General features: G+C 53.2%; 13 protein-coding genes, 1 long non-coding RNA gene and 1 pseudogene across 34 annotated transcripts; 10 read left to right on the top strand and 5 right to left on the bottom strand.

The window, feature by feature from the left end:
* Positions 1–16,297: 16,297 nt before the first annotated feature.
* Positions 16,298–169,523, bottom strand: LOC306812285 (putative claudin-24 pseudogene; annotated as a pseudogene). Its single transcript, XR_013777853.1, has 2 exons — positions 166,479–169,523; positions 16,298–16,309 (listed from the first exon to the last, which is right to left on the bottom strand). The product of XR_013777853.1 is annotated as a putative claudin-24 pseudogene (transcript).
* REXO2 (RNA exonuclease 2) lies at positions 52,071–56,924 on the bottom strand. Its single transcript, XM_079326855.1, has 7 exons — positions 56,767–56,924; positions 56,580–56,663; positions 56,225–56,302; positions 54,346–54,457; positions 53,612–53,720; positions 53,352–53,405; positions 52,071–52,493 (listed from the first exon to the last, which is right to left on the bottom strand). Exons 1-7 carry the CDS (start codon positions 56,896–56,898, stop codon positions 52,364–52,366), a joined length of 699 nt encoding a protein of 232 aa, XP_079182981.1. The 5' UTR covers positions 56,899–56,924; the 3' UTR covers positions 52,071–52,363.
* RBM7 (RNA binding motif protein 7) lies at positions 57,717–59,626 on the bottom strand (the record flags this gene model as incomplete). Its single annotated transcript, XM_079326955.1, has 5 exons — positions 59,440–59,626; positions 59,101–59,263; positions 58,500–58,599; positions 58,243–58,309; positions 57,717–58,049 (listed from the first exon to the last, which is right to left on the bottom strand). Exons 1-5 carry the CDS (start codon positions 59,533–59,535, stop codon positions 57,717–57,719), a joined length of 759 nt encoding a protein of 252 aa, XP_079183081.1. The 5' UTR covers positions 59,536–59,626.
* On the top strand, positions 77,029–132,345 carry ZBTB16 (zinc finger and BTB domain containing 16). Of its 3 annotated transcripts, none has more exons than XM_079326747.1 (7): positions 77,029–77,161; positions 77,627–78,963; positions 103,726–103,823; positions 112,635–112,721; positions 126,690–126,860; positions 128,947–129,114; positions 129,390–132,345. In XM_079326747.1, the coding sequence occupies exons 2-7, from the start codon at positions 77,696–77,698 to the stop codon at positions 129,617–129,619; spliced, it is 2,022 nt and encodes a 673-aa protein (XP_079182873.1). In that variant the 5' UTR covers positions 77,029–77,161; positions 77,627–77,695; the 3' UTR covers positions 129,620–132,345. The 3 variants fall into 3 exon arrangements, with proteins under 3 accessions (XP_079182873.1, XP_079182872.1, XP_079182874.1); XM_079326746.1 differs by having other exon boundaries at positions 77,034–77,161; positions 77,623–78,963; XM_079326748.1 differs by lacking the exons at positions 112,635–112,721; positions 126,690–126,860; positions 128,947–129,114; positions 129,390–132,345 and adding an exon at positions 107,766–108,147 and having other exon boundaries at positions 77,034–77,161; positions 77,623–78,963.
* LOC306812280 (5-hydroxytryptamine receptor 3A-like) lies at positions 133,244–140,657 on the bottom strand. Its single transcript, XM_079326759.1, has 9 exons — positions 140,433–140,657; positions 138,323–138,465; positions 137,703–137,747; positions 137,284–137,393; positions 136,542–136,711; positions 136,109–136,269; positions 135,672–135,882; positions 135,301–135,534; positions 133,244–135,127 (listed from the first exon to the last, which is right to left on the bottom strand). The coding sequence occupies exons 1-9, from the start codon at positions 140,629–140,631 to the stop codon at positions 134,829–134,831; spliced, it is 1,572 nt and encodes a 523-aa protein (XP_079182885.1). The 5' UTR covers positions 140,632–140,657; the 3' UTR covers positions 133,244–134,828.
* On the top strand, positions 141,164–143,886 carry LOC306812294. Its single transcript, XR_013776840.1, has 2 exons — positions 141,164–141,663; positions 143,444–143,886. It is a non-coding gene; the product is annotated as an uncharacterized lncRNA (long non-coding RNA).
* Positions 145,136–165,747, top strand: USP28 (ubiquitin specific peptidase 28). Of its 6 annotated transcripts, none has more exons than XM_079326738.1 (26): positions 145,136–145,250; positions 148,370–148,447; positions 148,685–148,799; positions 149,296–149,407; positions 149,563–149,725; positions 150,653–150,739; positions 151,176–151,313; positions 151,723–151,796; positions 152,277–152,353; positions 152,469–152,617; positions 154,595–154,722; positions 154,899–154,994; positions 155,361–155,540; positions 156,217–156,431; positions 156,660–156,730; positions 157,026–157,254; positions 158,511–158,714; positions 159,188–159,327; positions 159,513–159,698; positions 160,609–160,704; positions 161,512–161,690; positions 161,783–161,861; positions 162,139–162,218; positions 163,212–163,335; positions 163,823–164,021; positions 164,731–165,747. In XM_079326738.1, exons 1-26 carry the CDS (start codon positions 145,212–145,214, stop codon positions 164,904–164,906), a joined length of 3,414 nt encoding a protein of 1,137 aa, XP_079182864.1. In that variant the 5' UTR covers positions 145,136–145,211; the 3' UTR covers positions 164,907–165,747. The 6 variants fall into 6 exon arrangements, with proteins under 6 accessions (XP_079182864.1, XP_079182867.1, XP_079182866.1 ...); XM_079326740.1 differs by having other exon boundaries at positions 145,183–145,250; positions 149,226–149,407; XM_079326739.1 differs by lacking the exon at positions 145,136–145,250 and adding an exon at positions 145,669–145,781.
* Positions 169,524–169,535: 12 nt separating the features above from the next.
* LOC306812279 (G protein-activated inward rectifier potassium channel 4-like) lies at positions 169,536–173,383 on the top strand. Of its 6 annotated transcripts, none has more exons than XM_079326758.1 (4): positions 169,536–170,435; positions 171,096–171,317; positions 171,431–172,613; positions 172,837–173,383. In XM_079326758.1, exons 2-4 carry the CDS (start codon positions 171,141–171,143, stop codon positions 173,178–173,180), a joined length of 1,704 nt encoding a protein of 567 aa, XP_079182884.1. In that variant the 5' UTR covers positions 169,536–170,435; positions 171,096–171,140; the 3' UTR covers positions 173,181–173,383. The 6 variants fall into 6 exon arrangements, with proteins under 6 accessions (XP_079182884.1, XP_079182881.1, XP_079182882.1 ...); XM_079326755.1 differs by having other exon boundaries at positions 169,536–169,941; positions 170,221–171,317; positions 172,837–173,254; XM_079326756.1 differs by having other exon boundaries at positions 170,751–171,317; positions 172,837–173,254.
* Positions 173,384–175,418: 2,035 nt separating this feature from the next.
* UBE4A (ubiquitination factor E4A) lies at positions 175,419–185,890 on the top strand. The gene is made up of 20 exons (XM_079326744.1): positions 175,419–175,484; positions 175,624–175,788; positions 175,897–176,073; positions 176,245–176,357; positions 176,915–177,067; positions 177,157–177,316; positions 177,478–177,680; positions 177,896–178,087; positions 178,933–179,266; positions 179,536–179,662; positions 180,602–180,909; positions 181,465–181,597; positions 182,563–182,750; positions 182,835–182,935; positions 183,060–183,173; positions 183,852–184,026; positions 184,148–184,328; positions 184,535–184,682; positions 184,917–185,074; positions 185,219–185,890. Exons 2-20 carry the CDS (start codon positions 175,665–175,667, stop codon positions 185,358–185,360), a joined length of 3,231 nt encoding a protein of 1,076 aa, XP_079182870.1. The 5' UTR covers positions 175,419–175,484; positions 175,624–175,664; the 3' UTR covers positions 185,361–185,890.
* Positions 185,891–186,019: 129 nt separating this feature from the next.
* ATP5MG (ATP synthase membrane subunit g) lies at positions 186,020–187,232 on the top strand. The gene is made up of 3 exons (XM_079326781.1): positions 186,020–186,175; positions 186,347–186,507; positions 187,073–187,232. The coding sequence occupies exons 1-3, from the start codon at positions 186,112–186,114 to the stop codon at positions 187,169–187,171; spliced, it is 324 nt and encodes a 107-aa protein (XP_079182907.1). The 5' UTR covers positions 186,020–186,111; the 3' UTR covers positions 187,172–187,232.
* Positions 187,233–189,719: 2,487 nt separating this feature from the next.
* On the top strand, positions 189,720–228,227 carry KMT2A (lysine methyltransferase 2A). Its single transcript, XM_079326534.1, is given in 37 exon segments — positions 189,720–189,803; positions 189,805–190,074; positions 197,953–198,022; positions 199,055–201,720; positions 202,969–203,146; positions 203,501–203,735; positions 204,585–204,649; positions 205,179–205,550; positions 206,164–206,237; positions 206,853–206,981; positions 207,834–207,947; positions 209,053–209,199; positions 209,451–209,546; positions 210,340–210,460; positions 211,164–211,277; positions 211,608–211,792; positions 212,370–212,543; positions 213,345–213,455; positions 213,700–213,773; positions 214,247–214,440; positions 214,753–214,859; positions 215,003–215,140; positions 215,655–215,813; positions 216,097–216,214; positions 216,294–216,372; positions 216,619–216,779; positions 217,440–217,625; positions 218,233–222,529; positions 222,845–222,925; positions 223,422–223,486; positions 223,866–224,036; positions 224,493–224,567; positions 224,826–225,000; positions 225,390–225,497; positions 225,913–225,996; positions 226,352–226,481; positions 226,807–228,227. Coding segments are annotated over 37 exon segments (11,868 nt in total). The 5' UTR covers positions 189,720–189,734; the 3' UTR covers positions 227,083–228,227.
* A 3,489-nt stretch (positions 228,228–231,716) lies between these two features.
* Positions 231,717–232,809, top strand: TTC36 (tetratricopeptide repeat domain 36; the record flags this gene model as incomplete). The annotated part of the gene is made up of 3 exons (XM_079326533.1): positions 231,717–231,825; positions 232,065–232,253; positions 232,323–232,809. 3 exons carry the CDS (start codon positions 231,717–231,719, stop codon positions 232,589–232,591), a joined length of 567 nt encoding a protein of 188 aa, XP_079182659.1. The 3' UTR covers positions 232,592–232,809.
* A 202-nt stretch (positions 232,810–233,011) lies between these two features.
* On the top strand, positions 233,012–235,362 carry TMEM25 (transmembrane protein 25). 7 transcript variants are annotated; one of them, XR_013776815.1, is made up of 7 exons: positions 233,124–233,352; positions 233,436–233,720; positions 233,941–234,231; positions 234,486–234,586; positions 234,682–234,768; positions 234,866–234,981; positions 235,241–235,362. XR_013776815.1 is itself a non-coding variant. In XM_079326528.1 (7 exons), exons 1-6 carry the CDS (start codon positions 233,268–233,270, stop codon positions 234,937–234,939), a joined length of 1,107 nt encoding a protein of 368 aa, XP_079182654.1. In that variant the 5' UTR covers positions 233,124–233,267; the 3' UTR covers positions 234,940–234,981; positions 235,241–235,362. The 7 variants fall into 7 exon arrangements, 5 of the variants coding, with proteins under 5 accessions (XP_079182652.1, XP_079182654.1, XP_079182656.1 ...); XM_079326528.1 differs by having other exon boundaries at positions 234,302–234,586; XM_079326526.1 differs by having other exon boundaries at positions 233,012–233,139; positions 233,246–233,352; positions 234,302–234,586; positions 234,682–235,362.
* Positions 235,363–235,604: 242 nt separating this feature from the next.
* IFT46 (intraflagellar transport 46) lies at positions 235,605–239,677 on the bottom strand. 2 transcript variants are annotated; one of them, XM_079326531.1, is made up of 11 exons: positions 239,589–239,677; positions 239,061–239,234; positions 238,878–238,987; positions 238,170–238,244; positions 237,978–238,071; positions 237,531–237,659; positions 237,034–237,155; positions 236,897–236,963; positions 236,623–236,683; positions 236,258–236,343; positions 235,605–235,943 (listed from the first exon to the last, which is right to left on the bottom strand). In XM_079326531.1, exons 1-11 carry the CDS (start codon positions 239,637–239,639, stop codon positions 235,848–235,850), a joined length of 1,065 nt encoding a protein of 354 aa, XP_079182657.1. In that variant the 5' UTR covers positions 239,640–239,677; the 3' UTR covers positions 235,605–235,847. The 2 variants fall into 2 exon arrangements, with proteins under 2 accessions (XP_079182657.1, XP_079182658.1); XM_079326532.1 differs by having other exon boundaries at positions 237,034–237,152.
* Positions 239,678–239,728: 51 nt separating this feature from the next.
* Positions 239,729–247,962, top strand: ARCN1 (archain 1). Its single transcript, XM_079326525.1, has 10 exons — positions 239,729–239,862; positions 240,916–241,179; positions 241,768–241,947; positions 242,184–242,386; positions 242,797–242,958; positions 243,566–243,731; positions 244,942–245,089; positions 245,401–245,509; positions 245,657–245,861; positions 246,404–247,962. Exons 1-10 carry the CDS (start codon positions 239,860–239,862, stop codon positions 246,491–246,493), a joined length of 1,530 nt encoding a protein of 509 aa, XP_079182651.1. The 5' UTR covers positions 239,729–239,859; the 3' UTR covers positions 246,494–247,962.
* The last annotated feature ends 1,691 nt before the right edge of the window (positions 247,963–249,653 follow it).

Genomic DNA, 249,653 nt, shown 5'->3' with positions numbered 1-249,653 from the left:
AGGTGAGGTGTACCTGGGCTGGTGTGAAGCACTCGGCAGCAGGGACAGCTGAGCAGGCAGCATCGATCCCTGCTGGCCAGCCAGTTCTCATCACAGGGCCTGACAAGGGGCTAATGGCTTTTTCTGGAGATGCAATCCCATTTTCTGGGCAGTGCAGGTGCTGTGCTGCTGGGATAACACCTGCTCCAGGTGCCATCGATCGGGAGGGCACGTGTGGCACCCCACTGCTGTGTCCCAGCAGCTTTATCTGATCCTGTCAGTTCAGAGAAGGGAAAACCCAAACTCCATCTAAACCCCAACAGTTGGCTAAAAAATTTACATCTGAATTAGTGCAAGCAGGAAAAGCATTTCAGTCCTCAGCCCACTAAGGGTTTAAACTGGGCTTGTCCTGTTTCCAGAGGCAGCGTGGAGGGGATCCCTGCAGCACTGGGAGGGCTCTCCTGGAAACCAGGGGCTGAGCAGGCTCCTGTGGGGAAGGGCAGGAGAGGGGACTGATTCTGCAGGGCTCTGCAGCTGGGCTGCAAACTGAGCAGCTCCTCCGTCAGTTTCAGTTAAATAAACTGACTTGGCGTAAACAAACAGGTTTTAGGAGGGAAAATAAACTTTAGATGTACTAACAAACACTATGTGGAAAAATAAACTTTAGTGGAATAAGCAAACTTTAGTGCAATAAACAGCTTGAGTTAAATAAGCAAACTCTGCTCAGGGCCAGCTGTGGCAGCGAGGAGGAGGATGAGAGCTCAGCAGTCCTGCCCAGCACAGGCTGTTCTGGGGAGAGCCCCCTGAGAGCTGTGCCTGGGCACACCTGAGGTGTCTCACAGGATGTGTCCCTGTCCTGTGCCAGCTCAGTTCCCTGCTGTCCCCTCCAGGTCACCCCAGGGCCATGGAGTGACCGCCCTGCTCTGCTCAGGACTCCAGTGCAGCGAGCGGGGTGAGCACCAGAGCAGGCACGGAGATGTGAAGATGTGAAGGCTGCCAGGAGCAAAGGGAATATTTGATCAGACGCCCTCCTCTCTGCTCTGTGCTCTGCTCTCCCTCGGGGCCAGCACCTGCTGCCTCCAAGCACCACAGCTGCGACAGGTTGGCAGCAGCTCCTCAAATGGGACCTGCACGGGAATCTCAATGAGATGCAGCAGGTCAGCTTCAGACTCTGACTCTCCACGGTTTTTTCGGCACCTTTGTTCCCTTCTCTGGTCCAGCTCCTCTCCACCGTGCCTTGGTCACATTCCCAGTCTCTGTACCTGGGCACATCCTCCAGGGGTGACTGGGACCTGCTGGGAGCCAGGTTTCTTCCCACATCCACCAGCCTGGCAGCCCATCCTGCAGCCAGAGCATTCCTTCCCCGCCGCTGCTGCTGCCCACAGCCAGCCCCATTATCCCTGGTAATTGTCCCTTCTCTGGGTAATGCTGCAGAGCAGGGACAGGGAGCGTGGCAGTGTTTTTCTGTGACTAAGAAAAGGTGTGTACGTGGCCTTGATTGCAAATGAAAAATTAAGGCCCCGTGTCTCGCATTCATTCCTGCTTGATTACACACCAGTACATAAACAAATCTTCACCCAGTTGCCTGAGGGGTGTCAATGATCCACCTTTGCTTCGCTTGCCTCTCCTCCAGCAAATCTATAACGCATTTAATCTTCGCCACTCGCTCTCCTCAGTTTTTAAATGTCTAATTTGCGGCCCAGAGCGGCTCCAATGCTCGCTGTGCTTGAGCTGTCTGGTGTTTGTCTGACTGCTGGGCTGGGGCACCTGGTGCCTGTGTGGGGAGGGGGTGCCCTGCACTGCCTGGCACACAGGGCTCGTGCCAGGGCTAGCAGGCTGCTGCAGAGAAAACCCCAAACTCCACAGGGCTGCAGGTTCAGGGAGGGGAAATCAAATCTGTGGTGGCCTGGCAAGCTGCAGGTCTGGGAGCTGGGTCTCTGCAGAGCTCAGCAGAGTCCTCAGTGAGCAAAGGGAAATGGGGAGCAGGGTTTGCTGAGGCTGTTGGACCCCTTGTGTGTTCAGAGATCACCCTTGGAGCATCCTCTTCTCCTGTTGAGACTGGCAGGGCCCAGGCAGGTCACACCAAGGGCCCAGCAAAGCCCTGGAGCTCTGGAGGAGCTGCCATCACCAATGTCTCCATGCTCTGCCCTGCCCATTTGGTCCATGTGGAATGGACACTGTGCCCAGCACTGGGGGTGCTTCTGGGGTGGGACAGCCACCTCCTGCCTCTACTCATCTCCTCTGGCTCCTCAGGGCTGTGTGTGAGCTGCACTCCTGAGGTTTTGCTTGGAGCAAAACCAGTTCAGATTATCAAACTCCCCATAAATCTTGCAGCACATCTTCTTGTGTCTGGGTGTGTGTATATGTGCTGCTTTCTTTTTATTTAATGCTCTATTGAGGTCTGAGACTTTTCCTTCCACTGGCTTTTATCTAGTCATGACTCCTACAATATTTAATCTCTATCAGAAACTGTAAGCCCTGTATTTATTTTATGGGTCAGTTGTTCATCCTTTTGCTTTGATGTTCTCACTGGCAATGGAGAGTGTGGAAGGTGGAAAAAGAGAGAAAATGGGAGGAGGGGGAAAGAAAGCCCTGCTTGTTTCTGCCCGTCAACATTTGTCCAAATGACAGGCAGACAAATCAGAGCTCTGAAGGCTAATGGCAGGCAGAGAAACCCGGGGAGAGTGAACGGGAGCAGGGAAGGGATGCTGGAAATTTCCATCCCTGGCAGATCACAGCCCTGTGTGCAGGCTGTGTGCTGCTCTCTGCCAGCCCCTGGGAGGTGTGGGTGTCACAGGAGCTGGAGCCTCACCCCATCCTCACCCAGGCCAGTCCTGCACACCTGGGGGCTGCAGGTGGCACCCAGAGCATCCACAGCCCCATGTGTCACCAAAGGGTGACACACCTCCAGCCTCATTGCCACGTTACTATCTCATGTTTGAGATTAATAAAAGATTAGAGGTACAGGGGAGAGACAACACCAGAAGTTAAGGTGATCCACTGAATTTACTGACTTTACTGCAGAGACATAAACCAGGAGGAGGTGAGTGCTGCCTGGGCATCCCAAATCGGCTTTAAAGATCCACCTGCAGCCTCCAGCCCTCGGGGTGCAGGGGAAGGAGCAGGCAGAGCTGCATCCTCCCTGGAGCCCTGCTTCTCCAGGGCAGGGTGAGGGATGGGGCAGGAAAGCAGCAAGAGCCAGGAGGTGCTGCTGGGCAGGGCCAGGGAAACAGGGATCATCCCTCACCTGGGCAGGGAAGGGTTTGCAGCCTGCTGGCCCTGCCTGCTCGAAAGGCAATGAATATTTCACATCTCCAGCGCTCTCTGCAGTGTGGGCAGCAAACACTCTCTTCTTCCCCTCCATTCCTCTCGGGATTTTTCCTCCAAAGTCAGAAAAACCTGTCAGAACCTTTATCAGAAATCCATGTGAACTGGCTGAGTGCCACAAGCACCTAATCTGTGTGGAGCTAATCTGAGTGAACACAGTTGCCACAGGCTTGCCATGGGCACTCAGATAAGAATTTATCACGGGGAATTCGGGTGAAACCTGAACTGCCTCTGGGAAGTGGGAGATGCAAACGTGGTGCTTTGCCAGGGGGATACCTGGGGAGCCTTTGGAAAGGGGAGAGCAGGGCTCCCTGCCACGATCACAGCAGCCCCGAGCAGCAGAGGTGTGTCCCCTGCAGCAGGTGGAATTTGGGAGCAGAGAGTGTGTGCTGCTCCTCAGGCACCACTGACAGGGCTGCTCTTGCTGCACTGCTTGAGGTCACCTCTCCGAAGCTGAGGAGCTTGTTCTTTGTTCCCTTTCCCTTTATTTGGGGTGGTTAAAGCTGAGTTCTCATGTCAGCTGTCATCCTTCAGTGTCTTTGTGCCTGACCTGTGCAGAGAAATGGGAGGGTGGCTGGGAAAGTGTCGGGTTGGGAAGCAGCATCTCCCAGACTGCTGATTTACTGATTTGCATCCCAGGGGCTGCAGCTGGGCTGGTGCTGCTGGCAGGGGGTGCAGAGGTTCCCTTGGTGCTTCTCACTCATCACCAGCACCCTGGTGTGGGGCACAAGCCCCTGTCCCAGCTGCTGCTTCCCTCCAGCCCTGCTGTGCAGCTTTGTCTCTCTCTCCTGGCATTTCCAGGGCAGATCCTTGGGGATGGCCACCTGCATCCTGAGCTCTACTCTACATCCTCCAAAGCAGGGAGTAGCTGGCCCTGTGCTCTTCATTTCCTTGTAGGAGATGCAGGGTGGCATAGCACGAGCTGGAAGAACATTCCAAGTGTTGTCTGGAGACAACTGGCCCAGATACGGCACAGAGACAACATTTAAAACCTCATTTAAGTGAACACAATGAGAGGGCTCTTGGGTAGAAGGAGAATTAATTAATCTCGTTCCTACGTAGATACTTTTAATTAAATGGAAGTACATGGTCTTTATTTTGAAAAAAAATACACATGAAGAAGAGCTGGTGCCTTTGTGTGAGCCTGCTAGAGGAGGATGGGGAGCAAGATTATTCTTTTTTTGAGTGTTTTCAAGAGGAGTGAGCATCAGATCAGGAGAGGTCCGTATTGTCAGAGTGTGCACTGAACATTTTCTTTCATCTGGGAGGGCAGCAAACGCTTTTCCTTGTCACTGCTTCCCAAGGTTGCTTCCTGCAGACTTGTCCTTGCTGGCTGGCTCCATCCAGGTTGGGATCCCCATGTGGGTCTTGGCAGGCCATGTCTCCAAATGGGCTGGCTCTGGATGTGCTCCTGCTCTCAGTTTGCCTCCTCTGCTCTCCCTCTGTCCCTCTCCCCGTGGTGATCCCACGCTGATCCCCACAGCCATGCTCAGGAGCTCTGCATGCACTGTGGAGAGCTGGCACTGGGAGGATGTGCTGGCTGTGTTCACAGCTCAGACTGAGCTGTGCTGCAGCTGGGGCTGCCAGGGGAGCCTGCAGGGATCCAGGAGAGGAGTGAAATTCAATCAGAGAGTGTGAGGTGTCTGGTGCTGTCCAGGCGCTGCCAACACGTGCTCTGCCTCAGAGCACTGACCCTGCTCAGCTGCTGCAGGCAGAGGCAATGGGATTGCTCTTGGATTCAGGAGCTGACATGGCCAGGGACCTCCTGGCTGCTCTGTTGCACCAGCATCTGCCAAACTTGCTGCTCATAAGCATCTCACTAGGAGCAGATGCTGCCACTCAAACACAGGCACATTGTTCCACCTTCCAAAGTGTAATTTAATTTCTCTAGCTGGAATGCTCTAGCTTGCAGACATACAGCTCCATACCTGCCCATGCTGCTACTCCAGCAGGCTTGGTGTGCCCTCCACAGGACCCCATCAGGCCACGAGGGACTGGGACATCCCAATCCATTGGGACACACAATCCATTGGGACACACAATCCATTGGGACATCCCAATCCATTGGGACACACAATCCATTGGGACACACAATCCATTGGGACATCCCAATCCATTGGGACACACAATCCATTGGGACACACAATCTATTGGGACAGGCCAATCCATTGGGACACACAATCCATTGGGACATCCCAATCCATTGGGACAGGCCAATCCATTGGCACACACAATCCATTGGGACATCCCAATCCATTGGGACGTGACAATCCATTGGGACACTAAATCCATTGGGACACACAATCCATTGGGACACACAATTCATTGGGACAGGCCAATCCATTGGGACAGGCCAACCCATTGGGACAGGCCAACCCATTGGGACACACAATTAATTGGGACAGCCCAATCCATTGGGACACACAATTAATTGGGACAGGCCAGTCCATTGGGACACACCAATCCATTGGGACACTCAATCCATTTGGACACTCAATCCATTGGGACATGCCCCAGCTGTGGCTGGTGTCTCCAGGAGATCCTGGCAGAGGAGGGTGAGTGTCTGGTCTTTGCTGCACTGAGGGACTCGAGGCTCATTCCCCTCCCTGTCTGTGAGGGTGACAATGAGCCCCAGGCTGGAATCTGGCTGATTTCCCAGTGTCTGCAAATGCTTCCTCTGACTTGGCTTATGGCTCTATCCCAAATCAGCCAGGTTTTGGGGGTGGGTACAGGTATATTTCCCAAGGCTTTGTGCCAGCTGCTTGCTCTCCTTGGCTCACACTGTGCTGCTGTTATTCCCAGGAGGATGATGAAGCCACTGCCAAGAGAACAGATATCAGCAAAAACGGTGTCTCCCCAGATTTAGTGAGTACTTGCATGAGCTTCACAGCTCACCTGAGTGTTTGCTGGTAACAAATGACATAGTCAGAGCAGAGGCATTGAGTTTGGATGCCATGGTGATGGAAACCTGCCCAGAGCAGAGGGATGCTCAGAGCTACGATGGAAATCTGCCTTATCTATTACCCCGTTACCTCAGGCACCCTTCAGACAGCTGGAAGCACTGTATTTCCTAACCTAAATCTGGTTATGGCACACTGCATCTTTCCTGAGCATGCAGTGTGATCTCACACTCTGATTTCAGTGGAGAAATTGGCTTGTTCGGTATGTGGAGCTGCTGGAGTAAATCAGAATAAATCAGCCCTGCCAGGGAGGTTCACCTGCTGTGATGGAGCACAAACACTGGGGGACACTGACAATTGTCTGGTTGGTGGAGCACAGTCTGGACCTCAGAGAGATTTGAGTTCTCCCTCTTGTGCATTGCTGTGTGTTCCCTTCTCCTTATCCTGGGCACCCAACAAAGAGTTTGTGTGAGGGCACTGGCACTGCAGGACCTGCTGCAGCTTCCAGCTGCCAGGGCCTGTCCTGCTGGACACCCACACGGGTTTTCAGGCTCACCCCGTGCAATTCCCTGCTCCTTGCCGTGGCTGTAGCAGCACCTTGAACTGAGGAATGGGGCTGCTGGACCTGCCAGGGGTGCAAGGCACTTTGCTGTTGCTCGTTTGGGTGCTGGGGGTTTGTTCCCTCTTTTTCATTCCCAGTTTTAGGGACTCACCACAACAAGCACTGAGCTTAAGGAAAGTACTTGGCTTTCCCCCAGTAAAAATAGTGTTGCTTTATTATCCTGTCATGTTTTGGTGAGAGGTGGGCACACAGGTCTCTGCGGTCGCCCCTCGGAGTGACAGGATGCTAATGAATTGAGAAATGGCTGCGGACAGCGCTGCCCGCGTCACATCTTCATTAGCATCCCTGTGCCGAGGCTGCTGTGATTAACACTGTCACTGCCACGGGGCGGGAATGAGGAATAACGGGGCGGGAATGAGGAATAACGGGGCGGGAATGAGGAATAACGGGACAGGAATGAGCAGGAGCGGGACAGGAGTGAGCAGGAACGGGGCGGGAATGAGGAATAACGGGGCGGGAATGAGGAATAACGGGGCGGGAATGAGGAATAACGGGGCGGGAATGAGGAATAACGGGACAGGAGTGAGGAATAACGGGACAGGAGTGAGGAATAACGGGACAGGAGTGAGGAATAACGGGACAGGAATGAGCAGGAACGGGGCGGGAATGAGGAATAACGGGACAGGAATGAGGAATAACGGGGCAGGAGTGAGCAGGAACAGGACAGGAATGAGGAATAACGGGGCAGGAATGAGCAGGAACAGGACAGGAATGTCCCCCCCCCAGGCTCAGCACAGGACCTTGACAGGTCTCTCATTCCCACAAGTTGTTTTTTACAAGCTGAGTGAAACACTGGGTGACTGTGTGTCCATGTGGGGAGCCGTTCCAGAGGCCAGGGCAGTGGAGTCACTTTCCATGTGCCACCAACTGCTCCTTTGGAGTGCCCTGAGCAGGGAAGGAGGCTGAAGCTGTATAAAACTGAGAAACTCGTAGAGGTCAAAAGAATAAATTATAGTAATTTTTAGGTTTTTGTGGGTTGTTTATCTCCCCTGTTTTCGAGTCAATCTAATCAAATGTGGATTTGCCACAATCACAGCTCATGCTAACCTTCACCTGGAGGCTATTAATATGCATGACGCTTGTTAAGTGTTTGCTTAATTTTTATTTATGGAAACTAGACTCTGTGAAGTGTAGCTGAGCTGGCTGGAGAGCACGTGCAGGGTGTGTGGGTGGGAAGGCAGCAGGGGATGGAGGCTGGGGGTGCTGGCCAGGAGGGTCCAGCAGGTCAGTGCTGGTCACCCAGGGGACTGAGGAGCTGCCAGGGGAGCCCCCTCCTCACCAGAAATGCTTGACCCCAGCCCTGGGTGCCTGGTTAATGCTCTGAACCTTGTGTGCCATTTTTCTCATCTCTTGAAGATGTGCTCACAGGTCACTTAACAGCAATAGTGTTGTGTCCTGGGAGAGAGATGGGAAAAAGGAGTCTCAGTGGTGGGGGATTTTCCTGCAAATAGCTCTTATTTTTATCCCGGCTTTTGGGAAGTCAAAAGGGAAGGAAAGGACAGGATTTATTTTTAGCAGCTATTATTGCAAAGCTGATCTGAGGTGTGCAGGCTGAAGGACAAGCTTCCCCAGGGGCCAGTCCCTCGGTGTCCTGCCCTGCTGGGTGCAGGGAGCAGCACAGCACATCTGTGGCACACCTGTGGCACACCTGTGGCACCTGCACAGCCCTGGGGCTCAGGGAGAGCCCCTGGAGACAGCTGGTGTCAGCAGAGGCCACGCTGTGTCTGCAGTGCCCCAGCTGCACGGAGAGGCTCCTCCAGTCCCATCCAGAGCACAGAAGGACCATCAGGGCTCAGCTCCACCTCAGCAGTGCCAGTGCTGGGCTCCAGAGGGGTGTTTGGGGGCCAGGGTGGCCAGAGAGCATCTGGGAAGATGGAATAATCACTGAGATGAAAGGGGATTAAGCCTGCAAGGACCCAGGTGATTGGAAATGGATGAGAGGCTCTGCTGGCCCATCCTTTAAATCAAAGAAACATCTTCCCAGTCCTGCCCCAGAGCATCCCAGCCAGCCCTTGGCACGTGGAGGGATTGATCCAAACTCCAAGGGGCCCCCCGTGCCCTGCCTCTGCAGAGTCTATAAATAATCATTTACCACTGCCCTCTGATCCTCAGGCTCTATTAAACCCAGCACTGGATGTTTCTGCAGCGGCCTGGGTGTGTTCCGGCAGTCAGTGCTAATCTCGGCATTGATTCCAGCGTCAATATTTGCCGGGGCTGTTTCCCTGATCCCCCGAGCCCGGCCCTGCCCGAGCATCCCTCCCAGCCCTGCCCCGGTCCTGCACAATAGCAGCTGATGGCAGCGCCGCCGTCTCCTGGAAACCCTTAACGCATCCTTAATGTGCCTATTTATGTGTCTGAATTAAAAAAGAAAAGGAAAAAAGCCTTCACCTCGGGGAGGGGGAGCTCGGGGATGGCAGAAAGGTTGCGGTGATTAAAGAAAGCTGGGAGCATTCGAGCAATATTAAATCTGACGGGCATAATGACGACTGAGATCTGATAGAACAGAGAGAAGGCTGCAAAGAAAGGGCTGGTATTTTTCCCTGATGTAACATAATGGTCACATTTTTCTTTCACAATGGTTTTTCTGAGATAAAGAACAAATTATACTGATTTGATTGCTACTTAGAAATACTTAAAATTGAAAAAGACAGCAGGTGGGCATGGTTAGGAAGGAGGGTTATTTTAGCATAACAGATGCATGCATAAAGCATTGGGGAGCCAATTTTTTAATCATGAGACCCCCCCCCCCAAAAAAAAGCCTTTGGAGTTTTTCTGTGCGAGGTGGGGAGGTGAGGAGGAGTGTGGGGGACACTGGGGGATGGAGGAGAATGTTCCTGTGCTGCTGCCAGGCTGGGATACCCTGGGGAACTGCCCTGCCCCAACCGGGCGTGTCCTGGGGGAAATAAATCTGCCAAGGCACTTTTTGTTATGGAGAGAGGATGATTTCCAGGGCAGTGGGATGGCTACAGCAGGAGGTGCCAGGCTGGAGGGACAAAACCCCCTCAAACAGCTCTGGTGGGTGTGCTCTTCAATAAACACACGTAGCCATTTTTAATTATTCCCACTATTAAAAATGACTTGTTTACTCAGATTTATGCAGCGCTAATAAATATGCCTTGGAAATTACTTAAGGAACTAGGGTTTGCTAATAAAAACACCATATATAAAGCAAGTGCATTGCTTGGTTAATCAATTAATTCTCGTTTAATTACTGGGAATTGCTGCTGGTGCCTGGCCATGGCTCCAATCTGCTCACAGAGTGGATGTGCTTGTCTACAGCTGCAGGTGGAGGATGCCAGGGCTGCCCTGCAGAGCTGTCCCTGCTGGAATGGCCGTGGCAGGGGGGTCCCAGCCCCACACAGACCAGTGCCCTTGTGCCAGCTCAGGGCTTTGGGGTGGGCAGCCAGGGCTGGAGGACCCAAAGCAGCCAGGGGGGTTTTCTTTCATTCTGTCAGAACAAATCATCTGCTCCTTTATGTCTCTCAATTTAAAATTTAAAAGAGGTTGGGGCCTGGGTGACCATTTACAGCAGTTTCAAACTCCATCCTTCATTTTCTCATTCCCGTGAGCAGGGTGAGACAACAAGCTATGACAGAGGCAAACCTGTTAATTCCAAAATTTTGTTTCCATGACACCAAGAAAGTTTCATTTGGTGATGAAGTGCATTTTATGCTTCTTTTGTACTGGTATTTTACAAACCTCTTGGACTTTCCTGGGATTGTCCTGAGCTCCCTGCCCAAACCTGTTGTGGTCATTACTGCAGTGGGGAGAAATAGCCTCCCTTGCTGCAGAGGAGAAGCTGTGAAGGTTCTGTACCAACCTCAGGACTAATTTTCAGACAAAAAAAGACTATTTGATTATCTAACCTGACCCCTCATTAAATATTAAACATGTAATTCAATCAGAGCTGCTGCTTTTGAGAGTCTGTTTGGCCAAGGGAGAAGAATGGTTTATAAAGGAGACCTTGTACCTGGATTGCCTGAGCTGTGCTGCAAACCTCAGCAGCTCTGGAGCCCTGCTCCTGCCTTTGGCTTCCAGGTGTGTGCTGCAGCAGCCAGACAGGGAAGGAGCTGGGGAAAGTGGGCAAAGCAAGCAAACATCATCCTGAGTGGGCAGAGAGCTCCTGGCACCAGCAGCACCAGCCAGACTCTGTGTGAGTGTCTCTCCTCTCCTCCCTTTTTGCTCCCCCTAATCCTGCCTGTGCTGGGGCATCCCTGGGGCCTCCTGTGAAAACACGGATTTGTCTGGCTTTGGTGTTTAATCCCAAATCTGCCAAGCCCTGTTAAATTTGCTGGTGCCTGGAAGGTCTGGTGTTAAGCAGAGAGGTGGTGACCAGAGCCCTTGATGGGGATCAGAAGCCTGATCCTACAGCAATGTTCCCTGCAAGGCAGGGAGGCCCAGGGTGTGGAAGGAGAGCTGTGCCTGGGGTGGGTGTGTGGCAGTCCTTGCAGTCCCTGATGGGCTGATGATCCCTGATCATCTGCTGGTGGATTTTGCCAGCACTCTGAGTGCCCAGCTCCCCAGACTGTGTCACCCCACTGAGATTCAGGAAGCTCTGCCTGGCACAAGTGTCCCCTGCCCTACATGCTGGGAGTGAGGGAGGCACTGGGACACAGGTGAGGTCCCTGTCCCACAGGAGTGATGCTCAATCCTTCTTTTTCCTCTCCCTCCTTCCCCCTGCAGCCCACCAGGCAAAGATGGTGCTTTTCATTAAGTGAATATTACTCGTCATGTAATTGAAATTCAGCTTTAAGCTTGAAACTCCAAAGCAATGAGCCTTGAAGGAAAATGCAGAGCTCACCTTCGCTCCCACCTTGTTCCTGCCCCCCGAGCAAGGAGCAGCCACAGGAACAGCCCAGCCCCTGCCTTTGCCTCCAGTGCTCCTCTGCAGGCCTGGCTGCTGCTTTGATTTTAATCTCTTTTTGCCCTTTTTCATCACACAACACTCCCCTGGAAGTTTATAGGGTTAGTTTGGAATAGCAACACTTTCTTTTCCTTTTTGTCCCCAAAATAGCAAAAATTATCAGGATCCATCTGCCCTGTCCTTTCTGACTGTCCCCTCAGTGTCACTGTGGATACAGCCAGGCAGTGACAGGTCTGTGCTCAGCGAGGGAATGGGAATGGGAATGGGAATGGGAATGGGAAATGGGAGTGGGAATAGGAATGGGAATGGCTGGAGCCTTGCCTGGCTCCCCAGCTGCTGCTGCAGTTCCCAGAGATGAGCAAAAATGAAGATGTATCTGCTCCCATCTGCAGATAAACCAGGCGCTTTTGGTAAATTAAAGTAATTCATTGTGCATCTCCAGACAAATATGTGTGTGCACCTTGTTATTAATCCAGGCTCTGTTTTTCATTGGCTTTTTTCTGCAGCTAATTACCTGTCAGAGAGAGTTCTCTGCTGGTGCCTGTGCCCAGTGGCTGTTTGGCCATGGGCAGGGAGGTGCAGGAGTCCTCAGGCTGCTCCAAGGGCAGTCAGGCACCAGGGCAGGAAGGACAGGAGGGGAATGCTGGGCTGGAACACTGGAAATTCCCCATCTCTGCTTCCACAAGGCTTCTCTTGAGGGACTAGAGGTGGAAAAGGTGAGGAAATAGTGTCCTGACCTCCCCAGTGCTTGCCAGGAAGGTGCAGAAGGTTTGGATTTGTGGCAAGAAGCTGCTGACCAGCTGAGGAATCCATCAGCTGCTCTTTGCCAGCACCTTCCCAAGGGCAAGATGTTGAGGTCCAGGGATTTTAACAAGATCTCTGCTGGAAACCCTCCTGCTGAGCTGGGCCCTGGCTGCATCACGAGTGTCTGCTGTGTTTTCTCTGCCCTGGGTTGTTTCATGAGGGGCTGACAAAGGAATTAGTAGCTGTTGTGAGACACAGGTGGGTACGTGAGAGGTTGTTATAAGCACATTAGCAGAACTAATTATTTATACATTTGTAAGAAATTATCGATCCGCTGGGTCCTAATCATGCAGTTACTCATCAAATGATCTATTTCTCACACATTAACCCTTTTCATCCCACTACAAAAGGATCTTGTGTATAAACTCTGACAAGTGGAAGTAAATGATTTCCTGGGTGTCTCTTTACCACTTAACCAGAGTGGGAATGTGAATCCCCCAGGCAGGCAGATGGCGCCAGGTGAGTAATCAGCATCCAGGGGGTGAGAAATCCTCAGGACAGGAATCATCAGACAGGAATTTGCCAGGCCTGGATGCTGCTGGGTCAGCTGGATGGTTCCTTTGGCTGTGGGATGGGGCAGCCACCAACAGGTGTGAGTGTTCAGCACACTGAAACCCTCCTGCCCCGCCCTGCCCTGCCCCACCCTGTCCTGCCCCACCCTGCCCCATCCTGCCCTGCCCCGCCCTGCCCTGCCTTGCCCCACCCTGCCCCACCCTGCCCTGCCCCGCCCCACCCTGTCCTGCCCCACCCTGCCTCATCCTGCCCCGCCCTGCCCTGCCCCGTCCTGCCCCACCCCACCCTGCCCTGCCCCGCCCTGCCCCACCCCGCCCTGCCCCACCCTGCCCCGCCCTCCACTCTCACATGCTCCAGGCCCAGCTCTCTCCCGTCTGCTGATGGAAACAGCTCTGGGGCCAGCCTCGAGGGACCTCGTGAGGTTTGTGTTGCTTTCAGCAGAATAATGCAATTCCTCATATTTTATTAACCATAATAACACCAGTCTCTAGCTGCTGCTGTATCCCCATCCGCATTTTTTTCCAACTTTCCAATTATTTCAGCTCCTTGCTCCTTGCTGACAGAAAATACATTGTAGTGCAGTTTCTCTGGGGCACAGTGAGCCTGGCACTGTGTGAACCAGAGGCATGGAAGGGTTGTGAGTGCTCCCCACTGCCCACAACCTCTGTGGCACCCCAGCAGCCCTCCCCACGACCCTCTCACACTCCAGCAGAGTCTCTCCATCCCTGCACATCCCTCACACCCACCTCGGGCCACATTAGAAATTGCAGAAACTGTTGGGGAGATTTATTCTCCATAAAAAATGTGTGACTGTTATGCCAAGTTGTTGCATTTTTCTGTCTTTGCTTTAATGGGTGCTAAAACTGATTGACTCTCTGGCTTTAGACAGTTCCACGGCGTATTTGTTGGGGCAGGATTGATTTTTTTTTCTGTCCCCCACTTTTTTAACAGAGCAGCCACCTGATGACTTCAAGTTACAAACTCTGAGCTAAATTATGAACCTTTTAGTTTTGCATTACAAGGAGTATCTGAAACCTGATTTGCTACATCAAACCACATTAGTTGTGTTATGTTATTTTCTAAAAACACATTTCGGAGAAATAACTCCAATCTGTGTTGCATTTTATAGACCAAAATAATTGAATGGCGGCTGTTTGTAATTTTAGCAATCTCTTAACCTTAATCATATTTAATGGCTTTTCTCTTCAGGCTAACAGGAGGGAAAAAAACATATTTCAGCTCCATCATGGAGCAGCACTACAGTAATGCACTCCCGGCTCCGGCAGGCACTGTAAATTCCTGCTTTCTGAATTGTTGGTTCAGGACAATCATTCAGCAGGGAATTACTTTCTCCTCTATGAAATAAATGAGATGTTAAACTAGTTTTCTGCTTCCTGTGGTAGGAGCAGGGCAGCCTGCAGACCCAGGGGAGGCAAAGCCAGGCTCCCGACCCGCAGCTGGTGCCTGGGGAAGGGGATGGGGCAGGGGCAGCAGCAGGAATGTGTCACCATCCTCTCAACCCTAGCTGGAGTTGTGATGGTTCATTCGACCCCAGGGTGCAAAAGAGAAAAGCAAGAGACTCGGGTTTTATTCAGCAGAAAGCAGCAATGCAGTTTATTGCTTGTGAACAATTTAGTTTTGCGATAGAAGAGAGAGAAAAAAAGAGGTAAAGGGAACAAAGTAAAAGGGGGGAGAGAGGGAGAGAGAGAGAGAAAGGATGGGATATAGCATCCTCGTGGTTGTCCGACGATAGACACGGCTTCAATCCATTCAGGAGAAAGAGATCTCAGAGTCTCCTTAGGAAAGTCACTTTTTATAGTCCTTTTCCAAAGTGAGTGGCCTCTGGTCAAAAGGTGGGGAGATTTACACACTATTGTGTGTGGAGATCATTGCTCCAAGGAACAGGAGCTGGAACAGGGAGCTATGAGCAGTACCCTGCTCGAGCAGCCATGGCAGCACCAGGCACAGCTACAGACAGTCCTGGGCAAGCATCCACCTGGGCCAGGCCAGAACTCAGGTCCAGAGCAAGCGGTGGGGTCCAGGGTCTCAGTCTGTCATGATGGTCCTGAGGCAGATCAGAGAAACTTCAGCCCAACTCTTACAGCCAGGCAGAGGAGCGGGCAGTGAAGGCCAGGGCAGGGATGCTCAGCATCCCCAGGGTGTGGCTGGTACCCAGGGCTGGCCCTGGGATGCAGCCAGGGCTCCAGACCCCTGCCCCCTGTGGCACCAGGGCTGGGATCCCACCCCAGGCTGCCACAGCAATAACGTTCTGAATAGAACAGAACTCCTGGCTGCTTCAAGGCAGAAATCAGCTCCAGAGTGCTTCAATGCAGCCTAGGCCTAGCTTAGGCCATCAGCTCTTTTGTGATTTCATTCTGCTTGCAGCACTCTCTCAGCCAGCAAGAGATCTGGGAATGCTGCACAGAGATTCCACGGGCAACTTTATTTCTGTGAAGGGGTCTGACAGCAAAATCCAAATACATAGAATATCAAAGGGGTTTTATAGGGTTGAGGTGAATTGAAAAGTGACCAATCGAGTTATAAATCAGGCACGATTCCCAAACTGTTTTTCTTTTAGGCAGCCCATTACACATTAACCTGCAAAACTGTGTTTTACGGGAGCCTTGTTCATCACCTCAGAAAAGTCAAATTAACATAATATCTGGAAAAGAACAATGGGGATAGAACCTGTTAGTCATTGTTGATGGAACAGGTAAGTTTCATGGCATGATCTGTTGAATATTCATACCATATTGTTTTTGACATTTAAGAACTCAATTATCAGCTGACTAATCAGTCTTTTACAGGACATTATTTTTGTGATGGAAAACACAGCGCTGGTAACCCTCGAGGGAAACACTGCTCAGAGAGATCTTGGATCTTGTTTTATTCTGAAGGCAGGGTTTTTCTTTATTAAATGGATTAATTTAGCCCTTCTACCAGCAAGCCACTCGGAGTCCTTTGGCAGGGTGGGCACATTTTATTCATTCTTTCCAGCTCTGGGGCTTGGCAGGGCAGGGCTGGCCCAGCTGAGGGGCTGGGGGTATTGAGGGAGGGGAAGGGGAGCAGCCCCTGCTCTGGTCAGGAGCTCCAGCACAGCAGGGATCCCCTGTGCTTGGGAACCTCAAACTTTAATAACTGTCTCTGAAAGCAAGAAAGGGCTGGGAACAGTCTAAGCCTTAGGAAAGACACCCAAATTTTGTCCTTTTGCTTCCTTTCTCTTTTTTTGGAAGGCATTTTGGAAATCTAGTGATAATCTTTGTGTAATTTACCTCTTGCATTGAACAGCTCAGGGACCAGCTTTCCACTTGATAGATTATTTTGACATATTTACTCATAGCTGTGTCTGTCTCAGCAGCATCCCCATAAAAACCTCAAACTTTAAATTAATACGTGGGGACTGGGATTTTTCTTGCAGTCTCTTAACACACTCTCCTCTCTCTGTCTTTTAGTTATATTTAGGTCTGGAAGTGTAGCTACAAGCAAGCAGCGAGTGCCTTTGCTTTGGAGCAGAAATGGGGATGTTTTTGCCCAGGGTGTGGTGCTGGGAGCTGCCCTGGGCCAGGGTGAGCAGAGCTGCTGCTGTGCCAGCCTGGGGGCACAGAGCGGGGCAGGCCCCCAGGGGTTTAGTCTAATCTAAGGATGGAAGCAGCACATTATTCCCCCCGTGGGCCGTGGCAGTTATTAATCACCCCATTAGGAGCCGTGCTGCTCAGGCAGCCCTGCTGGGAGCAGGAGGGCTCCCCAGCTCCCCAGTGAAGAGGATGCTGTGCTGCTGAGCACAGCCCTGTTTGTGTTTGGGTAACGAGCTGGCTCGGGGTGCCAAGCTCACATCAGCAGCCTGGCCCCTCCATCACCGCTGCAGAGCAGAGAGGGACAGCACTGAAGGATTTCTTACCCCTTTTTAAAACAACTGCTTTCTCTTACACTCATGTTTATCACACCCTTCACAGCGGGTTTTGGTGGGTTTTTTCCTTTTGCAGAGATTTACTCCCCTGACACACAGCCTGGCTCACGGAGATCATGGGGAGGGGGGTCTCCCTGCTCTGGGGGGCTCTGGGGGGCTCTGGGCAGCAGGGGCACTGTGCTCTGCTGGACCCACGTTGCCAGTGGCACATCAGGTGTTCTGGCTGGTCTCTGCAGGGTGGCAGAGGGCTGCAGGGATGCTCTGAGCTCTGTCAGCCCTGGGGCTGCTCCGGTGCCCCCACTCATGGCTGGGCTGCTCCTGAGCACGGGCAGAGGTGACACAGCAATGCAGAGCTCAGAACAGAGCCGGGAGCAGCTGGGGAAGCTCGGCAGCTCCTGCAGCATTTCTGCCCTGTGTGCACTGCTGACACCAGGGCTGCAGCAGGGTGGGGCAGGGCTCAGTGGCTGCTGGGCAGGGGTCTGAGGCACTGCAGCCTCTCATTAGAGCTTGGCAGCACTTGGCGCTCGCTGCTTTTCTTTCAAAGGAGGAAAAGACAGAGCATTGCATCTTGGGGGTTTGTTTGGGAGGAGAATACCAAGAATTGTAATTCTTTTTAAAGCCCGTGTTGTATCTGCATCCATGTAGATGTTCCTTTATCTCCCATGGGGATAATGATGCCTGGCTCCACACAACCTGAATAATTCATTGGCACAAACACTGGTGCCCAGCGTGCCATGGAAACAATCCCAGGGAGCACGAGGGGATGCTCACAGAGCCTGGTCACTGGGTGTTTTAGGGCTCAGCTCAGAGGGTGAGAGCTGCTGGCAAGGCAGGGCTGCCAGCAGTGGCTGGGGCTGCAGTGCTGGCTCTGCCCTCCCTCTGTCATCTGGGACTCAGTTTCCCACTTTATCAGCAGTTCATTTTCTGGTGGTTGTGCAGCCACTGAGTGATCTCCAGTGTCCCCAGAAAGCAGGTGCAGGACAGGTAACTGGGACAGGCCCTCCAACCAGCTGTGCTCTGTGCCACACACAGGATTTGGGTCTCATGTCACCTCTATCAGGTAACTTTTCAAAACAAACCTGCATTTCATTTCCTGTAAGCAGAGCACTGCTCAGGTCCAGCTCTCTTTTCTCTTTGCAGAGAAGAAAATTGGCACATTTCCCCCTGCAAATACATTTATTGTGCAGTAAGGGATCAAAACACCATTTAATCCTGAAGATTAAAACCTTATGTTGTCAGGGGATTCCTACGTGGAGCACTTATTTCCTTTACACTTGTTTTCTTTCTTTCCTGATGGATACAGCTGTCTGTTCTCTTGTCACCAGCCAGACCCCTCATAGCTGTGCCAGGGCTATTACTCCATCACGTTGCCACTCTGCAGAAAGCAGGTATTAAGCAAAACAGCATTCTCAGGAGCAGAAACAGCTATTGTTAGCAAAACAATACCTGCAAAACAATTTCCTCCCGAGTGAAGCCTCGCTGCTCCAGCAGCTGGGTGGGAGGGGTGGTTTGTGAGCTGGGGTCACCCTGGGGCTGCTCCTGACCCCGGGCTGGGCACAGGCAGCTGGGGCAGCTGCACCCCGGGCTCCTGCACACATTCTCCCATGCAGGATGTTTTCCCATCTATGGGCTCTTTAGAGGTCACTTTGCTGCTGCCCAGGATCTGTCTGAAATCAGTCACAAAGTACTGGTTGGCATCCCCTAGTGCCCCTGAGTGTTTCTGTGCATAGATTCTGGGCAGGGAGAAGGCAAGGGCAGTCAGTATATGGGGGAAAGGTGGGGTTTGATGGGGGATGTTTTCCTGACTGCAACTGCAAAGGATGCTGAGCCTCACTGTAAACAAGCCCAGGTTCCTGGGGTGGCAGAATGCCAGACCTGGAGATTCACTGCTCGTTTTTTCAACAACAACAATTAGCTTTTTCAGCTAATGAGGGGTTTCATAAGCAACCATGAATAATAGTGCTTAGGGACTCTTGGCAAAAATCGGTGTTTTGACTCAGACAGCCAGCATCTCTTTGAACTCCTCACACAGAAGTTTCCTCCCTGGGGCCAGGGGGTTTGGGTGGGTTTGTTACAGCACCTCTGCGGGGCTCTGGAGGCAGCAATGATCCAGCTCTGCAGGGGCACTCAGGGCTATTGGAATACAATGGTGGCACTGGGAGATTGGAGAGACCCTGGGACTACATCGATGGGAAGGGGAGGACATCAATTCTGTCTCCTTGAATTAATGAATTACAGTCTGAAACTCGCAGCCAGGTTAACAGCAGGATGGATTGCACCCCCCTGCTGCTCAGGGAGGATTCCTGTGCCCCTGTGTGCTCCCCCGGGTTCCTGCTCCCCTCTGCCCAGCACAGCCAGGCTCCCCAGTGCTGCTGCTCTCAGGGGAGGCTCAGCAGTGTTCCCCAGCTTTGCCAAGGGCTGCAGGCCAAGGAAGGTGTCTTCCCCTGAAGGTGCTCCTTGTCCCATGCCCTGCTCCCATGCCCTGTCCCATGCCCTGCTCCCATATCCTGCTCCCATGCCCTGTCCCATGCCCTGCTCCCATGCCCTTGTCCCGTGCCATCTGTGGCACAGCTCAGAGCACTGCCCACCCTGCAGTGCTGAGCACAGGGACACTGCCCCAGGGAGGGGCTGGGCACACAGCTGGACAGAGGGAACAACTCTGCTGAAGCCTTGCAGTGCCAGCTCTAATCTTCAGCCCCTTCCTAAGCATGAGGCAGCCTCAGCTTTCCAATTTTAATTTTATTCATACAGCTGCTATTACTCCATCTGGATCACACGGGATGAATACTAATGGCCTCTGGATTGTTTTAAGTGCAGATCTGAACCAGATACTTGCCTTCATTTTGTCAGGAGCTGTAGCATCACACTGAGATTTGAGGAGTGTCCTCCTAATGGATCCCTCCCGGTGCCAGCATCAGAGCCTGGTGTTTGTGTGTGTGTGAGGGCACAGGAACCTGCCAGTGCCACAGAAAGGGAGGCGTGGGCAACCTTCCCTCTTGGCTGGAATATACATTCATTTTATATACATATGTATAGATATAGATATAGATATAGATATAGATATAGATATAGATATAGATATAGATATAGATATAGATATAGATATAGATATCGATGATATAGATATAGATTAGATATAGATATAGATGTAGATGTAGATGTAGATGTAGATGTAGATGTAGATATAGATATAGATAGATAGATTAGATATAGATATAGATATAGATATAGATATAGATATAGATATAGATATGGATTAGATTAGACATAGATGTAGATATAGATTAGATAGATATAGATATAGATATAGATATAGATATAGATATAGATATAGATATAGATATAGATATAGATATAGATATAGATATAGATATGGATTAGATTAGACATAGATGTAGATATAGATTAGATAGATATAGATATAGATATAGATATAGATATAGATATAGATATAGATATAGATATAGATATTGATATAGATATAGATAAAATAGATGCAGGCTGCCCTAGCTGAGGACACCCCAGGGAGCTTCTCTCCTGCAGGGAGGTCCTGGCTCTCCCCACAGGGTGCAGGAGCTCCCCTGCCCCATCTGTCATTACTCTGCTCGAGAGGATGCCCCCAGGTCTGCTCTGAGGGCACTCCAACCTTCCATTGCATCCGAGGTGGGAATTATTCCATTTAGCAAAGAGGATTAATGTTTCATAACAAAGGGTAATTTATTCAATTGTATGCAAAAGAGGCAGCGGTAACGCGCGTACTGAGCTGGCTTTGTTTCTGGCTATTGTAGTGGAGTTTAAATCCTGTGAAAACATTGCTAACACCGTTGTGCACCTCAGGGGAGAGCTTGACCAGCCCCAGCTGGATTGGATTGCCTCCATGAACTGCACTTGGCTCTGGCAGAGCGGGCACTGGCGGGTCCAGGGTGCACAGCCTGCTCTGGAGCAGATGGGGATCCCACAGAGAGCAGCACAGCCTCCCACCCCATCCCACAGGGGATCCGTGGGGGAGCAGGGGAGCTGCCCCAGTGCCCAGCAGCTGTCATGCACATCCCAGCTCCTGGCTCATCTCCTCTTGCATCCCTGCAGAAGAAGCTGGGCTGCAAGGAGGGACCCTGACCCACAGGATGGCCGAGCCCACACTGCCCACATTCCTCCTGGGGCAGCAGCAGCTGTGTTGCTGTAACTGTTATGGGCTTGGGAAGAAGTATGGGCAAGTTTAGGAACATGTAGGAAAAGCTAAAATTGTCCAGTGGATGAAACGATGGGAAAAAGCAGATAGACCCTTGGGAAACAAAAAGCATCTCGTACTTAAAGCTTTCCTTTAGCCCAACCACCTGAGTGCTCCTGGCTGCCAGTGCCTACAGCCAGCTCTGACAGGCAGTGACAGAGCAGGAGCCCCGAGCAAACACAGTTGTTGTTGTTTATCTAGACCAACCTGAAGGCAGTGAGCCCTGTCCCAGAGCCACAGGGTCCCACTGCTGCTGGATGGTCCCCGTGGTGCTGATGGCCCCACGCGTCTCTACAGCACCTGGGCAGGTATTTATAGCACTTCCAGCTCCTCTGTGTGCCATGAACTCTTCAAACAAGCAACCAGTAAGAGCTCTTAGCTTCCAGGGAGACGATAAAGCCTCCATATCTGCATTGATCCAGCCCTGGGGATTTGCATTAATTACTTTTTCCTTCGGTGACTTTCAGCTCCGGACTGAATCCCTGGCAAAGGCACCTGCAGCACACACAGAGCTGACACAGAGCCCGTGTCACCTGTCACAGCAGCACAGGGCACACAGAGGGACACCCAGAGCTCCAGAGCCAGGCAGCAAATCCTCCAGCACTGCCACACCACCAGGCTCATGCAGGTCAGCAGTCTGAACCACAGCAAGGCTCTCAGCAGGCTGCCCCCACAGAAAGTGAGGCTTAAATAAAATAAATCACTGTGCCATGTTGCTGGCTGCTGTTTTGGCCAAAGACAAAACCAGAGGTGTTAAAGGACTTTCATTTCCTTTTCCTCCCCACCTGCCAATTCTGCTTTCACCAAAATGATTCTGCCTTGGGATAAAGACTAAATTGACAAAGTTGCATCTATAGGGAATGTCTAATAAAGGATTTATGAGGAAAACCTTGAAAGTCCCTGTGCTGAAGGGACAAGAGGGCTCCTTCCCACCAGCCTGTGGTTTCAGGGAGTCCTGCTCCTGCTGCCCTGGCAAGCAGGGCTCCAGCTCATGTCATTTCTTGTTCCAAACCTTGCCCCTCTGCCAAGCTCTCCAAGAGCTGCTGCTCACCCTGCTCCCTGCAGGGCTGTGTGGGACCATGGCTCTTGACAGTGTTTCTGGAGGAAGGGCTCTGTGGGGACCCAGCTCTCATCACTGCTTCTCTGGCCATGGCATCAAAGAGAATAGCAGATAAATTGTGGCTGGAGACGACGAAGGGGAGTGAGCCCCTGGGATTTGCTCTGCTCCAGGACTGTGCCATGCAGTCATTAATGATCTAGAGAAGCAATAAGCTGTGAAGGAACAGAATTTGCAATGACACACAGCTGTGTCAAGCAGGCAAGTTTAAAGAAGCTGGAGAAATTTTAAGGACATCTACCAGTAGCTGGTAAATGAGTGCCTGGCTTGGAGATGGTGTTTGCTCTGCCCAACACAAAATGATGAACTGAGACTGCAATTACCTGAGGTGTTGGCAAGAATGTCTGTACCCTGATTAGCCCTGTCATCTCAGAAAGCTGATACACAGAGGAAACCCTGAACCCACACCCCAAAAGCCCAGAAATACAGTTCCCTCAGAAGAGTACAGCAGGGAAAATCCAGCCCTAGAAACAGGAGCTTTTAATGTCACCTGAGCATCACTGGTTAGTTCTGAGACAGAGAAGATATAGGAGAAATAAAAATCATAGCAGTGCTTTCCTGAGTAAGATGAAACTCCCTGCAGTGAGTTATTGGGGATTCCAAATTATTAGCAGAGCTGACACAAGACATCTGGGGTGGTCTGGTCCCCAAGCAGGCTCCTCTCAAGCCAAGGGCTCAGCCCTGCTGAGCATCCTGGGGCAGAGGGTGGCAAGGAGTGGCAATTCTCCCAGCCCAGCACTGCTCTACTTTTTTCCCCTTAACAACTGAAGTGATTAGAGTGAAACTTTGGCTTGATGAGCGCTCGTTGTCGCAGTGGCAGCTGAGTGTAGCCCCCTTCATTTTCTTGGTTTGTCTTTAAAAGAACATTGGCAGCATTTCATCCCGATTTAATGCTCAAGCTCTCTGTTCCATATTCATTTCTCTCTCCCTTCTTCCCCTCCCTCACGCTTAAAAGAATGGGATGATTGTTTTATTTTTGCTGCCCGTACAAAGGGGGCTGTGAGGTGGCTGTTCCTCTGGGCACATGTCACCCGTGGGACACCGAGCGTGCTTCGTCACGGAGGCAGCGGGGACAAAGCTGCACCAGCCCTAATTACAGCATCACGTGCAAAACCAGCTCCATATTTCTCTCCCCTAGGTTCCAGCTCAGTGGAGTCCTTTACCCCTCGAGCTCTGATGCGTTGGAAGCTTATTCAGCATTATTTCTGCTAATTAGTGGCATTAGAGCAGTTTCAGGAAATCCTGGATGAGCTCAGAGCTGTTGCTCTTGTACAATTTATTGCCACCTTTCTTCCTCCCAGGGCTCCAGCCCAGGGCCAGGACTCTGCAGGCAGAAAACATGAGAGAGCCCCAATCCTACAGCATTGCCAGGCTGGAGGGGCAGGCAGCCCAAAGCACACACACCCCTGGTGCAAACATCTGTGTCACCATTAGTGCAAGTCATCTGTGTCACCGTGTCACCACTGGAGCAAAGGATCTGTGCCATTGTGCCAGCATTAGTGCAAGTTATCTGTGCCACCGTGTCACCATTAATGCAAATTATCTGTGCCACCGTGTCACCACTGGTACAAGTCATCTGTGCCACCCGTGTCACCCCAGGACACTGAGCAGCTCCTGCGAGCCCCTGGGTGTCCCCCACTCACCGGAGCCCCTCGGGGGGCTGAGCTCTGCTGGGTGCCCACCCTGCAGCTCCTGTTCCTGTGCTCACTGAGCCCCGGGCACTGGCAGTGTCGACCCTGGCACTAAATCACCTCCCACCTTTCCTCTGCCTTGCAAACACCGGGCAAAATATTTAGAGCAGGGATCTGCAAGCTCCCAGCTCCTGCTGGGAATGCAGCTCACGTGCCACGTATTTCAACAACAAGGACTTATTAAATAATAACTGACATTTACCTAGCTGCCTCTTGTCCTCGGGGCCCCCAGGACTTGGCAAACTTTAATTAATAGTTGTTTTAATAGTTAAATAACCTTTATAACTGCATTTCATTTATTCCAGGCCCGTCAGAAATAAAGTCATAATGATCTGAGTCAAGCGATAAAACACAACATCTGGTTTAATGTTTGCAGGTTATTTAATGAACTGAGGAACCTGGCAGAAGAACTAGATATTTATTTCTTTTTCTTCTTGTAAGAAGTGGGGTTTGCAGTGAGATACAGCTTGACTCTGTATCTGATGGAGCTTGATGTTTGGCCTCTGTTTTTTGTGGGTTCAGCTGCAGGACTCCGTGTGCCCACGCCACGGGAACAGAGTGCAGAACACCCCTGATTTATCTGGGGTGCATTCCCTGCCATCTGTTTCTGCACGGCCCTGGGCACAGGATAAGCAGTTCCAGCACAGCACACACTTCACTGGCCACAGAGTTCCCTCGTCTGCAGAATTCCTGGCAAGGCTGGCAGCTGTCCCAGAGCATCCCTCCCCGGAGTGGGCTCCAGGACAGGCAGTGCCACCTGCAGATGCTCCTGAAGCCGCCCCAGAGGCTGAGCAGCCTCTCACACCTGAGTGTGCAGCAGCCCTGTCCCCCCGTCCCAGCCATCCCCTGCAGCTCGGTGTCACCTGCTCTCCCCAGATTGTGACATTTCCTCTCCTTTCTCTGCAGCCTATTCCGAGTATCCTGAACTAATGTTGCTGAACGCGCTCGCTCTGGATCCCAGAGCACCGTCTGCTCAATAAAATTGGCTTCCTCGGGCATATTTTGGGTACTCCTGCTCCCCCCGCAATGTTACCTATTAATTGCACAGAGAAAATATTCCAGAAACTTACTTGTGCCCTTGAGCTACATTCATGTTTATTTCCATAACTCTTTGATACAATATTTGTCTTTGCCTGACTTAGTTTGCCAAAAGGAAAGGGAGAAGGAGGAGAAGCATATGAGGGATTTGGATTGCCTCACATCTGCCTTTCTTTAAGCAGCCCATATGGGAAAACATATTCTTCTGCACAGAATTTGTTAAAGGTTTCATAAAACGCATTGCGTACACATTTAGCACAGAACCCAGCAATATTTATATTTAAAATGGGTCCAAACAGATCCATTTGGAGAGCGTTTGGAAGATGTAGGGTGGCAGTGCACATTGCGAGTGTAATAGTCTCGTTAGCTGGCTCAGCTTGTGGGATCTGCTCCGGGAGCTGATGGGAGAAGCAGCTCCCACTGTGGTAAGTGTAAAAATCATAATGTATGCAATGCTGGGAGCGTATTTCATCTGTGATGCTCCAAAGAGGCGACATTATCCACACTCCCCTTTCAGGCAGGGTAAGTGGGAAGGACACAAGTGGATATTTCATTGATTTCCCTGGTGTGGGTGCGAATCTGGAGAGGCAACCTGCAACCCCCTGACTCCTGATGGTGCCCAGCTGCTCACAGGGATAGTCCCGCCAGTCCCCCGCAGTAATTGATGGAATTCGTGCAGGATCAGGCGCTCGGGGCGAGGGAGGAGCAGCCGGAGCAGCTCCTGGAGCCGCAGCGCAGCTCCGGGGACCAGAGGGATGGGGAGCGGTGGAGGAGAGCAGAGCTGACCTCAAACAGCAGAGCCTGGCTGTCTGTGTCGCGATTCCAGCAGGGCATCGGCCCAGTTATGGCTTTATTTTATAGGGGTGGGATTTAAACCACGTTGGAGTCCCTCAGCCTCACCTGTGCAGGTGTTCCCGCTCCCGAGCAGGGGATGCGATCTCCCAGCGGCTGACAAGCACTAATCACATCCCATTAGCTGCTGTCAGCCGTGGCTGGGCCCGGCCTGGTCCGGTTTATCTGAATCTTGGTTAGATAAGCGTGAATTAGCAGCAGGGCAGCTGCAGCAGCCGCTGAGCGCAGGCGAGAGGCGCAGCCGCTCCGGGCATCCCGAGCGCAGCCCTGCCCGGAGCTCGCTGCTTTTCCGACCGCCGATCTTCTGCCCTGCACTTCGGTAAACAAAGATCAAGCTGCTCACAGCCTTAATTAGGCTGCGCATAAATAAGAGATTACTGGATTAGCCAGCAGCGTGCGTGGGAGAGTGACAATCACAGCGAGAAATCCCCGCTCCGGCGTTCCCCTGGATCTGCCCCGTCCTTCCCAGCCCGGCTCCTGCGGGGGCGCTGGGAGGGTGGGGGAGTGGGGACAGCGGGGTGAGCCCAGCTCCTGTGCCCGGAGGAGACCCTGGCCGTGCCAGGACAGAGCCTGGCCGTGCCAGGACAGAGCCTGGCCGTGCCGAGGGTTCCCCCGGTCCCTGCAGCGTGTCCCACCCCAAGAGCTCGGTGCCTGCAGCTGAGCAGTGCCGGTGTTCAGGGAAAGTCGTGGGAAATGCAGGGTCTCTGCTGCCTGCAGCCAAACCCCAGAGGGTCAGACTCAAAGCTCTGGTTTCCTTGGCATGGTGCAGGATGGGGGGATGAGATGGGAACACCCCAGCCCTCCCCAGCAGAGGGGCTGCTGCTCTGGCTGCCTCATTTCCCGCTGGCAGCAGCAGAGGAGCGTGGGGAGACGCTCCCCGAAGGCAGAAAATACTACAAGAAAAAGCTTTTCCAGCCAAGGTGCTGACACAGCACCATCGTGTTTCTTAACCAGGAGCGATGTCGGAGTTAACCTAAAGCCTGAAATATACATTATAGGCTGTGTCTTTCTGTGCTTTATTTGGGCTGTAAAGTGATATCTTATTATTTCTCCCTCCTGGGCATCCTTTAATGAATCTAGATTTGAAAGTGAAATATTTATTGTATTTCAGGAGCTTAAGCATGGAAGGAGAGGAGGAGGAATATGCAAATTTGCCAGAAAGCATTAAAAAAAGGTCCCTTTACTAAGAAAAGAAGGTGCAAGCGTGAATCTACTGAGCCTCAGAATAGATGTTCCAAAAATGGTGTAATGGGGATGTGGGGAGGACAACTCACCCCATTCTAGCTCTTCTCAAACACTATGGGAAGGGCAAGTTAGACCTGGAGTTAGAAATGTGGCTCATTGTTCTTAGTCTCAACCTGGCCATTGCAATGCTTTGGGAAAATGCAGAAGAAAATATTTTTCTGCAAATAAACCCAAAACAGAGCTTTATTGCCAAAGTATATTGGCACAGGTAAATGCAGATTTAATGCAAAAGTTGCCAGAGCCCCAGCTTCATCAGAATCCACACATCTGTTTTAAAAAATAATTATTCTGCCATGTTCCACAGCCAAAATGAGGAAAGCTATTCATGTGTTGTGGTTCTGTGACTTCAGCCCATTGTAGTGTTGGTATTTCATGGAGCAGAGACAGAATTCATCCTATGTGAGCAGCACCATTGGCTTCAGCTGCTGCAAACAATACAGGGCAGAAATAATTGCACTAAAAAGAAATTACAGCTATTTGGGGAGGTGGCGACTCTGCAGCATAGAGAGGAGGCTGCAGGTGCCGAGTCAGGCATATGTTTAAAGAATCAGGATAAAAATCTCTGGGTTTGAGGCGGGAGAGGTTTTTGGTGGGGAGGCTCTGTCAGCACCATGTGGAGGCAGGGGGGCTGGAGGAGGAGGCCTTGGCTGCGTGGGGAGCTGTGCTGGGCTCAGGCAGGCTGGGATGGGTCTCTGTTTGTGCTTTTAAGTCTCAGATGTCTCATGCAGGCACCGCAGCTTAACAAGTTGCTGTTTGTCAGCTGTGCTGTAAGTCACCGTGGGCGTGCTCGGCGCCCAGCTCGGGGATGCCTTCAACCTCGGCAGATTGTGCCTTTCATCTGCTCTTAGCCCAGTTCTTTTAGCTTAAACTAGTTCCTAATCACTACAAAAAACCCAAACGAGGCTTGTTGCACACAAAACAGCCATCTGGGCACTTTTCTTGTGTCTTCACTGTGTTGTGCTGGGAGCTGCATTGCCCTGGCACTCTCCCCTGCCCCAGCAGTTCCTCTCACAGTCTCCATCCCTCTCTGCAGCCCTGGGGACACCCCAGCCTTGGGGACAGCTTGGTGGCTTCAGCAGGGTCTGGTCAGAGCTAGGCTGGCACCACCTGCATCCCTCCATCACCTCGCTCATCTCACCTTCAGCAGAAAACAGGAGAGCAGGGAGAGGTGCAGCAGCAGGATTGAAATGTTTCAGCCCTGCTGGGCTGCAGAGTGGCAATATTTCATTCTGAAATAGATTTTTCACTTGGGATTTGTTAAATGGTGGATGTCAGCTGGAAAACTCAATGTTTGGATGGCTGGAAGCACCTGTTGGAAGGGGAACTTCTTTCACAGGGACTGTGGAGCACCTGACTCCCAGCTCAGAGCACACAAATATGCATTCCATGATATATAATACCACGTGTAATATACAGTACATCTGCTTCTGTATGTGTGAAGCATTTTCTCCACAAACATGGGTGATTTAGCAATGAAAAGGGTTGCCACAGCCCGGGTTGGAAGGGAGCACTCTGTCACCCAGAGAAATGGAGCTCTGCAGAGCTGCCAGCAGGTCCCAGGGAGGGGGGAAACGCTGAACCCTCCTCCCCACAGAGCCAGCAAAGCTCTGGTGTGCCACATGCAGAGCAGCTCACCTGCAGCTGTCACAGGCATGTGGCACCTGAGGGTCCTGGCCCAGGACACAGCCCTGGAGCAGCTGTGCCAGCACTCACGTGAGTCACTCCACACTCCTTCACTCCTGAAAAGGTTCTGAACTGATAAAATAGAAATTTTCTGGTTTTCCAAAAAATTTTCAGCTGCCTCTGGCTAATTTCCTCCTCCCAGAGTGACACAATTTCACAGTAAATTCATCACTGCAGCAGCTGCTGGGCACCATCTCTGTTCCAGCTCCTGGCTGCCCTTGTCCCTCACTCTGCCCCTGCAAATGTGACCTGTGGCACTGGAACTCCCCTCTCAGCCCATTCCTTTCCATTTCAGGGAGACTCTCTTCCAGCAGAAGGTGAAACAAGCCCTTCCACACCCTGTTCCCTGGTGTTTTACTGTCCCAGCCCCACTGTGCCCTGTCACTGCAGACCCCAGGCAGGGACAAAGGAGCCCCCACCAGCCCAGCCAGGCACAGGGACATGTCTCAGGGATGTTCCTCTGTCCCAGAGCACACCCAGCTTGCTGCTGGGCAGCTCCTGAGCAGAAGGACACGTTCAAGACAGGCTGATTTTTTGTTAGATGAGATTTAAAAGTATTATTGGGCTGGGACCTACACAGCCAAATGCAAACAGGTCCTTGCAGCTCCCTGAGTGGTGTCTGGTGTGGAGAGGCCTCTGAGCCCCCTGCACAGGAAGGGTCCCCCCAACCCTAATGCTGCTCCAGGGAAGGAGCTGCCTGCTGCTGTCAAGTGAAGAAATTCTGCCTGTGCCTTTGTAACTTGATGTGATGGGAGCTCCCAGGAGACAGGGGAATTGAAGACAATGATTTTTTCTTTATTTTCTGGGCAGACATGCAGGGAGAGGGCTCCCAGCAGTGTAGGAGTCTGGATATTCTCATGGTCAGTCACAGCTCTTAACCTTTCTCATTCCTGCATCGAGTTCCCTCGGGACTGTTTGGATTTTGGGTCAGAACTGCCTCTCTGCAGGGTGCTGGGGGGAGGCTGTCACACAGCCCGTGTCCCCTGGGCCCTGGCACCATCAAAGGCAGCCTGCAGCCATCCTGGCTCGGGTGCCAGGGAAGCTTTTGTTGTACAAACCTCCCCACTTCACTGAAGGGATAAGTGAGGTTGTTTTGATTCCAGCACATGACAATTCAGCTTAAAACACACTTGAGGGTTTGGTCAGGTGTGTGTTATCTTCTAGACATCTGGATGATGTTCTGGGCTTTCCCCCCAACGATCCTAAACCTCCCCTGCTGTGGTGAATCCCTGGAAGGTGATTCATGGTGGGGACCCTCAGCATGAGGCAGAAAGGCAGAGGGCAGTGGAACTGCTGAGTCCAGGCTGGGCTCCCCTCTCCCCTCTCTGCTCCGGAGCAATGGTGCTGCCGTATCCATCTCAATGTCATTTTCTCTGAGATGTGAGCTGGAACAAATCCGGAGCAGCTGCTCCATCTCTAAGTGTCCTTCAGGGATCCCTTCAGCAGACACTTTGCAGGATATAATGATGACATTCTAACGAGCGCTAATGCACACGTTGTCATCTTTCTGTATTTACACTTCCCACAGGAGGCATCGTTCCAAGAAGGAAAAGTGAGAGACAGAAACTTTCATGCAGCAGCTCCAGCGCGTGCGCCGGGCTGGGAGAGCTGCAGGATGGGGAATGCAGGATGGGGGATGCAGGCTGGGGAATGCAGGCTGGGGGCTGCAGGCTGGGGGATGCCAGGCTGGGGGATGCAGGCTGGGGGATGCCCAGGCTGGAGGATGCCAGGCTGGGAGCTGCAGACTGGGAGCTGCAGGCTGGGGGATGCAGGCTGGGGGATGCCCAGGCTGGGGGATGCAGGCTGGAGGGGCAGTGCTGGCAGGGCACAGAGCAGTGGAGGACAGGACACACACCAGGCAGGACCCCCTGAGCCCTGCACTGAGATTACACCAGCCTGTAAGGGAAAGGGGGGGAACAAGGATTATTTTGGGGTGCAGCAGAGCCCACATCACTCCAGACCTCAGCTTCAGTCTGATGATTTCACTGGGAACCAGGGCATTCCCTAAGCTGGAACATGTGGTCCTTCCCTCTGCTGTGGCCCTGAAGATGCCACACAGAACAAATTCACAGCCCTTCTGACAGACATCAAACAAAACCACGGTGCTGCAGGGAGCAGCTGCCCTATACACTGCCCTATACACTGCCCAGTGTGCCTATAGATAAATAAATAAAGGAGAACCTACCAAAGTGTAGGAATGAGACTCTGTATCCATGTGGCCTTTCAGCACTGGCAGCTGGAATGGATAAGGTCTTCACTCTGTCCTTTGCTTGCTGATCTTACTGGGAGGAAGATTATATCAAATAAATAACACATCAGAAGGTTCTCTGGCTGTCCCCCTGCATTTCCTGGGCTGGGAGTGAGGATCTGCCCAGTGTGATAACTAGGAATAAATGCCTCTGCTTGTCGGGGAAAATTTTGCTGGCAAATTTCCGAACCAGATTAAAAAGTAAATGAGATTTCTTCTGGAGAGTTATTTTCAAGGGTTTTGTCTGCTGATGTTCTCGTGCAAGATTGCAGCTTTGCCAAGGGGGAAAGAGAACAAAAGGAGAGGATAAAGCACCGAGGTTGCAATTATCCAACAGAACGAGGTTCTCCAGTGAAAGCACCTAATCAGGAAAGTCTCAAATTTGCTTAAAATACAAAGTGTGGTACAACATTTATTTATAATCTGCCTCACCTGCTCAGATAAAACTGTTTCTAAAGCCAGGCAATTGCAGGAGACAAGCTGTAAAATGGAACAAATGGAATCAAATTGGGTATTAATAACAGTGGAAAAAATAATAACAAAAGTGGGTCTTTGAGCAGGACACAATGCCTGTGCTGCAGAGAACAGGTGGAGCTGTGTGGGCACTCCCAGCCAGGAGGCACAGCAGGGGCCAGGGTAAGGAGCTGAGGATGAGTCTGCCTTCCTCCCTGGGCAAGGGGAGCCTCTTCATGCCCTGGAGAGACTCTGCATGCCATGCTCCACCAAAGCCTTCAGCTGGGACCCTGGGTGAGTCTCTGGGTGTTTATTTCTCTGCTAATGCAGCAGAAATGGCCTGGTTTGGTTGTTTGGTCAGTGGTTCAGTTGTCTGGTGCAGGACTTCAGTCCCTGAGCACACATGGTGTACAAAAGCAAGGCAGGGATGTGTCAGCTGCACACTGAGGGGGCTGTGCCCATACCAGGGAGCTCTTGCTCCAGACAGACCTGGGGTAGGTGCTCTGGATTTGTGACAGTGGGTTGCATGGGTGTGATTCCAGGTTTTGTGTCTCTGTGCTCCATAACAGATTCTTTGCCTCTCTGCAAGGTCGTTGACATGAAACACAAGCAGGGGAAGTGTATTTACACTCCAACACTTGTAAACCCCTTTGTTGTTGTCCTTTGCTGTTGGGAAAACAGACAAAGGCTCTGGCTGTGCTGCTCCACAGTGAGAGGTTTTGAGTCAGAGCAGCTGGTTCCTGCTCCTCACAGTCCCTGCCCAGGCAGGAGATGGTGGCTGGGGGGCTTGAAACCTCCTGTACATGAACAGCAAGTCTGAACACAAACACCTGTGTGTGAGCCCCTGCCCAGGGAGCAGCTGGCTGATCTACTGCCCCCAAATGCTCCAGAGAAAACCTGAATAAAACAGCCCTTCCTCCTGGTGCTCCTCACACTGAGTGGGGAGCAGGCAGCTGTGCTTTGGGCTGGGGCTGGAGCCCATGGCAGCATCTCCTGCCCCAGCCCAGCCCAGCCTAGCCCAGCTCAGCCCAGCCCAGCTCAGCCCAGCCCAGCCCAGCCCAGCCCATCCCAGCCCAGCCCAGCTCAGCCCAGCCCAGCCCAGCCCAGCCCAGCTGAGCCCAGCCCAGCCCAGCCCAGCCCAGCCCAGCCCAGCCCAGCCCAGCCCAGCCCAGCCCAGCCCAGCCCAGCCCAGCCCAGCCCAGCTCAGCCCAGCCCAGCTCAGCCCAGCCCAGCCCAGCCCAGCCCAGCCCAGCCCAGCTCAGCCCATCCCAGCCCAGCCCAGCCCATCCCAGCCCAGCCTGCCCTGGGTGCTGTGGCACCCCAGCCATGGGCCAGGTTTGCCCCCAGTGCCGTGGCTATTGCCAGCACCCCTCACCATGCCCAGGGCACAGCAGGTGGGCATTTTAGGATCCGACCATGTGCTGGATTTCTGCTTTCGTGTCATTGCTGTGCAAGTAGTGAAATGGCATGGAAAGGGTGGGAAAGCTGCAAACAGACTGTAGGCAGCCCCACAGCAGGTGAGTGAGTGGCCAGGGCAGTGCTGGCAGTGCCCGGGGTCCCCAGCAGGTGAAGGGGGTGCACACAGACCTGTGTGTGTGTGCCAGGCTCTGCCAGGGCTGCAGCACCCCTGCCAGCACCCAGCACCACACCAGCTGCCCTTAACCCCAGCTCCTGCCCTTCCCTTTGCTCAGATTTGGGCAGCCACATTTCCAGGCACCGAGCAGCTGCTGGGCTGACAGCAGAGACGTGTCCATGGGCTGCCTCCTGTAATTGGGGTCAATGACAGAGAAAACCCTGTCACAGCACAAAGTGCTTCCCAGCTGCTGGGGCTGACACAGACAGTGGTGCACAGGGACAGGACACAGCCACGCTGCCCTCCCTGCCCTCTCCCTGCCTCTCCTCACCTGCTTTCTGGGCACGTAGCTCCTCTCTGCTCTCTCCCCTCAAAGCAGGGCAGTGCTTGCCCTGTGCCAGGTCTGCTTTCCCCACCCCACCTCCTGGCTGGGCTCCTGGAGCATCCTCCCCTGTCCCAGCAAGGTCTGGAAGCTCATGAGCCAAGGGAAAAGCTCTGGGGTGCAGGGGGCCCCTGTTCTGTGCTGGTGCCACTGAAATAAATAAACAAACATATAGATCATTGCTGCTCCTTCCTGCTCCCCCTGCCAGTCAGCACTGAAGGAGCCAGGGACCTTTCATGGAGATAAATGCAGTGCAAGGGGTAATTAAAGTGACTGATTTCTCCGTGGCAGGAGCTTCCCAAGGCTCACTGCTGCTGTGCCCTTGTGTTGGAGCAGGAGGGGAGCCAGAGGTGCCAGCACGTTCTGAGGTGGCACCAGCTGGGGACAGCCACCCCCGGCCACCTCCTGTCTGCCAGCAGCATCTCAGCCCACAGATAATCACAATCTCATTTCCCTGCTAGCCTGCAGCAGCAGGACCTCTGCTGTCTCCTGTTCCTGTCTCCTGTCTCCCCTTCCCTGTCATGGAAGCAGCACCAGGGAAAGGCTCACAGCTCAGAGCAGGAGGCAAGAGATGAAATTCACAACTCCTCCATTGGCAAAGGGGGTTTTACAAATCTGCCAGGAGTAAGGATGCCCTGGTAGAGGCAGAAGCAGCAGGATGGCCCTTCAGGACCTGGGGCATGCACTGAGCCATTGCATTTGTAATCAGCAGCTTGTCCAAACAGCTGGATGATGGAAATGGGGGGCCCAGTGCAGAGCCACCACAGCCATGTGCTCCCAGATTCCTTCTGCCCCTGCTCTGCAGATTCACTGCAGCCCTTCTGTGGCTTATCATGAGGGACAGCCTGTCTGGCCTTGTTTGTGAAGCATAAATGTTTTGTGCCACTGTAATCGCTGCCCTGCACCTTTAGTCCAAAGCCTCATCCAAAGCTGCAACCAGGGGCTCATTTGGGTTTCTGGTTTGTAGCAATAATGCCCCTTTAATGTGCTAGATGAGGACACAGATGAACCTTCCTCATGGTTATGAGCTGTTGAAAACATCCCTGCGTGGCTGAAGGTCACTGCTCTGCAGATTGCTGCTGCCCTGCCAGGGCCCGTTTGTCACCCAGAGTGGCACTGCAGGTGGCACTGGGGACACCCTGCAGGCAGGCACAGCTCAGGGGGGCCTGGGGCTCAAGGGTTTCCCAGTGCCAGTCCCAGCCCAGACCCCAGGCTTTGGCTGGGGCTTTCTCCATTCCTCAGGAGCAGCCAGGTCTCTTCTGATGCTGTCGTGCATTCCTCTCTTTCCCTTTCTGCTCTTCCTAGGAGCTGGTGTCCTGGTGATCTATGAGTTGTTTGGAGAAGCAGCAAACACTACTTATGCATTATATACATGTCTTGTCTGTTCCACTTGATAATGCCATTCTTTAATATGCTCAGCAGTAGCTTTTGGGCTGCCTCTCTCCCCTCTCCCCTAAAAGCTGCCTGGCACACACTCAGGCTTTTTCTTCATCAAATAATTTAGGGGATTTTATGTCTAACTTTGTTTTCCAACATCCTTGTGCGTGGAGAAGAAGAAACCAAACACAGTATCTGCCTCAGGACGCTGCAGCATTTCCATCCCGTTCCTTGCAGAGACAGAGTGGCTCTGAGGGTTGGTCAGAGATGAAAGAAGAGAAGACAATGACAGATGAGCAGTGAGCTGGTGTCTCAGTGTGGGTGGAGGGGGAGCTGCCTCCCCTGTTTGGTGCAGGAGCTGTCACCTTGCCAGTGTGTGTGTGTTTATATTATATATATATATATATGTCTGTATTTATATTCTATATATGTGTGTGTGTCAATAAATGTGCCCCATCACATCCTGACCCCTCTGAGGACCACGGGCTCCCATCAGGGTGTGGTGTGGGTGCTGAAGGCCCAGGAATGACGTGGGCTCTCCTGGGGATGGAGAGCCATTTGAAAAGGGGGGATGGAGCTTTTTCAGTCCTCTTTTTCCAGCTGAGAGGAGAGCATCTGTCAGCACTAGTCTGATTCATGAAAATCACTCTGACCTCTCATATGGAGAGTCTCAGCTCTCCGAAGCCAGGGGAATCGTGGCCTCATCCTTGAACTCAGTTATTTTACCTGTTCTCTCTCCAGATACTCTAAATAAAGCACTCCATGTGCTGCACTCAAGGCACCCTGACTTCACTCAGTAGTCAATGACAGCTTGTTCTTTTTGATTCCCATGCAAAAATTCCCACTTTTCCTTGCTTTCTGTTTGCTCATCTCCTGCATTCTGTAGAGAGGAGCGTGGGGACCTTGGTCCCACTGCACTGGGAAGGGCAGGGGAGATCCAGCTCCATCCTCAGCCTGATGCTGCAGGATAATCCTGCATCCCTCCACACACACCATCCTCCTCTCAGCACGAGGCTGAGAGGGAGAGAAGTACATGATAGATAAGCTTTAAAAGGGAGCCCAGGGTCACAGCTTTGTCTATAAAAAGTAAATAATGTGAAGAGCAGAGACCCATCTCCCAGCTGGCACATGCAAGGAGCTGAGAACGTGCTTTGCCTTGTGATGGGGAGCTCCCTTGGGACCTTGGACCTGCCAGCAAATGAGAGACCCGTGGGGCCAATGTCTGGTGCAGAGCCTGGGGCAGCAGAACAGCCTCAGAGCCAGAGCCTCTCACAGACAATGACTTGAAGGCTGCTAAGACATTTGCCTCTCGCACAGAATTTCCTCTTCTTGTGTTTCCATTTGGCACACAGCGCTCTGGTGGCTTGTTCCAAAGGACTCTGGATGGAAAACTGCCCCAGTTCTGACTGAGTACCAGGGGAAGCCTGGTCTGGAGGAGAGGTGCTGGTGGAAGCAGGTACACAGCTGGGCTGATGTTGCACAGCTGGAAGTGGCACAGAGGGAAACGTGGTGTCTTTGGCATGCTGAGACAGCATCCCACCCTCCTGGAGCTCCACAGCATCCCCTGTGATGCCTGAGTCAGCACAGCAGAGAACAGCTTGACCTTGTGTGGAGGAGATGTCAAACAAATCTTTGTGCTCGTCACACATGGCTTGAGACACGCGAGCACAGCTCCCCACAAATCAATCTCTGGCCGTGGCCTGGCCCTGTGAGCCCTGGCTGGGGAGGAGGGAGAGGCTGCTGGGGCTGCATCCACCTCCCACCTCTGTCCCCAGAGCCCCAGGGTGTAATGGGGTTAGAGAAGCTTCAGTGAGCAGCACCCCCGCCTGAGGAGCCGGTCCTACGAGCCTGGGCAATCACATTTCGCATCGTAATTACAGCTTGAAACGTCCTTGGAGAATCTGCAGGGGCTGAAGGAAAGGAGAAGAGCACAGAAAATGTCTTCTTGTTGGGGTAACACCTTGCATGCCCACAAATGGCTTTGGTGGGGTGAGGGGGTAGAAGGAAATCCCACATTAGAGTTTCACAGTGTGGAAATGAGGCGTTTCTGGGGAAATGAGGGAAGCTGCTGTCAAACCCATGGAGTAGAGGGAAGGTGTCAGCCCCTGCATGTCAGTGCTCCTGGCTGGGGCACTGTCCTTCAAGCTCCAGCCTCGTGTGCAGTTTGGCAGCATCAGCCTCCTCCTTCTCTGCTGTTTGGGCCAGGGAGGGGACTCAACAGAGTTTTTTGTGCAAAGGCATAATTACACTTCCCTGATTAATCTTCAGGCTGAATCGAGTGCTTGCCATCAATCTTTGAAACAAACATGTCTATTTATATTTTAATTATCTTTCTTCTTTCCTAAAGTTCAGGTTGATTTGTGCTTCTCCTACATATTTATCACCAGAGCGGTTCTCTCCGTGCCTTTCCTGGTGCCTGGCACGTGAGAGCACCGTGCCTGCTGGCAAGAGGTGCCACACCATGAGCCCTGCTTGGGCTTGGGACCAGCTCGTGTCTGTGAGTGCTTGGCCATGGCAGAGGGAGCCCGAATCCGGTGGCACCGTGGGCTGGGGGAGGGAGAATCTGTCTCCAGGGGAGCCACAGGCTGAATTTCAGAGCACCCGCTTTCCCTGGGCAACCGCTCCAGCCATTCTTTCATTTGCAGCAGGGCGCTGTAATTTGTAAACATTAATAACCATTATTACTATTAAAAGGAAAGAAAGCGACCAGCCCTGTAACTAATTACTTTAAGTGTTTCCAATGAGCCGCAGTTCGGCTCCTTTATAAAATCTCCTGCTGCGCAGACCAGATTGTCATTATGATCGGATCTATCCTCGGACCTATTAATTTTGCCCGGAATAGCAGCTGAACAGATGGGGAGAAGGCGACTCTGGCTCTCAGGACCCTTTGCAGAGCCCGTTTGCTCCCGGAGCCCGTCCTGCAGCGCTCACAGGGCAGCTGCTGCTCGGGGACGGAGTCTGGCACAGAAATCAGCGGGAATTGCCAACCCCGCTGCCACCTTCCCTTTCCTCTGCAGCAGATGAACGTGGGGGCTGCCTGGGAATGTCTGGGTTTTGGTTATTTTAAGTATTTCCCCGAACCTGAGTTTGTTCCTGAATCGTTAGGTTGTTTGTTTCTTTTTCTCCTTCTGAGTGTCCCCAGCTTGTTCTCCCTTTTCCTTTCCCTGATCTTTTCACGGGGGAAGGCACATCCATCACCAAGTGCCAGCGCAGGAGGGTCAAAGCCTTTTCCAAAGGACCATTAGGTGATGAAATACGTTTCCCTGCCCTCGTGGGTGCCCACGTGCTGTTTAAATGAAGCTTTTTAACTGAATGTGGCGGTGGCTTTTCACATGGGGGAAATTGTTCTAGTATTTACTGCTATTAAATTAATTTCTCAGTAGAGGATTTTAGACTCTTGTAATTCATGGGGATATTTTCAGTCCTGTTTACTGTCTGGCGCTTAAAAAAAATTGTCTCAAGCATTTGTTTGCCGAATATAACGCTGTTATTACATTAGCTTTCCCTCGCAAGAGAGACAGGGGTTCATTAATGTTGATGTGAATCTTATTGTATCTCGGAGCTCTCTGAGCAGCGGGTAATTTTTCATAACATATGTGTGGCAATATTCAGGCACAGAATGATGAGTGGAAAATGGTTGTAGCCTGGCGCTGGTACACACCCCGAGCGGCTGCAGCTCTCACAGCACCACTGGGAGATGCTCCAGGTCCTGTGCTCTCGCTCTCAATATATATATTACAGATATAAACTACAGTCTGGAGCCAAGCAGTGGCCCAAGGGGAGCTCATGAGGTTTAACGAGGCTGATGCTGCACCGGGGTATCCATGCAGCCCAGGAATGAAGGGATGGAGAGCAGTCCTGCCAGGAAAAACTTGGGTGAGCTGCTGGATGAGAGGCTGGACAGGAGCTGGTGGTGTGCACAGCCCAGAAACCTCCATGTCCTGGGTTCATCCCAAAGCATGGGCACCAGGTGACTGCCCAGAGCACTCTGGCTGCCCTGTCCTGGCAGTGTCCAAGGCCAGGCTGGATGGGGTTTGGAGCAACCTGGAATACTGGAAGGTGTCCCTGACCATGGCAGGGGGTGGAATGAGATGAGCTTTAGGATCTGTCTTATCCAAACCACCCTACAATTATATTTATATATTTATATATTTATATATTTATATACTTATATACTTGTTTATGTGGCACCCAGCTGCAAAGGGGACTCATCCCTCCAAGCAGAAGGGCTTTCGTTCGTGTCTGGGCAGGCACTGCATAGCAGAGAGCTCAAGCAGAGAAATGTCTCTTGTTCTCAAAGAATGAATACCCAAACACTGAAAGAGACACAGCCCGAGGTGGGATGGGGGGGGGGGGAAAGGAAAAAAAACTGCTTCATTTGAAATGTTATGAGTATCTCTTAGTCCTAATGCCTTCCCTCCGAACGGCTGCATTCAGCAGAGGAAATTGGCAGCAATCAGACTCACAAGTGCTTGAAAGAGATTTACTTGGACAGATGAAAGAAAACCATTTTCTTCTAAATGCCGGTGCCCGGAGCAAGGTGCTCTGCCCGCACGGGGCAGTGCGCGGCTCCTCAGCAGCTGGGATATCACCGGGATATCACCGGGATATCCCTGGAATATCGCCAGAATATCACTGGGATATCGCTGGGATATCGCCGGAATATCGCCACGATATCACTGGGATGTCGCTGGGATATTGCTGGGATATCGTCACCAGAATATCACCAGGTGTCGCTGGAATATCGCTGGAATACCGCTGGGATATCACCACTGGGATATCGCTGGGATATCGCCATGGGATATCACCGGGATATTGCCGGAATATCACTGGAATACTGCTGGAATATCGCTGGAATATGGCCGGAATGTCGCTGGAATGTCGCCGGGGTATCCTGTGCGGGATGGAGCGGCGCTGAGCCCAGCCGAGGTGCGGCTCTCCTCTGCCGATAATGAGAAGCTCCTCTCTGGTTCCATGGCCGGGCAGGTGTTCAGGGCCGGTTTTGATCAATCAGTGACGCTGTTGAGGCTCCTTCCCTCCGGCTTTGAAGCCGGAAGGCGAGGAGGCGGGGAGGGGACACGGAGCTGTGGAGATCCAGCCCACCGGACTGCTCAAAGCCAAAACCGCAATTATGATCCCCCTGAGAGCAGAGCCCCGTCACAGCCGCCGCCTGCAGATGAAAGCGCAGCTCTGAGCTCCCTGCTTTTAACACCTCGTTTGTTTTTAAGCTCGGTTATTCCCAAGTGAACAAACGGTTTGTCTGCAGTGCCCAAAATAACCCAACTGCTGAAAAGGCAGTGGAGTGGTCCTTGCCATGGTCAGCGCGAGCAGTGCTCCGGCCACGCTTGTTCCACTACTGCTGCTGAACAACAGCTCCTTTTCAAGGCAGTGCTGCAGCTCCAGACAACAGAAAATCAGTGTTCCAATGTATAAAGCAGAAATACTAAAACAAACAGTCCCAAGCAACAGATGTTGCAAAGTGTCATTTACAATTTGTGGGTTTCTGGCCGGTTTGGGGCTTCTCCCCACTCTCTCCCAGGTGGAAGAGCTGCCTGGCTGGACAGCAGGCTCCCGGGGTTGGTGTGGGCAGAGAGGGACCTTCAGGCCCAGCTTTGCCCAAACCTCGTGGTCTGCTGCCTTCTCTACTCCCCTCCCTCTTCCCAAACTTCCGAGGGATGCAGGAGGCAAACGAGGCGCTGCTGCCCAGCTGGCTCTTGCTGCTTACACTGACAGTGGAAGTTGATTTTCCTCTCCCTCCCAACCCTCTCTGGAGGAGGAACATGTCACACCTCTGCCAGTCCAAAATGATATTTTCAGAAAAAAACAGCACTTTGGTTTTCCTTCTCTGTGCTTTGGCATTCGGGCCGACTGCCTGGGTTTATCTTCCCTCCTTGCGCTCAGGAGGCTTTCAAGTAGCATTTCAATTAAGATTTTAAACTGGCAAGATGCAAGTTAGATCAGAGCAGAGCTTGATCTTAGCAGCTCCCCTCCGCTCCCCGTTTGATACTGGGAAATGTCGCTGTTTGTGTTTCTGTGTCGGGGATGCTGCGAGCGAGCGATTGCATCGTGTGCGCGCTCCCCGGGGAGATCTGAGGGGGAAGAGCTCATTTTCCTCCAAAACCTCCCCCGAAAAATGAGCTTCAGCGAGCAGGGGGTGGCTCCAGAATAGAAACTGGGCCGTGCAATTTGTCAGTCCATCATTTAGGAATTAAATCACTGTATAGTTATAAATAACTGTTTAGGGTGAGCCCCCGCCCAGCGATAATGTATCTGTAATCTCTGGGGTTTTTTCACTTTTATGTTATTGGGAGAAATCTGCTTTCTCATGTGTGCACTCCCCCTTGCACAAGGGCTGTTCAGCACCCAGAGCCTTTCAGCATCAGGCAAATAGAAAGGATAAATAGTGGTAAACACACGGAGCTCCACCCAACGCCTCTCCAGCCCTCCTGCGCCTGTCAGTGCAGCAGCTGGATGGAAACGCTTCCCCCAGCACAATTTACCATGTGCTCAGGGACTGTGAGATGCAGACCTGGAGGTAAAAGTTGTTTTTTTTTCCTTTGGAGTCTCCTCTTTCCAGAACTGTTTATCAGGGTGAGTGGGGCTGTGTTGGTGCTGTGGAGCTCCCACACCAACACCACACCCGTGTCCAAACCCCCCTGAGCCTTGGCCAGCAGCAGCCCAGCTCACTCTGATTCCTCCTTTGAGTGAAAGCTCTTTGCCTTATTTAGGGAATGGAACTTGCATCTATCTGCTGTTTGCTTAGAGGGAATAATGATTTAAAATAGCAGCCAGGAAGCTCTGGGGGCCTGGTGGCTAATTAGTAGTACAGTGAAAAATGATGGCCACCCATCAGTGCAACAGAATCACCCAGAAATGATGAGTGAACTGGGGCAAGGTCCTGTCACCCCCCCATGGGCTCCTCAGACAGGGCGCCTTGGCTCGGGGTCAGACTCATTCTCCTTCAGCATTGAGAAGCCTGGATTTTTCAGCTGTCAATGTCTTGAATTCAAAGGGCCTGAGATAGGGCAGCTTGAAGCTTCTTCTAAGGACTCCCAAAAGCTGGACCAGTTTGACCTCATGGTCATGCAGACATCTCTGCCTTTGCTGTCTCTTTTCTACCATCTCTGCAGAAATACACAGTCATCTTCAGTTCCAGAGCAGGAAAAATGAGGAGCATTGCAAAAATCAATGTTCAGCAGAGGACAGTGACTGGAGGGCTGAGGGGGAGGAGGATGCTGCTCCTGCTTTCTGAAAGGTTATTTTAGCTAAAGACAATGAAAAAATGCTCCAGGAGAAGAGCAGCTCCTGCAAAGTCCACCTGATCCTCGTGGTGTTTCATAACTCAATTGCAGCAGCGCGTGAACCTCTGCAAGGAGCATTATTCTTGTTAGGATAGTGAGTTCCCATTTCACACGCTGCGCTGGCACAGCCTGAAGCCTTGCTGTTGTTGCTCTAACCCAGGAAGAAACGCAGCAGGGATGTGTCTGCTCTGTGCTGTGGGTGTCTTGGAGAGAGCATGGCTGGAGGCACAGCCCAGGCTCAGAGGGATCCCTCTTCCTTTAAGACTGAGCCTAACCATTAACCCAGTGCTCAATGTCCCCAGTAACCACGTTCCCTTCTCTGGACACGCTCCAGCTCTGCAGAGTCTTTCTCGTTGTGACAGGTCCAAAACTGACCCCAGCACTTGAGGCATGGCCTCACCAGGGCTGAGCACACGGTTACAGTCACTGTCCTGGTCCTGATGGCCACGATATTTCTGGTACAAGCCAAAATGCCAATGGGCTTCTTGCCCCCCTGGGCACATGCTGGCTTATTTTCAGCTATCAACCAACAATGGTCTCATTTGAACTTTATCCGCACAATATAAATTTAATAGTTTCACTGGAATATGCTGTTCATCTTGTCATAACATGGGGGTGTTTGGGAAGGCTTCAGAGCTGGTTTAATTAGCAAAGTTATTTGGGAGGGCATTTTGCATTATCTCCCTGCTTTTCTCTCTCCTCCTGCTCTGTAATTTCCGTCAGTCGCACGGGCGTGAGCGCTGTGGCACACAATAAACAGAGCGGGTTCAAAGCCAGCGCTTCAAAGGACACGGGCAAGGGAGGGAGCTGGCAGCCACTTTATGAGCTGTCATCTTCTGTACCACCCTCACAAACAAATAAATAACTGAGAGCAGATCTGTCCCTGCAGTGCTGCTGGCTGTGGGCACTGTGGTTTGTCCTGTGCCACAGTCTGAACCGGGTGACTCCTCTGGGCAGATGGGATGAGGGCAGGGACACACTGGCAGGGATGCTCAGAGGAACTTGCTGCGCTGAGCAGTGCCAGGATCCCTAGGGAAAGTTTCACAGTGCTCCCCACTGGGCAGTGGCAGCCTGTTAAGGCCCTCATGTCCTCTTTGCAGCAAAACCTGCTGGTGCATTCGCACGGGAGCCACGCAGCAGCTCTGGTCAGGCTTCCCGTCTGTCTTCCTGTCTCGTGTCCCAGGAACTCCATACGCCACTGCCTGTCTGGCTGAAAGCCCAGGGCAGCAACGGGAAGATTTCCACTGACTTCAGTCTGTCTTGGATCAGATCCAGGGTGGGAGCAGGATTAAGATATCCACTCAGTCCCTGATGGCCTGGACCATGGCCAATGCCAGTGGCACACTTAGCCTGGCCCCTCCTGCTCAGAGCCATCCTGTCTGCTCGGCTCCTCCAAGCCCCATATCCCTCAGAAAAAGCCAAAAGTTGTGCCAGAGCTATGCCACAGATGGCCTGTGTGTCTGCCTGGCTGAGGACAGACCTTCTTTGGGGCAGGGATCATCCGTGTGTGTTTCCAACACAGCAGCCTGCTCTGAACATAAACTATAACAAGGGACAAGGTTGTGCTGCTGCAGTGGTGTGGAAAAAAAATTAAGATTAGCTTTCCCACTCCTTTTCTTTCTCTCTCTGCATCTGAGAGCAAGAAACACAATTGATTACAGTCCTATGAAATTAGCAGCGTGGCTCAGCTCTCAGTGGTCAGTGGGGATCCGCAGCGCAACGCTGGAGCCGCTGGTTCGCCTGCGGTGCTTTGTTCCCTTCCCGCAGGGCTGGCTCTGAGCTGCGTGGGCAGGGTGACACACAGCCCTGGGGAGCTGCCAGCAGCCTGTCCCCACCACCCCCACCCTCCCTGGACATCCCCCAGGTGTGTTTGGCATCCAAAGGGACACATGTCAGGAAAATGCGGGATGTGAGGCTGGGCTCGAGTTTGGCCAGCCTGAGTTTTGAGGGCAATTATATTTTGAGCTGAACTTGTGCCAAATTCAGTGGATTCCAGTAGGTTTGTTGCTACCAGGGAATGAAACACTCTGGATTGACAGGGGGAAAAGTGTTCCCACCAAACAATTCAGGCCTTTTCCCCCTGCAGCTCTTCTTTCAAGCCCGTCCCCAGCTCACACCAAAGGGAGCTGCTCCCCCGCGCCAGCTCCACTCACCCCGCCTGTATTGAAGGCTCTCCCAGAAGAGTGCAGAGCTCAACCCACTGCAAGCTGGCTCCTGTTAGCCAAAGGAGATTTGGGAAAGGTTGTGCTCTTAAGGAAAATGGTTCTGTTGGTGCACTAACAGAAGTGAATTGCGTTTGATGGAGGATGTACCTTGGAGGGTCCTCATTGTCAGGCAGGCCTGTGGCACACAACACCACCTGCCACCCTGCACCAATGCCACCCCATGTCTGAGAAGCTGTCACCACACACAGCTTCAATCCCTCACAAAAAAAAAAAAAAAAATCCAGGTTCTGAAGGGCATATCTTAAAGATTGCAGAGAGTCATCTAGTTATGTAAAAATAAAATATGAATTTTAATGTCAGGCATTAACATGAGCTCTTTTAGGAATAACTACAGGACTTCATGATGAACGTATTAGAGCCCTGCTCCAGCACAGGTGCCTGCCAGTCTTCATAAATCAGCTCCAACAAGTTAATTCTTCATAAAGGAAAAGGAATGTGAATCTTGGGGATGGATGAATGGGCACATAATAAAAGAAAGTGCATGACTGAGAGCACAGGTCCTGGCAGGTGGGAAGAGGAGGGCAGTGTCAGACAACACAGGAGAGAATAAGAGTTTTGGGAGGGGTCATTTTATGTCAGCAAGGGGCAGTAGGTTGCAAAGATGGCTCTTACCTGTTGCTTCTGTCGTGATAGTTCCTGGAGACACCTGGGATGAGCAGGTGCTGCCAGAGGGGCCAGGGTGCCCAGTGCCAGGCAGGAGGCAGTGCTCTGGTGGCCACCTGGAAGCTGGGGTGCTCCAGAGAGGAGGCACAGGCGATGCTGTGGCTCCTGTCCTTGGGCAGGACTGGTCCCAGCAGCTGCTCTCGGGAGGAGAGCGCCCGTCCTCCCGCACCTGGGGATGGTGCTCACACTGAGCCTCTTCAAAAGGTCGCTGAGATCTTCCTGTGAATTGAGCTTGCTGCTGAGCCAGGCTGCTTTTATTTGTTGTTGATTTTATTGATGTTATTGACTTTTCCATGGGGCACTTTGGGGACGTTTGCACGATCGCGTGTGCGGTCGCTGCAAATTGCTTGATGGTGCAATGTTTAACTGGCGCTCTGCTCGGGCGCCAGAGACACATTTTTATTAAAAATCTGTGGTGGTTGTTGCTTTTGTGTTTATGATAAAATATATAATGCAGTCGTCCCTGCTGCCATCCCGCTGTGACCACGGGCTAAGGCAGAGTGATGATGTGTCATGCAAGCTCTCCCAGACAGCAGCAGCCCTACCCTGCACACGCACTGGCTGCCAGGAGCTCCCAGCTCTCTGTCAGCATCCCAGCAGGTGGGGAGCACATGCAGGACTGCACAGGAGCAGACCAGACACCACAGCAGGGCTGCTGCTGGGCTGCTCCCAAGCTTCCCTTCTGCTTGAGCCTCGCAGGAATTTGTGCAGTTGCTGGATGGCAGCTGCGAGGGGTGAAGGAGGTCACGTGCACCTGGAAATTTTGGAGTTTCTAACCCAAGGTCAAGGTCTCCTCAAAAGGCTGTTGCTGGACAAGCTGCTGCAGAGCAGTGACATGTGGCCACCAGGAAGGGGATGGAGTCAGAGGTCTCACTGGGAAGAGAAGGGGACAGAGATACAGACACACAGACCCTTCTGGCTGCAGCCTCTCCCGAGGCATTTCTCTGTGTCCTTGCTGCCCCTGCCCTCTGCATCCCTGCTGTCCACTTCTCCCAGGCATCATGGCATTAAGTTTTTTAACCGGAGCTTTTATAGATTGAGCTCTGGAAATGTGATGTTAACACAGCTACGCAGACAAACACCATTAATATTTCAGTACGTGGGTGAGGACAGGGAGAACATCCTTTCCTCCGTAAATAAAACAGGATCACTTGTTTTCTGCTCCAAGACTTGTCGCCTGCCTGAGACAGTAATATTTTAAAGTTGATTGGATCTTAAAATTGTAAGAGGTCCCCAGTGGCCCGACTTTAGCTGGCATTATCAGCTCAGCCATTGTCTCAAGAAGCAATCTCCTCTTGAACCATCCTGTGCTCCCTCATCCTTTAAACTCGTGCAGCCGGAAGCAGCTCCATTCTCTCTGGCTAAGGCTGGCTGGTGGTGGTGAGGAATGAAGATGAATATCCTCATGCCTGTGACCTTGGCAGCAGCCAGCCTTGTCCTTGGCACTCGGAGCACCTCCCAAGGTTCCTGCTTGCTTTTCTTCATTCTCCAGGGACAGGTTGACAGTGCTGTCCTTCAGCTGAAAACACGGCCAAGGGAAAAGCTGGGGGACACGGGGGAGGAGTGACATCCTGCCAAGCTGGTCCCTGCATGGGGCAGGGGAGATGGGGCAGCTCAGTGCCCTGGGCTCTGTGCTCTTGGAGGGAGCAAGCACCAAGCACATCCTGCAGCACACAGCAGCACCGTGGTGAGCAGAACCTTCCAGCAGCCCCCAAAGGTGCCAGGGCAGCACCATGGCATGAGTCTTGCTGCTGGGATGGATTCAAACCTGGTCCTGCTGTGGGGAGGACAGAGCAGGGAGTCCTGAGGGAGGGTGAGATGGGAACCAGGAGCTGCTGTGCTGCTTCAGGCAAGAAAGACAATATCAGCTGTAGGAGAAAGACTTGGGCTCATCCCCACAGCAATTGAGTGTGAGTTTACACACTGGAGTTTTAGGGGTGATTTCTAGAACATGGGGATACACAGCTCTGGAAATCAGGGAGAGGTGGAGGGAGGAGGTGTGCTGACAGGATTGGCTGAGGGCGTGCTGACAGTGCCATGCCTGCCCAGAAGGGGGAAATCCTGATGGCGTGATGGGCAGGGGGATAGGGAAAAGCAAAATGATCCTCAGTGGTTAGGCATGAAAGTAAGACAAATTCAGGCAAGAAATATGGGACAAATTCTTAGCAGCATGGTCATAAAACATGGGAATGGTTTACCTAGGGATGGCAGTGCAGCTTCCCAGAGTCTTTAAATCAACACCAGATATCACAGATCTCCAGGCAGAGAGCATCTGCAATCTTCTGAAGGATTCCTTTGGGCTACACTACCTCTGCTCTTAATTAGGGTGGGTTTAAAAAATTAAAAATCCTACTAGTTGATTTGCCTTTGCAGTGAATTTCCCCATTGGTTTCCATCTGAGTCCCATGAAACCAGGACTGTGTGTCTGCTGTTCTTTTTTCCAGCTTCAGATAATTCTTCCAAAATGCCCTCTTGTACAAATTGAGCCCAATACGTTTGTGCTGTGGTAGCTAGGAGACTGGCAGGAACAGTGCTCTCCGTGATTATCCAAAGCAGTTGTCATGTTATTCTCATTGCTAATGGTATATAATTATGTATTAAGGTTCTCTCCAGGTAGAGCATCTTGGGGCAATTAGAACTCACAGCAGAGGACACAGAGAAGACCCCAAGACAAGTCACTTTGTCCCTCTGGAAAGGGAAGTAATTGTCCCAGAACACATTATTCACATTTTTGCAGCCTGACACAAAAGCAGATCCATTGCAGCGAGGCAGGACATGGTGTGGCCAGAGCAGGACATGGTGTGGCCAGAGCAGGATCCTTTCTGCAGTGCCCCAGGGCTTGCAGGGCATGCAGCACTGCTGCTCAGAGCTGTTCATGCCACGAGTGCATCCCCCTCCTTTCCTTTCCTTTCCTCAGCACCCTTTGTTCTGGGTGGGGGGATATGATTAGCCCTGGTTTATGTGATTTATGTGCTCTGATGATCACAGGCTGCCTGTGGCATTCCACTGGGTGGGAGCCTGTGAGCCTGAGGTGGGAGAGGATTATTGTGGATAATCTGTTTCTCCAGGAGCTGTGGAGCTGTAAGGGCTGGTTCCTTCCACCCAGGCCAGCCAGCCTGTCCTGTGCCAAGGCTCACAAACCAGAACCATCATCCCAAAGTGCCCTGCTGCCCTGGAGCACAGACCCAAGTGGGGGGACAAGGCAGAGGTGACAACACCAAGCGTGTGACACCAGTGACGAGGAATTAGAGAGGTGGGACCCTTGCCTTCTGTGCTGGCACATGCCAGAGCCCTGGGCTCATGCAGACACCTACAGGGGAATTCAGCCAGGCTTCTCCCTCCTTGTGCCCCCTGGAAACAAAGAACAAAACAATCTCATTCCTGCAGGAAACTCTTCCTCCTGTGGGAACAAGGGATTTTGTCTAGAAGGGAGCATGCACCCTCCAGACCTGCTTGGACTGCAGAGCCCCCAAGGGCAGCCCGTGGGCTCCGAGCAGCATTCCCAGCCTGGCTGCTGCTGCTCCCTCCGCTCGCAGCTCCCGGTGCTTGGGAGACACCACAAGACCGAGTGCAGCAACAGCAGCGCTGCCACCGGGGAAGGCAGCACAGAACGGCCCGGGGCTGCTACAGAGAGGCGCTTTGGGGGTCCACAATTGGGCAGGGGAAAGCAAGGACCTGGCAGACTCACCTGCAGGAGCATCCCACCCATCCTGCTGCAGAGGGCTGCTGGTGAGCAGAGCACACACGATGGGAGCATGCAGCAGGTTGGGACATTGAGGGGACATGGAGGGGACAGGAGCACCCAGAGTGAGCAGGACCCCTCAGGGCACGGCTGGGGGGTCCTGCAGATACCACTGCAGGCATTTCCCCTACGAGAAAGCTGGGCTTTGTGTGTGTGATGGCACTGGGAATCCAGGGCCACCTTCTCTGTCCTTATGAGGAGTTTTGTTCTGACTGGGGGGAGCAGTGAGAACAAACACTGCAGAGTGCTGGCTGGCGATGAAAGTTTCTCTGAACCAACAGAGATTTGCTTCAAAGGGGCCTATGAAGAAGTTCCATTTAATTATGAGGCATAAAGTGCCACATAATATATGCACACAAATATATACCCGTGCATGCAGCCATCCCCCAAAAGAGTGGGCACTGCAGAGAGCCAGGCAGATCCTGTGGTGCTGCAGTCCTGGCAGCTCGTGGAGCAGATGCTGCACTGGAGTCACGGTGCTGCCAAGGGGACACGAAACTCAGTTTTATTTTTAACTTGGCTGGAGGGAAAGCGGAAGGAATATCTTACAGTGGAAGGAGTAGATGAGGACCCTGGAGATCTCAGTTCAGTTCTTGGCTTTGCCACAAATTCCCCATGTGACCTTAAGGAGGTCACTTCATCTCTCTGTGCTTCATTTCCCTTCTGCAAAGTTTGGAGAGGTGATCCTCCCTCCGGTGTGTCTGCTGGGGGAGCAGACACTGATGTGATTGCCTGGCAAGGGCAGGGCAGGAGAGCACTCTGCCTGGGGAAGGTGCAGGCGGTTCCCCAGCTTTGCCCTCACACAGGCTGCGTGGCTTTCCAGAAGAGCTGCCCCAGACTTCCCAGGAACGAGGATTTTGAAGTTAACAGCAAAGCCTGATCTTAGGAAAGCAGAGGGGTTTGCACTCTGTGAGCTGCCCCAGTGCCCAGAGTCGAGGGGTCAGGAGGTGCCACCTGATTCACCAGACAATTGCTTTCTTTTCCAAAACACGGCGTCTGCTGGGCCCTAGCACACCCTTGTCACAGGCGTTTACCCCGCTGTTGGTGCTGTCAGGGGACAGCTGGCTGTCGCCTGTCGCTCCGCGGGGATGCGCCGCCGGCGATTCCCGGCGCTGGGATCCCGCCCGTAGCGGGGAGGCGACACTGTCACTGTCCCTGTCCCCGAGCCCTCCGTGCCCCTGGCTGCCCGGCTCTCCTCACACTCGCCCGCTTTGCCCCTTTCCCTCTCCCTGCCCACGCTGCTCGCTGTGCTGCTGACGGACGGTCCTGGCAGGGAAGGACGGTCCTGGCAGGGATGGACGGTCCTGGCAGGGATGGGCTGCCCCGTCCTCCCGGGGCTGGGCAGCTGCGGCACTTCCTGACAAGTTGTGTTCCACTCGGTACTCACAGGGTAATCTTGCACGTCCTTGTTTTGTCATTTAGGGCACTTAAAGTGTCACAGAGATTTCACTACCCTAAAAGCTTATCTGTCAGCAGGAGAGACTTATTCCAGTAAAAGGGTATCATCAGCGGCCGTGGGAGGAAAAAAAAAGAGACAAAAATGGTGTCTGAAGGTTTTCTATTCCGGGCTCTGTGCAGCCGACCTTGGGGCGATGCAGCTGCTCCCTGTGGCTCCCAAGGCCAGTGGGCAGCACTGGCAGCAGTGCCAGGGTAGGCTGGGCAGTGCCCACACACATCCCTGCACCTCCCAGCTCAGCCCCGATGGACGGGGGAATGTCCCTCAGGGTCACTCTTTGACCCCTGCCCTCCTCAGGCTGGGCAGAAGTTCTTCTGGCCCATTGTGGTGGAGCCAGCAGCTATTCCTGGGAGCAGCAGGATTTCTCCAAAAAAAAGAGAACAGGAGCAGACTGCACTGAAGCTGGGCAAAAGTGTAGCATGAGCTGGTGTTTTTCCTGATTTCTGTGGTTTGCACCCAAACAGTGCAGTGTGGGTGGATGGAGAGAATGAGAGGTGCAGGGGAGGCAGAGAAGAGATGAAGGAGGGAGGGAGGGAAGGAGGCAGGGATAACGGGCTGCTCTTTTTGCCATCGTGGGAGGCTCCAATGGCTCGTGTCTGGAAGGAGTTTCCATGGGAAACCCTCCATCCCAGCAGCCTGTGGAGACTCCTGAACAGAGAGAAGGGAGTACAAACCCCTTGTGCAGTTACAGTTTTATGTGCTGCCAAACATCTCGACCCAGGAGACATCCACAAGCGTTAAGGGATGGAGCCAAGGGCTCCCAGGCACACCCTGTATTTGCCTTTGAGGAATTCTTTGTCCCAAAAGAGAGCTATTTGCATTCCTGTATCTGGAACGGTGTGATGCAGATGGAGCTTTCAGAGCATGGAAAGAAGTTGTTTCCTATGAATGGGAATGGCACAAGCCAGAGGGTCCTGGCAGTCCCTCTCCCAGCCCCTGCTGCAGGAGGCAGCTTTGTTTCCAGACCAAAATAACACCCACTTTGGTGGGGTTTATCTGTGCTCTGCCAAGTGTGTGACAAATTAGTATTAAATTGGAAACTCGAATGATGCCAGCACAGAAAACCAGGAATGCTATTGCATAACAACAGGGAAACAAGATAAAAATCCTCCATACAGCACCGTTACCTCAGAAGCAAGAATAAACAATTTTTTAAAATGTATAAACGCAGGTGGCATATTTTCTTTAAAAAATGTTTCAAGAAAAACAGAAGCATCCTAACAAGGAATAAAATATGAAAAGCAGGTGAAGTATGTCAGAAAGAAGAAGTCAAAGGAAGGGGGGAAAACCAGCAATATGGCAATGAAAGACAAAGTGGATTCTGGTGGCACATGGCCGTGCTGTGGGTCCGGGGAGCTGCTGGGACAAGGATGAACTGTGTGACAAGGGAGAAGCTCAGCTCCAGCACAGCCAGGGCCCAGCAGCTCCACAGGGATGCACCCAGGCACCTCTGCAGGTGCTGGCTGTGGTGGATAGCCCTGTGCAGGGATGTGCCTCAGCTCTGCCCTGCTCCAGGCCTGCCCACACAGAAAACAAACCTCGCTGGAATCGCCAGCTTACCTGGGAGTCGGTGACAGAGGAGAGAGACATTTCACAGACTCATTTATTTGCCCCATTAACCATTTTAACGGCCTCTCTGCAATAACAATCATTCCCAGGGTTGGCAGAGCAGGTGCTCCAACAATCAGCAGGATTGAGAAGCCCTGGATGGCCATTATTATTAATGCCCATAATAAAAACATGCCTGGGAGCCACACACCCCGCTCCATTACACCCTCTGGTTTATGGGCCAGCAGCTCCCGCTCCAGGACAGCCCAGGGGAGGCCAGCAACAGCAGCTCACCTGGCAGCACCAAAGAAAGGCTGGCCAAAACCACCATCTTTCAACTGACCTGTTTTATTGTGTTTGAAAGAAAGGCTGCACCTAAAAGCAGGTGCAAGGAGTATCAAACAGCGTGGCTTAGCTACAACACAGAACCCGGGCACTGCTGGGGCCCAGCGTGCTGATCCCCCACTCAAACTGAAAAGCAGCAGCAGCTCAGGCTTCTGTCTGCATTGAACAGCTGGTAAGAAACAAGGTAACCCAGGGGCAGCTTCCCAAGAGACTGGCAAACAAAAAAGAACCAGGAGACGCATCTAGTGTGTGCTACAGGCTGGTGTGGCGGGAGGGGAAATCAGCTGGCAGCTTTATCACTTTCCCCATTCTCAATCAGTTTCCTTTTCTTCTCATCCGTTTTTCTCTTGAAGATGTGGTCTCTGTAGAACTGGAGTTCTTTGATGCTTTCCCTGATGTCATCAAGTGCTCTGAAAGAGAATTAAGGAGGGTTTCAAAGTACATCTCCAGCTATGCCCAGATCCTAATGCTGCTGACCAGGCTGAAGGAAATCAAACTGCTGCACATGGAAGGTGCATCTGTCAGAAATTAAAATAACCCTCACTGTCTCAGGGAAGCAATAAAGGTCCAGTGGTGCCACTGTGGCAGGGAATAACACATGGCTTATTAGTTTATGTCACCATGGGACAGAGTTGCTGGAAACCAACAGGGTCTACAGCACTGGCTGTCAGAAACAATTGACTCTGAGGGAAGAGCCAAGGGCTCCAGAGAGCTGCCAGCTCCAGCCAGGGCACACTCAGGGCTCAGCTCCAGGCAGCAGCACATCAATGACTTTGGCCAGACCTCCTCCTCCTCCTCTGTGGGTACCAGAGCCTCCCTCCTGCCCAGCACAGACACATCAGAGCAGAGCCACAGAGGCTCCCTGGCTCCTTCCCACTACCTCTGGCACATTGCAAGCTCAGGAAACAGGCAGGAGCAGGACCCTCACCCTCCATTCACACTTCTCAATTTCTGTGTTTCTGTCATCACCTCTGCCCAAAAGAAGGGCAGATAACCCCCATTAAGTGACTGTTTGCATGGTCAACAAACATGCACTTTGAAGAGCAGAGTGAATCAGAAGGGCTGAGGAAACTTCTGGTTCTCTGGATTTTAATAATCCCTTTCCCTACAACATCTAGGCTTTGGACAAGAGAATACAAACATCTGACATGGTGCAGAAGCACACAGTCTCCACCTGGAATTCACAGGGAGCCCCATATCCTGGTCAGGAAGAGCAGAGTTCCCTGCAGGACAAGCCCTGCTCTGTCAGACAGAGGCACAAAGCTCACCTGTGAGAAGCTGCCTTCTTTGGTGCAAACTCGTATTCCTCTGGATACCAGCGCCTGTGAGCAGAAAAATTGCCACTTAAAAAGAAAACCTGAATTCAAACCCATGTCTGGTGGCTGTCGTGGCTTTGTCACACGGGTGAAGGAACCTTGGTTTCACTGACACCCAGAGAAGCCACAGCCCTGCGAGTCCCTGCTGTGATCTGCACCACAAACGGGCATCCCAGGCCAATCTTTCAAACCATAATTGGGGGAACATTTACCTGCAAAGCTCCTTGACAGTGCTCACATCAATGATCCTGTAATGAAGGTGCCTCATGAACTGCGGCATGTATTTGTCAAGGAATTTCTTATCTGCATGAACAGAGTTACCTACAAAGACACAAACAAGATGTTTCTTCAAAGACGCTACAGAGCAACATGGAAAGGAGCAGCAGGCGGGGCGAGCTGGGAGAGATCACAGGGAAGAAAAGCCATTCACAAGCAGCTCATTTATCCCATTTTCTAGCAAATATGATTGTAAAGGTTTGTCAGATTTTCATTGCAGGATCACACGGGGTTTAGTACTAATACCTCTAGTAATTCCTCAGTTACTACTCCCACAATTTGTGTCACACAGATAAATATCAAAGGATTATGCCAACATCAGGTTTTTCGCCAAGTGAAAATGGCCACTGGTATTAATTTCACTCAGCACCTGTCCCAAGATCATAAACGAAATTCTGAAAGCAGTTCTGGGTAACAAGACACCTGGAAGATCCTTATTCAGCCTTTGGTTAGATACCCAGGGAGGAAAAGACACAGCACAGAACAGGAACACAGTCCTGCCACACGTGCCAGAGTCCCTGCATCCCACTGGGAGTGCAGGACAGGTGATGCAGTAATGTGGTTAAGGAGGATGATGAAGAAGATGAGGAAGATGAGGAAGATGAAGAAGATGAGGAAGATGGAGAAGAGGAAGAAGAGGAAGAAGATAAAGAAGAAGAAGACGGCTCACCTGCGAGGGGACAGAGCCCCGGGGGCGTCTGCTGCCGCACGAAGGACAGGAACTCGTACTCTGCCTGCTGCAGTGAGATCTTGCTCTCCTTCACTGCCTTAGTAAGGCCAGACTGCAAAAAAGAGCCAAGCCATAAATCAGAAACACCCTGTCACAGACACTGCCAGGAATGCCCCAGCTCTGAAGTAAATGTTTAAGTCTGCAGTGAAAGGTCAACCCTTTGAGTGCTGTTTGTTCCCCAGGTACCCCCTGAACTCAGTTCTCTGGGGCACCCCCAGCCTCTACCCTCCCCAGGGACCTCCTGCTTGGGAAGGAAAACAATAGCCCTGACAGCACTGACCTTCCTGTGGGGTTTGGGGCTTTTCTTTCCCTTCTTTTGATTTCTTTGCTCAGAGTTCCTTTCAGTTACCAAGAAGTGAGGTGTTGTTTATCCACCTGCACATCCTTGAGCAGGAGAGCTCCACATCCCTTCATATCCCTGTTGGAGGAGAGGCACTCACCTCCCCAGCAGGGAGCAGCAGGTACCAGTGAACACAAATAAACAGGATCCTGCCTTCAGGGTTTATCAAGATTCCTATAAATCAGGAAAGTTCCTCCCTTCTTTTTTTTTTTTTTTTCAATAGCTAAATGTCAAATCCTCTCCAAGTGTTCTCAGTGATTTATTTCCATCTGGCTACGCTATATATTTCCACGACTGTGCAGCAAAAATCTACTTGACAGATCCAAGTGGTGGTTAAAAAATTCATTATGTGGCAGCATTTTCATCTATATTCTAATTGCTTCTCTTCTCTTAGTCAATTAAAAGTAAGTAGCTCCTCAGGAGCAGCAAGGACACATGCTACCATCTCCAATTCACTCCCGAGCTGAAGCCGAGCCGGAATCCTCGACTGGAGCAGGGAAAAGCACCCATCACAGTAAATTAATATTCATTTCCCAAACTCTGGCTAATTCTTCCCAGGGAGAGCAAGATGCCGAAGGGGGAAGAGGGGGGGTTATGGATGTCTTAAAACTTCAGCCCTTAATTGAAAACTAACTTGAATTTCAATTCATCATCAGGGATTGGAAAATTCATTTGCTCTCTTGCTGCTGGCAAGGAGGAACCTTTCTTTGGTGGCCCAAAGAACTAAAAATAATCTCTTGTTGCAAAAGTGAAGCTCTCAGTGAAAAAATCCACAAGGCTCACAGTGCTGAGGGGACGGGCAAAAGCCCAGTGTTTACAGGCCTGTTTAATCCCACGTGCACCACAAGAAGAAATCTGCATTTGACTGGCTCAGAACTGCCCTGCACCGATCCTGCACCTGTTCTTGTTCAGGCATTCAAGCTTCACCTTCCCCGCTGGAATTACTTTGAATTACTTTATGCAAGATTTCAGCAGGAGGAGGTGGCAGAATTTGAACCCAACCCAGGCAGCCCCTCCTGCAGAGGAGGTGTCCAGCAGCTCTGTCAGAGGACCAAGGAACCAAACCCCAAGGGCCAACCTCCCCCTGCCCCGGGAGATGTGGGCCAGTGGCACATCCCTGACAGATCCTGTTCTGGTCCCCTGGCTGCTCCAGGAGCCTCCCTGCTGCTATGCTCTGCTGATGCTGCTGCTCCCAAAGCAGGAAGAGGCTCCCAGCACTATTCCAGATTGTCAGAAACCAGGCTGTAAAGCACAGGCTGCTTCAGGCAAGCTGGAAGGTGAAGGCTAAAGATGGCAGAGTGCACCCTGCACTGTGCCACGATGGTCTGTGAGAGCAGAACCTTCAGGCAGGCTCCCCAGGCAGTGTCGGGGTGTCTCAGCGCAGTGTGCAGTGCCCGTGCCAGCGCTGTCCCGCTGTCCCCGCTGCGGCTCCTCACCCAGCGCTAATGACACTCGCTAATGACACGCGCAGGGCTGTACCTTGCCGTGATGCTCCTTGCACCACTCGGACATGCTCTCCAGCAGCTCGTCCGGCTGCTTGATGATCAGGTTCGGGCCCTGTCAGGGGAACGAAAACACAAAGGTAATGCGAAAAGAAAAAAAAAAAAAAAAAAGAAGAAGTTTAGAAGCGTGTAAAAGTTTAGTGTCGAGCAGAAGCAGGGCACGGAGCGGCTCCAGCGCGGACACGAGGCGCACTGTGACGCAGGTCCCCGCCCGGTGCCGGTGCCGGTGCCGGTGCCGCGCTCCCGGCGCGGAGCGGCGGATCGGGGCCGGGATCGCCGCTCCCTTTGTTCCAGCAGCCCGGGGAGCGGCGCGGTCCGGCCGGCCCGCTCACCTCGGCCAGCACGTTGAGGTCGCAGTCGGTGATGAGACACGCCATCTCCAGGATCTGGTCCTTCTCCACGTCCAGGCCCGTCATCTGCCAGGGGCGAGCGGCAGCGTCAGCGCGCCCGGGGCCCGCGCCCGCCGGCCCGTCCGCCGCTTCCCCGCGCCCCCCGCCGCCCCGCGCCGCCGCCCCGCACCTCCAGGTCCACCCAGACCATGCGCTGCCCCATGTCGCCGCCGGCCATGGCCGCCGCCCTCCGCCGGCCCCGCCACAACCGCCCGCCGCAGATCCGCAGGCGGCCCAGGCCGGCGCGGCCGCCGCCCAGCATCGCCGCCGCACTACAGCTCCCGGCGGCCCCCGGCGCCGCCGCCCGCGCTCCATGGGGGCGGGTGCGCCGCAAGGGCCGCTGGGAGATGTAGTCCGCGGCAGACCGGAGCGCTCCTGCCGTCACCGGTCTCGCGGAGCAGCTCCGCTGCCTCCGCCTCAAACGTGGATGTTGACCCAGGGGCTTTCCCCAGGAAGACTTTTAATGTTCTCCACAATAATACTGTAATATTTTAAATGGACAACGGGGAATTGAAAGAGAGTAAGTTTGGATTACATATTAGGAAAAAATTCTTTACTGTGCGGGTGCTTAGGCACTGTACCAGGTTACGCATGGAAACTGTGATGCTCCATCACTGGAAGCGTTCAAGGCCAGGCTGCACGGGGCTCTGAGCAGCCTGGCCTAGTGGAAGCTGTCCCTGCCTCTGGCAGGGGGTTGCAATGACGTGGTCTTTAAGGTACCTACCAACCCAGACCATTGCGTGATGCTACGACTGTATAAAAAATGCCATGAGGAATGTTGCAGATGCCAGGCAGCGTCTGTCCCACAAAATGCTAAACCTTTCCATCTAACACAAATGTCTTTTTTTCCTAAACAAATTCTAACAGCAGTTCTCTGTGACACAAGGACAGGACGGTGGTCTCTCCAAAGCTTCACTACGGCTTTTTCACCCCATGTAAAGCCCTGAAGTGTGAGTTAACACATTTAATACTGAGACCGGAGTTTGGCAGGACTGCCCCGCTGGTATTTTTACAAACACTAAAAGGTGACTTAACCGGGTATTTTTTTGGAGGGGGTTTACAGCAGCACCGGGCGAGCCCTCAGTGCCGCGCCGAGTGCCACCGGGGCTCCCTGTAGCCGTCGCGGCGGTGCTCGTAGCCCCAGGCGTCGCGGTGCCTGCCCTCGCACGGCTGCTCGCGGCCGCCCCGCTGCTGCGCCTCGGCCTCGTGCCTGTCCTCGCAGCCGTACTCGTCGCGCTTGCCCCGGCCCGGGTGGCGGCCGTCGGGCGCGTAGGGGTGCCCGCCCAGCCGGGGCTTGCGCCGCGGGCCGGGGGAGCCGGCCGGCCCGTGGAAGGGGGGCGGGAACCCGCCGGGGGCGAAGCCCTGCTCGTATTTGCCCCCGAACTGCGGCTGCTGCCGAGCCGCGCCGCTCATCTGCAAGGGAAAGGGGAAAGGCTGCTGGGTTTGGTACTGCAGGGCCTGAACCAAACCCGGGCTGGCCTCTAGCTCACACTGCACACACCCGGCTGGACCCCTCTGTACAGGAGCTTCAGATCTCCTGGAATTGCCATTTCAGCACCCCAGAAGTACATTCCCACAACCTGTGCCTGTGGGAGTGTGCACGTACCACCGCGTGTCTCTGCAGGCTCGACTGGAACCCCGGGCTGCCCATGCCATCTGGGACCCGCTCATACCTGCAGGGAAAACACATCAGCACCTTCAGCCTTAAATACACAACTGCTGCAGCCCAAGGGACATCTGCATGGCACTGGTATTCCCTCCACAGGAAAGAAACACCAAATGGCACTTGGAAGCAGCCAGGAACACGGTGAGCCATGCAATGTCTCCCTCCATTCCGCACTCCTGTGCTGGTGAGACTCGTACCTGCTGCAGATGGATGCTGGATGAGGCATCCCAGGAGGGATGCCAGCAGCTCCGAGCTGGGAACAGGATGGATTGATATCCTGGGCTGCGTGACTGCTCCCTGGGGAGAGACAAATATTTCAGGAGACCCACAAATACCAATTAAGGAAAGTATGAAGTGAATTGCAGAAAATCAACACGTTTTGAATTGGTTCTCAAGTTTCGCCAGTGATTTCCAAAAGCACAGGGCCCACTTACCAATAACACACTGCAACCAGAAAGGGCAGATGTATTGTAGCCAATGTGCCTTATTTAACCACTATTAGATGTGATTTTCAATGCTCATGTGATAATTTAAAAGATATCTTAGAGGTGCTGCAGGAATAACCAGTAAAACCCCAAAAGAAGGCTCAGCTAAGGGGTTACACGGCCGTGAGGGGCAGAAGGTGCCCGGTGGAAGCACCGGGACAGGAGGATGAGAGGGGAGCAGAGCTGGCAGATGAGGGACCCTTGCTGAGAATCTGCTGCCACTGACCCTGTTAACCATGACTCTGTTCCAGGCTAGGGCAGCTGGCAGCAGCTCACTTTCCCTCTAGGAAACGGGTGAAGGTCCCTCCGGTACCTGATCGGAACTGGATGCGCATGGGCCGCCCGTACAGCTTGATCCCGTTGAGCAGCCGCAGCCCGTAGGGCACCGACTCCTCGTGTTTGAAGTTGACGAAGGCGAACTGCTTGGGCCGTCCATCCCGGTCCTTCGGGATCTTCACGGTGATCACGGGGCCCGCCTGGCATCGGGAGCGAAGGGTTAGGCAAACACCGGGAGGCAGCGGCCGCCGCCGAGCACGTGCGCCCCGCCGAACGCTGTCCCGCGGCGGCCGCCGTAGCTCCGCCGGCCATGGCGGCCGCGGCCTCCCCCGCCGCGCCCCTCCCCGGGACACACAGCGCGGGCGCCGGGCGGTACCTGGTGGAAGAGCTCGAAGATGAGCTCCTCGGTGACCTTCGGGTCCAGGTTCCCCACGAAAAGCGTCCGGTTCGCCTCGGCAGCCGCTGCCCCCATGGCAGCGCCCAGATCTGAACGAGCGCGCTCGCACCGGCTGCGCCCCCGCGGCGGTCGGCGTGACGTCACCGGGGCGGGGCGTGCGTGCAGGGCCCGCCCGTTCCGGTGGGGGCGAGGCCAGCGGAAGAACGGGGCAGAGGGGACCGGGAACGGGGCAATGGGGACCGGGAACGGGGCTATGGGGACCGGGAACGGGGCAGAGGGGAACGGGAACGGGGCAGAGGGGACCGGGAACGGGGCAATGGGGAACGGGAACGGGGCTATGGGGACAGGAACGGGGGCGGGAACGGGAACGGGGCAGAGGGGAGCGGGAACGGGGCAATGGGGAACGGGAACGGGGCAATGGGGAGCGGGAACGGGGCAAAGGGGAACGGGAACGGGGCAATGGGGAACGGGAACGGGGCAATGGGGACCGGGAACGGGGCAAAGGGGAGCGGGAACGGGGCAATGGGGAACGGGAACGGGGCAAAGGGGAGCGGGAACGGGGCAGAGGGGACCGGGAACGGGGCTATGGGGAGCGGGAACGGGGCAATGGGGAACGGGAACGGGGCAGAGGGGAACGGGAACGGGGCAATGGGGAACAGGAACGGGGCAGAGGGGACCGGGAACGGGGCAAAGGGGACCGGGAACGGGGCAGAGGGGACCGGGAACGGGGCAGAGGGGAACGGGAACGGGGCAATGGGGACCGGGAACGGGGCAGAGGGGAACGGGAACGGGGCAATGGGGACCGGGAACGGGGCAATGGGGAGCGGGAACGGGGCTATGGGGAACGGGAACGGGGCAATGGGGAGCGGGAACGGGGCTATGGGGAACGGGAACGGGGCAATGGGGAGCGGGAACGGGGCAGAGGGGAGCGGGAACGGGGCAGAGGGGAACGGGAACGGGGCAATGGGGACCGGGAACGGGGCAGAGGGGAACGGGAACGGGGCAAAGGGGAGCGGGAACGGGGCAGAGGGGAACGGGAACGGGGCAGAGGGGACCGGGAACGGGGCAATGGGGACCGGGAACGGGGCAGAGGGGAACGGGAACGGGGCAGAGGGGAACGGGAACGGGGCAAAGGGGACCGGGAACGGGGCAGAGGGGAACGGGAACGGGGCAGAGGGGAACGGGAACGGGGCTATGGGGAACGGGAACGGGAACGGGGCAATGGGGAGCGGGAACGGGGCAAAGGGGAACGGGAACGGGGCAGAGGGGAACGGGAACGGGGCAAAGGGGACCGGGAACGGGGCAGAGGGGAACGGGAACGGGGCAATGGGGACCGGGAACGGGGCAGAGGGGAACAGGAGTGGGAGTGGGGCTGTGGAAACGGGAATAGGAACGGGGCGATGGGGACAGGAACGGGAATAGGAACAGGAACAGAGCCAGGCGTGGGAAAGGGAACGTGGGCAGGACCGGGGCTTTGTCAGCTTTGGCTCGGTGGCAGCTGCGGGTGCTGAACCCCGGCAGGGTGGGCCCAGAATTCACTGATGAGCTGTAATTAATAACTGTCAATAAACCCCATTTGCCGTGAGGGAGTCGTTTATACGTCACGTGCAGGGCTCCCCTGTCGCGACAGAGCATCCATCCCTGTTACGAGCCAGGATCACTCAGCTCCAGGTGCTGCCTTTGCCCGGGGGCTGCACTCCCGGCTCTCCTGTGGCCGGTCCCCTCGGAGAGGGTTCAGCCTTCCCAGCGATTCCTTCTCCCGGGGCTCTGCAAAGCATCCTTGGCTCTCCCCAGCCCCTGCAGTCCCCTGGGTATCCCAGAAGATGCTGCAAGTAAAACGGGTGTTCTCCATCTGGAAAAATTTTGAGCGGGGCAGTTGCGTCTTCATTTTTCATTAGATCCCCCCACCCCGCAGCAGATCCGATTTCCTCGTTAATTGGGTGCTGTTCATTTTCTCCACTCCATTACTTGCCTTCGCACCTAGAATTTATATCCATTCGGTTTAATCGCGTTCGCTGCTTACATTCCAAACAGTCACTCGTTCAGAAAGGGAATTAGTACCTCGCTCTGCCAGGACTTCCACTTTGCCTTAATTTCCCTGGAGGCTCGTTTCCATGGCTCTGCTGTTCCCGTGCCGGGGTCCCTGGCTGGCAGCCTGAGGTGCCCGTGCCATCGTGGCTTGTGCCACGGCGAGTGCCACGGCTCTGGCCAGGACACGGTGAGAGCTGCTGGGCTCTGGCACTGCCTGGCACAGCCTCGCCCAGCCCGGGCTGGAGAGACACAGTGAGAGAACAGGCACCACTCAGAGCTGCTCCTGCACTTCTGCTCTGCTGGTTTGTGTCACTGTTTTGTGCCCTTTTGGCTCTTCAAAGTAGCCAAGTGGAAAGCCAGAAACTTGCTTTGGGAGAAAAAGCCCATTCTTTGCCTGCTTTCACTCTTAATGCTCAGGCACTTGGAAATTTCAACCAATTCCACTTGCAAGTTTCAACTGCAGAAAAGGCTTGGTTGTTTGTTTGTTTGGGGGTTTTGTTTTCTTTTTTATGGATTTATATACACATATTTATACACATTTATCCCCTCCAGAGCAGCACGGAGGGGCTGAGGCTGTGGCAGCTCCTTCACCCTCACGCCACAAAGAGGCAGCAGAGCCCTGCACTTCTGCACTGGCAGGTCCCCACAGCAGCTCATCCTCCTCCCACTCGCCCAGCTGGAGCCAAAATGATCAAACAGTTTTAGGCTCATTACCGACTCCAAATCTGTATAATTGGCCTTTGCTTTTTGAAGGATGCATCGTTAGGAGTGACAGCAGAGGAGCTGCCGCATCATCGTCAAGCTAGTAAGTGCTAGTGCAGATCCAAGGTGCATTAGCTTTACAAACCCCTCACTGAGCCAGACCTGCACTGCCAACCCCTCTGCTGAGCGTGTCAGGCGTCAAAAGGACGTCAGCTAGACAGATGAACGTGGTAAAGAGGTTTTCTTCTGACAGCAAAGCCACAATCTGCTCCCTGCTACTGCAGTGCTGGGGCCCTGCCAGAGCCTTGCTGGCCAGACAAGCTGACCCAGGGGCATGTGGCAGTGCAGGGACACCTTCCACCAGACCAGAGTGCTCCAAGCCCCATCCAGCCAGGCCCTGGACACTTCTAGGGATGGGCAGCCACAGCTTCTTTGGGCACCTGTGCCAGGACTCAGCACCCTCACAGGGAAATGCATCTTCCTAATAATACCTGCTCTAAACCTACTCTATCAGTGGAAAGCATTTCTCCCTTGTCCTGTCACTCCAGGCTGTGAAGAGTAAAAACTCTAAACAGGCTCCTTCAGGCACTGGAAGGCCAGATTAGGTCAGCCCAAAGAGCCCCCGAGCTCCTGGCAGCCCCCAGAAGGGCTCTGACACCACAGCTTGGCTCAGACACTGATTTCCATTTCCCCCTGTACTCTTGTTTCAATCAAAGTGTGTGATTAGGGCTGTGCCAGCTCCATTGTCATCTCCACCTAAGTGCTGCTCTGATGGGTGGAAACAGCATCTCGATGTTTAGTGAGGAATGCACGGCTCTGCTTCCCTGGATATTGCACAGAACCTGCCACTGCGGTGAGGGAAGATCTCAGGGAAGATCACAGATCTGCAGGAGGCTGCAGAGGAGGAGGGAGCTCTCCCAGTCTAGGGGGAGCACCTTGGCCTCGTCCTGTGCAGCAGCTGGGAGATTATAAAGGGCAGAGGGAGCCTGTGGAGGTATTTTGGTGTTTGCAGCAGCTTGGGGCATTGCTCTATGTGGTCTCTGCATGAGCACAGCTCCTGTTGGTGTCCCAGAGGAGGTTTGGAAGCAGCCAGCCCGTGGAACACTGGCTGGGGAGATGCTGTGGTCAGGATGGGCATTCTTTGAGGGCACCACTGGGTGCTGGTGCTTCTCTGGGGGTTGGAAGGTGCCTGATTGTTTTGGTTGCTGCAGAAACCATTTTGAGGTTTCCCCTGTATTTCTGTGCTCAGGAACACTGTGCTTCAAGGGTCCTGTCAGAGAGAGAGGAATCCACCCACTGCCGTGCCCTTTCCTCCCAGCACAGCCTCTGTCACATCGATGGGATCTTCATTAAATGATGTGTAATTAACAACTGCCCATGCTGCTGGGCCCCTGGCCCAGGTCTCAGTCTCCAGAGGCTCTGCCCACAGAGGGAAGCAGGAGCAGCCCAACAAAAGGCATCTCTTCTCCACGTGGTGTAGAGGATCCCAAACAAAAGATTCCCACTCCCTGCACTCCTCTCCCTGCTTCTCACTCTCCTTTCTGTGTTCCCACTCTTCAACAGGGATTTAAGCCCTTCTTTTCTCTGGGCTGCAACAAGAAAGTAGCAATTAACTATTATAAGGCTGTTTTATAGTCCTGTGCAAACCCTTTCCATCCACTCTGCTTTAAATGGGTACATCTTTTATTCCCAGTTTTCGGGAGTGTAAAACTTTACAGCGTTTGCTGCAAACCTTCATACTTTGCTTTGCAGTTTATTGCTCCCTCTGCGGATATATCTCACTCATAAATATGGCTTCCAGCTCCCAGTACTTGACTAGGAGCTGCAGTGCCTCAGAGTGCTTCCATTAATGGGATTTTGCCTACACATTGTGGTGTGATTCATCCCAAACCTGTGTCTCTGCTCTGCCCAGAGGTGCAGAGCTCTGCAGAAGAGCTCTGGCAGCAGCAGGACACAGCCAGGGCATTCCAGTGTCAGCCACATCCTGTGGCTCTGGGAGGTGTGGGAGCTGGAGAGCTAGCTCAGTGTGAGCTGGGGCTCTGCTGGGGTGGATCTGGGCTCTGCCTTTGTGGAGCCTTGGAGCAAAGACTGTCTTAGGTGGAGAGTTTCCTTTCCTATGGATTGTTTACAGGTTATTTGTAAAAAACTTAATTTTCCTCTGGTTAGCATGGAGTCTCTCTGCTCTCCCTGTACTAATGGGGACAAATGAAGAGGTCGAATGTTGAGGTTCCTGTGGGTTTAGGTCTGACATGGCTGTGTTGTTTCTCACCACCCTGTAGTTTTTATTTCCATGGGAATTGAGGAGTTCTTCTACCCTAGTGCCCATTTTTTGGAACGCTTTGGAGATGTGCTGTGCTTGACACAGGCTCAGGTGTCTGTGAACAGAGCCAGCAAGGTTAGTGGACACAAATGCCAGTGCCTTTGTTCTTCAGCAGCCAAGCCAAAAGCTGGAGGTGGAGGCAGAGCAGGGTTGTGTGCCACTGGTGCTGCTGGGGCTCTGGGAAGGGCACAGGGCACCTGCAGCCCTGCACTGGTGGTGGGGCTGAGGGGAGGAGTGGGGGCTCCTGCTGCAGACCCCAGCAGCCACCATTGTTCTGGGACTGTCACGACACAAAGGATTCAGAAAGGTGTGGGATATTAAGTGCAGCTTTCAGACCCCTGCGTCCTACATGGTAATTTCCTTGCATTACAGCGATGGCTCCTCCCGTCCCCTTTGAACAAAACAGAAAAGCATTTAGGGACGATTTGTTTGGAGTCCAGAAAGGCAGTGATTACAGCAGCGCCGTGCATTTGGGGTAAAGGGAGTGATACTGGTGTAAGAACGACCTCTGCTGAAAGGGTGGCACAGGCTGGGGAATGCTGTTTATCCTGCCCCGCCACCAAAAGCTTTGGGGTGCTTGTCTCATGCCTTTGAGCATCCCCCCACTGCATTACAGCTGCTTTTCCAAGGACAAACGAGACCTGTCTTGAGGAGCTGTGGCTGTGTCCGTGCCAGGGCAGCTGGAGTCCCCCAGCCCTGTCAGAGCAGGCACAGGGCGGGCACACGCTGGAGGATGGTTTATGGCACCCTGAGCCCGTCCCTGCCAGCCAGACTGCAAATGTCAGAGCCAGGCGAGGGAACAGGTGGGCTCTGTGCGTCCCTGGGGCCCCGCTAATTCACAGGCCATAAATTAATGGCAGGAACAGGGACAAAGTCCTATTCTGGGTGCAGGTGACTGAGCAATTCCCTTCTGCAGGCGGAGGGAGGGAGACCTGCCGCTGTCAGGCTGCCTTTGATTGTGTTGTCTGAGCCAGCCTTAAAGGAAGCCTGCGCTCGAGACCAGCTTTGCTCCTCTTCAGGGCTCTGGAAGCAGTGGCAAGTCTCGGTTAAAATAATGAGCACCTCTGCTAATTACCTGAGGCTGCCTCTTTGAACCACAGGCTGTCGCTTACATCATCCCCATAAAGGAACCGAAGGTTTCCTTCAACCCAGAGAGATGGGAGATGTTCAGAGCTAATGACATCAGCCCCATCAGGAAAGGATGTAAACTGTTTGCTGCCACCCAGACCTGGTGCTGGGGCCAGGAGGAGATGCTGGCAGGACGTGGGGTGTTCCTGGGCTCCCTCCCTAATATTCACTTTTTGTCCCAGTTGTGTCCAGGAAGGAGAGCTGGAGCTGTGCAGGAGGGAAAGGATGGGTGTGGGGTTGCTTTCATAGGGAATAGGGTCAAGTATAGTGGGAGAAAAAAGAAAAGTACAGGAGTGGTACCATATTAAACAAGCTGTCATCCATGGACCCAATATCAGCACGGCTTTGGTTTTGTCTGTGCCATCTCTATAGAATTAGAGGAATATAGAGGAATTGTGAGCTGGGAGCAGTGACCATCTCCGGGTGGGAGAGCAGCAGGGCTGGTGTGAGCTGTGCCGGGCTCTCTGTCGCCTCTAGGAAGCACTCTGACCTCAGGGAAAGGCTGCTCCGAGCTGAGCTGCCAGAGTGTGAGCATGAGCATGGCTAGGCTTGGCAGAGTGCTGGTTCTGGAGAGCCTTGGCTCGGGAGAGGGAGAAAAGTGAGGTCGAGGGATGCCAGCATGGCAGAGCTTGGGACTCAGCAGTCTTCTGTCAGCTCCAGGGAGAAGGTTCTGGGAAATGCCCCGTGGGGATGCCCCAGCCTGGTCCCGCAGCCAGGAACCCCTTTCTGTGCAGGGATTCCCTCCGAAATGGGGCCGAGGTGATGCCAGCCTTGGAGAATGTGGTAGGGGATAGCAGCACGGTGCCTGGAGAGGCTGGGCCGTTCAGGAGCCACTCTGGGCTCTGCTGAGGAACCCAGACCCTGCAGAGGTGCAGCAGGGATGAGGCTGAGGAACCCCCAGACCCTGCAGAGGTGCAGCAGGGATGAGGCTGAGGAACCCCCAGACCCTGCAGAGGTGCAGCAGGGATGAGGCTGAGGAACCCCCAGACCCTGCAGAGGTGCAGCAGGGATGAGGCTGAGGAACCCCAGACCCTGCAGAGGTGCAGCAGGGACGAGGCTGAGGAACCCCAGACCCTGCAGAGGTGCAGCAGGGATGAGGCTGCACCCTGGCCCGAGGAGCCCGTGCAGATGGTGAGGAGATAAACGACACCATCTCCGTACTGTAGTGGCTCGGCCGTAATTCCTGGAAGACATTTATTGGAGGCAGCCTTCCTTCCCTTTCCAGGGCTGTGACTCCTCGGGCAGGGGGAATTGCGATGGGGAAGGTGGAAAGCGCAACCCGGCGTTACTGATGAGACCGGTGCCCAAACCCCCATCCATTCTTCTCCTCCAATTTTCTCCTCTGACAATTTATGGGTTGGTTTGATGCTTGAATAGCTGAGTCTCTCTAGTAATATGTATTCTCTGTAAGTATTCCCCGCTGTGGCATATCCTAAGAGAACTCCATCAAATAATTATCTTCCCTTTTATTTATTCACAGTCTTTTCACTCGATCTGCATCACGATAAAATATTCCAATGGCTTCCTCTTAGCACCGAGCCTTCCCCAGATTGTAAAGTGTATTTATGTACAGTATTAAATCCGCCCTGCGCCGCTCTGCATCTCGGCCGTTCCGCGCCGGCCCTGCCACCCCCGCCTGACTCCCTGTGCCACTGCCCAAGCCCAGGGCAGGAGAGGTCTGCAGGTGGCCCAGGACCCAGCTGCAGCCAGAGCCAGGGCATGGCGAGGGGCTGCCCCGCCAGGGAAGCCTCCAGCCGGGATGTGGCTGCCTGGCAGAGCCGGGCTGCCCTCAGGACGTGACTGCAGGGCAGCCGAGCGCAATCAGAGCAGGGAAGAAACCAATAACCTCCCCTGGCCGCTGCAGAGGGGCTGCAGGAGCAGCGCTGCTCTTCTCCAAGCACCCCTGTGCCTCCCTGCGGCGCCTCTGGGGAGGATGAATCCCTAAGAGGGGCTGCCAGCCAGGGGCAGCCTTTCCTGCAGGTGGAGACTACTTCAGGGGATGATGTGCAGAGCCTGAGCGAAGGTTTCTGATGCTGATGAGCACTCGCAGTGCTTGGAGCAGTTCTCAGAGAAGGTGCAGGCATGCTGCAGCACAGCTCTGACCTGTGGCAAGGGACATCCTTTCTCCATGGGATAACAGGTCCATGTCTGCAATGTTTTTGAAAACAGCCCTTCCAGCACCAGTATATCCTCCTTGTCTTTCTGTGAATTTCTGCATTCTGTGCCACCCTGATGTGGGAACAGCAGTTAGTTGGTTGATCACAGAGGAGTAGCAGTGACCGTTGACAACTGTGGCCTTTCTTCCCAGCTTTGCCCACAGCCAGCTCAGCTGGCAAGCAAATGTTCAGGGGAAGAGGTGCTTCCCAGAAGAGGGAGATACCAGGGCAGAGGAGCAGTCATGGTGAGTCATGATGACCATGATGCTCCAACTCACTTGGCTCTGGCACTCTTCAGAGTGGCATCCCCTACACTCCTGGAGAGCCAAGTTCCCCAGCAAGGGTTAACAGAGTGTATAAAATTGATTGCGATTTTAGTAATTCAGTATAATCACAGTCTACCAGCAGGTTGCTTTTCCAGCAGGAGGGTTTGGAATTATTTTCTGGAGTTTGCAATATAGAACTTAAATTAAGCCTCAGAAGTCAGAGGAGCTCTGCTGCATCTCTAATGTGGTGCTAAATTCTCAGCAGCACATTCCCTGTATTAAAGCCTTTGCTGGCAATTAGGTTCATTAACTATCACAATACCTTATTTATTACTCGGCATGCCATATGGTTTCCCAGCTAAAGAATGGCACCCGTTCTAGCACAGACCATTTGGCATCATAAAGATGTTAACAAATAATGTTATGGCTCTCAAGGGCAAAAGGGCTCGCCGGGCTGCAGGTCTGCACGGCAGGAGAGAATATGAAAACATTTTTCTTCTATGGCAAAATAAAGAATTCCTTGAGACAGAAGTATTCAAAGACTATCCCGCTTGCATCACGCAAATGGGAGTTTTATACATGCCCATAATGGTTCTGTCAATATTTGCAGCAGGCAGCGTGCTCACTCATCTCCTTCCCTTCCCTTCCCTCGCTCCCTCCAGCACGGACACTGCTGGAGCAGCAGCAGCCAGGACCCACCTCCAGCTCATCGTGCTGCACTTGTGCCTCTTGACTGCTATTTCTTCTGATGGCACTGGCTCATGGTGTATGCAGCTCTGGGGTTAATTATCCAGCACCACCCTTTGCTGCTGTCCAAACTTCAGCACTGGGTCTGCAGAGAGGCACCAGTGATGAGCAGCATGGGCTGCTGCTCTCACAACAGAGACTGTGGCACGTCTGTGTGGGGGGAAGCTGCAGAAACAGCTCACTGGGACCCCAGTGACAGAACGTGAAGTTAGGCATTCTGACCCAAACAGGGGAAAACCCTAGTTGTAGCTAGTTTAGTGCTCTTGGGAGGAGATGAGGACCTGTTCCAGGCTGTGAGCTGGGTACACCACACTCGGTTCCTATTTTCAGCAGGATTAGGATTACGAGAGCCAGGGACAGCATTTCAGGTCACAGGGACTGTCCCCTCTTGGGTACTGTGTGGCCAACAAGGAAAAGGTGCTTCTCCATTCCTGGTCTGAGTGGATTCTCCTGGAATAAACATGTCCAAAGGGTGATTCTGGCAAAGTGCAACTTTCAGAGTAGTACTGAAAGCACAGCTTAAACCTGTGTGTGATCCTGTTACAGTATCCCTTGACAACCTCTGAATTTCCAGAAATGGGTCAGAAAGATGAGTCTGAGGCAGAGATAGCACTGCTGCCATATTTCCTAGGCAATGCTCACTTGATGCCCAGGTGAGGTTGTTTCCTGGATCCTGCTCTGTGTTGATTCCTGGGCCAGCTCTCTGATTTGCAGGAAGACAATTCTTCCAGCATGGGAGCTGAGGAATGGCTCTGGGCTCCTGCACATGGGCTCAGGTAGCCCAGGTAGCTGCAGCAGCACAGTGCCAGCTCCCTGGTTTCCTGCCAACCCTCAGATGTGTCAGGGCTCAGAATCCTCCTGCCCAGAGCAGCAGGTGGTGAGGCTGTAGCAGCTCTTGGATGACTGCTATGGTGATGATCACTTCAAAATGCTTTGGTGTACAGAACAACTGCTCTTTTCTCAGGCAGTGGTGTTGGTTTGCACCAGGCTCAGCCTGTGTGCAGCAATTTCTGTGTGCCCTGGTCTGTCAGTGCCCACTCCAGAGCTGCCAGAGTGTCCTGCTGGGGCTGCTCCTCTCAGGGAGGGATGTGACAAAGCTGTATTGCTGCACAACTCCCCGGCTTTAATGCCAGCTAGGATTATTTCCCATCACCTCGGCTGAACTCTCAAGCAATGTGGGTGAAGTTTTCTACCTGCCAGTTACACAGCATTGCTTCCCACTGGGATTGCAGCCACTGGGGGGCTTTGGGAGCCCCTCTGTTTTGGTTTTTTATGGCAGTGGATGGCACAGAGTACTGTAATAGAGTCAGAGCCTGCTCCTGAGAATCCAGTGCTCCGTAGTGTAGCCAAAGATGAAGCTCTGTCCCCCCAGACAGTCCCTGTAACCTCCATCCCCTTTCTGCTGGCCCCAGTGCCTCTCCCCAAAGTCTGGCAGCTCCTCTCCCACCAGTACCTTTGAGCTTTCACTATTCCATGTCCTCCTTTCAGCTAATTACCTTTTTCATGAGAGTTGGGATTTGGTTTTTTTCCCCTTCAGATCCCTTGAGGAGACATTCCAAAATGTGCCCCCTCAAAAGCCTCAGGGCTGGGATATCTCAACCCACCTCCCCAGGCAGTTTTGCTCCCTGCCTGCTCTGTCAGTCCCTCTGCACAGCTGCAAGGACCCTTGGCAATCTGGTGATGCCATGGGCAGTTTTGTGGGTAGCACAGTGATGCCACTGCTCCAACACTGAACCTTTCATGGGGAATTCTTTGTGAATGGAGAACTGTTTCCAAACTGCAGAGAGAAATGGAATTCTGGTCCATTTGTGGTGGAATTGGCACTTCCCAACCAAAGGACGTAGCAGCTGAGGCAGCAGAAGCCGTGAAGGGAGGCACAGAGCGAGCAAGAAGGGGCTGGGTTCCAAAGGGAATGAATACCTGGAGAGGAGCTGGGGGTGGCAGCAGCTGCAGGCGGTGACAGCCGTGTCACACACCCTGCTGCCTCCCCATCACAGCCCTGGCCGTGGCAGGGACACGTGGAGCCTCTGGCCCTGGGCAGAGAGGTCTTATCCAGGAATGACTTTGCAGGAGTGTTTACTTTCATTCCTGGGAGGCTGATCGAGCTGTTCCAGCTAGGAATGTGCCCTGGCCGAAGGGGGACCCTGCCAAGTGCCCTCCATGAGCACTGCGGGGTCCAAGGGCACTGGAGCCCTGGCTGGGCTCACCCACTGCCAGGGCTGAGCCCACTGCAGGGCTGGCATCTGCAGCCTGTGCCCGTGGGACCTGTGGAGATGGATTCAAGCTGGAATACAGCGATTCCTCACGACCTTTGGGAAGGATTCATCAATATCCACCCTGAAAGGGCAGATTGTGAGCTGCCTTGCTGCACCAATGTTATCTGATTTGGTCACTGAGGAATCTGTGACCAGATAAGATACCAGGGCTTTATTGTATCTTCTGGCAATTATTAAGAAAATAAAGTCAGTTAATATCTAACCTTGAACCTAGACCAAAACATTTAGCCTCAGTCTTCGTTCTGCCTCTCTTGTACATTCAGGAGTTGTACAGTTTAGAGGGCTGTTAGGAATGATGGAAGAGATGAACAGGAATTTAATCTGAACCTAAAATACCATCATTATGCAGCTCGAGCATCTCAGAAATGAGGTCTGTGCCATGTGTGATGCAGCCACTCGATCTTTTTGTCCTGGTGCAAGAAAGGGAAGGAGGAGGAGCCCCTTTGGCAGAAGTTTCCCCAGCTGTGAAGGCATTTTATGTGAATATTTAATGCAGAGATATGTTAAGAGCAGGAAAAGGAGGGGGGAAACTCTTCCATGAGTGTGGGCTTTTGTTTGCCCTGTCAGCAGCAGTAACGTGTTCTCTGTGCACACACAGAGCACATAAATACATATAAATATCCTCTCCCCTGAAAGGGAGAGCACAGCACTGTGCAGCTGGAAAGGGGACATGGATTGCTGCTGGAGAGGAGGGATGGAATGGGGCTGGAGGGTTTCACTGATGGACTGGCATTCAGGGTGTGGATTGCTCCCTCCAGTAAATGAACTGGGGCATCATGAGGGCACAGAAACTGGCTGCTTCCAGTGGGACCGAGGACGTTGCTTGTGTGCTGGATGACTTTTTGGTTTTGAGCTCTAAAGCCATTCAGGGGCTCTTGGAAACAATCCTGTTAAAGAAAGGGAGTTTTAATTGTTGATCTTGTGCTCAGAAAAGCATGCAATGAGCATTTAACTCACCTGGAATTCTCACTAGTGTCTGAACTAGTGTGTGATCCTCCTGGGGAAGGAACAGCCCTGGGAGGAGGTGCAGCCCCACTCCTGAGGGCACCAACGAGCAGGAATGGTGTCTGGACACCAGAACATCTTCCCCGGTGCTGTATTCATCCTGAGGAGAGTCAAAGCCAAAGGGAGACAGGAAAAGCAGGATGAAACTGGAACACAATCCCTCAGCAGAGTATCCTCTGTTTTGGGAGGCAGAACAAGCCCTCAGAAGTGCTTTGCTGAGGTCCTGGTGTAGATTCTGCTCTATTTAAAGGACTTTTTTCTGAGATGAACTTTACCAAACACACAAGCAGCCTCCACAGCACCATAAAGTCTGGGCTGACATTTAATGCCTCAGCACATCTCCTTCCTTGTCCCATGCAAGATGTCAAGTATGTCGGGTTAAGAGAAGAGAAGAGAAAAGGAGGAAAAATAATTACACAGTAAATTGAACAAGGCCAACCCCTTGCACTTACTAGGGTTTCAAAAGTTGCTACCTCTGGCTTGAGCACTCTCGAATACACATGAAGGGTAACAGTAAAAATAGGTCCTGTACTGGTGGTTGGGTCACAGCCTGCTAGAGGGAGACATTTTTATTTAATTACAGGGCCAGCAGCGTCTTGCTGGGGGGAGTACATAAACACGAAGCCCGGCAGTAAAGTTTGTGCTCCTTCGCTGAGTCACTGTGGCTAAATTCCCCTTTGTGTGGGGATTTAGGGAGGAATGTGGGAAGGCCGCTCTCCTGAGTCACGCTGGGCTCATCCTCCAGCCTGGCAGGCTCAGGGCCCTAAGCCACTAATTAGCCTCATTGTCTTAGGGCTGCAGCATCCATAACCTGGCACGGGGAGGGGGAGGATGGAGGGACAAAGCTGCTGCAAACCCTCGAGCCGTGCGTTTCTCCTGGCGCTTGTGTCTGTGCGTCACAGCCCGCGCCCCAGCACTCCCAGAGGGATCCCCAGAGGGATCCTGGTCCATCCTCCCGTGGGATGGCCCTGATTCCATCCTGCTGGAGCTTGGGGCAGTGCTGGTAAGAGCAGGGATTGCCGTGCCCAGACCCTGGTGTGCAGCAGCCTCCTGCAGCAGTGGCACGCTGGCTGCTCGCTCACGTGGCGGTGACACCATGGTGGCTGCGTGCCCCTGTTCCGTGCCCAGCCTGGCCAGGGGCACCCACACCAGCAGGGCAGGCAGGTGGGCATGTGTGGGGCACCCTACACCAGCAGGGCAGGCAGGTGGGCATGCGTGGGGCACCCTACACCAGCAGGACAGGCAGGTGGGCATGTGTGGGGCACCCACACCAGCAGGGCAGGCAGGTGGGCATGCGTGGGGCACCCACACCAGCAGGGCAGGCAGGTGGGCATGTGTGGGGCACCCACACCAGCAGGGCAGGCAGGTGGGCATGTGTGGGGCACCCACACCAGCAGGGCAGGCAGGTGGGCACGTCAAGGGTTTCTGCAGTGGACAGCCCACACGTGTCCAGTCAGCTCTGTCCCCACCATCAGGCCGTGCTCTCCTTCCCCACGCCAGCAGCAGCTCCTGTGCAGCTCCAGGCTCCAGCAGTAACTTGCTTTGGGATCGGCTGCAGTGTGGATAACCCATATCCCACCACCCCACGCCACTGCCCCCGATCCAGCTGCGTCCTCGGCGTGACTCTCAGGTTCCCCTAGTGCAGAGCAGGGGCACAATGAGGGGCCTGTTCCTGGTCCCCCACTCCCCCAGGCTGCCACCAGGCACACGGCTCCGGTGTCCGCACGCTCGGACGGAGCCTGCTGCTAATCGGGGGGTTCAGAGGAGGCTTAATGCACCGTGGCTGCACACTGAGCAGCTTTCCCGGGGCTTCCGCCCTCCCCCTTGCAAACAGCTTTGTGCATTTAGGCTTTTTTTTTTTTTTTTTTTAAATAAAGTCTAACATGTTTAATCATCTTTTCATAAGCTGTCAGCTTGCCGCTCGCCAAAGCAGAGCAGCGCGCTCTGCCCCAGCTCCCAGCAAAGCAAATGTGCCTGGAGAAATCCTGCTCCTGGGAGCCTGCACACAGGGATCAGGAGCTGGGAACCTTCCTCGGGGTCTGGGGTGAGATCAAAAATCAGTTTTGAAAGTCACGGTGCTCCAGTGTTTCATCAGTCAGCTCTGCACCAGCAATACTGGAAAACTCTATACTGGAAAACTCCAAAGACATGAAAAGCAAAACACAGATAGACCTAGGAAAACCTTGTCAGGAGCTGGTTCTCTGCAGGAGCAGGGAGAACAGGTCCAGGGGGCAGAGCTGGGGTGGCACAGCTGAAGTCAGGGCCTAGCAAGCTGGAGCAGTTGGAGCTGTGTCCTTGCATGCCTCTCTGGGTGGAATGGGGAGATTATGTTTAACAGTGCTGGAGGAGTGTGCGTGATGGGAAAAGGCATTTGTCTGCATTGTTGTTTCGGGCATGATGGAGAGAAGCTGCTCCTTTTCCCTTTCCATTCACACAGGGTAGGTGATGCTGGGGCTTCTGGCTGAAGTTGTCTTCCAGGATGTCTTTTGTGGACTAAGCATCCTGAACAAGGAATTTCCTTTCTTCCTGTAAATGTGGAGGCTGCTCAGTTTTACTCTCCTCTCCACGCACTAGCTGCCTCTGGGAGAAGCATCCCAAGGCTGCCCTTGCCATCATCCCTCGAAATACAGGCTGCTGCTTTGCCCAGCCCTTGTCTTCCCACAGGCCTGGTGCTGCTGTCCAGGTTATTTACACTGGGAAAGTAAACATTTGTTTCCCTGTCGAGAAACTGATCAGGATGAGGGTTACAAGTGGATCAGAATGGATCCCTGATTTTCCTGGGAAGGATGTCCATGCTCCACCTGGTCCTGACACAGAAAGCCCTTCCTGAGGAACCACCGACTCAGGGGTTTAATGCTGGAGGTTAATAATAATCGCACGAGGCAGCACATCATTGCACCGTATCTGCTTGAGAGATTTACAAGTGAAACTCGTGGCAGAGGAAGAAATTGCCTCAATCACTGGGAGTAATGGCACATGGAGAGGCACTTGGGCGTGACTGCTACTTAACACGGAGCCCAGCTTGGCTTCATTTAGCTGCTGGTGCCTTTCTAATAAACACGTTACACTACAAGGTGGGGATTAAGATCAGAAAAGTAAATAAATTGGAAACTGATGGGGAGAGATGGGAGGGAAGTGGAAGGTACCGGGGAGGAGTGACGAGGGATTGACTCCCATGCCAGGACACGGGGAAACGACCCTGAGGGCCATGGCTGGAGCTTTCCAAGCACCTCTGTGGGCCTCACCCGTGGGCTGCAGGTGCTGGGCAGCCCCACTGCCAGGGTGTGTGGGGTGTCCCTGCTCAGGGTCACCAAGCTGGCCGCTGCCTTTGGCAAATGGCAGCCGTGGGAAGTTGATGTCTTAAACAATTCAGTAGCTTTTACTATATGTATTAGAGGAGCAACAAAAAGTGCAACGCACCAGTTGACAGGAAGGACTGGGGGGTTAATTTTCAGGATGCTGCCTGGGAATTTAGCCGTGGGATTTCCATTATTGCTAATGGGACTCACGCAGCTTAATTTCATGTGAGCTACACTAAAAACATACCCCTAACTGCCTGCAAAATTTCAGCCCTGAAATCAAGCCTTTTAAAAGTTAGAGAAGGGTAAACAAACACCTGAAATCACAGTGTCTCACTATTTCCGCCTCTCAGCTGTTTGGATTTTAAAGCCTGGAAGAGGGAGGAACTCAAGCAGTTTAAGACAATTAAAAGCCCCATCCTGCAGGCACGCTGGCTGCCTGTGCGGTGCGTCCCTGCTCTCTGCCAATTACAGCAGCAGAGTTATAACCCCTGAAAAAATAGGAGTGAGCTGATGCCTTAGCCTTAACTCTAGCGGGGCGAGCGCGGCGTTCTGGCACGCGCCTAATCACCCGCGCAGCGCTGCCGCGCGTCGCCAGGCCTCCGCTATTAGGCTCTTCTCGTTAAATGACTGCTATCATCTGGTCCCAAAGTACATTAAATCCCATTATAATTATAAACACACTTCCCCATAACGTTCTCCTTAGATTACATTTGCGCGGCGTTACCCCAAGGGTATCTTTGTACTAATGCCGTCCGTGTTTGTTGTTTTAGCTGAAGGCTCCGGGCCCTGCGCTGGCTGTGCAGTGCCACGGGTGCGGCAGGGAGGGAGGAAGAAGGGAGAGCTGTGGGGCTGCCACCCTGCCCCGAGGATCCCGAGGATTACACGGGTCTCTGGGCGCGCAGAGCCAAGGAGCTGAGGCACATGCTGAGCGCCCGCAGCGCTCCTCGGAGCGTGGCTCGCTGCTCCTGCTGCTGCTGTCGGCTTCACTGGCGTCTCCTCGTGTGTTTCGCTCCCTTCCCAAAGCTGCAGAGCTCCCCGGCCCGCCCTGGGGTGCGGGCACCCATCACATCCCCACACACGAGTGCTGCCGTCACGGCGTCACTATTTTATCGCGGGGGGGGGGGAAGAAAACACAGCTTCGTCGGGGCGACAACGTGCTCGGTGTCACAGCACGTCAGAAACACCGCGGCTCCCGTTGGCAATCCGCCACCGGACCCCAAACTGGGCTCTGGGGCTGGTTTTTGCGTCTCCACCCCCGGGGCCGGGGGTCCGCCCAGGCGCGGCGCGGGGGGCGGCTTTGTCTGGCGCGGCGCTGGCGCAGCCGTCGGGGCGGTGGGCGCAGCCCGTCGGGGCGAGCAGCCCCGCTCGCCGCGGGCCCGGTGCCGCTCGCCGGTACCGCCGGGCTTCCGGGTGCCGGGCTCCCCGCCGCCGCCTGCGGCTCCTCCATGTTTGTTGTCGGCAGCGCTGTCCAGCCGCCGCCGCCGCCGCCGCTGCGCTCCCGCAAGGTGCGGGGCCGCGCGGGCGGGGCCGGGCGGGGGCGCCCGCACTCAACGGGCGCGGGCGGGGGGCGCGGGCGGGGGGCGGGGGGCGGTGGGTGGGTGGGTGGGGTGGGATGGGTTGGGTCGGGTTGGGTGGGTGGGGGCGGCCTGACGCGGGCGCGGGGCGGCCCGTGGGCCGGCGCCGCCGTGATTTGCTGCGCGGCGCGGCGAGCGGCGGCGGCGGCGATGAGAGCGGGCAGTGCGAACTGCCGGAGCAGCCGCCGGCCGCCGTGAGTGCGGGCGGGGGGAGGCGGCACCGGGACCCCGCGCCCCCCGCCCCGGGGGCGCCGCGCACCTGATGGGGCCGCGCTGCCGGCGGGACGGGGCGGCCGGGGCCGGAGCCGGGCGGCGGCGGGGATGCGCACCTTCCTCTCCCTGCTCTCCCTTGCCTTCCCCGGCCGGCGGTAGCGGGGACGCGGCTCCGGCAGCCGCGGATCCGCCGAGCAGCGCGGAAACTTTTGGGCGAGTCGCTGCTCGGCTGCGGGCTAACTTCCCTCTCCTCCCTGCACCCTTCTTCTCCCCACTCCCTTCTACTCCCTGCTCCCTTCTCCTTTTTCCCCTCGGCTTTTCTCTGTCCCCCTCCTTTTTTCTCTTTTTTTTACCCTTTTCGCTCTCTTTCGTCTCTTCTCTCCCCGCTCCCCCTTTCCCGCTCCACTCTGCTACTCTCCCCCTCCGCCTTTTGTTTTCGCAGATAGTCGGCACACAAAGCTGGTCCCAGATTTGAGCGGCGCGAGACACCCTGATGTGTGAGCCTGGGGCGCGCCATGGATCTGACTAAGATGGGGCTGATCCAGCTGCAGAACCCCTGCCACCCCACGGGGCTGCTGCACAAAGCCAACCAGATGCGCCTGGCGGGGACGCTGTGCGACGTGGTCATCATGGTGGACAGCCAGGAGTTCCACGCGCACCGGACCGTGCTGGCCTGCACCAGCAAGATGTTCGAGATCCTCTTCCACCGCAACAGCCAGCACTACACCCTGGACTTCCTCTCGCCAAAGACGTTCCAGCAGATCCTGGAGTACGCCTACACTGCCACTCTGCAAGCCAAGGTCGAGGACCTGGATGACCTGCTCTATGCTGCCGAGATCCTGGAAATTGAGTACCTGGAAGAGCAGTGCCTGAAGATCCTGGAGACTATACAGGCCTCTGAGGACAATGACACCGAGGTCACCATGGCTGATGGAGGTGCTGCCGCCACTACTGAGGAGGAGGACGAGAAGAAGTCGAGGTACATCAAGGGCCTCTTCATCTCCAAGCCCGCTGGCGAGGAGGGTGGCTATGCTGGCATGGCCAGCCAGAGTCTGCTGGCAGCCACGGTGGAGCAGAGCCCCTCTGCCTCCGCTTCCTACTGCTCCCTCTCTTCCATGAGCCCCACCAAGGCGGCGGTGGACAGCTTGATGACCATCGGGCAGTCACTGCTGCAGGGCTCCCTGCCACCCGGTGCCCCCGAGGACGCACGCTCTGCCACCACCCGCCGCCCCTCTGGCCTCACCGAAGTCAAAACCGAAGCAATGCACGTGGATGAGGCCTCCAGCCATGACAGCCCCCGGACAGCCGAGCCCGGTGCCTCCAGCGGGGAGAAGCCTGACGAGAAGGGCAAGGAGGGACCCGGCACCCCGACCCGCAGCAGTGTCATCACCAGTGCCCGTGAACTGCACTACAGCCGTGAGGAGGGGGCCGAGCCGCCCCCCGAGCCGGGCCAGGGGCTGCCGCTGGGGCCGGAGCCATCGGCTGCTGCCCCGGGAGAGAAGCCCTTGGGCATCTACTCGCTGCTGCCGAACCACAAGACTGAGCCGGTGCTCGGCGTGCCGCCCAGTGCTGCGGCCGCCCTGCACGTGCAGCCGGCCCTGGCTGTCTCCATGGACTTCAGCGCCTATGGCGGGCTGCTGCCCCAGGGCTTCATCCAGCGGGAGCTGTTCAGCAAGCTGGGGGAGCTGGCAGCCGGCATGAAGACAGAGAGCAGAGCCCTGGGTGAGCAGTGCAGCGTGTGTGGGGCAGAGCTGCCGGACAACGAGACCCTCGAGCAGCACAGGTGAGTGCCGAGGCCGTGCTTGGCTGCTGCTTGGGGCAGCCAGGATCTCGCCAGAGGGCTTCGGTTTCTGGCTGAGTGTAGTACGTGCTGGTGCAAAGTTTCCCTCACGAGCCCCAAAACCAGTTTGTGGAGTAGCATTCTCAGAGGGATGGCTCTTGCAGCTCCCCCACGTCTGGCAACTGTGCCAGAAGGTTCCTTCCAGTGAGTGCTGGCTAGGGACAGCCCGGATGAGCTGGAACCGTCGGTGCTTCCTGTGAGCATAAACCCCACCGGTTTCCCTGGCTGACATCAACCAAGCAGCTCTCAGCTGCTGCCCTTTGAGTTTAGGGATGTGCGTGTGGAGGGATGCAGTGGTGGCCGGCAGCACTCACCCCCTCTGTGCTGGGTGCTGGTCCCTCCTGTGCCAGTGCTGGGGTGCACGGACAGTGCTGGCAATACGTAGTGACTTGCCAGCCTGGGGGGGTTCTGTGCTGCCCAGCGTCCCGGTTTATGAAACATTTTTACTTTGTGGTGCGGGGGTCAGGCTGGGTGACGCCGGGGCGAGTGCAGAGGGGCTCGGGCTGCCGCAGAGCCGCGGGTCTGTCCCTGCGGGGAAGGCGAAGGGCTGAACCTCCAGTGGCTGCAGATGCGGCTTTGGGCGCTCCCCTGCTCGAGGTTCGGGATCTGTGTGCCCTCTCCCAGCCCCGCACCCTGGGGTCTTGCTGTGGGTGCTGGTGGTGACTGACACGTGAGTTGTGCTCCGCTGTTAGCTGCGTCCTGCTCGTGGTTCAGGGACCAGGGCTTGTTCCCTGATTTAGCTGGGGAAGGGAGCCACGTTAATCACCACACCAAAATCGGCGTCGCCAGTCAAATCCCATGGCTCTGAACGTGCTTCGGCGTGGCTGCAGCCACGCCACAGGACAGCAGCGTCCTGCCTAGGCAAGACATCGCCGGCATGGTGCCGTGGCTTCTCCCAGCCTGCCGTGGCTGCGCACCCTGTCAGATTTTTAATGAATCAACAGGTTAATTAGTCGTGCGGCACACGGGGCGTTCCGGGGCCGGTGTCCGTGCCGGCACGCGCCTCTGGCGGGGCAGTCGGTGCTGCCGGTGTGCCCGGAGCGGGGGTGGCTGTGCCGGTGCCGGTGCCGGAGCCGCGGCTCCCCGCCCGCTCAGCCCGGGAACGCTCCGGGCGCTCCGGGATGCTCAGCCCTGCGCCCCTCGCTCTGCCGCATGGCCCTGCGGGGAGCAGCCTTCCCCCCGGAGGGTGCTCGGCCCCGTGCGGGTGCACTGCCGCTTTCGGCTTTGTTTCCCCCGCTGGCAAGCGGCAGAGCTGGGGCTGGCGTTGGTTGCGTCCCCGAAGCCGCCTCGGCCGTGCGGTGATGCAGACCGAACGTCACCGGGAGAGCTGCAGTGAGGGCTCAGGGAGAATTTTAACGTGCCTGCCTGCCACGGTCTCAAGGCTCTCCCTTTAGCCCTCCAAGCCCGGAGCAGTAATTGCTGTGGCCGCAGCGGAGGGCGATGCTGGGGCTGTCCGGAGGCTCAGCCGTGCGTCTGTCCGGAGGGACGGAGGGAGGGCTGCGGTCAGACCCTTCCCCTCGTGCTCGGGGTGAGGGAGCCTGGCCCAGCTGCCCAGCCAGCCCCTCTTCCACAGCCCTTGCTGGGCTCGGTTTGTTCTGACAGCCGCGGCTGCAGCCGGAGCATATTTCTCACTTATTTGTGATCCTTATCGTGGGGCTGGGCGCACGCCGCGCTCCGCGGGGCTCGGCTCTGCCTGGAGCACGGAGCTCAGCGCTGGCCCCTGCCAGCGGAGCCTTAAACGCAGTTCCTGAACCCAGCACCAAACTCTGTTTGCCTGTTCTTCTTTCAGAACGATTACCTGGCACTGGCAAAGTTTGCAGGGTTAGCCAAATCCTTTGAGCCGTGTTTAAACTGATCTGCAAGACCGTCCATGTTGAAAGGCATTGGGTAACAGTCCAATGAACTCACTCCGCGGCCCCCAAAGTCTAAATCCCAGGCGGTTTGTGTGTAGACAGGGTCTCATGTGGCTTTTTTATAGTGTTTGCTTTCTAATACGTTGTGAGAATTACCATTTGGGGAGGATTTGTGGGATCCTATTGTATTCATGGAGCTGTTAAACAGCATCTGTGCCGGGTTGGGATCTGCAGCTCTGCCGGAGCAGCTCTGGTGGCAGCTGCACCGCGCTGGCTGCGGGCTCCTCTCCACTCCACTGCCTGGTGAGGGGGCCTGGGCAGCTGCACCCTGCTCTGGGGTCTGGGCACTGCCTCCCGAGCGGCTGGAGGGGGGCAGGATGTGCCAGGGGCACCACGGTGTCACCGGCTGACTTTGGCTGACCTCTTTCTGCCGTGCGCTGCTGCTGTGGTTTTGCTTTCCGACCCCGATGCGAGGCGGAGATGCCCGATCAGAGCGTTCCCAGCTGTGGTGAGCTGGGGGCCGGGGCAGGGGCAGGGCTGGGGTTCCTCACTGTCCCATGGGGTGTTTGGCTTCACCCCAGCAGGTGCCAGAGCCCCAAGGCTCCCAGCTCAGCGCTGCTCGTTCTGCAGGGAGCTCGGTGAGCCAGTGCGTGCCGAGCCTGTTTGCAGAGCACAGGCAGCCCATGCATATGGCAGGGCTGTTTGTTTACACACACACATGCCTATAGAAGTGTAAACATATATGTTTATAGTCTTGGAGCCTTCTGAGTGTTGTTCATTGGTATGGGAAGCACGTGCAGGAAAAAGGAGAGCAGAGGGTTGGCCTGGCCTCAGCGAGCACAGGGGGCCACTGGCCCTGGTGACAGACAGTGCCCAAGGGACAGTCATCTGCCCTGGCCAGCGTGGTGACACGGCTCCTCGGCCTCGTGGCAGCATTGTCTGTGCCGTATCATACCCAGGAGCACTGAGCTGTGACCTTTGGGGGGCCAGTTGGCCACAAGCCTTGGTGCTGCCTCTGATCGGGGTTTTCAGGTCCCTGAACTCGTGGCTGCTGCATGATCCATTTCTTTTCTCGCTTACCCAGCTTATGATTTTGACTAATTGAGTGTAGATTGAGTCGTCGAGTCTTTAATTTTTTTTATAAAAGATTTCCTTCTGGGTTCAGCAAAGTTCAAACTTAATCTAATGTTAGTATTGATCGTCACTTCTAATTGCAGACAAAAAAGCCATAGTTCAGTGGCCCTTTTGGGGGCTGTTTTGTCAAGGAAAACCTCCAAGCTGCAAGGCAAGAGCTGTGCCGAGCTGCCAACTGAGCCTGGCATAATTTGTCATTGAGGTTGAATACCTTAAAACTTTAAAAAAATTAAACCCTGTCTTTTATTAAGTAATAGCAGCTGGGAAGGCTGCCAGTGGGGATGTGATCCCACATTTATGGCACGGTGGAGGATCCCAAGGCAGTGCTGCCTGGGAATTCACCTGCCACGGCGATGGGGCTGCTGGCAGCGCCTGTGCTGAGCGAGGTGCAGATGCTGCTCTGGAAAGCAAAAGAGCTTTCATGGTGATGGTGTCACGAGGCTGGTGGAGGCCTTTGAGGGGTGAATGCTCCTTGTGGGGTGATTTTGGGTGGAAGGTGCTTGTCCTCACTGTCACATGGGGAGATGTACCTTGGGGAAAGCTTCCATGCCAACTCTCAGGTCTCTTCTGCATTTGGAGGTTCCGTGGCTGAGCTGTCAGGTAAAGATGAGTGTGCACCAGTGGAGAGTTTAAGGACAGGGGTAAGGAGGCTGTCTCTGCCCCAGTGGCTACTGGCCAGCCAGTGTACCCCAAACTGCAGATTTGTGCCCTCTTTTCACACTGAAGGACAGAAAAGCACTGGATCTGCCTGTCTGCTACTGAGACCACCAGTCTTCAGGGCCAGGCATCGATGCTCCCACCAGTCGAAATGTTCCTGCTTGGGAAAACTGCAGCTTCCCATGGGGATCCAGCCTTTGGCTCTTCCTCTGGCAGCCTCACCTCCCCTCTCTCCACCTGGATTAGCTGAGCGTTGTTCTGCTAATGCCATTAGGCACGTTGGCACTGCTCGTCATGTCACAGTGAGAAACAGATGCAGTGTACCATTAAAGCAATAAACGTGATAAATCGGATCCCTAGTGCTTTGTGAGATGTTATTAGTGTTAATTTCAGTAGCCGAATACAGTAGTTGTTTTTTATTTTATTTTAAGCATTCGTCAATTTGTGTTCCGCTGCATTTTAAACTTTAGAAAAAAGGAGGAAAAATGGAAAGCAAGTGGGGGAGGGAAGAAAAAGCCGGGGCAGCAGCCCCCCAAACTTTGCCCATGATTACTTCCAGAGTTGGAGGATGACCTGGCAGCTCTTGTTTCTTGCTGATGGCCCTTATTAGCGGCACCTGGCATCATAAGGGGCTAATGGAAACCAGCGTTGCCGGCTCCGGGCCGCGGCGCAGGGCAGCCGGGCGAGGAAGCTCTTATTAGCTTTATGGGCAGGGGGACGTGCCCTGCTCAGGAAATGAATGTTGCAGCTAAGGTCCACAGCGCTGACCCCGAGCGTGTAACCTGTGAGCGCCGGCCGAGACCCCGCGCAGGATGCTTGGGATTTCGGGGCTCTCTGGTTCTTGTCATGGGCACAGGGGGAATACGACGTGGTGTGTTGCAGCCTTGAACTTTTGATTTATTCAGTGGGTGACTTAACCATTTCCATACTCAGCTCCAAGTGTGGAGGGAGAAAAGCCCCCTTTGGCTTCTAGGTTATTCCATCCATCATTCTGCATCAGTTTAGTTTAGCACTGCGTTTGAAAGCGAAGCGCTGAGGTTCCCATCAGAAAACATCTATTTCTGTGTATTTTTTGTTTGCTTGTTTGTTTGTTTCCCTTGTCCAGTGAAACCCCAGGTTTCTTCTGGCCATGATGCTTCTGACACCTTGCAAGGGACATCCAGGGGTGTGGTGGGGTTGTTGTGTGCTCTCAGCCTGGTGTGCAGCCCCTTCCCCAGCACCACTCAGTTCCCAGGAACTGGGACCCATTGGCTGCAGGGCTGGGACTCCAATGCATGAAACCTGCCACGCTGAGGACACTTGAGTGGCTTTTGCCCAGAGCTGGCAGTTGCTGCAGCAGCTCAATGAAATTTGCAGATCATCCTCGGTCCTCGTTACACCTCCCACAGTGGTGTTGGTTAAAATGCCTTTACAGCTGTACAGAGGCCCCTCAGAGAGCCTGTGCTGGCTCGGGGGGACTGTCCACCCTTTCTGCCTTTCCCTGTGGAGCACGGGAGTGGTGCAGAGCACCCCAGGCTGTTGGTCACAGGGCATTCCTGCAGCCTTCCTCCTTCTGTGGGATGTTGGCTCTTTAGTTACACCAGTCTGTAAATCTGTTTTCCTTGGATAGAGTAAAACGATCTGCATTTTCCTTTTTGCCTGCAATTAGCAAGATTTTTTTTTTATTCCCCCCCGACCCCCCTTGACAGCTTCAAGAGAGGCTTTAAATGAGTAATTACTAAATATTTCCCGGCAGCCAAACACGGGGCCATGGCATCTCCTGTTGCAAAAGTGAAAAATATTTCTGTTTGCAGTTAATTTTAGTGGCAGGCAGATCATGTTAACTGGGTGTAATTGCTTCCAGATATGGCAGAGGGTTTTGTGTGTTGGGATGAAGGGTCTGGTAAGTGCTCACTTCCTGTGTAAATTAGCCTATTCCATTCATTCCTCCTCACCCAGCAGTCCTGGCTTGTGTCACTCTGCCGGTGAGGGGTTCTTCTCTCCAGCCTGGCTCAGCACTTTATGGTGGGATCAGTCCTTTGCAGGGATTGCTCCCTCCTTTGCTGGAAGGAATCTGCATCCCACTCTGCAGCCAGTGACCTGGACAGAGCTTGGTGTGCACCCTGGCCCTGGCAGAGTTTGGTGGTGTGACAGGTACCAACTGAAACAGGGGGAGTGGCACAAAGGGAATTTCAGATAGAATATCATATGAGCAAGGGGGAAAGGTTCCTGCATCCTTTGGAATAAGGGCAGACGTAGCAGGAGAGTCTGTGTGTGTCCAAGCACTTTTTCATTTGCTGATGAGTTTCCAGTGCAGTCATGACATCTACTTTTGTTCCCAGGCTCAAGCCCAATTACTCAGACCTGCTGCAGGGAGTTCAGGTGCATCACCTGTGTGTCTGTTCTGGATAATCTTTATCCAGGCTGAGGCATGCCTGAACCTCTTGGTTTTGGTTTTGAACTCTCTGGTTTGTGTTGGCAGTGCTCTGGTAAGTTCTGTGCTGACAGCAGAGCAGCAGGTACCTTTGGGAGAGCACAAATGCTGTTGGAGCACGTCATTCACAAAGAGGTGGATTCCTCTTTTTGGCAAGAGGTCACTGCATCTGGAGGAGGGAGCAGTGCCCTGAAATGGGGGTTGTGGGAGCGAGCCTTTGTGGCCCAGGCTCGGGCACTGGCCGGGGGCCAGGCCCGCCCGGATCATTTTTGCTGTAGTGTTCTTAACTGATTTTAAGTAGATTATGGCTGGATCCGCGCCCTGCTGCGCTGGTTCAGGTTTCCATCGGCCCTGTTGTCTCGTTGCTGTTTTATTGGCGCGTTGTTTAGCACGGTGTGCGATTGAGGGAAGGCTCCTCCACCAGGCACGAGCCCCGCGAGGCGCGGAGCGGGCGAGAGCCACCCCTGCCATGAACCAGCTGAGCGGCCATGGAGCCACGGAGCCAGAGCAGGAGAGGGGCTGGTGATCGTGGATCAGCCTGTGCCAGTGCAGGAGAGGGGCTGGTGATCGTGGATCAGCCTGTGCCAGAGCAGGAGAGGGGCTGGTTATTGTGGATCAGCCTGTGCCAGCGCGGCAGAGGGGCTGGTGATCGTGGATCAGCCTGTGCCAGTGCAGGAGAGGGGCTGGTGATCGTGGATCAGCCTGTGCCAGAGCAGGAGAGGGGCTGGTTATTGTGGATCAGCCTGTGCCAGCACGGCAGAGGGGCTGGTGATCGTGGATCAGCCTGTGCCAGCGCAGCAGAGGGGCTGGTGATCGTGGATCAGCCTGTGCCAGTGCAGGAGAGGGGCTGGTGATCGTGGATCAGCCTGTGCCAGTGCAGGAGAGGGGCTGGTGATCGTGGATCAGCCTGTGCCAGAGCAGGAGAGGGGCTGGTTATTGTGGATCAGCCTGTGCCAGCACGGCAGAGGGGCTGGTGATCGTGGATCAGCCTGTGCCAGCGCGGGAGAGGGGCTGGTGATCGTGGATCAGCCGGTGCCAGAGCAGGAGAGGGGCTGGTTGTTGTGGATCAGCTGGTGCCAGAGCAGGAGAGGGGCTGGTGATCGTGGATCAGCCGGTGCCAACGTGGGACATGGGCTGGTTGTCGTGGATCAGCCCTGAAAACCCTGCTCGGCTCCGCGTGCCAGCCTGGCGCTGCGCATGCAGCCCTGCTTGGGAAAACACACCTTCATCCCTCTGCAGCTCACTGGGAGGAAGGGGCTTCCTGTCTCACCTTGCTAAGCTGTAAAGAAGGGAGATGTCAACTGAGAATAAAAACAGAGAAACTCAAAAAACCCACAGCCCCAAGCACCGGGCCATCTCCATCTCCAGCGTTCCACAGACACATAGAGGGACGTGTGTTAGTGGGGGAATGGCTGGTCTCAATGCTCCTTCCCTTTGTGATTCCCAAACCCTGACAGAGTTCAAGGAGCGTTTGGACAGTGCTCTCAGGCACATGGTGGGATTTTTGGAGCTGTCCTGTGCAGTGCCAGTAGTTGGATGTTGGTGATCCTTTTGGTTCAGGATATTCTGTGACTGTATGATTTCCACCCCAGGTACTGCACCAGTTACAGCCCACATGTGGTTTGCCGCTCAATTGTAACTACTGAAAGTGCTTTTATGTTTTTTCCACTGAGCAGTGGTGCTGGACTCCACATGCTTTGCCCTTGGTCACCTTCCCTCATTCTCATCTCCATGCAGTATTTATAGTAAATCATATTAGAAAGGAGTGCTAAGGAGGAAGCATGATTCATCCTGCTTGAAACCACCACTGACATAAATAAAGGCAAAGCGCTTACTACGTGTTTTTTATTATGGTATTTAGAGACAGGTTGTACTAATTTTGGCATGCACAGAGTAAACCCAGGATGGCTATGACTCCAAGAAATCCAGTTTCACCACAGCACAGGCTGTGTTTTTTAAAAATTTAACCAAAACCCAGCCAACCTTCTTTAAAGTGCCTGTGCATGGCAGCACAAGGCTTTTGGGACAGCTCATTGCCTTCCAGATCTCACTGCTTGTCTTTGGCTGTTCCAGTGGTTTATCAGGGCTTTGCTTCCATGCAGGAACAGAGATGGCTGTGAACTCAGGAATCACCTTTACCTGTGAGGGTGCTGAGGCCCTGGCACAGGTCCCTGCCCATGGTGGAGGGTTGGAATGGGCTGAGCATGAAGGTCTGTCCCATTGTTGCCATTCTGTTGTCACAGGTCTGGAATAGGATGTGCAGATTGTAGCAAAGCAGGGCTCCTGATGGGGGGGTGCACAGGGGGATGTACAGAGGGGGTGCTGGGTGTACAGAGGGGTGCACAGAGGGGTGCTCAGGGGGATGCTGAGTGCACAGAGGGGTGCACAGAGGGGTGCTCAGGGGGATTCTGGTGCACAGAGGGGTGCTCAGGGGGATGCTGAGTGTACAGAGGGGTGCACAGAGGGGGATGCTGGTGCACAGAGGGGTGCACAGAGGGGATGCTGGTGCACAGAGGGGGTGTATAGAGGGGATGCTGGTGCACATAGGGATGCTCAGGGGGTGCTGGGTGCACAGAGGGGTGCACAGAGGGGATGCTGGTGCACAGAGGGGGTGCACAGAGGGGATGCTGGTGCACAGAGGGGGTGCTCAGGGGATGCTGGTGCACACTCCCTGCCAACGGCTCCCAGGCAGTGCGAGTCTGGGCTGGGCTGTGCGGATGTTATCGGAGCGGGGCACACGCTGCGGTCACAGCCGCTGCTCAGCACACCAGCCCTCGGTGTGGGAGGGAAGGCAGCAGCGCTGTGCTGAGCCCACAAACGCCTCTCTGGCCCTGCCACGCCGTGCCCCGTGCCCTGGCACCGGCCTGGCTCCTGTCTGCCCGGGCTGGCACAGCGCGGAGCCCCCAGCCCACACAGCGGGGCCCCTTCTGCGAAACGCCCAAACTCCCCATCTGCCCTCCCCCTCCTGCTTTTACCAGGAACCAGGTGATTTCCTCTCCTTCTTCCTTCCCCCGTTCGCAGAAAACATCCCAAGGGCCGAGCACGGGGAGGGCACTCCTGTGAGTAAGAGCAGTGGCCAGGGGTGCCTGGCACACCTGAAGCCTCTTTGGGCAGCTCTGCCTACACTGCCCTTGCCTTCCCCTGCACATGGCTTTCCTCGGTGGGAACTGGCAGAAAACCTGCTTCCCTGTCAGAAGATCATTTTATGAACATTTTATCTTGGATGAAAACTTTCCCAGTTGAAAAAAGGTGAAAAGCAATTGGTTTTGCTTCCCAGGTTCCTGTCTTCTCCTTGGGTGAGGGGTGGGGAAATGCTCTCCTGATTTTGCTATGCCTCCCCCGGCCTTCCAGTTCATCATCACCCTGCCTGAAGGACAGCATTTGGTTGGGGTTTTTGGGGAAATGTTGGGGTTTGCATTTCCTGGGCTGTGGGGAAGGTGCCATGTAGGGCAGGGCTGTAGGAAACAGGTGTTGTGGTGGGAACTGGGCCACTGGCAGCTCCAGCCTGCAGGGTGCTGAGTCAGCAGTACCCGAGAGCAGTGGGGCACTGGGGCTGCCAGGGGATGCCCCCAGACCTGCCTGTGGGATTCCCCCAGCCCAGCCCTGCCCACAGATCTGGGGAGAGGCACTGAGGTCTCGGGATGCAGAGGCAAGCACTTGTATTGATTTCTGCCTTCTCTGACCCTTTAGCTGGAGGCAGCTCTTCCCTCAGCCTTGAACCAAATGTAACTTCAAGCAGTGCAGAAGTGTTTATCATCCTTCCTTTGCGGCAGTGAGCACTGCCCAGTGCATTATCTAGCAGGGTGGGATGTGTGGCAGGGGGTCTCTTGTGGGTTGAGTGCTGGGGATGCAGGCATTGCTGGGACAAGAGCCTACACTGGACCTTGCCCTGGCAGACAGACCTGTCCAGCTCTGGCCAGGAGATGGGAGGAAGGTGGCAGGAGAGGGGCCCATGGTGCTGTGGGGCTGAGTGAGGGTCACAGAGATGGGCATCTCCTGAGGAGGGCACTCAGGATGCTTTTTGCCTGACCCTGTGGTGCTGTTGCCACGTGGTGGGGCACCAAGGGCTCGGCCACCACCGAGCTGTGCCACATCCTGCTCTGGCTGGATGGGAGCAGCTCTCTGCCCACTGGCACTGTGGCTGTGCAGGGGAGCTCCACCAGCCATCCATGTGCCAAGGAACAGGTGAGGACCCCCCCTCCCCTCCACCTGCTGAGTGCAGCCACGGGCACCAAGGTGCCAGAGCTGATTTACCGCGGGCTCTGACTGTCTCCTCCAGGTGCCACCGTGTCACCTGTTGCACCCAGGGCTGCTGCTGAGGCAGCCCTTCTGTATTTTCAATTACCTCTGGTCACCTCTCGCACAGCAGCTGCCCTGGCTGGCCAGGTCAGACATGAGTTAGCTGCAAGTGTCACCGTGTCAAAGGGACTGGCTGTGCTGTCTTCAGGGGCTGCTGACGATGGATGTGAACCCCTCTGAACAACAGCACTCATTAAACAAGACTCCATTTGGATTGCCAGAGCCCTTTGATTCTTCCTGCATTATCTTCTGCCTCATCCTGGCTCTGCATCCCCACGTTGGGGTTTTATTATTTTATAAGAGCTGTAACATTTGGGCTGTGCTGTGTGGTCGATACGCTCTCCCCACCATCCTCCTCCTCCTCCTCCTCTTCAGGGTGCTCTTCTGCAGTGAACAGAGAACCATGGTGGTTGGATCACGTGGGAACTCCACGTTTTGTAGCCAGAATATTCCATGTTCAGGGATGTTTCCATGTTTGTTGGAAAATCCATAATATTTGTACTAACATGTGGTAGTTTTGTCACTTTCAGTATCTGTTGCTGGTCACATTCCCCTGTGTGTATGAACTCTGCCTTTTCCTTAGTAAATACTGCCAGGGAAATGAGGGTGAAAAGCATCATGACTGTCTGTGCACAGGGATGGGGCTGTGCCTGCACTGCTGCCTGTCCCAGCCCAGCTCTGAGTGCCCAGGCAGTCCCAAAGGATGTGCAGAACAACCTGGATCAGTCCCACCTGCCAACACTTCCAGCTGGGGAGCAGGAGTGATGCTAGCATCATTTTCACCCAACATATTATTGTTCCTGCAAGAGCCGATTTGAAATCTGTTTAACTTTCCAGTGCCCTGTACCCCTTTAAACGTTCCCCCTTTAAACGTTTCCAGTGTGTTCTCGCTGATGGGTTACCTTTTCTTTCCCCTTGGGCTATAATTAGTGTCCTTTACACAGAATTGCCTTAGAATTGGATTTGAAGAAGATAAGAATCAAATTACCAGTATTTATCTTGTAAATTCCAAAAGTTCTACTGAGAGGCACTATACAAGAAGGATTTTTAAAATATCATGCCCTGAAAACAGCAACCTCTCATGGATCCCAGGATTCCCCTGAGGGTCACATCTGCAAAATATCTTGGGATGCAGGACAGGGCCAGGAGGGAGACAGGACTGTTCCTTCCCCACCCTGCTGGTGGGCTGGGGAGACACCTTGCTGGCAAACACCTCCCAGGTGGGGGAAGGTGCTGGGTCAGGGCAGGAATCCCCACTGCCAGTGGGTGACTGGATGCAGGGTGGGATCATAATGTCTGGCTGGGCTTTGGTCTTGGCTTTGACATCTAGGCTGGAGAGGAGGAGCCTTTGAGATGCCACCTCTCTGCCCCTTTTCCAGGCTCCCTCCCGGGGTCCCTCCCCACTCTGACAGACAGTTCTCAGATGTTGAGACAAGTTGAGCACCAGAAGTGGATGGAGGTAATTTTGGTGGGCTCTGTTTTGACAGAAATTAAGCATCTGAATTTAAATGAAGGAGATGGAGCGCCTGGGCAGCCAAGACTATATTTTCATAGTGTAAACACTTGCCGAAGAAGATTAATGGCATCTGTGTAAACACTCCATGGCAGCAGCGAGGGGTTGGGGTTTTTTAATAGTTAGAAAATACTAAGGATGGCTGTAGGCAGGAGACACTGTAGCTCCCCGCTCACACCTTCCACCTCCCCGTGCATCCCGCACAAGGCTGCAGCCCGGCCCCGCTCTCCCTCCTGCAGTAAATTACATATTAAAGTAGCCTGGTAACTGAGCGCCGGTTGCTGCGCGATAACCCCGGGAAATCGATATGTTTGCCATGTGCCTGCTTGTTTATGACACCTGCCTGCCGAGCAGTTGAGCAATGCTCCGCGGGCCCGGCTGCGCGCTCGGGAGCGGCTGCAGCACCGCCAGAGCAGGATTTTGCTCCCCAAGTGAGAGACGCCCTGCTGATACTGCAGCATCCTGTCGGGGGGTGGGATAACAGCAGTGAGATCTTTGGTGGTGCAGGTGGGATCAGAGTGTGGGTCACAGCTTCCTCCACTTTTGGGGTTCTCCCAGCTGCCCCAAGGTTTGTGCTCTGCTTCCCTGTGCCTCCTCCGTGGGTGGGTGTGGGAGCGGAGCCCAGGAGTTAATCACCCATCCTGTGCTCTGGGGCAGGGAGGCAGCTGCCCACACACGGCGCCCTGGGTGGGGTTTGGCATCCCAGAGCGCTGTGCCACGAGCCACGGGTGACACACAGCCCCGGGGCTGTGTCCAGAGCTCGGGACGTGCCCCAGCCCCTCCGCCTGTGAGCAGCCACCCCAGCTCAGCTCACGAACGGGACGGCCCTCACTTGACAAAACTCTTCCCTGGACTCCTCAGCCCAGCAGTTTGGGTGCTTTGTCTGTGGAAGGCTGGGTGCTCACGTCCTCCATGCACCAGGGAGCCTTTGGGGTGGGAGCAGGCATTTTTTTCTAAAATCCCAACTCAGCAAGCTGCAGTAATTGACCTTTTGACCCAGATATGAAGTTGGAAGGTAAAAGATACAGCTTGCAAGTTTTTTATAAAACTGTTGACCTCTCGCAAGATTTACTCTGAGATAATAGTAATTATCAACAGCTTATGGTGGATCCAATCGATGGTGAACATTGCCTCTTGCCTAAAACTGAAGGTCGGCGTTTTACTTCAGCAGAGATAAGTGCCACGAGTGCTCACACCACCATCAGCCAGTAAAACGTCCCTGGACAGAGCAAATCCCTGGGTGGAGCATGTGTGCTTCCTGTGGGAAAACGGACTCTTGGGATGGCTCAGTGCAGTGCCCAGGTTTGGGATGCTGAGTGCCTCAGTGCAGAGCAAGCAGCCTCCCTGGCACTGGGCTGGCACACCAGGACAGTGCCTCCCTTGGGGTATTGGATCAGGAGAATGGGCAAGGAGAGGCAGCCCCTGCTCCAAACAGACACGTCCTCTTCCCTCCCTCTTGATTGCGTGCTTTCACTTTTTATGTACAAAAGATTGTCCATTTAATTAACTTGAGAATGCATTTTCAAAACCACTAATGCTTTACACATGACAGCTTTTAAAACACAAGTAGTGTTCCAGTACTGCACCACACCCCCTCTGCCTCTTCTGGGCTGTTTTGGAGGCAGACATTCCCTCCCAGCAGACCCCAATGCTTGAACAGGATTTGAGCTGGTTTGGGGTGTTTGATCCTGGGTTTGCCTTGTCAGTGTGCCTGGGCTGTCAGGAGCCCTCCATAAGCAATGGCAGTGATTCCCTCCATGTCCTTGTCTTTTCCTGGGTGTCACCATGAGCTGGAACATCTTTTCTCAGGCACTGGCAAGCAGGCTTCATTTCTGTTCTTTAAGGTTTGGGTTTATCTTTTCTACCTTTTTTTTCTTTTTATTTGGTAGAGCTGTTTTTAATGGATGCGCTTCTATGCACACCCTCACTTTGATCCCTCACCCAAAACACCCTTCAGCCTTTCCAGGTTTCCTTAGTTTTTGCCATCTTTAAGTTGTCTCAAATGGATAAGGTGGGAGGATGCTGCAAAGGCTGAACAGGTGGATGCAGCATGGTCACTCCAGGCAGTTTATCCAAAATCTGCCCCCCTTGCTGGTGTGAGACCCCAGGGTGCCCTCTCTGCAGCCCCCACCCAGAGCATGGATGAGCCCCAGACCCGACTCCTTTCACTTCCCTCACCATGGGGGCAGCTGCAGGTGGCTCTGGGGAACCCCCAGATTTTCCTCCCACGTGCCTTTCCCCCAGCCTGGCGCAGGGAAATGGGCTGGGAACCTGCAGACAAGTCACTGCATTTGTTGTTAAAAACTTGCATGCCCCCCCCCCCCTTCCCCCCCCCCCCCCTTTTTTTTTGTAGCTTAGAAACCTCTCTTTGTGGCAGAAGGCTGGGAGGGTTTGAATGCCACATCCCGGCGTAGGAGGCTGACTGGGACCATACGGCTTTATCATTCATTAATTCCTGTGCTCATTCATCCCCCTATTTAAACTTCTCTGTAAAGACGGGAGCTACAGATGGTCTTTTGGTACCCGCTTTAGCCGTCAGCCCTCAGCCCCGACAAAGGGGTACAGAGGGAGCAGCAGAGTGTACAAAATATTTCCAACCATTAGAAATCGAGGTCTCATTCACTGGCAGCTCCTGTTTTGAAAGGGAATTTATGCGAGAGCATCGTAACCCCTGAGCCAGAGCATTGCTAGGAGTGGGGCTGCACTGGGAGACATCATCAGCTGCTTTTTTGTGATAATTTGGTGCCAGGTCACTGTTTCCAGTTTTATTTGAGAATTCATTGCCGTTAGAGCAGCAGCATCACGCTCTGGGTGCGGGAAGCAGTGACCAGGGTGTGCCTGGCAGGGCTGCTGTGCCTCAGGTATCGCAGGGCAGCTCGTGCTGGATGCTGCTTTGTCCTTGCTGTGGGCTGCCACAGCGGCCACCACCTTCCCAGCATGTTGAGGTTTTACGTGTGGTGACAATGACGTGCTGAGCTGGGGTGCACCGGGACTGTGGTGCTGGGAGTGACACCTGTGACTCCTCTGCCTGCCCGTGCCCCAGTTGCCACATGTGCTTCAAGTCCCACAGGCACAGGGTTGCTCAGGGCTCCCCCTGTCCCGGTGTTTTTGACCTCAGGAAAGGTTTGCAGTGTGCAAAGGGGGTGGTAGTTGCACCCCTTGACACAGGAGGAATTGCCAGTGTCACGGAGACTGTGGAGCTGCTGGGGCACACGGGGCATTTCCTTAACAAACAGACTGGCTGGCTGCTGCCAAGGGGGCTCCAGACCTGATCCAGGCACAGCATTCACTGGTGTGATCCATCCTTTCCTCAGGAAAGTCAGGACCAAAAGTTTTCTCATGGAAAAACCAAATTCTGTGATCTCGTTTTTGCACATGCTGTGCTTAAATATTAACACCAATTGAGCAAATTGCCTTTTAACTGCCTTTATTTGCTTTCATTAACGGTATAATTTAAAAGCTCCCGAATTTGCATGGAACCTGTTGTGCACGTTGGGGAGGGGGGTGAGGCTGCTCATAAATGAATTAGTGGTGAGCAAGCCTCCTTGGGGAGGTCCCACGGTGCCAGGAGGCTCCGGGACACCGCGTTCTTTTGGCCGGGGCCAGGGGGAGTGGAGCGTGTTGTCAGTGCTGGCGTCCCGCTCTGAGCTTGGCTCGCCAGCAAGGTATTTATTTATTTTTCAGCAAAACATGTTGTACACTGAGCAGAGCTAATTATGGAGAGCTGAGGCAGTGTCTTCCTGTCGGTGCAGCGGCACTGGAGCCGGGGCAGGAGGGTGAAACTGCAGGGAATGTTGGCAGTGCTGTGCAGGGCCCTGCAGCAGCAGCAGCATCAGCTCTGCCATGGGGAGACAGCCTCCAGTGGTCCCATGTGCCTCCAGAGTGGTTCCAGCGTGGTTCCAGTGTGATTCCAGCGTGGTTCTAGTGTGGTTCTAGTGTGGTTCCAGTGTGATTCCAGCGTGGTTCCAGTGTGGTTCCAGTGTAGTTCCAGCGTGGTTCCAGTGTGGTTCCAGCATGGTTCCAGTGTGGTTCCAGTGTGGTTCCAGCCAGCAGCTGCTCAGTCCCTGCTCACAGATGTTTGTGTGATTTTGGGAGCACAACCAGCTCAGACACAGTGGATGCAATGCAGTGCAGTGCTGATGGTTCCTTTGACATTTCCCATTTCCACAGTCTCTCCCAAGAACATCTGTTTTCAGAGGGGGATTTTGCATTTGGATGGGCAGCAGTGGCCCCAGTCCCTGAGCTGCCAAGGTGCTTCCCTTGCTGCCACCTCCTCTCCTCTCCCTGGGCACTTAGGGCTCCCCCAAAGCCTGGTGCAGTGCAGATACGTTAATTTGCTGTCTTGACAAGGTCCATAATGTTTACTTACCAACTTGTATTTGGAAATAATTAGTTCTTTGTCCTCACTGGGAGCTCCTGGGGAGGTGGCACAGACCTGGGCAAAGGCAGTGGTGCTGGTGGAGACCAGTCTGCAACTGGGAGAAGCGTCTGGGAAATCCATGTGTACCTCCATCCTGTCCGAGGGCATCTCTCCCAGAGGAGAAGGGCTGTGTAACAGCCCAGCGTTACAGTTTCATTAATCAAAGACACTTCCACTGCCCCTGTACAGCAGCAGGGCTGCTGCTCCTGTCCCTCGCTGGCAGCTCCCCAATTCATCTTCTGGGGGAGGGGGATGCGCTGCCGCTCCCTGCTCGCACTGCCCGTGCTGAGCCCCTCGCCTGCTCTGCTTCCCAAACTTCTGAAACCCAGCCAGCATGAGGAATACCTCAGGAGACTCTCTGGAAGCCAGTGAGCACAGGGAAGGCAGTGTGCACCAAGGCAAGACCCACAGCTCCTGCATGCTTGGGGTTCTCCCATCCCCTCTTCAAGGGAGGTGTCTCTTCCCATCCCCAAAATATGGGCATAAAACCCAATGTGTGCCAGACAGTCACATCCCAGGAGCCCAAAGCAGCCCTCCAGAAAGGCACATGACAATGTACAGATCCAGGCAGATGCAGGTTGGAATTGGGTATCCTTAATTCTAGTTACAAAAACACAATATTTTGGAGTTGCTAATAATAAGAAAGTGTTTTCATCAAAGGTTTATTCGTTTGTGTGCTGACATCTGGAGAGCCAAGATAGATATTTTCCTTAAGACTGTATTTCCAAGCCATGAGCTCTTCCCTGGCTGTTAATTAATCCTTTGTAGTTTAGCGACTGATGAAATCATGACTCTATGAAATTTTAATCCTTGCGCTGGATAGGCACAACCGACATTATCAGAGGACCCCAGGTGTGTGCTTGAAATTAGTTTGTTGAATCTCTTGCATATTTGATTACCTTATAAAACTCCTCAGGATCTAGGCTGCTCATGGGAGTGGCAGCTTTTCTCTGTGGTTTGTGCCCATTCCTGGCTGCACTTCCCAGGCAGGAGATCCAGGGCAGGAACCAGGGATGCACCAGGGAGGGGACACCAGCATCTTCAGTATCTCCATAGGGAGGCGAGGGGTGGGAAGCACGGCTCCTTCATGGAACAGAGCAGCCAAGCTGTGGATTGATTCCATCTGGCACCTGGGGGCTGTTCCTACTCCCTAAGAGGAGCTCAGGGCAGGGAAGTGGCTCCTGGGCCCGTCCTAGCTCATCCCTGTGGCAGCTCTGTTCCTGATGCATGTCCTACCTTAGCCCTATGGTCAGGTCATCAAAGAAAATGGAAATTAAAACAAAATTACCCGTACCCTAAACTTCTCCCCCCTTCATATAAATTTCTCTTTGCACCAGCACTCCAATAGCATATCCACATTCCCCTGCCTTCCTACTTTTGGCTCCCTGGGAACTTTTGCCTTTCCCTGGGGCTTCAGGAGCTACAGGCTCCCCCTTCCCTGGGGAGCAGCAGGATGATGCTGGCTGGACCATCCCAGGACTGTTGTCTCTGGAAAGCATCTGATGCATCATGCTGAATTCTTTCCCTGTGTCAGAATCCCAGATTGGTCTGGGTTGGCAGGGCCCCTAAAGCTCACCCAGCTCCAGCCCCCTGCCATGGACAGGCCCATGTCCCTCTGGCCCAGGTGCTCAGCCAGGTGTCTCATCCGTGCTGAAGGTCGGCAGGAAGGAGTGGCCGAGGCCAGCACTTCGCTGGTGCTCCAATGGCACACGTGCTGCTACGGAAACCAGATGATGAATATATTTTTAAACTTGGAATCCGTGAACCGCTTATTATTTCTGAATTAGGAATGAAAACATCTGCATAATCACGGCGCTGCTGCGGCAGATGCACTCGGCGCGAAGGTCACTTTGCCGCTCCTGGAGCTCTGGGAGGGCTGGGCAGGAGCAGCTCCCCTGCCCGTGTCACCCGTGCCACCCGCCCAGCGCGGGGCCAGGCTGCCAGCACGCTGCTCTGGCAGCCTCAGCACGTCACTGTCACCAGATGCCCGAGGATGGGGATGATGGTTTTGGAGGCGGTTATTGCGAGCGGGGCCGCGCGCGTCGCCACGCGTTAACCCCTCGCTGCTCGCCCGGCCCCGCCGTCACCCTGACTCCTGCAACCGTCCCTGCCAGTCTCCAGCGTGCAGCAGGGATGCAGGGCTGCTCCCTGGGCTGCCAGAGGCTGCTGACACGCCGTACCCTCACCCAGTGGAGTTTCAGTAAATTGTGCTGTGGCTGCGTTCTGAATCCCTTTTGAAAGCTGCAGATCCACCCAGCTCTGGACCTGGGGCAGCATCTGTGCCCCCGTGGTCCTGCTGTGATGGACAGGGGAATCTTCCCACTGCCTGCTGCACCCCTTGGATGCAGCTGATGGTTTCCCATTCTGTGCTTTTCCACCTCGTGCAAGCCCATGGACCCTCTAGCTTGGGGGTCTGGGACACACAAAGGGAATGTTCTCATGGATAAAGCTATCTCCTGGGGAATTCCATTCAATAATGAGTATTGAACACATATCTGAAACCAGGGTCTTGGAATGCATAAAAAAAAAAAATCTGTATGCTGCCCTTTTGCTGTGGGCAGTTTGTAATTTCCCATCCCATGGAGCTGGAAGCCTCATCCCAGTCAGATGCTGGGATGGGAGATGCTGCCACACGTGCTTGGCCTGGGCCAGCAGTGAATTTTGAGAGTCGCTGCCCTTTGGCAGCATTTGTTCACATTTATTGTGGGCAGGCTCTAAAAAAAGCTTTGAATTGTATGTTTGGTGTTTGTGGCCTGGTTCTTGTCAGGTAAGGCAGGACAGCAGGATCCTTTCGTTGGCTTTTTTCAAAGGGGAATGTTGGCATCATGTGAAATGATGTCACTCCGCAGCATCTGGTTTGAACTCATAAATTAGCTCATGGTAAGTATAAATATTGTACAGGCAGGGAATTTCAGTGCTCTCTATTGATAGCTGTCCCCTCCCCCTGGTTTGTTGTTTGGGGTTTTTTATATTAAACCATTCAGAAATAGTAAAATCTTTATTTCCAGCTCCTGTAAGATTTATTTATTTGTTTGTTTATTTTTAGCAGCAGTGGAGGTTTGAGGGCAGATTTTTTGGTTGGTTTTTTTTTTTTTCCTTCTTCTTAATTTATTAAAGCGAAAGGAAGGTCTCAGCTCCCTTCCCCCTTCCCCGTGCCCTTAATAGCTCTCCCTGCTATTTTAATCCTCTGGGCTGCGAGCTGAGGGCAGAGCGGTGACTGCAGGAGCCGAGCCACCAGGACCATGGCCTCTCGCTCCAGCATCAGCCACCAAGGGCTGTTAATGGCCACATCAGGGCAGAAACCGCCCTCTTGGCAGCTCAGGTGGGATGCGGTGTCAGAGGATGGAGAACCTGGGGTTTGCAGTCGCTTGCTGTCCACTGACCTTGGCTTCCTGCTCTGTCCCCGCTGGAAGCGAGATGTGGCACCACTGCCTTGATAAAATAGATGGGGGATGAATCCATTTCATATTGGTTTACTCAGGCAAGGGGGACACCAGTGGAAATGGGGCGGCAGGGAGGATTTTTGGGGAGTGCAAAGTGGGGCTGGTCCCATTTTGGCTGCCCAGTGTTCAGTGCATCGTGTGTGCCCTGTCACAGGCAGGGCAGGGCTGGCTCGTGGCTGCCCCGTGGCAGGGCACCGCTCTGATGGCCCGGTGCAAATAAAATCAGAAGGCTCCCATAAAACTCCGTTATTGCTGCGGCACAAAGTTAGAACCGCTGGAGGTTTGTACTCCCTGGCATCCGTGCACAGCAATGAATATTTTATAGGAAAGGAAATACTTAGTGTCTGAATCTTTTTATAGCTCTGGCACTCCCATGGGTGTGAGTTGCCCCTCGCACCCGCACCCTTTGCCAGCACTCAAGGGGCTGAGCCCCTGCAGCATCCCCTGGCCCCACAGCATCCTCTGGTCCCACTGCCCCCAGCGCCACACCCCCTGTCCCGTGGCGTGGCGTTCCTGGGAGGTGCAGGGGAGCAAACCAGGGAAATGCAGCAGGATAGATAGGGGAAATCAGTGGGCTGAGGATCTCGACCTGATGCATGGGTATTGGGAGATGCAGCAAAACCTGCTGTGGAAGTCCCAAGTACAGATTTCTGTCGGTGCAGGACTCTGAACACTGCACTCGTGCATGTTTTTGCCTGGCTTTGGACTTGTCAGGACTCTGCTGTTTTGCTGGTATCATGCAGCCTCCCAGTTCCCCCTCTGTTTCGTGTCCAAAGCATGGAGCAGGCAGGATGTGGGCAGGGATGTTGGAGCCTTGCAGCCGTGGATCCCATGCCAGGCTGTGTTCAGCCACACGCTGCTCCGGGCTTTGTCTTGGGGCTCGCTGCTCCAACAGGTTCCGAGGGAGCCTCAGCTGCACTGGTGCCTTTCCTCAGCAGCCAGGGGTTCTTGCCTTCCCTCGGTAGCGGCCACCCTGCCAAGCTGTGCCCTGGCCCGGAGATGACAAAGTGCCCTTTAGTTAATTGCAGAGCGGATCGCCTGGAGTTAAAAGTTCTGATTTATATGACTATGGCTCTAACTGCTCAATAACATGGGCCCGTAATCTACTTTCATTTCAAACAGAAGGGTGATTTATGGGGCAGCATGCCGCTTTAGCTCAGAAATGAGGTGTTCAACATATGCTCTGTTGACATAAATTTGGAATTTATCGCTCCTGTCAAAACTGCCTGTTGGACAAAGGTGCGCATTAAGGCAATAAATGGCTTGGAATAGTTTTCTGTCAAATTTCCTAACCATTGTATTCACTCTGTTTGAGGGGAAAAATACACACTTAAAAGTAATCAAACGGCCAAAAGCCATGTGTCTTGTTCACCGTGGAGGGAGGGGAGGGGGTTTCCTCCTGCTTCCCAAAAGGGGTGGTGGGGAGGGGCTGGGACACAAGAGTTCCTCAAGTAAATACCGTTTTAGGCAGGGTTTATGCAGGCAGAGCAGAGATTTGCTTGTGGTGGCCGTGGGACAGTTGCAGTGGTGTTTAGGCGCCAGGCCTGCAGCCGTACCCCCAGCCCAGTGCGCCCCAGCAGACCCTGCACCCCGAGATGCGCTGCCGAGCCGCTGGTCCCCGGCAGTGGCCATCGGCGTTTGCCACCGAGCCCGGCCTTTTCACACAAAGCACCCTGTGGGGAAAACTCATAATTTTTACACCACGCAGTCTCGCTGGAGTCGCTGTCCCTTTGAAGTGCTTTTTGTGGGGCATTTACAGGCCTTTTTAATTACCGGCAGCTTGCGAGGGGCCAGCCTCTCGCCCGGCTTTTGTTTGCCGGTGCTGCGGGGAGGGGTATCTGGGCTTGCATTCCGCCTGGAGAGCCCCTTGCCACAGCCCTGTGCTGGGGCTGCCTTGGGAAGCTTGGACCCAGGCCTGGGACTCTGTGCCACGGGCATCCTTGTGGCCCTGAGCATCCTCATTGCCCTGGGCCACCCTCTGTGCAGGAGCATCCTCGAGGGATATCTCATGACCTGGAGGCTTTGGCTGACTTTGTTTCCCTGCACTTCAAGTGGGACATTGAGAGGGAATTAGAGGAAAACCCTTTTACAAAAAATGCACTTTTCCTGTTTGCCTCTGCTTTCCATCCCATGGGTACCTTCTTGGCTGATAGGGACCTTGTAGGAGAAAGGAACACAGTTTCAGCCTCATATCAGAATAATAAAGCGTGGTTTATCTTTTGGCACAGAGTTTGGGCAGCACTGGAATGTATTTAAACACCCTTCACTCCCCGCCCCCTCTTTCTGGAGGCACAACTTCAGAAGCACATATTGATCTTTCCCCTCAGATCTTAACAGCCCGAGCAGCTGTAATACCTTGCTTACATCTGCCAGGTTTTTGTGCAGTTTTGCAACATCTCCTTAATCCGGCGAGCAGAAATAGAACGTTTCAATCATATTTTGCTACCGGGAAATGGAGCAGATAAAGCGCTTTAAGACCTTGTTGAAAGGGACCGTGCAAGATGGCGAGTGATAAGAAGGTCCTCGAAGCAGGCGCTGAGCGGAAAACTTTTGTTACCGCTGAAATTTGTTGATAGAGATATTGCAACTAAATTACTCTTCCAGCACCCCTGTGCCCCCTTGAAACAATGCAGAGGGGCTGTGACCTGGGAACATGGTAGTGCCCTGGGCAGTGGCAGGTGGATTTCTAGGATGCCCTGGCACCAGTGGGGTCGGGGTCTCCTCATTTCCTTGTTTCCCCACCCTACACTGGGAAGATGGGAGAAGAGGTTGTGCTAGCCGTGGGTTTGGAAGGAAACTTGGCCTTCTGTTTCTCTGTTTCTTGGTGCTCGCTTAAAAAGGCTCCAGATCTTCATGTTTTACTTGGACTAATTAACCAGTTAGATTGTAATTCAGGGGAAAGGTGTTCTGGCCTCAGAAGGGGTGGTGCAGACCTAGAGCGTGACACGAGTCACGCTAACAAAGTGGTTTTAACCCGATGTTAAGTGCAGGAGCAAGCGGAGCCCGAGCCAGGGAGTGTGACAGGCATGTCCCAAATTAAAAATGCAAAATGAGAAGGTTGTCACTTATTGAGCTGCTCGTTGGCAGCAGAGCCCTGTCAGGAGGCTGGTGTTTTATTTATTTTTGCAAGGCGGATAAATCCTTTGGATTGTAAACCTTCTTGGCCTGAATTCGTGCATGACTCCTAATCCTCTGCTATGACACAGTGAATTCAGGACAAGCCTGATTAATAATTACATTATACAGCAAAGTTGAGAGTTGAAACCAGCTCCTGCTCCTTTCCTCTCCCTTTTGCTCTGCAGCATTCACTCACTGCTGAACATCAGAGGTCTTCTCCTGCTCCAACACTTCCCATGCTGCTATTCAGTATCTTGCAAGGTGGGCTGCAGGGCTGGCAGCCAGGGAACAAGCCCCTGCTCCCCATGGGGCTGGGGTGGTTTGGGGCTCTGGGCTCTCTGCAGCGAGGGGTGATCCTGCTTGGAGTCAGAGCAGCAGCTGCTTTGGGCCAATAAAACTTACACCTCAGGGAAGTACAGCAGGAGCTCCCAGGCACATGGTCCTCACAAGCCTGCACAGCTGGGGCTGAGCCCTCCCACGAGAGGGTCCACATCCAGCCCTGGACAGGACCACTGCTGTTTTGTCTTTGGCAGCAGGCAATAGAAGTGCTCTCGTCCTGCTGCGGCGCGATGATAAATGGTGGCTGCGATCAGAGGTCAGCACACAGCTATGGGCTGTGTTACTCCTCAGCACACACAAATACTTCTCTGTTTACAGCATCTGATGTTGAAACTCTGCACGTGCTGCTGTCCCGAGTCCTCCGCGGCCGCAGGTCTGAGTGACCGAGGGCTGTGGGCAGCAGCCCATGCATTTGGGGCTCAGGGGCACTGGTCAGCCTGTCTGTCCAGCCCAGAGCCAGGTGGCTTTGCAGAGAGACTGGCTGTCACCAGTGCAGGTGGCAGAGTAACGCCCCAGGCCCCCATTCCACGTGTTGTGGGCACTGTGTCCCTCCATGCACCCTCAGCAGCAGAGGCTGCTGTGGGCACCGAGCCCCGGCTGCTCCCCTGTGGGTGCTGGGGCTGAGCAATGGCTGGTCCCACAGGGCAGGGGAAATGGGTCTGGGGGGCTGCCAGGGCAGCAGCGATGTCTTGGGAAGGAGATGGGATTGGGTTCCTTGGTAGTTTTAGACTTGGACAGTGCTCCTTTGACACTGCCTGTTAAATCCTGTCATTCCACTTGGTCCAGAACTTGGTTACCCAAGGTGGAGCATCAATGTCTTCACAGCAAAGGGAGGGCAATAATGCAGAGTCTGGTCACTGTGGCCGAGCCTGGCACCTCTTGCTGTGATCAGTGCCTGTGGGCAGTGTCCTGGGCAGAAAAGCCCCTCCACAAAAGTGCCCAGGGTGTGGGGGATGCTCAGCCCCCGGCGCTGTGGGGTGAGGCACAGTGGGGTTGTGCAATGCTGCCGGGGCGTCGCTCCCTGTGTACCTGGGGCTGCCAGGAAATGGTGAGTGGCATGTTTCCTGTTCAAGAGCTGGTGGTTGTGCTTGTTGCTTGTGATTCGTGTCTGCTGAATTTGGATGGAAATTGGGATTTGGTTAGAAATGTACACAAACAACCTCTTAAAGTGGTTGGGGTTTGTTTTGGAGTACAGTGCTTTTTTCAAAAGCACTCAGAACATGTGGAAGGAGTTTGACAACACAGATTTTGCCCTAACTCCAGTTTTCAGATTTATCAGGTTTATTAAAAGGCTCCAACAACGGCAACCATGACAAACACTGATGGGGGGAGAGGGTTGTCCCCTCAGTCCTGGGGAGTCACAGGGACCCCCCATCCATGCCCTCCCTGCAGTTCTTCTCAAGCCATCCCTGACTCCGGGTGATGTGTGGGTTGCAGGAAGCACCAGGCGGTTTCTCAGTGTTGTTTTGGGTCACTTCCCCCCAGCTCAGGACTCACCCTCCTTTGTTCTCCCCCAGGAAGCTGCACAGTGGGATGAAGACGTACGGATGTGAGCTGTGCGGGAAGCGGTTCCTGGACAGCTTGCGGCTGCGAATGCACTTACTGGCACACTCAGGTGGGTTGGCAGGGATGGGCTCTGGGGATGGCCTCTGCTCTCTCTGCCCACCCAGGGATGTGTGGCTGCCCAGCTCACACGTCTCCTCTCCAGCAGACACGTGCAGAGCCGGCTGCACCCTTCCCCGGGCAGCACATTGCAAACTTGTTCTCCGGTGCCCAGTAATTTGATTTATTTAAATTTTCTTTTTTGGAGTTTGTTTTCAGTTCCTTAATTGTGGAAATATTTTCCAGACTAAGCAGCTCAGAATAACAAACTCTACATGCCACGCAGCTGCCCATGGTCAGCTCTGCTCGTAGCGTGAGCATTGTTCCACCTCGGGCCCCCGCCGCAGGTTCGTTAGCAAAACTGCAGAATTAGGCGTTCTCTGACTAATGAATCCAAGTAGCAGGTTCACAAGCTGCAGGGCCTTTAATTAAATAGATAGGGGAGGGCTGGAGCACTGCGCTGGAGGGAAGACCTGTGCTCTGAAAGTCCATGTCAGCTGATGCTCCCCTTGGGTGCAGTCCTGGCACATCTGGGGTCTGGTGTGGGGCACTGGAGACAGCCGTGGCACCCCTGGACCCAGATGCAGTCAGGAGTCCTTGTCCTCCTGCTCTGAGGACAGATCTCTGGGGGGTGGCAGGTACTGGAGCCACAGATCTGCTTGCACATAGCTTGGCAGGGAAGCTGTATTCTATTTTAAATTTATTTTATCTATTTTATATACTTTTGTCTATTTTTTACCTGTTTTCATTTTTTTGGCCCCTCACTGCCTCTTTTTCCTGGGGTTGGGGGGTGCTTCATCTGGCCATTTGCTGTTTTCTGATTTTTGGATCAATAGACCCAGCCCTGACCCCATTCCCATGCCACCAGTTTTTGGGTCAGGTTTCTGGGGGTCGTCCCTGGGGTGCTGGTCCCCCTGAGTGCTGGAGTTAAGGATGCTGGTCCCCCCCAGGTCTGGGGTTAGGGATGCTGCTCCCCCAGCACTGGCACGCAGGGCTTGTGTTTGTTATGGTCGCGCTGGCTCCCAGCCTGTCCCTGGCAGGCAGCCAGCTTTGTGGGTACAGTATGTACAGTGAACGCTGAGCCAAGCTTGTCATCACACAGGATTAATTTTTTTTTTTTTTGTGAATCCGGCGAGGAGGGGGGCGGGGAGAGCTCTGCCTCGAGCTCGCAAACAGCCGCTGTGAATTCCAGCGCTGTTATTTATTAAAGCAGGAGACCTTTGCACCTCTTCCCTCGCCTCCCCCCCTCCACCAGCCCTGGACACAGCGAGGTTGTGCTGGAGCAGTGGTGCAGGGCTTGTTTTCAGCTTTGCCTCCACAGCATGTGTTTAACTGGGAGTTTGCAGTGGGATGGCTTGTGCCCCCATTGGCACTCTTCTCTAACCCCAGTGCCAGAGAGTTTAAGGGGATGAACATCTGCAGCTTCCCCATCCGAGTGTCAGTGGGTTATGGTAAAGGTTCCTATTGAGGACCCGGTTGGGGACCAGCCCTGGGGGCTGTGGTGCTCAGTGGCAGGATGGGCTGGACACGCAGCACTGCTGTGCAACAGCCTTGCAGGTGCAGGGCAAGCCCTCAGACCCATGCTGACTGTCAGTATAAAGAGTTAATGTCAAGCCTTTAATGCCATACAGAGTCTTTCCCTACATGCTGCCTGCACTGCTGGCAGACAAGCTCTCCGAGACCTCTAAGGCTGACATGGAGAGTTGTCCTTCTCCCAGAAAAGCAAATTGTCGGGGAAGGCGAGGTGGGAGACCCAGCTTGTTGGCTGTGTGGTTCAGAGCTCCCTTGGTTTGACCAGGGAGGCTGATCCCAGTACTGCTGCTCCCTCAGGTACATCCTCGCCAGAGCTGATGCTCGGTGGGTGCTCATTCTCAGCCTGGGATGATGCTGGTTGCTCAGCAGCTGCTGTGAGCTGGGTTTGTTCCCCCGGACAGGGAGGAAAGGGGGTTTCTGCCTGTCCCCACTTGCTTTGCCTCGCCATCCAGCAGAAATGGCTGCTGTGGAGATGGCTGTGCTGCCCTTCTCCAGTCTGGGCTGGGTAGCTGACAGTGTGCAGGGATGCTCATGGGCAGCGTGGGCAATGTACAGGCAGCAGCCCTGCAGACCCCTGCCCTGATGCTTCACATTGTCCCTCCCCACCCAAATATGCTCCTTCATCATCAGGAGAGGCAGAAGAAAACCCCAAGGTCCTGTTGGGTGAGGGACAAGCTGTCCAGGGACCAGGGGTTGCTGGGGGAGCAGGCTCTGGTAGGGACGGCACCTCCGACAGAAGGGGACAGCACATCCTACCCTCGCCTCTCTGCCCGGTGGAGGAAAAGGGGTCTCATCCCGGGCCATCCACGCCCCGAGCATTGCCCCCGTGCCCCGGCGGGTGGGATGTGCGAGGCTGAGCTCCGCCCCTGGCCCGGTGCCGCTGGGATGTGCGGGCTGATCACGTTTCTGGTCCCTGTGCCCCGGCCGGTACCGGTGGGATGCGCGGGCTGGGCTCCAATCCCCGTATCCCGGTACCGGCGGGATGCGCGGGCTGAGCTCCAATCCCCGTATCCCGGTACCGGTGGGATGCGCGGGCTGGGCTCCAATCCCCGTATCCCGGTACCGGTGGGATGCGCGAGGCTGAGCTCCAATCCCCATATCCCGGTACCGGTGGGATGCGCGAGGCTGAGCTCCAATCCCCATATCCCGGTACCGGCGGGATGCGCGGGCTGAGCTCCAATCCCCGTATCCCGGTACCGGTGGGATGTGCGGGCTGGGCTCCAATCCCCATATCCCGGTACCGGTGGGATGCGCGAGGCTGAGCTCTAATCCCCATATCCCGGTACCGGCGGGATGCGCGGGCTGAGCTCCAATCCCCGTATCCCGGTACCGGTGGGATGCGCGGGCTGGGCTCCAATCCCCGTATCCCGGTACCGGTGGGATGCGCGGGCTGGGCTCCCCCCCGGCCCGGCCGGTACCGGTGGGATGCGCGGGCTGGGCTCCAATCCCCGTATCCCGGTACCGGTGGGATGCGCGGGCTGGGCTCCAATCCCCGTATCCCGGTACCGGTGGGATGCGCGGGCTGGGCTCCAATCCCCGTATCCCGGTACCGGCGGGATGCGCGGGCTGGGCTCCCCCCCGGCCCGGCCGGTACCCGCGGCTCCCCGGGGAGCTCCCCCCCCGGCCCGGCTGGCCGGCGTCCCGCGCTCGGTCCCGGGTGATGTCAGCGGCCTGCCGGCAGGTCTGGATGTTCTGCCAGCGTTCCCGCGTTTATGATCATCCGCAGATGTGCATCCAAGAACACACTGTACCCACAGCAGAAATTAATGCAGGCTTGACTGCCGGCCAAGCCGCGCACACGGGGGAGAGGAAGAAAGAAAACAAAAACTGTTTAATGCTGTTTATAAATTATACACTGGCTGATGAAAAATACATTTCTCTTAGCCCCCACCCCTCCCCTCCCCATCCTCTCTGCCTCAAGAGCCTGAACTGAGACCAGAAAATTATGGTTTGCTTTTTAGCTCCTGTTTTGGCCGTGTTCCTGGATCTGGCCGCTGGGTTGAAGCCAGCTTCTTGCTTCTGCCCGCCCTCACCTGATGAAATACGTTTATTTTTCACCCACCGTGTCTCACGGCTCCCTTGGTTTGGCCGCCCCTCGTTATTGACATCATTGATGTTATTGAAGGCGGGGGCAGAGCGGGGTGCCAGGACCCCTCACACACGCCCAACGCGTCCCACGTCCGTCCGTCCGTCCGTCTCGTTCCCTCACAATGCCCGTGGCCATCACTGCCCACTCGCTTTCTGCTGCAGGGGGGAAACTTCCCAAACTTCCCCCAGGGCTGTGGTGCCCCTCACTTGGGCTGGGGGGCAAATGGGGCGGGAGCCCCACCATCCCTGCCCACCCTCCGCACACGCTCGCCAGCCATTTAGGCAGCTTTAGTGTTGTTTTTAATACCGCTAATGTTTATCATTTGCCCAACAGGCTTGACAGATTTTGTTTCCTGTCGAGCGGCGGCGGCGGAGCCCCCCCGGTTGCCAAGGAGCCGCCTCCCCGCACCGTCACGGGCTGATTTGGTATTCCGCGCGGCGCCCGCCGCATTTCTGTATGCAAGACAAAGTGTTTTGATGGAGGACGATTGCAGGAGTGTCTGGAGGCTGTTTGGAGTTTTATGGGCTGTGCAGTGCGCGCCGTGCTCGCTCGCCGTGCGGGGCTGCCGGGGATGGGGCCTGTCATTTTTTCCCTGTGGAGAGGATGCTGCTGGAGAGAGTGGCACTGGCAGGGGCATCAGGAGAGGGGGCTGTGTAAGACCCTGTCAGTTTGGGATCTCAAGTTTATTATTATAATTAATAATTTCAATCACTATTTTTTTAATGAAAATACTCCAGCAGTCCCTGTGTGGAGCAGGAGTTGGTGGAAGTGCCTGGCCGAGGCTGGGTGATGGTGTTGCCCCCGCCTCACCCACCCCCAAGCCCCTGCTCCATCACTCCAGGTGCTTTCCCAAGGCTCTCCAGGGCAGCCCGTGGGATGCTGCCACAGATCCTTCTCAGCACTCCAACTCAAGGTCCCTCCTCACTCTGTAATGCCCACACCTCACTTTTTCTGATATTAATTATATATTAATTATTACCTTTCCATGGCACTTCGGGAAGCAGAGGCTGAACTCTCCAGGCCTGCTCTGCTACTCTGTCTTTTTTCAGCCCTTCTTAGGTTTCTCCACTGTATTTTTTTAGCACAGAGATTTTCATGACTTGTCTCTTCCACTTGGGTGAAACAGGGGAGAAGGGAAATAATAATAATAATAATAATAATAATAATAATAATAATAATAATAATGGCAATAATAAAAATCCAAAAGCGGCTTGATGTGGGCAAAAGAAGAAAACAAGAGAATGGGATAGAGAACAGGCTAAATTTAAAATTGTAATTGGCTGACTTCCACAGGCTTGCGGGTGTTTTAATGACTCATAATAACTTCATTTAAAACCAGCTGAGCAGAAAATAGATTGGAGAGGAGCCTCAGGCCATTATGGATTTGTTTTTTTTTTTTTTGACAAGCTCTGTTTTCGGCAGCCAGGAAGGCACTCGCAGAGGGCTCGGCTGCTGCGCTCCCCGAGTTGGTGGTCTGCCCGGCAGAGATTGTATAGAAGCTGGGCTGGCTCTTCTCTTTTTTTCCCCTTTTTTTTACACTGATTAAAAATAGATGCCTTGAGGTATTATTTTAGCATCTCTGTGGTTTGGTGCTTTTTTCTTTGCACTTCTGATGTGGTAAACTGAACATAAATAAAATTGTTTTTGAAATTACTGAATTAATTAGGTAGTAAAGCAATGGCAGTGCATAAATTTTCTTGCCAATTTTTTTTTAATCCATATTCTCCCCCCGCCCCCCCCCACTTATCTCCATCTTCTCACTGATTACAGCCTGTTAATAATATATAATCCCAAATTTTTATTAATCCCTTCTGCTGAGGGAGGGGATGTCACAATCTACTGACGGGGCCATTATGCCGAAACAGCAGCAGGGAAGGCTGGATCCTCCCCCACCATTCTCCTGACCAATTTCCCATCTTCCTCCTTCCTTAGCCATCTTCCTCCTCCTCCTCAGGATGTTGGCAGTTCCTCTTTTTCCTTTATTCCTTCTCTTTTCCTGAGCTAGAGTTCTGAGTGCCTCTTCCATAGCCCCACTGGGAAGTTTCACCTCCCCACTAAAGTAATTAAATGATGGGCATTGGGAGGGACTGTTGGATGATGGTGACTGAAACAAGACGAGCTCCAGCCCATCAGCTAAGCCTGTGGGGAGGGAGCCACAGCCCCTGCCCTGTCCTGCTCCATGGGGCATCCTGCTCCATGCCATGGCCCCAGCCCAGCAGCCTGCTCCCTGGCATTTCTTGGAGGGAAAATTAAATCATAGAACCATTAAGGTTCAAAAAGACCTTCAAGACCATGAAGTCCAGCCTGAGTTCTGCCCATCCTTGTGGCTTTGCCGGGGGTGCTGCCGACCTGGGCAGCTCCAGCCTTGCTCGGGGGCACAAGGGGCGGCAGGGATGGAACGAGCAGCGGCTCCTCACCGTGTGCGCCAGGGACCTTTATCAGGCAGGGGCTGTAAATTTGCTTGTGCGGATATAAATGTGCGGCGGGGGGGCTGGTGCCAACAGCAAGGCTCGCTCCGAAACACGGCCGATACTTGGCAGCACGCGGCGTCCCGTCCCATCCCATCGATAAGATCATCTGCAGATATCTGTGTGTTGTAGGCGATACGAGGCGCTGGCTAAATATACCCTGCCCAAACCTGCGCGTGCGTTCAGAGGCTGATGGCTTCTGCCTAAAGCGGGGAGGAAGGCAAGGGGGGAGAAGAGAGCCCTGCCACGAGCTCCGCTTTCCAACGTGCCCTGCTCCCTTTCATAACAAACAGCAAGCCGTGGTAGTTTTTTGGGGTTTTTTTTCTGAGCCCTGTTATAATAAGCTCAGATGTTGGATGACATTTTCCCGGTGACTCACATAGTAAAATTAACCTTGAACTATTTACATATTCAATCGCCGCCCTCCTCCTCCTCCTCCCCCTCCCCGCCGGCGTGTGTACATTACAGGAATTCTGGCTCCGTATCAGTTTTTGTTTTGCTGATGAGAAAAGAAAAAAAAAAAAACTCCCCCCGCCTGGAGTACACATCTACTTGAGGGAAAGAACACGCAGTCCTGGCCTTTGGAAATTGGCAGGCGGCGTGCTGTTCCCGCGCTGATAAGAGGTACTGTAAATAAAACTGTACGGCAGCGCCTGCTGTAAATGCCCCGCGTCTGTACTCATTGTTCTGACAGCTCCGGCTTTTTTTGGGTCCGCTGTTTTGGTACACACTGTGCTTCCTTATGTAAGCCAGTGCGCCCGGCTCCTCCCTGCGTTCGCCCTGTTTATTTTCGCCTCGCCAGGAATTTTTCCTCCCCCCCCGCCCGCCCCCCCAGCCAGATGCTGGCCGCCTTTGCCTCGCCTGGCTGTGCCTCTGCGGCCCCTCTGGCCACAGCTCGCAGAGGGCACTGGCACGTCTCTCGTCCCCGCTAATCCCGTGTGGAAATGGGGGAAGTTGAAGCAAGCCCGGTGTTTGGCAGGAGCGCGCTGTCTCAGGCTGCGGGTGCGGCGAGCCCCTCGAGCCGGTGCGGGGCTCGGGGAGGGGGCACACAGCAGCCCTGCCCGGGGACAACCTGTTGCTGCCACAGCCGCTGCATCCCGGCGGATGACGGGCTGCCGCATCCCCGTGGATCGCACTCGGCTGCGGTGGGGCCGGCGGGGCTTTGAGTGGCGATGGAGAGCCATTGCCTTGGCAACTGCGGGCTGCGCGCTGCCCGTGCCGCGCCGTGCCGTGCCGCGCCGTGCCGTGCCGAGCCGAGCCGTGCCGAGCCGTGCCGTGCCGTGCCGAGCCGTGCCGTGCCACGCCGTGCCGTGCCGTGCCGTGCCGTGCCGTGCCACGCCGTGCCGTGCCACGCCGTGCCGTGCCGTGCCGTGCCGTGCCGTGCCGTGCCGTGCCGTGCCGTGCCGTGCCGTGCCGAGCCGTGCCGTGCATTGTCGCGCCGTGCCGTGCCGTGCCGTGCCGTGCCGAGCGGGGCCAGCCCGCGCTGCTGCCCCATCGATCCGTCCCCTCTTCGCCCCGGCGACCCCTGCCCGCCCCGCGCCCCCTCCCTGCGCACGCTCTTCCTCTCGCTGCTGTGCCTGGAGAGGCACCTCCGGCATCCCGGTGCCCCATCCCTGATGGCAGGTGGGTGGCAGGTGTGAGGGAACCGCCCTGCAGCCCCCCAAAGTTTGGGTGTGTTTGCTCCTTTGGAGCCGCCGATGGCCCAGGTGCACTCAGGTTGTTTTAAATGCAACATCGCAGCGAGGGCGGCAGGGAACAACATATGCACAGTAAACAGGCAGACTGTCATATTGATTAACAGATGAGACCTCTATTATCGATCAGCTCTTGGCGAGAAAATTTATCACTTTTAATTTCGCCGCTGCCAAATATTTCTGCCTGCGAGCCAGCCGTTACTGAGACAATTTAAAGGCAAAGGAATTCACTTTTCAATGTGTCTCATGATACCTCTCTCGTATTGCCTTCTGTGCCCACCTTTCCCAAATCTCACCATCTGTGGGACGAAGGGCTCGGTGGTGTGGGAAGGAGAGGGGGGAGGCAGTGTGGACCCCTGCAAATGGGCAGCACAGCATTCTGCGAGGCAGTGCCCCCACCTTGATGCTGCTCTGCAACATTCAGCTCCTCACAACAGATGAATCAAACCTTGGGAGGGGGCTGTGGCTTTGTCCCGCAATGCTGTTGGGTATGGCATGTCATCAATCTGATTTCATCTGGAAGTTACTTATCTGCTGCTGGGCATCCTGGGTTTTTCCTCACCCAAACCAGCAGCACATGTTGATAGTAATTTTCTAAGAACTTCCCCAAATCCCACATCTCTTTCCAATAGTCAGGGATGCCTCTGAGCTTGTTGCTCAGTTGTCCCACTCCAACCACATCCCTGATCAAGTGCATCTTTGGTACCAGCAGCACCAGCCCCGATGGGAAGGGACAGGAAACCAATTGCAATTGGATAAATTGCAGTGCTAATGAAAAGCATTGATATTTAATGATTTTTAAAAATAATAATAATCTTTTCCTGACAAGCAACTCTGTATTTTGCTGTGATGTGCAAGGAACAGGAACACAGGGCTGAACCAGGCACTGCTTTTGCTGGCTGCACGGGGGACATTAAACATGAGACCCCTGCATGGCACTGAGCCTGGAGTGTTAATGGCAGCAGCAGTGTCCATGTGCACGTTCAGGTGTGCATCTCTCTGTCCCTGGAATAACCCTGCTGTCCCTTTTCTCTCCCCAGCGGGTGCCAAAGCCCTGGTCTGCGATCAGTGCGGCGCCCAGTTCTCCAAGGAAGACGCGCTGGAGACGCACCGGCAGACACACACCGGTACGTGGCCCTCCCTTCCACCCTTCACTTAGGCAGGGTTTTAACTTTTGGGCTGCCTTTGTCAACCTTTGCCCCTCAGAGAGCTGGACCCTCTGCAGTTCCTGCCTCTGCACTGTCCAGGCAGCTCCAGTTCCTCTTACACTACAGCACAGGTCTAGGCACCAGTTGATGCAGAGCTGTTTCGCCACTGCTCAGCATTATCACGGGAAGCAATGGCAGAGCAAACATAAGGTCATTTATCCCTTTTGCAAGCAAAGCTTGTCCCATCCAAACACCTCGCAGAAAGTTGGTTTCTGACATGTTTCTGCTCTGGCACTTCCCAGCCCTTCAGTGATGCCACCATCAGAGCACAAGGATCTCTTTAAGCCTCTTGCAAAAGCTGCCATGCCTGGGAAAGGTTTGCTTGGGGGAATTCACAGCCAGGCAGTCCCAGGTGCAGCCCTTCACCCTCCAAATCTAGACTAGGACTGTGTGCCTGCTCCTCCTGTGCTATATTGGGAGCGGTTTAACTGAGCACAGGTTCATCTTTCACTGCTGGAAGCCGTGGTAAATGCCACTGGCATGAGTTTGTGCTGGGGGCTGGCACAGAGAGCCTGGCTGACTTCATGCTGGGGTGCAAAGTGCTGTGTCACCGGGCGGGAATGGCTCCGGCTGTCACCCGGTCATGGAGCTGTGCTGGCTGAGCACCAGTCCATAAATCCTAAAGTACTTGCCCTCCCTGTCCATACCCATACAGCTGGAGGCTGGGTTTTGCCATTCCAGGTCTGTTTGGAAGCCCTGTATGCTGTGGGCTGAGGAGAAGGGCTGTGAAAGGGCAGCCAGCATGGTGAGGGACTGGTTGCAGGGCTGAGCAACCCAAGCCCAGGTAGGGTTTCAAGGTGGCCAAGCAAATTGCAGCCAGTTCCCCCTACCCTTCTATTTCCCAGACCCATTGAACATCCTGGGGTGACAAGTGGGAGCCCAGCCATGGAACTCAAAGATGCCTGCATCCAAAACCACCCTGCAGATGCAGAGCAGTTAGGCTGACTTGCTGTCCTGTAGGGATTAAACCCGCTTTGGCTGGTGAATCCTTGGGGCTGGGCTGTGCCAAAGCTCAAATGGCAAAGGGCAACCAGAGCAGGGGGCACGGTGACCCAAGGGGAGCTTGTCATTACTGCCTCCTGCTGCAAACATGGCAGAGAGGGGCTGAGTGCCCAGGGCAGCCAAAATAAATTATTTCCTCTCCTCTGCTGGCATGGAAAGCATCCCTCCCATGCCTTGCTGTAATTAACCCTCTTTCCAAATAACGGTGTCTTCCAGAATGGGTTTGTTTTGGGCGTTCTTTCTTTGTCCTTAGCTTCAAGTTGGCTGGCAAAAGACCTTCCAACTTTCCAGGTAAAAGAAACTCTTAACACTTTTTGGTAGAGGGGCAGATGGAGGTCTTCATGGATGGCATCAAAAGCTGAGCAGGGTGTCTGGTACAGGCTGACCAAATCCACCCACATTACTCAGAAACAGTGTTCAAGGGACCTCTCCCCAAGAGTCACTTTTTCCCCACATGACCTACAGCTGCAGAGCTTTGTGCCAGAGATTAAGGGTTCTTAGGGTTTTCTTTCAGCATATGGGGCTATTTCTCAGATGGACTCTCAGCACCCAGGACCCCATTTATGTTATTTCTTTGCCCCACTGCCCTCTCTGCTGCTTTGAATGACAGTAACACAGAGCCAGGCTGTTGTACATGTGCTGCATGAAGCACTGCTCATCTCTACAGCAGAAAACTAACACCCCACTTCCTGAGGCAAGGCAAAAAACAAGAATAAATACAAAAAAATAGTTCCTGTTTGTAAGCACGGCACTGGCAGGGCTGTGTGCAGCCCCACTGACACGGGGCCGAGACGCCCTCTCCGGGTGTGCACTGTCCTTGGCCCCCGTCCCGCTGCAATAGGAAAAGCAGCAACTGTTTTGGCTCATCTTCCAGCAGCACAAGCTTGGTGCTGGGGAGGAGAGCATGGAAAATTCCTTACCCTTCTCCTCCAGTGCAGAGGAACAAACAGAATGCGTTGAGGTGGAGCCCGAGTACCCCGGGCAGCACCGCTCGGAGTCGGGCTGTGCACACTGTGGTGTTCGTGCGAGCGGGTTTTGGGCTCGTGCCGGCGTTTATAAATATCAGAGGTGACTCGTCTCGGGTTTCCTGCCGTGTGCCAGGGCAGTTAGCGCACGGCAGCCGGTGTCAGTCAGCAGCACGGCGCAGATTTACTCCTGACCCACTTTCACCTGGGCATGAGCGACACCTCCCACAGTGTTTGCTTGGGCAGGTAGTTGTCTCTTTGATTTGTGGGGCTGGCGTGCCCCCGGCCACGCTGCCAGGGATGGCACAGGACCCTTCACCCTCCATTGCCTACCAACCCTGGGAGCATTCCCTTCCTGCATCCCATACCTGCATCCCTCATATTCCCTCGTATCCTCTGCTCTGGGACACCAGGAGCAGAAAAGAATTCATAAAACCAACATGTAACTGAAAATTGAAAAGCTCTGTATCTTCCCCCTTTTTCTTCCCCCCCGTTTTTTTCTTTTGCTGGGATGTTGGTAGCGTTTTGATTTAATAGTTGGCCAAACACAAGGGTCTATTTTATTCAGAGTTTACAGGCCTCAGGGCTGTTATTCCTCCAAATTTAATAGCATTGAAATTGCAGGGTTGGCGATAATTTGCCTATCACTTTCTGCTCTCCCATTGATGTTTATTGTCAGCGGGATGGAATCTCAATCCGATTCACTTAGATAACATGTCTGTTAAACATTTAGATAATTGTGCCATCATTAACTTGTCACATTATTTTAGAGATTCAAAACAGTCGTGCAGTATAAGTGGAGGTACAAAGGGAGAAAGCTCTGGTGTGTGAGAGCAGGAACCCGGGAGCAGAGGTGGCAGGATGCCCCCGCGCTGGGTCCCATGGCAAGTGTTGCTCAACGACCGCACGGGCATTTTTAAAAATTTTTAATTATTTCTGTATTATATGCCAGAGCTCTCGGTGTTTTTCCATAGGGGAGCATCCCAGCAGCCCCATTGCTGGCTTGGGTTTGCCAAGGACTGCGTGGGAGCCTGGGGGAGGTGGAGGGGGCATTGCACCGGAGCTGCACTGTCACACGGGCACACACCGCCCCTGTTCTTGCCAAATGCACATCGAGTCAAATTTATTACGTATTTGTTTTATCTCCTCACATTTGCTTTGCTTTCTCTTCCTTAAAATGGTTCCAGCCCAAAACCTTGCAGTGATGCTGCAGATGTGTGGCACACTGCTTCTTCCAATGTGGGAATGACAGATTTTGAGCAAGTGGAACATAACACGAGTTTGGTGATGGTAGCTGTAAATCACACTGAAACACAAATTCTGTTTTCCTCACACTCAGTGTGGCACTGCAATTAATGGTCAGGCCAGTGCTCTGCTAGGATGGACGTGACTCTGCCCGTGGCTGGGGCTTCTCTCAGTGGTGCCACTGGCCACCAGCAGCCATCTCTAATGTCCGTGCTCCAGCAGCAGATTTGGGAGATGCTGTTTGTGCCTTGTCCTGCTGCATCCCCCTCCACAGTTTGCTCAGAGCAATGCCTGGCACAGGCAGCCAGCACGAGCAGCTGGCACACTTCCTTACCAAAGCCAACCTGACGTCTTCTGGGCTGCCTGTGACTTTCTGTTACCGTTTCACAGGACTCAGGAGGGTTTTCTGAGAGCAACCCAATGAGGCTTTGGGGGGAAATACCTCCAGATCGTGCTTTTCTCCATAGCTAGAGATAATGCACTGTAGTATTAAGTACGCTTCGAGGTAATTATCCCTCCTGTGCTCGCCTTGGCTGTGCAGTCCCGGCAGGGGGAGGGAGCCCTGGTGCTGCTGGGCTGGGCTGGGCTGGGCTGGACTGGGCTGGACTGGGCTGGGCTGGGCTGGGCTGGGCTGGACTGGATTGGGCTGGGCTGGACTGGGCTGGACTGGGCTGGGTTGGGCTGGGCTGGGCTGGGCTGGACTGGACTGGACTGGACTGGATTGGGCTGGGCTGGGCTGGGCTGGGCTGGACTGGACTGGACTGGACTGGACTGGGCTGGGCTGGGCTGGGCTGGGCTGGGCTGGACTGGACTGGGCTGGGCTGGGCTGGACTGGATTGGGCTGGGCTGGGCTGGGCTGGGCTGGGCTGGGCTGGACAGCCAATGCTTCAGAGATTTTCTGTTGGGTGCAAGAGTGGATTCTGGATGCTCAGGTGCTGGCCCAGCTCACAGAGGGTCTGGGGCAGTGGGTCCTAGGGGCACAGCACAGAGCCCCTTTGTCTGACAGTAATGTCCTGTGACAGCACTTGAAATCTGAGTCCTGGCGTGCATTCCTGTAGCTGGGAATCTCCCTGCCTCCCAAAACACGGCTGCTTCTGCCACCTTGACAGCAAATGGCAGCAAGAATTCCCTGTGCTCCTTGGAGCACTTGGGGAAATGTGACGAGGCCTGGCATCGTGCAAGCTGGTGGATTCACCACAACAGGAGGAGATGGGAGCGTGGCAGAGCTGTGCAGCCACGATGGCATCAGGGCCAATGGCCTGCCTTTAATTTTCCTGTGCAAATACTATTTAAAGCACGATGAGAAAAGCCCTCTCGCTAAGCTACGGAGAAATCTTTCTTGTCCTTTAATTCTAGATGAAGGGGATTAGTGTGAACATATTTAACCTCTGACCCATGGACAAAGGCATTATCAAATTTAGTTGCCAAGTGGCTCCCCATTTAACCAAACCAGTGCAGTATCACTGCAAGTTTTTTCCTTTCCCTCCCTTGAAAGCTTTAACATCTATTGTTGGCCTGGAGCACCAGAGGTGCTCCGCAGCTTTCCTCTGCTGGTATTCAGGGTCAGCCCCATAAGGGAGCACAGCATGACATGGTAGTCACTGCTAGAACCCAGGAAGGCTTCACAAAGCCAACCCCTCAAAAAGCAAAGTCTTCTGTAAATGGGGCTGGTTTCTGTCCCTGGTTTCTGCATGCCTTGCTCAGCTCTGGCCACGTGCTGGCCTGTGGTGGCACGGAGAATGCTTGGCCATCTGTCCAGAGCACAGAGCGATGTCTCTGTCCCCTTTGCTCTGGAGCACAAGGGATCAGCTATGGCAAGCTTGAGGATGCTCAGCATTTCCATGCTGGGCTTTATAAAAGAGGGATGAAACACGGTCTCAGAGGCGGCCGGGGTCTCCTGGTCCAGCAGAGGAATGCCGAGAGGGGCCTCCCGTCAGGAGCCGGTGTCCGTTTACAGTGCATCTCTCATAAACCCGGCGGCGGGGGCGAGGGCAGGGGGACCGGCCCTCCTGGTATGTGATTGATTATCTGGTATTTATGCCATTGAGGACTTTTCAGCGGCTCGGGGTCAGGGGGTCATCTCATGTGTCTTGCTGCAAATCCGCTTCCTTTTGTACAGTGCGGGCTGGGTGAGCAGACACACAAAAACAGCTTTTTCTTTTCCTTGGGAAAAAGGGGAGGGGGGCGGGCTGGTGTCAATGAATTTTTTTTTTCAGCCTTTCCTGAATAGTGTCCTTTTTAATTCCAAAGAACTTTTAATTAAAAGTAGCAGGAAAGTTCATCTCGACAAGGTTTAACTTACCTTAGCAGTTACTTTTGTCCCCCGGGATTCGCGTCTCCCCGCTGTACAAAAACCCCCAACAACTGGGGCCAGGCTGCGCTCGGTGCCGCTCCACATCTCCTCGGCTTTGCCAAGGGGGCCTTTTCATCTTTTCTCTTTTTTTAATGATGGGGGTGCAGGAATAATAAGCAGATGCTGCGAGTCCCGGCTTTGTGCCTGGCGGCCGCCGGTCACTCCTCAGGCCAGGCTCTGCCAGGCAGCCGCCCCAGCGCCACAAAGGTCATTTTGTTGGTTGGGGTGTGGAGCAGGGCTTTGTGACAGCCCCATGGGACTGGAGGCTGCCAGAATGGTGCCACCCCAAGCAGGAGAGATGCACGAGTGGAGCGGATTGGCAATGGGCAGGTGGTGCTCTCTGCCGGGTGGGGTGATGGCAGTGGTGATGGTGATAGTAGTCCCCCATGAGAAGATCCCTCAATCTCCTCACCAAAGCTCTTTTTTGGGAGATGGAGCAGTTTCTAGCACATCAGTTGAACAGCAGTTCAGAAGCAGTGGAGGAAATACTCTGGGTTTTCAGCTGAAAGTCAAATTCTTTTTTCCGCTGATTTCAGTCCAAATTCCAACTGGGAAGAGGAAATCTGGGAAGCTGGTGCAGTGATGAAGAGTAAGTGTGACAGCTTCCCATCTGATGCAGTGGCCAGAAATGCTACCAGGATTTCCTGGTGGTTACCCCAGAGAAACTGGTTCTCAGGAAGAGCAGAGGTGTCCCAATGCAGTTTCCTTGGGAATGGCAGGGCTGAATCTGGCATTCTCCAGAGTGGTGTGAGATTTGGGGAAAGCAGCACAAAAGGGAGGTGTTGCACATAGATGTTCAGATGTTCAGATACCAGATTACTGCATTTTGGAAAGGTGATGTGTGTTGCCAGGAAAGGGAGCAGTTTTCCATTGGTACCTTTAGGGATGAAACAGCTGAGTGATGGTTTTTGCCAAGGATGATCATGAGTCTGCCTGAACAAGTTTAATATGTATTGATATATTTTTGATAGATGCTCAGTATAATAAAAAGTCTTTGGGGTTGTCACTTTGCAGGGATGATATGCCTCCAGCTTTGGCCAGAAGGCTTTAGGGGCTGCAAACAGCTTCAAACAACTCTTTGGCCTGAAAAAAATGGAAATTGGCCTGGAGAGCACAGCGCTCTATAGGTGTGAACTGTCCACAGGGCAATCCCAGGCTAGAAGCATTAAAAGCTCAGGAACTTCCCACCTCCCCCAGCCAAGAGGGGAATTTGCAATAAAAAGGATTGGCCCTTAAAATCTCCCTCTGCCAGGTTTGCATAGCACTCAGTTTCTTCAGGAAGAGGAGGAAAGGCTGCTCAGGCTCTGTCAGTGTGGGCTGGGGTGATGCTGAACACATCCCTTCCTTCCAAAGCCTGGGGGCCACATTCAGGCACTAGCCTGAGAGCAGAGGCAGCATTTCCAGTGCTGGAAGAAGGGCTTAGGCATGCAGTGCTCCGGGGTGGCTTGTTCTGGGCACAGGGGTGTGTCTGGTCCAGTTCTGTCCCCCAGGAGTATCTCTCACGGGCCTGGAGCTGCCCCTGTCCCTTGGATTGCATCTCCATGGCGCTCCCAGCATCCTGTCCTGGAGATGGGGGACATGCTGCTGTCCCCCCGGCAGGTGATCCCACAGCCTCCCAAAACTGTTTCCCATGGGACGCCCCGTTTGGGCGCGGCAGCCGCAGAGCCTCACCCAGCCCGGGTCCAGCTGCCGCCGTGATTGACGCAAAGCCAGTCTATAAATAAAGTCTTTCTCTCCTCTCATAAAGACTTTGCGGTTTAGTTTGCTTTCAAGGTCAAGATCAGACCTTTCTAAATAAACACATATCAAAGGATCATTAGCGGAGCAGCACTGTTAAATTGAGATATTAACTTCTGTCAGCCGCGCGTTTCCTTTTTGTTCTGTAACTCGCGACTGCAGCGGGTTTTTATTATTTTGGCCCTAGGCAGTAGCATCTGGCTTCTGTAGAGACTGTAAAAATTAAAAAGCAACACAAATCATTGCGAGAGAAAAGCAGTAAATTCAATGATAAGAATTTAAAATTAAGATGTTTCGGCGCTTTTATATTCTGCAGAACATGAAACGAATGAGTTGTGTGCCTGTTGCCATAAAGGCGCCGCCGCTTATCGTCGGCTGGCTCCTTCCTTCCCCGCACACGCCCTCATCATCGCTGTGCTTGAGCAGGAAATGCAGCGAGGGAGGGTGATGGTGATGGGGATGGTGATGGTGATGGTGATGGTGATGGTGATGGTGATGGTGATGGTGATGGTGATGGTGAGGTTGATGGTGATGGTGATGGTGAGGGTGATGGTGATGGTGATGGTGATGGGGATGGTGATGGAGCTGGTGATGGTGATGGTGATGGTGAGGTTGATGGTGATGGTGATGGTGAGGGTGATGGTGATGGTGATGGTGATGGCCATGGTCATGGTCATGGTCATGGTCATGGCAGTGATGGAGATGGAGGGTGGTGGGGAAGACACAAGGTGCCACCAGTTGGGCATGGGGGAGCAACGGGATGCCAAAAGGGAGGGTGAGAAGAGGATGCTCTTGTCCCACCATGCTCAAAGGAAGAAGAGAGGTCGAGCTACCTTGAGGATCCAGAACCACATTGTCTCCCAGGTCCAGATGGGCCCTGGAATAAATCACTCCCAGCAGGCATGAGCTGCCCATGCCAGAGCTGCAGCTCAGGGCCTGGCGCCCATTGCCCAGGCTGCTGTGGGCACCAGCATCTCGTACATCCTCCATGTGCATCCTGCCCTGGGCAGTGGGGAGAGCAGGAGCGTGGCTGGGTGGGAAGCATCACCGCAGGACCAAGAAATGAGGCATTTATTTTGGGGGGTTTGTTAATCTTGCTTGCAAGGTCAGTGTTGTACAACTGCTCTGAAACGCCAGAGCTTTCCTCAGCCTTTGTAAAAGGGTGAGCTGGCATGGAGGCAGCAGGCAGTGCCAGAAGCTTGCCCTGCCCTCCTGTTGCAGCCAGAGTGTCCATGTCAAGCCCAGAGGAAAAACAGCAGGGGAGGGAGAGCAGGCGGCCTCCGCTGCTTTTTAAGAATTAATTTCCATAGTCAGTTAAAGTTGGGAAGAAGGCTGTGCTATCTCTAAGTAAATAATAATAATCGAACAAGTGCCCCCTTGGGAGAAGTTGCCTTCCATAAAGATGTTAATTAGCACAGAAGCCAAGCTGTGGAGTCCAGAGGCAGCCTTTGAAACTGGGATGATTTGGTGTCTCTGGCACAAAATGCATGCATTTCCTGTGCTTATCTTAGGGGGCTTTTCCCCCTTTCTCCACTGAACCATGAAGGTTGTAGGGGCTGTTAGTCAGTGCAGTAATGAATGCCATCACCCCTCAATAGCGCTGGAGCAGGTGGCACCACATGACACAGCTCTGCACAGCACCCCTACATCCAGGCAGGTGTCTGCAGGTGTTGTGTCCCTACAGCAGCATTCAGGGAGGGCTCCTTTGCACCTGCCTGTGGGGGCATTTCAGTGCTGCCACCAAAAACACCACTTTGGATTTCATGATAATCCTGAAAACAAACACCAGAACTGGGGTGGTTTTCTTGCCCTGCACATGCATCCAACATCATCCTGGGCCAAAATGCAGCCTCAGTGCTGGTGCTACCACCAGTGTCCCCAGGCCTGTGCTGGTGCCTACTCTGCTGTCTGCATTTCAGCTCCATGGCAGCAGGATGTGCACAGTGTTCCCCAGGGCCCTCATGTCAGGCTGGGCACCTTCAGGCTGGCTGTGCTTGGATGCTGGAGCTGTGGCTGGGATGCTCTAGGCAATGTGCTCCTTGTTGCCTCTCCCAACCTTCCTGCAGGCAGGGAGGGTTCTCTGTCACTCTCTGTCCACCACTGGCAATGGCACCTTCCTCTCTAATGCTGCTGTTCCTGCATGCTAGGGCCTGCAGCTTCCCCTGCAACAACAGCCAGCAGTGTTGGCTGGGAGGTAGAGACTGGTAGAGAGCCTTTGACATGCTGACAAAAATCATCAAATGTCCCTGAAATCTCATCTCAGGAGTGCCAACAGTCTTTGGGCTCCTGCTTTGCATGGCCAGGATGTTTTGGAGCCATTCACCTTTGTTGTAAGGACAGCATCAGGTCACCTCTGGCATATGCACCATGTAGAAGATGATGTTCAACATAGAGAAGGAGGGAGCCTTGTGGAAGACCCTGAATTATCAGGGCTTGAGCCGAGGGTTTGGGGGTTTTAGGGTATGTGCATGAGGCAGCAGCAATCTCTGTCAGCATCCTTTGATGTGAGCATGCTCCTGCCCGTGATAATACTGGAGCCTTCCCAGTGTGCCCCTCCACAGCCTTTCATTCCATATTCCTGATTATTTCAACAGTGGATGCTCATGTTCCAAGTCTGCTGGCGTGGGTCTGAGGACAGGCAGGGAAGGATGGCAGTGCAGTTGTGAGGAGGACTCAGGGAGGGGCAGTTTGGTTTGCACATCCCAACGCTGGGACTGCCAGCCCCGTGCTGCCACCGTGCTGGGGCTCAGCAGGGATTGCTGCACCTGCAGAGAGGCACCACTCCCTTTGCCCACCTCCTCCTGCTGCCACAGCACCCCCGAGTCTCCCCATTGCCCAGCCACACGGCAGCTCTGGGCTTGGCAGTGCTGCCAGGGGCTCTGGGGGGCCGCAGGCCAGCGCACACACGCGTGCTCTAGCATGGGGGGAAAAACTTGAAGTCAAATGTCTGAAAGTCAGATCCCTTTTTAGTATGAATTTGCTGTATCTCATTCTAAGCACTAATTCCAATTTAATTGCAAGTGGCCTGAAGCCTCTTCAATAGGAGTAACAAATGGTTTGATTTTGTAAACTTCATCAGACTGCATTTTAAATGCGACACACTAGCCCGGCTCGAATGCCAATGAAGCACTGAAGTAGCTCTCTGTTTACTAATTATCCGTTTTTACTTCAAGCCACGCTGGCTGGCTTGTCTGATTAAATCGGATTTGTGGGATAGAGAACAGCTAGCAGAGTTTTCTCTATAGTAAACGAGATTGAAACTATGGCCCGCCTGGCTGCACACTGTAAATTATATTTCCTTTTAAAGGGGACGTGTCGCCTTTCTCCTGCGGTGCACCGCCCGCATCCATAAACCATCCGAGCCCAATGCCGAGGGAGACCCGCCCCAGGGTGCCTCCCTGGGCCGTGGCCACGCCGGTTTGGGGTGCAGTCGGTGCTCTGCGGCGGCGGCGGGCGGGGGCGGTGCTGCCGCGTCCCTCGCTCGGCTCGGACGGGGCGCGCTTTCACACGTCGCATCTCGCTCGTCGTCACATCCCTGGTGATTGCGCTGCTTTGGGACCGAGCTGCTGCAGAGCACGGATGTGCATCTGCGGACTTGCAGCCATAGCGGTTTCCCTTCCTCCATCAAGCGCCGCTCCCCTAAAAATCAGTTTTGGGATCACCTCTTATTTAAAAAGACCCTGCTAGATGTTGCCAACACGCTTACCAAAAGAGCATCCAACACCCAGATCACTGCAGCTTCCACCTCGGAACCCTGTGGCAGTGCTAACAGCTGCCCCACTAGCGGCTTTCAGCTGCTGGCACAGCGCTGGCTCTGGCAGGGACACACAAACCCGGGATGGCGGCAAAGGTGGCAGCTGAACGCAGCGTGCAGGGCTGTGCTTAAACCTCCCCAGTTGCTAAGACTTCAATTCTGCAAGCTTGACCTACGCCGCCCCCTCCCTCGGTATCTATCTTTGTGCCCGGGGGTTTTTTATATTTTAATTTGCTTTTGAACGTCCTGCAAAATTAATGGCGCGCTCGGGGCCATTGTGCGGTGTACAGTAGAGGGAAGGGCCGGCGGCGCCCGCCGAGAGCCAGCGCGTTTCCCGGGGAATGAATTGCTCGCCCGCCTTCACCCCTTTTAATTGTTGACAGTAAAAAGCGTTTAAATGCTGCTTAATTTGTAATCATCTTCCCGCAAAAAGGGGAGAAACCATTAAAATGTCAGGGAAATGAATAAATCCGTCTCTCACTGATTTGGGGCGGCAGCATTTCTTTATCAGGGGTGATTTTTCTTCCGATGGCTGAGGGCTGGCTCAGGGCTTCTGTGCCTAGAGCCCAGGGATGCACTCACGACAGGACACAGGGCTGAGTCCTGTGTCACCCAGAGTGACACCCTCTCAAGAGTTTTGCCTTTTTTTCCCTCTCCCCATTCTTTCTCCAAAGGTGTGACATAGCTGACATGCAGCTTAAAGCAAAGCAAAGCGGCTGCGGGGCGGCGGTGGGACGGCACCCGGCCGAGCTGGCGCGGTGCAGGATGTCACCTGCAGAGCCTCGGGGCCGGGAGCAGCGCCGCCGAGTCCCGTGTCCCGCTGCCGGCTCGGGGCTGGGACGCGGGGCCATCTCCAGCATCCTCCGGCTCCGCGCCCGGCCGCTTCAGCCTTTGTGTCACGCAGATGCTCTGCTCATAGAGCACAACTGGAGCCGTGTGCTTTCCCAGGCCGTGGTACACACAGTTTATTCAGTGATACATTACTTAACAAAGGGGGGGGGGAAAAAAACCGGAAAAAAAAAAAAGGGAGAAATTAGAAACGGCCTTTTGCAGGTCTCAGGAAGCAGTACCTGAGGGATGCCAGCTCCAGCAAACAGCCCCGTCCCCCCCGTGCATGCACGAAGCAGCTCGTCCCCATCACTGCGGCTGCTGGGGGCAGCCCTTTTTTTTTTTTTTTTTTTTTTTTCAAGCGGGGGCCAATTAGTTTCACAAATGAGGGCCCTACGGTGCCAGGGAGGATTTGTTACGGCCCCGCGCGCCGGCCCGGCGGCATTGTCCTGCCCTCCGCCCCCACGGGAGCCCATTGTCCCCGGCCCCAGCGGGGGCTGCTGGCGGCAGATTTATCGGGGCCGGCGTCCCGCCGGCCGGGGCCTCCGCTCCGCAGCTGGCCGCGGCGCTGGGGGCTCAGCCCCGGGGACCTTTGACCCGTCCTGCTGTCACCGCCGGGGCCGCCGAGGGCCGCGGGGCCACATACCTCTTGGGATTTTCTTCGCGCTGCCCGTTTGGGGCTGCCTGCTTTTTTTTTTTTTTTTTTTTTTTTTTTTTTGTCTCGGGAGCGTTTTGTCCACAGCTGCGTGGGGGGCACATGAGCCCGCAGCCCCCCTGGGATAAATCCCTGCAGAGGGAGAAAGGCAGCTCCCGTGCGGGGCCACCTCTCTTGCTGCTTTTTTTCCCGTTTCACTGGGGTTTTCTTCAGATTTCAGAATATTTTTGGGTAGTCCAGTGCAAGGCTGAGGTTGAGCATCCCCCCAGGCAGCTCCTGCATCCCCAGCAGGACAGAGCTGGGTGGGTGGTGGCACAGTGGCAGAGCAGGTGGCGATGTGAACCGAGATGCTCTCTGGGATGCCTGTGTCCCCTGGTTCCCAAGGTGGAGGTGTGGATCTGCCCAGGAGCATCCCTCCCTGTCACCTGCCTGCGTGCCTGGCAGGACCGTGATGCTAACAGTGCTGCTGCCCATCATGTCCCTGCCCCATGGTGCTCTGGTCCTGGCGCTCTCCCTGGGGTTGGTTTTGGCAGCGTGGCAAGCAGCCCTCTGCCCCTGCTGTTCATGAAGGCTGCATGGATTTGTTGGTTACCTTGAACATCTTGTACTGCTAATGAATTGCTAATACAATTTTCTAGCTAATTTTATTTCCATAGTCCTCACATTTTAATGTCTCCAAAAAGCGAGCATTTATTTGCTTAATCTCCCTGCGTAATACAATTTGCAGTGACTCACAGTTCTGAACAATCAGCTATGCATAAGCGAAAACAAACTGTTTAACAGCATAGAGGTCTGAAATGTTTATGGACAGGTACAAGCACCTGGGTTGGGTTTTTTGCCTGTTGTGTTGCTGCAGCCAGGTTTGTACCCAAAGGAGTGGAGTTTGAATCTGCCCTGGGGCTCGGGGTCACATACAGCACAAGGGGTGGGCACCTCGCGCTCTCACATCCTGCCTCCTGCTCCCCAGGGCAGCTTCGTGGGGGGTTTCTTGGGGTCCCCTTTGCCCTGGGCATCACAAGGTCTGAGCTCAGCAGCTCTTGCAGGTGTGTGGAGGTGCACTGATCACCCAACAGCTTGTGTTTGGGCATCCCTCAGCATCGGCTCCCAGCTGCCTCCAGTGCAATAAGAGCAGCTTCTCCTCCTTGGCCGTTCCCCTCAGAGGGCCAGTGTCAGCAGGGTCGGGGTGGCCAGGGTCCTGCTGTTGGGACTCCCAATGACACCCAGGGCTCAGCAGCTCCTGGAGCCCGTTCTGCTGCCAGAGCATCCCCGCTGCCGTGTGGGAGTGGGGCGGTGGGGCAGCGGGCTGGGGAGCCAGGCAGTGCCTGAGCAGGGTGTCTCCCTCCCACAGGCACCGACATGGCCGTGTTCTGCCTGCTGTGCGGCAAGCGCTTCCAGACGCAGAGCGCCCTGCAGCAGCACATGGAGGTGCACGCCGGGGTGCGCAGCTACATCTGCAGCGAGTGCAACCGCACCTTCCCCAGCCACACCGCGCTCAAGAGGCACCTGCGCTCCCACACAGGTACGGCGAGGGGCTGGGCTGGGGCTGGGACACGCTCCTTCCCTGCGGGGAAGAGAAACGGGGAAGGAAGGTAATTTGTAATGAAAGCGTGGAGGTGACTGGAGTGGCTTGGATTTGCTAAACAAAATAGAAAAAAAAAAGCTGCGTGTAATAAGTTGATCTGGTCTGAGGTGGCACGTGACGTTCTTAGGGGGTGTGCGATCATATCCGCCTCATCAGCTTACGGCGGTAGATGCACATAATCAGCTGGTGCTCGGCCCTAATGGGATTAGGGTGACCTGCGCTACGTGTAGCTGGTGCTGCCGTGGCCCCACTGGGGCAGGGCTGCGGGATTGTCGAGCAGGAGAGCGCGGCTTGGCCGCCTTACGCCGTGTCCTCAAAGCGCCCGCGCCGTGTCCTCAGCTCCTCCGACGGAATCCCTGGGCAGCTCCGTGCTCCTGGCCACAGAGCATCGCTCACCGTCACTGCGGGCCAGTCACAAAACATCCCTGAAAGAGCTGATGTTTTGGGATGAGCAGGAGCATGCAGGATCACAGCCGGTGCCACGGATCTTCACAGCTGCCTGGATGAAGCATTCCTCACCCATCCTTTGCCCACACAAGTGGGATGCTCGTGCACACTCCTTGACACCACTGCTGTTGCTGACAGGGAACTAAACCTATGCTGAGCAGGGATGCCCCTTCTTTCTCTTATCAGGCAGGAGCATGCACACAGTCTCCAAAAGGGAGGTGAAGGTGGCTGCTGGGGGTTGTGTGGGTGGTGTCATGGAGGGTCACTCTGCTCAGCCTGTGGCTGGCAGCTGCCAACCCACACGTGGGCCCGGGGTCCTGATGTGGGAAATGGGAATCGTGTGTCGATGATAAGCATGTTAATGCTGAGCGCTGGAGCTATTTATAGCCAGTAATCCGGTGACCTGGGCTGCGGGTCGGGCTGCGCGTGTCCCACCCCAACCTCTGCTGCTTTAGCAGCTCCTGGCTGCGAAAAAACACCGGGATCATCGGCGCTTTAGGAGCATTTAATCAGCCATGTGCTGCCATCCTGCACAGCTGCACAGCTCCCTCTTGTCCCAGGGCCAGGGTGCTCTGTGGGCTCAGGCTCCCCTGAAAAGTGGGCGGCTGGAAATGCTGGCTGCCTCTGGCTGGAAAATTGCTGTCTTTGACTGTAGGATCAAAAGCCAAAGTGGCAGTTTGGAACTGGGCACGGAGAGGGGCAAGTCAACACCAGAGCACAGGCGCTGCCTGTGGAGGGGGGCTCTGAACTGCATCCCGAGCATCCTTCTCCCCCCAAGTGCCCAGGCAGCATCTACGGGAGGGGGCGAGGGGCTGCAGCACTGGGTGCAGCAAATGGGGAGAGAGTAAAATATCATTTTAAAGAGGAAGCGAAAGCACAGGCATGTGAGTATATAACGAGAAGGACAATTTATGCCCAGGCACGAGTGCAGTTTGACACGGGGATAATGAAAAAACGTAGGTCATTGTGGATGACTTAAGCCTTCACAGCTGAAGAAAATGTATGAAATGCGGGGAACATTACACGCTTGGCAGCTCCGCACATCTGCAGCAGGACAAGTGAAATACAGTTCGCCATTCTTTACCATAAACTGTGCTTGTAGGATATGCAGCACAGAGAAATTGTAATTACAGTGACAAGACAAATCAGTAATATTTAAATATTCATGAACAAAGTCTCGGACGATCAATCTATCTTTATTGTCCTTGCCTTCGCGGCTGTAATAAATAAGTAGCTGGAGCCCTCACCTTTCCTTCAAATCATTCTGCCTTTGGTGCCGAACCAGAGTTCATTTATCAGCTGCCTGGTCTGGAGTGTGGGAGATGCCCAGGGCTGGGTCTGTGCTGGTGCTGCTGGGTGAAAAACCTGGAAGCCAGTGGAGGGAGGGTAGCAGCGCGCTCCAGTCTCTCTGCTGTACCGAGCATCCCACGTGTACAGGCATGAAGGGACCAGCACATGGAACTGGGGAGACTGGAATGCTCTGTCCCCAGCATGGCTGCTGGGGCAGAAAGGCAGGGGAGCTGGTTTTGGTGTGTCACAGCAGTCACGGCAGCCCTGACCCTGCGTGTGCTTGCAGGCGACCACCCCTACGAGTGCGAGTTCTGCGGCAGCTGCTTCCGGGACGAGAGCACGCTGAAGGGCCATAAGCGCATCCACACCGGTGAGAAGCCCTACGAGTGCAATGGCTGTGGCAAGAAGTTCAGCCTCAAGCACCAGCTGGAGACCCACTACCGAGTCCACACAGGTACGTGCTGGGGTGTCTGTGGTGATGCTGGCAATGACAGACGGGTCCCCTGGCAGAAAGGCTGGCACGTGGACCAGGATGGCAGCCGGGGATAATGAACCCCTCGATGCACCAGCACGTAACTATTGTTCACAGGTGATCAATAGTCCGTCAGTTCTGCTGTTCTTTACTTGGTTTTTGGCTGTGCCCACTGCGCCAGCGTCGGTGCCAGGCAGTTGATCAGCACCTGGAGGCCCTGAGCCCCACTGACACTCCTGTATCCCCATGTCCCACAGGTGAGAAGCCCTTCGAGTGCAAGCTGTGCCACCAGCGCTCCCGGGACTACTCGGCCATGATCAAACACCTTCGGACCCACAATGGCGCTTCCCCGTACCAGTGCACCATCTGCCTGGAGTACTGCCCCAGCCTCTCCGCCATGCAGAAGCACATGAAGGGCCACAAGCCGGAGGAGATCCCCACCGACTGGCGGATAGAGAAGACCTATCTCTACCTCTGCTATGTCTAAGAGAAGAGGCAGAGGGGCAGCAGGGCCAAGTGGCAGATGACTGGGCAAAAAAATCCCACCAAACCCGCAGCATCCATGGCCTTGTTTGTTTTCAGTTCTCATTTGTTTCTTCTCGCTGGAAGGATCCTGAAGCTAATGCCGGAGCCAGGGACGCACCGGCCCCTTCCCCAGCCCCATCCACACTGCTGTCCCAGCTGCTCATGCGCCTGCTGCCCTTTCACCCTTGCTGCAGGGCAGATTTCACCCTTTGCAACCCCCAGCCAGGCCCTCCGTCACCCTTGGCATTGGCCACTGGTGCTGCTGGGAAGACCATGCAGGAAAGAGGCGCTTCCCTGGAGGTGTGTGTCCAGCTAGTGCTCTAGGAAGGCTTTAATTCCTGGTGTCCTCTGTCACTGGGTAGACCCTGCCGTGGATGCCCTGCAGAGGACGTAAGCTCCCATGTGGGGCTTGGGCCCCATTCTGGCAGGTTCTCGTGCTCCCAGGCTGCGACATCACAGGCAGGAGAGCACAGTGCCCTGGGAGCCACAAGTGCTTTGGCAAGAGCATCCTGGGGGGATCCTGGCCAGAGGAGGGTGTTTGGGGCAGGGAGCCGGCTGTGAGCCAGGCTGCCTTCAGGTGTTGCCTGGTGTCCAGGTGGGCTCAGGGGACACAGGAGGCTGCTGCTCTCCCCATGACCAAAGACCTCTCTATGCATTTCTCCCTCCTTCCCTGCCTTCCCAGGGCAAGGGTGAAGCCCCCCATGGGGAGATGCAGTTGTTTTGGTGATGTGCAGTCGGTGTCAGTGTTGGAGCTGTTAGCGTGTGGCATCACTCCGAATGCAGGGATCCTCTTTTCTTCTGCTGATTTGGGGCACCAAGGAAGGTGCCAAGTGTGGGGTTTTTTGCCCAGTCCTCAGCCGCAGGAGCCCACAAGTAAGGGGTGCCCAGTGGCAGGCGGCTTTGCTCGCCGCTTTTTTTTTGCTTTTTGTTTGGGTTTTTTTTAATTTTCTTTTGGAATATTTCCGCGTTTAGCACATTTTACTTGAAATTACCTCGTTTTTTTGTGACCTCATGAGCTTTTATTGATTTGGGAGGGACAGGGGGTGGCATGGCTGGGATGCACCAGCCACGTGCCCAGCATTGGTGGTGGAGAGGTGGTGGGGCAGTGGTGTCCCTGCCAGCCTCCTGTTGTGCATTATCCTTACCAAAACTGGTATTTTTTGCCTGGCCCCATGGGGCCAGGGGTGTTGGTTCTGAAGCTACCTCTTGTGTTTGTTTTCGTTGTGTTTCTTCTGCGCAGCCACGGGCTTGGTGGTTCCATCCCGCGGCTCTTTTTTGTCGTTTTGCTGCGTTTGGGTGAAAAGGGGGGGAAAGGAGCTGGGGGAGGCGGGTAGGACAGTGTCTGGATACTATTTGGAGGGACACTGGTGGCCCCTCTGGGTTAGGGGTGCCCTTCCCACGTCTCCTGGTGCCAAGCAGGGATACAGCAGTGGGAGCAGCATCCTCCCTCGCGCCCCAGCCCGGCTCCACGCGTGCCCCTGCGCACGGGACCGCTGCTGCTCTGGCAGGGCGGCCACCGCTGCTGTACAATCCGGGATGTGACTGTGGAGAACGGCTCGTTTCATTGTTGTGCCTAAGAACATAAAAAAAAAAAAAAAATTTAAAAAAAAAAAAAAAGAAAATAGTTCTTTCACACGGAAAGTTGCTGCAATTTCTGGCGTGTGCACGGCAGGTCCACGTGGTGCCCTGGCGCTGCCAGACACGGGTGCCGTGTTGCCGTGGAGCACGTGGCCGAGATCATGTGGCTTTTTTTTTTTTTTTTTTAATGCTTTAACCTCCCCTTCCATCCCACCATCCCTGTCCCTCAGAGACACAGCCTGCACTGCAGCAGCGTTGGGGTCAGCGTTGGAGCGATGCTGCTGTACCCCGGGCGCGCGTCCCCGCGCTGCTGGCTGTGGCGCAGCCCCTTTGGCCCCCCTCCATATATATATATATAAGTATATATATGTGTATCATAGCAGTGAGGACCAAGCGCCGCGCGGGGCCCCGTGGTCCCGGGCTCCCTCTCCCCTGGCTTGTGTCAGTGTTGTGAGCGCCCGCCTGCCCGTCCCGTTGCTCTGTGTTGCCGCTCGTGGTTCGGGTCCGTCGCTGTCCTCGTTCCGTCTACCTCAGCACCTCTCTGAGCCCGGGCGCAGAAGGTGCCCAAGTTCCCCTTTGGTTTTCTCAGAGTATCTATCGGCTCCTATTTTTTGTACGACTTTTCCTGTCTCACTGTTCGCTCCCCTGCGGTTCTGCTTGCGAGTCCTCTTTCTGTCCTCTAGCCACAGATGCCGTTAGCTAAAAATTTCCTGAAAAATAAAGAAAAAGAAAAAAAAAAAAAAATACCAGTTGTGGTGTCTCCTAGTTGCAGCTCTCTGCATCTGCCTTCGTCCTGTGTAGATTCAGATGCATTTCTTTGTAAGACTTCAGTGTTTCTGACAGAGGAAAAAAAAAAAGATTAAAAAAAAAAAAAAGAAGAATATACTGCTGCAGGTTTTTTTCTCTCCATGTGTCACTAAGTGAAGTTCGTGCCTTCTATAGCAAAGAGAATATTTTTTACATCCTACTAACGGTAGATTTTTTTGTAGTGAACATTTTTTGTATTTTTATTTATAAGTCTCATAAGGAAAATAGCAATGTTCAGTTGTATACCTTGAATCTGCAGTTAGAAAACAAAAAACAACCAATAAAGTTAATTCCGTTGTCTCAGCCTGCTGTCTCCCATTCCTGTGCCTGTCAAGAGGAGGTGGAGAAGGAGGAAGAGGAGGAGGTGGAGGAAGGACGCATCCCATCACCTTGGGGTGAGCCATGGGGGTACCCATAGTTTGGGGTGAGTTTGGGGTGCTGGTCTGAGGGGAAATTGAGGAGGTCCTAAAACCACCCAGTGGGTTGGGGTGTCTCCCTGGAATGTCAGTATTCCCATGGGCAGGGAGCACCCACAGCATGCTGCCTGCCCCTGTGGCTCACCAGGGAGCAGAGCAAGTTTGCCTCAATGAAAGTGAACTCGTTCATTTAAACCTGCCTGCAGAGCCGTCCGGCCCCCCGCTGCGTTAATTATCCTGTAGTTCCCGACTGATTGCTGTACACTAAGCTTAAGCCCTCCTTTATTTATTTACCGACTACATTAACGGCAGCGCCTGCTCTCCTTTTGTGCTGTGGGGAGCCGCACAGCTCCGCAGGCTGAGCGGGTGCTGCCAGCCCAGCCGGCCGTGCCTGTGCCCCCTGCCTGCTGCCCACCCATCGCCTGGGCCTCGTGGGCTCTAGGACATTTGGTGTGGCCCAGCTGGAGCCACCCGGCTCAGAGCATCCTTCGGGTTTTCCCAGGGATGCTGGCACGTGCCAGTGTCAAGGCCAGGCTCGTCCCCTGCCCCGGCATTTCCCAGCAGGTTTGAGGGGCCGCCCGTCCATGCCAAGGTCCTGATGGTGGTCCTGCCTCCCCCAGTCCCCCCAGCACAGCCTCCCAGGAAGGCTTTGGGCAAGGGGTGGGGAACTTTGTTCCGGGTTGGGCAGGCAGAGGTGGGGGTGCTGTGAGCAGCCTGGGGGCTGCAGCGCCCGGGAGAAGGGGGGCACGGCCCGTGCGGGCTCCGCTGGCACAAAGGCGTGTTACAATCGCGGGGAAGTCGCGGCAGGACCGGCCTTTGTGTGCACGCTCGCGCAGCAGCTGGGAGCGATTATGCTGCAACAATGTTCTGTTCCATCAACATTATGTCCTCATTAAACCTTTATTAGGAGATTAGATTCAGATTTATTGATTTTTTTTTTTTTAAAGAGGAAAATCCAGGCTTCTCTCAGAGAGATGCCTAGAACTTTTTCCTACATGCAGCACTTCCCAAAGTAGCGAGAGGGCGAAGGGATAAACAATCTTTCCTCCAGCATGGGCGGCCTGTCCTTCCAGGGAAAAGGACTGCTGAGCTGCTTGAGGGGGTTAGGTTTGGTACATGATGTCTGCACTGGGAGGAAAAGGACAAGGACCAAAGCATTCCATAGGATACAGCAGCACAGGTGAGCATCTTGCAGTGCAGCCCTGGGGGACATTGGGGTCACGGTGGGCAGGAGAGGGATAACAAGGCTGGCTCAGGAGTCTTGCTGCCCAGCACCCTCATCAACACACGGGCTGGGTGGCATCGCACACCCAGGTCAATGGCCCCATTGGATTTGTCTGTTGGAGCGTTTGATGTTACACGAAGGCAGCTCATTCCAGAGGGTGTTAATTGCCCGCTGCACTGATCAGGTCTGTAGCACCATCGATCTCGGCAGGATCAATGGGCTGATTTAGTGTCTCACGAACTCTTTAACTGGACACCTCATCAATAGGCAGCCACTTACAGACCATCAGCGCGTTAGTGCGGGCCGGCGCTGGCAGGAGCCCACTGCGCCCGTCCTCAGCCCCCGTCACTCAGAGGGAAGTTTTCCTGCAGGTGATGGCTCTGGGAGGGTGAGTGGGAGTCTTGCTCTGAGGCTGGTGGGTTTGAGGGTGTATTGACCCACCTGTCCCCCATCACATGCAGGCCCATATGCAGAGATGCTCCTAAAGCATGGGATGGGCCCTCACGACATCTGCAGCACTTTCTTCTCCTCTTCGCCTTGTGCCTCTGTCCTGGCAGGGGCAGATGGACAGTGTGGGCTGGGGACCGGCTGCAGCTGTGATGGCAGTCCTGCCCGCGTACATCTGCCCCGGCACCGCGTGCTCACGGAGCCAGTCCCGGTGCCATCCCTGTTTGGCCGCAATCAGACACCGGGTCTCTCCTGCTCTAAAACTGCTGGACACGAGCATGGTGGGGATCTGCTGGGGGAGCGTGCCGGGGCCCCGGGGTGGGAGCAGCAGCCGGGGTGAGAGGTAGGGGAGCCGAGGACAGCGGGACCCCTGGGGCGGAGGAGATCCCCCGGTGCAGGGGGACCCCACCCGATGCGGGGACCCCGGGCCGGGCGGCGGGGCCGGAGCGGGGCCGCTGTCCGCGGTGCTGAAGCCGCGGCCGTGGCCGGGCCGGACCGGGGGCGCTCCAGGGGTTGGCAGGGGAAGAATGGAGAGAGGTTTGGGCAGGGTCGTGGGGTCCTGGGGGCTCCTGCCCATGTCCGCGTTCCCGCTGCGCAGCTCAGGGACATGAGGGATGCGCCCGCCTGGGTGGACAGACACGGGCGAATCCCAGAGCCAGGGAGAGCCCCTGTCTCCCGCCCTGAAACATGGACGCTGCTCAGGCATCCCTCCACACCGACCAGAGGGTGCCCAGTGTGATGCTGTAAGCCAGGACGGCTGCCAGGTACACCCGGAACAGCAGGATATCCAACACGTAGCCCACTTGCAGCCACTCCCGGGCGACGTCGCGGAATTCCTCCCGTTTTTCCAGGAGCTGGCGGATAGCCGTGGCCTCACGCAGCACCTCCTGCAGCGCTGCTGAGCCCTCCGTCCGGCCAGCAAAGGCCAGTGCAGACCTCGTGCCCCCCGCTGCCCCGCACTCCCGGGGGTCCTCACAGACGTAGGGGGTTGGCTTGGCTGAGGGATCAAAAGAAGCAAATGTGAAAAACCCATTTTGACGGGGAACTGGGATTTGTGAGGGTGAATTAGGCACCCACTTCACCATACAAAGAATAGCTATGTAGATGTAGATAGCTACAGAGCACCTAGACTCCTTCAGTTCCCACAGGCCCTCTCTGTGCAACCCTTACCTGTGCTGTCATTGTTCTCCATCTGCCTGGAGGTGTCCAAGCTTTGCATCCTGCTTTGGCTGAATTTCTTCCTGTCCCGGATACAGAGCAGGATGGTGGCTTTTTCCAGCAGCAGGTGTTTCAGCCACTCAGGCACGTGGGGTTGCAGGTCTTGCTTGTGCACCAGGCGCACAATCAGGATGGTCTCTGTCAGGCTGATGACGAGCAGTGCCATGCACACCACAAAGTAGATGCCTGCAGAGGCATCAGTGAGGTGAGTGACCTGCAAAGGCTCGTGCACAGAGCACGGGTCCAAGCAAATCCTCCCTGCTCAGCTCTCAGGGCCCGTGGTGCCTGCCCAGGACTGGCAGTGGGGTCGGTGCACACCGTACCTATCAGCGGCGTGCCGACGGCAGTCGCTGGCAACGTGTCGGATACAATAATGAGGAAAACTGAGTAGCCCAGCAGGAGAGTGATCTTGAAAGAGACCCTCTCACCACTGTGGGGAGGCAGGTAGAAGCCCACAATGTCCATAACCATCAGGAAGATGCTGGGGAGCAGCAGGCTGACAGTGTAGAAGAGGGGGCGTCTCCGGATGACTACCTGTAGGACAGAGGCAGAAAAGGCTGTGAAGGGTTGAAATGAGGCCTTCAGCTGGTGTGGCTCTTTGCCGAGGCAGGTGAGGATGTGGGAGGCAGTAAGGTGAGCCAGAGGAAGGGCTCTCTAGCAGGAGCCTCCCACATGTGGGAAGGAGCTGCAGCACAGAGCAGCGACAGGGATGGGGCAAGTCCCTGAGAAGGGCGGTTTCAAAGGTTTCAAAGGCTCTCACATAAAACTTCATCTCAGCGTAGCTGTCACTGCTCTTGACACTGAACTCCTGGAAGCGGCTGAGGACATAGAGCAGCTCCCACTCTCCCTGGTTCATGAAGACGCTTCGGTCGAACTTGACGAGCTCCGGCTGCCGCCACAGCGAGAGGTTGATATCACGAACTGGGGGAGCAGAGGAGAGGTGGGAGCCGGGGGTACCCTGCCCAAAGCGCCGGCAGCTCGCACCGGGCGGCGCGCCTGCCCTCCCTGCGCGCTTCCCCGATCCGCTGGGGCCATCTAGAGGGACGAGCCGCCTTCTGCACGGAGCTCCGGCCCGGCTCAGCCCCTGCCCGGTCCGCTGGGACCATCTAGAGGGACGAGCCGCCTTCTGCACGGAGCTCCGGCCCGGCTCAGCTCCTGCCCGCTCCCCGAGCCCCCCAGCCCTGGGCACTCACTGTGGTGCAGCCAGCTGGTGAAGGTGAGAGAGCAGTTCTGGACGTCGAAAGGGAAGTTGTAGATGTCCAGGCTGCAGGCGGTCATCACCTGGATGGGTTTGAGGTTCTGCACCTCCCCGTGATGGCTGACGTAAACGTAGGGGACGTGTGGGGACTTTCCAACATCCACACTGAGGGATATGAGGGACAGAGATGTGGGCTGGAGAACACTCTGGGCAGGGGTTCAAGGGCCATTTCAGGGGGCAACTGCCCAAGAGCCAGGGATTTGCCCCCTGCTCTGCTTTTTTAGTAATACCCTTGCAGGCGTTTCTGCACTGCACTGCCTCTGCACTGCCCAGACTGCTGCCTTCTCCCAGACCGAGAAGTGACTGTGTCATTGTCCCAGAGTCCTCAGGAGACACTGGGAACAATTTAAATCCGCACGGAGCAGGAAGGACACCAGATAGCTCCATGGGAAGAGCCAGCAGCTCTGCAGCTGCCCTTGCATTGTACTGTCTTCACAAAGCCTTTCTCCTGATATCTGGATCACACCCCCAGCACAGTGAGGGTAATTACCAACAGTTGTGGTTAGCCAGCATTGGAAATGGCCCAGCTGCCGAGCCAATCCCCATCTGCAGCTCCCCAATGGGGGGAGGCTGCCAGCTCTGTGCCAGGAATACAAAGCATGGGACGGTATGTGCCCGTGGTGGGTGAGGGAGCTCCAGTCCTGGTCTATCTGCCTTGGGACTTTGACTGCACTCACAACTCATTGATGAGGATGTCAGGCACCCAGATGCTCTCCACAGGGAGGGAGATCTGCGTCAGGTTGTCGAAGTGAGCTGGGTCCCACTTGAGGAATTCGTCTGTCCAGTGCTGGGGACAATGGAGAGGGGACTTGGTGGGTAAGGTCCCTTCACTCTGCCAGCACACAGACCCCAGGCTAGCACCAAGCTTGGGGGGAGGGAAGTCTTAGCCTTTGGCTCACACAACACCCAACCGTGCAAAACAGGGAGCATGAAAGCAGAGCCCTGAGGTTCGTGTGCTACACTGCCAGCCCCCAGGATTCCCTCTCTGCTCTCCTGCAGGACTGCACACTTCTCTCACAGGAAAACGTGGGGGTTTGGGGGTGCCTGACCCCAAGGAGGGCCACCAAGGAAGGGGCAAGGCTTCATGGCTACTCACCTGCCTGTACCAGATGTAGGTGGTCAGCACTTGGTTCTTCTCATCCTGTGGGAAGATGTGTCAAAATGGGGGCACTGACACCCCAGAATTTTTGGGCTGGAATTCTAAGACTTCAAAGCTTGGAAGTCCTAGAGTTTTGGGGCCAGAATTCTCACATTTTTGGGGCTGAATTCCCAGGGTTCAGGGCTGAGTATTCCAGGATTTTGAGGCCAAAGTTTCCAGGATTTGGGGGCCATAATTCCTGGGGTTTTGGGGCAGGAATTCCGAGGGTCTGGGTCAAAATTCTAAGGGTATTTGGGCTGAAATTGACAGAGTTTTCAGGCTGAAATTCTCAGAGTTCTAAGCTTGTAATTCCAGGGGTTTGGGGCCAGAATTCCAAGGGTTTGGGTCATAAAATTCCCAGGATTTTGGGGCTGAAATTCCCAAGATTTGAGGGTGAAATTCCCGGGGTTTTGGGCGAAAATTGCCAGGATTTTCAGACTGGAATTCTGAGAGTTCCAAGCCCCTGGGGGCGGGGGCTCCCCTCCCGGAATTTGGGCAGGGCTGGCTGGGAGGATGCTGCGGATCCGGTGCCGCTCCCCTCCCTGCGGACACACGCGGGCCGGGAGCAGAGGACTCACCACGCTGAGGATGGCATAGACCATGAGGTCGATGGCCACGTCGGTGGTGGTTCGCCAGTCCCGCACGGGCCGGGTGCCCTTCTGGTAGCGGGCCAGGAGGTGCTGGGCCAGGCGGCGCAGGGCAGGCTCAGGCTGGGCCCCTGCTGGGGAGGGAGGCTGCTGCACTGGCGCAGGGGCTGCAGCACTCTGGCTCTGCCGGGGGCTGCGGGCTGCTGCCAGCTGCCTGCCCTCACTTACCACCTAGGGTTTCCCATCCAACTTCAATAGGAGCATCCTGGTGGGAAGCAAGCCCGGACACCAGAACCACCACCTAAAGTGTTACTGATATCCCGTGCTGTGCAGGTCATCAGCGCTGTGACCCTCCCCAGCCTCAGGGGGCACAGCTGCCAGCCTTCACCTCTCTGGACAAGTGCCAGGACAGTGGCAGCAGGGAAGCACAGGGACACACTGCCCCTGGGTAGGTTTCATACCATTCACTCCCGTCAGGGGCATTTCTCTGCTCAGCAGGTGGAGACGGTAAAGGTTAGAGATGAAACACAGTGCTAAATTCATTTATTGGGTATCTTGGTGTTTGCTTCCTGTGAAAACAGTCCCTTCACTGATGTCAGCAGCATCAACCAAGGACATACTGTTTTTGACATGGTGTCCTCACTGCCAGGCACCTGGAATGCCATGGCTGGGCCAGGGCAGCAATGCTACACTTGTGGCTGTGCTCTGTAGCACACCCAGCCCCAGAGTCCAATTCCAGCATAATGGAAGAGACTAATTGGAATAGATCTACAAGAACTTGGGAAAAGCTGCTGGAGGGGAATTTTATTCTGTATTTTAAGCTAAAAAAAAAAAAAAAAAAAAAAAAAAAAAAAAAAAAAAAAAAAAAGAGAGAGAGAAAAAGCAGCAGCCTCAGCCCCTCTGACATTGCCCATGAGTGGTAGTGCTGGGGAGCCACCCAGATGCATGATGCTCGCCCAGGCAGGCATGAACCAAGAGAGCCTGTGAAATGGGGAGGAGGCAACAATTAGGGTGAGGGGAGGAAATACAGGCGCTGCCATCACCAGCTCAGGCCAAGTGGCCTTTCCTGCTGCAGCTGGTGGCAGCTGGCTTGTGCCTGCACTCCTCCTTGCACCTTCTTCTCCTCACATCCACGGCACCCATATCTGCATCAGGATGCTTTGACAGCAGCAAAATGGCAAAGGAAGGACTGGGCTGGGTTCACCTCAGATGCTCTTTGCCTCTGCTCCAGACACAGTGCTGGTCTGCCCAGATCAAATCTGTGCCAAGGTTATACTGGCAACTCACCTGCTGCAACTCAGCACAACCCTGGCAGAGCCCTAACATGTGGGGATCTATGTGCACAGCCCTTCCTGCCTCCTGGCCAGCATTGCCAGGGTGAGACTATCACTGTTCCTGCTCCTTTTCTGCTGCCTTTGCTGTGCTAACCGTGGGAGAAGCTTTGGGAATTGTGTAACAGGAGCTACATGACCAGAGATTTGAGTCACTAGCCTGCTGAACACTTTCAGCTGGGCTGGTGCAAAATAGCTCAAGGATTTTTGTGCTATTTCCCAGGAATGTTAGATGGTAAAATAATAATGGAATAACAAGGAAGTATGCTGGCCCTCAATTTGCACTGCGCAGAGCTGCAATTACAAGCTATAAGCACAGCCCAAAACCCAGCTCTAGGTTATGAGCTACTAAACATTGTATTGGAGAAAGCCCCTCATCAGGCAGGGGGCTCAGGCAGCATCCCTCAGGCAAGTGGAGTGCAGGCAGGGGACCCCCACGTCTCTGTCCTCAGGGCTGGATCTCGGCACAGCTCCAGAGCACCTCGAGACCCCGCAGTGGTGACCCCAGAGGGCAGAGCTGGTTCTAAGGCTCCGTTTCCTTGCTGCCAGTGTTGCCCAGGCAGGATGCGCCTCCAGGCTCTGACCGGAGCTCTCCCACGCTCTAGCTTCTCCCAGGTACGTCCCTTCCCGATAGCACGAAGGTTTCCCTGAGGAGCAGCCTTCGCCTGTCCTGAGCACGGCTCCGGTTTGGAGAGGCGCTGGCTGCTCCGTGCCGGGAGCTCCCCGCGCTGCCTCAGCTCCCCAGCCCTGCCCGGGGTCCCTCGCCTTACCTGGGCTCTGTAGCGCCGAGGCCAGCGGCAGCAGGGCCACGAGAGCCCCGAGAGCCGTGGGCACCATGGATGCGCTGGCTCCGGCTCGGCGGAGCACTGAGAGGAGCAGGGAGGCAGGCGGCACTCGAGTGCCTTTCCCCCCGCCGTCGGGTTTTTGAGAACGCCCAATTAATCTCGCGATCAGCCTCTCCCGCTGCATCAAGTTTCAGGCTGGAAGGATGTGAGTGGGGCCCACCCAGCTATACCCCCACCCCCGCCAGCTTCCAAAGAGCTTCCCCGTCTTCTGCCCAGGTGCCCGCCCGTGGCAAAGCGGGTTTTGGGGTGCGAGCATCATGCCCGTGTGCACTGGGGGGCACGATGAGACGAGAGGGCGCTGCAGGTGCCAGGGCTGCGCCAGGAGATTCTCAGCAGCTGGAAAGACGGGGAAGACCCTCTGAGGGGCAGGAAAGGAGAACGTGTCCAGGGATGTGGTACTGATACAGGGTGGGTTTCACCCAGCAGGGGAGAGGGGAGCCCTGGATGCTCCGGGCTCCCTGTGACACCCTGCAGCCCACTGACAGTGGCTCTGGCAGTCACAGGTGGGAGCAGCATGTGCAGCCAGCCCTTGGCATCCCTGCCCGGGGCAGCAACTTTCCCCCAACCCCTCCAACCCCGCACCTACATTGGGGCCCATTTTCACTGCAGAATCTCACACGTGCTGTAAATTTCAGCAAACGAAGTGCCAACTGGTTTCAGTTTCCCAAAATATTTAATGCCCTGGGGCAAACAAGTCTAGAAGGAAAGCCTGGTCAGGTGTTATTGAGAGTCAAAAGGTCCTCGGTGTCCACCCATGCCCTGCTCAGGCTGTGCATCCATCCCTCCATGTCACAGCATCATAGCCTTGGGCTGGGCAGTGTCCCTCTGCCTGGCAGGGGAGCTTCCCCTTGACCCCAAGCCTCTGTAATTTTCTGTATTCCTGTATGTCTACACTGTGCTTCTGTGTGTTGCAGGTGCCTGTGCCCCCAGAAAGCTGCCAGCTGCTGGAAATCCTGGGGAAGTGGCGGGCAGGGACCAGAGCCTGCAGCAGTGGCGTAGAGCAAATTGCATCAGATGCCGGCATGGAGTCACTTAAACGAGATAAGAATTAGTGCGGGGCTCTGATGAACTCCCCCTTGGCTGCCAACAGCGGTGTCAGGGAGAGAGCGAGAGCAGAGCTGGGGCTAATTTGATTTCTCGGCTCCGTTAGTGGCAGGCAAGTCACCTCCCAGGGAGCGCCAGCAGCTCACAGCGCTCTCCCCTTATTGAATCTGGGAAATGGAAATCACGGGCAGCGCCACCATGGTGCTGGGGACTGTGCCCCACTCTGCCCCCTCTCCTCCAGCCTCCTGCATCTGCAGCCGGCAGGATGAGGCCAAGGGGGCGTGGAGCGCTCCAGTGGAGCCTCTGCTGCAGCATCATTAACTCTGAATTTTCTCCCTTGGGTTTTACATCTTTATCTTAAAGAGATTTTAATGTAGTTCCTATCAGCCCTCCTGTTATTGGATACCTAATTAGCGTGATCTACTGTAGTCTCGTGTTCCGTGCGCACGCAGGGGGCTCTTGCGGGACATTTTGTGGGACGGCTGATATCAATCGGCAGCGCCCAGATCAGATTTACTTTCTGAAATAGCATAATGGGATTTTATTAGCCCTGTAATCTGCTGCACGGTAATTGCTTTTCTGGGAATCGAAGTGCTCAGTGCCTGGGGCTTCCCACAGCTCAGCTCTGCGTCCCGTCCAGGCTCTGCTGCAGCCAGGCAGGGCAGCGTCTCTGCACCGGGATGGATGAGCACTCAGGCCTCTCTCCTGGAGCAGCCACGCTGCAAGCAGGTTCCCTGGATGGACAAGCAGCTATTTAGCCCAGAGCAGCAATCTCAGAGGCTGGGGAGAGCACAGGGGCACAAGCACAAGATCCCCAACATGTGACGACACAAGTGATGCTCTGCATTCCCTCCTCACCCCGGGCTGACCTCATCCCAAGTCCTGGGTGTGCAGCATTATGCATTATATTCACCCCAAGCCATGCAATGTGCTGGGGGCTGTTGAGCTGTGACAGGAGCACATCTGGGCTCTGTGCAGGATGGGGGTTCGTAGCCAGGCTGGGGACCACAGTGGGAACAGGGAGGGAGGCCTCAGTTGTGGTGCTTGCTGGTGCAGAGGGGCAGGAGAGGGAAGCAGCTCTCCTCCAGGCTGCCAGCGCTCGCCTTTCAGAGCGCGTTCGGGGCATCAAAAACAATAAAGCATCAGCAAGGAGCCCTGGCAGCACAGCTGCCTGATGGCCCCAGCCCCATCACGCGCCTAAGGCCGCCCATTACGGAGCCTCACGCTGCCCCAATTGCATGTCTGCTGTGATTTAACGCTGCGAGACATGAAACAAACACCGCAGGCAGGCAGGGCTGCCCACGGGCAGGGCTCACTGCGCCCCGCTCCCGGGGCCCTGCACCCTGGGGCAGTGTCCTGCGGGGTGTCCATGGGCCAGGGGGACACACAGGATCTGGCACTCACCTTGTGCAGCTGCAAGACAGAAGCACAGACCAAATGCTGCTGAACAGCTGCTCAGTGGGGCACCCTTGACTAGTTTAATTTAGGAATGCTGGTAGCTTTGTCCCATGGGTGCAAACTGCATGGCCCTTGGAAAAGCCAAAAATTGCCCATTCCAGGTACCAAGGCAATCCTCATCCCAGTGAAGGAGCCCAATGCTTTTAAATCCCCCAGAGAAGGGATGGGAGAACTTTCCTTTCATGTCCTCTCTTTCATTAGACACCCTTCAGGTGTTTGCAATATTCTGCCACTACCACCAAAGCCAGGTAATAATAGTTACATGAAGGTATTTGGATTGCTGTTAATGAAGAGGTCTGGCTGATACTGAGTGGAACAGAGACTGCATCACAGGCTGAGCCCCACCCAAGGTCAGGCAAGGACTGCCTTGTGAGATGAACTCGGCTGTTCTGTCTTGTATGACTGTCTTTTCCTTTTGCCTTTTCTTTTTGAAGGAGACCTGTGCCAGAGCCTCACTGGGCAGGAGAGGTACAGTGGGCTCCAGTGCTGTTGTGCTGCCACTTTGGAAGAGTCCCCATCCCCAGGGCAAGTTTGCAGCAGGGATTGTGCACGCAACAACTGCCTTGATGTAAAAGTCTCATGTCTGAAAAGGTCTTGCAGAAAAGTCTTCTGCCTCTTGTTTCTGTTGAAATCCAATCCATGGAGGACTGCGGCAGTGCTGGAGAGATCGGTCTTGTGTGGGAACAGCCCTGGAGGGGACAGTGACACCAGACAATTTGGGGTTTTCTAATGTGCTTAAAGCACTTATTGCTTCCTTTTGCTAAGTCAAGGCTGTATGGAAAGCTCTCAGGACATGGACATGGAAGAAGAGGGCATGTCTGCAGCTTGCTCTGTCTGATGTTGTACAATCTCCCTCAGTAAATTATCTTGGATGTAACAGTGCTGTGACTGCACTTAATGCTGCAAACAAATTGCTCTACACCTTAGTTAATTATCACAGCATTAATCAGGCTGCTAAACATTAAACACAGCCTGGACAAACCTGGAGCTAAAAATACAGTTCTGGGTTTATCTTTGTGGCAGGGATATTCAGAATTTTTATGGTTAATAGTTTTTGTAAGGTACAAAAATCCTGGGAACCTGAGCAACAAAATTAGGGTAGAGCACTATTCCCTCAGAAAATCTGAGAAATGCCTGTTTCCTGCTGATTTACCCAGGCCCGACAAAGCATGAGTTTGGATGGAGCAGAAAGCAGGTGCCGGCCCCTCGTTGTTTTGAACCTTTTCCTCGCGGTTTTCCCCTGGGGCGCATCCATCCCTGGAGCATCCAGTCCCCTCCCGCATCCTCCATCCACCGCCCTGCTCGCAGCGCTGGGCCAGCTGGGCGGACGCGCAGGACCAAGGGAGGCGGCGGGGTGTTATCATTGCTTTTATTATTGTACTACTGCAATTAAAAGAAAACGATTCACTATTATCGGGGTAGAGCGCCGCTGGGGCCCGTGATCCCGGCTGCTGCGGTGGGGACAGGGGAGAAAGGGCTCGGCGGCGATGGTCAGGGGCTTCTCGTGGGGGGCACTGCCGGACACACGGACGGACACACGGAGGAACACACGGACACACAGACGGACACACAGACAGCACGGCCGGACACACGGACAGGCACGGCTGGACACACACGCGGACACACACACGGACACACAGACAGCATGGCCGGACACATGGACGGGCACGGCTGAACACACGGACACTCAGACAGCACGGCCGGACACATGGACACACGGCCGGACACACGGACGGGCACGGCTGAACACACGGACACACAAATGGAGACACGGACACATGGACACACAACTGGACACACACACGGACACACGGACGGACACACACGGACAGACACACGGACACACGGACACGGACGGACACACAGACACACACGGACGGACACACGGACACACACAGACACACACGGACGCACACGGACACACGGATGGACACACGGACGGACACAGACACGGACACACTGACACACACAGACACACACGGACGGACACACGGACACACGGCCAGACACATGGACACACGGCCGGACACACGGACACACGGACGGACAGACGGACACACACGGACACACACACGGACACACGGATGGACACACGGCCGGACACACGGACACACGGCCCCGGCGGGCGGCGCGGCCGGAACCGGAGCGGCCGCGCGTGCGCGGCGCGCGGTGCGCGGGCACAGCGCCGCTGCCGGCGGCCCCATGACGGCCGAGCCGGGGGCCCGGGGCGGCGGGGGCGAGGTGAGACCGCGGGGCGAGACCGCGGGGCCGGGGGGATGGCGGGATGGGACCGCGGGGCCAGCGGGGCGCGCCCGCGAGCAGCGCGGCGGGCGGCGACCCCCGCCCCGGGCCGGGGCTGCCGCCGCACCGACGCTCCCGCCCCGCGGCCGCTCGGGCCGGCCCGCAGCGCGTCCCCGCCGTGCGCGCTGCCGCGGGCGGCGCCCCGGGCGCGCGCGTTTCGTTGGGGATAACGGGCGGCGCGCGGCGCGCCGGTAGCAGGCGAGGGCTCGGACACCGGCGCCCCGCGGGGCAGCACCGCGAGGGCGCTCCCCGCCGCCGAGCAGCATCGCCCGGGCCGGCGGACGGAACTGCGGCTCCGCAGCTTCAGGGCTCTGCGCCAACTGTCCGGAGGGACGCGGAGCCCGAGGCGGAGGCGGGGCTGTGCCGGTGCTCGGGGCACCGAGGCCCGGACCGTCCCGAACGGACACGGGGCTCTGCGCTGTTGTGTCGCATCCTTGTGCTCTTAGGGCCCCAGAGATGCGTTTCAGAGAGGTCAGCGCCGCAGGGCGGCACGGGGTGAGGGTTCAGCCCTTTGGCTGCGCTCCAGCAGCGGCGTTGGTGCAGCGGCCGTGCCCCCGTCCCGCAGGCGCTGCCCGCTGTGTGTGCACGCAGGACGAGGCTGCTGCTCTTGTTGTGATGGGCATTGGTTTGTGAAGGCCTCGGCCAGCAGCGTGGGCTTTGTTCCTGCTGCCGCCTGTGGGTTCGCAGCCCTCTCCCTGTCCATTTTCTCCTATGATAAAAGGCATGGCTGAGGTGCAGAGGCTGAAGGCCAAGGCTTTGTGTGCCTCTTCTGTGCTGCAACCTTCCTTGTCCTTGCATGTGGTGATTTCTGGAACCTCCTTGAACTCCTGCGCTGCATTTGCTCCTTTCCCTGTTCAGTTTCTCATCAAAACAAACTTCTGAGGGCAGTGAGTCACCTTGGAGCAGGGAAAGCAGCAAAACCTTTCTATTCCACCGTTCCTGGCTGACCTTGTAATTTCATCTCTAGTACCCTGCTTCCTCTCAGCCTCCTGGTTTTGTACTCATCTCTTGTTGCTGTAATTTAATACTAATAGGATTTGGGTTTGGATTGTTACTTTTCCAGCAGGTAGGGCTTTGGGTGTGCAAGTGCAGGATGTGCTAGCAGAGGCAGCACTCTGGTGTTAATTACCAGCTAAGACTTATTTTGTAGCCCCATGGCGCATAACCTGTAAAAGCATTAACCAGACTAGTTACAGCAACAAAACCACGCACACTCCCCAAAATCTTAACAAATTGGTTGCACAGAGAGTGTTTTGTGGGTTGCCAGGCAGTCATAACCCTCTTGAAAGTGGTACAGGATACGCTCTCTGGTCTTAGCACAAACCTCTCCTCAAAGGCTGAATAAAAGCACACAGAAATCATTGAAATATTAAATGGTAACTTGGAGCAGAGGATCAGTAATTGGCTTTTATGCTTACAGCAGCCTTTGTGAGTTCTCTGTGTGCTGGAACAGAAAAACCCCAGAAAATCGTGCCCCGTCCTGCCTTGGGTTTCATTATTATAATGCAGTGTATTAGCAAGAGTATTTGTGGGTTTTTTCCTCCGCTGGAAAAATCCGCCCCGCGGCGTAAGGTGGGGTCAGCCGACATGCACAGCACGCGCTAAGGCAGCAAAATTAGCAACATGATTTCAGAGGTTTGCCTTTGTCAGAGTATGCCTGCCCTGGGCCTCTCAGCCTTGATTCCTCATCGGCAGCTCCTCCTGGGGCTGCTGAGGTGTTCCAGTGTATCTGGGCTTAGAGTGTGTGGGACGAGTTGCGAGGGGTTGCGCACACATATATGCTCTTTCCTGTAGAAGTTGAGCAAAAGTAGTATTTTAAAAGTAGTATATTAAAGTATTTTAAATGGGACTACCATGAATATCCAGACAAGAGAATTGCCACCAAAATAGGAGTTTTTTGTTTTAACAGCTGACACTGGTGTGTGCTCTTTTTGTGCGTGGAGTTTCATCCACCGCCAGTATGGGTGGGGGGCTCAAAAAAGTAGTTGGCTTATTATTCAGTGGGTGGAACTTGTGCTCCAGTGGCCTGGAAGCATCTTATTTTTTTATTCTTGATGGTGAGGGTGAGTAGAAACTTGTGTTCATTTGCCTGCAGCTTTGCTGGTTCAGGGTAATTAAAAGTGTGATATTAAGGAACTGGGGTTGATAGGGCTGTGCTGGCTGCAGGATCCTCGACAGCCTCTCTAAATCAGGATCCACAGCACAGACCCAGCAGCTGCCCCTGCTGTGGTGTCCTTCCCATACCATGCAATGCCAGCGTTATGGAGCTGCATCCCAGGTGTCACCCAGACAGAGCCTTGGCAGCAGCACCAGCTGAACTGCAGCCATGAGCAGGGGGTGCCACCCCAGCACCACGAGGCTCCTGTGGGAGCTGCCTCTCCTAGCAGTCATTGACTGAGCTTATTTGTGCTTGCCATGTGCAGTCACCAACCTGTGGTAAGCCTAGGCTGCAAAGATTTTCTAAGTCTGGTAAAGAGAATTTCTGTAATCATTTGTTTTAAGAGGCTGGACTGGCCAGTGATTGTGAACCAGCCTTGAGCAGCGGGTGTCTCACCAGACCTCGAGTGGTCTGTGTGGGGTGGGAGAAGGAGCAGTAACAGGCTCCTGGGCCCTTGCTCTGACACCTTATTGTCAGTGAGAAGTGACATGCACAAATGGCATGTGCCACCAGACTGAAAATAGCTCCTGACAGTGCCCTGGGAGCAGGCGGCCGCCTTATATGTCCTGCTGCACATGCCACTGCCTCGGGGGTGGGGAGCCCCTTCCAGGGCAGGTGCTGCACATCCCACAGCACAGCCTGTGCTCCCAGGCCTGCTGCAGCCTCCTGAGATACAAGGGGTTCCATGGTAGTCTGGGAATTCAGCAGGGAAAACTCCTGAGTGCACTGTTCAAGCTGGTGTTGGTATTTGCATTAAGCAAGTGTGACTGGGCTTGCGTGTCAGTCTGTCTGCAGAAAGGAAGGAAAGGCTCCACTGGGCCCACAGCAAGCCTTGCAGGAACAGCTTGATGTCCATCCTGGTCACTTTTTCATATGAGCTTTCTTTATTTCTTCCACATAGGATTGCCAGGTGCTCTTAAACCAGATGAAAGAAATCACAGGAATTCAGGATTCAGCATTCCTGCTTGCTGCTCTAAAGGTTTGTGTGTATTGCCATTGTTTTTGGGAAAGAGAGCTCTGATTTTGTCCAAAAAGTCAGGGAAGTTCAGGCTCCCAGCCAGCATAGCACACAGGTATTTGCTGGTGTGTTTGCCAGCTGATGGTGAGCTGGTCCCTGTGAGAGCAGTCCAGGGTCAGCCTGGGTGCATGAGATGGAGAGGATAATTCCTTTACTGCTGTGCTTCTCACTGGTGCTTTGCTTTCCCCTCTCTGCCAGGCTGCTGATGGAGATCTCATGGAAGCAGTCACCTTCCTGACAGAGGACCCTGCTCCAGAGCCAGTGCAGAGCCCAGCCTGGAAAAGGAGCACAGTGAGCAAACAGCTCCCACAGGGTGAGCTCCACCTCTGCTTTCCCCTACAGCTTCACGTGTTTGTGTGAGATCAAAGGGGAAGTATCCATCTTCCCTGCTTCTGCCAGCAGTACATCCCTCCAGCTTCCTTTCTGGTGCATATTCTACCAGTATTAATCACTTAGCAGTGTTTTAGTAATGTTTAGAGGTGATATGTTACAGTTAAAAAGATGATGTTCCTTTCTCATTTCAAGAGCTCTGAACTGTTTCCTTAAGCTCTGACTTTGGCTGTAAGGAAATCTGGGTAGTGCACTGCATGCTCTGCCCTGTTCTCCTCATTCAGTTCACTCAGTGGCTCTTAGACTGCCTGGCATGGTCTGAACAGGGATTTCTGTTTAAAACCTGAGCTAGAAAATTTTCGCTTGTATTGATTGACGAGCCGTATTTGTGAAGTGTGATGTTTTCTAGAATTTCCTCTTAAAGAGAATATTTGCTGCTGGTGGTGGAAAACTGATCAGAATGCTGCCTCCACTTGTAGATGTTAGTGCTGCACCTACCCCTCACAACCAAGACAACCTCTGCACAGCCAACCCTGTCAGACCACTGGAATCGCCCAAGGCTCCGGCTGCAGAGAGGGATGCAGCTGAAAGGTCAGTGGAGCTGTAAGTGGCCTCCCCACTGGTTTTCCCAGGCATCAGAAGCATGTTCTGAAGCTGCTAACTGTAGAACTAAGGTGGATCACCTGCCAGGTGCATACCTGCTGGCTGGAGGGGAGTTTGGTGAGAGTGTTTATCTCTCGTGACAGAGCACAGGACGCCCATTCTGCTGAAAACAAAAACCGCTCCAAAAGGAAACGCTGCGAGGTCTGGGGAGAGAACCCCAAGCACCATGACTGGAGGAGAGCAGGTGACTGGCCTGTTGGAATGAAAAATATCGGAAATACGTGTTGGTTTAGTGCTGTTATACAGGTAATTGCAAAAATTTATCTTTCTCTAATATCAGACTTCCTGTGGTCTTGGAACAGTTCTCGGTTAGAAGTAAACATGCAGCAGTTCTGTAAGGGAGTCAGTGAATGTGACCCTGCTCAGACACAGAAGCTTCTAGGTTTATGTGATGGTTCTGTGATGTGTTCTGGGCCTCTTCAGAGAGAGCCAAAGAGCAGTTAAATAGGCTTTGCTTAAAAATAGCTCCAGATACAGAGAGTCTTGTGTCTGTATGCAGGGAGTTGTGCAGCGATGGCCAAGTGCCTGCTGAAATGATAGAAGCTTGCCTGGCAAAGTGAACTGATAATTTAATTTTGCTGCAGTTATTGTTGGCTTGATAACACATGGCGTATCATATTTCAGTTAATGGAATAGACTGGCATAGATGCTTGAACAAGCATATATTATTAGTAATGACCTGAAAAAGAGACAATAGTAAGGGGAACTGAGTAGATATGTCTCTCCTAACCATTTCACATCAGCTGAGAGATGTTAATCACTTGTCTTCAGCTCTGGGAGAAAGTAAGAAAGCTGCAAAAGGGTTCTTCTCACCATGGTTTGTTCTTGGTGAAGAAAGGCTTTTCTGAGCCTGACTGTGCAGAATAGAATTATTTTCCTAAAAGGTTTATGTCTATCTTAGAAATGGCAGGATTAGGTTTTGTCCTTGAGTGGGTACAAACATGCTGATGATGTCAAAGGTCTGTTTCACAGTTAACTCTGTGATTCTGATTGTGTGCTGGTCCAGCACAGGGGCTGCTCACACTGTAAACATGCATTCAGTAGCACGGGACCATTTGGATCATGAAGTTGGCAGAAGAAACCTATTAAGTCAGAGTGAAAACAGAGCATCAGATTGCAATGAGTCCAATCCTTGCAGGTGCTGAGCAAGCTTTACCTCTCCTCTCCTTTCAGTCTCTGTTTCAGTTGCCAGAATTCCGGAGGCTGGTCCTTGGCTACTCCCTCCCACAGAATGTGCTTGAAAGTTGTTGTAGTCACACTGTAAGTTTTGATTCAGTAACATTGTCAAGTTTCCCTCCTTTGTGGTGTAGCACTCTTCTCTTTCTCTAACCGCATTTAATTTGGGACCATCTGAAACCTGTGGCTTTAAAATCAGCTGGCTGTATTTAAGATAAATTTAGGAAATTCTCAAAGACATAATCAGAATAGGAAAAAAAAGAGCTGCTTCTTGTAGCCCTGTCCTTTAAGAGCCTTTAACTGCTGTGTGGGGAGATGTTTTTCCAATAAAACTCATTTGGCAGCTCCAGATTAGTCGTTGGTTTGCATGCATGCTAGAAGAATTGGTATTTGAGCCAGTGTGCAGCTGATTGTGTCCCTTTTACGATATGTGCATGTAGTGTTCAGTAGCACTAAGTTTTAAAATTATGCTTTTTAGAGTTGCAGGAAGGTTTTGACTTCTCTTCTTTTTGCAATGCAGGGAAAAAGAAATATTGCATTCATGCAAGAACTTCAGTGTCTGTTTGCATTAATGCTGGGGACATGGCGTAAGTTCGTGGACCCTTCTGCAGCACTGGAACTCTTGAGGGATGTGTTCAGGTCAGCTGAACAACCCCAGGTAAAACCACATTGAAAAGCCTCTTGCTCTCTCAAGCCAGCAGTCACAGCCATGGCAGTCCCATTTTGCCTCCTCCTGCTGGTCCTTCAGAGGCCTTTTGCCCTGTTTGTCAGGCAGCTCTGTGTCATTAGAGCAGAGTGTACACATTGCTCATTAACCAGGGAGCCTAGCATGGCACTGCCAGTGCCACCTGCAGAGCGGGGCAGTGATCAGATCATCTCTGATGGAGTGTTGGGATGAGCAGGGTCCATTGTCAGTGTGAAGCAGCTCAGCTCTCAGTCAGGAGCTGGGCTGGGTGGGTGCAGCAGTGCCAGTCGGGCTGTGCTCAGTGGGTCTGTGGCACCAGCAGGCTGGGGAGCACTTTCGGGTGCCTGGCACCATTGACTCTCTACTTTGGTCTCTCTTCTAGCAAGATGTGAGTGAATTCACACACAAGCTGCTGGACTGGCTGGAGGATGCATTCCAGCTCACTGTGAATGTCACGTGAGTTCTGTGTGCTCTCGGGACTGACCTAAGGAGAGTTTTAATAAATGGGAAGACTTTACATGAAAATTTTTGAGCAAATGAGTGTTGTTTGTTTCCTGTGGATGAGGCTTGTTAAGCTTGAAGTGTTATGTCTGCATCTCCTGTTGGTGAGTGTAGGACTTCATTCAGTGCTGCTATGGCCTGCAGAGTAAGTGAGCTTTTGAGAGAGCTCAGCAGCCCTGGTGAACAGAAAAGCTCTGCTAGTTTGAAACTTCCTTGCAGAAGCTGGCATCTTATTTATTTTTTTTTCCACTCTTGCCAGTGTGTTATAATGTACTGTGGAACATGAAAATTAATGAGAAGATTCCTCTTTATTTAGTGCTTGGATAGAAAACTGTACTTTTGCCTGTAGGCTCCCAAGCAGAGGCTTAGATTATGACTTGGGGATTTTGCAGCCTCCAGCTGCAAATGAAAGTGTACTTTTGCTCTCTGGAACAGGAGCCCTGGGGACAAATCCGAAAACCCAATGGTGCAGCTGTTCTATGGGACTTTCCTGACTGAGGGGATCCATGAGGGTGAGTCAAGGCTTCAAGATTCAGCTTTTTAACTCTTGGGGGTGTTTTGGAGTTAACCAGCATTTTTTGTTGGCTTGAGTTAGCTGATGGTTTCTGTGTGGTTTCCATCATCCAGGCAACACTTTTTCCAAGATTGAGACCTTTGGCCAGTATCCCCTTCAGGTCAATGGTTACCAGACCCTGGCTGAGTGCTTGGAAGGAGCCATGGTGGAGGGAGAGATGGATGGGGCAGCAGCATCTCAGTCAGTCAAGTATGGACAGGAGGTTAGTCTGACCTTCTTTGTCGAGCCTTTGGTTGCCTGCTGCAGAAAAGTGCAGCACACACAGTGCAGGGGTACTCTGATAACTTTAAATGGCAACAGCGAGTGTTGTCTGAGAATTGAACCCAAAGCATTTTCTGGATACCTGGAATCTCGTGTAAATGTCTGTTATGTTAGGTGGTCAGACACTAAGTGTGATTAGACACTAAGTCTTTGCTAAATTATAAAGGTGTGTTGTCCCGTGTAACAAGTTCAAAGACTTTATTTTCAGTCTGTGCTGAATCAAGTGTGATCAAGTCTCTCTCTTTCTGTTGAAGCCTACCTGTACCTGAGTAGGGGGAGACCTACTGCCTCCATATTTTCGGAGGGTAAAAGTACAGTGCTTAACTCCATGGTATGCCATTTAGAATTTGTCTCTTTCTCCCTATTATATTGTGTATGGTTTGGGGTTTTTCTTCTTGCTTTCACTCTTATTTTCTGACTGATGATTTTATTTCTTATTTTAAAATCACACTAATCACAAACCAGTCATAAGAAATGTAGTTGCAGCAAGGTGAAGAAGCACTGTTGCATTCTGCATCCTTTGTGTATAAGTGCAACAAAAGTTAGCTTGGAGAAAGGCTGGTAGACAGCACTGGCAAAGGTATCTGGTATAGGCAGAGTAGGGAAGAATATTTCAGTTCTGTGAGAATTGTGTTTCTGTGGTTTAAAATACCATTTTCAGACAAAGGAGAAATGAAGTATTGAGGAGGGGAGCCCTGATCTGTCTCTAGACTCAAATGTTTGTTCAGGGTTTTCCTGGTTTCTGCCTGAAGCAGTTCAGGTACATTTACAGGGAATGTGGGTGAAGCTAGTGTTGGCTGGCACTGGAGACAAAGGCACATTGGAGTTCATCAGGCAGGTTTGTTTCAATCCAAGCTTTGTAGTTCCTCAAAATTCTTTCCCAAAATTAAGGGAAATTTGGCTGATCATGGAGCTGTTTTAATTATTTTGTCTGCACAGATAGGAGGAAAAGGCTCTGCCTTAATTTCTGAGAAGCCTTAGTGGGAAAACTGTGCATCTTAGTTTCACTTCTTAGATGTGGTGGATAAAGGGTGGCATGATAGGGGACACAGGGAATAAGATGATTTTGTCTTTTGAGCACCTAGGCAAATGCACTGAAAGTCAAAGCAGCAGTGGAATTAACAGCATCTTCTCCCAGACTGTGGGAGCATGAATCATTCCTTCTTTGTGGTTAATTGCTGCTTCTTAGAAAGCTCTGCTCTGGGGGAGTTTAGTTGTTGCAGCACATCTGAGTCCCACAAAGGAAAGTGATTTTGGCATGCTCATCCTGAATCCAGAGGGGAGCATGGAGTGGGTGGTGCCAAGCTGAGATAGGTGGAGGATGTTTCTGGCAGTGGACACTGGAAATCATTGTGAATCCAGGAAGAGTGAGAGGAAATGCAAATTCAACTAGGTTTCTTTCAGCTTAACTCTTTGAAATAATGTATGAAGTTACAGAAAGTAACTGGGGGTCTTTGAATCCCTTAAATCAAGTACTTTGCAAGCAGATTGAGAGAGAATAAGGATTCTGGTGCTGCAGGAGGACTCCTGGTTTGTTCATCACTGCATTTGATCTTCCTCAGAAAAGAACTCTCTTGGGGGCTCTTAGATGATGTGTAGATTGTGTGTAGCCTCTGCTAATTTGTGAAATTCAGTGCTGGACTTGTTAATAATTCATCAAGCTGGATGCATCAGGCAGTGACAAGTAACATTGAGAGCAATTATGAGGCTTTTTCACTGTAAAAATGTAAAATGGAACCATAAATTACTAACTTGTAAAATTTGGCTTTCTGACTAGTCACTCTTCAAACAAAACATAATTCAGTGCTTAAAGACAGAGACATTTAAATCAGTCTGAAATCATTTAGGATCAGTAAAATGTGCCATTAGCAGTCATCTTAAAACGAGTCCCTTTGGGGCATTTCTGCTTTTGTTACAGCGCTGGTTCACAAAGCTGCCACCAGTTCTGACCTTTGAACTCTCCAGATTTGAGTTCAATCAGTCACTAGGACAGCCAGAGAAAATTCACACCAAGCTGGAGTTTCCCCAGGCCATGTATATGGACAGGTGAGTTGTCCTGTTGTAGGGTATGTTTAAAGCTATTGCTTTGTTATAAATACAGAAATTAACAAAGTTAATTAACAAAGTGAGCAAGGAAAGATTCTAAAATATTTACAGAAGATTGTGGATGTTAGAAGTAAACAAATCTCACCTGGCAAATGGGGCTCTGTATTTCTGTTTAGATACCTCTACTGCAATAAAGATCTTATTCAGATGAAGAGAGAGGAAATGAAGAGATTGAAGGAGAAAATGGTGACTCTGCAGCAGAAACTGGAAAGGTGAGTCAGCTGGTTTTATTTTTATGCCCTCTGGAAGAGTGCAAGGATTTCCTTTTAAATGAGCTTTCCAGTAACAGAGAAACTTGTAGGGGAATGAGATACAGCAAGATGCTTGAGATGTTTGTTCTGAAACGTGTGGAAGAAGGAAGTTTTCAAAAACAAACTCGTCCCTTCAATAGTTTCTGAATTGTACTGATAATGTTACAGGAATAAATTCTTTAAAGAGGAGTGTTAACACTGTCAGCTGCACTGGTAATGGAGGTGAGGAAGCCCAGTAGCATATTACAGAAATTGTTCTTCTCTTGTCCCATGAGGTTTAAACCTTGTAATTCCTTCATTCATACTCCACCTTGCATTTTTCCACAGGTACATGGAATATGGCTCAGGCCCAGCCCGCTTTCCACTGCCTGACATGCTGCAGTATGTGCTTGAGTTCATTGCCACAAAGCCAGCTGTGGCTGCTTCCTCTGCACAGAGCTCTCAAACAGCTCTCCTGCACTCCCAGGCCAAACCTCATGCTTTGGACATGCTTTCACAGCCAAACAGGTCAGTGAACAAAATAAAAAGGGTGCACAGGAGAACACTTCACCTGCCAGCTAAGTGGTCCTGGGTGGCATTCCAAGAGTGGGTTGTTTATCTGGGCACTGTGAACACAATGCTGGAAGGTGCAAACACCTGTGGGAGTAGTGGGTCACTGCTGTGCTGCTTGTTTGGTTCTCTGGGTGTAAATAGAACACTGCATCTTGGTCTGTTCCTTCTCCTTGTCCAAAGGCATCCCTATATTCATTGTCTAAGCAGCAGTTAAGAACTAAATCACGTGCTCTTTTTGGTTAGGCTACTCATTTTTTTGCTTCATTGACCAGTAAATTACAGCAATATTGGAATATTATAACCCTGGCCAGCATAGTTGGGTTACCACTATAAATTAAGCTGAGTAAACACACACGTTTCTTAGTAGCAATGGAAGGAATTTTTAGCATTGTGGATCTGTGCTTAGAGAGTTCAATAAGAACTTTCCTTAGTATTTTTCCTGCATTTTAGTTTGGTCTGTGAAGGCAGAAGCACATTTCAGTGTACTGGTTCTCTCTACATTTTATACTGCTCTGTAAAGGAAATCTTGCTCCAGCTCTGGAGTTATTTTTGTTTGGTTTATTTCATATTTAAAAAAAAAAAGATAATTGATTTAAAAACCTGCCAACTACTGTTGGATTTTGCTCCACAGCATACAAGAAAAGACTGATACTAGGACTGAGGATGAAGCTTTCTTTGTGGCAAATTCTTCAGCGCAGCAAAACTCCAGTGTGGAGCTGCAGGCTCCTGTGCCAGCAGCAGAGCTGTGTGAACGTCCAGCTCCTCACGTGGTGTCTGAGGAAGAGCTGACCCTGGTTCAGACGTGTCTGCAGCGGTGGAGAAACGAGATCCAACAGGACGTGCAAGGTTGGCCCCAAATGCATTTGCAGTGATTTTTCTCCTGAATGCCCACCTGGTTTCCCCTCTCTAGCTTTGCTGGGTACAGCCTGAACTACAAATAGTTTTGTCCCTGTGTTGTGTCTATCTGATGGTCTCTGCATGGCTTCAGACCCTTTGAAGTGAAAGGAGCTAGCACAGCCTGATGAGCAGTCATTAATTTTTATGCATTTCTTTCACGGTTGATGTTCTTGGCAGATCTGAAGGAGTCTATTGCCAGAATCAACCTGTCCATTGAACAAATGTACTGTGACCCTCTCCTGCAACAGGTAGGAAATGCAGCTTCAGTACGTAAATCTAAACTAGTATTGCTGATCCTCGTTTTTGTTAGTAGATGTTAGTTTAAATTGCCCCCTTGACTGTATTATTAAATTTTCGATGATGAAGCAGAGAAAGATTTACTTGTGAAAATCTTGTTTCTTCTTTTCTTAAAAGTCAGTTTTCACATAGTAAGAGGTTTGTCAAATTGCCTGCTGCACCTACAAACACTCTCCGTTTGTGTGCGGGGGGGAGGCAGAATCAATCCCTGCCTGCCCATCTGAAGGGTGCCCGTGCCCTCTGCAGGTTCCCTATCGTTTGCATGCAGTCCTGGTCCACGAGGGGCAGGCAAATGCAGGGCACTACTGGGCCTTCATCTACGACCAGCCGCGGCAGAGGTGGCTCAAGTACAACGACATCGCGGTGACGGAGTCGTCGTGGGAGGAGCTGGAGCGAGAGTCCTTCGGGGGCCTGAGGAGCGCCAGTGCCTACTGCCTGATGTACATCAGGGACCAGCTGTCCCCAGCTGCTGCAGGTACAGGGACACAGCTGCTGGTTCCTCAGCTGTGCGTGGTCTGCGTGCTCCTTGTGTTCTTTGGCTTCCCCAGCGCGGCTGGGGCAGGTGAGACTGGGAGCAGCACCTGGTGCATCAGTTACGTGTCTACAGGCTCACACTGCCCTTCTGCCACATTTAACATGCTGCCGTTCTTCACTTTGACTTTTGTAGTGTTTACATGGCAGCATTTGTTTCCTCAAGGCATGTGAAACACCTCCCACTTTATCCCTCCCGTTTTTATCACACTCCCTGACTCATTTACTTGGTCTTTGATTCGGTTACACTGAATCTAAATGGGCTCTTTTTTGTGCAGCCTTTCCCTGGGAGGTATTGGCATCTGAGTGGCTCAGACTTAGTGTGTTTGCAGTGCCAGGGTATAAATAGTTCTGTGGAGAAATTGCTGTGCACGTGGCTCTAGGCAGGGCAAACAGCTGTACAAGGACCCAATAATTTCACGCGTGGCTCATTTCGACGTAACAAATGGAAGGAAACAATGGAGAGCTGGCATTCTGTTCATTGCTAAATGTGGCTGATGAGGATCTGGAGGTTGTTCTTTGTTTTCTTATGACAGTTCTGAAATGAACCCTTGCGGTGGGTTTTTTTCTCCTATTGCAATTTTTTGTTGTTTTTTTAAAGTATTTGCAAAGATTGCAGAAAAATATTTGCTGTAGAAAGTTGCCATTTGCTTTTGATAAATTCTGGGACTTGTCTAAAGCTGATGCTGCTTGGGTTTTATGCTGTTTTAAAAGAGAATACTGAAGTAGATCTAAAAAGCACTAAGCACTAAGAAATATCTGCATATTGTGCTGTGGAACCCATGCAGCCCTTACCTTTACGTGCTGTGTAGTGATGTAGGTGTGTCAGCTCTGGCTGAGCTGTGAACTTTCCATCTGCTGGCAGCTCATTGCTGCTCCCTGTACAACTGGAGCCCTTGGATCAGGATGTGTCTGACCTGCATCAGCAGGTGCTGGTTCTGGAATTGCTCTATGTAAACACTGTCCAGTAGTAGAACAAAACAGGGGTTTTTGATAACTCTGTAGATTTCTTTTTATTTTAGCACCTTTGCTTCTGGATCGTCTTAAATTATAGAGCCAGTGGAAAACTGGGCTTCTCTCCCCTTTTATCCCTCAGTCAATTTCCTTGTGGCTCTCCATGATATTGTGTGTGTGCTTAGTCCCTAAGGGTAGTGCCCTGCCAGAATGTGTTCCCTTATGCCAGTCTTGCATTTCCTCCAGATGAGGATGAGGGCCCAGAGGCAAGACAGTTCCAGAAGGAGGTGGAAGCTTTGTCACCAGAACTGAGACACTACATCCAGGAGGACAACTGGCGCCTGGAGCAGGAGGCAGAGGAGTGGGACGAGGAGCAATCTTGCAAGATTCCTCAGATGGAGCCTTCACCTACTTCTGAATTGCAGGAGCTCTCCTCTGAGTCAGGACCAGGTAATCTCACTCTGAATTTGCAAGCCATGTTGGAACCAGGAACAGCCAGCTGGTCACCAGTACCACTGTGTTGAAGCCTTGCACAAATGTGTGAGAGTGCAGGAGCAGGTGTGAATGAGGCAGCAAAGGCAGCTGCTGGAGGTTCTGCCCTGACAGTACAAAAGGCTGCTCTGCTGGTTTTGCATGTGCATCCTTCCAAGCCTGTCCCCAGAAATTCTGTTTCCCATTCACTTAATCATCGTAGGCCAATATCAGTTTGTTTCCAGCTTTTTCTTTTTTTCATTAATATGGGGTGGATAAGTGCTGTTCTCTGGAGTGGGAAACGGGAAAGGGGCACGAGCACGCGAGGTGCCCTCACCTCTGGGTGAGGGCAGCAGCTGTGTAAAACTGCGAGGCCAAGCTGCAAAATATTTTAGAAGAAGTGAGAAAGGCACGGTCAGGCGCTGCTGAGTGTGGGCACGCGTGTCTGACAGAGCAGCCAGCAGCCTGCGAGCAGAGCGCGCCCTCGCTGTCGTCGGAGCACGCCAGGATGGCCAAGGAGCAGACGGCCAAGGCCATTGCCAACTCCGCCGACGCCTACGACAGGAACGGGGTGGAGGCAGCTCTCTGCAAGGTAGGAGCTGAGCCCTGCCCCAGCAGCCTTCTCCTTCTTGTCTCTTTTTTCTCTTCTTGATAGGCCTTTGCTTTTCCCATTTCTGTGGAGTTCTGTAGCTGTGACACGTTCAGCTGGGTTCCCTCTGGCTTTCCTGTATTTTGCTTTGGATTTTCTTACTCTCTTCTTTTTCTTCTTGGCCACAGCGCAAGGAGGTAGAGCCTCTGAAGGCCCATCCAGAGGAAACATCCCCCACAGTTCAGGCAGAGCAGCCCCAGGACACTCAGGAAGCAGAGGCTGCTGCCCAAACTAGCTCACAGGTCTCTGAAGTGGAAATCCCCAGTGTGGGGAAGATACCTGTTAGATCCGATGCAGATGGATATAATGAGGAGGTACAGACCCCAGTGCAGGGGTTAATTATTGCTGCTCGTTAGCCTGTAGCTTTGTAGTTAGCTGGCTTTGAGCTGCCCTAAGGGTGGATGTGATTGTGTCTGTCATAGGAACAACACCCTGTACAAAGTCAGTTTTCCCATTGTGAAAGGGAAGGGGGACAACATTCCGTAATTCTATTTTTAAATGTCATCAGAAAAGGAGCTCTGTAAGAGCACTCAGTTTGTCAATCTGCATGTCGGTCATAAGTCCTCTTCCTGGCACAACTGTATCAAAATTGATCCTACCTGTGTTAATTTCTTCACAAATCTCTTTGCTGGCTTCAGTTACTGTTTCGTCCCCAGTCAAAGACCTTAATCCCAGCTGCATAATTTATATACTCTGCCCACTGATGTTTTGGATTCTGACTTTAACCACTCTGATACATGCTCAGACAGTGTTTTAAAAATTCTCTCCCTTTCACAAGTTGGATTTCAAACAAAACTGGGGCTGTCATTCCTTGAGCAGGTTTGAGATGTTCTTGTGTGATGTTGGCTCAAGGAGCTGCTGCATCACAGGTTCTGCATTCATTTTATGTGTCTTAGAAAGATTGAGTGGGGCATGGTGTGGACATGGCCAGCATGCTTTACCTTCTCACTTGTTGAATTTAAAAATTCAAGGGTTTGCAGTGACCAGCCTTGAGATCTTTAAATGCCTAAAAAAGAGCCCTGCATGCAAAGTGCATGTGATTGATAGAGTCAGTAGCATGCAGGTAACTCACAGCCCCAGTTACCACACCCATATTCATACAATTTCCTTTAAACTTTACCTCTTGAAAGTTTCTTCCATTCTTCACTATGCTGTCTCTTCTTTCCCTGTCTGTTGCTGTTTTCCTTGTTTGTGTTTGTGTCTGTTCTCCTGCTCTCGTGGTAGGTGATGCTGAGTCCAGCCATGCAAGGTGTCATCCTGGCTATTGCAAAAGCCCGCCAGACCTTTGATCGTGATGGGTCTGAAGCAGGGCTTGTTAAGGTATTGATTTGCTTGCTAAATCAAATAGTATGGATATCTGTTTTCCCAGAATAGAGAGTATGTGCCATATTGATAGATCAGGAATGTAAAGGGAATGATTTGTGCAGGTTTTTCTAGTTAATGGCCTTTGCCCTGCATTTCAGTTCCTGCTCTCTTACAGTGATGAGATGTCTGTGGGTTCAAAACAACTTTTAGAGCTTGTAAGAGAATATCCTCCTCCCAAGATAAACAGCAATTTTCCTTGTTTCTGTTTATTCTGTTAGTACTGTAAAATTTGGGTTTTGGTCCTGAACATATTTGCTTAGTGTGACCCCTTTTGTCAAAGATGTCCTCAAGAAATGTCTATGTGAACACGAACTATGTTTGAAAACAAAAACACTGCTGAATGCTGAAGCTGGTGTTAGATTTTACAGGCAGGTAGATTTAACTAAAAATACCACATGGAAAGAATCATCCTGGTAATCCATGGCAATATCAATCGCAGGATACTCTTGCACTCTGCAGGTACAAGTGTGTCCCAGTCAGTTTTGGCAGCCTGAGCACTTGTCGAGAGGGTTGCCAAGTCCATCTAAGGCAGCTGTACGCCCTCTCTCAAAGGCATTTACATGCCCTGGCACTTTTGGAAGCCGGTGCTCCCCACCTGGGTTGCCTGGCTGTGGGGCATTGGTGTGCAGTTGAGGTGCTGGCGATGTTCGTTCAGCCCTGGCGTGGCAGCCGCAGAGGAGTCCCTTGGACAGGAGGGGTGTGAGCTGCTGTGGCGCTGGCAGGGCACGGGGCGGCTCTGTCAGTGCACGCCCTCCCTGGCAGGCGTTCCGTGAGGAGTACTCCCGGCTGTACCTGCTCTCCAGAGAGACCCCCACGCCCCAGAACGACGCCCGCCTGCAGCACGTGCTCATCTACTTCCTGCAGAACAACGCCCCGCAGCAGGTGGTGGAGCGCACCCTGCTCGAGCAGTTTGCAGACAAGAACCTCAGCTACGATGAGCGGTGAGGGCCCGGGATTCCAGGGTGGGCTTTTTCCATCTGGGTGTGGCCAGGGCCACGTTGTGATTTTTCTCCTTTCTGCTGGCATGGAGCAGGTCCATCAGCATCATGAAGGTGGCACGGGCAAAGCTGAGCGAAATTGGTCCTGAGGATGTTGACATGGAGGAATACAAGGTAAGAGACCAGAGAGCAGCTTCTGATCCCTCACACTGCCCAGCCTGGGAAATGGGGAGCGTGGCAGGGAGCTCTGTGGCCAGCACAGCAGCCACTGCCTGCCTGTAGGCAGCAGGACAGACAAGGAAAACAGTGGAAATTTGAGCTTGGAGGGGCGTCTGCAGTTGGCTAAATTCACTTATGAGAGACATTTAAACACCTCAAAGGGTCGAACTGGGGACCCCAAACTGTGCGTGTGAGTGACGCTGATGCTCTTCTTCCCTCCTCCTCCTCCCAGAGATGGCATGAAGACTACAGCCTTTTTCGCAAGGTGTCCATTTACTTGCTGACAGGCTTGGAACTCTACCAGAACAGAAAGTAAGTTCCTCTAATTGTGTTTGGACAAGATAAGCTGTAGCTAAAAGTAAAGGCCGCTTTGACAAAAATGTTTCTTGCTGAACCACAATGGCCTGTGTTTGAGGCCAGTGGGCACTTTTTTGACCTGCTAATAGCTCTTCTTGGATCCACAATCGAGCTTGGTTAACAGTTTAAAAAATATGAGGCTGAGCTGCTGGGTAGCTGCCTGACAGTTTCTGAGAGTTCCCCCTAAGGTTTCCCTTTAGGAAGCAGAGCTTTATATTCTGTTTTCCAGAGACAGGTTTGCAGGAATGATGGCCATCACTTTGGGATTTTTCGTCTTGGACTCCAGTATTAAAATGAAACTGCCTCGAAATGGATGCTATGCTTTGTGCAAACACACACTTTGGAGTCCTCTAGACTCAAAGGGCCTTGGTTTCCTCCTTACCATTCTAGGACCTGTATTTTCCATAAATGGTGCAGGCTTTCAGAAATTATTCCTGGATGGAAACAGAACTGAATTCCGAGGTGGTTCTCTGTGACGAGCCACCAAATTCAGGTGGGCAGATTGACACAAGGCATGATGAGCAGTTTAGAATTCCCCCCAATTGGCCTAATCCCTGTCAGCGGTTCTGTTTTCTCATCTGAAGCTTGAAATGAGTGAGGGTTGTGGACAGGATGAAGAACAGTGCCCCACCTGGTTTTTAACAGATGGTGATAAAATCCATACTCTTGGTTACATCCTGCTTTGCAAGCCAAGACACACATGAACTTGGTTTAAAGGGGCTCTGGCCAGGCACTTGTTTGGCATTCTGGGCAAAGAGGAGCAGGAATGGCTCAACATGGGGCATCTGTTCATTTGTGCTTTGGCCAGGAAATGCAGATTTTCTCATTGGGCCTGACACAATTCCAGCCAGGCCCAGCAGGAAAGGTTTCCTGAGCTGAGCCAAGGGCATGGCTGTAGTCGTGGCCCTGGCAGAGCCAAGGCCTGCAGAGCTGACCCTCTTCTTCCAGGTACCAAGAGTCACTCACCTACCTGGTCTACGCCTACCAAAGCAACACCAAACTGCTGCTGAAGGGAACCAACCGAGGCGTGAGCGAGTCGCTGATCGCCCTGTACAGGAGGAAGTGTCTCCTGGTGCGTATTGAGGAGCTCAGCACTCACTTTTGGACAGGAAGGGAGGGAGCAGCCAAGACCTGTGTAACTGTTTCTGTTATGTCTGTTGACATGATTCTGCCCCTTGTTGAGTACCAGCAGCAATATGGAAAGATAATAATGTCATAACTCAAGTAAAGAACATGCCACATAGGTTTCAGGGAATCTAGGCGAAGGCAGATCTGGATCTTCAAACCAGAACTGTAAATAAGCTGTACACTCTCTGTGTACAGGTACAGCCAATTGCAGGTATGTGTATGAATATATATATTTTTTCAAGTTTATTTTCTATGGTGTTTCCCGTGACCGAAAGTGGCTGTTCACCAGAACCTGGTGCTGTTAGTTGTTATTCTCATTATTCCCTGCATGGCTGCCGGTGCAGGGCCCAAGCTGAGCCTTTCCTGGGTGTTTATCCACAGTCCATCCTTGTTCTTTACAAGTCTGTCCCCAATTCTCCTTCCACCCCCAGAAGCTGAACGAGGTGGCAGCTTCTCTTTTTGTCAGCTGTGAAGAAGCTCATGTCTCAGAGGGTGTGAGCATCCTGAATGAGCTGATCATCCCCTGTATGCATCTCATGAACAATTTTGAGATCTCCAAAGAGGACCTGGATGCCATCGAGGTCATGAGAAACCGCTGGTGCTCCTACTTGGGACGAGAAGACATGGACGGTAGGAAATGGCTGCTGTTCATGTGCGGGGTAGTGTCTGGATCTGAACGGGGAAGGAATTAAAAGGACCGCGTAAAATCAGATTCCTGATGTTAGTAGCAGTCCCATTAAATGGTGGCAGATGTGTTTCAGTTGGAGCAGTGCTCCTGTAGAAGGTGCAGTTTTCCTCTGAAGGTCCAGTGATGATGTAGAAGAGCCTGGTTTTCCTCTGGAATCCAGTGGAAAAAAGGCTGCTCTGATGTTCCAAATCTCAGTTTTTATCTAGGTAGGGAATGCTTGGCTCCTCCCCCTGGTGTAATTTTACCAGTCATGCAGTGGGACTCAGTGGCCCATTAATAGAATGGAGAAGGGATGGGTTGTGAAAAGATAGAGAACACTGCCCCATGCGTTTTCAGCAGATGGTGGTGGAATACTGCTGGTTGTGATCCTGTGTTGCACGGTCAGTATTTGAGCGTCTCCCTGCAGCGCGCAGCTGTTCACCTGCCAGGACAGCAGCGCCGTGTCTCAGGGGACGTGGCCCTGTCCCCGGGCAGCCCGGTGGCACTGGAGCTGTCCTCAGAGCCGGGGGGCCGGGCTGCGTCAGCAGCTGCTGCTCATCCCCGCCAGGGGCTGGGCGCTCCCAGCACGGCCAGAGGATCCCGCTCCTCCAGGCAGGGCTGCAGCCCTCTGCCGCCAGCTCCGCTCACCGTTTCCTGCTTTCCCCCTGACAGCAAAGCTGCAGACGAAGCTGGGCGAGCTGCTGCCCCGGCTGCTTGACGGCTCCACCGAGGTGATCGTGCTGAAAGAGCCCCCGAAGATCCGGCCCAACTCCCCGTACGACCTGTGCAGCCGCTTTGCGGCCGTCATGGAGTCCATCCACGGCGCCTCGGCCGTCGCCGTGCAGTAGGCGCAGGCCGCTCGCCCTGCCGGGGCAGAGGGCCCTGGGCTGCAGCCGCGCTCTCTGTGAATCCCCGCGGGCACGAAGCAGCGCCGCTGCTCTGAGGCAGGGCACGAGGCAGGGCACGAAGGACCCGGCCCCTCCAGCAGCGCGGGGCCCCCCGGCACCAGAGGCTCCTCTGTCCTGGCCACCCTGTGGCACAGCCCTGGGCCCGGTGGCAGCGAGCCCGGCTCTGCTCGCGGTGCCTGGGCTGTCGGGCACCCTCACAGCTCCCCGGACGGCACCGGCAGGGGCTGCGTGTTCCCATCCAGAGAGGTTCCTGCTCTGGGGCGCCTGGCTGCGCGAGGGGCAGCGAGGGGCAGCGGCTCTCGCTCCGCGCCGTGGGCAGTCATGCACGCACCTGGGACTCGTGCTCAAGTCAGGCAGGCTTCTGCCTTTTGTATTCTAGCTAGCACCAGGAACCACGCAGGAGTCTTCCCTGGAGAGGCACAGGCAAATCCTGGCAGTGAGGAGCCAGCACGGGGCTGTGGGTTTGTGCCTGGCAGGAGCTGACTGGCTCAGGGCAGTCACAGCACCCCAAAGGCAAACTTCCTTCTCTCCTTGGGTGGTGGGTCAGGCCTGGATTAGTGTCAGTGACAACTGTGAGGGCTCGGATCAGCCCATTGTGTTGACTTTGCTAACGAAGTGCCCTGTTGGCATTTCCTTCTGTGGTCACCGACAGCCCTGTGCTTGCATTTGAGCTGCAGCAGTTGTAAGCCAAAAGTTCCGAGTCAGTGGAGGGGGATCCTGTTTTTTGGAACTATGCAGAGTTTTCTAACAGTGCAATAAAAGCATTTGTTCTATGTTGCAATTATGTCGAGATGGAATGGACTGGTATCACCACCAGTCCTTTATTAGAAACTTCTCATGCCTTCTTTCAGTGTGTTTCTCTTTCTTACAGGCAGCTCCACACAGCTCTGACTCCTTCTCTCCTCTGCATGACTGGCTAATCCCAAGCTGTCCCTTACCCAGCCCTCTTACCCTGACTGTCCCTCACACAGCATCTTCTTACCTTACCTGTGCCTTGCCTCCTCACAGCACAGCCAGCACACTCCACCCCAAACTGCAGCAGGCTGTCTCCAGCTGCAGCTGGTGGCCAGATAACCCACTTTTCTATAACACCCAAACTCATTGGGCAGGCATAGATGTTTCCACTCCTCAATAATCAGTACAGCTGTAATTAATCAGGAAAGATTCCCTTCTGGACTATCCTGCACTGTCCTTTCAACCTATCTTCCCACAGTTCTATGTTAGAATGAAAAAGCTTCTTCCATGTCTGTTTTTTTCACTGTAGGGTTCTGCCTGAAGGTTCCTCCTGTACAAAATGTGTTGTCACTAGCAGAGCTGCCTTAGGATGGTTCCACCCTCCTATCAGGGGATGTTTCCTCGGTATTTAGGAATTAACTGCTCCTGTGGGAGAATCTTGTGCTCTCCAGGTGACTTTATGATGAAGTAGAGCTGCCACTGTCCACAGGCACTCTGGCTGCCAGTGTCCCTGCAGCGACCTGTCCCTCCTCAGGGACCAGGGTGCTGCAGTGCCACAGTGCTGCTTTTTCAGCTTGTTTGCCCCATTGTTGTGACAGAACCTGATGAGGCCTTCAGCTCCCTGCTCGGGCTGCTTGACCTTTGATGAATGGAAACATGGAGCTCTTGAACAGAGCCCCCAGGCCATCACCCACCCAGAGGCACACTACCTCCTCCCAGCCAACACCTGGCATTGCCAGGCAGCTTTTGTGCACTTGCAAGCAGTAGAATGGAGCTTGGGAAGAGGAGAGCCCGTTTGTTCTGACTCACAAAACGGTGGCTTTGCCCTGTTGTTTGTGTTGCTGCCAGAAGCTGAAATGCCCAGGCCGTGCCCAACACCTGCTTTAAGGAACCAATGAAGAGTGTCAGGAGTACAGAGTGGTGCCAGGGACGTCACGGTGTTTGAACTGGGCTGGACAGGAGGAGTGTTCCCAGGCTCTGAAGCCTTTGCTCACTGTCCTGTCCTCCCATTTCCCACGGGAGTTAGAGCCAAAACAGCCTGTCTGTGTTCCCTGGGGTGGTCAGACCTCCAAGGGCAGCTGGCAGGGGGTGCAGCTTCTTGGAAGGTGATGGCCAGGAACACTGCCCCCTCAGTTCTACCTCATTTGATGGTTTTCCAGAAGGACTGAGCACCTGCCTCTCCCACTTCACTCTCAGCAGCACCAACTCTGTCCCCAGTCCTGCAGCATCAGAACTCCCAGGGATCATCTCTGTTCCCTTTCCTTGCCCACCCTCTCCTTCCTCTCCTCCCAGCTGAGCAAAGTGCAGGTTTCAAAATGGGACTTAGAGGGAGTGGACTTTGCTTCCCCAGGAATGCTGCTGCCGGCTGGGCCTTCCTTGAGAAGGGTCACGCGCCCACGGCTTTGAGCCTGCAGGGATTAAACCAGCGGTGAACTCGGTTTCCAACCAGTGCCGTAGCAGCAGGCAGGCCCCTGTCAGGACTCCGGGTGCTAATCCAGCCTGATGGTCCATGCTCTTGCTCACAGAGGTGTGTAATCAGCCTTTATTTTTACAGCTGAATCAGGAAAATGTGGAAGGAATGCTTGAGACCAGCAGAAACCCTTTCTTGCCTCTTGTGCGCAGGTAAATGATGCAGTCGAGGAACTTTTGACACAAAGGTCTGCGGCACTTATCGGCTTTATCATCTTAGTCATGAGAAGATGAGGTTCCTGCAGGGCACGCAGTCACTGCCATCCCACCATTGCAGCAGCAGTAGAACTCGGTGCTGCCTTGTCTCTCATTGTCCTCCTTCCCCCTTGTTTTCCATTTCTCTCTCTCTTTTCCTCCAATCTTTTCTAGACACCAAACCATAGCTGCAGCAGCAGTGCAGCCCCATGCAGCTCCCACCCTGCATCCCTCTTCTGCAAGACACAGCTGCATGTTCAGAGCAGAGACACACTGCCAGTGGACATGATAATTTATTGCAAATACATCAGAGCGACACAGACATGCAAGGAAAGAGCTGCTGCACTGGGGTACAGCATCAGCCACGACAGACTTGGCTACGGGGGACTCGCCAGGGATGCCAACACTGTCACCCATCAGTGATGGTACCACGGTGTCACCGGCAGTACAAAGTGCTGCCTGCTGCTTGTTGCCTTCCCACACTTGCTTGGTGAGTGCTGCAGGGAAATCTGCTGCTCCTCAACAGAGAAAAAGTGAAGCAGACACGCAGAGGAAGGAGAGAAACCTGCAGAGCTGCCGTAGCAATTAGCAAATCATCCTGTGAAACAAGCAGGAGCTCTCCCTGCCAGGGGAAGAGCCACGAGGTGCACAGGGCACAGTACCCTGAGGCCCTAGATGACCAAGTCTGCATTTCTGGGGTGCAGGTGGTGGCCCCCAGGCAGCCCTGGTGCAGCAGGGCCCTGATGGCAGGCAGGGGGCTGGTGGCAGGCAGGGGCCGGCGGCGTGGCCGTCTTCGTGGAGCGGGTGCTGCAGGCGAGGAGCAGCCCGCCAGCAGCAAGGAAGGCTCCAGCAAACCACCCCAGGAAGGTGGCCTCCCCAAACTCCCACCTGGGGACGATGTCGGGGACAGTCTCGTCCCAGAAGTCGAGGACGGTGTTGTAGGCGACCCAGGAGACTGGCACCAGGGTGGTGATCCCTGCCATGCCAAGCGAAACTCCCCCGCCAAGCAGGAGCCGCCGCTTTCGCCCAGGTTTGTCCTCGCAGGTTCTCCAGCCCTCCAGCCCCAGGGCAGCGAGGAGACAGCCCAGCAGCCCCAGCCCGTTGGAGAGGCACATCAGGAGGCGAGAGATGCGCAGCTCGGGGGGCAGCGCCAGGAAGGAGCCGTGGGCTTGGCATTCAACCACCCCCTCCTCCTGCGTGATGCAGACCTGCCAGAGCCCCATGTTCCAGACCTCCAGCTCGTTCAGGTCCAAATTGAGGTTCTTCCAGAGGGGCACGAAGGTGGTGACGCAGGAGCTGATCCATCCGAGGAGAGCCAGCAGCATCCCCCCGCCCTGCGCCTTTGCCCGCCAGCCCCCGGCCATGGTGCCCCGCTAGCTCGGGGCGCAGCTCAGCCCCGGCCGCGGCCGCGGGCATGAACGCTGTGAGCAGCGTCCGCCCGGCCGCGTCTGCAGCCCGGGGGGGGCGATTCGAGCCTGCTCCTCCAACGCCGGGGTGTGGCCACGGTCGTTTTTCAGCTGTTGTTGGTTTTTCCATGCTAAAAGGAGAGCCCGGCTCAGCAGGAAAAGCCGGGTGCATCCCCGCGGTGACTCCGGGCTGGGTCCCGCCGCTGCTTCGCCGTGCCCGGGAGGGTTTAGCCAAAGTATGCAAATCCTCCGAGCCTTGGCCACTCCGGAGCGAGAGCTTTGGCAGGGAAAGCGATTCTCGGCAGCAGCAGCTCCTCGTGGGACACGGCTGGCACCCCAGCACAAGATGTAGACAGCCAGCAGAGAGCTGGCATCAGGCTTTTCTCAAGAGTCAGCGCCTCGGTCGGAGGCCTAGACCCTCATGCGGTCATTAATTAAATATGCAAATGAGCCTTTGAGAGCTGCGTTGAGAATGGGGATGTCCGAGGAAGGAAGCAGGTTGGAGATGGGTCCTGCTTCTCGCAGGTGGGCACTGATCCCAGCAGCCGCGACTCATGGTGCTTGTGTGTGAGGAAACTGTTGTCCTGATAGGAGACATCCTGATGCAAACACAAGGCTGGGGAAAACCCACGTCCATCAGCTTAGTCCGGTGGAAGGTGTCCCTGTGGCAGGGGGTTGGAGCTGGACTGATCTTTAAGTCCCTTTCTAACTCAAACCATTCTGGGATTCTAAGAAAAGGATGAAAAGAAGCATCAGGAAAATCCCAAGTTTGTGCTGGCACTGGGCTCCCATCCTCCCCCACGTGCGTTCCCTCCGTGGGGTCCAGCTTGCAGATTCATCTTCCCTGGGAGATTAGCGACTAATCTCTCCTTCATCCGCCGTCTTTCTTATCTGTATCGGGAGCCAGACTGGAAATTACTGAGTCCTGCTGGTCCTGGGGTCCAGCTCTGGTGAGTATCAGGAGGATCTTTGTAGGGGGCTTCCAGAAGGAGGGGGCGAGGGAGCACAGATCACGCTCGACGTGGAAGCACAGACCAGGCAGGAGAAAGGGGATGTCTTCCAGCCCTTGCTGACCGTCCTGCTCCTAAGAGCAGACAGAGAGCATCATCTCAAGGGCAAGAGCAGGGAAATCCGCCGGGAAACCCCTCCTGCTGCTTCCCCCAGGCATTGGGGCACCTGCTTCTTCCGATTAAATCGTCTCAAGGTAATTGTGCCTGTCATTGAGACAGATTAACGGGTGACCTTCTGCCGCTGGAGGAGGATTGGCGGCCGCCGCCGAGCTCCCAGTCCTTCTTTTCCTCCCACCGGACACGGTGGCACAGCCCGGCAGAGGATTCCCGTCCACAGCCGGTGGGAAGATGCCCGGCGGTGGCCGGGCCACAGCGGGAGCCACAAGCCGAGAACGACGTCTGCCGGGCTGGCAGCCGCTCTGCCTGGACATGAGGTGGGTGTCTCCCGCGCCCAGGGGTCTGGGGAGCCGGGAGGTTGGTCCGGAGAGTGGCATCCTCCATCGTCGCGCTGAGGAGCGCTGGCCCCGCTGCTCTGCAGTGGCAGGGGATGCTCGGCGGAGGCAGAGCGCCAACACTCCCACCCCATCCCCATTCCTATCCCCTCAGGTCGCTGCGCTCCGGGTTGCGTTTCCAGGACCATGACCTCCCATCACGTCTCCCCATGGGCACCGGCTGGACTCAGCCTGTCCCGAGGAGCCCAGCTACGGGCTCTGCATCTCTCTCACAGGCTGTCCTTCCTCTGCACCTAGGGGCCACCCATTTCTGCTCGGAGCTTCTTAGAGAACCGCCGGCTACCTCCAGGGCCCGGAACAAGTGTAGAACAGTGCCTTAGGCACTCACCCGGAGCTCGCCGGGGCTGCTTCCCGCCGGAGACGAATGCCTCCTTCCGCGGCCTTGCAATGCCATTATGGCCCCTAATGGGCTTAGCCATCTGGAGCCAGCGCAGGCACCCGGCACGGCCCGGAACCGGGACCTGCGCTGCTGGGCAAGGGGGGGCTCCCCCAGACCCTGACCCTGGGGATGCGGAGAGGGGCCGGAGCCCCGAGCCGCTTTCCGTATCCGAAATAACTCCCGCTTTGTCTCCCCCATGGCAGGAGCTCGCTGCCAGCCCGGGGCTGAGCCCCCGCCCCGGCGCCGCCATGGTGCTCCCGTACGCCCGCGACAGCGGCGGCGCCGGCGGCTGGCTGGCCCCCGAGGAGCCCCGCGGCCGCAGCAACTCCATCCCGCCGGCGCAGACCCCCACGGCCAAGCACATGCTGGCCTACCTGCCCCGGCCGCCCACCGACACCAGCCGGTACGGCACCTTCCCCCAGAAGGTATGGCTCGCGCCGGGGCTCTGGGGCATCCTCGGCACGGGATGCCGCCGGCCGCTCGCGGGTGTTGTCGGAGGCGATTTCTCACCGACGGGCTCCTTTCCCCCTCCCCGCAGCCCGATCTCCCCGTCCCCGGGGTTCTGGTGAAGGACGGCGGGCAGCAAGCCGCCGCCACCGCTGCCAAGAGAGGCGCCCCGATGCCAAACTGCCCGTCCGCACCCCGTCACAGCGGCTTTGTCGCCGCCGAGCCGTCCGGGCCGCCGAGCCGCGGCAGCCTGAGCGCTCAGCAGCACCGCGGCCGGCCGTCCGGGTGCCCCCCGCCTGCCCCGCAGGAGGGTGCGCCCCGCTTGCACCCGCTGCACGCACTGAGCGTGGCCAACATCCCCAACTCATCTCGCGGCAAGACCTCCGCCCGCAGCTCCACCATCCCCACCCCGGAGGGGCTGCAGAGCCGGCGCTGCAAGCTGCTGGAGGAGGACAGCCCGATGGTTCAGGCCGGCAAGCGGCAGCGGCAGCGCTATGTGACAAAAGTGGGCAAGTGCCAGGTGAATCTGGGCAACATCCAGGACAAGAAGAGGTTCCTCTCAGACATCTTCACCACCATTGTAGACCTCAAGTACCGCTGGTTCCTCTTCGTCTTCATGATGTGCTACATCATCACCTGGGTGGTCTTTGGCTTCGTCTACTTCTTGGACGCCTGGGTGCGGGGTGACATCGGGCACCAGGGTGATCCCGAGTGGCAGGCGTGCATCGAGAACGTGGATGGCTTTGTGTCCGCCTTGCTCCTCTCCGTGGAAAGCCAGAGGACCATCGGCTACGGCACGCGGATGGTGACGGCCAACTGTGCCGAGGGCGTCATCCTGCTGATGGCACAGTCCATCGTCGGCTCCATGATCGATGCCATGATGGTGGGCTGCATGTTCGTGAAGATCTCCCGGCCCAAGAAGCGTGCCCAGACCCTCATCTTCAGCAAGAACTGCGTCATCTCCCGCCGGGACGAGAAGCTCTGCCTGATGTTTCGTGTGGGGGACCTGCGGGAAAGCCACATGGTGGATGCCAAGATCCGGGCAAAGCTGATCAAGTCCCGTCAGACGGCCGAGGGGGAGTTCATCCCCCTGGAGCAGTCGGAGCTGAACCTGGGCTATGACACAGGGGAGGACCGTCTATTCCTGGTGGAGCCCCAGATCATCTGCCACGTCATCAACCGTCACAGCCCTTTCTGGGACATGTCGGCCGAGTCACTGCGCCGGGAGCAGTTTGAAATCATCATCATCCTCGAGGGCATCGTGGAAGCCACAGGCAAGTGGTCTGGGGGGGGGTCAGGGTGGAGAGGGGTGGCTCCCCTGGGGTCCTGGAGATTCTGGGAAAACCTGGGCCCAGGAGTGACATCTGGGCAGATGAGATGCTCGGGATCAAAACCGTCTGCCGCGGGCCGTGGGTGATGCAGGGCTGGGAGCCCCTCGTTAGGCAGCAGGGGCTCCCTGTGGCACCCCCCGACAGCTCAGCCGTTGTCTTGCCGCAGGAATGACGTGCCAAGCCCGCACCTCCTACACGGAGGACGAGATCCTCTGGGGATACCGCTTCGAGCCCTGCATGTCCCTGGAGAAAGGCGCCTTCCAGGTGGACTACAGCCGCTTTGAGATGACCTTTGAGGTGCAGACGCCAGCGGCCAGCGCCAAGGAGCTGCACGAGCTGAAGGAGCTGGAGCAGCAGGAGCACTCCACGCTCAGCCTGTACTGGGACCACCTCCTGCAGCCCTGCGCGCTGCCGGGGCCCGGCGAGGACGCGCTGCTGGGGATGAGCGCCCCCGGCAGCGTGGCCGAGGGCGCCCGGGACGAGCCCCCCGAGCGGGAATTCCCTGCCTGAGCCGCTCCGGGGCCGTGCGCCGTGCCCCGCCCGCTGGAGCCCGCGGTGCCCCCGCCAACAGTGCCATAGCCCACCCTGCTCTCTGGGCTCTCTGTGCCCCCGCGCTCCCCCGGTGCAGCCACAGGACATTGTTTTTGTTAAGCTGTTCTTTTGTAACAAGGAAAGCGAGGCGTAACTAGTGGGCAAGTAAAGGCTGTTCGTGACAAAACCCCCCGACCATCAGCCACCTTTGTTCTGGGGAACCCTGGGGAAGCTGGGTGAAGAAAGGAGAGGCAGAGCCCAGAGCCTGCCGTGCCATGGGCTCAGTCCTGCGCCACCTCAGGGACCCTGACACAGCCCCACGGCCCCCAGCGCCCCAAACTGCCCCCCTCCCTGTCTGACATGGTGCCCCAGGCCTCCCCCAGCATGGAAATGTTGCACTGGGCTGGTGCTGCCAGAGTCTGGATATGGTGTAAAATTAAATTAATTATCATCACGAGAATGACATAACTGGAGTCACCTGCAGCACTTGGCAGGGCATTGCCTGGGCCTGAGCCAGGGGCCTGGATTGAAAAAAAAAATCAGTAAAATCCGTGTATGCAGGGTCTGGCTGGGCTGGGGACCCTCCCTGTAGTCCCCAGCCAGCTTTGTTTCAGGGGGTGTTTCATGGGTTGCAGAATAACCCTTTGTCCATCTTTGCTTTTTCTCTATCAACCTACCTTTCTATCTCCCCATAGAGTTTTGGGCAGAGTATTTTCTGACCTCCCCTGAAATCTATCCTACCTAGAAGGGTGAGAAGGGAGGGGTGGAGCAGCTGGGGATGCCCTGGAGCCGAGGGCAGCCCAGGACAGAAGGGATGGATATGGAGGTGTGATATAAACATATACAGCACTGTCCCTACACCACAACCCCCTGCAGCACAGCCCAAATCCCCTACAAACATGGAACTACCCACACAAGAAAAAGTTAGGAAAAAAAAAAAAAGCTGCAAATGAGTGTTTGTAGGTGCAAAGTTAATAAGGGTCAATATGCGCATCCATTTGATATAAAATCATGATTTGCCTATGAAGCACTTGATTTACATATCGTTAATATTCAAATGCAGGCCGCTGGGCAAATAACGAACACAAACTCAGTTATCACACAGACAGTTGCATTTCACAGCATGGGACACGCTTGGGTCCCACCGAGCCGGGCTGGATTCCTGTCCCTGTCCCTGTTCCATTCCCATTCCCTGTCCCTGTCCCTGTCCCTGCTCCTGTTCCATTCCCATTCCCATTCCCATTCCCATTCCCATTCCCATTCCCATTCCCTGTCCCTGTCCCTGTCCCTGTTCCATTCCCATTCCCATTCCCTGTCCCATTCCCATTCCCATTCCCGTTCCCATTCCCTGCTCCTGTTCCATTCCCATTCCCATTCCCATTCCCATTCCCTGTCCCTGTCCCATTCCCATTCCCGTTCCCGTTCCCATTCCCATTCCCTGTCCCTGTTCCATTCCCATTCCCATTCCCATTCCCATTCCCATTCCCTGTCCCTGTCCCATTCCCATTCCCTGCTCCTGTTCCATTCCCTGTCCCTGTTCCATTCCCATTCCCATTCCCTGTCCCTGTCCCTGCTCCTGTTGCATTCCCATTCCCATTCCCTGTCCCTGTCCCATTCCCATTCCCGTTCCCGTTCCCATTCCCATTCCCTGTCCCTGTCCCATTCCCATTCCCTGCTCCTGTTCCATTCCCTGTCCCTGTTCCATTCCCATTCCCATTCCCTGTCCCATTCCCATTCCCATTCCCATTCCCATTCCCATTCCCTGTCCCTGTTCCATTCCCATTCCCATTCCCATTCCCATTCCCATTCCCATTCCCATTCCCTGTCCCATTCCCATTCCCATTCCCATTCCCATTCCCATTCCCATTCCCTGTCCCTGTTCCATTCTCATTCCCATTCCCTGCTCCTGTTCCATTCCCTGTCCCTGTTCCATTCCCATTCCCATTCCCTGTCCCATTCCCATTCCCATTCCCATTCCCATTCCCATTCCCATTCCCATTCCCATTCCCATTCCCATTCCCTGTCCCTGTCCCTGTCCCTGTCCCTGTTCCATTCTCATTCCCATTCCCTGCTCCTGTTCCATTCCCATTCCCTGTCCCTGTCCCTGTCCCTGCCGCTGCCCCCGCAGGTGTCGTTTCTCCTCCCGGTCGCCAGGAGTCGCTGCCGCCGCTCCCAGCGTCACTCCCCAAGTTCCGCCTCCCGCCGCTCCACTTCCGTCGCGTCGCGGTGACATCAATTGTTGTGCGACGCGGTGACGCGCAGAGCTCCCCAGCGGTGGCCGAGGTGGGAGCACCGGGAGCGGGCGGGACCGGGTTGGCACCGGGCTCGCACCGGGTTGGAACCGGAGCCCCCGCTCCGAGCGGGACGAGCCCGCCGCGCCGGGGGGAGCAGGTCCGGGCCCTGACGGCCGCCCTCCCCGCAGCTTTGCCCCGGCTCACCCGTATGGCGCGGCCCTGAGGGGAAATGACCGACCAGGAGAACAACAACAGCATCTCCAGCAATCCCTTCGCCGCCCTCTTCGGCTCGGTCGCTGCCGCCAAGCACTTCGCCGCCGTCCAGAAGCAGCAGCAGCTGCGGCAGCTGACAGGTGGGAAGGTGGAGGCTGGCGCTGGGGCAGGGGCTGGCCCTGGGGGAGGGGGCGAGGCTGGCGCTGGGGCAGGGGCTGCCCCGAGACGCTGAAGGCTCTGTCGTGCAGGCGAGGAGACGTCCATCAGCCAGGATGACTCCGACAACAGTGTCTCCGAGAGCCTGGACGACTGCGATTACTCGGTGGCCGAGATCAGCCGCTCGTTCCGCTCCCAGCGAGAGCTCTGCGAGCAGCTCAACATCAACCACATGATCCAGAGGATCTTCCTCATCACCTTGGACAACAGTGAGCCCGGGAAGCGCCGGGTTCGGCGGGGGGTGCGGTGCAGGCTGGGGCAGCTCTCGTATCGGGTTTGTCTGACGCTGGGGGGACAGTGCCAGGTGCAGCAGCGGGGCTGTCCCAGGGGATGCGCTGTCCCCATCCGTGCGGGTGGGTCACGCCCTCTGCCCTTCCCAGGTGACCCCAGCATGAAGAGTGGGAATGGGATCCCGGCACGCTGTGTGTACCTGGAGGAAATGGCCGCAGACCTGGATGACCAGGACTGGCTGGACATGGACAATGTGGAGCAGGTAGGGTCGCCTGCCTGGGGCCATCTGCAGACTTTGGCCACCAGCTGGAGTTTGTTTCCTTGGAATGTACATACGATGTATCCCAAATCCTTTTCCAAAACCTGGCACGAAGCTGCCACTCGTTTTGCTGAAAAAGACTATGAGATTTTTGGGAAAGGAGACTGAGAAAAGTGCAGAATTTGGGGAATCCAGCTCTTCCTTGTGGAGGCTGCAGGAGTTTGCTGCCCTGCAGGTCTGTGTGGGTGGGAAAAGGAAGAAAAAGCAGAGAGCTCAGCCAACAATGTCCAAACACACGCTCGTCTTCATTTTCAGCTGTATCCGTTGTTACTGCTGAGGATTTCAGTGGAAATGGTTTCTGCTGGGGGTACTGTTATTCCATGAGGGACTGGAGGATTTGCTTAGGCCAGGAGGAGCTGAGGATTCTGACTCCAGCACTCCGTTCCTTAATGAGGCATAGAGAGAGCTCTTCCCAGCAGGAGTCAGCTGGCCTGTGCGGTGTGGAGCTCCCTCCTCTGGAGGGCTCAGCTCTGGGCTGAGGCTGTGTCACTGTATCCCAGGCCCTGTTCACCCGCCTGCTGCTGCCGGAGCCCGGGAGCCACTTGATCCACATGACGTGTGCTGGCACCCAGAACCTGTCGGCTGAGCGTGACGCTGGGGAGAGGCAGATCCTGCGCTACCTCTACGCCTGCTTCCGCAGGGCACGAGAGGAGGTGGGCACGGGCAGCTCTGTCACCAGCTCTGCAGTGACCCAGCTGAAGCTGGAGTGACCGGGCCCCAACGCTGCCCTGTTCTTGCTCAGATAACCAAGGTCCCAGAGAATCTTCTGCCCTTCGCCGTGCGCTGCCGCAACCTGACGGTGTCCAACACTCGCACGGTCCTCCTCACCCCGGAGATCTACGTCAACCAGAACGTGTACGAGCAGCTGGTGGACCTGCTGCTGGAGACGCTGCGAGGGGCGCGTGAGTGCGGCCGGGCTGTGCCGCTGCCTCGGCGCTGCAGGGCTGCCCTGGGCGCCCTGCTGCTGGCTGCAGCTTTGGCTCCCCTTCTGCCTGAAGAGGGGGTTGTGTTTGGGTCACTTGGGCTGTTGGAGGTGTGAGTAACAGCTTGTGTCTCCTGCCAGAGTTTGAAGACATGACCGAGTTCCTTGAGGATGTCATAGAAGCCTTAACGGTTGACGAGGAGGTGCGGACGTTTGGGGAGGTCATGGTTCCCGTGTTTGACATTCTGTTGGGGAGAATCAAAGACCTGGACCTCTGCCAGATCCTGCTGTACACATACCTCGATGTGCTCCTCTACTTCACGAAGCAGAAAGACATAGCAAAGGTGGGTATCTTGGTTTAGGCAGGAGCTTTTTGTAGGAGCACATTTACAAGACCTGGTCTGTAAAGGCCAGACCAGCAGTGCAGTGTAACAACACCCAGTGTTTGTAGTCATACCCCTCCCTTCCTTTCTTGTAGCCTGTCACAAACCCATCAGTTTGTTGGAGGTTTTTACTAGGATTTTGGACAACAGTCAGCATGTCCTGGTACATTTCCCAGGTTTTTGCAGGCTATATCCAGCCCAAGGATCCCAGCAATGGACAGATGTACCAGAAGACATTGCTTGGTGCTGTTTTAAATATCTCCTGCTTGTTGAAGACCCCTGGCGTGGTGGAGAACCATGGCTACTTTCTGAATCCATCCCGGTCCAGCCCACAGGAGATTAAAGTGCAGGAGTCCAACATCCATCAGGTGGGAGAAGCAGGGCAGTTCTGCTTCCTGTAGTGTTCGTGGCCCCTCATTGCCTAAGGGTTCAGAACATGGTACCAGGGCTTGAGTTCCACCACTGGTTCAGGAATAGCTTGCCTTGCAACCAGGCACAGCCCAAAACTGCTTTGAATTCTCCAGCTGGATAATTTTTCTGCCAGCTTCCACAGTTTTGTCGGCTGCCTTGGGTGTTTGTAACCCAAATCTTTGTGTCTTACCAAAGTTGCCTGGGCTTTTGGAAAAAGGGTAAGAGGTACTGGTGAAACAGACATCAGTAACTTTAAGTGCTGTCTGTACATGATCTGCCTCAGGTGTTGCAATCACCAGGGAGTAGTTTTCAATACCTGTCCTATAATTAAAACACTAATTGATTCCCAGTTGAGAAAGTGACAGACTGCATTTTCTGTCATTGTTCAAGTAAATTTCTTCCTCAGAAGAATACCACTAGGAATGTTCCAGTAGGACAGGAGTGAAACATGAGGATGTGGGATATAAATACAGGAGTGAACTGAGATGCCGAGGTCATCCCTGAGAGGAGCTTTCCCACTCAGGGGTTCTTTCAGGCTGTCAAAAATAGGCAAAGAATTTTGGATTTACTCCATATGAGAACAAATTGTCTCAGCTATGCTTTTGAGGATGTCCCTAATTGTTATTTGCTGCCAGCCCCAGGATCTGACCTGCTTATAACACGTGTGTATGATGGGTGATTCACGGGGTGTCCTGAGGAGCAGGATATGGTCTGGAGCTGGAAAGGGTCTAATAATTGTGGTATCAGATGCAAATGAGTCCCCCCAAGGACTCATTCAACTGTGTTCTGTTTCCTGTAACAGTTCATGGCCCAGTTCCATGAGAAGATCTACCAGATGCTGAAGAACCTGTTGCAGTTGTCACCAGAGACGAAGCACAGGATTCTCTCCTGGTTGGGAAACTGCCTCCATGCAAATGCAGGCCGCACCAAAATTTGGGCTAACCAGATGCCAGAGATTTTCTTCCAGATGTACGCCTCAGATGCCTTTTTCCTCAACCTGGGGGCTGCCCTCCTGAAGCTGTGCCAGCCCTTCTGCAAACCCAGATCTCCAAAGCTGCTGACTTTTAACCCTACCTACTGTGCCCTGAAGGAGCTGAACGAAGAGGAGAGGAGGAGCAAGAACGTACACATGAAAGGTACTCCTAAACACTGGGGACTAAAGGAATGGGAAGAGGGATCTCCTCAGGTCCCCACTTTATTCAGTAGCACCCTCTCAGCGGGTGCCATTAGGGTTAGGGGAGAATTAGAACTGTGACTAGGGAGGAACAAGAGGAGAGCTGAATACAAATAAAATGCTGCCAGCATCACCAGAAGCCCATTTGTGTCCTCAGGAGGGACCGTCTCAAGCCCTCTTCCTACCAGCACTGCTGGGTAGGACCTGGTGCAGAGATGCTTTTCCTTACAGGTTTGGAAAAAGAAACATGTTTGATCCCTGCTCTGAGTGAGCAAGAGCCACAGTTTGCGAACAGCTACAACCTGGTGACGGAAAACCTGGTGCTCACGCAGTACACCCTGCACTTGGGGTTTCACAGGTACTTCCTTTCAGTTCCCCTGGGGCTGTTTTCTTCCCATGTGCAGCCCATGGACATTTCAGTAAATACTCTGAGCACAGAGTGGCCAGCTGAGCTGCTGCTTGAACTGCAGCCTGACTGACTGCAGGAAGAAATTTTGCTCACGTTTTCGCTAATCAGGATACACTCAGGCTTTCTCAAATCCCCTTGGTCTTTCTGCAAGTGTTTTCTCCTAATAAAGGAGTCTTACATGCTCCATGTTATTTATAGACACCAATAGCCAAGTGCTGAGTATTTGTAGGTTGTTCCATTGCCCCCTCTCCTTGGGGCAGGAGCCACTGGCACCTCCCTTCACTAGTAGAGAGCATCCAGGTGGCAGAGCACCTGCCCACTGGGAGTGACCTAAATGCCCTGATAGCTGGGCTATATGTGAAACAGCAATGTGAGGCAGCTGTCAGCTTCTAGGAGAGGATTTTTCTGGACACCAGAACACTGTTTTGCACGGCTTCCCTCTGCAAATCGTTGCTTAGATACTGTGAGGTCATGGCTGATCCAAGCAGAGTCCCCTTCTGGTTTATTCTCTAAATATAGACATTGACAAAAAAGTTATTATGCAAGTGGCTTGTTGCTGGGAGACTGAAGTGTTACCTTGCAGGCATCTCTGGGACATGTTGGATCCCTGAGCTCAGTGACCCAAGGGAGCTGGGTGCTGCAGAGGACTGTGCCATGTCCCCAGGTTACTCTGCAGGTGCCATGGTCCTTCAGAGGGTATCGTACCCTCCCAGGTGCTGCCAAGCCTTTCCCCAGGGCATCCCATTGCCAGAGCCCCAGACAGGATATCCACAGGAAATTATCTGAATCCACCAGCAAAGAAGAGTCTCCTACCAGCTTCTGCATTGGTGGGGCAGGATGTCTGTCTGTCTGTCTCCTCAGCCCCTCGTTGCCTCCTTTCCTGAGCAGGTTGCATGACCAGATGGTAAAGATAAACCAAAGCCTTCACCGCCTGCAAGTGGCGTGGCGAGAAGCTCAGCAGAGCTCCAGCCCCGCCGCTGACAGCCTCAGGGAGCAGTTTGAGCGCCTCATGACCATCTATCTCTCCACCAAGACGGCGATGACGGAGCCGCAGATGCTGCAGAACTGCCTGAACCTGCAGGTGTCCATGGCAGTGCTGCTGGTGCAGCTGGCTGTGGGGAACGGCGGGCCGGAGCCGCTGGAGCTGCGCTTCCCCCTGCCCGCGGTGCCGCACAGCGCGCTGGCCTGCGTGCCAGGTGAGCCCACGCCAGCACCTGCAGGAGCACTGCCAGAGCTGCCTCAGCAAGTGCTCTCCTGTCCGGGGCAGGACATGGTGCTGCCACTGGCATTATGCAGAACAGGCTCTCTGAAGAGGATCACTCTTAGAAAATTTGGGGCTGTTTGAGGGGCCATCCCTAGGGTAGTGAAGATGCCGACCTTTTAGAAGTCCTACTCATTGGCAAGTGGCAAATTCTACATTGATTTAGAATTTTCTCTATGTGTAAACTCTTTCTTCTGGGACCTGCTTCAGGATTCTTCCTGTGAGGGTTGTGTAAGAGTGTGTCATTGCAGACAGATGGTGGATTCACCTCATGAGTGACCTGACTTCAGGGAGGGAAGAGGGGAAGTGAATCCTGGGTGTTACTCATGCCGTCAGGCTGGGCAGCCTTCTCCATGGCAGGTTCAAATACAGCTTGTTAATTACCAATACTTAATCAGCATCAGGGTGGTGAGGGGAGAGTGGGTGGGAGGCTGGAAAAAGGCTAGGTGAGCTGCCTGGGGAGGAGCTCAGCTACAATCTCTGTTTGCAGAGTTCTTTGCCGATAATTTGGGCGACTTCTTCATTTTCCTGCGGCGTTTTGCTGATGACATCTTGGAGACTTCTGCTGATTCTCTGGAGCACATCCTTCACTTCATTACTGTTTTCATGGGTGATGTGGAGAGGTAGGTGCAGCCCTGGTTACTTGTTGCAGAACCAAGCAAGTAGAAATTGCAGAGCTGTCTTGAGGCTTGGTCTGTGCAGCTGTGAGCAGGTTGATCTTCTTGGAACAGCTGAAATCTGCCTGCAGGAGGCACAAAGGGAATAAAGGCCTGCTGGGAGGCCACAGGCTTCATGCAAGGTTCAAATGGGATTTGGTGCTTAAATAAGTGTGTTTGGTTGTATGATGCAGAAACCTCATCAGCTGCAGCCATTTTGTACTTGTTAAAGGAAGCTCCTGGCATTGATCTTTTTGGAGTGTCTCAGTGAAATACACTGAACAGAACTTAGTATTACCAATCTTCCTGATAAGACATCACCCTGCTTTCTTCATTTCTGCTGTTTGTGCATTTACACTCATGTAAAGGCAGTGAGCTCCTTTGCAGCAGCAGCAGCAGATGGAGATTTCCTGTGGTAGGCAGCTGTCATTGTTCCTGCTGTCTCCAGGAGATGGAGGCTGTAGTTATTCCTGACAGTCTGCTACAGCATCATCTGGGGCAGGTGGCTTGGCTTCTGCCCCACAGGTGCAGCAGAGGTATTCTCTGACCTCAGTGCTTGGGGCTGGACTGTAGATGCAGCAGGCAAAGCACTTGGATTTGCAGGAAGCAGTAGGAAAAGAGCTGAGACAGCTGGTGGGGTTTGCTTGGGAGCTCCAGCTGACAAGCAGGCATTGGGCTGCAAGTGGGAGAGCTGCTGTGGAGGGGTGATAGCAGCAGCTTGGCTGGCCCCACACCCTTTGGCCTCTGCCTGAGATTCCACTGTGGCATGGATCCATGCAAGTTAGTGCTGACCCAGGGCTGGCTTTACAGATGGTCTGCAGCAGTCAGGCACTCAAGCATGAATGAGCACAGCTCCTGGAGTGATTCCTGAACAGCTCCAATCTGCACCATGGCCATGCCAACCTGGATTTGCTTAGTTCTCTCTGTTGCAGGATGAAAAACCCTCACCTGCGAGCCAAGCTGGCGGAAGTGTTGGAAGCTGTGATGCCCCACTTGGACCAGGCTCAGAGCCCCCTTGTCTCGAGTGTGTTTCATCGCAAGCGAGTGTTCTGCTCTTACCAACACGCTGGCCACCTGGCCGAGGCGCTCATCAAAGTCTTTGTGGATATCGAGTTCACGGGTAAGCGCACAGCTGCAACAGCTGTTCCCTGTGCAGCACCTGTGGGGGACTGTCCATTTGAAAGGTTCTTTGGCTTGTGCCCAGGTGACCCACACCAGTTTGAACAGAAGTTCAACTACCGCCGTCCCATGTATCCCATCCTGAGGTACATGTGGGACACCGATTCCTACCGGGACAGTATAAAGGTGAGGCCAGGGCTGCGTGTCTGAGTGTGCCATGTGAGTGTGCAGCCCACATGGGGGGTCATGTGGGTCCATGTCTGCCGTGGGGGCTGTTCTGCAGAATTCGCTGTTATCCCTTTCCTTGCAGGCTCTGGCTGATTATGCCTCTGAGAACCTGGAGGCAATGAATCCCCCTCTCTTCTTGCGCTTCCTAAACCTGCTCATGAACGATGCCATTTTCTTGTTGGATGAAGCCATACAGGTAGGGCTGAGCTTGCGTTCCATCAGCATCACGTAAACAGGTTCTTCCTTCCTTAGTGCAATACTGATCTCCAGAACGGGGCCAGCTTGCCTGGCCCTGCCTGGTGAGTCTCTGCAGTAGGTACTATGCACAGAGCAATCCCAAGATGGTGTGGTCAGTGCCCTCATAGAAGGGCCAAAGGCAGGAGGAAGGGTCTGGGGGGTCTGTGGGTTACTCTTCCTTCCTTTAGATTTGGGAGGCAGCTCAGAACCATGGGCAAAAGGGCTTTTTCAGATCCAACAGGAAGCATGCCGGGAAATCTGCCTGTTGCTAATCTGGATACACTCAGGCTTTAAACAGTCACTGTGGGTTTTGATTCTCAAATCCCCCTGGTCTTTCTGCAAGTATTTTATCCTAATAAAGGCCTTTTGTCTCCAGGCAGTTCTCTTTTGAGATTAGAAGGGAATTCCAGGTGCCCTTATGTCCCTGGTGTGTGTTGAATGTCTCTCCACTCCTTTCAGAGCTGCTGTTGCTGCTAGAAAGGGCTATTTTGGGGAGCTATTACCTGCCAGAGAACTGATTGCTGGAAGGCCAGCAGATAAGATGGGTGATATGGATGTTGCCTGATTAGTTTTGAGCATTTCTGGACCTCCTTGGTGTCGCCACCCACCCAAACACTCCACGTGTTCTGTCTTGCAGTACCTGAGCAAGATCAAAGTTCAGCAGATTGAGAAGGACCGGGGCGAGTGGGACAGCCTGTCCCCGGAGGCTCGGCGCGAGAAGGAGTCCAGCCTGCAGATGTTTGGTCAGCTGGCACGTTTCCACAACATCATGTCCAATGAAACCATTGGCACTCTGGCTTTCCTGACTTCAGGTAGGGAAAATGGCCAAGAGAAGAGCCCTGCCAGGGAGTGAGCTGGCAGGAACTTGGTTTCAGTGTGGTCAAATCGGGATGAAGTTGCTGTGAATCTGCAAACTCTTGTTTTCCTTTCCAGAAATCAAGTCCCTCTTTGTGCATCCTTTCCTGGCTGAGCGCATCATCTCCATGCTCAACTACTTCCTGCAACACCTGGTTGGGCCTAAAATGGGAGCTTTGAAGGTGAAGGATTTCAGTGAGTTCGACTTCAAGCCACAGCAGCTCGTGTCTGACATCTGCACCATCTACCTAAACCTTGGGTAGGTGACGAGGGGAGTGTGCCTGTCAGTGGCAGGAGCTGTACAGGAGCAGTCTTGGTGATACTGGGGAAGAAGTGCTTAGTTACACTCGAGCTTTTCTTTAGCTTTGACTTCTTTGCTATGGGAATGTGGCTGCTGTGGGGACTATTTTGCAGCCCTTATAAATGGGTATTCTTAAACCTTCCTCTACGTAACCTGTGGTGCAGGGATGAAGAAAACTTCTGTGCCACAGTCCCCAAGGACGGCCGCTCCTACTCACCGACGCTCTTTGCCCAGACCGTGCGGGTTCTGAAGAAGATTAACAAGCCTGGCAACATGATCGTGTCATTTAGTAACCTGGCTGAGAGGATCAAGGTGAGCACTGGAGGGAATTTAACATACAGAAAAAGATGAGCTGGTTCCCTGTGTCCTTTTCCCTCTGTATATTGCTGCATCTTTGCTGTGGAGCTGGATTTCTGGGAGTGGAGCTTTGTCCAAGGTCCAGGTGGGGCAGCTGGGAGGGTTCCCTGCCTGCATGGACCTGTGAATGCTCCCTGTTTTTTAAAGAACAAGGAGGCCAAATCCCTCAAAGCCACATGTGCTCCCTAGTCTCTTGCAGACCGGCAGCAGCAGGAAGAGGAGACATATGCAGATGCCTGTGATGAATTCCTGGATCCAATCATGAGCACTCTGATGTCAGACCCTGTGATCCTGCCCTCCTCCCGTGTCACCGTGGACCGATCAACTATAGCCCGACACCTCCTCAGGTGTGTAGCACAGCCCTCATGCCTCCATACTTCTGAGGATCTATTTCACATATCCAGTGACTTCCTGGCTTCCCTGTTTTTGGGGGTTTTTTATCTCTTGCACCAGGAGTATCCAAGTAATCTCCTTGATGTTTTATTTTTCAGTGATCAGACAGATCCTTTCAATCGGAGTCCCCTCACTATGGACCAGATCAGACCAAATACAGAGCTAAAAGAGAAGATCCAGCGATGGCTTGCAGAGAGGAAAAAGCAGAAAGAGGAGGAGCTGGAGGACACACTGAACTAAAAAATAGGATCTCATCTCGAAACCTCCTGACCTCCTGTCCCGGGCGAGATCACAGCCATTCAGGGATAATGGCTGGAGCTGCCACTCTAATGATGGCCACATTTAGTGCATTGCCACCACCTTTGGAGTCTCTCCTTAGACCTTCCCTGCCAGCCCTTGTTATCTCTTTTCCTTTCAAGACTCTCTCTTTAATACTGACTTTCCACTGCACTACAGCTTTGAGCTTCAGCCTCGGGAGAAGAATCCAGCCTCCTCAAGATGTGGTGCCCTGGCTCTCAATTACCTGCTCCTCGTGTTGGCCACGTCCTTTTACAGCAACACCAAAAGCCTCCCTCTGTTCTGTGTTTAAACTGCAACCATCTTTCACTTGGTGAAAGCAATGCCTCCAGCCACTCCCAGAGTGGGATGGGGGGATCAGCAGGAGGGGGACGTTTTTCCAACTTGTATGTGCCAGGATTGTAGCAAGGTTTACTTCCCTAATGAGTGTTGGGAATGGCGGGCGTTGGAAATTAAACATAGAGATAATCTTACAGCTGGTGGTGGAGGTGTGGCAGTGCCGGGAGCTGTAGAAAATCCTCTTCGGGCTCGGCGCAGGGAGCGGCGCGGTGTCGGCACCGCGCGGGTCTCGAACCCGCGGCGCCGGCCCGGCCCCGCCCCGCCCCGCCCCGCGCACGCGGCCCGGGGTCCTCGCTGCGGGCTGCCCGCGGCGAACGCCAGCGCAGCGAGCGGCGGTGACATTGAGCGCGCAGCGATGGCCAAGGCCGCACAGGGGCTCGTGCAGCGGCTGGTGCAGCGCGGGCCGGAGCTGATCGGCGGTGAGGGCGGCAGCGGGGCCGGGGCGGCATGGGCTGGGCCGAGGGCAGCGACAGCGGGCCGCAGGCAGCGGCGGGGAGGGGGTGGCGAGCGGGGCTGAGGGCAGCGGGGCTGGGCCCGGCGGGCTCCCGCCGCTGGGAAAACAGCGTCCGCTCCGCTCCCCCCCGCCACAGCCGCCGTGACCTACTCGAAGCCGCGCTTGGCCACGTTCTGGTACTACGCCAAGGTGGAGCTGGCCCCGCCGACCCCCGCCGAGATCCCCCGCGCCATCGACAGCATGAAGGGCCTGGTCAGGGCCTTCCAGAGCGGCCGCCTGGCGCAGCTCACCGTCAAGGTACTGCCGGGGCGGGATGCGGGTGCCGCTCCAGCGAGAGCCTCCTGGGCGCCGCGAACTGCCCTGCTCCTGCCTTGGGGAGCGGTGGGAGCTGGTCTCAGCGGCATACGCAGCTCATGGAATTCAGGGGCACAGAGTTTAAAGTGTTTTATTTTATTGGCTTTGCTTTAATTCTTGCGTGCCTGGAGCAGGCTGTGATTGTTGCCCTCTGGTCCCGTCCTTTTCTGTCCCAGGGAAGGGACTATCCCTAGGTGGCTGAATGAGCCCAGCCCTGTGGATCAGCTGTGTCATTGGTTAGCCTTGAAATTGGTGTGTTTCCCATAAGTGGGCTAAGAAATGATCCTTGAAAGGGCTGTAAGAAGTGACTAACAACAGCTGACAGTGTACTTAATGTTGTGGAACATCTCTTGATGGGACATGCTGAGGGGTGGCCGAACACAACAAAGACTCTGTTCCACTTCTGGGTTTTTGCCTTGAGAGCTGGTGGAGAGGATGGATGCGGCAGTGGGAGTGAGGGAGCAGCTGTTGTGGGATGAGGATCTATCCAGTGGCTTTTTCCTTTCAGGACGCGCTGAGGAATGGCCTGGTGGCCACAGAGGTGCTGATGTGGTTTTACATCGGGGAGATCATCGGCAAGCGCGGCCTCATCGGCTACAACGTGTGACCACTCACTGCCAGCAGCGCTGCGTCTGGCACGGGCACTGAGACAATAAAAATAGGAGCTCATATCCAGCTGTTGTCATCCTTGTGGGGCACTCTGACACGTGCCAGCCTGTCCTAGGGGCAATGCTGGCAGGGATGGCTCCTCAAGAGGGGTCTAAGGGCCAGTCCCAAGGGTCCCAGAGCTGCTTTGGGACACTCACTGTGTCTCCAGGGAAGATCTGAGAGCCCCAAAGTCAAACAGAGGCTACAAAGGGGAAACATTCCATTTGTTCCTGAATGCACTTCCCATCAGCTAGTGGGAGCCAAAACCAAATTCCAGTACTTCTTACATTATCAAAAGCAATTTCCATGGCTTATTCCATAGGGAATGGAGCATGGTTACAAAAGAGCTCTTTTGGTTTGGTGTCTGACTGGTGCAGTGGAAGCCCGTGTAAGCAGAGCTTTGCTGCATGTGTCACCTCAGCTCCCACTGGCCAAAGGTTGAGCTGTCTATGGTTCTACCACCTTGCTCATTGGCAGCCAGCTCTTGCAGGGTTTTCTACAAAACCTGGTGAGTGACCTGTGCTCTGATGTGTTCAGAAATAATAATTTGTAGGAGTTCTCTGAAGCTAGCAGGCTGCTTTTGTTGTCTTAGAAGATGATCAGTATTGCTCCTTATTGATACTGTTGCCTTGGCTGCTCCTTTGCTCCTCTGGGCATTGTGTTGTGCACGCCACTGACCTTACAGGCCCCCAGCCTCAGTGACCCCAGTGTCTCCGGGGTGACTGTGCCAGTAACACGGCACTTGGTCCTTTCCCTGCAGCAGAACTGACATTCTCAGCCTGTCATCCTAGCAGGAGGCCTTGTGTGCTTCTGACAGGAAGTACAGGTGAGCTCACACTCCGTAACCAACAGGTTGTTCCTGGCATGAATGGAAACCTTTTCTTCTCTCTTGTTAAAAAGAAGGGTTCCTGTTCCAGCAGCTCTAGGTCACAACTGGTCACAGGTCACTTCCATGCCACAGATGGGAGAACTGAGGCTCAATGAACATCCCAGCGTCTGTAGGGGAGTCTGCAACAGGAGCAGTGACTGGACCTGTGCTTCCAGTCCCCTGCCCAGCCTGTGTCCTGTCCGCCGTGACTGCCTCGCATGGCTCTGCGAGGTTTCTGCTCCTGTCATCACAAACCCGTCACCCAGCAGGTAGAGAGACCAGTGAGGGGAATTGGTCAGGCCCTGTTGTGAGATTCTGCAGCATATGTCCCTCAAGGAGAGGGAGATCACATGTGGGAGGTAATGTGTGAGCTTGGCTGGAAGGAGGATTCTGAACCCAAGAGAACATCACTGAAAGCAAGGCTGTCTGATCTGGCTCAAGACCTGCCTCTTCTCTCTCACTTATTCTCTGCACGTCTAGAAGGTATTCAGGGGCTGCAGCTCACAGCAGCATTACCCTGGCAAAAGCTTCGGTGGGAAGATGGGATTAAGCTTCACTAGTAAAGCAAAGAAGAGCTCAAAAATCCTCCTGTTCCTAGAGAGGAAGAAACCATCTAATTTTAGTTCTCCTCCCTGGAAGTCCTCCGGAGAAGTGCCCCCCAGCCCAGCCCCAGGCAGAAGCAGTTTCTGTGACCCCAAAGGGCTCCAGCAGCTTGTTCGTCCTCTCTAAAATCAGTGTCCGGCTGCGGACAAACTGCTTCCCCTCCGCCCCTCCCTCAGCTGATGAACTTCGGAGGAAAAAGGGTATTTTATGCGCCCAAGCAGAGGGATTTACATCTTATCCGTGTGTTCGCAGTGCTATTCTCACAGAACACGGCGGGCACTTGTTGGATGTTAACCCTGTCCTCGCTGTGCTGTACACGACGGCGTTGGCAGCCCGATGCTGTCGCCGTCACCTCCCTCCCGGGAGGTGGCACCGAGCGGGACGCGGCACCGGCGGGGCGCGGGACCGCCAGGCAGGACACGGCCAGGGCCCGGGAGGGCAGGGGCGAAGCTGCCTCGGCTCGGGCCGCGGTGCCCCCGCAGGGGGCGGCTCGTCCCGGGCCGCGCACCGGAGGGTCTCGGCGCCGCGGGGTCCTCCCGGGCACTGCGGGCTGTGCCATGCCGGGCCGGGGCCGCGCCCCGCGCCCCGCATACGGCCCGGCGCTATGCAGGGGGTCGGCAGCACCGCCTATGGCGTATGCGCGGTCCTGGGCGCCGGCGGCTCGCGCTCCCGCTCGGCATCGCCGTCGGGGTTATGCGGGTTGCTTGCGGCCCGATTATATGTCAGCCAGGTTCCGGGGCTGGCTCGCGAGGAGCCCCGCGCCTGTATGGTACTGCGAGCTATGAGGGGCCGCGGCGGCCCGAGGCTGCGCTATACAGGACGGGGGGCTGCACTGGGGCTCGGGCCTGGGATCCTGCATATCGCCCAACGTTATGCCGGGCTAGCACCGTTCGAGAATGGCTTATTCATGGGCCGGGGCGGCGGGATGGCGGAACCCCACAACCAGCATGGCACCCTTTGTTATGCAGCGCCTCCGCGGGCCGACGAAGCGCTATGCAGGGCGCGGGGTGCGGCCCGGCCCCGCTCTCTGGCTCGTCGCCTCTCAGTAAAGATGGCGCACAGCGGTCGGTGGCGCTTCCCCGCCCGGCCCGGTAGCGGCGGCTGGGGCCGCCGGGGCCCGGGGGGGGTCCCGCCTACGGGTGCCGGCCGTGCACAGCCTGCGGCCCGCCGAACCTGCGGCGGCGCCGGCGACGGCGGGCGAGGGCGAGCGCGGCGGCCCGTGCTCCGGCGGGGCGGCGGGAAGCGGCGGAGGCGGGGCAGCGCCGGGCCCCGGCGGCCCCGCGGCCGCGGCCGGTCCCGGCTTCGACGCGGCGCTCCAGGTCTCGGCCACCATCGGCATCAACCTGCGGCGCTTCCGCGCGGCCTGCGGCACCGAGGCGGGCAGCGGAGAGGTGAGAGGGGCGGCGGGGCGGGGGCGGGGGGGCGCGGCGGGCGGGCGGGTCCCGGGCGCGGCATCCCCGGCACCCCGGCGGCGGCGGCGGCGGCCCGAGCGCAGCCGGGCGCACCCACCGGCCCTGGCCGCGCAGCCCGCCCGCCCGCCGCCGGACACACCTCCCGCGCCCGCGCCCCGCACAAAGGGCGCGCCCGGCGGGGGGGGCGGCGGGAGTCGGCGGGCGGGACCCGGTGCCGGTGCCGGTCCCGCCGCCCTCGCGGGCCCTCCCCGCGCACGCGACTTGCCGCCGGTGCGTCCTCCCTGCCGCCGCCTCCATTATCCGGCTCCCGCCGCTCCCGCGCCCTCGGCGGGGCGGGATGCGGTGCGCGCACCGCGCCGTGGCAGCGAGGCGGGCTGGACGGGCCCGCGGCTCCCGGTGCGCCCCGGTGCGCCCCGGTGCCGAGGGCGCTCGGCGGGGTGACGCGTCCTTCCCCGGGCGCAGGGGCTCGAGGGGGCCGGGCTGCCGGCCCCTCCTGCGGGCCCGGCGGTGGGTGTCGCGCACCGGCCCTCCCCTTTCTCCTCCTCCTCTTCCTCCCTTTCGCCGCTGAGGATGCCCCAGGCCGAGCTTGGGGGCGGCGGGTCCGTTGTGGGACACCGTTCGCCGGTACTCGGAGTGCTGCCGCTCCTGATTTTTTTTTTTTTTAATTGCTCTTTTTCCTCCCTTCATTTTTATTTTTTTAAGCCTTTCTAAGGCAGCCGGAGTGGGAGTGCGACAGCAACCCACCTACTGACAGAACAGGGAAGACATGATGGGGGTGTGTTACTACGAGCTGCAGCGTTCCTTTCCCCCAGTTGTTTTGCATCACTCCTGTCTTAGCGGCATCCTTACGCCCGCAAGAGATTTCCCCAGATCTTTTGTGCCAGGAGGGTTTTATTCTAGCTCTGTCTGCTCCAGGCAGGTTGTCATCTGTAGGGTAGGTGAATGTATATTTGTATTTTGTATGTGTAAAGACCAGTTAGTTGCTTTTCCCATCACTGGCCATAGGAGAGATCATTAAAACACACGTGAAAATACAGTTTTCTTGTGTCTTTCTGGGCTGGTTTTGGTATTTTCTATTGGGTGCCATGCAGTGGAGCTCTTGGCTCAAAGAATTCCTTGCCTGTAGAGTGGCAGCTCCAGCGGTGCTGGAGGAATGGGGTTGTGTTTGCAGGAACAGAGCTGAGCATGGGAACACTCCTCCCCTCACCTGTGCAGACTTGTGACTTGCACTGCTCTCATCAACACATCTCAGGGGCTGCACTTTGGGATGCTTCTCTTTTTTGTTGTTTGCAGTAGACATGGCTCAGTGGAATTCATGGAGTCCACTGGGAAGCAGTTAATATCTCACCAGTGCTAGTTCAGGGGACAGAAATGACTGAGATCTGGCTAACCAAGCTGACCACAGAGTTAATAACCCAGGAGGTTTTTCATGTGGGGGAAGGCAAGTTGCTTTGTTTCTTTTCTTTCTTTTTTTTTTTTTTTTTTTTTTTTTTTCCTAAGATGACATTGGGCTGTGGTTAGTTTAATTCCGGTTGTCTTCAAGTATATTTATTGCATCTCAATAAAGCCCTAAAACATCTTTGAGATATCTTTTTTAGTTTGGGCTTTAGGGTATTTTTGCTTCAAAATAAAATAGCTTGAATGTATTGTAGGTGTGGCAGCTAATTAACACAGGGTCTCCTGCATTTTAAGCATTCTACTTATTTTATCACTTTCCTATTTAGCTGTTAAAAGCTTTTCTCTAATAACATTACATACGGTAGAAATTAATGATAAACATTGATTTGTGGCTTGGTGTTTGTGGGTTCAGATTTACCTGACCCCTGATGAGGCAGGCAGGGGCAGAGCCCAGGTGATTTCCATCACTCTGGATTTGCAGCATGCTGGTTCTCAGAGAGGATCCTCACAAATATCTGGATTGAGTTAACTCACCCAGTTGGTTCCTTTCCTTTGGTGATGCTCAAGAAACAAAACATTTGTGCAGCAAAGAACATAATTCTCCTGGCTGGTGACTTGTGCACTTGTCACAGTCTGACTGAAGATTACAGTCACCAGGGGTTGCTTTTCTGTCTTGCAGTACAAGTTCTCTGTGAGGTGGGGGTAAGGGTGTGGAAAGAGCTCTGGCACACATAGGAAGTAAGCACATGGGTGCTGGCTGGCATCTCTAGAGAGCAGGACAGCTGTGCAGTACAGGAATGGGGCAGTTTCGGGTGCCCGTGTGGTACCTGCTCTGGGGGAGTGTTCTTCTGAAAGGGAGCTTCCAGAGGACCCCTTCTTGTTAGGATTCACCCTGTCCTCTCGCAACTGCCCGCTGCTCCTGCTGTTCTTTCCCACAATGTTGAGGTTCTTCCTGAGCCAAGCCAGTTACAGTCTAAACTGAGTTGGCATTCCTCATCAGCAGTAAACTCTGAGCAGGTGCTTTGAGGTCAGGAGACAGTGGCGGTCAGAGGAAGAAGCTGTGTTACCTTTTTATGTACAACTTCTGCTCCACGTGCTTATTTTTTTCTACTTCGTTCTTGCGCTCACTTGTGTAGCTACCTGCTAAAATTGGGTGTTGCCACCAAGTTAGATGCGGGAGAAATGTTGTCCAGAACAGTATTAGACTCAGTCTTTCCCTTATCTCCTTGGCAGTTTTGTAGTACATAGCAGACTACATTTCTCATTTAAAAGGTATCTGAGTTCTGGGGTGTCAGGGCATTTCTGTAGATTCAGGTCACTTTGTACAAACCCTTGTCTTCTGCTGCAGCTCAGTATTGTACTGAGTTATCTTGAAACCAGCTCACGTTAAAGGAGCCAGGTTCTGATACTTCATTTTAACACCACAAGAGTTGCTGGAGGGACTTTTTGCACAGTGAAGATGTGACTGGTTGAACACTGGTGTTTGTACTGTGTGCTGACCTTTCAGCTTAGTGTGAATGGCACTGTAGGAACAAGAAAATTTTGGTTGCGTTTTCTTGGCTCATTATGTCAATATTTGGTATAAAAGAAGCATAAACGTAGTTATTGAATATCTGCTCTGCCTGTCAATTTAGAGCTTCCTGCCCATCCCTGAAGGAGGTGAAGCTTTGGACATGCTGGATGAATGTTGGCAGTTACCTCCATAAATCTGTATTGGCCAAGAGTTGCAGAAGCTCAAGGTTGGCAGTTGGATGGGGTGGTGATGGTGGCGTCCCTGGTAGCACTTCTGTCCTGCCATACACCTGGGCCGTGATGTTTTATGAGGTGAATGTTGGAGTTGTGGATGTCCACCGATGCCTGGCATGTTTGGTACTTGATTAGCTGCCATACTGCCACCAGGGTTATGCCTGAGCTGGAAGTGCAGATAATTTCTTCTGTTTGCCTCAGAATTGCCTCATGCAGTGTTAGTTGAATGGTCACTGTCAGACTGCTTGAGTTTAATGTGTGAGTTGGAGGTGTAGAGCCTTTCCTTCCCAGGTAAGGTGGTCACTGCACCTGCACAGGGAGGGTAACACAGTTATAACAGACCCGCCCTGAGTCTCAGCCCATAAAGAACAATATATTCCTTCTAATTCTAAAAAAACCTGGACTCTGGGAGCTGCAGCCCTAATCACTGTTGTATTGCTGTGGGTGATGCATAAGAGTGCAGCTGCAGTGGTGCAGTTTGGGGGTTGTCATGTGGAGGTGACCAGGACAAAAACCATTCTGTGATCTCAAGATGTTTTCTGTAGGTCAGTGCTGCTCCCAGGTGAAACACCAGCAAAGTCTGTGCTCCCTCCTGGTCAAAGCTTTTGTTGAATTGAACAATGGAAGGATGAATGTCCCCTCATTCACATAATAGTCACCCCAAGAGCTCGGCTGTTTATTATTGAAGTTGCATCACAAGTAATGGCTTGGGAAGCATCTCCCTGAACTCCCAGCGGACTCACTCTGCTCCCAGCACCTGATGTTTGTCTCGGGGGTACTACCTGCCAGCCTCCAAGGGTGTTTACTCTGCTGAAAGCAGAGGAGTCTGCTAGATGTTGTGCTGCAGTCACTAAGCAGGCATCTGAATGAGCTTCTAAAAATAGCCTATCCCTTTCCAAGAAAGTGAGGTGCTGTCTAACTGGGGCCAAACCCAAGATGGTGGTTGGGAAGTACAGCATTGATCAGGTGACCCTTCTGTAAAATAAACTTTTTCAGGTGCTGATTGGAGCAGCAGCATTGCTGGTTTAGTGCTGGTGAGAGCCCCATGAAATTTCAGAGGTCCGTAGTGGTATGGTTTATACTGTTATTCCTCAGACAGGGATCAGAACATCAGTTAGTGCCTGCAGGATAATTTCTCCTTTGAAGGTGGATTTTCCCCTGACATCTTTAACTGGAAATTCTTGGAAAAGTAGTATTGCTTAAGAGCATTGTGATAGACGTTTGCTTACAACTTCTCTGTTCTTTAGTAGCTGGATTACTTCATTCTTCATCAGCGCACAACTCTGAGGTTGAGCCCAGTTGGGATACTGTAATGTTTGAATGGGAAATGTGTGTGGAAGCTCTGCTGCCCACAGAGAGATCATCCCGTGCCTGCTTGGTTAGTCTTCATGTCTGGCATGAGGCAAACCTTCCCTCATTCTTTAATTTATAATCCTGAGTGGCCTTTTTTGCATTGCATTATTCTTTTTCAGGTAAATGAGGCCATGTTCAAGATCTTTATGGTTTTTCATCACTCTCCATCTGTCATGACATTTCTGAAAAGCTGGAGGGAGGCTGTTCCTGCCTAGTTTGCCTCAAAGCTGCATTTTGGCATGTGGATGGTTTAGGCTGCAAATGCTGAGGCTGAGGCTTTCTTCATCCCCTCTGGCAGGTCACAGGGTTGCCTTCTCAGGTAGTGATAGCGACCGTTCTGAGGTCACCAATATACTCAGGAACGTCACCAAACACAAGTGACATATTGGTTATACTACTTGTGTTGTAAATGAAGCAAAAGTGATTGTTTTGTGGAAGGAGCCTTTTTGCTGTAGATGCTTCTGGTGTCTGCTTGGTAAGAAATGGAAAAAATTATCTTTCTCAGGTTGTTGGGCCAAAGTCAGTATTAATGTATCCCATTGGAAAAGATAACAGAGCACAGTTTGAAAATAATGCCGTAATCGTGGATTAACAGGTGATTGTCAAAAATATGGCAAGTACTGATTTAGTAGCCACTTTAGGACCCAGAATAAATAACAAAAGGGAGAAAAGATCTGTAGCAGCCACAGAAACTTGGAGGCCAGTGCAAGTCAGGAAATCGCACAGGGTGAGCAGCTGATCCCTTAGTATTTTGAAAGCCGGCTGTTCTTAGGTTATTTCTCCGTGCTTAGGTTATTCCTCTGTGCGTTCCCTGGGTTTCAGCCCACATGTGTTGTGCCGGCAGCTCCTCGCTGTGTCGGGCTGGGACCCCTTGTGTGCCCAGCGCGGGCCGGCGGTGCTGCGGCGCACGGCGGTGTTTACATCCTGCTGCAGCCACGTGCTCCGAGACTGCGGGCGTGGCGTGTGGGCGTTGAGCGGGGAGCGGGCAGAGCGGGCAGCGCCGGCAGCGGGCAGCGCCGGGAGCGGGCAGAGCCGGCAGCGGGCAGCGCGGGCAGCGCCGGGAGCGGGCAGAGCCGGGAGCGGGCAGAGCGGGCAGCGCCGGGAGCGGGCAGAGCCGGGAGCGAGCAGAGCCGGGAGCGGGCAGAGCGGGCAGAGCCGGGAGCGGGCAGAGCGGGCAGCGCCGGGAGCGGGCAGAGCCGGGAGCGGGCAGAGCGGGCAGAGCCGGGAGCGGGCAGCGCCGGCAGCGGGCAGAGCCGGGAGCGGGCAGAGCCGGGAGCGGGCAGAGTCAGCAGTGCGGGCAGTGCGGGGAGCGGGCAGCGGGCTGTGCAGGCAGTGCCGGGAGCGGGCAGTGGGCAGTGCGGGCAGCGCCGGGAGCGGGCAGAGCGGGCAGTGCCGGGAGCGGGCAGTGGGCAGTGCGGGCAGCGCCGGGAGCGGGCAGAGCGGGCAGTGCCGGGAGCGGGCAGTGGGCAGTGCGGGCAGTGCCGGGAGCGGGCAGTGGGCAGTGCGGGCAGTGCCGGGAGCGGGCAGTGGGCAGTGCGGGCAGCGCCGGGAGCGGGCAGTGGGCAGTGCGGGCAGTGCCGGGAGCGGGCAGTGGGCAGTGCGGGCAGTGCCGGGAGCGGGCAGTGGGCAGTGCGGGCAGCGCCGGGAGCGGGCAGAGTCGGCAGTGCGGGCAGTGCCGGCAGTGGGCAGTGCCGGGAGCGGGCAGTGGGCAGTGCAGGCAGTGCTGGGAGCGGGCAGTGCCGGGAGCGGGCAGTGGGCAGTGCGGGCAGTGCCGGGAGCGGGCAGTGCCGGGAGCGGGCAGTGGGCAGTGCAGGCAGTGCTGGGAGCAGGCAGAGTCGGCAGTGCGGGCAGTGCCGGGAGCGGGCAGTGGGCAGTGCGGGCAGTGCCGGGAGCGGGCAGTGGGCAGTGCAGGCAGTGCTGGGAGCAGGCAGAGTCGGCAGTGCGGGCAGTGCCGGGAGCGGGCAGTGGGCAGTGCAGGCAGTGCTGGGAGCAGGCAGTGCCGGGAGCGGGCGGTGGGCAGTGCAGGCAGTGCTGGGAGCAGCCCTGGGCACTCCCACAGCTGCTCTTACTCCCCTTGCGTTGCTGCGGGACTGAAGTCCGGAAGCAGTAGCCTCTCCTTTTCTGGGAATGGCCTTCAGGCGTTCTGTTTGATGCAAGGTGTCTCAGGCAGAAGCAATGTCTTCTGGTATCATTATACTTCTTTTATGTTGCTTTATCATTGCTTTTTCTGGTTTGCTTTTCATCTCTGCTGGAAGTGCAAAGAGCAGATAGGCAGCAGGGATGTGAGGAGGGGCAGGGCCACCCCCTGCTCCCTTCATTGAGAGCCTGGATGTCCACCCTGTCAGAGCATACTGTGTTCTTTGCACTGGGGCTCATCGAACACAAACCAGGCAGAAAATTTTGAGAAATGCTTTGGTCTAACACTTTGCTCCTTTTCCTGTCAGACTGTGGTGTCACTAGCTGAGATGCTCTTCCTGATCTTCCCTGTAAGTAGATGAAGTAGGAATTCCATGTAAAAAGGATGAGGCAGAACACAAAGAAATGCTTCTTTGTGCAGTTCACCTTCTTCTTTCACAGTCTTGTCCCTTTTCACTTGCAGGATACTGTCCTTACAGTGCCTGCTCTTCTTAAGCCACATTGCGCAGTCCTTTGAAAGGAAAACAAGTTCTCTGTTTCCAAAGTTCATAGGAAAGTTAAGACTGGCCAACTAAATACTTGAGGTGAAAATGGATTAGGAAAGGTGGAATGATATAAACAAAAAGATGTCACCACACATTTTCGTGGCAGATGAATTGGATTGACACCTACAGACTCCTGATACACTTGCATCAATGTGGACAGCAAGCCTTTAACCGCATGCCTCTTTCAGAGGGAGGAGCTTCACAGGAGAAGTCAGGTTTTCATCTCTCCTTAAGACCAAGTCTGAAGGGAATTAAAAAGAGAGGATTTGCATAAGTTTGCAGGAAGTTGGGCTACGTTTGTACTAGAATAATACATACAGAAACACTTATTTTGCTGAAGTGTGTCTTTAGGGTGGTTTGAATAGTAGGTTGCAGGATGAAAGCTTTGTTGTTTGATATGAGCAGCAGGTTTTATGCATTAAGGGTTTATTTCTGTATATATTTGTCCTTTGTTTTCCTGTAACTCTTTTTGATTGTCCCAAGCTGTAAGCTGTAGTTGCTGTGTATGTGTATTTGAAAGTTGTATTTCCATTTTAGCAATTCTTTGTTAGGAGAACAAATGGCAGTATCTTTTTTTGGGGAAGGAAAATCCTCTAGAATCCTGTGCTTTGGTCATAGTGGAGTTCATTTCAACATTAATATCCATGTCCTCAAACTTTCACCTCCTTTCTCATTGCAGGATGAACAGTTTTTAGGTTTTGGTTCAGATGAAGAAGTCAAAGTACGAAGTCCCACCAGGTCCCCCACAGGTAAGTCCAAGTTGCAGGATTTTCTTTTGTGATGGCTTTGCTGTGTCTCTCCTCTTTGTTCCACCAAATCTCATCTGCCATAAAAGCCACACCAATCTTTAGATTCAATGCAGTTAGTTTTGGATTCTCTACGTCTGACCTGTAAAGGAAGAGGGAAACTTTGAGTTAAATAATTATACTGATGAAACCAGTATTTGAAACCTCATGTAAGTGTTCTGGAGAGGCAGCTATTTAAAGAGTAAGAGTCTGAAACTGGTTTGACTATTTCAGTATCTTTCAGTAAACTCCTTACAGCCTGTGTTGTCAATAAATGTTCTCACCAAAGCACTCTGGTCTTCCACCATAGTCATCTACTCAGCTTGGCTTCAACAGCAAACTGTGATGGAGTACCTTGCTAGTGCAAGGGAAGATCCTGAACTGAAATAGCTGGGCTTGGTGAGGATGCAATGGAATTGGTCACAGTGGGTAATCAAGTCTTGGCTCGATGGCTCCAAGTCAGTGCTAAATATTCACTGTGCTTCAAAGCTAAAACCAGTTTTTAGTAAATTGTCTTGTATCAGCCTCGTGTAGGTTGTTCTTGCTCTCTTGACCTCTCCTTTAACAGTGCAGATGGGTGGCACTCAAAAAGAAGGATTTTTTTATTCTTTCAACTGGTTGTGATCGGCTTAAAAAAAAATATAAAATTCATGTGTTTATGAAAGGTAGTATGTACCCTTGAGAATTATTGCTCCCTCCCAGCATTAGGTTGATACTGGGCTTGTGCAATTGCATATGTAATTATTGGGTAAACACTAGCTTGCATTTTTAAACAAGTTATCTATGTGGTATTTTATGTGGGAAAAGAGGTTGGTTGGGAAGGTACTCTCTACATGTAGTGATAAAACTGTTTCTCTTTGTTGATTATCTGAAATGTTTTGGCCACCTATGGGCAGCATGACTGATACTGAGTAAATACTTGTGTGACCTGGTTATTGCTTATCCCACACTTGGAGAAGTTTAATATGTTCCCTGCATTCTCTACTTCCCTCTCAGTTAAATCTAGTCCACGGAAACCTCGCGGGAGGCCCCGGAGCAGTTCTGAGCGAAGTTCAGCTGTACTGTCAGACTCTTCATCAGTGTGCTCCCCTTCAAGCAAGTCTGAAACCACATCCACGGAGAAAGTAAAGAAGAAGGAGTCAAAGAATGGGGAAAAAAGACGAGGAAGACCTCCAACACTTACAAGTGTGAAGTTCAAATTGTCACAAGAGAAGGACACATTGGACATTCAGAAGGACAGCAAAGATGAAAAAGAGAGTCTGAAAAAAATCAAAAGATCACCATCCACTACATTTCAGCAAGCAACTAAAATCAAGAAATTAAGAACTAGTAAGCTTTCCCCGCTGAAATCTAAATTTAAGCCTGGGGCAAAACTTCAGATTGGGAGGAAGAGCGTTCAGATGGTGCGCAGGAGAGGCAGGCCACCGTCCTCTGAACGTTTAAAGACTTCCTCAGCTTTAGTCATAAACTCACAGCTGGAGAAGCCCCAGAAGATACGCAAAGAAAAGGATGGCACACCACCTCTCACAAAGGAGGAGAAGGCTGCTGTCAGACAGAGTCCACGCAGGATTAAACCTGTTAGGATTATACCTTCCACCAAAAGGACGGATGCTGCGATTGCTAAGCAACTCTTGCAGAGGGCTAAAAAGGGAGCACAAAAAAAGATTGAGAAAGAAGCAGCCAAACTGCAGGGCAGGAAGGGGAGAACCCAGCTCAAAAATATTCGACAGTTCATCATGCCGGTTGTGAGTGCAATCTCTTCACGGATTATCAAAACACCCAAACGGTTTATTGAGGATGAAGACTACGATCCTCCTATTAAAATATCAAGACTAGAATCCACACCAAACAGCAGGTTCAGCACTACATCTTGTGGCTCCAGTGAAAAGTCCAGTGCTGCTTCTCAGCATTCATCTCAGATGTCTTCAGACTCCTCACGGTCCAGCAGCCCCAGTGTGGATACATCTACAGACTCCCAGGCTTCTGAGGAGATGCAGATGCTTTCTGAGGAGCGAAGCAATACTCCAGAAGTTCACACTCCCCTGCCAGTTTCTCAATCCCCTGAAAATGATAATGGTGATAGGAGAAATAGAAGGTTTTCAATAACAGAAAGAAGTTTTGGCCAGAGGACCACAAAAAAGCTGTCAGCCTTACCAAGCATGCCGCAGCAGCAGTCCTCCTCCTCTCCTCCTCCCCCTTTGCTCACTCCCCCCCCACCTCTGCAGCCCACTTCAAGCATCTCAGACCATACCCCTTGGCTAATGCCTCCCACCATACCGTTAGCCTCACCCTTTCTTCCTACTTCTGCTGCGCCAATGCAAGAGAAACGAAAGTCAATTCTGCGAGAACCAACGTTTAGGTGGACCTCCCTGAAACATTCCCGGTCAGAGCCGCAGTACTTCTCATCAGCAAAGTATGCCAAAGAGGGTCTTATTCGCAAACCGATATTTGATAACTTCAGGCCCCCGCCGCTAACACCGGAGGACGTTGGCTTTGCATCCGGCTTCTCAACACCGGGTGCCACAGCTCCCACTCGTCTCTTCTCACTTCACTCTGGAGCCAGGTTTGATATGCACAAGAGGAGTCCTCTGCTGCGGGCGCCGCGCTTCACCCCGAGCGAGGCGCACTCGCGCATCTTCGAGTCCGTGACTCTGCCCTCGTCAGCCGCTCGCTCCGCTGCGGGCGCCTCTGCCCCAGGCACGTCCTCTCGGCGCCGCAAGAGGAAAGCCTTCAGCCCCATCCGATCAGAGCCCAGATCTCCTTCCCACTCCATGAGGACCAGGAGCGGGAGGCTTAGTACCTCTGACCTGACAGCTCTCACCCCACAGTCTTCTGTCTCTTCCTCATTAACTAGTATTTCAGTTAGTTCTCTTGCCACTAGTGCCTTAAATTCAACTTTTACTTTTCCCTCCCATTCCCTATCGCAGTCTGGGGAGTCGGCAGAAAAAAGCCAGAGACCGAGGAAGCAGACGAGCGCTCCAGCAGAGGCTTTCTCATCTGGTAGCCCTACGCCTCTCTTCCCCTGGTTCACATCAAGTCCCCAGACAGAGAGAGGCAAAAACAAGGACAGGGCGGCAGAAGAACTCTCCAAAGATAAAGATGCTGACAAAGGCCTGGAGAAGGACAAGAGCAGGGAGAAAGACAGAGAGAGAGAAAAGGAGAACAAACGGGAATCAAGGAAAGAGAAAAGGAGAAAAGGGTCAGAAATACAGAGTAGTGCTGCTTTGTTTCCTGTAGGTAAAACACCCAAAGAAAAAGTCAGCGAAGACGCCGCAGCATCGTCGTCTGCCAAAAAACCTGCTGGGCGGAAGAAGTCTACAGCAGTAGATCCCACGGCAGATGTTTCCACTGCTGCTCTCGTAGATACAACAGCTGTCAAAACCAAAACATCCAAGAAAGGTAGAGGGGGGCTGGACAAATCAGACCTGGAGCTCAGCCCCACTGTGCCATCTTTGGAGAAGGAAAAAGCTCTGCGTCTTTCTGCTCCTTCATCGAGCACTGTTAAACATTCTGCTTCCTCCATCAGTTCTATGTTGGCTCAAGCAGATAAACTGCCAATGACTGACAAGAGGGTAGCCAGTCTCCTGAAAAAGGCAAAAGCCCAGCTGTACAAAATTGAGAAGAGCAAGTCCCTCAAACAAGCAGATCAGCCAAAAGCACAGGTATTCCTTTTTCCAAGTTGGGTTTTTTGCTAGAGTGCGTCTTACTTTGAACTTGTCCTGAAAGTCACAAGTAGCTTTTGTATACTGAGCGTGAAGAATTAATGTGCTGAGCTAAGCAGCTGTTAGTGCAACAGATGGCAAACGACCCAAAAACAAGGAGCCCTGGGCAGAAGCTGAGGGGAAGAGGGAGCTGCTGTGCAGTCAGCTCAGAGGAGAGCTGCATGCATTTTGGAGACCAGTAAAGCGTATTAGATTTCTCTGAATAAATCTAAGCAAAGTGATTATCTGGAGTAGTACTTGCTCTGAAAAGTGCGATTCCAGCAAAATGGACAGTGTCTGTCTTGGCCTCATGGTTTCTTGGGATCCCTCCTCGAGTGTAAAGTTGGCTTCTGAAGGAAAGTTTTTTGATCTTTCTGGTTTTTAACTTCGTGAAGTGGTCTCTTACTTATAGGAGGGGGGAAGATCCATTGGAATTTTGTATCTAATTTGGAGAACTGCTTCCTACCACTTTCCTCTTTTCCTGCTTCCCCACCCCAAAATCACTCTTTTCTGCAGACCTCTTTACCTGCCAGAATATATTTTCAGGGAATACTTTTTATTTAAAATTTTCACAACAGCACTAGTGTTGAAAATTGCTAGTACACATTACAAATAGAGAAGCCTTCAGCTGTTTGTCTCTGAAATGAAGATGCCCACGCATCTCTATGCCTGGCCTGGTGTAGCAGAAGTCCAGATTCTCACAGTTGCTTATTTAGGACAGTTTTTTCAGTGGGAGATATTCCAGAATCTTACCAAAACATGGAAAATTGCACTAAAAATGTTCCATTTCTTTAGCACCTCAATAAATCCAGGCCCCTCACCTGAAACATCAGCAGCTACAAAGCTCTCAAACAGCCTCATCTGCTGAGGCTTCTGCTGGATCTGTCAGCATCAAGTGCCGCTCCAATTCTAGTGAACTCTTAATTTTTTTAATGTTAGTGCCTTGATAATATGGCTTCATGAGCAAGTTGGCTTTCCAGTAGTGGATGGAGACTTACCTTGTAATTCCAGTTGAGTCAAAACTCTCGTTCTCTTGCCTTCATCCTTTGCTGGATCACTGAGGCTTAGAAGGCCGAGTCTGTTTTTATCCTAATTCTTACGAACTGCAAGCTAAGATATAATTTGCTTAGAAGCTTCTGCTCCATGTTTGTCAGCCTGATTTTGATAGCTTTGTTAGGAGTACAGTCTGTGTCCTTTTCTGAAATGCAGGGGCAAGAGAGCGATTCGTCGGAAGCGTCGGTGCGAGGCCCGCGGATAAAGCACGTTTGCAGGAGAGCAGCTGTGGCGCTGGGCCGCAAGCGGGCCGTGTTCCCTGATGACATGCCCACTCTGAGTGCCTTACCCTGGGAGGAGCGGGAGAAGATACTGTCTTCCATGGGGAACGATGGTGAGTGTCACCCTGGCTCCATACAAAGTCAGCTTCTGTTGACTGCTTAAAATGAGGACTTCAAGTGATTAACAGGAGAAAGTATGTTAAAGAGCTCTGGGCTCTCCATTACAGTGCCACTCAAACAGGGTTAATCCTTTAAGCTATTAGGAATTGTGTTAAATACGTGTGTTCTGCACCAAACGTGTTCTGCTGAGGGGCACGTGTGCCCGTACATGTTCACACGCGTGTAGACACGCAGTCACTGCATCTGTGTGGCCCTGCAGGTGGACTTAGTCTTCCTGGGCTAAATGAGGCACTCCTGAAACATTCTTTGCCATCAGAAAATTGACATTAGAACTGTTCTTTTGGTAGATAAGTCATCGATAGCTGGCTCAGAAGAGGCTGAACCTCTTGCTCCACCTATCAAGCCCATTAAGCCGGTCACCAGAAACAAGGCCCAGCAGGAGCCTCCGGTGAAGAAGGGCCGGCGCTCCAGGCGCTGCGGGCAGTGCTCGGGCTGCCAGGTTCCAGAGGACTGTGGTGTCTGCACTAACTGTCTAGACAAACCCAAGTTTGGGGGGCGCAACATCAAGAAGCAGTGCTGCAAGTAAGTGTGTCTGAGCTGTTGAGCTTATCCCTGCTCTGGGTGGGATACCCACGCTCTGGGCCAGGAGCAGCGTTTTGTCCTGTCTTGTGGGCTTGGGCTGAGCTTGACCTGGTCTGAGGCTTGATCAAAGCAAGGGACTGTATGAGAGTCAGGACCACAATTCAAGGTGCAGTAGTTATGAGCTCTTTCTCTGGAGTTCACTTCTAGTTTATTCTCCTCAGTTTAACGAAAGTGGCGGAGTACTGAGGATTGTTTAGTGGAAGATCTGAGGCTTTTTTTAGGCAATACTGGATTTTGCAAGGAAGGCAATATGCTGGTAAATTCTTACCTTATTCTCCTAGATTGCATTCATGAAGAGCTTGTGTTTTCAAGCTGGTGTTTATTTAGCTTACGTACACTTTGTATATCAAAGGTGTCTTGGGGTATCATTAAGAAATACCACTCTTCATGATTTCATCTGAATTTTTTTATACATATCACTTAGACTGAACCTTTTTCTAATTGCTGTATTAAATTGATTTTACCAGACTAGATAAATTGTCTGAAAAGGCATCAGCTAAAGTGGCACCAGTAGATTGTTGTGGTAGAAGAGCTATTTATAAAGCCTTGCAGTGAGAATTGCTGTGTGAGAACACTCTTCAGACTGGAAGGTCTTGCTCTCAGCAGCTTTCCCTGAGCTTTGGGCTACGTTTCAGAGCCATGAGTTCTCCTACAGGAATGGACCTAGAAACAAAGCCTGGCCCAGTCTACAGAAGACATTTGATGCTGAGCATAAGACAGATAGGGAATAAAGTTGAATAAAGTTTCTACATCTTTGTTCTGACTTTGTGACATGTTCTTTCTTTTTAGAATGAGGAAATGTCAGAATTTACAGTGGATGCCTTCCAAAGCTTATCTCCAGAAGCAAGCTAAAGGTAGGCTAAAAGACTTCCCTTGAGTATAGGACGGGACAGAAGTTTTCTTTTCATAGGTTTTGCTCTCTGTGCTGTTGTTTTAGCTGCACTGGGCTTATGAAGGTTAATCTGCTGGGAGCCAAGCTGCCTGCACTGTTGGTTGCAGGTGCAAGGGGCAGGAGAGATGTGAGTACTGACAGACATTGTACATGCCAGTGTCTCTCAGTGCTGAAGTGGTGCTGATTGGACTGGTTTGTTTCCTTCCTTTTGCTTCCTTTTTCTTCTTCACAAAGTCTGCTCTCAGCTCTGAATGCAGTGTTACTGCAGGAGGGTGTTGCTTATTGCTGTTGCAAAATAGGGGCCCAAGGTGTGAAGAATATGGACTGAAATATAAGCCAAGTTTATTTTTTGAGTAGAGCTTTTTCTTTTGTATGATAGAACAGCAAAGTTCTGAATCAAAGTGTCTGTGTCCTTATTTTAAAAGAGCAGCAAATAATTTGAAGTGTCACTATTATGTTTGTGTTGCTTTATCTATGCTTCTTTTTCTTAGCTGCAAAAAAGAAAGAGAAGAAATCCAAGACAAATGAGAAGAAAGAAAGCCATTCTGGAAAAAACCAGTTGGACTCTGGACAGAAACAAACTCCTCAGGCTGTTGTACCAAGAGAAGACAATGCTGGGAAGAAGAGTTCTGAGCCTGCCCGTAAGCCTGTTGAGGAAAAGCATGAGGATGGGAATTCCTCCATTCCTGTGTCAGAGCCCAAACAGGTCCCTGCATCTGGTACCAGAAAGACTGGCAAGCAGATATCCCAGCCAGTCCAGCCCTCTCCTTCTCAGCCACCAAGCTCAGGACCTTTGAAAAAAGAAGCACCTAAACTTAGTACTTCTGAGCCCAAGAAAAAGCAGACTCCCCAGCCAGAAATAGGTAAATGGGACAATTTATCCTCAATATGTTTGAGTGATGTTAAGTAACAGTACTGCTAAAAGCTGGTGCATTTTAAATCTGGTGAATGCTTTATGGTGTGTTGAAATCTTGGCAGATTATTTTGGAAATTTTGCTTAGAACTGGCTTCCTTTTTATTGAGCCACAGTGTATGTTAGGGCAGGGAGAAAGGTGGCTGTCCTGGTTGGGACTCTTGAGTTGTATAGTTGTGGCAGTCTTGAAGTGTATTTGCAGTACTGTTAAATCTGTCAACTTCCCATTCTGAATGTGAAACCAGGAGGATGTAATCTTTTACTACAAAAATATAGTCCACTATTGTATGTAGTGCAGAGCAGTGTGAACAGTCACCAGCCAGGCAGCTCTGGGATCTCTGTGGCTTTGCACCCACAATGCTCCAGATTGTGAGCAGAGCAAACTCTTCTAGTCTTGCCTCAAAGAAGCAGCTCAGAGCTGGGGAGGCGCAGCCACAGAAGAGGGTGGAAAAGTTCTAGTCTAAAACTCATCGCACATTACCCAGCTGATTTTTTTCCCTTTTCTTCTCTACAGGTGGCTGTTAGTTACTTGAAATACTCATAATTTTTCCCCCCCTTCCTAGGCACAGAACAAAGCAAACAGAAAAAAATTGCTCCCCGTCCAACTTTCCCTGTGAAACAGAAACCAAAAGAAAAGGTGAATACTGTTTTTTATACAGTCAGTAAAATCTCAAGCACCTGGAACTTCTGTCTAGAAAGTAGAACCATATTGCTTAAGGCTTTGCAGATTTTTTTTTTATGTGGTTCTTAAAGATGTTAGGCTTTCCCTTGTGGCAGTATGTGGATAGCAAAAACCGTGTCCTGTGCCTAAGATTCAGTTCAGATGTTACTTTGGTATTTAAGATTTGTATGTTGGAGGGTGGAGGTTAGCTTTTCCATAAAAAATGCAACTGCCTTTGTCTCAGAAATAGCTCAATCATGGAAAAAAAGAATTGTCTTATGTAAACCTGAGGGAGAACTGAGTAGAGCCTGTTTATACCCAGAGTTGCCCTACTGCATCCAACCACCAACCCATGCTTTAATGAAAGAACAATGTGATGGTAGAGCACATGGAATTAGGACTGTGTTTGCATATGGAATGCTCTTAGGGAATGGTTTGTGGAATGGTCACTTCCCTGCAGCTTTGTAACACTCGTTAATTTTGTGCTGGTTTGGGGGCTTGTCTGTGAATTATTTATGGCATTGGATGTAACTGCTGGTTTAGTTCTAACATCCAGAGTTGGGATTAATGCAGGCTCCTTTGCTTGACCAGGAAAAACCCCCTCCTCTGAGCAAGCCAGAGAGCAGCACACTGAACTTGCTCAGCACTCTGACTAACGGCAGCAGTTCCAAGCAAAAGCCACCTACAGATGGAGTCCACAGAATCCGAGTGGATTTCAAGGTAGAGGACAAAATGTTTTAAGTATTTGAATGTCCCCTGGCTTTCAGACACTGGAACTAGAGTCCCCTGAAAGTGCTGGCAGTAACTGCTGAGTTTGTGTGTCTGGGACCTTTCAGAGGGAACCGCAAAATAGGAGCCTCATGACAAGTCACTTGGTTGATTTTTAAAAGCCTGTTATGCCTTTTTTTTTCTTATAATTAGAGTACTGGATGAAGAGACACTTAAAGCTTTAAAACCTTAACTGTCAATGTGTGAGGATGAGCAAGAATTTGAGGTTTATGAAGAATTATTCCATTAAGATGGAACTTTAAAACCTTACCACAACTTGAGCCAACAAGATTTGGGGAAAATGTTAGTAACTTGTAATTCACAACGTTTGGGGTATATCTGGGGTTTTAAAATGATAAATCATGTACATTTTTGAACAACAGTGTTGAAATTATAATAAAATATTTTCCTAATAATTTTTCAGTCCATCTATTAAGTGTTGATACTGGAGATCATAATGAGATCTCATAAGTGTTTTATACAAATATGGAGCTTTAATAAAGTGTAATTCTTCTGAAATTTCACTTCTAGTAATACTTGTGCAATTGTGGAAAGCCTTGTCCTGTTCCTTAGGTTTGCCTTCCCTAGAAGGAGGGCTCTAGCATGCCTTTGAGTGCTCTCGGCAGGAGCAGCGCCGAGGTGCGGCTCTCAGAATCACTGTAAAGTAGACTGAGGAACACCTTGAAATTATTTCAGTTTGAGGCGTCTTAATCACAGGCCCAGAACTGAGCAGTGGTGTGAGCATTTTGTACTGATGTTGTGTTGCCTTGTTCTGCATGGTGATGTGTCCTTTTGTACTTTCAGGAGGACTGTGAAGTGGAGAATGTTTGGGAGATGGGTGGGTTAGGCATCGTCACCTCGGTACCTATTACTCCCAGGGTGGTGTGTTTTCTCTGTGCCAGCAGTGGACATGTGGAGGTAAAGATTGTGTGCGGCTGTTGATGACTTAATTACAGCACTGTAGTGTTACAAAAATAAATAAATAAAAATTATAATGACCTTAATCCAGAAGAAGTTAAATAGACCTGTAAATCTGTCCTTGCTAGAATTTGTCCCAAGATACTAAAGTGTAAGGTATTTAAAATCAGTTTGGAAACTTCAACAGTGCTTTTTTTGGAGGTGTATGTGTTGTGAAGAACAGCATATTTGAAAGCACCCATGTCTCTAAATTTGGGAACTCACATCTGATGTAAAGCAGGAGCTTTGCTGTCTTTTAACCTGAAGTAAGAAAGACTGTCCAATGGTGCTAAAGGGTTTCAGGCAGCCTTGACTTTTCCAGGTGTGTCCGTACCTGCCGAGCGCTGCAAACTGTTGCAGAAGCATGACTGGAAAGGTTCTGGCACTGCCTAAAGAGCTGGATTGAGATGTGTTAAATTTATTTCCAGGTTTAAATAGGTGCCTTCTCAGCATCTTCAGACCAGCTGACCTGGGTGCTGTTGCTCTGGGACGGTCTGGGTTTTGATGAGTGTATTTGGTGAAAAGGGGTTAAGTTCTGGATTTGGACATCATTCCACTCTAGGCCCACGAAGGCCCTGTGGGACACGGAGCCATCCACTTCTTAGTGGACAATTGCCATGTCCCCTGTGAGCCTGCAGTGTCTGTGCTCTGAGGATGATTGTTCTTCTGGTACAACCACCCTTGTACAGGGAAACTAGAAGAGCTTTGTAATGGCAAAGTGAATCAAGGGAGAGACTCTTTCCTCTGCGTGTCCCTACTTCATGCACCAAGCGTGTCCTCTGGTGCAGTTATTTTATAGTACAGGGAGGAAGTGAGGGAGGGAGATCCTGAAGAGCACTCTAGGCCTTTATCAATGCTCAAAGCACTTAGTTAACAGGTACCAGACTCCCAGTGGCTGTGAGGTATCTAGTTGGTATTTAGGTTACCTGAAATGCAGAGTTTCCCTCCTAAAATCTTGTTCTGTTAGTTGTAAATCAGAATTCAAGTAGTTCGGAGCACAAGGGGACTGGTTTGGGAACTTGGAGCAGTTTCTGCTTTGCTAAAACCTGCCTCTCCCCCCTTGCAGTTTGTATATTGCCAGGTCTGCTGCGAGCCCTTCCACAAGTTCTGCCTGGAGGAGAGCGAGCGGCCCCAGGAGGATCAGCTGGAGAACTGGTGCTGCCGTCGCTGCAAGTTCTGCCACGTCTGTGGGAGACAGCACCAGGCCACTAAGGTACCCCAAAACCACTGGGAGACCCAGCAGCACCCCCACTGCTCCCAGGGCTGCTCTGGCTCCAGAGGCTGGCTGGCAAGCGTGTGCCAGGAGCAGAATCTCTGCGCTGGGGAGGAGGCCTCTTGAGTTGCTCCATTGCAGCTTCTTTCTCATGACCTGAATGGGGAATCCAATAAAAAATGAAAAAGTCCAGAATTTTGCATCTTTTTGCAGGGTGTCTGTACCAATGCTTTTTTCCCTTATTCCTGTAGCAGTTGCTGGAGTGTAACAAGTGCCGAAACAGCTATCACCCTGAGTGCCTGGGCCCAAACTACCCAACAAAACCCACCAAGAAAAAGAAAGTTTGGGTGAGGGATTTTAATTTATTTTTTGGGTAATTCGTTTGTTGCCTGATGGTAATGCCATGGGTCAGAGCTCTGCAGGTGATTTGCTTTGATGCAGTTCCTCACCTCTTCGAGGCAAGGTGCCTGGAAGGTTGCATCAGAAGGTACATTTGGAAATAGATTGTGAGGTGGTTGGTTGATAAGATGTTCTGAGAAAGCAGAATTTTTAAAGAGATTAACCCTTTTTTCAGTTGTAGTAAGTTGTAAGATCCTAGTGAGTTTTTTGGTCATAGTCCCATAACATGGAAGAAGGTCTTTAAAATGCAAGTCTTTGTTAACAAACCAATTAATACTGGTATTGAGAGACAGTTTTGATTAATTTGCTAATTTGTGTCTTTCAGGTTTTTGTTCTAAACAAGTGCCTGTAGTATATTTGCTACTAAGACTTTGTGTACATGTTTCCTCCTACAATGTACAGAGTTTAAAAATACTTTATTTTTAGATATTTTAGATCAGAAGAAATGCCACAACTACATGTGTTTTATGTGAGGGAGAGGTGATATTTTCTTCAGTGCAAATATGAAGGACAAAATAACTATACTGTGATTTGATGTATTGTTTTTTCTTATTGCATTATCATCATCTGGGCATGAAGGAAGTGAGCTTGATTCTGTTCATTGAAAGTTTGAGCATTTGAAACTCCTTGTTCTATTGGGTGACATCTCCCATGAAATAATAAAAATTATGAAATGTGTTGAAAGCACAGAAACTGCTGGATAAAAGCAAGTAATTCTTGCCAAATGAATTATTTTTCCAGATATGTACCAAATGTGTTCGCTGCAAGAGCTGTGGATCAACAACACCGGGCAAAGGGTGGGATGCACAGTGGTCTCATGACTTCTCCCTGTGTCACGATTGTGCCAAACTCTTTGCTAAAGGTATATGAAGTTGTGATTCTTTACAGCAGGAGCTTCCTCAGCTGCTTGGGTTTGAATCAGGCAGTGTGAGTGGGCAGAGGGCTAGCATGGCACCTGAGCTTGGCATGGTCCAGGCAGCAGTGCAGGGTGGTTGTGGTCGAGCCTGAAAGTGCACATAACAGTTCAGAGCCAGCTTGGGGCTTTCAGCATGTAAACACTCTGCCATATAAAGGAATTATTACACACCTGTTGGTCCAGGGTTTCAGTTAGCAGTTGAGAAAAAGACATTTTAAAATACTTTGGACTTAAAATCTAAAAGCAAAATTTCTGTTGTAAAGTGAGTGTTCCTTGTGTTAGTTGCTGTATGTGATGCCTTTGGACCTCAGAGGGCATTCTGAGGAAGAATCTTAGGATAGAAAGTCTTGAATGTTCCACCTAATTTCTTGCCTACGTGCCATCTTAGTCCTTTCATTTTGCTCTTGCATATAGTGTTTTGTTAGTCTCGCTATGCCCAGAAAATGTCTGTCCAGCCATGGAATTCTAAAGTAGTTGGTAGTCTTCCAAAGTTAATTTTTGTAGCCTCGTATCAGTAGAGGGGACTGTGATGGCAGTTTACTTGGAGGGGTGCTCGGGGCTGATTTCTTAACACACCAGTAAGAAACCACACAGCCTTTAAGGTGTGTTTGGCATCCAGACTTCTGATAAGATCCCATTTTGTTGGCAGGAAATTTTTGTCCTCTCTGTGACAAATGCTACGATGATGATGACTATGAAAGCAAGATGATGCAATGTGGGAAATGTGACCGCTGGGTCCACTCCAAATGTGAAAACCTTTCTGGTAAGGAAATCCTCATCCCCTCAGTACTGAAGAACATGGGGTGCTGATTAGACCAAAGCAATCAAGTCTTGGACCTTTCTACTAGAATGTTATTTTAACACACTCACCCATTGGACTTACCTGAAAAATGTTGGGTGACAGCAGGTAAACCAGTGCTAATACCAATGACGTGGTGAATGCACAGGACCTTCCTCAAAGGCAAATCTCTCAGCTGTACAATGGGCTTTTAGTACATGAAAAGTGTCAGGCAGAAAGTGCAGGACAGGGATTTTCCCCTGTATCCCTCAGTAAAGCAATTCACATGGTTATCTTGTCTTCTTTTGTCTCCAGATGAAATGTATGAGATACTCTCCAACTTGCCCGAGAGCGTTGCATACACCTGCATTAACTGTACAGAGCAGCATCCTGCAGAATGGCGTCTGGCTCTGGAAAAGGAGCTGCAGATTTCCTTGAGGCAGGTTTTAACAGCCCTGTTGAATTCCAGAACTACCAGCCACTTACTGCGGTATCGACAGGTAAGCTGGAGTCTGCCTGGTGGAGTTACTCTGGCTTGAAGTGTACGTGGCATTCCGTTGAGCTGTTGAGGTGTTGCTTTGCCTCTTACTGCAGAAGTGTCTGCATTGTGCTTGGAGCAACATGTGCTGTGATTTATTTATATTTTTTCCTTTGTTGATTCCTTTGGAAGCAGAGAAGTGGGTATCTGTGATACAACTTGTGAAGCTGAAAGAAAAAAAAAACAGGGTAAAGTTCTTCAAGGAATGGGAGGATTTAGCTCTTTGATGATGAAGGTGCTTTTCTGACAGAAGAACAGGATCTTTGTCTTGAAATAACACACTCAGAAATAAGAGTTCTGAGCAGTGAGTTTGATCCTTATGCCTGATGGCTCTGTCCTGCCATGCACCTTACAGGTCTCAGTAGAAAACTGGTTAAGAGCTTTGTTTTGTTGCCCCTGCATTTTGTACAGAAATTCAGAACTTGAGCCTTCACATTAGCGAGCATCTTTGGACCAATAAGTGGTCTTGGGAGTGTATCATCAGGAGCAGCTGCATTTCAGTAGTTAACATCCTTCTGTCTCGTTGCTGGTGTTCACAGGCAGCAAAACCACCTGATTTAAATCCTGAGACAGAAGAGAGTATCCCATCCAGAAGCTCTCCTGAGGGTCCCGATCCTCCTGTCCTAACAGAAGTCAGCAAACAGGAGGAGCAGCAACCTCTGGATCTGGAAGGAGTGAAAAGAAAAATGGATCAAGGAAGTTACACTTCTGTGGTATGTCAAAGCTGTCATGTTCTGCTCTATCACTAGGCACTGTGAATTGCTTTATCACGTGTGGTGTTCATAACTGAGCAGCTTAAGCCTTTTCTTTAGAAACAAGGAAGCAGGTTATTGTACAGCTAAAAATAGTTCTGGCTGGAGCTGGTTAATATTGGCCCAGACATGAGTAATTGATGCTTTTGTGGGGCTCTCTGTAGCCAGAAGTGGTACTTGGTTAGATCCTGTTTGCTCTTAGTCAGACATTCATGTAGATAAATGTTCAGGTCATCCTGAACATCCAAATTCTGACTGAAGGTCTGACCAAATAGCTCTACTGCAGTTGGTTAGCTGGAAACTGAGGATTCATGGGTAGAGGATGATCTCTTCAGGGGTCATTTACAGAAGATGGTTGTGTTGACCAAATCAGTTGCCTTTTCATAGAGCAGCCTTTACCACTTTTTTTTCCTAGAGAATTTGTACTCTTGAGGAGCACTGTGTGTTGCAAAGTGCTTGGCAAATATTGTGGTGCCAGATTTTCACCAAATCCTTGTGAGACAGCAAATTTGGCAGATTTAAAACCAGGCATCAGTCAGTTGAAGTGGATGGTTGTGGGTGTAGCTGCTCTGCCAGCCACTTTATAAATGTAGAGGACTGCTTGCTTCTTCACAGCCAAACTCCCTTTTTGCTTTTAAGTTGATGCTCTAGTTCCATCTTACAGTCATCTGAATGTTCACTTGATGCCTTAAGAAATTAGTGGGTGCTATAGCTGTGCAAAAGACAATCATGTTAATGTGAAGCTTTGTGAATTTCTTGCAGCTGGATTTTAGTGATGACATTGTGAAGATAATTCAAGCAGCCATTAATGCCGATGGCGGGCAGCCGGAGATCAAGAAAGCCAACAGCATGGTCAAGTCCTTCTTCATTCGGGTGAGCTGGCCTACAGTTAATAAATCTGCTTGGTATCCTGCCACTGCTTGCTGAGGTTGGAGTCCAAAGGGCCACCACCTTTAGCTTTGCTTGGTTATTTCCAGGAATGAAATAATACATTGTCAGAGTTGTTAATGTTAATGAAATGTTGCAAGTTGTGCGTATGCAGCACATTTTGGCTGAATGTCTTTAAATTTTTTGGTATGTTGTCTAACTTTTCTAATGGGATGTTGTTTTCTTTTAGCAAATGGAGCGTGTTTTTCCATGGTTCAGTGTAAAAAAGTCCAGATTTTGGGAGCCAAATAAAGTAACAAGCAAGTAAGTAATTGTTCTGTATCCGACTGCGACACCCTGCCGCTTGCCAGCTGGCCAAGCAAAACGTATTGAAAGAGCCTGTTTGCGGGGTTGGAATTTCTGGTTTTCCTTTTTTCTTTTCCTTTTTTTTTTTTTTTTCTGAGAAGTTACAGTTATCCCATTCCCATGTTTTGTACATGGGAAGAGTAACCAAAGCAGAGTAACCAAAATTCTTAATTAGAACTAGGTGTACTGTATGTTGGCTTGTCAGCGCTGACCTTCCTTCCCTGTCCTTCTTCTCACATCCCCATTTGGGGTAGCCCTCCTGCATCTGTTACCCTTCAAAGAAACCTTGAGATGTGGCTGGTGGGGAACGTGCGGGCTGTGGGTGGTGGATGGAGCTGTTTCTGGGGGCGAATGCCAGGTGGGCAGCCCTGGCAGACGGCGTCGGGAGCTGCGGTGCAGCGGCTTTGGCGCTGACTCCTTGTGCATCTCAGCAGCGGTATGTTGCCGAATGCGGTGCTGCCCCCGTCGCTCGACCATAATTATGCTCAGTGGCAGGAGCGGGAGGAGAACAGCTGTACTGAACAGCCCCCTCTGATGAAGAAAATCATTCCAGCTCCAAAACTCAGAGGGCCTGGAGAGCCGGATTCACCAACTCCTCTACATCCTCCTACACCTCCCATCTCTGGTAAGAGAACCCATGTCAGGATTGCCAATCCCAAAGCCAGAAATGCAGCTGTCTTGGAGACCTCTGTGACCGAAATTATTCAGAGGCAGTAACATATGAGATGTTTCTAAGCCGAGCTTGTACCCCAGAATGCTTTTGCACCCACCTCTTTCCACCCAGAATGAAGGTTGTGCAGAGGCTGACGTGTACTTTGCTTTCCAAGCTGGCTGTTGAAAACTCTTGTACCATGTTCACTTACTGACAGTGTCTCTAGATGAATTTTTGCTGCCCTGAATTTTGAGAATAAATATTGTTCTCTCTTTTAACTCTAAGGCTCTGACAGAAGCAGAGAGGATAGTCCTGAATTGAACCCACCTCCAGATGTGGAAGACAACAGGCAGTGTGCGTTGTGCCTGAAATACGGTGATGACAGTGCTAACGTGAGTATCTGCCCCATTCCCCTTTCTCTAGGAGCCCATTTAAGCAGTGCTGTAGATTTGGTAACTCTGGTAGGCTGGATGGGTTTTGTGCACTGTTGTGTCCTCTAGAACATCTGAAAAAAACATTTCCTTCTGTTCTTTAGGATGCTGGACGTCTTCTCTATATTGGCCAAAATGAATGGACACATGTGAACTGTGCTTTGTGGTCAGCAGAAGTGTTTGAAGATGATGATGGTTCTCTGAAAAACGTGCACATGGCTGTGATCCGGGGAAAGCAGCTGGTGGGTGCAAGCAAAGGACACTTTGTTAAACTTAATGCTGATTTAGAATCACAAGACAGGAGCTCAGCTGAAAGATGCCCTGTGTGCATCTGTTTTTCTCTGTCCTTTCCTTGCAGTATTTTTTAACACTATGTATAGTAGAAGTGACTGAAGGTATTTGGAAAGTTATTTTATCCTTGCTCAGTTCAGAAATATTGTGGAGACCAAGTGAAGCTTGCAAATGTGCGGATTGTATATGAAGCACAAGAAGGAAAGTCTGGGAAAGGCCTGGAAGAACCAGTCCACAAATGAAAGAGTTGTTCCATGTGAGGGATTCTTCTTCCTCTCACCTCCTCCTCCGTGTCTCTCGCTTGTGTGTGTGAGTCACTGTAGTGAAATGGAGCAGCAATGAAGCAGGAGATCAAGCATTACTCTAAACTTCTCTCTGTGCCAAAAAAACACAGTTGACAACAGCAATGGTGGTCTGGTTTTAGAAGAGATTAAATTTTTGGTTTTTTTCTTTTTGCTTTGGCAGAGATGTGAGTTTTGCCAGAAGTCAGGTGCCACAGTAGGCTGCTGCCTCACTTCCTGTACCAGTAACTATCATTTCATGTGCTCACGAGTCAAGAACTGTGTCTTTCTGGATGATAAGAAAGTTTATTGCCAGAGGCATCGTGACTTGATCAAAGGAGAGGTAAGATTCTTCTTTCACTCCCTGCATCACTCTCTGAAGGTGGAGTTACCTTGTAACTATGAGCACATTTTAGAAGTTTATGTTAAATGTATTTCTTGCTAACAAAGGCTGAACCTCATTGCTCTTAAAAAGAAGTCAGTAATACAAGTGGCCTGGGGAAGTTTGGCAGGTGTGCTAGTTCAAAAGCCAAAAGACCAAACTGAGTATCAAGTAGGACAAACTGCATAGCATACATGTGGTGGTTTCTTTAACTAACAAGTAGTTTTGTTGTTTCTTGCTCCAGGTGGTTCCTGAGAATGGATTTGAAGTTCTTAGGAGAGTTTTTGTGGATTTTGAAGGGATCAGTTTGAGAAGAAAATTTCTTAGTGGCTTGGAACCAGAGAACATCCACATGATGATTGGTACGATCTAGTCTTTGGATACTTGATCTACCTTTGGTGCTGGAATCTGGCTCACAGAACTGTTCCTCTCTCTGCTCAGGTTCAATGACGATAGACTGCTTAGGAATTCTGAATGACCTCTCAGACTGTGAAGATAAGTTGTTTCCCATTGGCTATCAGTGAGTATAAGCCATTTCATGATTTGATGTCTTTCAGTTTATTTCGTGTCAAACAAGCACTGAAGTAGCATACAGGAAAATTGACTGTAGTTTTTCCTACAGTGATGAGGAATCTCTAATTAAACCAGGTGTGCAGCGTATTCTGCCAGGAGGGCTTTGGCCAATGTAGTTTTGAGAAACAGAAAATTTAAAGCAGAAATGAGCTGTACTCAACAGTTGAGTGAATTGGTTTGAATTGTGTTGCAGGTGCTCCAGGGTGTACTGGAGCACAACAGATGCCAGGAAGCGCTGTGTGTACACCTGCAAGATCATGGAGTGCCGGCCTCCGGTGGTGGAGCCTGACATCAACAGCACTGTAGAGCACGATGACAACAGAACAATTGCCCATAGCCCACTTCCCCTTGCAGGTAATGTTTTAGGGACTTGGTACAACTATTCTCTGTATGGTTTCGCCACAGTGCAGCTCCTAAACCAAATCTCTTAAATGTGGACTGGAATCCAATTCAGGCTTCCATGTTACACCATCTTAAGTCTTTAAGCTCCTTTACTGCTTTAAGGATGTACTGCTAACTTTGAAAGCTTGAGCCAAACAAACAGTGCTGCAGGAATGGTTTCTAGTGTACAACTCAGAATTTTCTAGTGATCTAAAACTTCAAACTGTGTTTAGAGTTGGTGTTGGTCTGTAATACCGTGGTTGTTCAATACAATGTTAAATATTTATATTGTGCTTCTGTATTTCCAAATTGCTTCCTTGTATCCAAGGGTAAAGCTCTGAAAGATTTTTAAAATGTTTTTAGTTGTTGTCATTGTTAACATAGGATCTTAAACTCTATAAATATATAGTTGAATTTTATGTGTAAGATGAACAGTTGCTATAAGTATTTGAAAATTTCTTACAAGAAGAAACAAGACATTATCTGATGTCAGATCTTTCATTTTTTGTTTATTTAACAAATACCCTGATTCTCCAAGTGAAATGTAGTAATAGTAGTATATACTTTATCAGATGGTAGCTTTTAGGGCTCAGTGATGGCTTATGCTGTTATTTCTCTTTTATACAACAACAGAAATTCTACCGAAAGACACCCGAAATACACCTGAAATTGTAAACCCACCATCTCCAGATCGTCCCTTGCATTCTCAGACCTCTGGTTCCTGTTACTATCCAGTGGTCTCCAAGGGTCCCAGGATCAGGGCACCAAGTTACCCATCTGCACAGAGGTCTCCTGGCTCAAGGCCGTTACCCTCTGCAGGTATTTCTAGTGCTCTTGATTTCAACTGAGGTTTATTTTGGAAATATTTTTGCTTCGCTTCCTGTCTTTCTTGGTTTCTTTCAGAATGAGGTGTTTAGTTTATTGTTTCTAGAGAAAGCAGTGAAGTGGCAATAGGTTGAGAAGAGGAAAGTTCTAACAGTACACAATAGAGATGACCCACAGAGAAATGTACAATTATAACAAACATTCTTTTGGGATGAAGAAGAGGCAGGATTTGTGCCATGTAGTAGTGTGAGCCAAAAGCACTGTGATATCAGTTAGGAACTTAATATCTCAGTCAGTATTTCCCCAGAGAGAATCAGAAATCTGGTATTGTAATTCAGCAGCTATTTCTGGCTAACTTTTTCTTTCAAACTGATGCTGAAAATTCACATCTAAAGTTGAGATACCAAACCCTGAGATACAAACTTGCCGAATACTGGTTGAAGATATCAGGTCTTTAACACCTAACACCATGTGTTGGTGTTGTCTGGCTGAGAAGTTTTGCTGGGTTTTAATTTCTTGTGTTTTGTATGAAGGAATTGGATGTGCATTTGTTGTGAAGGTTTAAGATCGCCTGACAGTCTTTCTTGCCTTTGTTTCTCAGGAAGTCCTACCCCAGTGACCCATGAAATAGTGACAGTAGGAGATCCTTTGCTGTCCTCAGGACTTAAGAGCATTGGTTCTCGGAGACACAGCACCTCTTCTTTGTCACAGCAGCAGTCTAAACTCCGGATGCTTTCCCCTACACGAGCTGGGAGCACTTACTCCAGGCACAGTGTGTCTTCAGTTTCCAGCATGGGGGCCTCTTCAGAATACGAACCAACTCTCAGGAGTACTGACCGCTTTGTGGGCTCGGTGAGCACAGGTCCTACAAGTGCTCCAGTTCCAAGTTCCTCTACCAGTTCAGGCTCCCAGAAAACAGTGGCTACAAATGGAAATAAAATTTACCAGCTGGATGCATCTCAGTCTACAGAAGGGAAACATTCCAGCAGTTCAGATTTAATAGCCAAAGGTGCACCTTCTAAGGGGGAGAAAATGAAAACCTCAAAGGACCCAGATTATTCATCTCATACCTTTGTTTCTGGAGGAAGCTCCAAAGTGTCCACTCAGCCAACAAGTTCATCAGGCACAGAAATGAGTAAAATAGGAAACTTTCAAGAGTGTTCAGGATCATTTTCTTCCAAAGAAGCAATACCCTTTCCACCTTTGCATCAGAAAGGCCCAAGGAAAGACAGAGATCAGCACATGGAACATTCACAGCCAGAGAAAACAACTGTGGTTGATGAGATGGATGCAAAAACCTTGAAGCCTGCTGGAGTAAACAATAGATCTCCTGCAGCAAGTGAGCAGGTAGTTACTGCCCCCAGAGATAAACGTCAGAAAGGCAAAAAGTTAATGAAAGACAGTTTTAAAGAGAAACATTCCCTGAAATCTCTTACAGAGACAAGTCAAGCAGCAGGCAGTGATGAACTGAAACCAGACTTTGGTAATCAGGGTTTGGCAACTGAAGAAATTAGCCAGAGGTTATGCAATAATACTCCTGCTGAAAAAGCTGGTGAGAAGTCTCCATCTTCACAAGGGCCATCTAAAGGGTCTGCAGTGCAGGTTGAAGCAGCCCCTAAGGAATCACAGGCACCCAGGAAACGCACCGTTAAAGTCACTCTGACTCCTCTCAAGATGGAAAGTGAAAACCAGTCTAAGAGTGCACAGCAGGAGAGTGATGCTGAAAGTCAGTCTGCAGGGGCAGACCTGGCTGCTTTGGCAGAGCCCTCCTCGGCTTCAGAAAGCCTGGAGGAGAACCCTGTAATTCAGGGAAGTCCAAATGAAGCACCAACACAGGAATCTCAGAATAACACGTTTGAAAATTTGGCCATTCAAGATAACAGCTTGATGCTCCAGGATGGCACTAAAGCTCAAGAAGAAGGCTCATACAAGCGGAGGTATCCAAGGAGAAGTGCTCGGGCCAGATCCAATATGTTCTTTGGATTGACTCCTCTGTATGGTGTGAGGTCCTACGGAGAGGAGGACATTCCCTTCTACAGTAACTCAACTGGCAAGAAGCGAGGGAAGCGGTCTGCAGAAGGACAGGTGGATGGAGCAGATGATTTGAGCACATCAGATGAAGATGACTTATACTACTACAATTTCACAAGGACGGTGGTTTCCTCAAACACAGAGGAGAGGCTCGCATCCCATAGCTTGTTCAGGGAAGAGGAGCAGTGTGATCTTCCAAAAATCTCACAGCTAGATGGTGTCGATGATGGAACTGAAAGCGATACAAGCGTCACAGCAACAACCAGAAAAGTCAGCCAGGTAACTAAAAGGAGTGGCAAGGAGAACGGGACAGAGAACTTAAAGCTGGATAGAACTGAAGAGGCTGGTGAGAAAGTGCAAGTCACCAAGAGCTCTGCTGTCCATAAAACCGACCCCAAGCTGGACAACTGCCACCCTGTGAGCAGGGTTAAAGCTCAGGGTCAGGACTCCCTGGAGGCACAGCTGAGCTCGTTGGAAACAGGCCGCAGGGCTCATGCAAGCACCCCTGCCGACAAGAACTTACTGGATACCTTCAACACAGAGCTTCTGAAATCCGACTCCGACAATAACAACAGCGACGACTGTGGGAACATACTCCCTTCTGACATCATGGACTTTGTGCTGAAGAACACGCCGTCTATGCAGGCCTTGGGAGAAAGTCCGGAGTCCTCATCGTCTGAACTCCTGACGCTTGGAGAAGGTTTAGGTCTTGACAGCAACCGTGGCAAGGATATGGGTTTGTTTGAGGTGTTCTCCCAGCAGCTGCCCACCACCGAGCCAGTGGACAGCAGTGTCTCTTCCTCCATATCAGCAGAGGAGCAGTTTGAATTGCCACTGGAGCTTCCCTCCGATCTCTCTGTTCTGACCACTCGCAGCCCTACAGTGCCCAGCCAAAATCACAACAGGCTTGCTGTCATTTCAGAGTCTTCACTTTCCTCCTCAGGAGAGAGGTCAATGCTCGCCTTGCCTTCCACAGAGTCAGGGGAAAAGAGAGTGACAGTCACAGAAAAATCTGCCTCAGGGGAAGGCGATGCAGCTCTCCTGAGTCCAGGGGTAGACCCGAGCCCCGAAGGACACATGACTCCCGATCACTTCATCCAGGGTCACATAGATGCAGAGCATATCGCCAGCCCAGCCTGCGGCCCTGTCGAGCAAGGGCATGGCAGCAACCAAGATCTGACGAGGAACAGCGGGACTCCGGGTATCCAGGTGCCCGTATCCCCCACTGTTCCCCTCCAGAGCCAGAAGTATGTGCCAAACTCCACCGACAGTCCTGGCCCATCACAGATCTCCAACGCTGCCGTGCAGACAACACCACCCCACCTCAAGCCAGCCGCAGAAAAACTTCTGGTAGTTAACCAAAACATGCAGCCTCTCTATGTCCTCCAGACTCTTCCCAATGGTGTCACCCAGAAGATACAGTTAACACCTTCTGTTAGTTCTGCGCAGAGTGTGATGGACACCAACACTTCAGTGCTGGGGCCCATGGGGAGTGGGCTCACGCTGACCACGGGATTGAATCCGAGCTTGCCTCCGTCTCAGCCGTTGTTCCCTCCCACGAGCAAGGGTCTGCTGCCCATGTCCCATCACCAGCATATACATCCCTTCTCCACACCTGCTCAGACTGGCTTCCCACCAAGCATGAGCAGTCCTTCACCAGGTCTTCTAATTGGAGTACAGCCATCCCCTGATCCTCAACTCTTAGTGTCTGAAGCTAGTCAGAGGACAGACCTTGGTACTGCTGCTTCCACACCAGCTGCTGCCCTGAGCAAGAAACGGCCCATATCTCGTCTGCAGTCACGGAAGAACAAGAAGCTGGCTCCTTCTGGAACCCCTTCTGCTATAGCTCCTTCTGATATGGTCTCCAACATGACCTTAATTAATTTTGCTCCTTCCCAGATTTCTAACCACCCATTGGATTTGGGAACCATTGCGAATTCAACATCTCATAGAACCGTTCCCAATATTATCAAAAGGTCAAAGTCTGGGGTCATGTATTTTGAGCAAACATCTTTGCTCCCACAAGGTGGGACCACTACTGCAGTCAGCACATCTCCCAGCATTATTGGTGCAGATGCCAGTCACCTCCCAGCAGGGCCTGTATCAGGCCTAACATCAAGTTCCTCAGTGCTGAATGTTGTATCCATGCAGGCCACAGCAGCCCCTAGTACTGGTGGGTCAGTTCCTGGTCACGTTTTGGGACAAAGTTCAGTAACATTAACAAGCCCTGGATTATTGGGGGACATTGGTTCAATTAGCAACCTCCTGATAAAAGCTAGTCAGCAAAGCCTTGGTCTTCAGGAGCAGCACATGACTTTACCACCAAGTTCTGGGATGTTTTCACAACTAGGAGCACCTCAAACTCCGTCTACGGCAGCCATGACAGCTGCATCAAGCATTTGTGTTCTACCCTCAGCACAGACCATGGGCATGACAGTCGCTCCGTCATCTGCTGACCCAGAGGGCTCCTACCAGCTTCAGCACATGACGCAGCTTTTAGCCAACAAAACCGGGGCTGCATCCTCCCAGCTGGACCTTAGCACAGGGCCGGCAACAGCGCAGTTGTCAAGCTTTCCACAGCTGGTCGATGTTCCCAACAGCAGCAGACTCGAGCAAAGCAAGGCTTCCTCGTCAGTGGTGCATGCCAGCTCAGCATCCCCAGGAGGCTCCCCGTCCTCTGGCCAGCAGTCTGCCAGCAGCTCTGCGCTAGGTGCCGCAAAGATGAAGCCAAAAGTCAAACGCATCCAGCCGTTTTTAGACAAAGGGACTGGAAAGAAGCACAAAACTTCTCACGCGTGGGCTGGTTCTTCTGAAGCTCACGTTCCCGAAAAAGGGGCTGCTGCTGTACCCCAGGTTTTGGCTACAGGGTAAGAGGAGAGTTTGGTTTTGCTCATCCCTGAGGTTTTGTAACAGGATGAGAGAATCTTGCACTGGTTTCACCAGCAAGTTGTACAAGTCAAGGCCAATTGAGAGGTGCTACTTTTGATCCTTGTGGTGCTGGGAGTATAGTGTGGTTCTCTGTGTCTTAGGAGCTGTTGTTTAGGAGCCACTTGTGTAATTCTGCAGAGCTGCCAAATCTGACATGGCAGCTCCCAATGGATTTATTCCTGCTTTCCAGTCTCATTTATGGCACACATGGGCTGGGCAGATAATTTGAATGTTCCCAAATCTTTTTCTTCTAGGACTCCTGCTGCGAAGGCAGATGCACAGGATGCAGCCAATGTAGATCAGCCACTGCAGAAGCCACATGGGCAGTCTGCAGGGTAAGGGATGAACAGACCTTTCTGTGTGGTTCTGCTTGAGCTGAAGGGTTTGTATGGAGAATGCAGGAAGTCTGGCATTCCTAGTTAAAATGCCTGGGGAGCTTTTAGTGGGGAATGTACAGTCACAATTTGATGCAATATGGAATCATTTTGCATTAAGCTGCGTATAGTTCTGGGAAGATCAGTGTGCCTGCTGAGAGATGCTCATCAATGTCTGATTGTGTTGGCCTACACCTTTTTCCTGAGTGGGGCTGACACAGAGAGCGGGTCACAGGCTGTGTGAAATTAGGCTGCTGCCCACAGACTGAAAGAGACTGCAAACAGAAATGCTACTGAGCAAAATCTTTTTGTTTGTTCTTTTCCAACTGAACTGATGTCAGAGCGCTTGATCTGGAAAAGGTTTTTGTATCTGTCTAAGATGACTGCTCGGGGTTGGTGAGGAAACGAGGCAGGTTGTTTGCTGCTTTTCTCCATGTTCTCCTCCTTCTCTCCCAAGGCAACCGGCTGTGGTCCCAGAACCTCAATCAACACAGAACTCAATAAATGAGCCAGAAAATGCAGGTATGTCACTTCTTCAAAAACACCTAGTCTCAGAATTCTCATCACTGGGAAAGTGATGTTTGAAGATTTGAATTTTGTGTTTGTCATTCAGTCAGGAGAAGGGTCAAAGCTTGTGTTATCCTTGCTGTAAGGGGAGGAAAGGTTTGTTTGCTATTTGTAGATCTTGGACAAATAGTTTTGTCTCTGTTTTTAGTTTGTGAGATTTTCAGCATTTAAGATTTCACACTCTTACTGCAACACTCTCTAGATTTTTTTTTTCTTGGCTGGATTTGCTGGTGAAAAGGCAAGTCAGTAAGTTATTTTCAGTTGTGGAACACCACGTGTAAAAATCATCGTTCTTTCCAGTTCCCATGTTCATGATGGCTTCTGTCTTTTCTAGGCTCAAAAACTCTTGAGGAAGAAGAGAGCACTTTCAGCTCCCCTCTTATGTTTTGGCTTCAGCAAGAACAAAAGAGGAAAGAGTGTCTTGGTGAGAAGAAACCAAAAAAGGGTTTGGTTTTTGAGATCTCGAGTGATGATGGTTTTCAGATCTGTGCAGAAAGCATTGAAGGTGAGAACCATGCAGTGTTGGTTGTATTGGTTTTAGCTGTCCTTACTAGAAGTAAATTTATTATTTCTGAGGACCTCTTATTTGCTTTATTTATAGATTTAAAAAATAGAGAATTCTCTTGGTTTACAGTTCTAGACAAACCTAGTTCCTGATAATATCTGAATTCTATTATTTTTCATTTTGCAAGATAATATATTTAGTGACCCTATATATATATATATCACTGTTGCTGTGGAGTATTGGGTGTCCAGACTTTTCCTCCAGACCAATTGCTGAGCACCTTGCCTTATGCCAATGTGAATTTTCCTGAAGCATGAAAGCAATTGTATCCAAGGATCTTAATTTATGTGCTGTGGAAAGTTGGAAACTTCATGTTCTCCAGTTAGTTTATTTAAATATGAGTGTCCCAGCCCTTGGATACCCTGTCACCATTTGTCCTGTGTGTGTGTGCTGCAGATGCCTGGAAGTCTCTGACTGACAAGGTGCAGGAGGCCCGTTCAAACGCCCGCCTGAAGCAGCTGTCCTTTGCAGGTAACAGCCTGTGCTGAACATGGGGGAGCAAACTGATCTTTCTGTGAGGGCCTTAGAGTCCTAACAGTTCCAGTTAACCTGGAGGGTAATTTCTTCCCAATGAAAGGATTAGAAGCTCTCACGGAGAGTGCAACAGCTAATACAGTGCTGCTGTGGCAGCTGTGTGGCGTCCCAGCTCTTTGTGACAATCTACTGTATCTTCCTGCTCTAAGTCTGCACTGATACTTAGTGTTTGCTGTGCTCTGTTTCTCATTCCAGGTGTGAACGGTTTGAGGATGTTGGGGATTATCCATGATACTGTTGTATTCCTGATAGAGCAACTGTATGGAGCGAAGCACTGCCACAACTACAAGTTCAGATTTCACAAGCCAGAGGAGGCCAATGAGCCTCCTTTGAACCCACATGGCTCTGCTCGGGCCGAAGTCCACCTGAGGCAAGTGGGAGCCTTGTCAATACTGGGGTTAACAGTCCTTTGGCTCCATAACTAATGCTGTGGCAGGCCAGGAGCAACAAACCTCTGCAGCACTAAAGCTCTCGGTAAAATGTTAACAGCTGGCACATGAAAATCAGCCATTCAGAATCTTCAAATTTTGCACATTTTCCTGTGCTATTTTGTGGCCCTTTGCTTGGTTTAACAAAGCTTTCCTGGCTGAGGTTGTTCCTGGAGGTTCTCAGAACCTGCTATGTCTGCCCTGATGCACAGGACTTTAGGAGAGGGCAGAATAGGGGAGGTGTGAGGCAGTAAACATGTCAGACTGTTGTGGCAACCATGTTTATTTTCAGTCAGTAAAACAAACTCCCTCTGGTCTCTTTAAATTGCAGGAAATCTGCATTTGATATGTTTAATTTCTTGGCATCTAAACACCGACAGCCACCAGAATACAATCCGAATGATGAGGAAGAGGAAGAAGTGCAGCTGAAATCAGCCCGGTATGCAGCAGGGCTTAAAGGTTCAAAGGGGAAAATAGTGTTGAAATGAGCAGATTGTGCTTAGTTAATTAAGGGTTGTGCTTTGAGGGGTATTTAAACACTGAAAACTGCCAGACATAGAGGTGACTTCTGCAGTAACAAGAGAAGTGACAGCTGAGGGTGACCACCAGACTGGTCTGCCTTCAAATGCTGCTTTTCCTTGCTAATGTAAAACAATCTGGTGAGAAGCTGACAAGAAAAGGGAGGAACAATCTTTTACATAAGTATATGAAAACACGTACTGATTTTCGATTGTGTTCTCTGTAGGCTGCAGTGTCACAGTTATAAATTACTCCATCTTGGAAAGTGCCCCAGATAATACATGGCACAGAGTCTCAAATGCAGGTCATCACTTAGCAGTGTCTCTTTGTTCTAGGAGGGCAACCAGTATGGACCTGCCAATGCCCATGCGCTTTCGGCACTTGAAGAAGACCTCCAAGGAGGCAGTTGGTGTCTACAGGTATGGTTTCACTCTGGTGCCATTGCCCATAGGATGGGGGAAGGTGGAAACTGGAAACTGAAGCCAGGCTACAAAAATTGAGGGGAAAGGCAGGCTCTTTCCCTCTTCCTTCTCCCTGCCCAAGTTATGTATTTGAAAAGTAATCCTCAGACAGACCAGTTGCTCTTTGCTGTCTTTTCCTTGGCAGTAGGTCAGATGTGGACAGAGTGACCTGGTCGTCTTGTTAGTGTTCCCTTAGAGAAGGGTTAACACCACCCCAGTGGTCCTTGTCACAAACAGCCTGTTTTCTGCAGCCTTTGCAATCTGATGTTCTTGAGCTTTGCTTGTCTTGCTTGCTTTCCTTACTGCATTTTAGGTCTCCTATCCATGGCCGGGGTCTGTTCTGCAAAAGGAACATCGATGCAGGTGAGATGGTGATCGAATATTCAGGCAATGTCATTCGCTCCATCCTCACTGACAAACGAGAGAAATACTACGACAGTAAGGTGAGTTTTGGGCTTTTGTAGATGTTCTTAAAGAGTTTGGGAGAGCTAGAAAGTGGCTGTGAAGGTAGGACGGGCCCACATAAAGACTCTGTTTGGAACGTCTCAGACTGTGTTTGCTGACTTCTTGTGTTGTTTTCATTCTTGCTAGAGCTTTACATGCATTGTCATTCCCTTCTGTGGTCCGGGCAGGGCCTCAGATTGGTGTCCGTGAATGTGGGGATGAAGTGATTGAGGCAGGAGGGAGTGTGTGAGGCTGTGCTCAGCAGGGCTGTCTGCTGGCTGGCCGTGCTGCCCTGCCTGCACTGATCCTGCTGTCCCTGCCTAGGGCATCGGGTGCTACATGTTCCGCATTGACGACTCGGAGGTGGTGGACGCCACCATGCACGGGAACGCGGCGCGCTTCATCAACCACTCCTGCGAGCCCAACTGCTACTCGCGCGTCATCAACATCGACGGCCAGAAGCACATTGTCATCTTTGCCATGCGCAAAATCTACCGAGGGGAGGAGCTCACCTATGACTATAAGTTTCCCATTGAAGATGCCAGCAACAAACTGCCCTGTAATTGCGGCGCCAAGAAGTGCAGGAAGTTTTTAAACTAAGACTTCCGTCAGCTGCGAGTGAGCACTGCAGGGCCTGGGGTGAACCAAAGCTTCGAGTGAGCTCCTCCCTGGCCGCTCAGATGGGACAGAGGCCAGAAGCAGGAGTGAAGATGGACTGGGCTCAGGGACCCGAGACTGGCAGCTGTGTTTGTCCGAGTCCACATCTTCATGTCTCGCATGTGCACACTCACCCTTGTGAGAGACATGGGTGGCTGGAGAAGATCCTCAGCATGGTTATGTTTTTGCTATTCTCATTCCCCCTGCCCCCATATTTGTTTCTCAGCGTGGGGCTAATGAGCGGGAGAGGAGAGGGGAGGTCACCCCAGGCCCAGGCACAGGGCAGCAGTCAGGGGTCGTGTCCCTCTGTCTCCTGGCCACAGCTCTCCTTGCTAGGGCTGAGTCAGCGCTTGGGTAGCACAGTATTTGAGCTTGCCTCCTGGGGAGAAGGACTGTGCCTCACCAGCGGGCCCCTGGGACTGCACAGTCTGCAAAACACTATGTGTGAGTGGGAGTGGGTGTGCTGCCTGTGCAGGGCTCTGTGGCACAGGGGGCTGGCTTGGCTGCTCATGATGAGAGCAGAACAGACCAGCCCACAACTAGACACAACATGAGTTTGGCTGACATCTTGCTCTGAAGTCCCTGCCTGAGAGCAGGGAAACTCCTGGCATTCTTTGGCAAAGAGGGCTTGTGCCAACAGTTGGGGCACTGTGGGTCTGTGCCAGCAAAGGCTCCCGTTCAGCAGCGCTCTCCCTCCACAGGCACGGAGGGGAGTGGTCCTCTGGGTCCCACCTCCAGCAGCTGGCTTCCTCCTGTGTCCAGCAGGCAGCTGGCACAGGCAGCGGGGTCTCAAGGAACCAGGCAGAGGTCTCCAGAGAGAGGAGGGGAGTGCGAGGCAGCCCCGGCCTTGGCTGCACGCTGCTGTGGAGCAGGAAGGGCTGGTGTGGAGGCACCCACTGCTCTGCCGTGCCACAGTGCCCCAGGCAGCAGGTGCCTGTTGTGCTCAGTCTGGCTGTAACCATGTTGTGTTCCCCAGAAGACACAGCAAGGGCACCAAAAGGGAGCCAAAGTTCTCTGCAGAGCAAGGCTGAGCAGCAGCCGGGCTCGTCCCACAGTGGCCCGAACCACATAGGAACCACGAGGCATTGGCATTGGGTGGGGAACAGCCAGGTCTGAGCAGGCTGAGACACCACTGTCCTGGCTGGAGCAGTGCGAGTCCTCCCCGTGGGGTCTGCCCTGTGCCTCAGAGCAAAACCAGAGAGAGACAAAGGAGAGACCCAAGCCTGATAGTGACAACATTGGATTCTGCTCTGTTCTGTTTACAGTTTAGTATTTAAGGTTTTATAAATGTAAATATATTTTGTATATTTTTCTATGAGAAGCACTTCATAGGGGAAAGCACTTATGACGAGGCTTTTTACAGTGGTATTATCCTAATTTAAGAGAATCTCTTTTTAATGATTTTTTTATTTTCATAGGACGGTTCTAGGAAATACCTGGCTGGACACAGTCTGAGCCTTTCTCCAGTGGGGGGGGTTGCTTTAGTTTTATTTTCTACTCTTGTTCTGCCTTTTTGACTTCAGTAACTGTCTCCTGGAGGGTTGACTGGACCTTAAATTGTATTTGCCCATAAGGACAGGTGCAGGAGGGAGAGCTGCCCAGCGTGGTATGAGTTTGGCTCTGTGGGAGGACAGTGTGTGCCTCGGACAGAAAGTTTGATTCTGCCTTGCCCGTGCTGGTATCCTGCAGGGATTTAAAAAGGAAAAGCAAGACAGGATTAGATCTGACCCTCTTTGCTGGAAGGCCAGTCTGAGGCACACACCTCCTGCCACAGTCTGTCCCTCAAAGGCAGATCTGTTTGTCTGCACAGAAGGGAAAGCAGAACGTGCCCTCGCTTTTCTGAGCTTTCCTGGTGGTCGGGTTGCGGTTGTTACAGGAGCCACTCTTCCGGAGCTGATGTATCCAGGGCTGCTCTGAGCCGGCACGGCAGCTGGTGGGGAAGGGACCCGGGAGTGCCTGCTGACTCCCCAGCTCTCAGAGAGGCAACCCTCATCCACACCTCTCTGCTCTTGAGAAAGAAAAGCAGCGCTCAGAGGTTCAGAACCTGCCGATTTCCTTTTGTTATTGCACTGTGTGAGGATAATTTGTTGGTAACTGTTGAAAGCAAAGTCACATTGACGCTGTGTTTGTTACTGAGATGATTTGATGCACTGACAGTTTGGGAACGCACATACTTTGAGGAGCCCATAGAGTGCCCACCCAGGGGATCTGGGCCCCGCGGCCCCGGGCGCAGCTGCTCTTGGCCCTTTTCCTTCCGTCTGTGGCGCGGGGCGGGGGCGCAGCCGCGGCAAAGCCCCTGAATTTGTCCCAGAGCTCAGCTACACTTTCCCACTGCCCCGCTGCTGCCACTCCCGGGGTCCTGGCTGCAGGAGGAGGTTGTACTGGGGAGCCCTGCCCAGAGCCACCCCACACGGGGAGCAGGGGGCAGGAGGGTCCAGGGGAGCGCTGTGCCTCAGCAGCGCCCCACGATCCAAGGCAGCCTCCTCCTGCCGGGACCAGCCGAGCCAGCGGGCTGCCCGCTTTGCTGCTATTCCCGCGGCGGCTGCCTCGGCAGGAGCCGCCGTGGCCAGTGGAACTGTCTGTGCCCTGGCAGGAGCTGCCGTGGCCAGTGGAACTGTCTGTGCCCAGGCAGCTGCACCCGCCGTGGCCAGTGGAACTGTCTGTGCCTCGGCAGGAGCTGCCGTGGCCAGTGGAACTGTCTGTCCCCAGGCAGCTGCACCTGCCGTGGCCAGTGGAACTGTCTGTGCCTCGGCAGGAGCCGCCGTGGCCAGTGGAACTGTCTGTGCCCAGGCAGGAGCTGCCGTGGCCAGTGGAACTGTCTGTGCCTCGGCAGGAGCTGCCGTGGCCAGTGGAACTGTCTGTGCCCAGGCAGCTGCACCCGCCGTGGCCAGTGGAACTGTCTGTGCCTCGGCAGGAGCTGCCGTGGCCAGTGGAACTGTCTGTGCCCCGGCAGGAGCTGCCGTGGCCAGTGGAACTGTCTGTGCCCAGGCAGCTGCACCCGCCGTGGCCAGTGGAACTGTCTGTGCCTCGGCAGGAGCCGCCGTGGCCAGCCCGCGCCGGGGGGCCAGTGGCAGCGGGGCTGGGGCAACCAGGGCAGCTGAGCCTGCCCGCCCTAAGCCCAGGCTGGCCAGGAGCATCCAGCTCCCCTTGTATGAATGTATATTTTATAAGGACTGACACAGATCATGGTATCTGAAAATACTAAAAAAGGAACCTTACGGTGTTTTTGGGGTTTTTTTTGTACAAACCTACATGTTTTTTTTAAAGGAGAAGCGGGTCATTGCAAAGGGCTGGGTATCTTTTCTTTCTGATTTTCTTTCATTTCAAAGCAATACCAAGTTCTTCAGCAGGACGGTCTGTGCAGAATCATGCCATTCACCCATACACTGGTCCACTCTCAACACTTGCAAAATTTTTTTATAACTATAAATACAGTATATATAGGAACTAATATAGTAATGCACCGTGTAATGAAGCCTAGTTCAGTATCAGTTCATGGCTTTTAATTCTCTTTAACACTATAGATAAGGATTGTGTTACAGTTGCTCATGGTTCCAGGAAAACCTTGCTGCTCATTCCCCACTGGCATCTAAGGCCAGAAGCTGGGAGCGGGTGGCCCGGCCTTTCCTGACCCTTCTTGTTACAGTCAGTACTTGTACAACTTGGTTTCTTCCTTTCCTTCCTCTCGTTTTGGTTATGAATGTTGGGGTACCACCTACATATAGGGAAAAATGTGCTCTGTGCTTTCCTGGTATCTTTTTAACAAGGTACAGTAGCTTCGTCTATCAGCCGAGAACTATACTTGTGGTGTTTCTTTTCTTGAACTTACAGTCTCTTTAGTAACTACAGGTAGGTGAATAATTGTTTCAAAAAAAAAAAAAAAAAGCAAAAAAAAAAAAAAAAAAGCTCTGCAAAGGCAAGGTTATGTTCTAGAAGTACATTTCTTGACAACTTATCATGTATAACAAAACTTTTTTTTTCTTGTGTTCTTCCAATCTACTGGTTGTTTGTTTTTTTGAGTTTTTGGTTTTGTTTTTTTTGTTTGGTTTTTGGTTTTTTTTTTTTTTTTTAAGAGGAAACGTGTCTAAAGTACATCAGTGTTAACTCCCTGCCACAGGGAAGAAGGAAATACTTTAATAGTTTAAAAAAATGCTGAAAGCTCTGCAGAAGACTGAATGTAAAAATAAAAAGTGTACATAGTTGTAAAAAAAAAACAAAAAAAGGAGTTTTTAAACATGTTTATTTTCTATGCACTTTTTTTTATTTAAGTGATAGTTTAATTAATAAACATGTCAAGTTTATTGCTGCAGAGGGCTCTCTCCATTTCTTCTTGAGAACTGAGGAGCTGCTGGTTCTCTGGGACACTGGGGCAGGGGAGCCGCGGCCAGCAGCCCCCAGCACAGGCGGAGCTGGGAGAGGAGCCCCCGGCCGCAGCTGAGCGGGGCCGCGCCAGGCGGCGGGGCCGCAGGGCCGGGCCGCGATAGGGCGAGCGGCGTGCGGAGGGGCCGCCAGCGTGAACATTAACCGGGCTGCAGCTCCCGCCGTGCCTGCGGCTTGCCACAGACCGCGGTGACAGCATGGCCACGGCCAACGACAGGGCTGTCCTGCAGACCATCTTTAATCCCAGCACCCCTTTTGGGGATATCCCAGGGCTGGATGAGGAGGAGGAGGATGTCCAGGACGAAGGTGGGTGATGCTGTGCCACGTTCTCCGTGGAATTGCCGGCACGGTCTCCGTGGGGCGAGCAGCGGGCAGGGAAGAAGCTCTGCCGGCTGGGACGGTGCCTGCTTGCGGCCGGACATCAGCGCCCGGCCCGTGTCCGTTCCCTTCCTGGGCAGGGAGGGGAGGGTGGCGGCGGGACCGGGCCCGTGGTTCGGCCTGGTGCCTCCGCTTCAAGGCAACGTCTCCCATTTACACTGCAATAGTGGAAGCTTTTCCGTTGGAGCTGCTGGATCAAGTCCGGGAGCTGGAGCTGCAGGGGGTTTCTGCGGCCGAGTCGGGAGACCTGAACACGGCCCTGGAGCGGTTCAGCGAGGCCATTCGCCTGCTGCCGGAGCGCGCCTCGGGCTACAACAACCGGGCGCAGGCCCTGCGGCTGCGCGGGGACGTGCCAGGTGAGCGGCGCGGGTTCGGGTGCTCTCCGGGTACCCCCGGCCCCCGCCAATGCCTCCCCTCGTCGCCAGGCGCCCTGCGGGACCTGGACGCCGCCATCCGCCTGAGCCGCGGGCGCGGGCGCGCCGCCTGCCAGAGCTTCGTGCAGCGCGGCCTCATCCACCGGCTGCAGGCGCGGGACGAGGACGCGCGGCGGGACCTGGAGCGCGCAGCGCGCTTGGGCAGCGCCTTCGCCCGGCAGCAGCTCGTGCTCCTCAACCCCTACTCTGCGCTCTGCAACCAGATGCTCTGCGAGATGCTCGGTCGGCTGCGCAACCCCGATGTCACTGGAAGCGACTGAGACCGGCAGGAGACGGGCCGGGCAGCGAGTGGGCTGGGGACAGCCGGGCTCCTGAGCTGGCCCAGGCAGACACGTACTGGCTGCCAAAAAAGGTCCACCTCAGCTGTCAGAGCTACTGCTCCTCCTCCCGGCAAACAGCCAGGGAATGGAAAGTACCAAAGCACCTTCCTGTCTTTGTCTCGTTCTGCTCCACCCCCAATAAAACTCCGTTCGCAGCGCCTGGGCTCTGCTAGTGACGTTGCAGGCATTGTGTGCGATTCCCAAGCGTGCACAGCGCCGCTGAGATGGGTGGCCCGCTGGCTGCAGGTCTGCGGCCCTTTCCTTGAGGAGGGGCGAGTGTGGGCGCGGGGAGGCGCCGGCCGGGCGGGCTCTGGCCCGCGGCTCCCGCAGCGATCCCGGGGAAGGCGGTGGCGGGGCCCGGCGAGAGCGATGAGCGCTCGCCGCCGTGCGGGTCCCGCCCCTGCGCCGCTTCACTGCCCTGCGTGCCGGGGCCCGGGCGCAGAGCCGCAGTGCAGACTGGGCTGGACACGGCAGCAGCAATGCTGCAGGTAAGGTGCAGCTGGGCCGCATCCTCCCAGCCTGCTGTGTGCTAGGACACCGGGGCCCGGCGTGCTGGCCGTCCCCATGTCCCTGCTCTAGCTGCCTCTCTCCTAGCGCTGAGCACGGCTGACGTAAGATGGGGTGTCCCAGGGGCTGGCCAGCGCCTGCCCTTGCCCTCCTGCTGCTGCTGCTGTTCAGCCTCCTGGCGCTCTGCTTGGCAGGTGAGGCTGTGGTGGGGTCTGCTGCATGACTCCGGGAGCAGGACCCCTGCCGCAGCTCTGATGTGTCGTGGGCTCTCTGGCAGCACTGGAGGAACCGCACCCCACCACTGAAGGGCAGCCGCGAGTAGCATGCACCCTGCAGGAGGGGGCGGGTCGCATCTTCACCTGCTGGGTTCCCCGCCGAGTCCCCGGTGCCGCACTGGCCTGGTACCTCAACGGTCAGAAACAGGAAATCGACCTCTCAACTGCGGACACTGCCAGCATCCTCACCCTCACTGGCCAGCACTCCGACCACCAGCTCAACTGCTCCCTGACCAACCCGACCTCCAGCGAGACTTCCAACACCTCCATCCTTCTCAATGTGCAGTGTAAGGTCCACGGTGCCGGCCTGCTCCGGACTGGGATGCGGGGAGGGCGTGTGGGGCTCCTGTCCAGCTCGGGCAGGACGATAACCTACATCCATCACAGCCATAGCACGGCAGCATCTTGTCAGTCCTGTGCACAAAAAGTGCTTCTGCACCCAGGCATGACAACTACCTGTGTCACCCCCATCCCTCCTGCCCATCTCACTGCCTGTTTTTTACCCAGATAAGCCAGAGATCCTGCGGGAAGGTGCCCACTACCGGCAGGTCGAGGGCGCTGGCCTTCTCCTGGTGCTCTTTGTGCTGGTGCAAACCAACCCACCCTCCATCATCACCTGGGTGGACCAGGATGGGCATGTGATGGCCAACACCTCCAAGTTTCTCCTCCTGGGTGCCAGAAGCCACCCAGGGCTGGCCAACCACTCACTCCACATCCATCTCAGCTGCACAGCTGGAAACCTCTCCGTCAGTGCAGCCGATAGTGTGGGCATCACCACTGCCTCCCTCCTGCCCACAGGTAACTGTTGGGGGGGGGCGTAGTGCACTGGCCCCATGAAGGTGCTGAGGGGTCTGCACTGCCACTGCAGGTCTGCTGGATGCCCATGTGGAGCTGCCTGTCCTGGGTGTTGCCATTGGAGCAGCCCTGGCTATAGCTGCCCTGCTCAGCCTTGGCTTCTGTGCTGTCTGCCTGGTATGCCACTTGCCCAAGCTTTTGCAAGGTCCAGGGCAAGCAGGAGGGAACAGCCCCCCCAGCCAATGCTCCCATTGCAGCAGCTCTGAGCCACCACAGCCCCAGGGCACATGTCTGCCCCGCCAGACCCGCTCCCTGCCACCCGACCTGCGCCTGGATGACCTTGCACAGGAAGGTGGAGGTAAAACCCTGATGTACAGCAAGATATGTGGGGTGCCAGGTCCTGCCAGGGTAAGTGACAGATGTCCTGGCTCTCATCCCTTTGCTTCCCTGCAGCATCCCCCAAGGATGCAGGAGCTGGTGCTAGGGGAGAAGAGAGTGCCCTGCTGGGACTGGAAAACTCCCTGGTCCTCAGCAAGCTTGGTAAGGGGAGCAGATGGGTGAGCAGCCCCAAAAGATGTGTTGTGGGACATGGAGCTCCTTGGCTGCTCCAACAGGCAAGGAGTTCTTTGTCCTGCAGGTTTTGTCCAGCTCCCAACGTCTGGGCGCATCTACAAAGTGCCCAGCATGAGCAGTGAGGAGATCTGGCTGTGAGCTGCAGTGTGGTGCCAGTGAGCCAGGGCTGCCCAGCACCAGGTACGTACCAGCCCTGGAGCCGAGCAGGGGGTGCCAGGAAGGCCGTGATGGGAAGCAGGAGCTGACCAGCCCAGCTCTGGTTTGTGCTATGTGAGACAGGGCTTGGGAGCTGCGCTGTCAGCCAAGGCACGGTTTTATGTAGTCAATGAACTTTACCAATATTCAGTTACAATAAAAATATATCAAAGCTGTTTATAGCCAGGCTCTAGCACTGTGATTCCTCCTGGAGTTAAGTCAAGCACCAGTTTTGCTTTAGCAGGTTTGTGACTTGCTGCATGATCCTCTTTGTCCCTGTCCCTGCTGCTGTGGCAGACGGGTGGGAGATCAGCGGAGCAGGGGCTGGGAAGAGCTGACCCAAGAGCAATAAACTCAATTCAAGCATCTGTGTGGTGCTGCACAGGTTATTTCCACTTGACAGGAGGTAAGGAACTATTCTCAACAGGAAAGGGGGTTCGATAATAAGGAGCAGAGGAGATTCTAGATTTCCAGGTCAGAGCATGCAACACTCTGAGCAGATCTGAGTGTTGTGTTTGAGTGTGGAATTTATTCCTGTTTGCTCCAGCCCTTGCAGCATGTGCTCAAGGAGCCTCTGCCCTGCAGCACCTGTGGCACAGAGAGCCTGACACAGGGAAAGGCTGGTTTAATGCTGAACTCCTGGGGAACAAGTCAAAAATTGAGCCATTAGGCAGCTTCTGCAACAAATATGGTGAGTCAAGCCCTACTCCCTAACACAGAACAGCCCAGCAATGTCTCTAAGACTAGAGAGGTTTCTGAATTAGTGTGTGATATCCCCCAACCTGCTCTGGGTACACCTCAGTGTCCAGCGGCAGACGGTGATCCGGGAGATGAGGCTTTAATCTGAAGCATCAATTAAAGCTCAACACCTCTGCCTCCGCTGCTTGTGAGGGTGGGTTGGATGGTGGGCTCTTGCCCTTCTGCCCATCAGCCAGAGGCTTGAAATGCTGCAGGGAAAAGAACATGTTCATGCAAAGATTTGATCCCACTGCTCAGAGCACACACATGCACCTGAAGGTAATGGCCACGTGGGCTCTGCGGGAGTTGTGTGCTCAGCAGTCAGCCCCAGGAGATGCATTCTGGCTGCTGGTGGCTCGTTGAACAATAGGGCACCTCAGCCCAGAGCACAGCCTGAGTCAGGCAGGGTCACAGGGACAGGGGCAGCTGACAACACGCTCCCTGGGGCCCAGCAGCCCTTCTGCACGCTGCCAGTGCCACCACAAGCCAAATGCCAAGGGAGCAGCTGTGCAGTGCTGCATACCTGCGAGTTCTTGAACTCCAAGAAGAGGGAGAAGAGGACATGCAGAGGGTGGATCCGGCTCTTGTACACGGGGATGTCCAGAATGGCTGCAGGTGAGATCACAAGCGTGTGAGGGCACCTGGGCTGCACTGCCCCACACAGAGCACAGTCAGGAAGGGTTGAGCTCCCCACTGCCCACCATCACCTGGGGCTCCATGCACCAAAGACTGCAGACCCCTGTAGTACAAGAGCCAACCTCCCACTGAAGCAGCAGGGAATGATCCCAACTGCTCGGAGCTGAGCCTGCAGCTAAAGCTCTCTGGCTTTCAATGAGTGCCAGGCCAGCAGCACAGCTTTGTGCCAGCAGCACAGCCTCCCCAGCTCACCACAGATCATGTCGATGTACTCGGCGAGGTCACAGCTCATCTCTGCACCTGGAAGACCCACCTGGAACAGACAGGGCTGTCAGATCTGCTCCCAGACCAGGAGCCTGGGAGCACACAGAGGCCACTGGGGCAGCAGCTGGGAGTTCCAGTGCTGAGCTGCTCCCCACCTTCTGCCAAGGGCAGAGTTGTGAGGAGAAACAAGCCCAAGAGGACTGGGCTGTGGGATGGAGCAGGCACCCAGCTTTCATGGCAGATGGTTTCTAAGAGCATATACCTTTCCCAGGAGCTCCTCGAATTCTGGTGACCATTCCTGCATCAGGGTCTCGATGTCAGGCATTGGCCTGCCACAGAAGAGAAGAACATCAGCTTCAGGATCCCACACAACTTTCCACTGACAAGATCAGGGCTCACCTGGAGTAATGCACTGTGGCAGGAGGTTTGCAGCGATGCAGTTCACTAATACTTTCAATCCAGCTCTCAATAGCTTTGGGGTTATTTTCTGCATTCTCCAAACTCTTCACTTTTATCTGCTGCTAAAAACACAAATATAAAGCTGGAAGTGTTTCATGGTGTTTTGGGGCTTTTTGGGAAAGCTGCATTCACTCCTGGTGAACCATGCCTTCTCTCTTTCTCAGCTGCACTTTACCAATGGATTTCTACAGACAAAATGCTGACTAAAACTGGGTATGAACAACCAAAGGAAATAAAGCATCACCTGAAGTGAACAGACTCAGAGTTTGTATCAAGACTTGACTGAAGCAAGGCTCAGATCCACTGCAGTTTAAAACTATGGATTAAAGCAAAAGGTCTGGTTTTGCTGCTTTTAAAGTCAACTTTTCAGTTGTAAAATACCATGGTTTTAATCCAGGAAGTGTGCAGCAAGTGTGACCTCCCTCGCCCTGACTCACTGTGATGTTGTGCTGCCTGGAGTTCTCTGTCAGCCAAAGGGAGAGCACGGTGGGATCTGACTGTTTGGTTGAGGGCTCATCCAGGATCAGCAGGCCAAGGTTGTCAGGCTTGCCATCGGGACGAGGAACCTGCAGGAAAAGAGAGCCCTACTGTCTGTGGAGTCCAGGGCAGGTTTGTACAGAGCCTTCCTGTGGGCTCTCTCAGATGTGCATTCTAACTACGGTGCTGCTTGAAAAGGAGAAGGAAAAACCCAGGCTTTGCCCCAGGTGAGCTGTTTGAGAGGTGACCAAAGCACCAGTGTAGTTTTCCAGGTCTCTGCCCATCATGTCTGACAGAGCAGAGACAGAGCAGACCCCAGGCTGCATGGCCTGGCTGCCACATGCTCTGACCCTGTGCTGTTCCAGTTCATGGGGCAGGACTGAGGGAGGAGCCTGAAGAAACTGTACCTTTAGGAATGCATCGATGTCTCCAACAGCAGGAATAAACTCTGGAATAAAAGGCTGCAGTTTGTGCTCAATCTCTATTGTTTTGGGAGTGTATCTGGAAATAAACACCAACACAGCATGGGTGACTAGGAACCGTGCTGCAATAATTGACACAAAGGAGAGCCAAGAGCAAGCTAAAACCCTTCCACTCACCTCTTGATGTATTCAAAGAGGTCTTTGATTTCAGAAGACACTTGCAGGTAGTCAAAATCTGCTGGATTGAAGTCACTAAAAAACGGAAGAGAGTAGAGGGAAAAGATTAACATGTGGCAAGTTCTGTGTAACAGAAACCAGTCCCCAGTTGGGGCAGACAAATGTGAGAAGCTGAACCACCAGGCAGTAAGTCCCCTCTGGAAAATACTTCTTACACAGGGAAAGTATTATTTGGCACCGTTTTGCTTTCCACCTGCTGGTCAAGAAAAGCACCTGAATGATGGACATCTGAGATCATTCAGTCCCACACAGGGCTGTCAAAGGAGGCTAAGTGCTGTGCACAAAGGAAGCAATAGGATAGCAATTAGGCGCTCAGCAATAGCTTTGAAGGTGAAAACGAGAGAAAATGAGAATTATGAGGAACTGAGTGACATGTTCAAGATGGTCCTTCCCTTTTCTGGATATCTCCTGCCGGGCCGGCCTGGCTTACGCCTTGGATAATTCCAGCTAGGGGCCTCTCCTGGGCACAGCAAACAAGCCCGGGACTGGTTCACGACTGGAGGAACCAGCACCCTGGAGCAGGAGGGATGAGGAGACAGGAGCTGCCCGGGCCGATGCCCACAGCTCTGCTCCCCGTCGTGGGATCAGGGAACCGGCGGAGCCACAGGCAGCCTCAGGGCTGCGCCTCCGGCCACGGACACCGCTCACCCCTCCAGGGCGGCCCCGTGCTCCTCCGAGTCCTCCTCCGAGTCCTCGTCGTCCTCATCGTCATCCTCGCTGAGGGTGGCTGGGCCGGGCAGGTGTGCCGCCGCCTCCTCCTGGGCGAGAGAACCGGGTCTCACGGATATCGCCGCGTCCCAGCGGGCCGAGCCGCGCCCGCCGCGCTCGTACCTTCCCTCCGCTGCCCCGAGCGCCGCTCCCGCGCTCGGCCGCCCCGACGGACGCCGCGGGCCCGCGCGAGTCCCGCAGGCGGCCCGCGCTGCCCGCCCGCGGCGAGCGGGCTCCGGGCTGGGCCTCGGGCAGCTCCAGGCTCTCGTCGTACGGCTGGTTCTCCACCGGCCGGGGCTGCGCCGACAGACAGAGTCACATCCACCGCCCGCGCCCGTGTCCCGCCGTGTCCCGCCGTGTCCCGCTCTGTCCCGCCGTGTCCCGCCCCCGCCCCCGCCCCCGTGTCCCGCTCTGTCCCGCCGTGTCCCGTTCTGTCCCGCCCCCGCCCCCGTGTCCCGTTCTGTCCCGCCGTGTCCCGTTCTGTCCCGCCGTGTCCCGTGTCCCGCCGTGTCCCGCCGTGTCCCGCCCCCGCCCCCGTGTCCCGTTCTGTCCCGCCGTGTCCCGTGTCCCGCCGTGTCCCGCCGTGTCCCGCCCCCGCCCCCGTGTCCCGTTCTGTCCCGCCGTGTCCCGCTCTGTCCCGCCGTGTCCCACCTCCGCCCGCCTCGCGTCCCGCCGCGCCGCCGCCGCCGCCGCCGTCGCCATGGCGACTCCGCCCCGCCGCGCTGGGCTCCGCCGGCCAGAGCGGCGGTGCCGCGCGCTCCCCCTGGCGTCCGGGAGGTGCCACGGCCCTGCCCCGCCCGCCCCGCCCCGTGACGTCACTTCCGGGTGCGGACGTGGCGCGGCGCCGCCATCTTGCGGGGCCGCCCGGGAACCGGAGAGAGCGGAGGGCCCGAGCGCGGATCCCGCCGCCGTCGCTGCTGCTATGGTAAGGGAGGGACCGGTCCGCCGCGGGCAGCGCGGGGCCCGGGGCAGCCCCCGGAGAGCCTCTGGACCCGCCCCGTTCGCGCGGCCTGTCCGCAGGCCGGCGCTGGAGCCCGCGGCCTGGTGGGACGGAGCGCGGCGCTGCCGGCCCGGGGCGGCGACGGGGACGCGGCACTTTTTCTCTGGTGACTCGGAGCAACGGTGGCTCCTCAGCTCGGCCTCACGCCTGCTGTAAAGGGCGTTCGGGGTCTCTGGTGTAGCCGGGCGGGTGGTTCCCGCCTGCTCCCCCGTGCGACCTCGGGCTGGTGCGGCTCCTTTTGTCCGTCGCGGCCGTGTTTGTGTCAGCACAGAGCCGCGCACGGCTCCGTCAGAGCTAAACTGTGCCCCAGGTGCGGCAGGGATCAGCGCTGCCACCTTTGAGGGTTTGGGATACTTCCTGTCAATAGCAGTAGTTGCGGATTTAAACGCTGTGAAGTGCAGAACGGAATTATCCTGACAAAGGTAACTAACATCTATGAGAGAAAAATATAGGGAGGAAGTCTGGGCAGGCTTGGAGGTGGAGAAAGTGCAGCTGGTGAGTGCCTTACTGCCCTGTCGATGTGATAATGCCTTGGAGCTGCCCGGGAGTCATCCAAAGGCTGTGAATGATAACAGGGCTTCATTAACCTGGCTGTGCTGTGCATATGGCACTGGAGAGAAATGTTACATTTCACAGCATTCCTGTGTGCAGCTGTAAGCTGGGGCAGCCTGATGGAAAATTCTATAATCTGGAGTCTCCCCTAACACTCCCAGGAGTTGCTGCACCTCGGTCTGTGTGCAACCGGGAACGATCATTTGCCTGACAGAAGGAGGCAGACCTCTCAGGGTTATGTTGGGGCAGAATGTGAAACGGAGAGAGACAGCTAAAGCAAAGATGTCTTCGCTCTTGGCACAGTTCATTGCCTCATGACAGAGAAGGACTAAGGATCCTGTTGAAGGAAGGGTGTGCAGGTGAGGTGTGGGGGAAGAGGTGCTTGCCGTGGGCAGGGCAGGGCCCTGCTCAGCTGCTCTCCTGCAGGTGCTGTTGGCAGCCGCCGTGTGCACGAAGGCAGGGAAGGCCATCGTGTCCCGGCAGTTCGTGGAGATGACTCGCACCCGCATCGAGGGGCTGCTGGCAGCGTTCCCCAAGCTGATGAACACGGGCAAGCAGCACACCTTTGTGGAGACGGAGAGCGTGCGCTATGTCTACCAGCCCATGGAGAAGCTCTACATGGTGCTGATTACCACCAAAAACAGCAACATCCTGGAAGACCTGGAAACACTCCGACTCTTCTCTAGAGTGGTAAGGACTCGTCACTCAGTGGGGTGTCTGTAGCCCAGAATGGTGCTGTTGTGAGGGATCTGTTTCTGGGCTGGCACAGGAGCACTGCGTGCCTCCACTTGATAGGTCTGTGTTCCTGACTATACAGAAAGCTCTGAACTTTTGGTTCCACGTTAAAAAAAAAAAAAAATCATCACACTTCACCTGCTGAGACCAAAGGGCTGACTGTAATTTAGCCTTCAATATTCTTTGTACAGTGTGTGGTCGCTGCAAATGCAGTGCTGCTGTACAGTAATCCTGAGGCAGCAAATTTGTATCTTCACACAATTAAAGGATTCTGAGAAAATTCACTGGCCCCAGCATGCAGTTGGGTTCCTTTGAAATAGTGTTGCGAAGAAGCTAAGAGGTTCTATAAGGATTTTAATGTAGAAAAACTAACAAAGGCAAAACTTCATCTTGTTTATTGTCAATGTAATGGTACAAAGAGCAGTGTAAAGGTGTGCTGGGCTTGGGAGGCTCTGGTGTGATTGTGACCTCTGGGATGAGAGAAAGAAAGTGTTCACACAGTTCTGTTTGTGAGTACTCTTTTAACACGTTCTCCCCTTCTAGATCCCTGAATATTGTCGAGCTCTGGAAGAGAATGAGATCTCAGAACACTGCTTCGACCTAATCTTTGCCTTTGATGAAATTGTTGCTCTGGGCTACCGGGAGAATGTAAACCTGGCACAAATTCGGACCTTCACTGAAATGGATTCACATGAGGAAAAGGTGTTTCGGGCAGTCAGAGAGGTGAGCAAGGACGCCTGCAATCCTGACACAAGGTGCCCTGTCTGGGACACGCCACCTTTCCTATACAGAGACGTTCCTCCACTTTGGCGGGGCCGTGCAATTATTTAGCTTTCCTGAGGCCTAAATGCCCATGTTTCTTTTTTCTTGCCTAGGGGTTTTTGGGCAAGTGCGCTTAGTTGTTGTGCAGGGCAGGGCTGAGTTGCAGAGCTCCATCAGCCTCTTGTCTGTTCCTTCAGACGCAGGAGCGCGAAGCCAAGGCCGAGATGCGCCGGAAGGCGAAGGAGCTGCAGCAGGCCAGGAGGGACGCGGAGAGACACGGCAAGAAGGCACCAGGCTTCGGGGGCTTCGGCAGCTCGGCCGTGTCTGGGGGTGTGACAGCCATGATCTCAGAGACCATCATTGAGACCGAGAAGCCCAAAGTGGCTCCAGCTCCGGCCAGGTAGGGAGGACAGCAGGTGGCACATGTTGGAGTCAGTGTTGGCTCAAGCCACGTGCCCTGAGGGTCTAACATTAGTTCCTCGTCTGTGTCAATATTGAGGACCGTCTGTGCCACGGACCACACTAGCACCCTGTAGTCTCTTTGGGTTCTTGGATGAGCAATGGGCTTTCATTTTGTGTGAGAAAAAGAGGTTCCAGCTCCTGGTAATATGTGGAACCATATCCAAATCTAAATTATAACTTGGCATCCTACGCATTAGATGATCAGTTCCGTGTGTGTTCTCCCCTAGAAAGGCTGCCAAGTTGAATGCTGTGTTGTTGGGATGGTCAAGTTGCAGCATTTGAAGATAGCCTGGAAGGGGGAATCTCTTGCTGTCAGCTAACTTTGAGATTATTATGCATTTTATTTAGGCCTTCAGGTCCCAGTAAAGCCTTGAAACTCGGTGCTAAAGGGAAGGAGGTGGACAACTTCGTGGACAAGCTGAAATTGGAAGGAGAAAATATCATGACATCTGTAGGCAAGCGCTCTGTAGAAGCAGCCAAAGTTCTTGCTCCTCCCATTAACATGGAGAGGTGAGTGCTGCCTTTACTTTGGAAGCAGTCTCCTCACAGCTCTCCCTGCATGTGGCCTTGGGAGAGAACTTTCATGCTCTTCTTTGTTTTTTTTCCTACGTTTTCTTACCTTGTAGTTCTAAAAGTTGGGCAAAATCTGGGAAAGCACGTCAGCAAAAAAGCAAATAGCTAGTTTGATTAGGCATCCATTTAACTAAAGTAGGCTGTCCATCCATTGTTGAGCTGAGGTTGGCAATTTTCCTGTGCCCTTTTCCCTGTTTCCCAGCCTTGTTGCTGCTCAGGATGGAGGCGTTCACAGTTCATTTTACACAGAGCAATTCAGAACCTTTAGTGCCCTGAGCTGTGTTGTGGCCTGTTGAGAGAGAGTTTGAGTGACCAACGTGTTAATGTGCTGCATTGCTGCCATTTAACTGGGCTCCCATGCCTTGCAGAGCCACGTGCATGGATTCTTCTGCCCCTGAGTTCACTGTTAGAGCAGTATTAGCCCCCACTGTACCAGCCCTGCTGTTGTTTGGGAGCTTCTGCTCAGTACACACAGCCTGTCCTTCTCTCTTCTGTCTGGGAGATACTGAGTGTAGGACTTGAGCTTTTTCCTCTGTCTGTCTAGCGTGCACATGAAAATAGAGGAGAAAATCTCCTTGACTTGTGGCCGTGATGGAGGGTTGCAGAACATGGAGCTGCATGGCATGATCATGCTGCACATCTCTGATGAAAAGTTTGCACGGATTCGCCTGCATGTAGAAAATGAAGACAAGAGGGGAGTGCAGCTACAGGTAAAGCCTGTTTAGAGTCCCATGCTGTTGAACATGATTTTGCTGCTTTCCAGGGGAAAAATAGTGGAAATACTCAAGTATGTTGCTCTCCTATGTTCTCATCCAAGCCTTCTCAGCAAATGCATTGGAAATGGTAATAGTCAGTGCAGGTGTAAGCAGAAGTGCAGGGTCAGTCGTCATGCTCAAGGGATTGAAGTTCACTGGAGAATTACAATCTCTGTTGCCACCCTGCCCTCGGAGCCTTATCTGCCCAGCAGTGCACCTTGGCATGCCAGGTGACCTCACCTGGACTTTGCAGCAGCCTAGGGTCAGTGTGCTTGGGTGATGTCAGCTGCAGCTGTGGAGTGGGAATGGGATAACAAACTTCCTGTGCCAATGGGGAATGAGTTTATTCTCTTGGAAGCTGTTTCTTTCTGAGGTTGCTTGTCCTGTCACTGCTGTACCTGAGATGATTGCTGGAGCACTTGATGGCAGTCAGCAGTTGCAGCTCAGAAGGTTCTTGGGAGATTTGCCCTTCCCCTTCTCCCTCTTTGTGTGACCTTTCGGATTCCTGGAGGTGGTGCTGCTTTGACACACTCTGGCTCACTCCTCACCAGGGGCTCATCAGTACATCATCGCTGTCTGCAAGTCCCCTTCCTTCCAGTGCATCCCATGAGTGAGTTGCTAACAGCACTCCCACAGACAGTGCTTCAGGTGGAAGATGAAACCAAACCTTTGCCTACTCTTGTCTTTCTAGTGCAGCTTGAACAGCGACTTGCAAAAATCCTCTGCTTCTACAAACCTGCCCATGCTTGAGGTTGGGAAGAGAGTGTTTAAATGGAGTTTGGCCACTGACACATATGTGCGTTAAGGTTGTGAAGGGAGACAGTAATGTTATGGTTGTCAGGCTGTTTTTTCCAACAGCATTAGACTGATTTTTCTTGAAATGTGTGCTGTAAGCATTCAGGATGGTCTTTGACTTAGAGCTCTGTAGATACCAGCCTGCATTGCTTGAGTCTGTGGTGCAGGTGCACTTAGTAAAGACAGTGGTAGGGATCCTTCCTGTTAGGTTGGCGTTTCCTGGAAGGAATCCCAGGTTGATAAGCAGTTGTGCTCCAGATGGGCCTCTGAGCCAGGAGGAAACCTGATGTGTGTTTTGTCAAAGCAAACACTGGAATGTGTAGACCTGTCCTGAAAGAACCTACAATCTGGGCATGTGTTTGTCTCTCAGACTCATCCAAACGTGGACAAGAAGCTCTTCACTACAGAGTCACAGATCGGTTTGAAGAACCCAGAGAAGTCATTCCCTATTAACAGTGACGTGGGCGTGCTGAAGTGGAGGTTGCAGACCACAGAAGAGTCCTTCATTCCATTGACAAGTGAGTGCAAGTCTGGGGGCTTGGGCAGAAGAAGCCAGTGATTGTCCATGAGCTGCTGGTAGCCACTTTGCAGCAGCTGGGCTGCCTAGGGCCTGGCGTGTTGTGAGACCTTGGAGATACTATGTGTAACCATTGAATAGTGCCTGTCTTTGACAGTGTGTGTTTTCTGTTACACCTCAAGGAAAATAGAGAGCTTTTCTTAAAATCAGCTTGAGGGTGACTTTGCTGGGCGTTTTGAAGTGCATCATTTTGTGAAAACCTATTCCACATGAATGGCCTGCATGGTTCACATACTCTCTCTGTTCCCTCAGTTAACTGCTGGCCATCAGAGAGTGGGAACAGTTGTGATGTTAACATTGAATATGAGTTGCAAGAAGAGAGCTTAGAGCTGAATGATGTGATCATCACCATCCCCTTGCCGTAAGTAATTTATCCACACAGCACTGATGAGTCCCGTCACCTCCTTCCCCTCCCTGTTTTGTGCATCTGGCCAAGCCAACGGGTGTTACAGGCATTTCCTTAGCTCTGTGCAGGGAAGTTATTGTCACTTCTCATTGCCTGCTCTAGGTCTGGTGTTGGCGCCCCAGTGATTGGGGAGATTGATGGTGAGTATCGCCACGACAGCCGGAGAAACCTCCTTGAATGGTGCCTGCCGGTGATAGATGCCAAAAACAAGAGTGGTAGCCTGGAGTTCAGCATAGCAGGGCAGCCAAACGACTTCTTCCCAGTGCAGGTCTCCTTCATCTCCAAAAAGAACTACTGCAACATACAGGTATGGTCACTGCTGGTGCTCCGCAGGTGGGATGTCACCCTTGCCTCAGTCCCCAGCGGGCTGACACTGGCCATGCCACAGCATCTCCATGGTCCCACTGGCCATGCTAAAAGGTTGGCATTAACCTGCCACTGAGACAGTTGAATTCACGAGTGCCAGCAGACAGCACTGGTAGCTGACACTTCATGGAGTTGTCTGAAGTTTCAGTTGTGTATTCAAGTCTCTGAGTAATCATTAATTCCCATCAGACTTTGTCGAAAAATCCATCAGCCTTGTAGTCAAAATACTGCTTGGCATACAGCTGTCAAGTATAGCCAGTGGCTGAGACTTTGCTCTTCAGTGGAGACACAGTAACCACAGAAAATCAGTGCCCTCTTTCAGGTTTCCTGGCAACAAAGATCTTTGTTTCAGGGCTGAGTTGTGGTTTAAAAGCAGCAGGTCAGTTGTGCTCTCGTGGCAATCAATGGCATTGGGAAACATGGCATTGCTGCAGTAAGGAGTGATGTTCAGTGCTGAGCTAATGTTGCCTGTTGTCTCCACAGGTTACCAAAGTGACCCAGGTAGACGGGAACAGCCCTGTAAGGTTTTCCACTGAAACCACCTTCCTGGTGGACAAGTACGAAATCCTGTAATGCCAGACGTGGTGATGCGCAATGGAAGAAATTTTTAAATTAAAAAAAAACGAGGCCGACGTTTATTCTGAATGTTGGGAATGCCACAGCCCCCTCTGCTAAGACACGTGGCTCTCTCTGCCATCTACAGTGTTCCTGGGTCACAGACATTTTTCGCAGAGAAGATGTGCTCATGGGGGGAAAAGGCCACAAATTTCTTTGGCAGATTTTTTACCAACTGGCAAAAAAGCAAGATCTCCTCAAAGAGCCTGACTTTGACATGCCCCCCGAGATGCTCAGAGCTCAGCCCAGAGCTGACCAGACATCGCTCTCTTCTCTCCTGAAGCATCACATGCTGTTCCCTTGGTGGTGCTGCCATTTTAATTTCTCCTTGGCCTCTGATTCTCGTGCGTGGGGCCACCTGCTGGTCCTGACCCTTCCATCTGGTGGAAGCTGAGCAATTTGACCTTGGCCTCAGAGGTGGGGGGGTCATGGCAGGGGTATGGGGTGGGGAAGAGGGACCCAGGGGTTCAGTCCTTTTGCCCCACACAGTTACTGCTGTTCCTCCAGCTCTGCTGTGTTGCAATGGCCCAGCTCCACGTAGCCTGGTTCCTGCTGCAGCATAGTGTCCAGTGGGGACTGTGTCCTCACTGTCTCCACAGCTGTTCTCAAGCCAGGCTTTGGAGGAAGTTTAGTTTGGTTAGAACTGACTTTATATCCTTTGCAAGACTGTGCTGGTGTCTGGGGGAGCCGAGGGCTTTGCCTGCCTGGGTGAAAAGAGCTGTAGAGCCTGGTTGACTTATTTGGCCTGTGTGTCAGTACCTGTTTCAAACCAGTGTTGGTTCAGCACTGGCAGGTGTAGGAGAAGGAAATACTGGTTTCCAGGTAATGTGGGGGCTGATCCGAGCCATTTCTCCTAGTGCAGCCTCACTAGTGTTACTTGCCTCATCTCGGAGACCTGTGCTCCTCTCGCAACTCATCTCACCTGCATGGCTGGGGCCTGTCATAAGGGTCACCTGCGCCTGGGCACACCTCACCCAGACAGCCCGAGTGCAGGTGGAAGGCAACAGCCCTAAAAGTGTGTGTACTGTGCTCTGTGAGAGACAGCCAGCCTGTCACGGGCCCCTGGGGTCCTCTGCCAAAGAAGTTCCTGGTCTCTCCTCTGTTGGCAGCACCTGAGAAGAAATCAACCCTGCTCCTGTCCTGAGAGGGCAAAGCCCTTTCCCCTAGTAAAGTAGGCAATGAATCCCATTAACCCAGTCCTGTTCCAGAGCTGCTTGTCTGTATGATTTTTAAAATGGAGTCAAAATTAGTTCAAGCATCCAAGGAGCTTTTTTTTTTTTTTCTTACAATTCATTGGAGGGTGATATTTAAACCGAGCCGAGGTCCCCACTTTTTGTAACCCTGTATGATCCTGGCCTAGGGAATAGAGCACATTCCAGTGTACACAGAGAATTCTGAGTCTTTAATCAAATAAAGTACTGTTAAAGTTCTGGCTGGGGTTGGTGGGATCCTTGCGGAGCCGGGGCCGGTCAGCCCTGGCCGGGCGGGGGCGGGACGGGCTGACCCCGGCTGGGGCGGGGACAGGCGGGGCCGGCGGCGCCGGGACCGCGGGCCGGCGGAGCGCGGAGCGGAGGTGAGGAGCTGGGGCCGGGACCCTCCCCTCTCCTGTGGGACCCTTGGGGAGCCTGTGGGGCTGGAGTCAGCGTGTCCTTGAACGCAAGGACTCCCTACTGCTTTGGGGGCAGCTTTGGGATGTGCTGGGGGCAGGAGAAAGGGGCTCAGCTGCCACGGCCCGTGTCGGGGCCGGGCGTGGGACATGTAGGGCTCCCTGGGGTGCCCTAGGAGGGGTGCAGGGAAGGGGCTGCAGACAGGGAAGTAGGAAAAACACAATCAACCATAAAAGCAATCATTGCACAATATTTTGGTGGTGTGTGGGTGGCCTGGGAGCCGGTTCGGTATCCGGCAGTCCACGTCAGTGGTGGGTTTGCTGGTGTGGGAGCCCTGAGAGCAGCTCGGTGTTGGAAGGCAGCCAGGCAAGGTTCTCCCATCCCCAAATCCTGCTGCATCTCATGGGCAGTCCAGGAGGAGATGGTGCTTGGCCCATGGCCACCACTGCTGTCTCTGACACCTCTTGGGGAGCCTGGGAATGGTACTGGCCTAGCTGGATCCTGCTCCGTGGCTGGACCTTGTTTACTCCAGCTTCCTGTCACACTCCTGCCACAGCTCCTTCAGCTGCTGTCAGAAAGCCAGAGGAATCTGGCAGTCCCAGAAGGTCCAGCTGCTGTGCTGCAGGGCCACTGTCTCTTCCACTCCTCCAGTCACTCTGCAGACCCCCAGCCCTCTCTGAGCACCAGGCATAGGCTGCCGGGGGCAGGTCCCCTGGCTGAGCACCACAGCAGTAGCAAGCCAGCACGGCTGGGTACTTTCTGGTAATTCCTCGTACATTTGGGTTTGCTGTGTGTTGCCATATGTTGGTACATGTGGGGCAGCAGGGGCAGGGGGGTGGAACCATGGGATTACGTAGCAAGGGATCCTTGCTGGCAGCCAGAAAGAGGAGAGTGATCAATGTCTGATTTGGAGAGGTGATGTTCACACCACCCCTCTCCCAGCAAACCAAGGGCTGGGTGATGGGTTCGTGCCAGGGCTTGGATTCAAACCCACCAAACCCATCCTGTGTCCTGGTCCCCAGGACATCATCAGTGGGAGCTGCAGATGCTCCTTGCTGAGCCAAACCTCTGGCCTGCAGGTGAGAAATTGTCATTTTGATATGAGAGCATTTTGAGGAGCAGCTCTCCACTGGAGCTTGTGTCCATGCGTGAGCTGCAGCGGTGGTTGGGTCCATGCTTGGCTCAGCGGCCCTTGGAGCTGGCTGGCCTCGGGCGGGCTGGGCGCAGCGGGTGGGGCTGCACGCCCTCCCCTGCCTGAGCACATGGCGAGCATCCGGCAGTCTGTGGACACCCTGAAGCTGATGCTGGCAGGGCTTGGCCGGAGCACAGCTGTACAGCGCTGCCGCGGGAGCACTTCGCCTGAGGATGAAATCAGCGGGTGTGGCCGGGATTCCTCGGCTCCCGCCGGAGGTGGCTGGTGGCTGATTTATCGTGGTGTTATTGCCAGGATCATGGCGTTGTCCCAGCAACCGCAATGCAACCCCCACCATCGCTTGCCTGGGTGGGATAGG

This window comes from Erithacus rubecula, assembly GCF_903797595.1.
Source record: "Erithacus rubecula genome assembly, chromosome: 25".
NCBI classification, from domain to species: Eukaryota; Metazoa; Chordata; class Aves; order Passeriformes; family Muscicapidae; genus Erithacus; species Erithacus rubecula.
This window is presented reverse-complemented; position numbering and strand designations above follow the sequence as displayed.

What these genes read in the sequence shown, in the direction of transcription:
- USP28 (XM_079326738.1), top strand. Translation starts at nt 145,212, where the DNA reads ATGACGGCCGAGCCGGGGGCCCGGGGCGGCGGGGGCGAG. An exon ending in GACTGAGGGGATCCATGAGG is followed by an intron (nt 152,354 to 152,468) that starts GTGAGTCAAGGC and finishes TCCATCATCCAG; the next exon opens with GCAACACTTTTTCCAAGATT. An exon ending in CAGTCAAGTATGGACAGGAG is followed by an intron (nt 152,618 to 154,594) that starts GTTAGTCTGACC and finishes CTTTTGTTACAG; the next exon opens with CGCTGGTTCACAAAGCTGCC.
- LOC306812280 (XM_079326759.1), bottom strand. Translation starts at nt 140,631, where the DNA reads ATGCAGCGGGAGAGGCTGATCGCGAGATTAATTGGGCGTTCTCAAAAA. An exon ending in CCTACATCTGGTACAGGCAG is followed by an intron (nt 137,394 to 137,702) that starts GTGAGTAGCCAT and finishes CATTGTCCCCAG; the next exon opens with CACTGGACAGACGAATTCCT. An exon ending in CACCAGCTGGCTGCACCACA is followed by an intron (nt 136,270 to 136,541) that starts GTGAGTGCCCAG and finishes CTGCTCCCCCAG; the next exon opens with TTCGTGATATCAACCTCTCG.
- IFT46 (XM_079326531.1), bottom strand. Translation starts at nt 239,639, where the DNA reads ATGGCGACGGCGGCGGCGGCGGCGGCGCGGCGGGACGCGAGGCGGGCG. An exon ending in CTCGGGGCAGCGGAGGGAAG is followed by an intron (nt 238,988 to 239,060) that starts GTACGAGCGCGG and finishes TCTCTCGCCCAG; the next exon opens with GAGGAGGCGGCGGCACACCT. An exon ending in CCAGGCAGCACAACATCACA is followed by an intron (nt 237,156 to 237,530) that starts GTGAGTCAGGGC and finishes TTGTGTTTTTAG; the next exon opens with CAGCAGATAAAAGTGAAGAG.
- ATP5MG (XM_079326781.1), top strand. Translation starts at nt 186,112, where the DNA reads ATGGCCAAGGCCGCACAGGGGCTCGTGCAGCGGCTGGTGCAGCGCGGG. An exon ending in CGGGCCGGAGCTGATCGGCG is followed by an intron (nt 186,176 to 186,346) that starts GTGAGGGCGGCA and finishes CCCCCGCCACAG; the next exon opens with CCGCCGTGACCTACTCGAAG. An exon ending in TGGCGCAGCTCACCGTCAAG is followed by an intron (nt 186,508 to 187,072) that starts GTACTGCCGGGG and finishes TTTTCCTTTCAG; the next exon opens with GACGCGCTGAGGAATGGCCT.
- ARCN1 (XM_079326525.1), top strand. An exon ending in TGTTTCGGGCAGTCAGAGAG is followed by an intron (nt 241,948 to 242,183) that starts GTGAGCAAGGAC and finishes CTGTTCCTTCAG; the next exon opens with ACGCAGGAGCGCGAAGCCAA. An exon ending in GTGGCTCCAGCTCCGGCCAG is followed by an intron (nt 242,387 to 242,796) that starts GTAGGGAGGACA and finishes CATTTTATTTAG; the next exon opens with GCCTTCAGGTCCCAGTAAAG.
- REXO2 (XM_079326855.1), bottom strand. Translation starts at nt 56,898, where the DNA reads ATGCTGGGCGGCGGCCGCGCCGGCCTGGGCCGCCTGCGGATCTGCGGC. An exon ending in ACCTCAACGTGCTGGCCGAG is followed by an intron (nt 56,303 to 56,579) that starts GTGAGCGGGCCG and finishes TTCCCCTGACAG; the next exon opens with GGCCCGAACCTGATCATCAA. An exon ending in GGGGCTCTGTCCCCTCGCAG is followed by an intron (nt 53,721 to 54,345) that starts GTGAGCCGTCTT and finishes GTGTCTTTGTAG; the next exon opens with GTAACTCTGTTCATGCAGAT.
- TMEM25 (XM_079326526.1), top strand. Translation starts at nt 233,268, where the DNA reads ATGGGGTGTCCCAGGGGCTGGCCAGCGCCTGCCCTTGCCCTCCTGCTG. An exon ending in CATCCTTCTCAATGTGCAGT is followed by an intron (nt 233,721 to 233,940) that starts GTAAGGTCCACG and finishes TTTTTTACCCAG; the next exon opens with ATAAGCCAGAGATCCTGCGG. An exon ending in TGCCTCCCTCCTGCCCACAG is followed by an intron (nt 234,232 to 234,301) that starts GTAACTGTTGGG and finishes CTGCCACTGCAG; the next exon opens with GTCTGCTGGATGCCCATGTG.
- ZBTB16 (XM_079326747.1), top strand. Translation starts at nt 77,696, where the DNA reads ATGGATCTGACTAAGATGGGGCTGATCCAGCTGCAGAACCCCTGCCAC. An exon ending in GAGACCCTCGAGCAGCACAG is followed by an intron (nt 78,964 to 103,725) that starts GTGAGTGCCGAG and finishes GTTCTCCCCCAG; the next exon opens with GAAGCTGCACAGTGGGATGA. An exon ending in CCACTACCGAGTCCACACAG is followed by an intron (nt 129,115 to 129,389) that starts GTACGTGCTGGG and finishes CATGTCCCACAG; the next exon opens with GTGAGAAGCCCTTCGAGTGC.
- UBE4A (XM_079326744.1), top strand. Translation starts at nt 175,665, where the DNA reads ATGACCGACCAGGAGAACAACAACAGCATCTCCAGCAATCCCTTCGCC. An exon ending in TGTGGATATCGAGTTCACGG is followed by an intron (nt 182,751 to 182,834) that starts GTAAGCGCACAG and finishes GCTTGTGCCCAG; the next exon opens with GTGACCCACACCAGTTTGAA. An exon ending in CCTACCGGGACAGTATAAAG is followed by an intron (nt 182,936 to 183,059) that starts GTGAGGCCAGGG and finishes CTTTCCTTGCAG; the next exon opens with GCTCTGGCTGATTATGCCTC.
- LOC306812279 (XM_079326755.1), top strand. Translation starts at nt 170,901, where the DNA reads ATGCCATTATGGCCCCTAATGGGCTTAGCCATCTGGAGCCAGCGCAGG. An exon ending in ACGGCACCTTCCCCCAGAAG is followed by an intron (nt 171,318 to 171,430) that starts GTATGGCTCGCG and finishes CCCTCCCCGCAG; the next exon opens with CCCGATCTCCCCGTCCCCGG. An exon ending in GGGCATCGTGGAAGCCACAG is followed by an intron (nt 172,614 to 172,836) that starts GCAAGTGGTCTG and finishes GTCTTGCCGCAG; the next exon opens with GAATGACGTGCCAAGCCCGC.